This window comes from Nesoenas mayeri, assembly GCF_963082525.1.
Source record: "Nesoenas mayeri genome assembly, chromosome: 6".
Classification (NCBI taxonomy): domain Eukaryota; kingdom Metazoa; phylum Chordata; class Aves; order Columbiformes; family Columbidae; genus Nesoenas; species Nesoenas mayeri.
In genome coordinates, this window is record NC_137545.1 from 23,841,386 (window position 1) to 24,129,743 (window position 288,358).

The 288,358-nt window shown below is 39.9% G+C and overlaps 3 protein-coding genes across 3 annotated transcripts; 2 read left to right on the forward strand and 1 right to left on the reverse strand.

Moving 5' to 3' along the window:
• Positions 1 to 6,009: 6,009 nt before the first annotated feature.
• SPC25 (SPC25 component of NDC80 kinetochore complex) lies at positions 6,010 to 9,037 on the forward strand (the record flags this gene model as incomplete). The annotated part of the gene is made up of 6 exons (XM_080346305.1): positions 6,010 to 6,163; positions 6,252 to 6,317; positions 7,093 to 7,239; positions 7,386 to 7,490; positions 7,805 to 7,903; positions 8,904 to 9,037. The coding sequence occupies 6 exons, from the start codon at positions 6,010 to 6,012 to the stop codon at positions 9,035 to 9,037; spliced, it is 705 nt and encodes a 234-aa protein (XP_080202431.1).
• Positions 9,038 to 24,213: 15,176 nt separating this feature from the next.
• CERS6 (ceramide synthase 6) lies at positions 24,214 to 138,824 on the reverse strand (the record flags this gene model as incomplete). The annotated part of the gene is made up of 11 exons (XM_080346661.1): positions 24,214 to 24,375; positions 25,042 to 25,065; positions 26,088 to 26,244; positions 42,087 to 42,193; positions 46,363 to 46,491; positions 53,127 to 53,219; positions 57,267 to 57,317; positions 79,166 to 79,223; positions 101,170 to 101,300; positions 101,404 to 101,509; positions 138,655 to 138,824. 11 exons carry the CDS (start codon positions 138,822 to 138,824, stop codon positions 24,214 to 24,216), a joined length of 1,188 nt encoding a protein of 395 aa, XP_080202787.1.
• Positions 138,825 to 180,798: 41,974 nt separating this feature from the next.
• On the forward strand, positions 180,799 to 282,223 carry STK39 (serine/threonine kinase 39; the record flags this gene model as incomplete). Its single annotated transcript, XM_080347009.1, has 17 exons — positions 180,799 to 181,100; positions 204,864 to 204,972; positions 210,083 to 210,191; positions 211,507 to 211,648; positions 213,807 to 213,862; positions 218,378 to 218,487; positions 218,607 to 218,708; positions 218,915 to 219,048; positions 222,247 to 222,295; positions 222,402 to 222,467; positions 241,944 to 242,066; positions 242,195 to 242,227; positions 244,157 to 244,224; positions 261,616 to 261,668; positions 263,565 to 263,633; positions 277,803 to 277,867; positions 282,149 to 282,223. Exons 1-17 carry the CDS (start codon positions 180,982 to 180,984, stop codon positions 282,221 to 282,223), a joined length of 1,482 nt encoding a protein of 493 aa, XP_080203135.1. The 5' UTR covers positions 180,799 to 180,981.
• Positions 282,224 to 288,358: the final 6,135 nt, after the last annotated feature.

Here is a 288,358-nt window from a genome sequence, read left to right on the forward strand (position 1 = left end):
AGCTGTATGCACACATTGCGCATTACCCCACTGCTTTCTCCACAGCACGTAAGCTGAACTATACAAGCTGTGGACACAAAGAGATGAATCACTTGACTGTTTTTGCTGAAGAGAGACTTAACAGCTTAACAGGGCTTTATGATGTGTGGTCAGGGAAGTCACATGAAAACATTAAGTAGACTCAACAAATAAGGCATGACAATTAAATGGACTTAGAAGACCTCTCTTCCTGACACAATCTCACATTTACCTTAGTTACTCACATTTATTTTAGCTATTAATAGTCTGGTTTTAGGAACTTTTTAGCAGATTTAAATCCTATATGCTTATTGCTAGCAGTTGTATTGAGCCATGTAGAAATACTTCAAGTTAAAAAGAGAAAATTCTGTGCACTGTTTCTGAATAACTAATATATTTTTCTGTACATTGACTGAATTATTCACTTCAACTGGCATCCCCTGATTTCAAGGATGACCCTTCCAACCTCAAAATTTTAGGATATTTCAACAATAAATATTTCCTAAGTGGAGAACTTGAGGTTTTCTTCTGTTTTTAGTCCAGTTTATAAAGAATAATTAGCTTTAAACATAAAGGAAATGTCAAGTTAGTCAGTGGCTGAGTAAGAGCCATCTTCTAGTACTTAGTTAAAACAGCAACTGTAATGAAGTTGAGTCTAAAAAACTATTGTTCTATTAGGAAAAATATTTTGCAGTTAGTAAGTTTCCATCAAGATACCATTTAATGTCCTCAGGAGAGTCTAAGAAGTAACAACATAGATCACTTTTTAGTCCTTCTTCAATGCCACCATTGTTGCTCAATAGTATCAGAAAAATTGCCTCTCTGACACAGGATGTGCAGGACCTGTGCAATAACTTTTTGAGTGTTTGTTTTATTTATAAATATAGAAACACCCACCCCAGCTACTCACTGAGATAGTGCTGCACCTGCTCAGGAGGAACCCTTCTTCACACAGAACCGCTCAGGCACACTTTGGTTCTCAAAAAACTTTAAGACAATGTTTGAAGGCACGTCTCGGCAACACTTCAGTAACCTAATTTAGTATAAATGCTACAGGCCTCCTGATATTAATTTTCATTTTAAAGATTTTGCTGATGATTCATACGCTGATAATTATCTTTCTGCTTAGATATAAAGATAAGCACCTTAGACATAATGAAGACTAACAGCAAACATAAATAAGCTTTAATTTTCCCCTACATTCTTTCTGACTGTTTCAGAAGCTCCTACATCCACATCTTAGACATACAAGAGGAGTCATGTTTATAAAAGACATTTTAAAAAACCCCAACAAATCCACAATGTACAAAATGGAAAGCGGGAGGACTTTGCAGCAGGTAAGGAGGTGTCTGGGAGATGTTGTCATTGCACCTGGAAGCGCTCATGGTTCTGCTTCATCCAAGGAGCAATCAACAACTGACACGTGAGCCATCTCTTGTCCTGCCTGTGATATTGGACAACCTATAAAAGTCTGAGACACTAAAGACTTCCCTAGTTCTAGTAGCCAGCAGAGAAAAGATGGCAATACGTCTTGAAATACTTCATTTAATAGCTTGTTTAAACTAACTAAGGAGAAATACCTCAATAGGCTTTTTTCCCCTCCTTTCCTATGCAAAGCACTGCAAAGTGCTTCTATAATGCACTTAGTATTTCAAAGTCACTTGAGATAATATATGAAATAAAACTATTTGCTGTATTTTAGAACACGGGATTGCAAGGAAAACTGGTCAGGAAGAAAAAAAAAAGGTCAGAATGTGATGCAAATAAGTTTTTAAATCAAAGCTTTGTCTTGTTTTGATATTTTAGAGTGAAGGTTTGGCCTTCACATCATCAAATGAGTTCTAATTGCAAAGCAGAAACCTTTAAAATGCCATTTGTTCATATAAAGAGTTCTTAATTTCTTGATATTTTCTTATTTTCCAAGATGTACAAAACCAGAGACTATCCAAAACTTTGTATGTTCTTGGTAATAATGTAGAAACAAGAATCATGTCGATGATCCACTGAAGGGAGGATAAAATGTTTACAGCTGCTATACACCTAGAAATTAGAGCAAGTATTACATAACAGAGACCAGGTGTTGTTAAGCAAATGTTTGCAAGGGAAGGAAAAGCCATCAAAGCAAACATTTTCTAAAACACTGTTAATGGAGGCCTGTGTACTGGGCCTAACTTTCTGGTACATTATGCTTAATTACTTGAACAATAAGATTAATTTCCACATCAGTGTTTTCTTTGGCACTGGACCAGCTACAAGGATTAACGAGCAATTTAGCAAGTTCACAAGTAGACGCTGTGTACAACAACTGACAGCTATTTTCTTAGGTATGGATTTTTTCCAAATGAAATACTGAAAAGATACATCTTAATTTTAGATTTAGGAAGAATCTTTCAAGAAGTTCTTTCTCTCCATATGTCATTTCCTCAAGAATTCCTCATTGGAACTGGGCAGCTCTAAGTAAGGTCAGGCTTATTTAGGGCTGGACTGACCAGTAGAGGTTTAGCAAACACTGACACGAACCAGTTGCTTTCTCTTGGTTCTGCCACCTTAATCTAACCTTTCCTAGTTACTACACTGTCATTATGTCTGTATTGGCACAGTTAACTGTGCAAATGCAGGCAGCTAACACACCTCCTTTTTGCAATATAACAATTACTGCCAGACCTTAATACTTGTTTATATTTGTGTGTGTTTGTCTGTGTAACAGTGTAAATGATACAAACAACGCATGGAATACAATTCTGGTATGTCCATGAAAAAGTCACATCTAAGGAACTCTAGTTATTATAAGAATGAAGAGCTACTTTTCAGAAATCACAAGCAACCTAGGGTTTAAGAGCAAATAAAAATCCCTCAAGTTCCATAACCTACAAGCAGAAATGCAGCCTGGACCCATAAGGATAACAATCTCCACTGCATTTTTTTGTTTCTGCTCCAATAAGATCACTTGTTATTTATTGGCATTCTCTAATCCCTGAAACCATTCCATGCCAACCACAGCCCAGTGAGGTTAGAAACCTGCCAAGAGAAGCCCGTTTATTAGCACCAGCTCTTCAATTTTGTGTTCCCTGAGCAGTTTCCACCTCAGCTCAGCTTTCAACGACCCCTTAACCTAGCGTTGCAATATACCACTATGGACTTTGAGCTAGCAATAAAATAAAACAATAGACCTTTGTTGGCAATAGCCTGCCCTTCAGCTTGACTGCAGGTTAACCGTCACCATGCTGCTGTCAGTGCACATCTCGGAATCTCAGGTTTACCCAAGTACCCTGGCGTTACAAAGACACCGGTCAAGAGCTGACAAATGCAGAACAGGGTACATGGTACAATTACATTGTCTCCAGCAAAGCTCATAGTGCTAGAAAGAGGGCAAACAGCTGTTGAAACTCTTCTATCCCTGAGCACCCTGTGGCTTCATATGACAGACATTCAGAAAAAAAAGGAAAAAAAAGGAAAAAAAAAAAAGTTACAACAAGTGTCTGGGCTAGAGTTACAGTAGGGCCAGGTGCTACAGCTTCTAACCAGGGAGCCCCTTGAATCAGACCTAACAGGGATTTAAGAAGTGTATGACCTGCCCTGGTTTGGGTCATGAGGCCACATTTCTATTTGTGGCTGGTAAGAGCTGTTTGAAGAGAAAACTAGTACCTGATAAAATAACCATGCTTAATTTAAACATGCTGTTGGTAAGATGATCGTGGAGTTTGTTTCTAGTGGGAAAGTAAAGTTGAGGATAGGTTATACTATAAGTTTACATCTCTAGAAAACTCTGAGAAGAGACTCAAAATCAGTCAGAAAAAAGATCACTTAAGGTATGGATCGTGCCAGCAAACGTCACAGGCTGTATTTAGACTTTGGCTGGTGAAAGTCTAAAGCAAAAGGAGTAATGAAATCCATAAGAATTTCACTGATGAAAACAGATACCTGACATTACAGAGCTAGTGTCAGCTACTGCAGGGAGAACCTATTATCAATTTTAATAAAAGGATTCAGAAGAGAACAGACTGAAGAACTCACCGAAAGATCACAGATTAGAATTCAGGACTTCTTTACATTAGTTGAATTTGTATTTGCTAAACTCCAGAGGCTGTGAAAATTGTGCATTCAGAAAGTTATGACCACAAATAACAAAGGTTAGTGATGTTAGGGGCAACATTTAAACTTTATACTGCCTAAGTTTAAGGTCTGATTGTGAAAAAGAGATAAATGGTTCTAGTTAAAAAGCCATAAGGTATAGGGTCTGTGCACATAGGTAATCATTCTTGAACCAGCCCAGCTCCAGTACATTTGAGTCTGAAGCAGATAAGAAACAGTGGCCTAACAATTAGTTTTAGGACTAATGCTGAGGAAACTGTGATACCTGAAGAACATGTGTCCAAGTCAAATGAAAAAGAACTACAGTTGGGTAGAAGTGTTACTCACCAGCAGGAATGGTTTATACAAGAATACTGCAATTAACTGTTAGTGGTCTCAGTTTAGACTTTGCTTTGGGTCTGGTGGAGGGGAAGAGTAATTAATGGTTTTAGACAACAATCCTCAAAGCTTTATTAAGTTTACATTATTCTGAAATAATCTAAACAGCACTGAAGTAAATAAAAGCTAAGAGAAACTCACTAGCCATGGCAAGAAAATGATTAATAAGTAGCTTCCATGATAAACTGAAGGCTTCTACCTAGGATCACAAACTGGTCCTTATCCAGAGCCAAAAGGGAGTATACCCAACTGGGGAAACATGAGGTGCGGTGCTGTGCGGAGCACACACGTGATGACAGACGCCTCTGACTGGGCACACGCTTGACTGCTGTGTTGTGGTTTTGTGCATACCAAAAAGGACAAGTAATTACCTCTGCTTGCCAGTCTCCTATCATAAAGGTCTACCTTAGAGAGTAAAGGTAAATTTTTATGATTTAAGGTTTACATATCATAAAGATAGGCAAATAGTTCCACACTCATGAGAGAGTGGATGCTTGGGGAATTACAAGGCAATTCAGGAGTGTCACAAGACTTACACCTAGGTTAATCCAAGTACTTTCTGTGAATAAACCAGACACCGGAAACAAGCCCTAGCTCCAGAGGAAGGTAAAGCAGCCAGCCTGCTGCCCAGCTCGAGCCCTGTTTCATTCAGCATGGGACAGTAAAACCCACAAACCGCGCTCGGCTTTTCACCGCGGCCCCCGGCCCCGCACAGCCCCGAGGAAACGTCTCAATCCCAGTAGGCGGTTCCCACGGGAAGGAGAAGGACTCACAGCGCTCTCACTCCCGCAGCTCCGCCAGCGGCCGCCTCCGCCGGCCCCGAGGGCAGCGCGGCCCCGCCCGGGCCAGCCATGGCGGCCCCGCCTCGGCCCGGGCCGTTACCGCAGCAACCACGTCCGCAGCTCCCCACACGCCCTGCGGCTCGAGCCGCGGCAGGAAGGACGGCTGAGCCAATCAGCGGCGCGCTTGTTGCGAGGCGGGCGGGAGGCGGTGCCCAGTCAGCAAGCAGCCGTTGGCGCGGCGGGAAGGCGCGGCCGTTTGAACGCCAGTGGGTGCGGGCGGTCTCGACGCGTCCCTGGGCTGGGCCGGTACGTACCGCGCTGGGCTACGGGCCGCAGCACTGCGGCCGCCCTTAACACCCTGTCGGGCGGAGAAGGGGGAGCTCCCCGGGCGGCGGGCCTGGGCAGGAGGCCCCGGCTCGGTGCGGGCTCCGCGGGAGGAGGGCGAAGGGGCGGGAGAGCCACTCGGCAGGAGGGCCGGGAGCCTGGGCACGGCGGGCCCAGCGCCGGGCGGAGCAGAGAGCCCAGCGCCGGTGTAGGGACGAAAGAAACGCAGCTCCTCCCGCTGTTAGTGCGTGTTGTAGTAACAATAACAGCAACAGCAACTGAGCGGAAGAGGCTTTAATAACAACCCAAGGGGATAAAACCAGCCCTGAAGGTTTATCCTGTGAGTTATAACTGCTGTGATTGTCCTGTGTGTCTTGACACTGTATTTATCCACGTGCATGTTTGTTGCAGCATTATGGCCACTATAAAGACAGAAGATGAAATAATCGTCTTTGAAAGAGAAATGAAAGAGTTTTGGACCAAGTTAAAAAGCATTTATGGCACTGAACAGATCAATCAGACATTAACACTGAGAGATTCGTGCAAGGAGTCCATAAAAGCACTTTCAGGTTAAAAGGCTTCATGTTCCTGTTACCTCTGCTTTTTCCAAGTTATCATTAAACTTCTTCAGATAACTGAAATAACTTTCCATTACAGAGAAATGGTCCAAAAGGCTGAAAGAAGGGGATGTGATGCTTGATAAAATTCAGGACTATAACAATGGTACAGTACTGTTTTATTTATCATGTCTAACACTTCTAAAACTAACTTGATACAACTGAATAATAAGTGTAACTTCATAATTCAAAAGGCAAATAATAACATCAGAATGAAGGCAGAATTAAAACTGAGCATATTTGTGTGGTTATGGGATGTAAATTGCAAGTCAAAAGCAGTTTGTTAGAAAAGTTTGTTGATGATGCAAAATATAAAGATCGGGTAAAAGTTTTCTGTATAGTGTTTTTGGTGCTTAAGTATTTAAAACAACAAAGTACCAGAACTTGCTGACTGCAATAGGAAAAGTAAATTGCTCAGTAAACTTAAATATTGTGAGTTCACCTGTGCCTCTTCCAGAATAATTATAGAATACAGTCAGTGTATAAATTCAGGATTAACTACTCTGAATTTGGTAGTTAAATTCAGAATATCAGGTAAAAATACTTGCAAGTTTAATAACAGTCAGTGTTTCCATTCCTTGCTTTCTGTCAGTTTATTTATCTGTGGACAAGATGCACCATCCTCATGTTTTCAAGATGTACATAGTGCTGGCATCTGACTGAAGTACCTCCCTACTTAGTAGCTTGTCTTTTGAATAGCTTTCACTTTAAGTTTTTATTTGATGCTCTTGGTATAGCTATGCTGACTTTTCAGCTCAGATAGCAAGCATTTCACTAGATTTTATTCAAATGAGTCATCTCAAACTGTGTAGGTAAGTACTAAATAGTGGGGATGTAATTAATCAACTGTATATATTCATATTTTCTTGCCTCCTTTACAGAGATTCTTCAGCAGAGCCAACGGATATCAGAAAATCAAGAGCATTTTAGAGAAATAAAATCTGAAGTAAATCAAAAAGAAGAGCAAAAGAAGGATTTGATTGCCAGCATTCAAGAGGTTAAAGAAGAGTTGATGAAGAGAGAGGAAAGTAAGCAAAAGATAAGAAGTACATTTTACTAATTAGAGGAGGAATTGTTTCAACACTTACTCTTGAAAGGCTTTTCTACTGTTCTACTAAATATTTTTCTGTGCTTGTCTTATGTTTGATATTTACGGTGACTTTTACAATTCTAGTAATATCTTCTAAAAACAAAGCCAATAAGGAGAGAGTGGAACGACTATGCAAGTCTAAAGTATTGTTTGAAGAGCGGCTTGGACTGGAGATACGCAAAATTCACAGTAAGTTTCTGCAGTTTCCATGTTTTCTACGTGCAGTGATACAATGGGGTTAATGTTGGATTGTACAGTGAATAACATACCAGCTTGTACAGCTGAAGAATTTTCCCAGCCCAGGTATTACCATTGTCTCTCCAATGGCAAAACACGGTATGTTAAAACACATTTGTCTTTCAAAGGGACCAGGCTTGCTTAACTTGTAAGTATTCTGAGAATCTTAGGTGAAACTGTAGCTTAATATTGTGATTTTTACTTGTCATTGTGACTCTCCAGCAGAGGGTAATAGTGCTAATTAACTCGATTTGTGTTTGCTTTAGATGAACAGTTGCAGTTTGTATTCAGACACATTGACCACAAAGACCCTGACAAGCCGTTCATGTTTACACTTTCCATAAACGAAAAGGGAGATTATGAAGGTACGTGAATTTCAAATACGTAAGAGGACAGAATCTGATTCCCCTATTTGAAAAAAGCAAAGAGGAGTAAAGTGAAGTTTAGTTGTAACCTTTATCTTCCAATTTCTGAATGAAAAATCATGCAATTGTAATTCTTTTTTAAATGAAATCTCTCTTGTTAATATACAACTGCTTGTTTTTGTTCCCCTCCATTTGTGGAGCTGCTGTTTACTTTGTATCAAGCAAAGCAGGAGAGAGAAGAGATGGTGGGATGGATGGATGCTTCAGTTTGTAGTTTGTTGCTTCTTCCCTTTATGCTGGAGTGAGCGTCTGTGCTGACAGGCATATTTCAACCTGTTTGAGAAGCCTAGAGGGCAGAAAAAACTAGGTTTCCCCTACTGTGGAGGACCCTTACAGTTGAGTGACACAGGAGAAAGGTTAAAAAGTCCAGCATTCCTGTTCCACATGGGTACAACCTTTCAGACCTTACAGCTGGTTTGCAGTACAGATCTTAGGAAGAACTGCAGCAGTAATTTGAGTATTGTGCTGAGTGGCTTCTAGACAGATGTTACTTTTGCTCTGCTACACCTCTAGGTACGGACTGAATAGATTTCTGCTTTTACCAATTCAAATCTCAACTGTGCTGATGTTAAAAGTTTATCACATGCTGGGCTCCATGTGTTTTCAGACTGCCTGCCTGCAGAGCAACAAAAACCTTTAGGAGAACGTTTCAATTTTTGAACAGGCTATGGATTACTGGAAATTGCTGTGACTATTCAAGCAGCAGCACAGCACTAAGTGGGAGGTCTGGAAATTAAAAAGAAAAAAAAATTGTATTATTTGAGGCTTTGTCTGTGAAAGAAAATAATTTACAAGGTTGCTCAAAAATAATACTGGATGAAGCTAGAACATACAAAGATCACAAACTATACTTGTATTTCATAAGCATAGAAAAACACTAATATTGATTCTTTTTTTTTTATATAGTAGTCTAATCTTTTGGAAACTTCTGTCATTTTAGTGACTTCCTGTACTCCTCCTCTGGACTGTATAGAAGAGTTCCAGCTCAAAGTGAGAGAAACGAACAATTTTTCTGCGTTCGTTGCCAACATCAGAAAAGCTTTCACTGCTTTATCTTATAAACAGTCTGCATAAAGCTGTTTTATACCTCCCTTTCTAGCTGTAGAGTACCTTTTTCTTTCCTTCCTGTATTGTGAAATTATGTATTTATCTGTATCTCACTCTAATTTCTAAATAAAGAAAAATAATGAAATAAGTATTTTAGTCTACTGTCATCTAGAGACATTTTGGATGATTCCTTGAACAACAGTGTAATCAACTACTTCCTTAACTGAATGGCTCTAGACGTGTAAATTCTGATCCAGTAGCAAGTAGCTTAATGATGTAATGACCTCTATCTAGCCACCCCAGGAAGATATAAAAATAAAGTATTCCCTGTAACTTATGTCTCTTCCAAAAGCACAGAAGTGTCTTTCAGGTTTGTATGTGGTTAGAATAGGCCTGAAACCTACCAAAATACGGCAGTGGAGATTAGCAATTACTTCAGTTGCCTGTGTCACATGCCACTACCTTAATTTTTACCCTGTCTTTTGCTCTCTGGTGTTATCACTCATTTTTATACATGTAAATTGCTATTTTCCATTTGGTCTGTTAAACTATATATTTTCCTGCCTGTTTCTTGTCTCAATGCCTATTTCTGTTGTCAGTAACAAAACACGTGCTGTTATGGAGTAAAGCTTTTAATAGGAGCAAGTGGGAACTTTGGGATTTCTGATCAAATCAGTACAGAGACCCAAAATAGAACCCTGCTGTACCCCAGAGGTTCCTGGCTCCTGCAGCTCTCAGCTGGGCAGAAAAACCTGAAACTAGAACTGCAGTGGTGAATGAGTGACACTCAACCTTGGTGTGTTATTTGGTGTGGTTTAGAACAGACTAGTCAGTATGCTTTATGTAATAAAGTGTGTTGTAGTAAGCTCCTATTTATCATTGTCATTGGAAATCTTAAGATCTGGCAAAGCCTGAGGTATAATGTATTAAAGTATGGAATACAGTAGTTACTGATAAGCTGCAAGATACACAGATGATTTATCAAGATGACTATTACTGCCACAGTACTCAGTTTTTATTATAACTAATATTTTTCTGTATTGTTTGTAAAGCCTTTACCTTTTCACAAAATATTTAAACTGACAGCTGCAACAAGAAAGAAAACTCTTCATTTGATAATATAGCATAGTTCAAATTCACTTGAATTGAAAACTAATGATCTCTCAACACACAAATACCTAAGTACATAAAAATGAAATATAGTGTAGAGAGTAAGAATACCCAGCACACTGAAAATTCTGAAAAAGTACTTAGAATTTTAGCATTTTCTAGATAATGAAGTTAACCCTTTAAAATATTTTTCTGAAGAATGTTCCAAATTGGTTTTCAATAAAAACAAAACTTTAGACTATTTTATGTGAAAATTCTTAATTTAAAATAACTCCCTGTCTCAAAGCACCTGCAAACAAGAGGCCCCCATCTTTCCTGTCAGATGCTAGTCCAGGTAACTTCTTTCAATTTATACAGCATGTACCTACATTAGCATTACATTTTTTCATCAGGAGTGGACTTCTGGAGTGAATCTGATCATCACCATTTTGGTTCACATCTCAAAGGTAAACTGCATTCCTTTTAGATGGCAACTAAACTGGGAGATGCACATATATAATGCATTCCTGTTCCATAGGACAGACCAGACCTGGTCCAAACCAGCATTTGGTGCAGATGTTGGTCTTCCCCTTTGCTAAGGAACTAGAGCAGCACTTGCTGTTCCTACTCTAACCTATAATCTCATGCTTGGGCAAAAACCCCCAAACACCACTGCCCTCAACCTTCCCTTTTTCTTATGCCTTCAGCAGCTGCTTAATACGTAAACTGGGCCATTTAGGCCTGTTTAAACCTGGTGATGCTGACAAGATACTCTTACTACAGTTGAGAATATTGCCCAGCCTGATGTGAACTGTATTTTAAATCACTTGGTTTGTTTAAACAGTACAACTTGCTGGTTACACACAGCCTATGTACTCAGTTTTCTATGAGATGGCTAAAGTGCGTCTTAACAAAAACCAGCAACCCATGTTTGCACATGTTGTCTCCAAAAAGGAGATAACCTTCCCTTTCTTCTTCCCTGTAGGGCATAATTTGCTATTTTCTAAATAATGCATCATTTTCCTTAGTATGCTCTACTGATTTTTTTTTGTTGTGCTACAGCCAGCTATACACAAAACAGGAGCAGTAAGAATGGTAAAGGTGCCAACTGACTACATTACAATTTTAGAACAGAATAGCAGAGATTACCAGGCATTTCTAAAGTGACATCTCAATGAAATACATCCTCAATTTCTGCCCTGTCCATAAACCCCACGTACTCTCTGAGAATCTCATAACCAACAACACAACAAACAGATGCACAGGCTGGGAGAGCGCCTTCAAGTACTGAGTCCAGTTGCTCAGTAGCAGATTTTGCCTCTTTTTCAACCATACTGACAGGAATATTTAAACAGCATGTATTCCTTTCAATTAATTGCTTCTACCACCAAAAGAATGCTGTACACACTTCTGTGTAGGTCAGCCAGCAGTTAAAAAAAAAATGCATTCAGCCAGCTCTCTCAGTTTCCCCCAGGAGCTACCGACTGCTGCATTACCCCAGTTGGTCGGTATCTCTTCTTCTCTCCCTTCCTTGGACAGAAGCCCTCACTTCCATGCCAGAAAGCCTGTCCCTTCCGGCCTCTCACTACTGGCATTGCCCCTGTGTCCAGAATGACTGTGTTCATTTTGAAGCACAGTCCTGCCCTTTTCCACCTGCCTGTGCCAAGCAGCTCTCAGCTGCTCTGGTAAGTAAGAACTTCAGGATGATCAACCAAGTATCTTAGAGCTGTGAATGGAAGCAAAAAGACAGGCAGTCCGCAGCCACCTCATTTCTGTGTTTTCAAATGGAGCTATTTATTCCTTAAGAGGGTAGATACTGCTCAAATGTACTCTGTAGCATATCTGACTTGATCATCATCTTCACAGGAGAAAAGAGTTGAAACATGCCCTAAATAACAAAGACAAATGCTCAGACTTACTGCCATTTTCTTTTCATATTCATCTCAGGAATGAGCAGTTCGTTTATTGCTTCTAAAAAAATAACTTTGCCAATATTGCCATGCACGGAACATAAAATATATGACAACCACTGCACTGGAATTTACATTCCTATGAATTATTTGCTTGAAAAGATCACGTGCTTGGTTGTAAATGTTCTGTTCATATGCCTAAAGCAAGAAGTTTGAAATGTTTATTGTGTGTATTTTAAACCTTTATAGCTCCTTTTGGAGCTTGAATAATCAGTTTGCTTATATTTGTCAAGGCAAATCAGATGCAGATCTCACTTACCCTAAAACAGAGCCAGGCATTCCAAAAGCTAGGAAAGTGTACACAATACATTTGTTTCTTTGCTTATTATAAAATATGAAGTAAAACTGGCTTGTGACATCCCTAAACCAGCCTTTATGTTAGCTGAAGATCTGTCTTAAAATCTTAAAACCTTTGTGCCTTTATTAAATGCAGTTAGTGCTTACAGAATTTCACACATCTGGATCCAGAGTAATTTGGAATTTTCTATTTGTTATGAAGCTGCAGAATACAGAGATATCCGATAATAGTACAGACAACAAGGATAATACTATATACTGACCCAACAGATACATTAATTGGGAGCCCAGTGTACAAGATAGCATACAGTTCAGACTGAAATGCCCCAAAGAACATATGGGAAAGCTCTTGAGCTCAAAAGCAATATGCAGCTTACGGACTGTGAGACACAACCAACCTGCCCCTCCAGCCGCTGCTCCTGGCCCATCTGTTAGCAGGATCAGGTTTATCTTAAGGCAGACACAGATTTTAGTGAAGGTCAGCGAAGGCTCTTCCTTTTCATGAATCAGTTTGCCTAACCCTGAATGTTGCTTTCCCTTTCAAACTGCTGACCTGTACTTAGCTACCAAGGGTCCAGCCTGAAATGTGTGGTTCACCAACTAATGCTGACTGTACAGAAAATGGCTGAGGTACTGGTGCTGAGCACCCCATCAAATTTATCTCATAATGTAAAAATCTGGAAAAAAGGTATTGAATTTATCAGATATTGGAAATACACTGTGAATTTAAGGACTGCTGGGAAGACAAAATAGTATTAAACATTAATAACATACGTACTAAATGCATTCAATCACAATTGGTTTTGTATGCTAGCTGGAGGGCGAATTTGAAAAGAAATCAAATTACTGCAAGGGTCCTACCAGCTAACAGAACAGTTTTAATACACACCTACTCAACCAAGAGTGGAGGTGGTTAAGCTGAGTTTGTTGATATTTTTCATAAACCCTCTTGGATGTTGCTAGACATTTTAAAACGCAAACAAACAAGTAATGGCTACACTTGTAAAAATTAAGAAAGACAAGAAGTTATGCTTTGCTTCTGTCATATTCCAATTGTGTTATATTACTTGCTGTATTCTGTAATGCTTCAATAAACTTTTTGCATTTATTCAGTACCTTGATATTGTCTATATCAGTCCTGTCATTTTAATTCTCTAAAATCACTGCGAACTCATTTATGAGTGATTTATAACATTTTAAAGCCTTGCCAAACCTGATATAACAAATGTGCACACATAAATCACTTAGTCCCACAGGCTAAGATTATAGTACATTTTTAACTGTATGAATAAACCATACTAAGTAATTATGGTAATAACTCTTACCTTTTTGAAAGCAATATTTGCAATCCAATTACACAGAGCTTGACTGCTGAATAGGATTGTATGCCTGAAAGGTTGGGGGGAATGGCTCTGATTGCCAGACAGTGAGCCTCTATTCTTCTTGTCCTTCTTATTATCCCTAATCACTCTAACAATTACGCACAATGAACCGTTTAGAATCTTGAGCTTATAAACATGTGGTTCCAGCAGAAGCAGAGGTAACGAAGCCTGATTTCCTACAGACCTGTGAGTTTGTGCTTATATGGTACCATTCTCTTCACTGCAACATCCCAGCTCTTCTTCACCGTCTTCCTCCTGGACCAGGGCCAGTGCCACTCCCCAGTTACGCTGGTTCAGCCTCCACTTGGCTGCTGCTCAAGCTGCAAGACAAGGGCTGTGCTCTGCTTACCCTTCCTCCAGGGCAGAGCATTGACCTGTGGTTCACTCCTTTACCTGGCTGCTGATTTTTAGTACACTGTAAGAACAGTGATAGCTGCAACACAATCTCCTTTTCAATTTGAGGTAACTGAACAATGGGTTCAAAAGTTGTCAGGGAGACCGACAGACTATGCTAAAAATAGTGTTTAATCATGCAAGTGCCTAGTGGTTTTTTATGTGACCTTATATATATTTCAAAGTGAGTATGCACTGAAATGATGAATTGAAAGAAGATACAATTAGTTTTAATTTTATTTCCTTCCTCTTTAGACACAGCATGTTGAACAATGGTAATTGCTATTGACTCACCTGGTCTGTGACTGTTTGATGGGTACCTCTCTTTGGCTGACTTGCCTCAATGGATTCTTTCACACTGGCCATCGGTTCAGTTCTTCACTATCCAGTATCTTCTGCGCCACAGCTTCAGCTGGAATAACTTGCTTGGCAAAGAAACATGTCTGTTGAATGAACATCAACTTTGCATCATTATTGTTTTGATTTAGAAGCATGTTACACTTTACATTGACGGCAATTATCATAAAGGATTCCAGGCACTGAAGAGCAGACTGCGTACATTAGCTTTTTGGCTAAGTGAGGAGTAGCTAGAAGTGGCAGAGGGGTGTTATCATTCAGTCGCAGGCTGGCAGCCAAACAACAAACAGCTCCTGTCTCCCACCTTTCCTTCCCCAGGGAGAAGGAATGGAAAAAGATGAAAGGCTTGTGGGTTGAAATGGAAACATATTTAATAGAATAATAATGAAAAGAGTGATACAGAGCAATACTTAGCCACTGGAACACATGCTCCTCTGCGAGCACAAGTCCAGCAAAACGCAGAGTTCCCGACCGAGCGTAGAGAAGTCACGGGTCAGGCAATGGGAGCAAGAAGCAGGACCCCTCATGGACGGCAGCCATCGAAGAAGAAGGGCCACCTCCAGCAACTTCCCGCTTATACATTGAGCATGATGTTCATGGTATGGACACCTCATTGATCAACCTGGATGTCAATTTAGGTGCTGTCTCAGTATGTTCTCTCCCAGAGACTGTCTTGCACCTGCAGCTGTACAGTTGGAAAGTCCTTCATCGCATTGGCAGCAGTCAAGATATCGGCGAGTTCTTCATTTTTTAATACCAAATCCCAAACACTGGAAAGCCACTGGAAGAAAACATTAACCCTGTCCCAGGGTGCTATCTTATTACTCATGAAATCCAAAACAAAATCCAAAACTGAATCCAAAACAAAAGACCATGCTAGCTACTAAGAAGAAAAAATTCTAACTGCATGGAAAATTACCTCATTCACCTAACCCAGCACAGGCTAAGTTAAAGCACAACACATTCATGTAAATTCTTACCTCAGAGCTTAAAAATAATAACAGGCAAATAACTAATACATTTTTTTCCAAATGAAGCTAATGAGATAAACTTGCTTGTCTAACTCCAAGTCTGACATAGCCCCATTAATGGAAAGACAATGCAGCAAACTGGTAACTGTATTCTTTTAACATCAGTTGTCAGTATTGACATGACTTACTGGTCTGTATTTTCCTACACTCTGTGCAAAGGCAGACAAGCCATCTGATAAAATAACATTTCTAATGCAGAGAGGGAAAACCTCTTCTGACATGCAATCCTCATTGCTGTCAACTGCAATTGTGCAGCAATTCCCTGTCATTTTAGGCTCCAGCCTAAGGTTAGTCCACAATTCTGACAGTCTGCTTGGGACTGTTTACAGTAGGCACCACCTTTACTAAGTGCTTTGTTAATGGAATCATAATGAATCAAAATACCAAATTTACAGTCAACATTCATGCAATTTACATGAGAAAGCTGGTTTACTTTCCTCAGCTGTTTTTGCTGAAGTTTCCCTCAATTGTCATTTCTCAACCATACTCTTTGGTTCAGAACACACATTAAAAATTTGCATCCAATCTTGCTTTTGATTGTGCATTAATCCTATCCAGCTGCCAGCTGATGTCACTGTTAGCAGTCCATTTTTCCTCTTCCAAATGATATAGTTAGCATTTTAGAGTAGTTACATATCAAATCTTACAGATGAGCTCTTATATAAGAACTCTTCCATGTGACACAGTTCAGTGTGTGCTGGATGCTTGGACTAGTTGCAAGAGGAGCACAGCTCATCATAGTTAAACTATGAACAATCTCAATGGTTCACATGCTCTTTATTGAACAATATTGATTTATTTGAAAAACTGGATTCAATTACTAGGATATTGCTATGAAAGGGGAACAGCTATCTAAAGAACTTCATGTGAAGATGAACCTGCTTCTAGACTGGACAGCAGTCCCAGCTGCCTCTTACATCCACCTGGTCCAGCTGGTACCACAACTCAGGTCATTGCTGAAGGACCAAATGTTGGAACCACATTTTAAGCAAACTATGCTACTAATGTGCAAGTCCTTTTCTGGACCTGGCATATGGATTAGGTTGTCCCATAAAATAACAGCTATAGCCACTGATCTCACTTGGAGATTGTTCAGTAAGAAAGTGCATATAAAAATGAGATAAAGTAACATCTAAATGTTTTGGCTGAATTGAGTTTAAATTAAAATTCGATGAGGGACTATACAAATATACCTGTAAAATAGCAAGCCTTTCTAGTAGGAAGCAGCTTTTTCAAAAATACTGTAGAGAAGTAACAATGACTAAAATTACTATTATTGGGAGTTCTAATGAAAGGGGAGGCTATCTTTAAAACAAACCCAGAAACAGGACAGAAAGTTGCTAGTTAGGTTAATGCAAGAGGGAGCTCATGTAATTTTAATTAAGGATTGCATTCCACCTCTGAATTTCATTACTATTTTTTCATGTGTGGAGACTGCAAGAAACACTACTAGCATGCAGTTGTACAGGACCCTTACTCAGTCTTATTTTGGAATGAGTGAAAAATAAGCTGCATAGCATTTCCTAGGGAGGGGACCTTACACCTGGAAGTGTTTAAAAATATCAGAGGTACAATGATGTTATTCAGATGTTTAGGAAAGGGTATTAATTTGGGAATGTAAATATATGTTGTCAGCAAGTAGCTTTTAAAAGTACCTTACCTTTTCATGTAATTAGTGAACTATAGCACTCACATTACAAGCTGGTCATGCTGCTCTTACAGAATAATATTTGGTTTTATATTGCAGTTTGCAGTGACTAAAAGAGCTAATGGTCGTGTCACATCTAAACAACTACATTTGAAAGTCAGAACCCTACAAACACCCCAGTGTTGCACACGGCTCTGCATTTAAGCAACCCCTCTACCAGGATCACCAACGGCCCAGCACACTCAGGGCTGAAGACAGGTATAAAACTTTCCTCAATTGTGTGTCATCCGATAGCAATAAACTTGCCTTCTAAGGCAGAAAAGGCATGTGAGCCTTACCCATGCTCTCTGCTCCCCTGCATGGCGGAGAGGCCTCCAGTGAGCAGTTGTCTGAGAAGGGGCAGGACTAGCATCCTGCAGCACAGGGTACAAAGAGGAGCAAAAAACCAGCATAAATTAGGGAATCAGCGACCCTCCACCCACAGTAGCAGAACCAGGACTAACAGGGTGGAATGGAAATCCCTCCACACAAGCTCCCAGCCTCTGTCCATCACAGCATGACGAGCCACCAAGTCACATGGCAATTTGCCCATCTGGCACAGTTTCACATTTGGATTCCTTCCACTCACCTTCTGTACTGCAGGAGACTCTGTCACCACCTTTTAGCTCTTCTAAAGCAGCACAGACCTCATATCTTCTTCTTTTGAGAACCACCGTGCTTCTTGTACAGAGGCACCTTTACAGACTTAAAGGCAGCACACGAAAAATTTTCGCACTTTTTCACATAATCCTTAGCTATTTTCCATACGCAGTGGCTCTCTCTTGTGCTATGTAAGTTGAGGGGTAAATGTGGAATAGGAAGCAAAAGACATTAGACATGCAACTGGGCAAATTTCCAAATTTCTTCAATAAACAAGGATTTAAATGTCATATTAAATACAGTAAAAGATTCTCCATATATTTTCATGGGGACATATTAACAACTACAGTAATTAGTTCTTTAAATACAAAGCAAATCCCCAGGTTTACTTCTCTTCTGGAGGCAAAACTTCAACTGATGTGTGGAGATTCCTATATAAATGGTATTTGTGTTATGAGAACGGTTGCCTCAATTTTCTGCCGAAGTGGTAAGAATGTATTCATGCATCCCATTTCTAAACACTTCCTTCTTTTAATGCTGCACCAGAGCCTGCCAGACAATGGTATTTTGTAGGCTTTACTTTGGTGAGTGTATGAAAGCAATTCCAGCTCAGTGCATTGTTACACAAAGACAGCTCCTTGTTTATATGAGAAACCAGCAAAACCCTTTATCCCTCTTCCTTTTAACAGTAGTGAAAAAACATAGAATCCTATCATAAATAAGCCAGCAGATGTGGTCTAACTCTAATGGTAGAGGTCTGAAAGATGCGGCTTCCTTGGCAAAATCAAGAGCTGCAGCTTCTACTCAGAAGAACCATTGCACAAGAGTGGCCCTTGCTTATTCTCTCACTTCCAGAACTGGTTGGTAGGTGGTGCTTTGCTGACTGACAGTTTAGCCTGAAACACTGGACTGAACATCTACTTTTAAGGAACTCTGACTACCTAGACTGAAAAAGGACAGTTTTTCCAAGGTGGACCCAGCTGGACATTCAGTAATTATTAACATGCAAATTTTTACTTTTTAAATTCTAGTAAAATGGTTTTTTTAAATAAAAATATTTGAATTTCTATAGACAGAACTTATCCTTCTAACACTTACTGTTACAGGTTCATACCAGAAGTAACATCAAATACTGTAGTGATGAACTCAGTAAAGACCTACTTGAATCTGCTCTAAAAATGCTGGAGTCTGCAGTGTGGATAACATTTTTTGAGCTAAAACAAATGAAAATATTGTTTGCATTGCATTTCATGGAAAAGAGAAGAAAACCGACACTACATTCCTAATACTTATGTTTATTATGAAAGTGTCTCCAAATCAAAATAGCCCACAATACTGATTGGTTCCAGAGATTTTATGAGGAATAATTATTTTCCATATTAAAAAAACCAAAACCAACCAAGTAAAACACAAATTAACTCTCAAAGTTCTACACAACAGCTATACATGAAAGGACTTCTAGCTAGCACATCACTGTGTCTGGGACAGTGGAGTTCCTACACATCACTGCATTTCTGAGAGAGTTGCTCAAGCACAGGATTGTCATGAAAACACAGGTGAAACAGTGTCATCTGCCTCACCCTGACTTGCAGCAGGCAGCCAACATGCACAGTACGGTATGAGAGCTCGTGTACAAAAGTTAAACCCTGGGACTGCAAGAAGCTGAAGCTCAACAGAAACCAGAGAACGTGTTTTGTTGCACAGATCATTTTAGGTCATGTAAGACAATTGTTTTGGTCTTTGCCCAACATGCGTGGTCACTGACCCGGCTCCTAAACATAACTTCATAGTATTTCATCCAGTTTTTAAACTGAAAGCCATTTTAAAGACAGAATTCTGTAGAGACGCACTCAAACACTGTGTTTTCATTGCAACTACAATCAGAAATTTTTACAATTTAAAGGCTATATACGTACACCACTTTTCCAAAGTTCCACTAGTGCTTTTTAAAAGGAAAGGAAAAAGAATAAGGTTGTTTTACTGAAGTTCCCATTAGTTCCCCATTCCAAACCAAAACCAGTGAAAACAAGTAATACAAACTGGTTTTGCTTTATTGTTTAAAGGCAACTGTAATTTGCAGAACACTGAAGTTCGGCCTACTAAGGTCTACATTACAAGAAGGGTAAAAAGTATTCGATATCTCCTCTCACACAAGTGTCAGAAGAAGTAGACAACAGGAGACATACAAAAATGAGTTGTAGCAAAGAGATTAAAAAAATACCAAATCATCAACTGTAGAAAACCAATGTTAGCCCATAGTTCTCTGAGAAGAGGAAAGGCTGCAGTAATGAGAAGATGAATGGAACAGGCATTAGGCTTCCTACTAAAATACTCTGTGTAAGACACATGTTGTGTCTAAATCAATCTGTGTTGATTGTCATTGACATTTGCTGCGGGGTAACAGCTTTCGCCACCATGTCCTTTTCAGAATCAGAAAGTGATTTTCCCTTGAAACAGATATGGATTTAAGACACAAATCACTTCACTGTAAGCAAAGGTTTAGTGCAGGTACTTGGGACTCAGAAAAAGGATTTAGCATTGGCAGTCACACAGAATGGTCACAGGCTGAAACAGGAGCATATGAAGCTGTGACACCTGTTCCAATTCTGCTGGAATCATTAAATAAATAACACATAGAAAAAACTACAAACTGGCAATAAGGAAACAGCATGGGACACTTTGGTACTTTAGAACTAGCACTACTGAACATTGATCAAGATCCAAAAGACTCGAACGTCCACCCTTGTTGTTTAGTCAGATATTTCTACCATTTTCTGCAATGTTTGGTTTTAGTTTCTTATGCAAAAATCCTCACCATATATTTTCCTTTTGGTACAAAATATGTCAATATGGGAAACAGTAAACAAAGGGAGACCTGAAACTTACTTTACTATATTCTGGGCTGGCTAGGAGAGAAGACAAATACTTACTATTTATTAATAAACTCTAAATACCATTTCCTCATTTTTCTACTTCAACATCTCAACCACTGGGTCATGTACTGTACTATAAAAAGAGAGCACAGAAGTTAGAAGACACAGAGGTTACAGAGTACAAACTCTCATTTCTAAAATGACTAAAATGACAATTCTACAAAAGGTATGAATATACAGAACCTTTTAAGATCTCGCATTTACCATGAGCCATGCGAATAATTTCAATCAATTTTCTGGAATATGTGTGGTCATCCTCTAAATACTTGATGGCATCCAAAAGCACCTTGCAAAGCTCTTCAGCAGAGAAACAAACAAATTCAGATTAAAAAAAAAAATAGTTGCATGACATTCTCTTTGCAGAGTAGAAGATGAAGTCGAAGTTTTGACATCCATTGGTTAAAACAATGAATCAAAACATATTGCTATGTGTGAGTTCTAAAAACACTTGGTCCATCCCACTAAAGACAGAAAAAAATGGTATGAATTTTTTATTTCCATTAAAAAAATGTAGTTTGAAAGTTTAATGATTGTTCAGCATAGTGAAGTTCTCAGTGCTTCATTACTCTTATCCTATTTCAGCAAATCTTTCATCTCACCTGTTTCCCACACAATTCTGTATTAAGTTTATTCTAGGCTGCTAAGAAGGGACTCCAAAAAGCCAGGTTTATAGGAGAGAAGTCACTGGGACTCAGCTGAACCATGGTAACTATGTATATGCTTTAGCCCATGACAGGTGCACCTGAACCTCAAAGGAATAGTTTCAATCCCAGCTGCATGTTTTAAGAGTGAGGGTACACTAACAGCATCTGTAGCCGTGACAGTAAATCATCTCCAGGGCTGTACCTTGATTGTACATCTGAGGCAACACTAGAGAGCACAACTGGGGAGGACCAACAGGGACAAAAGGTCTCCTGCCTCTGGCACAGGGATTGGTTTTGGGAACTGCTCTCTGCCCAGAAACGTTACAGTACTATTACATGTTATCTATGTTGCGTATGTTGATAGTTCAGAGCAACATTCTGTTCCCTTGTAAGACAAAATATTTTGCCAAAATGCCATTTCTTTAACCATCTTTGCAGAAGGGAAATGCTCCAATAGAGGTAGTAATCAACAGCATGAAATAGGTGTGTTGAGATTGTTATTCTCAGTCATCATCTTAGCAGGTCAGATTTCAGAAATTATAACATTCATTCAATATATCCCAGGATAGTTTTGTTTTAAAATCTTGGTTATTGACAGTAACTATTAAACAACTGCCACCTCAAATACTGAGGATGGGATACTTTCTGCCGCAATCAGTGTATTTTCACATGTATAACCTGCCTTGCAGATAACTATATGAAATTAGAGGCACAGGAGACAGATGAAAAAAATTAGAGGCAGAGAAACTGTTGAGAGAGAAGGAGATTTAAATAAGACTCCATTGCTCCCTCACAGTACACTCATGGATGCAGAAGCTATGCAGCAGCTGAATTACATTACCTGGCTTTTTCAAAAGATGCTCTGTGGGTAGTAAAACTGACAACTCTTCTTCCACGATTTACCATTTTCAGTTTTCTTACCTCTATGGTCTAACTAAATGGAGGTAATATTTTCATTCATGCCATTCTGCCCCTACTTTCAGCACATCTTTTGCTAACTCACAAGGGTCTTTAGAGATAATAAAGGTTTCAGAAGTTTTCAAAAGTGACCAGTAGAATAGGACAAATCTCAGTTTTTCAAAAGAAAGAAGTGGCAACACAACTTTCTTCACTGGAGTCTGTATAAAATAGAGCCTTTAAACATGTTTTATGTCATTAGAAACCATCCATATTTTGCTATTTGCATAGGTGGAAGGAATCAGAAAGATTTCCTCACTTAGAGTTCCAGCTGAACACAGCACTCCAATCCCTTTGTATACAGAAGACAACCTATTACATTTTTTCCTGGTTTGTTCCTTCCCTTTTTTTATTACTTTTTTCCTTTTTTTTTTCTTTTTTTTTTTTTTAAATTTTTATTTATGTATAAGTCTTTGGTCTATAAGCACATTGGTTCTGTGTGCACATACACAATACTGTTGAAACAGTAGGTTGCATAGAGTCTTTTACCCAAGAACCTCACAGACTTCTGGCACTGCTGTCACAAATCGCAGGAAAGTGTCTTGCAAGAGCTGTATGTTCCTTAGCATGCTACATCAAACTATGACCCAGAGACTGGAAGAAGTGTGTACATAATGTCTAAAAATATGTTTATTTTGGGTGTTACTTTTTCTTCTTTGGGACACAGTTTGTAAATCTTGGATGAAAAAGGAGAGCAAAATTATTTTACAGACACCCTTAATTTTATTTCCAGAGGTGATGAGAATTCAAAGTTTGCTGTGAATTATGTTAATTCAATTTTGCTCAAGTTTTCATGCATTTAAAATAAACTACTTCTAGTGACGTATGACATTCTGCCTTCTCTCTCTTCACCCTACCAAGAAAGTAGCAGTAAGAATGATACCTAGACTGAACTGTGTCCGAAGAAGCAATGAACTTTTCATCTGCTGTTTTTTCCATCACATCTCTGCTCTCATCCATCTGAACTTGCAAGCAGAGTTCCAGGAGTGAGGTCTGGATTCACAATGCTGCACATGAATAAACACCTTTCAACATGGAATCTCTGCAAAAAGCTAAAACCTGCAGAAGTCAAAAATTGCAAGGCAAAAGAAAAAAATTGAGCACTGTTAACATCAATGCTTTTGGGTATTTGCACAACTACTCAAGCCTACTTCTAATGTGATAAACCACCAAATTGAATTTTAAGTTATGCTACAGTAATATCCCACAATTACCACAGTTTGTTGTTTGTTTTTTTTTTTTTTCCCCCAAATTGCTAATTGAGCACATTACCTAATATTTAAAATATCAATCCAGTGTTTTAAAACTTTATGTTGGAGGAATGGCCACTGTGATTTGATAGGCAATTTCAAAACCAGCACTTTAAAACACAAAGATAGCAAAAATATCTGAAGCAGATCTATAACCTATAAAGCTATACTCTATCTTACTGTAAGTAACAAATCAAACAACTATTACTTATAGTAGACTCAGTAAAAGCAACAGGGATGGACAGAACAGATCTGAGCATGATGCTCTCCACCACTGAGAATTGCAAGAGATAAAAGTTAAGAGAATGGATATTCCCTTTTGTCCAGAAGTTCCCAAAAGAATACAAAATAAATAATATTTCAAAGACAGTACAAGTGAAAATACTGCTCCCATTGTGTCAGTTACATACACATACAGCATGCCTACGTATACAGAATGGTGTGTTGTCTTCATTCACAAACAGGAAATATGGCAGTGCACTATTAGAATGCTTTGATACTCCTAATTTTTTTCTGATACTGAGATATATGAAGAAACCGCATTCACAACTTATAATTTACTTCCAGCAGCAAACAGTTCATTCTGTTCATGCCTGACAATTGAACTCAAGGATTAATGCTCCTCTGAGGAAGTGCTGCCAGTAAGATACCCATTTGTCCCATTGGCACCGCTGGTTCCATTAGTGGTGACAGTGCTGTGAGGGGTTTTTGAACGAGGTACTGTTTCTTCCTCATCTGAGCTTGACTCAATGTCACTTCGGTCATCCTTTGCTACCTGTAGAATTTGAAAAAGAAGCAAGCAGTAGGTGATTTTAAGGAAACAATGGAGCTTTTTGGTTCAAGCCAGAATCAAAGAATACACACAGTAATACAACAATAGAACAATAATTAAGGATGAAGATCTACTGTAACACATCAGTAACATGTTGTGAAAACACTGCCTATTTTACTGCAGAAATGAAAGAATGGGGTTGGAAGTGAAGAAGTTAGTTAAGATCTGAAGGAAGAAGAATCCTCCATTTTTATGTCATGCATACTCATCTTTAACCCAGTGCCTGTCTTACTGCGAGTGTCTAACTCTGCTCTTGTACCATTTAAATTTTCTCCTGTGCAATTTTTTTGAACTACAAGGTAGAGGACTTATGCTCTCAAGTATGCTTCCTGAATGGTGATAGAGCAGCTGCTTATCCTGCTGACATATATGTCTAAAAAAGGTTGTAACATGATAGTATCCAGATACTATAGACAGAAGTGGGTTTGAATGGTATTAGGCAATGCACAAGTGAGAAGTAGAAATAGCCTTTGAAGACAGCCTTCATTTAAATATATAAACACAAACAATGGACAAAAACACCACATAGAAAGCACAAATTAAAAAACCCCACAAACACTAGTATTGTGCAGAATAAGTCTTTTGGATAGTAAATATGAAGACACTTACATGCAAGGGGTTCCACTTCCCAGCCTTCCAGCACAGCACAAGGGAAAGGATAAACAAGCAGAGTAAGAGAGAGCAGGAAGCACCGTTTGAAGTCACTGGTGTAATTCAGACAGGAGAGCTGAGGCTAACAATTGCTAAAAGCAGAGGAGACTGAAGTGTGGCTTCCAGGCAAAATACAGTTCACGAATGCACTGCCTGTCATACAGAGCACGTGGCAGATTCTGGGCTCTGTCCAGGACAAGGCTGAACTCTCCAGCACATTCACAGAAAGCAGTTTTCTGCAGAACAATCCTATTCACTTTGGGGGCGGTTACATGCCTAAAACATATGCTCATGAGCTCCTTAAGGGGAAACGATATTTTAATATTATATGTAAGTGTCACTTCTATCATGTAAATGTGAGCGCCATATCTGCACAGCAAATGTAATGGGGCTAGCATTTCTGTGAATTGTACCTCCCTGTCAAATGTAACTATGGCAGCAACACACTACATTTTAGCCCGAATGGTCTTGCTGGAGGAATCCTAGAAAGAAAGTACATAGCCCTTTGCAGAACCTCGTTAGTACCAAAACAGGCTGTGATTTGTCACTTTGCCATTAGCAAAGGCAGCAGAATTTCAGTTTGTGTTATTATCACTATCACTACCAGCTGGGAAATGAACACTTAGCTAACAACTGCTATAAAGACAAAAACCAGAATTGGTAGCCCCAAGAAAGTAGTTTGCCTTTATTTTTTTTGTTAATCCAATTTCCCTAATGTAGTTTGGTTCAGTGTAACAGAATATAAAAAAGAAGTGTGGAAGCACATATAAATATAAACACTCTAAAGAGTATATTAACTTATCTGACATTTGTTAGAAAGAGTGGAAAAAAGTTTCCATGAAAGGAAAGAACAGTTTACATGAAACAACATGTGTCTTCAGTAACATGATATGGATTAGAAAGAAAAAGTAACCAAAACAAAAAGTAACCAAAAAGTCAGTGACTCTGTATTGATAATGAAAAAGTTAAAATCATAAACATGAAACAGAACCATGCTGTCTTACCTTGCCCTTTGAAATAGCTTTGTAGGCTGCCTTTATGATTAGGTAAGACCAAAAACAGTGCAGAATTTGAAGAATCACAAGCAACACATTGAAGACCCACAAGGCAGGAAAATTGCCCAGAGCTTCATACAGTTCAAATAATGTTGTGTTTAATATCCTGGAAGAGAAAGGGACAGAAAACTAATGACACTTTCCTTAAGCCAACTATCTAAAAGAAGCCCTTTTTAAATCAAGGTGACAAGTACTTGATTAGATGGGATCACACATATAGCTGGTTCTCAAAGTAACAGAGACTCTGACTGAATCACACAGGTGTCTCCAGAAACACCAAAATCTTGCTTTTAGTGTTTAACTTCATTTTGCAAACATCACCTACAGAAAACAAAGATCCTCAGTGTGCATTCTTTTTCCATTTTATAAAGCTGGCAGGTGGTGTTTGTCTCAAATACCTCCTTCCCTGATTAATAACAAAGATTACTTCATTCCTTTTTTTTTTTTTTTCAAATCAAGCTTTTCCATCTCAACTGCTTCCAGTTAGGGTTTGGTGCCCCTGTATTAGGACAGGGTAAAAGCATGTAGGGGACTCTTACACCGCAGTGCAACGCACATGCAGCACCATATTCTTCGAACCACGCTTCCAGGCTGTGACAGCGAGCTGCAACCTGTACCACATTACACCAGACACACCTGTACCAAGAGCAGGGCAATGCTTCCTGGCTATGCCCAGCTGAAGCCCTCTCTCCCAAACCCCATCTCAAAGCCAAGGGGTTCATGTTGGTGTTTGTACACAGCTCAGGATGCCTTTGCCCCCCTGGTATCAGTGACACGAGCGATGTGCTATGCAGAACCAAAACCAGACCAAGACCATTCAGTCAAAGCGAGGCTTCAGCAGCTGTAAAACCATGGCACACACGTGGCAGGATTCAGCCTCTTAGAGGGTTTTCTAAGAATGGGTGGAGGCTTTTGCTGAGTCTTCCAACAGAAACTCTTTAGTGGAACCTCAGCACCAACAGGAATCTGAGGTCAAAATAATCAACCAGTGAAGGGACTTAACCCTGGACCTTGAACATCCTGAGTGTCTGTACTAACTACTAAGGCAGCTCTGGTGGCCACTTTTTGCACAAAATCCAATTTGCACACCACTTAAGTACAAGTAAGAGCCAGGTTTAGCAGTCACATACAGGAGAGGTGGACAATAGGGATACTTTGGGGCAGCAAGGCTTGGGTGCCATGTCAAAGAAATGTGGGCAGTACTAGGCATTTGAACCAAGTTTTTGAGAATCAGCATTTCAGATGGACGCAGTAACAGTGATGTTACAATAGGACTTCTGAAGCTTTGTGAATACAGCACTAATCATTCTGTCCAAGTACTCCGCCATAGCAGACAATTTCCGACCTCAGCAAACAGCCTGAGAGTAGAGAATGGTCAACAGACAGTAGAAACAATGGCATTTTTGGAAACAAATAACCATCTATGAATGCCTGTTACTTAGGGGGAGAAAAAGGTGGCAAGATGAGGATTTGTCAACCTCCATCTGTTTTCCCTGCTGTGTAAAAATGCATTAAAAAGTCCATTGGCTTTATGTTCTTTTTTGGTTTTAGATTAACTGTCACCCGCTGACGTGCCACTAGATGGCACATTTCATCAGCAAACTGCTGCACCCACTGGGTCTGCAGTCCGGAGGGGCCTGGGGGCTTTGTGGGGGCTGCAGAACAGCCCAGCTCCACCTAAAACTTCACAGCACTGGGCTCGGCTGTTTAAAAAGCCAGCACATTTGCTTATTCCATCACATCCTTTCCAACAACATAAAAATCAGCTCAAGTCGTATTAATAAGTAGTATTAATAAGAAGCATGTACAGACAGCAAAATCAGAATATATCATTAAGTGATAATGATTTACATGTATAAAACAGCACTGGTCAAAATCAACCAGTTATTTCTAAGATATTGGCCTTAATAATGTAGTGCATTTCATAATAAATTTTCTACCTTTTTATTTTTGCCTTCTTATGCTAAACTGCATGTTTGCTTCATAATTTATTGAGAAGTGGATGTTTTATAGCCTTACTATACAGCTGTGTTTTTACTCTGTCTTCTGTTTATGAAGTGTACTCTAGAAAAAGAAACTGTTTTCCAGTTTGCAAAAACCTCGTCATATTATTGCTTCTGTCAGCTAAAACCCCTCAGTCTCAGCTTTGTGTAATCCACTCTGCCAATGGTAGCACAGCAATACCCCCTTGATAATTCAAGGGGACGCTCTCATGCATATCAAAACACAGCTGTAGTCAGCACTGTTTTACTTCACCAGCACTTACTTCAGTTCCAACCACCATATCAAATTCACACTTGAAATCAACAACTCCTGTACATAAAGCTATGTAAAGCTCACATCCAACTGTCTTTGTCTAACATTTTATATGCTCCAGAATTGTAAATCCAGTTTCTACACACTTCTGTTTATATTTTCATTCACTGGATCAAATTCACCCCTGGGAACTTCCATAGCAGTCAAGTAAAAAAAGTAGCATTGGAGATGCAGATGGTCTGTTCTTGTAGAAGTCTAAAATATCAGGAAGACAGCAAGGCCAAAAAGAGTGCTTCTGGTTCCAAAAGCAGTTTCACCATGCAAATGACTCATCTACTGCGTGTTAGGTATGGGAAATAAGCCTTCATTGAAAAAGCAGACCTCTTTCTCACCTGCTTGCATCCAGCAAACTAAGGACAGGATTGGAACTCTCCATCAAAGCTGCATAAAGGATCTCACTAATTGCTCAGTCATGCCAAGAGGGGTCAGAGACCTGGTGAACAGGCTAAGTGTGCAGGCGGAGCCAGGGCTATGTCTAAGCATGTAGAGCTAAGCAGAAGCTGAGTGAAAAATACAGAACGCTATAGAAAAAATTAAGGAAGGCAAATAAACTTTTTCTCTCAGAATAAATAATTTATTTCATATCAAAAGTCTGAAATAGGGGAGGGGGGGTGGGAATCATAAGGTTAGTAGGCAGAATACAGAGAGAAATTGTACTTGCAGAGACCGAGGAAAGCAGGGAGGCAAGAAAGGTTAGACAAATTTCCACCAATTCCACCACTGAAAAGGTTCAACCGAAGCTTTTTAACCACCTATACAAGTAACTGGGACTGGAAAAAGCAGCATGAGAATGGATTACATGAAGGAGAAAGTGCCTATGGGTTGTATATGCAAATAAATCTTAGGTTCAAATACTAAAAAAGGCAGACAGGCACTTAAGTCTGCAAACAGGCTGGCTGGAATTTTTCAAAGCTCTCCAGTGATTAATTCCCAGCTTTTCATAATGAATGACAGAAACTTTGATTCTTGGTTATCTGACTGGAAACAGCTGGACTTGATCTCACAGGGAGAAATTACTTTAAGCGGCAAGTGCTCTACCTCTCTGAAAACTGTGGTCATCATTTCCCAGGTCTCTGCAATTTGAAACAAAATGTTAAGTTTCTGCTTTTGAAAATAGGTTCTGGACTGCAGCAATTTTTCTGAGGCTCTGAGAGATTTTGATAGCTGGACAAAAGAATACAATCTCATGGAAGGTATTATTCTCTCTTCTCTCATTAAATAAATCCCAAGTGGGCCTGCGTACCTGGCTGTGTTTAGCATTTTGAATTAGGCACTGTGGCTGATGAAGGCAAATGTAAACAAATTCACCACTTAAGATCCAATCCACTCTCACAGAAATCTGTGGTAGCCTTTCAGGAATGCTGCCACAATATCTGAGCCACTGGGAGAGGTAATTCCATACCTTACTGTACTACCACACTAACTGAACACTTAGAATACAATTACCATATTTTCAGCAACTACTAAGCAATCAGATGCATTACATGAATAACAACACAGGTTTTTCCTCTACCATCTAACTCAAGTACAGCTCAGCAGTACTTGAGAGGCTGTTGGCAACAGGCCCACACACTGACTCTGGTAAGATTATACTCCCTCCCCTCAACTTAGTGGGCACATGCCCAGGCTCTGGGACAGCAGTTCCTAGTTCTTGGCAAGCTGATCACTTGTCTTGCACCGGGGATGGAATGAGAAAAGGGAGATGAAGAAAGAAAGATAAAGAAAGAGTGGGATGGGTGGAAGAATAAAATGCTTATTTACATTCATCTGAGAACTGGCAAAAACATGCCTTGTATGCTTCTGAAAGGGTCCCAAGAGGAAAGAAAGGAGGTGAGAAAGAAAGCCATGTGGAAGGAGCCAGCGTTCTTGCAGACAGGCAATAAATTCATGACGAACTCTGCAGAATGCAGCATAACAGGGTGATGGGCACTGTTATCACATACAACAGGAGCAGAAATTGTGCAGCTGAAATAAATGAGTGCCAGCCATGCTCTGCCTTAACTTCTGCAGCACCGTCCAGTGACCAACACACTGTGTAACAAGCTGAATGAAAGGCTTCCTGTCACTGTGGTGCAACAGCCAGAAGCCTCAAAGCATAACCAAGGACGGCAAAACACGGTAACAGCTTGTTTAAATAATTCACAATAAATGTCTCTATCTCCTTTACCATGTGCACATTACCCAACAGCACTCTATATTGCACCATAACCAGCTGCACTGGGACATCCTTCAATACTGCATTCATTGCAGAGTAAATAGATAATTACATCTAGGAGGGCATGAATGAAATTCAGATCATGTTTAGTGTAAGTAATCCAACAACACTAATGCCTGAATGCTTCAAAGTTTCTGCCTTTTGATTTTTTTCCTTTGAAAAAGAAACAATTGCACTTACTTCTGCCCCAAAACATAGTAGTTTATTCTCCATTATACCTGGTAAAAAGTGACCAAGACCAGAGAACAAAGAGTCAGGAGTTCTAAATTCTGCATTCAGCTGTTCCACTAACCTATTATGTGATTAAAAAAAAATTCTGATTTATTTACATAGTTTACTTCTTGTTGAAGGTGGGCACAATGTATTGGTATATCTTGTCTGCCACACAAAGACGCTGGGAGTATTAATTCATTAGCTTGTTTATAGAACACTATGGACTACTTGCTTAAAACATCCCATAAAACTGACAGGTAAAAAAAAAAACATCACTGAGATTCACAGACAAATGAAGAGGCAGTGGAGTGTGAAAGCACACATATGTGCACATGCTGATCAGCCATAAATCAGCTACATTTCATTAGTAGTAAAGATTTATCTCAGGATTTAGACTGAAATCTAATAGGACTTCATAACTCAGGCTGCTCTAGTTACTTACAATGACAATGCTAAACTAACTTTATACAACAGGTGACCTGAACACACAGCTATTTCTGCACGAGAGACTTCAGATGAGTTACCCAACTTTTTACTTGAAAAGGGTATGAAATGACATGCAAAATCCTCATTAAATTCAAGAAACTTAAGTCTACAGCACTTTCATGTCCTGGAGCCCTCAAGCTGGAGCACAGCTAAATATTTAATTACAGCAAATCCAGTACATAAAGGGCTGTACTGCCAAATTCTTTCCCTTCTGAGTTTCAGCTTGGCCAGCTGCTGTTAGGACTGGTCTATATCGCTGTTCTGCTCTGAACAGATGCTTCTTGGCTCCTGCTGACTGGAAGAACAAGCTGGTTTCCCTTCTCAGATCCTGCCATCTCTTAGGTTTTCGGTCCCCCAGAGTAGGATTTATGCTACTAAGCAGTGCATGGCAAGGATGAAGGGAGCATCAGAGACCCACTGTGAACTAAGAAGAGACTAAGAACCAGTCACCCACACAGCATCAATGAAATAGGGAAGGAAGGATGGGGAAGACAGAGAGATGATCTTTCAACAGCATCTGAGATGGATTCCACAGATTTTTTGGTTGGTGATGCTCAATACACCCTTCTTTTAGAAAGTAAGTTGATAGACCTCTGCAAAATGCAGTGACAGAAAATATATGAACTGTTGAGTCAGTATTCAGAACAACATTAAATCCACACGCTTCAACTTTACCAGTGAGCTCAGCATCATGTGTAGTTCTGCTCACCCACGCCAACCCCACATCGGAGGATTTCCTGACATGGTGCTCATACGAGTTCAGCTGCTGTAGAGATGGGTGGCTCCTGTTTTAATAGTAATAAGGAACAACACCTCTTTGCAGAAACCACAGCCCTGCCACTGAGACTGTGCTATTTTAAGCCCTGTGTAGATCAATAAGATTTCCAATTACTTAACTAAAGTGATGGAACAGACAGGAAATTATTCATGTTTCATGTGCTGTAAAAAAGACCATTCTGATCAAGCTGTCACTGTCCTGGGTTCAGCTGTGCTTTTCTCTTCACTCAATCCGTTCTCGTCAACAGTCACTGCCCATTAACTGATTTTTACAGCTACTGGTATGAATAATAGCATTTTTACTCTCGTGGACAGAGAAAAACAATAACAAAAGGTCAGAGACACCTTCGCAATCCAAGCTTAAATCTCAGGAGAGTCTTTCAATAGACATTAGGTTATGGAGAGAATTCAAATTTCCTAGCAGAATGTAATTATACTCAGCAAAATGTTGCATCAGTAATGTGCTCTGGCAAAATGCTTGTGGAAAGGCCTGCGATCATATGAGGCACAGAGAAACTACGTTATGCGAAGAATGACACCTCCAAATCTGAACATCTCCAGGCACGCATAAAAATTTCATATGACCAACAGAGAATACATATCTAGATCCATTTGCCTAGAGTTCATGCTATTAACCAAATATTATAGGAAAGGCATTTGTTGTAAACTATTGGAGGCCAGTTACCAATATTTGCAAACCAGGGTATCAGAGAACACAAAAGCCTTCCCCATGCCTTCTAAAAGTAAGTGCAGCACCTCTGCTCAAGGAATATTTCTTCCTCTTGCGTTTGGAGCACATACTGACACATTGTCTTATGCTCAGCTATATGCCATGACAGACATTTTGGGAGAAAAGGATTACTCAAATCATGCAGCTTAAGGAAGTGTAGTGGCACAGCATCTGCCAAGGACTTATCTTTCAAACAAAGGACTCAAGGATTATTGTCCAGTTGTGCAAGAAATGCCAAAAGACATAGATGCAAAGGGGAAAAAAAACACCAAAAACCCAATCAACTGTACCTCTGCCGCCATAAGCACGGTGTGGAGCATTTCCTTTGCAGCGAAGTCTGGGAAATCAGCCTTAAATAGTTGTCAATTTAATCCAATTTTCTTAATAATGATCTCTACTGTCATAGCTATTGTGCAGCATTGATGAAACCAGCTCACTTAGATAGATGCTGGGTTCCTCCCAAAGCATTTAGCCATAATGACCTCCTCCTAGCAGAGCACTGACGAGACTCTAGCTGCATCACGGCTGTTGATCATGGTGTTCAAAAGCCATTTACTATTTCAAGCTGGTGAGTTAACGATCATACTCCCATGCTTTTGCACAGCTATGATTTTTATGTCCCACATACACCAGCAGCCCACAGTGAACCAGTAGCACTGTTTCGCTTTTATATCAACTCTGTAGCACCACAAAATATCCTTCACCAACAGCAAACCCCGGTGCTACAGATACAGCCTTTAAGAGAAAAGAGGTGAGAAGAGGCAGGATTTCTGCACATGCTCCAAAAACCTACGGCCACCCAGACCATCAGCACCTGTATAAGCTGTCTGTGGTACTGCTGTCCCAGCACAGCTCTCCCCATCATGGAACAGGCAATGCTTTAAGATGTATTTTGGGTCAAAGTTTCCTTGCATATGTCTCTCAAAAAAACACAAAACAAAACAAACCAACCAAAAAAACAAAACAAGCCACAGTCAAACTGCAAATTCCCATGGTCAGCCTCTTTTTTCTGCCCTCCTTCTTGCAAATGATGCAACTTCAGAGGAGACCTGGAGAACTTCAGCTGACTATCATGGCAGAAGCAATCCTCAGTTCAGCCTCCTCAGGTCATCCTGCTCTCCAGTCACGACACCTTGCTGGGCTGATTCGAAAGTGGCTGATGTGTCTGGCCACAAGAACAACACCAATGCTGTTTCCCTTCCCATGAGACATTTACACTCATCAGAAAAATTCTGAGCAAAAGAAGTGCCACAGCAATGGTTTCTGCCCTGTTTTCAATCAGAGCACAGGTTTTAGAAACGACATATTTTCTAATAAAGGGAGGAAAGTGAGAACACTGGCTGAAGAGCCTATCCTTGACAACAGCAAGCATTATTACAGCTACAGGGTACAGTCTGTAGAAACTAAAAATGAGGATAAGAGAATCAGCTTTGGAAGTCTGAAGAAACCCTTGTTCATATAATTTTTTCCTGTTGTGATCACATGAAAATCTTAAAAATGGAAACACTGAGTAAATGCCACTTTTTGTTATTTACACTGCAAACCCACAATGGTGAATGACACCTGTAACCTTTCCATTTCTTATAGCTTTCCTGTAAATAGCTGGATAAGTATTAAGCCAGCACTCCAAAGACATCAGCTTTGCTTCATGTCGCACTTAGAGGCTTGAGTTCAGAAGTGCTGTAAACAATCTGAGGAAATAAAATAACCAGTTAGGAAGAACCACATAGATAGCACTTCGTTAAAAGTAGATGGGATGACAACATTATATATGCTTTGCTAAAGAGCTAAGACAAGAGTTGTGAGTAAATTTATGGAGACTTATTTAATTAAACCTTCTTTTTCATCCATAAATTGGAACTTATGAGTTCTTCAAATACACTGTAGTTAGCTTGCCAAAAATTTTATTAAATGCTCTTGATAAACTGATGGGTTGTAAGTTGCCTGCTGAAACTACAAACAGGCTGAAATATAAGCACATTAGATAACTTTTGTTAGTTCTACAGCATCCATTCACTGACAGCACAAATAAAATCAGGAATCAAGTACCTTGCATCAAAGTCATAATTTATTCCTTTAATATCTGCTACCCACAAACAACTTTGATTGTGCTCTGGTTTAGACAATATTCTGAGCAAAACAAGCTCAAAACAGTGTCAGAAGAGATTTATGTTCTTAATAAAAATGTAAGTTATTTTACCATAGAACAATCAGAGATGTTTGTCCAGCTCTATACATAATACTAGCCAGGCTAAAAAGGCTTTCACTGACTTCAGGATCCAGCAGGAGTAGCTAAAACCATCACAAAACACTGTGCTCATTCGGAGTCCAGACAAAGTCTGGGCAGTTGGGATTTATCTGGCTACCTAAATTCTTACCATGCAAGTAACCAACCAGTATTCTCGCTCTAACTAGTGCCTACATACAGCTTTGAAACAGTAGGATTCCAATGCAGGTTGGAGCTTCTGTTTTACTCATACATTCAGAGGAATGAAGCAGGGTGACTGTCAGGGTCCCCATGCTGCCTTCCCACAATGTACATGCTTCAAGGGTCAAATAGCAGAAAACCTTCCAGGAAAGAAAACCAGTATGAAAGACGACAACCCAACCTCCCTGCATGTTAAGAGCCAAAAGAGACAAAAACAGTCAGTATCAGCTAGAAAAAGAACAAAGCTCACAAAAAGAGAGGTTCAGCAAATCTTTGCAGCAGCTGCTACTCATGGGGGCTCTATGCTGCCCTGTTTGTGACTCAGGCTGCAATTTTGCTCAGAGAGAAGCTGATTCCCGGATAAAAGAAAGGAGAGAGAACAGTGCAAACTGGCAATAGTGGATTGCTATTTGGAGACCCAGTGTGTGCATTAACAGCATGGCTATATCCCACGCTGTTGTTTAACCAGTGATGAAACTCGGAAAGAGCAATTCAGCCAGTCAAGCAGAGACGAGAGAATGACTGGAAATAAATAACTAGGGTTCATTACAGCACACCATGGTGGATAGAAGTTAATTTTAACTCAGTGAGGATCATGCCATGCTTGTCTGGTTCATGCAGATATTCGTTGCCATGAAAAGGCAATTAGAAATCAGCCATGAGCCAGACTGTGTGTACTCTGGTGAGCTTTAAAAATGAAAGAACGACAAGGAACAAAGTTGTTCTTCCGATGACTGGCAGATGCATGCTTATGTAGGATTTTTTGGAACAAAAATCCCATTTAGCAACTGTACATTGCAGTTGATGAGACATTCACCTGAAACAGCTTTAAGTTGTAACAGTGAGAATTATTTTTGCTATCTTTTTCTTTGAGAGAACCTTTCCAAACAGACTTAAAAACAGAATATCCAGTTAAGACATACCTACTCACATTAAACAAGACCATACCAACTAACTAAAGTGGTTGACTGTCTGTCCTTGCTGTTTTTAATGTGGAACAAAAGTCCAGGCACTGACAGTATCTGAAGAGATCAAGGACAGGACAGAGTACAGACTATCTGGATTGTAACAAATTTGCCGAGATGAGGATTTGGGGGACAGCACATGCAGAACATGACCTGTGTTCTTTATAATCAGCTTGAATCAGGCTTTCATTTACATTTGTACAGTTAAGCCACTGTTCCACATTTGCCAGTGCACATATGTAACATGTGCCATGCTGAGACCTCATGGGTTGCCCGAATGCCAACACCGTTTCCCTGCTCCCTTGCCTTTTAATAGCAGTACTTGTCAGCAACACTTCCCTGAAACCCACTGTGTTCTACCTCTCATACAATATAACTGAGTCTAAAAATAGTCAAAAGTAGGGAAAAACAACTACATACTAGTACTAGTCAGAGCAACCTGAAAGAACTTGAATTTACCCAGCTTGGTGACTTCACATGGCAAACATCAGCCTACCTTTCCTAGGAGCCTTCTCCTTCTCCTTTCAAACCCAAAAGTTACACTTTTACCTGCAGTTACTTTAAGCAAATTTTTTACTCATATCTCCTGGAATGGAAGATGCCTGTTTATCCTCTGCACACCTCAAAAACTGATTAATAAATATTACAAACACATGGAGTTTCCCTTTCTGGATATTGAAAGAAAAATCTAACAATGGCAAAAAAGCAAACCACTCTTTTATCAAGAGAGAGAAGACTATGCCCATGTAACTACAGCAAAAACAAGCATTTGAGGCTCAGGGAAGAGGAATTGCAAGGCTTATGGAAAAAAAGAAAGTCTTGAGGTAACTGCTTTGTCCAGCTTGATTAGACTAGCTAAGGGCTCACATCATGTACATAAATTCTTTGGTTTGAGACTGCTTTCATTCCCCCTACAATCCTGTATCACCTGAGAAGGCATCATAGTGCCCCTGACCCATGGAGAGCTGTGTTTTATGTTGTGATTATGCGCAAGTGATTATGCGCAAGTGGGAGAATTTCACAAGCAAAATGTCTTGTCAGTGAAAATAGCAGCTTTACTCCTACATTCACTTAGCAGCAGGAGGCAGAAAGTGTCCTGGGGTTTTTGAATTATTGCTGAAATGAACTCCAGATGCCTGCAGAAAGACTGCTAAATATATACCTAATTGCCATTTCTTTTGTCTTAGCCCTGCTGCTAAACAACCTTCAAACAACAGCATTTGATACACTCTGAATTGTTTATTAGTACCTTTATGCAAAATTAAATGGCACTTGTGCGAAGCCGGAGCACAACAGCATGCCAGTGCTTCATAAGCCTGGAAGCCTGTCTTGGGTATTCACCTTACTGCGTGGGGGAAGTTTTCTTATAAATTACAGTCTTCCTTTTACATTACGCACACACCAATTTTATACCTCTCAGTTTTTATGCTAGAAAAAATTTACATATTTATGTAATATTAATCAGGCACCAAATTTTGCTATTTTGAATATTCAGCAAAGGAGAGCAAAACTATGCTTCCTGGCCTGCTGCCACTCCAATGACTCATCTTTGCTGACATGCAAGCTAATGGGAGCGAAGATTTAGAATTCCTGCTTTACAGAGGAAAAGGATTTGGGAGAGACAAGCTCACAGTCCCATGCTTCAGCCCTGCAACCCTGACTCACACACAATGCCCACAGTACAGCTGAGCTCTGTGATCATACGCCTATGTAAGGGTAACCATTAGGGGTACAAGCATCAAGGCTTTGGTCTGCAAATAAGATGGTCTTAAAAATCAAAGATCATATACACCACAGTGAACCATCTGCATATTCAAATAAATAAATGTGTTCTTTCATTGATTAAGGGAGAGGAGCGGCAGGGGCATCGCCAGTGTAATCACTCTGTCTGTGACAGAGGAGCACAGAGCACACTGTCGGCTGCTGCATTCCCGTAACACACAACTCCTCCGCCCTCACCAGTCTATACTGATCTTTTCCATCCCAGCAACAAAGCTCACCTACGGCTGTAACCTGCTGCCCTCTTTAGCCCAACATTCAGTACCAAGGGAGCTGACATCAAGCACAGAAGGTGCTGTTCAGCCCTTTTCCCTTTCCCTCTTCCCTACATCTACTCACTTTGACTTTTACCCTGCTTTCAGCACACTGGGCCAGTGCTACTCTGTAAAGCAGGATTCAGATGGTTCAATCTCAAGTGGCATGAAAGTGCTGCTGTCACCTAGCATATACAGGAACAGATGGGCACATTCAGAACACAGCACAAAATGCCACAGCTGTAAAGCAGGGCTCAAGTTTTGACACTTGCTAGATAACTTATCACCGTGCTGGTAATCTCTTGCGGGACTCTGCCAGTCAGACAGCATGAGGTATGTATTGGGGACCCTTATATGGACTTCAGCTCTGTGATGTCCGATTCCCACTAGCCACGTCATTCTTTAATTTATAATTTGCCTAGTCGTAGCAAGGGCTTCCTGCACAGTGTGACACTTGGCTGCAACAATTCAGAGAGATCACTCGAGACAGTGCGAACTCCCACTTTCTGAGCTTCAGTTCCAATTATAAACACACAGTTCTATCTATTTTAAACACTTCAGGTTTAAAGTGGGGACTTCCCAAAACTTGACTACCATAGTAAGGATGTAAAGGATGGGAAAATCTTGACCTTGCTGATTTTCAGATGTTTCAAGAGAAAAAGTGTATTGGGCAGCTGTTTCTAGTTAAATGTGTGAAGACAAATAACCTCCTTCTAAATTATGCATTCTGGACAAGATTAATCTGCTCTTTGTTGACTATTCAGCAAGGCAAGCACACAGCAGTGATCTGGTAAATTTTGTGTTTGAATAACAAAAAATTTCAAGTCAGCAGTTCCTTCTTTGCCATTTCAAATAATAGAGAGTGAGGTTTAAATGCTGGATTCAGAGCTAAACACATAAGGCAGCTCACAGAATATCAGAATGGCTGACATCATCCTGTCCAACTGCCCTGCTCAGGCTGGGTCACCAGTAGCAGACTGCCAAGGATCATGTCCATACAGCTTTCCAGTGTCTGCAAAGATGGAGAGTCCACAACCTGTCTGGGCAACCTGTGCTAGAGCTTGGTCACCCTCACAGTGAAAAAGTACCTCCTGATGTCCAAATGGACCCTTCTGTGTTTTAGTTCGTGCTCATTGCCTCTGGTCCTGGCCATCACTGAAAAGATCCTGGGTCAGTCTTCTTTCTGCTCTCCTTTCATATATTTATATATATTGACAATATCTGTCCTAAGCTTTCTCTTCTTTATGCTAAACAGTGCCACCTGTGTCAGCCTTTCCTCATGTGAGAGATGCTCCAGTCCCTTCATCAACCTTAGTGACCCTTTCCTGGACTCTTTCCAGCAGCTTTGTGTCTCTCTGGTACTGGGGAGCCCAGAACTGGACATGGTACTCCAGGTGTGGAGTGCTGAGCAGGGTTAAGGATCCCTTTCCTCAGCCTGCTGGCAACACCTCTCCTATTGCAGCCCAGGATACCACTGGCCTTCTTTACTGCAAGGCCATGTTGCTGGCTCATGTTCACCTTGGTGCCCACCAGGATCCTCAGGTCCTTCTGTGCAAAACTGCTTTCCAGCTGGTCAGCCCCCAGAATCTACTGGTGCAGGTCTTTGCACTTCCCTTTGCTGAACTTCATGAGGTTCCTGTCAGCCCATTTCTCCAGCCTGTTGAGGTTCCATCCCTCTGGACAGCAGCACAACCCTCTGATGCAGCAGCCGCGCTTCCCATGTTGGAACATGAGCAAACTTGCTGTGTGTGCACTTTGCCACATCATCCAGGTTATTAATGAAGACACTGAACGGGACGGGACTCAGTACTGACCCCTGGGCTACACTGCTGGTTAGTGGCCCCCAATTAAACTCCATACCACTGATCACCACCCGCTGGGTCTGGCTGCTCAGCCGGTTTTCAACCATGTCCTTGTGTGCTCATGCAGCCCATGTGTTATCACACAAAATCACAGAATGTCAGGGATTGGAAGGGACCTCAAAAGACTGTCTAGTCCAATTCCCCCGCAGCTTCTCTCTCAGCATCTTCTAGAAGGCAGTGTCAAAAACCCTACTGAAGTCAAGGTAGACTATATCCACTGCTCTCTCCTCATCTACCAAGCCAGTCATTTCATCATAGAAGGTTATCAGGTTGATCAAGTATGACTTCACCTTTGCCTTCCTCTTCGTAAACCCATCCAATCATCATCTGACTTCCCTGAAGCAGAGTCATGTACTGCAGTCTCCAGTGGCAGAACTGCACCGGTAGAATTGGGTCCTCCCTTAATTTCTCAATATAAACCAGAATGCAACAGGCAGATGAAATCCTATGAGCGGGAGTGCCACCATTGTTCCTGAGATTATGCAAGTAGAAAAACTAGCTTATTAATACTTCATTTACACATATTCAGTGAATGGCCAAGTTATCTTCAAGGAAAGACTGAGGAAAAGGAAGCAAAGCTGTTTAAGAAACAAATAATTGCTCCTTGGAAAAAAGTAACAAGCATTTTTAAACATGCAGTTCGTGTGTCGATCCATTTTCTCTGTTTATCATGGTCCTTCACCAACTCATAGTGCAGCAGGGACCAGGCATTATCACATTATCTTTGTAGTCATTAAATGCTAAATGAGATTTCTACATTGTACTGTCAAGCAGAGCTGATGACACAGCTCCCTACGGGCACCTTGCTCTTATCCTGTTTGCAGTAACAAAACCCCAAAGAGATATCATTATAGAGGATTTGAAAGGGAACTGTGGCAGAGAGGTTGACATTGGCATCTGTAAATCCTCTGCATGCTCGAAAAATTAGTTTGGTGGTTATCTCTCTAAATAAAACTCTGCAAAAGGTAACATTTTTGGCATTCTTGGTGTTTTTCCAAACCAAAACTGTCACTGTTATTGCCTTCTGATGCAATGACAGACCACTCCTGATCTCATACTGATACAGGGATTTGGGTTAGTTCTGTGCATGCAAGAGAAAGAAAGTATCCAGAACACAAGAGCAAGGCCAATGAGTTCTCCTAGCTCTCCTCATATATAGTGCACAGGTTACAGAGACACTTTAATGCGTTTCTACACTGAAGTACATCAGTGTATTTTCTAACTAGCCAGCTGTCTTCTGGGTGTTGAAGACCTGAGCTAAAAAACCGAACATTTACATCCTGTGTGTGTACCTACAAGAGAGAGTATGTGCACATGCAAGCAGCTGCCCTTGTCTGGGAAGAGGTGAGATTACAGTAATGCCTGTGTAACTACCTTATAGATGTATGTATTGCACAGCTTTCCCAGGACCCCCAATTCAAAGGAAGGGTGGAAAAGGAGTAGCCTGCAGTATTGCAATCTGCATGGCAATAACATCCTCATACTGACTTCATTGGGCCAGACTTTCCTTATCTCACCATGTTTTTCTTTAAGCTGAACACATTCAAAAAGTGTGCACTGAAAGCTAATGAGAAGATCCTAGCTTCAAGCTTAGCTTCTGGTCAGTGTTTTCAGTGACTAATATTTTATTTCTCCTCTAACTTCTTACCAACACAGGCCACCAACTGCTAACCTGGAAACTATGTGGTCTCCAACCCACTTCTACCTTAAAAGCAGCAGAAGCCCCATATATTTCTTGTCTAGCACACAGTAAACACAATGGCACTCTAGCAAATAAGCTACTTCAGTACCTGGTTATATCAGAAACTCTCCTTCGTGCTTTGGGAAACAGAGTAATGTCAATGAATCATGTTCAATTACAACATAGTTATTTTCAAGCTTGTTTGATGCCTAGCATTTGAGGAAAATGATATGCTTACTCACCACAAGGGATATATGCCAAGCCTACTGACAATGAAGACAATGGCAAATGTAAGGAACAGAAGGTCACTCAGTTTTTGACACTTGCAATAGTTTGCCATTTTGGCAGCCTGTAAAAGAAAGAAATGTCTGTTTACTTCCGTAAGGCCAACTGAGTTCTCTTGTATTGTGTATAAGCTGTAAGAAGAAGAAATCAAATTTTAATGAAATGGCTTATAGTTTCATTGGGCCACCTCACAGTGACCTTGCAACTCCTCTCCACCATGCAGGTGGAAAATGTTTTCTCAGAAAAAAATCTCAAACTGCATAAAACCACAGTACATATCTCATTTCTTCTTTCCCCATTCAATTTATCTGTTGAAATCCTACAACTTCAGATTCACAAAACTGTTCTAAACCTTTTATTGAACCCCACTGTGTTTAAGCTGTGTTCCCAAACTATTTACCTACCTGTCTCTCACCTTTCCAGTATGCTCCACTCGCATTTTCAGCATCCATCCATCTTCCACCTGCTCCATGCTCTCTGACCTTCTAGTGTTGATATATATAAACTTTGTCTCAAGTCCTGTATTGTGTCCCATATCCTATGTTCTCCTACAGCATCTCTTTGTTTCTGGCCTACACAAAACAGTTTCTACCTCTAAGATTATAGCCCTCCCCTTCAAATATTTTTCTAAGTCTCTCTTCCCCTCTCTTTCCAACTTTTACTCTCCAACTTCTTTCCCTACACCTATTTTTACATACTTATCTCACTTGTCTTCATGCAGTCTTCCAAATCCTCCTCAGTGAAAGAGTCTACTAATTACTCTTCACTCAAACCACCCATTAAAACACTGACCTTTCCTGAAGGTTCTTTGCCTTCTTCTCCCTGAAGAAAACAGTATGTACAAACAAGCTTGTTTTAAGACATTTATACTTCTTCCAAAGCCTTCATGTGTGTAAACAGTTACTTATTTTAAAACATCTGCATCAAGGCAGGGACAGTCTTTCTTTATGTTTTCTGTCAAACGTGTCCAGAGAGTCACTGCACCATGAAGAGCCTAATTTAGTGTCTACTTAAGTCACTGGGAACCCTTTCAAAGCCCCCTCTGAGGGGGCCTGTATCCTGCTCCCATACTGAGAAGATGCTTAATTGTACAGACTTTCCAGAGGGCTAAGAGGGAGCAAAATTACCACAACTATACATATACAACACTACTCTGAATGCAGAATTCAAACCAGAGAATTGTCTAAAATGGCAAGAGAAACTCTTGCATTCTGTCTTATATTTTTGGTACAAACACACTCAACCTGAAGTGCTCAATACTCATGTCAGACAATCTGGATGCCAAAGCCAACTTGCACTTTTGCATGTTATGTAACTTCTGCAATGTTTCCACATAAAATATGAATATAAAGGATAACCTCGCTAACAGAAAACAAGTTAGGAATATGAGGAAAGCCACCAGTGCTGCACGGAAAACATAACTCTTCTGAATCAGCTCTATATTCTATCGTAGACACAAAAGTGTCTCCTAGCAGTTTGTACTCACAGTCTGGTTTATGGAAAAGAGAACACTTTGGTGCCAACATGCAAAGCAGGAGAGTCAGAGTCAAAACCTTGATTTTTAGATGACTGAAAGTTCAGCTACGAATTCCGGATGTATTTCCATGGTGTCAGTCTAAAAGAGCTGGTTTCAGAGTGTGTGGAACCGATATTGCTATAGCAACTTGTAGTAGGATCATGCCATTTCTCGAAAACCATATGCCCGTTGGGCCATCAGTTCTCAAATAGTGAATCTAAAAATTACATTGATAAGGAAAGACTATAAAAAGAAGGAAAAGAGTATGTTGTTGGATGGAATTTGGCCACCTAAGATCATGCAACACAATTTTCAAAGCTTAAAACCCCTAACTACAACTGAATAACACAGCTCTTCCAGATACTCTTGCTAGTCTATTTAAATCCACTTATTTCACAGCGCAGCTATTTGCTTTGGTCTGAAGTGTCCATGCCCTGCTCGTTAGAAAAGTGTTTTACGAGATGGATGGAACTCAACAGACAGGATTTGGGTGAAACTGTCGGCTATGTGAGGCTCATATGCCAGAAACATACTAAATTGGCATATTTCTCATATCTGTACACTAGCATCAAAATTGTCAGAGTGCTCATTAATTGAAGCTGAAAAGTCTCAAGGTCCCCAAATAGGTGGGATTTTAAGTGCTTCAGCAGATTATGTTACAGTGTTTCCAACCCACACTTTGCACTGCAGTCCACTCATAACCAAGACCCCTTAAACAATTCAGCTGGGATTCTGAAAGCTGCCTCTCAGTAGCCTAGATTTCAGCTTAAGCTAATGTAATGGCTTCCTAGGCAAGCAAATGGCTCTATGTCTGGTCTGTCCTGCCCTGGCTGGGCTGCTTTGAGTATCCAATATAATGTTCACTCAGATCTAAGAGAACAGCTACGTACTCCTGAAAATCCTGCTATGACTCTTCTGTACCTGCAGACACCTTAAGACCTACAGAAAAAACCTCAAATCCAGTATTCTTAACAATATATAATACGTCCTGCAACGAGAATAGCAAAAATGTTCCATTCCAGCTTTCCACTGGATGTGTTTCATTATAAAATGGTAGGTGGAAACAGTCTAGTGGCCTCTGGAAATAGCTTTTCATTTTTACAAATATATACTATGTAAAACAGGTCAGGCGCACAACTGACCCATTAGGGTGATATATTTTACCAGCTTCTTTTGTAGCCTGGTAATATTCTTCCTCTGCACTGACTTTCCCCTCAGCAATGCTGGCGGTGTGCAGGAGTCCATTTCTCTCATAGGGCACCAGGGCTATGACCCACTGCCATAGCAAAAGTCTGTTGAGAAAGTTGTAACGGCCCTCCTAGTAAATGCTTCTCAGGAGTTGTCGTTCTCTTTCTTATACTTTAGCCTGGCTTCAGTATTTCTAGTCAGAACAGACTGAATGAATCGACTAGAAAGACCAGTAAAGTATGTGCCTCATGGGGAAGTATATCTGCGCATCATGTTGGAACAGCAGTAATTTCTCTCTGTCTTAGCCACTGAAGAACAGAGGAATTGAGAAAAACTATGTATCTCACTGTGTTCAAGGTAATCCTATTGCAGCTGCTTTCCAGTGGCTTTATAGTTCCACAGCCACCAGTCTGATCTGGAATGAACACTGTCAAGTACGTTTGTCTGGTTGTAAGAAAAGAGGAATGAAGAAAGCTTGGGTGAACCCACAGCTAGCAGAATGGATCTGCACACATGGCTAAAACACAAAAATAGACTGGTAAAGATGTAATTATTTCTAACAGGAGAAATCCAGGTTCTGTGTTGCTTTCTATCTCAGGCAGTCATGTGCCTTCTAGATTATAAAAAGATTAAAAAATAAAAACAGATTGACAGGACCATCGAATCAGAATGGCGGGATTTTGATTCTGTAACAGGTGATTCACACAGTGAGACTATTAATATATTCTTGCATAACAGGATCCCTGCAACTGCTTTAGTAAAAAATAACTTCAGACAAAATAGTTATTAACTTTGGCTTGATCCTGATGCAGAGGTCACAGCCAGCCAGCCAGAGCTGTCTAAAAATTGATGCAGATACAGGATGACAAGATCTCCAAATTGCCGTTATGGAAGTTACAGACCATGTTGACTTAAAAGAATTTCAATCATCCCTTCTTCTCCAAGGCCAACTGTTTAATACTGGCATCTGGATGTGGAAGCAAAGGAACCTGGAACATCCTGGAGCCCAGAGGCCAGCTCACTATCCATGCACAGAACAGCCACTAAGGTGTCTGTTGGGCACCCTCTGCCCAACAAAGCACACAGCAGAATCAAACTGTGACACCTCGATTCTTTTGGAGCCAGGGTTCTTGCCCCACACTTCACTTCAGAAGGGTCAAGAACCAGAAGCTTCTATCTCATACAGTCATCAGTTTCCAGATTTTACAGCTCTGAGCTTTTGAGTTTACCACATTATATTTCAAATTTGTGTGCAACCCTCCCTGGCATGCAATGCATTACCAGTGTCTGCTTTGTACAAGCAACTTATCAAGGGATAAGACGGCCTGAAGTCACAAACATGCACTGCTACAAGCATAATATATTTCAGCAAGGAAATATACTACATTAACCACCATTATTATCTTGAACCAGCTGCTTTGCTTAAGAAATACTTGTTTTGAATAGAAATAGATTCTACCTATTGACATGCTAGCTCTCAGAATAGTGAATACCATGTACAGACACTGATGATATACATATTTTCTCACCTCTAGGACAACATCAGCCGCATCATGGAGACATAAGGTCAAGGTTCCCACTCGTGTCAAATTGGTTACATATGAGAAGGTTATCAGGGTGACTGTTACAATGTGATGTGTAAACATGATGCCAAAATCCTAGAGCAGCAAGAAGCAGGGGAAAAAAATGAACCAAACAGAGTGAGATTCAGTACTTTTATACAAAAACGGATGGATGTTTTTTAAATACAGTATTATGGTTATGATACATAAAGATCTTGCTACATAAGTGCATTAAGTACCCTGCTATATATCTCACTTAGATTGAATAAAATAACGATTGTATGTTAACAAAATACAAAAAGGTTATTGAAAGCTGTGCAATATCTACACTTCTCAGTTCATAGTACTTTAATCTAATGAAGTAAACATTTGTGGCTGAAGTTACTTTCAAAAGCCATATGTATATACAAATCAAATGCCACCATATTTCTTACACACCAAGCAAAATACAATATGCAGAATAACACACCATTCACAAGAGTTCAAACAGCTACACAGGAATGGGAAACACATTTCCACTGCACCATGCATTATTGACAGTCACCTGCCAAGCCCAACTGAGAGCTTTCACAGAGCTGAGAATCCCAGTTCCAGATTTTTATTTGTTTCTTTAATGAAGTTGCTTTGTCTTCACACTGTAGCGGAGTCAGAAAAGTCCTCAAATGAGCTGATACAGCTCCTCCTACTCCAATCTAACTTGTTGCCTCCCAAATGATGCAGGTTCAGTGGTCTCCAGATCGCTAACTCTGAGTTATTTGGCCAGCAAGTAACTATTACTATTGAAAAATACCTGGAGCAGTGAAGCTCCTGCAACACCACATTCCCAGGTACACGTCAAGGGGCAAGCAAAGCAGAGAAAGAAACCCTGCTTGGCTTACACACTCAACTATTGAGAGAAAACAACCCACAGAGATGAGACTTCATCTCTGCAAGGCACCAAGTCAGTCAAAAGGAAGTCTTGCTGGGGTTTGCTGAAGTACCCACACAGCTTTGAGAAGGGATATCAAAACCCTGAAGATCACAGGCACGATTTGACCATGCACTGGGCGCAAAGTTACCACAGTCTTCAGCTAATGAGCCACAGCAGAGAAGCTGTAACTGAGACCCTGCAGTCTTTAGAGAGGCAGCATCTGGTTTGCCAAGGGACTGAAAGTACATGTTGGGCAGGAGGGCCCCGCAGAAAGTGCTGGTGATCCCCCACCAACACAGGGTTAACTCCAGAAAAGCAGCAGCTACAGCTGCTGGCTGCTCTGTCTGTCATACGCTGGGAAGGGGAACTGCCCTGTGTTACGGCACCTCTCTTTGGGAACGCAGCAGGCACCACTGCTTTCAAGAACGTGCAATGCCACTGTCTCTCAGTATCAGCACTTGCTTTTACTGCAATATACACCTGCAGTCCGTGGAAAAACCTGCAGCTTGAGCAGCCTCACTAGCTGAAGTGGGACAGGACCTCTGCCCAGCCTGTAACTTTATGTTTAATGCTACCAGGTGCTATAAGGTCCTATTTCCTCCACATACTCATCAATGGGCATTGCCAGTATCTCCAACACAAAGCTGATGCAGGGCAGGGAGAAAGAAAAGGACACAAAACAAAATAAAACCAAAGACAGAGAACTTGATCCTAGTTTGGTATAATACAATATTTCTCAGCCAGGCTATTTGGTCCCCAGCAGTGTGGAGCACAACCAAATACATTCAGCAGTCACCTCAAGCCACTGCTTTATATGCATTTCCTTAAAGCAGACTGAACAGAAAGAGAATTAAAGGCTCTTTCCCTTTCTAAGAGCCCTAAGGGAAAGCAGGGGTACAGCACCTTAGTAATTTAGGTAACTACAAACCCACACATGGGGACCATTTCACCGTACCATAATCAAAACAGTAAAGCACCTACCTTATGCTCTGGGACTAGAAGTAAGATACTAGCATTGCCATGTGGCCATACTGCAGCCTAGCTCTTCACCTGCTTCAGCTGCAGGTGCTACGGCACTGCTCTTCATCTCCCTTCTAACTGCAATTATCTTAGCACACAAGCAGTCCAAATGGGGGAAGAAGACAAGCAGAAAATTCTTGTCTGTTTTTCTAGCTGACACATTCGTGTTCTACAAATACACGATTTGTGGTCCCTCTTGGGAAATCTTCAAGGCATTCTTGACAATATAGATTATTCCCAAGTAGCCCTAATGCTCTTGGGCAGCAGTCTTCTGCACTTTTGCATGAATCTACTTACAGAAATGCTATCCAGGGAACTCCTTCTCTAACAACATTTCTTAAAAGAGACAGTTATCTGACTGCCAGCTCTGAAACGGAGATGCTGCACTGATCTACTGAAGATCAGTAGAAAAAAGTAGCAGTGATATAAATATGACTATTTTTGCTATGCTGGTCCCTTCTTTCCTGTTTGTGACATCTCTTTACGTCAGTAATTAATATCATGCTTTGAAGATGCTACCTGCTGGATTTTAATTATACATAAGGGTAATGAATACACAGAAATTCATGGTACAAGGCCCCATAATGTCAAGTGGTACTCGTGTTCCCAGCCTGCTTGAGCACTTTCACCCATACACAGCAGAAAAGCATCTATACAGGAAGGAGCTTTTAATTTTTTTAAAATATATTTCAAACTGTATGTAAGTTTGTGCAAGATGCATTTATTTACAGCAGATTTGTAGCCTCCACATATAACTGCTGAAAGATATCATGTGCCTGCATCACATAAATATGGGGCTAGGAACTGGAGAACGAACCTTCTCCTGACACCATCAGTGGGAAGAACACAGGGCAGACAATAGAGAAACCTCATGGGTCTCAACTTGTAGAGAAACCCTCTGGCATCAAGGCTTCTGCTACCCAGGTTTTTTTAATGTGACACACTCACTGACTAAACTGCAAAGTGAATATGGAGCATTAGTGCCACTGGAGGGCAAAACATCATCTTTATTAGTCACTCCAGCTTCTGGAAATGGGCTTCAACAAGGAAGAGGAGTATCAACAGCTAAAGGTTTCAACCATTACAATTCTTCTAAAGGTCCATAAAATGTACACAATCTAAATTCCTTTCCCCTGAAACAAAAGAAATCAGCTCTATGGCCCTTTTCTTACTGAGTTCAAAGAAAGAGATCTAGGATCTAGATTCAGTCAGTCAAATATAGCATAAATTTTCTAGACTCAAAATGGAATATTCAACAAAATTAGCACCTACAGATTACTTTATTGTGGGAATGAGTGAACTGTTATTTAAAAAAAAAAAAAACAAAACAAAAAAAAAAAAAAAAAAAAAAAAAAAAAAAAAAAAAAACACAAACCACAGAAGCTCTAGGAATTGCAAAATGCTTGGAACTAAAAGGTGTGAAGACCAGAAAGGTCTCCAAGATATTCTACGAACCTGTTAACACACTGAATGAGTGGAAAATTTTACATGTTCCTTTAAATACACAGATCAAATATTGTTGTATCAAACAATACTTCAGGTATCCAGAAAGTATACAAATAAGCTTCACTGCTTTTAATACTCATGAGAGGCTTGGGAGGCTAACAAAGTTCCCAAATCTAATGTTTTCTCTGTATTTTACAAAAGCAGAGTATGGCAAGCTGGACAGAGATGATACAAAACCAAATCATACTAGGTTTTGGTCTTTGCAAATGAAAATCCTTAAGGGTAGAACATTGTTACAGCAACACAGTAGATATTTATGAAGCAAAAACCATGCCATTCTAAAACAGTAACAGTTAATCTACTTTGTTTGTTGTCTTAATGCCAATAGTAGACATGTGCAACAGCCTAAAATGGTTTGCTCGCACCTCTTCAGCCAGGCAAAGATAATCTCGTGGAATTTATAACACCTAAATAAACAGGTATTTGAAAGTCAGCAAACCAATTGGAAGTCATTTTAAAGTCAGGATTTTGCTAATAGAGAAGAATAAAACAGAAACGGAAAATGGCAAGTACATTTCTCTTGAGCTACAGTGAGCAGGAGTCAGGCCAGAGCTGGGTGCTGGTGCTCACAGAGAAAACCTCCCGCACCTCGCCCTGAGAGGAACCCGCTGCATGGAAGTGGCTGCCTGAGCTCCTGCTGGGCACAGGGCTGCCAGGACACTGCAACACAGCCACTGCTGAATATAAAGTATATGAAATTATAACCAAGGTTTAGATAAAAGTATTCCTCTCGCTGTAACATGAAAACATCAACAGGTTTCTCAGGCTGAGAACTGTTAATCTGCTCTGTATAGGCTGTCATGAAGTATTACAATTACATCTGATGTTAGCTGGCAAATTTCCTGCTTTTTCCAGTTAAAGACAGCCTTATTTCATGCAGGCATCATTTAATATATTGCATACTGAATACATTAAAAGGTTTCCACAGTTTCCACAGATTTTAAACTATACCTGCTCTTGAAAAGAGAACTATTACAATGCTGCAAGAGCTGGCTGCTCTGTCAAGCTTATACTCCTTTTTGTCAACTACCATAAGCTCCTAGTACTAACATTTTTCAAATCATGGGTTTCCTTGACAGCTTCCACTCAGGGTTGGCCACAGAACAGTTTTACTGTGTGACACCAGTGCACGGCCGCCTTTCTCCAGTCTGATCTTCCTAGTTATCAGTTTCGCTTACATTGCAAAAATAACTGTCTCCACAGTCCAAACTGGTCAGTGATCTAGTAAGTTATTTATAAATATGGCATCTCCATTCTCCCCTGCAGAGTGCTTATAATGAATGGCTTCTGACATTGCACTGCAGATATTGTGCTCCTGCTGGACACTGGACGTTCTCAGACACAGCAGATGCACAGGACACTGCTTTGCTCTGGTGCTTGGGGTTCAAGCACTGCAAATCAGCAGCAGGGGTGTCACTTAGTTATTACCGCTCCACTTCCTGTCCTCCTTCTCCCATTCTATTTCCACAGCAGGCTGCTGCAAAGTCTTCTTGATAACAAATACAAATCATTTAAGAGACTTGCAAAAGATTGTTTACTTGCACCTATGCTATGAACAGGACCAGGCTCTAGCTCTGTGCTCAGCTCACCATAGGGAACAAACCTTCCGGGTCATGAGGGGAAAAAATATAGCATTTGCTCACGAGAAAGGTATTACTGGCCCTCCTAATGGCCCTTTTCAAAAGTGCACTTCAGTGCTGAACCAAGATGCTTCCAATTTTCACATGAGCAAAGTGACTAGTCAGGAACTGATCAAATATTCTTTAAACACAAATTGTACTGCAAAATTGCACTACTGTTGCACCTGTAATGCTGTTACATTTTCCTATCCCTCAACAGGTACACAATGAAATGTGACCAATGGCACAGTGCAGAGGGCTGAATATGAATGTTGGGGGACTGATTAGACACAAAACTTTTCTGCAGCAATAACCTGAACAATTCTGTAACATTGCTGCAGAGATTACGTTTTGATTGATATATTAACAAATGACTCTTCAATATTGCTGGCACCTGCATCTTACATATGCTAGTCAATGTTACTCTTCATTTAAATTCATCTCCACTACCATACAGCTCTGCTGAGCACAGTTTTTCTGCATCTGTTTTTTGAAACGGTGAAGCTGTATTCATTTCAAGCTCATGATTAACAGAATGTTTAGCATCTACAGATAATGCAAGCAAGAGATTTACACGTATTCATCTTACATTGGTGGTTTTGTTTACTATTTACCATCCAATATGAATTTAAAATTTGTGGATGTTTTCTTGAGATATCTACTTCTGGAAAAATTTGAAAATTCAAATAGAGGGGTGTTTTCCTACATCCATAGCTCTGACAGAAGACTCTTAGGAGCACACTGTGTTTCCAAACAGCAGCTAAATTTATTCAGGATATATTGTATTCTTCATTTACTCTTTTCAGAGTTATGCTCCTGCTAAAATTCTACTGATGGATTTTTCCATTAGCATAGCCTACAATCATTTAATTAAATTACAACAGAAGCAGATACATAAAAATATTATAACATCTTTCCAAGTGTTTTAAACAAATAACTTTGCAACATTAAAAAACCCTGCAAGAATAGCTCAATGGACTGGTATTATAGAATGACCGTCATGCTCTCTGTTCTGCTATGGACTAGCACTCTCTTTGGAGGAGAGAACTTGGACAAAGGAATATGGAACGGGTTGCTACTGATACTGGAAAAACGTTTTTATTGGGCCAGAGTTTTATTTTCTTGATTAATAACCCATTAACAGCAATGCTCTGATTCTTGAAATTATGTAACTGTAAAGGTAAGATTAAACGTAACATCACTTTTTAATATTAAATGTATCCCAGTTTTTACCATCCCTTTGCAGAATAAATTGAAAGCCCTCACAGATTTTACCAAAGCGATACTGTGAATTTTTGAGGCAGTCTTGCTTTGTCATTGATATTTCATCAATATTTTCTTAGAAAAAACAGTATATCCACTAGCTACTACATGTTCAATTCCATTCAAGTCCCTGTATGAGAGCAGAAGGGTTTTTTGGCTGATGCTATTTCTCCTTGAGTATTTGTTTACTCAAGGTTCTTCTTCCCATGTACAGAAAAAACCCACAGCATAGTAACAAGGAACAGAGTAAGACAAGCACTTTAACATTAATTTCTCAGTGATGGATATCTGCAAGACGTGGTGACTAGAAACAACTGTATTTCTAGTTCACTGCACAGGTAATACAGGTATTCCCCGAGTCAAGAAAGATGCGTGCTTAAAGTTTTCAATTTTTTTAGTCTCACTCTTCTTACCTTTCTTTTGATGTCAATGAATTGAGAAAACATTAAGGACCAGTAGAATGACAATTCAACTATGTAGTAATAATGAAGGTCAGGCATCAGTGGCTGAAAGATGGAGATGAGAAAAGGTTAATAAAATCTAACTGACATTATAGGCAGCTCAGGTATAGAGGAGACACATAAACATCCTATATAAGAAAAGCAATCATGGTTGACTCTTTCAAACTTTGATGGCTGTGGAAAAATAAAGCTCCGCAACCTACCCTCCTCTTACGTTTTAGTCTTGACAGTATTGTAATACCAAAAAAATATTATGTTGTCTGGTCAAAACCTAGAACAAACTGAATTCTGAATACTCCAAAGTGTTTTGAAAGATTACTTGAAACATCTTGCTGTACATCAGTAATGTGGGTTTAAAGCATAGCAAAAGAAAGAATGCTGGAGCAGATTAGAGATAGGTAATGCTAGTATATAATCTCATCTGCTCACGATGAAAATGTTGTGAGCTTTAAACAGGAATCTTTCAAATATAAAAGCTTACTTCTAAAAAATTTAACCATTTTCTGGGAACATGTTAACATTCGTTAAGAAGAAAGTAAAATAAATTTACCTAGGCATCTTGTTTGACACACAACATGGTTACACAGATGTTTAAAAGTAAAACAAAACTAAAAACTCACAGGAACTTAACGCACAAAGAAAACCAAGCTGGGGAGCTTTAAAGAAGGTAACTGGTGGCACACATAGTCTGTTAAGCCCCCAGCCTAAGAGAGTCAGTCCTAGGAGCAACTCTAATTTTCCTGTGATGGTGTTTCCATGCTAGTCATGTCTTCCATTGCTGTGATAGAGAAGGGCGCTGGCACAGGAGAAGCTCCCAGGGACATCTCCTGAGAGATTAGATGAATGATCTCTAGCGCAGTTTGCAGCAGCACAACCATGCACCTAAGCAGGGCATGAGCTATTTCCATGGGCAAGAGGCATTTCAGTTGCCTCTTTTACTCCCATTCCCTTGTGCAGACCAATTCTTTGCAGGTTAAACACAGTCCTTAGGTGCCCACTGCCTGGTCTATGTGGGTTATTTAAATATAGACAGATGTTTATGCTTTATGAAAAATGTATACACTCAAAATCAATCTTTGAAAGACATTTCTTGGTCCAATATAATCCTTTTCTGATTTAGTGAGACTGACAGTAGGCTTTTAATTAGGTGTAATCAAAAAAAAGGGAGGAGAACATGAGTTAGCAATGAACCATGACTATTATACTCATTGCAAGAGAATTCACCAGGGAAAATTTCTAGTAAAGTAATTAAGGTTGTCAGCTGCTTGATTAACAATAGCACTAGTATTTCTCAACGCATATATAATGCTAATGTAGGGGGATTCTAAAGATATCGTTTCCCTCCATGAAATGATCCATAGCATGTGTTTAAGTTCGTTTTAATGTTAGGTTTCACTTCTCCATAGACTTCAATAGGACTACTCTGTGCTTATGGATACATTGTCACCCAAATGATCCATTTGACTACATGTACAGTGAGTCCAGCTGGATTTCTGCAATGCTGTGTTGAGTAACTTACAGAGGATTTGTAGCAAACAAGAGACTAGGAGTTTTATCTAATTAAGAAAAAAACACAACCAAATTGAAAACCCTGATTAGCACCCAGTAGTCATTTGTATCTCCAGCATAATGACTATGGTAATGACTTTTATTTGATTATTTGCTTTCTGTTGGACCCTCTCCACCACTATCATGTTTTTAGATATAGTAAGTTTAGTTGTCACTCTCTAAAAGTTGTAACCAACCTTCTGAATGTCCTCATTCTTCTGATAAGTCTGGGAAATATATGTTCTTTAACCAGAAAGATTCGTGGTCTTTCGTCATAAGTAAATCTCTTCTTGCACATAATAACACCAACATACAGGACTGAAAGGCACCAGTGATTGCAGTTATATCCATTCTGATAAACGATTGTTCCTAAAATTGCTGAGGGATGAAGATTCAACACTTCCCACATTCAATTTCTTCTGCTGCTTCCCTAATGTTATTCAGTTCACCCTCCAGTCCCTGGTGTAATTTAAGTCATTATTTCTTCAGAGGCTCAATGACCAAATTCCTTCAGCCCTCCTCAGATCAAGATTTCTGATCATTCTTGCTGAACTTTCTCCACTGACCTATTTCCAACAGGTACACAACTTTCAAGAACTGTAGCACCCAAACCTAAATACAGTTGTCCTGTTTAGCCTGCCCAGGGCTGTTGGCTGTCACAGGGAATTCATGTGTCTTTCAAACAATACTCTTCTTCATACTTTCCAGTTTGGTGATGACTCTTTTTTTTTTCCCCTCTCCCTGCCTCTCAGGGGAAGAAAGGAAAAAAAAAGGCAATAGGTTAGACTCCTTAAATTTGCAATTCAGTGTAAATTATATTTGAATAGCAGCTGGTACAATGTCTCAGTGATCCCTACTGGGACTCCTGGATGCTGAATTAAAAAAAAAAAAAGAAAAGGCAAGCTGCAACATTTTAAGGAACTCAGAATTAGAATTTAGGCTAATTAAAAAAGCTACCACAAGTTATTACAATTTTAAAGGCCATCTTACTAGGTAACATTTGAAACCTTTGTTACCTCTATCTTATAACAAAAGGAAAAATTATACTTCATAACTTTAGTCTCTTGTTGCCTCCTGTTATACAAGGGGTATTAAAGAAACAGGTGGTTCTTTGTTTTCCCAAAAGGGTTTCCAAAGTCCATTCCTAGGCCATATGCATGATGATAATTTTTCCTTGAAAAGGCTACCTTACTGTTGTTGTTATTATTAATAATAATAAAATGGAGCATTCAATTAATTCACTGATCCTCACAACATCCATGTTCAAAGTTTCTCGTATCAGACCAGGAGGCAAAATGAGGCAGTGGTAAAATGAGGCAGTGGTACAGCCAAGGCAGAGTTCAGGAGTTATCTTTTCTGAAAAATACATTGAATCCTTTGGAGCAGGTTGACTGCTCTGTTGAAACACATCCCATACTTTAACAGCTAGGTCCAGTAACACAAACTAATGGAAAGCACAGGAGAGGTTTCTCAAAGCTCTTTGGGTAACCAAATTTTGCAAGCCACTGTTCATCCAGATAATGATAGTCAGAATTTCTACCCTTCTGCTTTCACTTGTCCTACTCCTTTTTCCCCTGGCAAAGAACAGTTTCCAGAGTTGGTAATCCTGGTGTTACTGCAGCAGCTGCATGTCGTTAAAGCAACTGTCCTGCTGCGCAAGATGGCCAGACCTTGGACCTAGGAATTAAATAATCCTGGAGCTAGTTAAAACCTTAGCAGTGTAGTAAGGAATAAATATACAGTCATTGTTCTTTTGAAGATTGTTTAAAGGAAATCAAATTTCAAACTTAAGGAAAATTTTTAGAGGACTGAAAGAGGGAATGAGAGCAGCAGGACAAAACCTGAAAGAGCATTTTTACTTCAATGACGGCATTCTTCTCCTCAGTAAAGGAGGTAAATTAGTTAAGTCCTTTCTTTGAAATTAAGTTATATACTTGGACCTAGAGCAGAGTGAAAGGCTGATGCTTTTTGAATCCATGAGAATACAGACATTGCTGAAGATAAAGATTTGAAACCATTTTCAATTCTCTCATGAATTTTACCTTCTTTCATTGTAAGCTTCCATGAGGCCAGGACTGGACAGCCTCTATGTAAATACCTAAAGGAGAAACTTACCTTCTCTCTTTAGTCTCCTCTTTGATCACACAAGCTGTCAGGGATTAGTTCTTACCCTGTGTGCAGTGTAACAACCACAAGAACTATATTGGCTTTTCCCATCCAACTGAATCTGAAGCATTGCTAAAACTTTCAGAATCCTCAGAATTTTGTAAAAAATTACCATCCTACTGCCATTGCAGATGTCTGCTTTCATGGTTAGATTTCCCCGATCTCTTTTCAGATCCTGTGCTTTATTTCAAAACAGGTGTGACAGCTGTATTCATCTTGCCTCTCCTGAACTTGAGCAAGATGTGGAGCATCTAACAATGTTCTGAAATACTGAGTAGCCCATTCACATTAACATATTGACAAAAAGCTCCACCATAATAAAAACAGAGCTCTGGTAGAAGTGTCATGGTTGGTTTTAGGCAGCACTGTAACTTTTACCTGATATGGATACCCGTTCCAGCACTGTCTGGTATTCCAGAGCCAGGGTGTCTGAGAAGAAAGAAAACAAAAAGGTCTGTACACACTATTTTGGGCAATGCAAATGTATATGGTTAACAAAAATGAAGGACAAAACTACAGAAACAGCTTACAATTTGCAATTTTTGACAGAAGCAATGAAAATTGAATACAAGGTGATTCCTCCAAGATTCACAGCATGAATTAGAGCAACCTGCCTGTTCACAGAGGTTTTTGGTTGGTGTACCATGACTTCATATGAATAGCTTTTGCAGGCGCGCAGGTTGAACATAATCAGCTTGTGCTCAGGTGGTCAGATCTCACCTTACCTTCTCAATAGCATGGGAAATCTTAGTCCTTGGCTGCTCAAATATTTTTAAAAATGTCCCTTGCATGTGCTGTTACATATAAGCATCCTTCTTCCATACAGGATCCATCCTTCAGCCCAGCCACATCAGCTCAAGACAGAAAATCATACCTTTTGCTTTCCTGGCTAAAGACAAGTCCATCCAGATATGACAGATCTTGCTATCACACAGAAAATACTCTGATATCTTAGGGCAACATGAAAGGTGCCAGAGACAAATTTATTGTAGCATGCATCTTACAAGCTCTTGCCTTGCAAAAACCTAGGCAAACTTAAAGACTTTGGGACAAGCAGCCCTGTTATGCTTCTTGTTTCTTGGCCACTTGCACAAGATTTATGTGATTATTTCTCTTTCAAAGCCACAAGAGAGCCTTTTAAACCTTCTCTTGTAAGCAGGTTGCTTCTTTTAGAGTTCTTTAGTTTTTATCTCCTTTCTGTGCAACTAAATGGACTTAAGAGAGAAAATGCCATACTGGCAAGCTCTTCTATGCAACATACTCAATCATTAAGTATTTCTATACTGGGTAATAAGAACGTGACCAAACAAACAGCTACCAAGCAGCCACACTTCCGTTTTAGTGCATGAGCAGGAACAACTCCTTTCAGATATGCATGTCTTTCAAAGCACAGCTGCATCTCAGGTTCTGGCACATTCAGAAGCACATGTCTACAGTGCAAGTACTCATCCACTATGTGCCTCACTAGAAACACGAAATAAAACTGTGTATTCAAGATCTTTGTGCAGCTCCTTTACACAAGCTTAACTGCTCTACATCCAAGTATAAAGGGAGCAGAACATCATTAGTAGGTCTCCTGGACTGAGGCACACATACCCTTATGGCTTCCAGTGCTTCCACTAGATTACATTTTTTAAAATAAATCCACATTGCATGAGAAGCAGCATTTTATTGTTTTCATCACCAGGTGGAGCAGTTCAGCTCAGGCAAAGCCTAATAACAAACCCATGCAAAATACAATGGGTGAGCATCAAACCAAATACAATGAACACTAAGCAGAATGTTAAAGCCCGAGGCTGAGGATCAGGATAGTAGAGTCTTTATAAGTAGGAAGGATTTGTTCCATATCAAAAAGACATGATGAAGTCTAGCCATAATTACAGCCCATTCCCAACCACTACTTAAGTTCTATTGTGATTTGTCTTACAGAAGGTCCTTATAGCCTTTGTTGGTTAATAGTGATGTAGTATCATAACTAAAGGCTCTTCCTAGTTTTCTGGATGTGTCTTCACTCAGAAAACAAGATAAAATATAACTTCCACACTCATACCCCCAATGCTCCTGAAATGAAAAGGAATAATTCTTACAGTAACCTGAGCAGTATGCCAATATTTAAAGTAACAGACCTCTCAGAATTTCTGATATGCCTCTCACAGGATGCTGTAAGTATGACTGAAGTCCATCCAAACTTCCCCTTCTCTCTGTTAGGAATAATAACTTCATGAAAGCAATTTATTTGTTCAAATATCTCCACAGTAGTTACTGTGCTGAGTTCTCATTTCACACAACAAAAAAGATCTTTGGAAACAGCCACAGCCCCTCTGCAAGTATTACTAATATACAGAATCTAAAATATTTCTGACAGCTGCCTAAATTAGATGCATACAAATATTGTAGGATAATTCATAGTTTTCGCCAGGTTTGAAAAGCTGTAACTGTCTTTCATATCAGATGCAACATGAGATAAGAGATGATTCCTACCCAATTACTTTGCTACCTAAATTACAGGTGCTAGCAAAAAATGCACATTTTTCTCTTTCAAATATTATGACATCTTAAGGCTTCTTCAGAGAGATGCTTGCTGTAGGAGCTGTAGATACAGAGGTTTATGTGCAATTAAAAAGCTGAATGCCAAATAAAATAGGCTTCACTGGAGGAACCCATAACCACAAAGCCTGAAAGGATACCACAAACTGACAAACAGTATAATATATGTATTAAGCCTCAAAGACCAATACATTGCAGAACATCTGCCTCTTCTGAACCACAGAAAGCTCAGAGAGCCATGCTGCCATCTCAAACAAAATGCTTCTGAGTAGCTGTCTGGAAACATAATGGATCCTCTGTGGGCAACAGTGGCTAAGACAGCAAGGCACATCCAGCACCTTCCTACCCCTCTTTCCTCCCCAGTTTCCCCTCCCCTTGACTTGCCCTGGCATCTCTGAGTTCACTCTAGCAGCTGTAGCAGCGGGGGACTTTGGTTATGTTTGCCCTGGAGGGTTTTAGGAGGGAGGCAGAGAAAGAGCTGGGTTTAGGCACAACTTTCCCCTCTGGCCCCCACAATGAATACAGTCCTAGATTGAACCCTAACTCTTCCATGTAGACCATGGTTACAGTTGTAGCAAGAAGCATCTTGTTTAGTCCTCTGTGAACCTCACAACTGTGGGATACTCTGTGCAGGCTTCAACAGGAAGGAGAGAATAAAGCTCACACAGTCTGCAGTGTGACACCTTGACACACGGGGGAAAGGTGAGTTAATCAGAAAGGACCCAATACCGGCAATCTCAGGGCTCAGCTGAGCCCTGTGTGTGCTGACAGGACATGTCTGTGCACCTCCTTCCACCAGCAAGCTCACTGTGAAGCAGAGCCCAGCTCTTCCTGAAAAGTCCCATGATGGACAGGGAGAAAAGGTCAGTGACTTGGCTTTGCAACAGATCCTTTTTTGATAAACATAATGATAAAAAAGGTTCTACTGTTTCCACTGCCTGTAGAATGGCCCGGTTCCCTTTTTACTTCTTGCTGTCAGTACGTGAACTCTGGGGAAGGGATGAACATGAGGGACTGGAAAAGAGAGGAAATGCAAAGATCCTTATAACAAAAAACATCCTTAAACTAAAAAACAGAATACTGAAATCTTCAGTACCAATTATGTTAGGCACAAAGTACCAGCACTACAACGCTGACATCCTCCTTTACAGAATATAAAGGAGTTCAGATGAAACTTAAGCTTTTCCACACTTTGGTGCAGTGCCTCATCGGTGCAGTATCGATGACAGGGGAGGATGAGAAACAGCTGTTGAATCTGCTGTCAACAAATCTATTATTTTTGTTTCCTTACAGGAATATCTGTCAAAAGCTCCATCAAACCTCTCCAACTCTGTGATTAAGGGGACTAATTTTAAAGAACTCCTGCAGAAATAAAACTTCACTTGAGACAAGGGAATGACTAAGATGGGGGGTGGGGATGAGGAGAAGAAAAAGAAGAAAAAATTTAAAAGGTGGGGGGAAACAAACAAAACCAACCCACAACTAAACCAAAACCAGAACAAAGATCTGAAACATCTGCATACTTAGCCAGAAGCCTCAGGTTGTTCTGTATCCCTTGTCCCATTCACTTATCTACAGAGAAAGCCCTGGCTTTCAGAAGCCCCAAAGCAATGATATTCTGCATGTGTTGCTTGAAGTGCTGCTAGTAACTAGTATGTGAAAGGTCCGTTTTGATAGTAAATGGAGGAAAAAAAAAATACTACAATAAAAAATGCCTTCAATTTATGATATGTTCCCTAGACAGCTGATCTGGCTGAAAGGTATTTCTGTGTGTATTTTATCAGGGAAAAAACCGATGCACCTGATTAAGGATTATTTTAAAATAACAATGTAAATTTCAGTTCATCATACAGTAATACAGATAAATACATATATATTAAAAAAGAATACTCCTCTCTCACCCATATGTGCCCAGCAGAACCCACTGAGCATTGGAAACACACAAAGGCCAGAGGGCAGGTTCTCAAAGAAACCAACAAGAGCTGTACAGGTCACAAGCCATCAGATGTGTGTGTACCAGGCATGTCACGGGTACCAGTGAATTCCACGTATATTTTATAGAATCAGCATGTCAGCCACTATATATGTACATATATACATATGTAGGCCAAATAAATTCGCAAAATAACTGCTTTTGGGAAGACAAATTACTTCCACAGTTCACCTCACTGGAAGTGGAGGCATTTTTTCTTGTACCCAGCACAACCAGAAACTCCAATATGTAAGTGGCACCAACAAGCATGGGTCTTGCTTTGCCCTTGGAAGTGTGAGCCTACAGACAAACAAGAGATGTGCAATAAATGAACACAGCATTGCAGGCATTCATTTTTTCTTTTCGTAGTCCAATAACTTGTACAAGTAACATATTGAAGAAACACTTGCAGAAGTATTCCACTAAGCCTAACGACAGCAAAACCCTGCGCTCCACAGGGCAGCTTCTGCCCTAGCAGGTTGGAGTATTGGATAGAGCTGCTACATATCTGATTTACATGGGCATGTTGTAACTTCCAAAGGGCTTTTTCCTAAATTCCCAGGTAAGTAAGAAAAATCTTTGCCTTTTCCAGCAGATAAACAAATACAATCTGCCTGCTGTTTTTATCAGAAGTACAGCATGTAAAAAGCCAGGAACATCATGACAGAACCCCCACATCTTACAGAAGTGCAAAAAAACACATTTCAAACCAAAATGAGAGAGCCTCAGTCCAAGAAAAGATTTTAAGTTGCTTTTGAAATTAGAAAACATTTGATGCCATAGAACAAAACCAGCACCATACAGAAATCCTGAGCCCTCACTGTGTATATGCTCACTACTCTGCAACCTGAAAAGGCCAAGATTTTATCTGGCTTGGTTACAGCTTTACATAATTTGTCTCTGACAGCTACAAGCAGCATTAAGTGGAACAGAAATTAGCACTATTAATTGAAGTCAAGATAATACATACTTTTGGCAAAGTTCAACCCACCTCATTTATTTTGGGCTGATACAGGCAAAGATGTTTCAGGGCATTCATATCTCTACTTCCATCAAGCTACAGCAGGTCCTTGCTCTTGATGGAAACAAGCGGTACAACTGAGGCCGATTTCATCTTCCTTTACTTAGACCCCAAATGCTATGTGCAGTTTGCTCTTACCCACAGGCCTAACATGAGCTGTCTGATACACACATATAACATATGACACACACATACGCTTTTCCTTGCACTGCTGGCAGAACACCGTCTCCTCCTTGCCATATCCAGAGCTTACACCTTGTCTACCTAAAAGTGCAATTGTAGCAGCAGGGGAGGAGACTACAATCTTTCTGTTGACTGCAAAATATAGAAACATTCAACACTTTCCACCTCTTTTGTATTATCCAGGAACTGAAAATATAAGCACCCTTCATAACATTTTTTTTTTCATTTGGTTTTGTACATGCTTAAATTACATAGAATCTCAGCGTTCACTTTTTTCCCCACTTATGGCTAGGGATTATCACAATTTTTTTCTTTTTCAACATATCAATAAGCATTCCTCTTACACATCACTTGGTTGAATAAGCACTCGCTTAGAGGGGAATTACTTAAATTGCTTGCTTTCTTTTTCTTTCTGCAACACCTGCATCCTCTTGGCACGGTATGCTGAACGGATGCTGAAGTTAGAGACAAAGTCAGAATACCAGGCAGCACAAAGCATCCTTCTATAGTTTCCCATGCCACGGCTCTATGTTCTAGTGTAAAAATGGCTCCAAGAGATTTTACAATAAATTAATCCCTTAGATGCAAATTCCACAGTGACCCTGGGTTTTCTTTCCCATCTTCTTACTTGGTTCAGTGGGGATCAGTGTAAGTGTAGACTACTGCAGCTTTTCTCTCTTAAGAAGTGTATATCCATTAAAACATCTGCTTTTGTCTATATTGCACAAACTAATACACTTTTTTTTCCTCTCAACTACAGAAAAACTCATTGGTATTAACTGTTGTAAAACAAGTAACAGTTTTACAAATCACAGAAAGTGACCTTTCTTTTTTCACAAGTATCAATATTTCGCAGCATTTTTTCCTCCAGCAGAAAGAAAAAGAAACTCCTCCTCATTTTCCTTGATTTTTAGAAGATTTATAAAGGAGCAATCAGAACGTTCTGAGTCAGTTTTTCAAAGTTTCCAAAGATTATAATCTTCCACTAAGTTTGCCTGGTCTCCAAGGGCTTCAGATTTATGGTGTCTTGGGAACTTTCTCTGATTACCTAGAAATATGGTTTTTTCTTGTCATCTTCCAAAAAAATACCCTGTCTAAGACAGGGTCTGAACCACGTCAACATCATCCCTTGCTACTGTTGCATTTGCCTTGCTACTACTTAAGCATTTCTCATACTAAAGTCTCATTGATTTAAAAACCACATCAGACAGTTTCCAGTCTTTACGGGCCACCGGCGACAGGCACTGAGGGCACAACGTCAGCAGCAAACGACGCCAACAGCACGGGCTGGAGTTGTTGATGGCAGGATGAACTGCAGAATGATCTGACTCTCTGCAAGCGCCAGTGTCTAGCCACCTACACATCAAAATTAAGTATACTTTCATCTACCCACAAAATCACTAAGTTCTGACAAAACACCATGCTGTGAACAAAGAGAACTCAGCAAAATGACAAAATTCGCGGCTACTATTTTGCACCAATTCTGGCATGTTCTTCCTTGCAATGCCTATGATTTGGCCTGGGATGCAGTTACCTCTCACACCAGGAACAGCATTTTAATAAATTCTTCACAGTCCCATGCAGTCATTCATATTTCTTGGCACAGCTGACAACAGAAGTGAAGACACATTGCTGATGAGCCTCCTGAGGTTCTCTTCTCATATATTGTGACTAAGCAAGCTGTTACAAGTTTCTGCAGAACTGTTGGGGGTTTTTGTTGTTGGTTTTGGTTTTGTTTTTCTCTAGACATTAGTGCTTCGTATATGCAGAAACAAGGCATTTCGGGGCAAAATGCTTTTGTACTGAACAGCGCTCAGCCTTTCCTCTCAGTAATCTCCTCTGCTGATTTCCAAACATAATTAAAAATGATACTTCTGCTAATTGGAAACTATGAAGTATATGGAAGGATGCATAAAAGGCCAAGATTAACAATAATCACTGGAAGATGCACCTGACATTTTAAATGCTAATATACGTGTATGCACAAAAATATTTTTAGGAAAAAAAATGAATTCAAGTTTGGATTTATTTACATAAAATGATCTCCAGAAAGGCAGAGAAAGCTCCATGCACCACATCCATCCACTTTTCCCTTTAAAAATACGATGTATAAAGATCTGGTGTTTATGTCTTGTGCTGATAAATATGTAATTTCAACTTCCAAATGACATGGAAAATGAAGGTGGCAAAAGGATTCCTAGAGTATCTGGAAGGGTCCTAATATTGAAGCATCACATGCATTGAACAGAACTGAAGAACAGTTCAGCTGGAGAAGCTGGCGGCTGTATCATCTCCTCCCACTGCTCTGACCAGTCCCCTTACCAGGATCAGGCATCCAAATATTTGCCTTCAGGTGCGCGCCTTCTTCCCTGCCACTTTGTAGTAAGCAAAGCTTCTTAAACTTTTTGCCTTCGTTTGTAATGGTAACATTTTCAAGCAGTTTTGTCATGAACAAGCTGGGCAGGCAGTGGTGCTGTGACAGATCAGAGCAGCTGAAGGTCTGTATTTAAACACTGCAGAAGCCAGGCTGAAGTTCCTATTCCTTTGCAGGTGCCAGGTTTCCCAGTGATGCTACTCAGCGTATTTTGTAGCCGCTCTACCTGCACAGTAGGAAGAGTCCATAAAAAGTAGTGGACACATTCAGCCAAGCACTCCAGATGCCTGGTAACACTTTGGTGAAGAAAAGCAGCTCTAAACATGTGAGCTTTACAGCTGCCTTGTATTTTTTGATCACGGACCCAAATCACATCGGTCAGCCTAGAATTTGCATCTAAGAGGATATTCATTAATTTATCTTATTAAAACAGACAACATGCAACCATAGGTCTGGAATTAGTTTGTAAAGAGAAGGTGCTGAGGTTTACACTAGGCAAACCATACCAGGGTAGGAGGGTGACCTGTATAAAATTGTACCTTTAAGAGACCATCAAAAATTCCAAGAGCAAATTATTAAAAAAAAAAATTGGGCAGTTCACACTTGGCAGATCACTGCAGAGCTGCACAATTTCAGAATACTCCTTGTTCTCCTACAGGATACAGCTTCAACAAAGCCCCAGGGCTTCCAGTGCTCTCTATGGTCTGGTACTACGGTTACTCAAAGGCATACAGGAAAGCGGTTAATAATTAAACATATTATTACATATCTACTTTCTGTAATTATAGTTCCTATCTGTGGCTGCTCTGCCAGAAGACTGCATCTGTCTGACTTTGCCAAGCCACTGACTTCCACCCCCTGTGCTGTTGGGAAGTGATGACCATGTCCTTCATCATACTCCTGACACCAGCTTTTGGAAATCCCCTGGGAGCTGCTTTCCTTTGCAGGATTCACCATGTGCGCAAGGGCTTGCTTCACTGACATATAACATGCTCCATCACTGCCTGCAGCCCACAGAGGGAGACAGAGTAGATTTTTAACAATAACAAACCCAATCCTTACTATGTGAGCACCAAGGTACAATTTCACACACAAAACCAGATGTTTAAGATTGTGGTATTTATGAATGTACATTGCCTACTGGAAAAAAAAAGTAGTATAAAGAAAAACCAAACAAAAGCTCTCTCCAACTTCCACTTCTCCAGCTGTTGTGTTTTGCTGTACCTTTGTACAGGCACATCACAGTGAGGTCTCAAAATCATCCCCTACAGCCTGAAAATTAGAAATGTATTACCACTGCAGAACTTTTAATAGGAAATATACAATTTCTCTAGCTTCACAGGGCCAAGATTTATCCCATGGGTCACAAGACGGTGACTGAATCACATGGCGTCACCATGGGCAGCTGGTGAGGAAGACTTCTGGCAATGAACTCCTCACTCTCAGTGCTGCCACTGAAGCCCTGACAGAAGAGCTGGCTGCTGTCACAGAGACACCACCAAGTGCCACCCGAGGACCCAGGGAGCAGAGCTCCTTCACATGGATTGCTGGAACAGGCAGGCCAAAAACCACCCATCTCCAGCCACACCAGTGTGATTGTCACTAGATAGGGATCCATTTCTAAGCACTTCAGTCACTGGGCACAGCTAAAATGAGGCATAACTCTAAGTAGCAATGCATAAGGGCAGACTAAAGTAGCCTCTTCCCCACCCGCTCCTGCAACTGCTGCATTTTTCTGAGGTTAGTGCCTATTTACTGCACCAGGGCAACTCACCCACGGGGCAGCAGATGTCTTCACTACTGAACCACTTCTTGGTGTATTTAATAATACCAAAAATACTAAGTACTGCCTAGAAGAATCCCAGTGAGAAAATCTCTCTCATATTTTCCTCTAAAAAAATGGGAGTGGGGGAAATGTTAATAATTTTAATATAAAAACAGTTTGCAAGGAATTCTTTCCTGCTCGGTTCTGAGTCAGTGGTCATGATAACATTTACTTAACTAAAGCAAAGAAAGCCAAAATAATTTCCCAAATCTTTAAAAATACGTAAGCCTGCATAAAATTTTATGTTCATTTCCTCTTTGTTTTTTACCTTCCCCTTCATCTGAGGAAGTGCACAAATACAAACCCCTTTTTGTTTCCATTTGCCATTCTCTTGGTGGATCCATTCAGACACAACTTGCTGTGTTTTCCTGCAACGGACCTATTAAAACAGCTAATATAGCAATAACAGTGGCTGGTAGTGATGAGAGCAAATGACTACGCTTATGTTTTATAACTGCGAAATTTGTACTAAGTTTTAGTATAAAACCATAACTTAGCAAGGGGCAAGAGGAGTGAGTTTGCTCTGCCTCAGTTTCTTGAGTCTACAAATCTTGGGGATGGGACAACAAACAAAAACGAGAAATCCCAGGTGAAACTCTTGAAGTCACATGTGAGATAACAGCAGTTAAAAAACAGTAGCAAAACTCTGAATTAGATTTGAACTTAAAGCAATATTTCCCTGTGCTAACTTCTGTCACTGGAAGGGAATACAATATGGAAAAAAAAAAAGCTCACCAATAATATATTTATTTAACTGCAAGCTTCTTTTCCCTGCTACTTCAAGGCTAAAGTGAAGCAGCTTTATGACTCAAAGCCCTTACAATGTAAAAATACATATTGTTCTAAAGGTTACACTAGTTTAAATGAGGTTACAGCTATCCTGCTCCAAGTCACTGCCTCAACGCTGAGCTGAACTCAATAATGGCAACTCAAACCACCAGTCAGATTATTAATAACCTGTGCTTGTATCCAAATGTGTATTCTTTGCTGAGGTTTAATTAGCCATGGAAAATAGGACTGCTTCGTTCATCTGAATAGCAAAACATGAAAAGCTCCTGGCAATAGAGGAGCGCTGTGCTAAATACTTTGCTACAGGTACAAATGAGCCACCTTAGTTTTCCAAATGAATGAAAACTATTTTTATCACAGAATAGCCCAAATAAAACACTTCAGGAAGCACTTCCTCTAGATCTGCCATTTTTATGTATAGCATACTGAAAAAATTTATCTTCCAGAAAGCTGGGCTGCCAACAAGATGAATACTGTGCTGAAGTCAAAATTAGCAACCAGTCTGCAGGGGAACACCAGGGCTGGCGGCCCCTCTTTCACCAGCCAGAACAGCAGTGCCATGTACAAGCAGTAAAGATGCTGTATGGCTCAGTACCAGCTTAACTCTCCAAATTGCTGATTACAGAGCATTTACTTATTACTCTGATGTTATTAAATACCCCCAGCTGGATTTCAAGCAGATAAAGTGAAATTCAATTGTAGTTTTGTTTTTGTTTTTTTTTTTTAAATGAGTGTGTTGCTTTTCCTCCCACTGCTTATGTCAAATTTGACCCCACTGTCTGCATTTGAAAGTCCTGTTGCTGTAAGTGTCCTATTACTGAATTAGGAATATCATTGATATTCCCCTTTTGCTTGCTCCTTTCAAAAACCCTTTATTTCCTTTCAGCCACAAATAAATTCTGCCAGTTACTATGTAAACTTCAAACAGCATAGACAATAAATTATTTCCTGTGCTGAGTGGCCTTCTCTTATGAATTGTCATTGTTGAAAATGCATTCATTTTCCTTGTTGATGTACGTTGAAGTGTTGGAGTAATTTAAAATTAAGTTTCTCCGCTAACTTTGATCTTTCTCACAGCATGACTCATGATTTGTATCTCAGACATCCAAAGCACTCTATTAATCTCTCCTAAATGCCCTCAGAAATTTTTATGTCCTTTTGAAGAGATATCCAAAACAAATTCCTTTTCCATTAGACAGGACCTAACTTTGTTCTTACGGGAAACGCTTTCCACTTATGATGCTTGTTTAAAATGTAATATGGCATTTCCCCTTTTTCACAACAGCACCTTCCTTCAGGAGACTCTGGCACAAGTGCTCTTCCCTGCTCACACAGTGAATTAGACATTGCTTTATTTAGCACCTAATGCTCACCCCAACTTTCACTGAAAGAAGTAAGACTATTATTGGATTTAAACATCCGAAAGTATTTTAGCTTAACAATTTTCATCACTTACAGATACTCAGCAGTTTCTTTTCCAATTAAAAATAAAAATAAAAAGTAGCAATCAAGAAAAACGGTGTAAATTGATTTTACAGCAAGTACAATCTGCCAAAGGCAGGCTTCATTTCCTCCCTGAGTGGCACATGTATCACATTATCCCTCTGTTAATAGCACAGTAGAATATCAAATACCAGCTATTTGTTCAAAAGGCTCCAGAGTGGCCTCTCACATTCTTCATTTAAATGAGAGTATTTATCCAGTACCAGGCAGATAAGCTCCCTGAACAAAAGTAACGACAAGGTTTCTGTAACAGATAATGTAACAACCTTTCAGGTACAACACAGGAAGGAAACATCAACAGATGCAGAGTAGACTAGAAAAAGTGCCCAACTGAGCACCTGCTTCAAATAAATCAAAAATGAAGGAGACAGAGGGTGGCAGCAAGGGCTCTACAGACACACCTCCTCCTTCCAGCTCTTGCCACAGCGTTGTTTCTTAGAGTCAGTTCTGCTTTAAACCAAAGTGGTAGACATTTCACGTACTCATGCTTTGGTATCACTGCATTAAAACCAGAAAAAATTAACCTGGTTTAAGCAGTCTTATTCTAAGAATCAGACAATCAGATTTATTCCGAAGAGAGGCTATGTTTCTTATATTATTCTGTTCTGCAAAATATCCAGAAGCAATAGCTTCATGAAAAATTAGATGCAACAGGTATGGCAAGAGGACGTGGAAATGATAAGATGAAATACTGACCATCCTGATGCAGCTCAGTTTTTTTCTGCTTCAAAAGACCTAAGTAACATGCACCAAGTTCTGTGAATAGCTTTCGAATGGTTCAGAAACTCCTACAACAGAGTCAAGTCTGTTCTATTGCTAGAAAAACCAAAAACTGTCCAGGGCATTGGATATTTTCAATACAGCACCTTATTTTTCAATTTGGCAGCTCTTGGTGTTCTGCAGTACTTTTTATAAAACAGAGGTTAGATCTACCCAAATCAATACCTACCCATGGATGAATCTTTGCAGTAATATCAATCCAAAAAGTTAAAAAAGCCACAGCTACCAATTGCTACCTTGGGGAACTCAGCTATTACAGGTGATCTTTGGTGTAGGATAACTTCCAGTGGGCAGAGCTGTCAGTTCTTTACAGCATGAATGACGTCCTGTGATGATTCCCATACAACATTGAGGAAAAATAAATTTATTTTTTATTTCTAATGACAGTAGCTGCCAAGAGTCCACATGAAGGATGTTCTCTGTGCACTGCAGAGACTTGTGTGAAGAATTGGAAACTATTAATTTCTGCATTCAAACTTCATCATTTCCTCCAGAACAATATCATTAATATTTTAACTAAAACCCCATTTAGACTGCAGCACACTCTTTGTTTTGAGATTATGAAAAGATAATGTCATGGTCCTGAGGCAGATGAAAATCCAGAAGTGCAAATAAACACACTTGACACCTTTGTATCTGTTGGGTTCAGAAATTGTGCATTATTCATAAACCAGAAGCGCGGGATCAGCCCAGCCAGAACAGAGGGGAAAATCTTACACAGGGATCCTGTGAGAGTGAGCTCAAAGTAATATTACTGTGGCTAAAAGTAAGAGTCCACCATGTCCTGAAGGTCTTTTAAAACATTTTACCATGATTAATCAGAGTAAACAGAGTGACAGCAGTTGCATTTCATTTGGTCCTGAAGCTGACTAAAATAAACCATCACCAACTTATCCACTTAGTGACCAGAAACTGAGACACATTTTCTTTTAGGAGGAAGTGTATGCTAGTGTTCCCAAAATTGTTTTATTTAACAGCTAAAATAAATGGAGATGTATTTGATGACATCTGAACATATGATAGCATCCACAGACCTCCGACTGTTCTGAAAAAAATCTGACCTATCAGTGATAGAAGAGATGAAAGACACAGCATACAGTGAAGCTATTAAATAGTTTAATACTGAAGTAGCTGCAAAATTGCAGCAGAAAGATAAATAGAATGAAATTTTCAAAACCAGAATGGCCAATAAGACACCTCACAGGTAAACATCCCATTGTTCCTATGTCCCAGTCTCATCTCCCACAGACATAGGAACTCACAATCTTCACCACAGAGATGACTCTTTTCCTCAAATATAACAATTCTATGAAGCTGCTGTGCATATCAACAACTCCTTACTTCCTGTAAGGTTAACAATCACAATAATGAAGACATACAGGTGAACTGTAATCCAGAAACAATCTCAAAAACCAATCACCACACTAGGAAGTGATAAGTTCTTTTTTTGTATTTCAAATGAAGGTGGTCTGACTTTAGGCTCTAAAATTCTTGACTATAAGCAATCTAAAATGTCATTTACAAATGCTATACTACTCTCCCAGGGCTGTAACATTTGCATGTATTTTATTCCAAAAAGAGGCAGAGAACATGCCAACTCAGCTGAGTGGCAGAACAAAGCACACTCTCGCACAAGAAAGCATGAGGCAGCAAGGTTCTCTCCAGGCACACATAGAAACTGCAGGCCACCAACAGAGCATCCCCTGCTGTCACACAGCGATGGGCGAGCTCAGGGTAACCACTTCATTGTCTTCTTCTGAAACATCCTGCAGTTCCAAGGAAGAGGAACTTTTGTAACAGTGAAACTGTACCTGTTGAGGTTTTTTTCCTCCATACTACACTGCTGTTTTTCTAGCTGCCTTCCATATATTCGTACCACTTGAGTAGGTTTTTTTGGGTTAAATTTACACTTCAATAAGGCTTTCCTGTTGTTTCACAATCTAAGTGCACCCATAGCAGTTGCAATTATCCGGCAGACAGTTGCGTTGTAGGGGATGACTCCTCAGGAAGGGAGATGCAGAACTGACAACTCAATCAGCTGCACACATACAGCAGCTTGTCGTACCTGGCATTTTTTAAACACAGTATCCTCATGTCATCAGCTTTACTTCAACACTAAATTTGAAAAAGAGCAAGTCAGCAGTTATTTGTTTCTGCAGGCAGATGGTCCTCTTCCCAGTAGGATACATACCTACCTTGCAACCTGAGGCTTCCAGGTCTCCATATAGACTTCACAAGACCCTTACTGCAGGGAATTCATACTCTTTTGTGAGTTTGTAATTCTCATGGGCAATTAAAAGAAGGAAACTGAATGTGAAACATCACCATATGTCACCAGGAAGCTTAGCTTCCAGATGTTTGTAAAGGTTTTTTGTTCTACAGCATTATACAGATACTGCTGAGCACCAAGCATCAGCAAGCAAGTAACAAACCAATCCTGAATTCCTCACTCTGTTTCTTTATCACCAAAGCTAATGCTAATTTTTCCATTTAATGGGAGCACAAACAGATCATTAACTCTTAATGAGTCAATCCACCATTGATTTAATTGCAAATATTACTGAAGATAACAAAAACGTTACCCTGTTCCTATGCTAGCGATAAGCAAAGCAGTCAGTTTAATGTCATTACAACTTAACATCTCTTTGGCATCAATATTGGTGTGGTGCTATGCAAGAAAGAGTTTTGTAGCCTTGTGAATGAAACAAATGGTAGTGCCAAAAAATCTCAGCTGCAATCAGAAAGGGGGAGAATTTACATATACATGATCAGAGTGGAAATATAATTAGTTACTTATCTTTTAGGCTTAAATCTAGTGATTTATAAAGATACAAACAATGTTGTAGTGTATTTATTACCAGGATAAAGGAACATGCTTCTGGGCATAGAGGTTATTATGCCAGCTCCTAGGAAGACCTAGGGCCATATCATATTTTCATAATCACACTTCACAGTGATGATGGCATTTGGGGCCAAAGGCCTCTGTGTAAGCACCAATGTCATTACATGACAGATCAACTGGGACGCAGGTCTTCTAAGCCATTAACTTGCGCTACCTTGTCATTCATTACCTATGAAGATTAAAATCTTTTCAACACTAGCGGGGCTCTGGTACCACTCACACAAAAATGCTGGTTTTGTTTTAGATGATTTCTTATCACTGTCTTCACTCTGGATGACTCTTAGGCTAATCAAAGAGTAAATACAGAACTTGTAAAATCTACCTTTAAAATCATTACTCTAAGCATTTATGTTCTGTATCTTGTATGCATATATCTAAATACCACATGAAAAAAGTGATTTGCATTTTGTTCCACCACTTAATTTAAAAACATAATGGAAATGAGTTTAAAAAGTAAAACCAAAAGCAAATCCTACACTCTAGTTTCATAATTACAAATTATAGGAAAACTGTGAAACAGGAAAATTAAAAAAAAATAAATAAAATTGGGCTGAACTTGAAATGAAGCACTGAAACACTTTGGTGAAGGGAGTGGCTTCCGTACATACTGCCAAAACGCACTGAGGCTTGACCTAACTTCTCTTTCAGAAACTTACAGACTAGGATGGGATGGTCACATCTAGCATTTGTCATTTTTGCCAAGAATGAGGGCAATAAGGAGCGGACAGGAAGGTGAATGCTTTGCATTAAAGGATTTTGTGAGCCACTCACTCTTTAGCTCCAAATCATTTAAATCTGCTGTGTAAAGCAGTGAGTAACAAACTTGGCACTGATGAAAGAAAAGGTTCATCTTCTATGTGAAAGGTATTGTCTCTGTCTGTTTCCTCACACGGAAGGCTAATCATCACCAAATCTCCCCTTGAAAATGGTAGTATTTGAGGCAGAAAGTGAACCTATATTTACATTGATTCCCTCTTCTCATAAAGTATCAGAAATGACAGAGGTGACTTCAAATCCTAATGACGATAACCTCTTTCAGCCCCTCAGCGCATGAGCCACCATGCTGGGAAGGAGGACAGAGCATCCTGCACCAGTGGGTCTGCAGGAGAGGGGAGATCAGCCCAGAGCAGATTGTGCTTCTGATCGTGGGGCATATGCTGAAACACACAGCGCTCTGGGGCACACGGGGGAGCGACAGACCCATCAATCTCCCGCTGTCTGCTTTATTCTCATTATCTAGAGAGTTAACAGTTCATTTTCATTAACCCTACAGTTCTGGTTTGGAAGAGGAGAAAAGACATTTCACTTCAACAATGAGAGAATGGGAAGCAAAACTCTCATCCCACGATTACACCACTCGGTAATATAAATAAAATAGCTACAATTGAAACCATTATATCAGAGAGGACGTTTTCAAGAAGAAGCCAAAATTCGTAAGTAACATTTAAAAAAGAAACCATTTCATCTTTGAGATGCTTTGACATTGAAATCTCATTAATTACTTCACTAGTAAGAGACAATGACAGCAAAATCTCCAATAAAATAAAACCTTATAGCTTTGAAATATTCAATTAGAGGAAAACAAAGGCTAAAGGGCACACAGGAGCTGGGCAAGGAAGGAATGTCTAATACGATAATTAAATACTAGTAACTATGTGGTAAATACTTTACTGAAGTCTGTTGGTCTCCTACACATATATATTAAGACATGATTTACAGGTGAGGCAATAGTTTGGCTGAGTATCTATAAGGCTGTGAGCTGTTCCTCTACATGTGGCCTATTTGTGAGTAAGAAAGCAACCGCCCTGCCTTCTCTACTCTCTTACCAACAACTTAATTATCTCACTCCACTGTAAGTCTTGAAAAGGGCACATTATTTCCTTGATATTGCAAACGTTTGTAAGACATACCAATCATACAACTACACTCTGCAGTTAAAATCACCTCCAGAGTGAAGAAGGCAGACACCAACAGTAGAAGTTGCACTTCTACTGTTTCTTTAGGCCCAAGAAAAGGACAGAAGCAGAAAAATCGAAGCAGCTGGATATAGTGTGTGCCATCAACAGGACACGTAAGAAAGAAGTTCATTCATACAATGACACTTTATGAGTGACACGTTATCACAACAAAGGCAACACTGACAACCTACACCCCATTTAGTTAGGAGTCACCAAGGAGACCAGCGCGAACTCCATAACAGCCTCCTGCCTTGAGAGGTCAGCGGTGGAGCTAGCAGGAGGTGAGACAGTGCTGTGAAGCAGCTGCTGTGCAACCCAGAGGCTGTGGAAAGAACTCGTCCATATGGACAGAGGGAGAAGAGTAGAAGCACAAGCTTTGGTGCACTTTGCATTGCTGAAAGGATTGTATACAATATCAGTGCCTGATCATGACACCATAGCCTACAACAGCCACATGCAGAACACCCTACTGCCAATCCTCCGCCTTCCCAACCTGGAGGATTTTCCTGAGTTCACAGTGAACTTTATTGAGCAAAATGTCCATATCTAGAGCATCCTACAGACACCACTAATACAAAAACTTATTTAAAACATACCAGTTGATAGGTTCTGTTGGAGCAGAGCAAACTTTGAAGACAAAGCTTTATGTCAGGCATTTTTACCCTGCGAACTGCTATTCTTTTTGAAAATAATGTTCAACGAAAGTTGTTGGGTTTGTTGTTTTTTTTTTTTTTCTTTTTTTACTTTATTTACGACTTAACAGCATACATCTGTCACTGGAAAAAGACATAACCCAAGAAAACAGTTCAATAAAGAGATACAGCTTTCAGTGAGAACAAAGTTTTTAAATCTCCAGCAATGTACTCAGCAATCACAGCATGGCAAAAGAACTGATGTATCGTGCAATTATTAATATAAAGACTTATGGGTTACTTTACTGGGTGCAGAAATTTCTTTTCTCTACATCAGCCATTAATTGGAGTCATGGACAGAAAGAAAGACAAGCTTGTCACAGCATTTTAGAGAGAGCTCTGATTGCTCCAAATGACAGCTTTATTAGCTTTCTGTGCTTTTGTAGGGAAGTGAGAAGCCAAGCTGAAACCCCAGGCCGCTTCCTCCTTGTGAGATGCTCCAGCCAGGGAAATGTAAACTTCCATTCAAAAATCCACTAACTTTGGCATGTGTGCCACACTGACAGTATCACATCTTCGGAACTAAAACAAACAAAGCTGATAAGCCTGCTAACTAGTAACTGCTTATCAAGCTTGGGCACGTCTTCCCAAAAAGCCAGATATATTTGTCAGCTCCACAAAGCCACCAAAGACCTAATGACATTCTTTGCAGGAATGGTGGTTTGTCAGAGCACCCTGGTCAGATATTCCTCAGGCGGTTTGGTGGGCACAAGGAAACACAGGCACCCACGCTTCTGCTGATACTGCACTGATGAAATAATATTGCTTCCTGCAGCAAATAGAGAAGGTGACAGCACAATATAAAGTAGCAACGATTCATGGGCTGAGTGCATTATGAGAAATGAGTTTTCAGAAAGAACCCAAAAGGTGAAAACCACCTCTAGGCAAAGGGCCAGCAAAAAACAAAGGACCTCGAAACTGGCTCAAAGTGGTGCTTAAGTAATTGACGGGCTCAATGCCAGCCTTGTAGGCCAAGATGAATTTCACGCTCACACTAAGGAAGGACATTTAAGAGAGTCAAATGAGCAGCAGGTTGCAAGGAGACTAGGTCAGCTCAGGAGGGAAGGACACTAATATAGAAGTCAGAGTATTTTGCTGCCTGGCAATTCAAGAGCCAGCAAAGAAACTATAGAAGAGGCAATGCATTGGGCATTGTGTTTTAGGGAGAGCCTTTTGTACAACTGAGTTGGTTCACTTTTCTAAAGGGAGTACCTCATGACAGTAAAAGTGATAAGACCAACTAATAAGTAGCACTCCCCACTCCACATGGCAAAACCAGCTCTCTCAAATCATCCATCTTAACTATCCAGAAATGGGCAAAATAACCAATCTTGAATGATTCTGTTCATTTGAAAAACATACAAATGCAGTTTCCCTTTTAAAAGTATACTCTTATTAGGTTTGGATGTTTGAAAGATACACTGTTTCAAAACGTCTTATCCAACTATCCGAAGTTATATATTAAAACAGGAATGTGTGTAGTATTTACTCTTTGTCTCCCTGTCCCAGTGAGGGAGGCTGTGTCGCCGTGATGGAACCGCACCCCTGGGAACTGCCACTGCACTGGGGCTCACCCACCACGCTCAGGCTTCCTGACACGGGATCTCAGGAATGGTTTTAAGAGGATCTTGTTATTGGAAACGATGCAGATCTCTACTGTGCCATTAGCACAGCAAGACACTGCTGACTATGAAATGGACTTTCCAGGCAAAACAGTGTTTTGAAGGCAAGACCTTCCTATTGAATTTGTAAGAGAATTTATTATGCTTAACTTTTTTCACTAACTTCCTATAAGGAAGCAATGAAGTGTTTATTTGCAATGGTTCCATTGAGAAAGCCCAGACAAATGAAAAAGGATTATCTACTTTGGTACTATAGCGAAGCTCTGAAAGAAGTGTCTCCCTCCAGACTTTGGGGTCTGGGTTTTATTTCTTCCAAACTCAGCTTCTCCCTTTAAGTGGAGCCAGGAAAATCTTCGGCAAAAAGCCTGTCCTTTCTTTTAGTTACACCATGTTACTATACGGAGATGGTGTAAATATAAATAAAAACACAATAATAATTTTGTTAATTTACATACATTCCCATGTGAAAAGCCCGAGTATATGAAGCAGAACACTGGAATAACGACTATAGCATAAAGTGTTGCAAGACTCATTTACAACACTGTGTGAAAGTGAGTAATTAAACATACATGCACAATTACATAATGTGCACGTTCTCTTTGTAAAAATTAAACGTGTTGAAAGCTAAAATTACAGTAAAATTACACAACCAATCCTTGTTAAGCAAGCAATGGTATACCTTGTTCAAACAACCCTACTATGTCAGCCAGCCTGCCTCAAACTGCAGGGATCTGTTGAATTGGGAGGAAGACACCCTGCACTTTGTATGTCAGCTCAGCCTCAGAAGCAGCTCTCAATGGCTTGGAATGAAGCATGCATTTACTGTATTCCTCTTAGTCTTTAGAAAAGCTGGTATTCAGAGGTTTTGCTAGAACAGACACTTTTTTATGTTGCGACAGATTTGCTTTATTAATCATAGGTATGCTTTCTAGTAGTGATTTTGTGATCCTTGCTAATGGTGTTCGTGGCAATCTGTAATATGCTAGAAAAACTCAGAGGATAAAGCTTCCGTGTCCTTGTGTATCACAGAATCCTATAAACCCACAGTCACGATCTCTACAGACTTGCAAGCTGAGTAACCTTTTAGGTTGTCACAATTGCTTATTAAAACTATTTTCATATTTAATACCACAGACATGGAGGGAATCAAAGGCAGAAAACAGAATATCAGATCACAACCACAGAGCATGTTAATGGACAAGGAAGGAAGAGGCTGCATGTTCCATGCTGCTCTGGTCCCTGGGGAGGACCGGTGCACACACTGTACGTCACCTCTCCACGCAGGACACAATCAGTCCTGCTGGAAAAGGCTGACCTCAAGAACTACAACCTCAAAAATGACAAGGATTTTTTCTTTTTTTTTCAAATAGCTACTTTTTCTTACAATGCACCAGAAGCATTTAGGATACATTTTCTAGTGTCAGATTTTTGTCCAAAATTAGGGAAGATACGCTTACATGAATGGACTGAGACCACACGTCCCCTTAATTTCACCTCTCAGAATTACAGAAATATGGCCTGACTTGCACAAAACCTCTGAGAACTAGTCACACTGTAAAAACAATTTGCACCATAAATCCATATTGCTGTCTATGGAAGTGTTAATAGACCTGTGCTGGGGTGCTTAAAGATATCAATATAACTTCTCTATTTAAATATCCAGAAATGCAGCATTGATGGGAAACCTCATGGAAACTTCACAGTATATCAGCAAAGAATGGGCAAAAAATAGCATTTTATAAAACACTAATGGATTTTGTTTGTTAATAAAAAGCAACCTCTGCCAGAGGCCTTTAAGTAAGGATGATACAGAAATTGAGATGAATACTCTGGTAAACCTTGCTGCCAGCTTAATGCCTATAATGAAAAGTAATAAAGTGAACTAGGCATGTTGCTATACCTATTTCTTTTTTTTTCCTAGCCCATTAAATATTGATAAGAACTTATATACCTTGCCAATGCCAGTAGCAACTCATCTTATGAATTTGAATTAATTTTTCATTTTTATTCTTTGTGAACACGTTTTATGCCTGTGCTTTATATTATACCTATACAAGGCTGCAAAAAATCTGTGATGTGTTATGAAAGCATAATAATATAAGTGCCTACCTTTTTCAGGAACCGTACTCCATAGGTAAATATATAAAGGTAAAATGTAAATCTCCACCTGCAAAAGGTACAAGAGATTAACTCTGGGATATCAGGTTTACATACTTTAAAGTTCAACACATGATTTTTTTACAGCACTGCCAAACCACCATGTCCTGGACACAAATTTTTGGCCAGTTTTCTGCAACTTATATTACCGAACATTGTGCTCATTTGCCTGCTTTTTTAAGGCTTCCCATTAGCCCTCTGAAAACATTGGTTAGTTTCACCTTAACATGACAGGAAAAAAAAATTAAAAAAAAAAATCAAGGGTAATTAAGTTTTTAAAAGTTTAATGAAAACCAATAGGATGGTGGAGGACAGAGGACAATTTGCACACCTATTGCAGTGAAGTTCACTTGTTTTAAGACACTAGGACAATGATAATAAGAGATTTGATAAAGGCTTTGATGGGTTATGTCAGAGCACTGCACATCCAATACAGTTTTTAGTAATGAAAAGCATCATCCACAATGAGCTGGAATTTTGCTTAGCAGATTCTAGCACTTCACTCTTGCTTTATGTAGTGCATTGGTGTGATACAGATATGCTGGATACAGATCCACAATTTAAATTCACTTCCAAAGAGTTTCCTTTATAAATATGATTCTACATTTTCCCAAGTACACATGAAATAATTGCTGGGCTTCCAGTTTTTCTTTTCTCATAGAGGCAAACTAGATGCTAAGATCATGATGTCATGGAAAACAAGAGAGAAATGAGCAGGAAATTTAATACAAAATTATCTTATCTTTGACTTTCTTGCTTACCTAATAAAAGAAGACATACAGAATATCATCTATTACTGGCTTAGGAAAAAAGAGTCAATGGAAGTATTATGAAATAAAATCAAAACTTTATGCAGTGTAAATTCTCAGAGGAATTATTGAGGTTTTTTCTCCAAAGTGGAACAGCCTACAAAAATATGCTTGACATAAACACCAGTGTGGTACTATTCATAACGTTTATCACAGGATGAGATTTAGTTTCCTTTGTGTGAGGCAATACTGCAGCCTGAATCATCTTCAATTACATATTTTACAGCACTTACAATTGGCAAAACTATTAGCTTATGGTTAATTGGCATTGAAGCGAGTTCAGACATTAATGGAATGGTTTCAAAACTGAAAATGCTCCTATGTAAAAGAAGGTTAAGCCAAGTCTTCCTCTTCAAAGTTACTTTTACAAGTATTTAAAAAGGAAGACGTGTCATACATAAATAGCCCTCTGACAAGTTGAGTACATCAATGAGATTTAAAGTGTGATACTTCAGCTGAACAGAAACTCTCTCTTAACCTGTAGCAGCCACAGTATTGCACAGATTAATTTATTCAATTGATACAATACAAATACCAATCCCTCCAAGCGTTCAGCAACACCAGCAACACTGCTCGCAGCTTTCATGCTGGCAGTTTCCTCAAGATACTGCAAAAAGAGAGCACTCGGGTGCAAAAGGTGAGTTGTGCTGGTAGAAACCTTCAGATCACTTGCATGGAAGAAACAGCAAAGACAGCAATATGAAGGAAACCTGTCATTTAACTTCAGTGTTACATACGTCATCTAGTGAAAGTTCGAAGGCTGTCAATGAAAATAAAAGTATTGGGAGGGAAAAACTGTCTAACCTAATCTTGCTACTGAGCACTCCCAGTACCCCTCTTTCATTCCTATGTCTAAGTAGTTATGACAAATTCCTCACCAAGAGTTTTCTTGTTTTAAAAATACCCTCAATAACACCTGTATTTCACATTTCTCCAAGCAAAAATCCAAACATATTTGATGACATTTATAGTTTGATGCTGGGAGACGTAATATTCCAAAAGGAGTTCAAAGGCAGTCAAAAGTATTTCAAATATGTTAATAGTTAAGATTAAGATGGTGAGTCTCAGGGATTTTCCAGTGTGCATGGACATCTGAAAGACACTGGTTGCAGCGTTTGCTGGAGCTATCACGTCAGGAAATAAAAAGGTCCTTTCCTGAAACAAGCAAACTCAGTAATGCTAATTTCCCAGTTTAACTTTCCACCCACGCTGCAAAGTACTGCTGTAGATCTGCACCAAAGCCACGCGTCACCCTGTTGAACAATTCCTGGAGCTTTGGAAAAGATCTTAGAGCCAAGAGCCACCAGGTACTATTTGGGTCTTCAAAAAACAAACAACTTGCTACAACTGTTCGAATGTTACAAAGGTGATACATGCATATAATTATGTGATAATATCTGCTATTGGTCATCTTTCCTCTTTTTCCCTAACCTGGCAAAGAAGGTTACTCAGATTGAGCATCAGAAGACAAATCAAGGCTCAGAACTGGGCGACAGGCAAGGCTGGTCAAAGCGCTAACTTATTAAAAACAGAAGTAATATTGGTAGAAAAAAAAATAAATTGCTCATTCCTGCTGAGCAACATCCACAAAAGCTATCCAACAAACTTCTGGCTTGGTCAAAGTGCAATAAAATAAAATTCAGAACAAAGCAAAGTCGGAAATGGCACCCAAAATGTTTATCATCATTAATCAGCTAATTCTGGTGGCAGCAGAGCTACAAAGGACTTTCCACTGCTCTGTACCAGGCAGCCAGCTGCCTTTTGTGTGGGCTTCAGGGGGAAGTTCTGCTGGCTCAACAGCCCAGTTGGAATGTCAGTCCCACACAAAGTCCAAGGAGTTTTCCACGTTGCTTTACCACTACTTGCGGATAGTTTATTGCTGCAATTAACAGCCAAACATCCACTGGACAAATCAAACAGATGAACACAGGAAGGTCTGGAAGAAAATTAATTCTAAGTTATTGAAGTATTTATTATTATACAGTATGGGAATATATCTGGTCTAATTAGCTAAGTAACTATGTTCAGCACTTTAGTAAATGTTGCACATTAACTGCTATCACCAAAGACCTTAACAACTGGAGACACCTCATTTGTAACTGTCTTTTTACATAAAATAAAGACAAAGATGTAACTAGATGCTTGTTGCCTACAAATTGACATCCATTGACATCTATAAAATCTACATTAAACTAAATCAACAGTAAAGATCATTTACCAAATCAATGACATCTATGAGGCATTACAGTCAGAAGACATATACATTCCACAAGTGATAAAAATTAAGGTACGTTGTTTCCACCAGCTCCAGCTGTAGAGTAAAAAAAGGTAAGGAGTCTATCTGTAGTTGTCAGCTATATGCTATGAGAAATTTAATGGTAGATACACCAATAATCCTTTGCACAAGGTCTTGTACAGATCACTATGTCTTTGAACACACCGGGAATTGAATTAACATTCAGTTCTCTGCCCACTTTCCTACCTTGCTGCAGGGAGACAGTAACCTAAAACCCCACGGATGCTTTGTTGGCATGAGCAGCCCTTGCTCGCCCTCAGCTGCCCCTTTCACTCGCTAGCCTAGCAGTAAGAACATCTGCCAGGCTTTGGAAAACCTAGGTTCAATTTCCTCCTCTGCCGCATCTCTCACATACTCCTGAAGAGTTTGTTAGCCACAAAATCATCACATGTAGGACCATCTCCTCCTGTTAAGCTATTTTATGTAGCAGAAAAATCTCCATTACTTGGGAGGAAAGGGACAGGTACTGGGTTGCAAAGCTGCATTATTCACTCAAAATCATGAAGACAAGGCCAGAATATATCAGATAAATTTTTCATGCAATGTAGATTTTTCCAGCAAGATTCCTCTAAAGGTGAACTATTAATTCTTCTGCAACAAGCACTCTAACAAAATCCTTCATTCACTATCTACGGTACATACTTTTTTATCCCACTATTTGGGTCTCACTGCAGAAGAACAGATGCAAGTGGAGGGAAATGGTTATGATTATGAATCACATCCACTCACAGTACAGCCCAGTGTCCAAACCATCTCAGTATTTTGGGAACTTAGGCAAAATGCTCTTTCTCTCTGCAGAGGACATCAGAGAAGAGAGGGACACCTTTTTTAAGTGTGAGGTTATAAAGTCTCATTCCCAACTGAATCCACAAAGTGGTAGCTGATTAAGAAAGGTCTTTAATTTGTCCTGGGTAACAGTCCCAACACTCATGGTTGGAGAAAGCCCTCAGCCTGAGCACAGCCTGAAGAGTCTCAGACCCCAGGGAAAGGAAGACATCTGGCCAGTGGCATAAACCCTCTCTAGCACCCTCTCTGATATCCTGCTCAAAGTCCTTCTTAGGCACCAGGAGCTCATGTGGAACATCCCCAGGTCACTGGGGACAGCTGTCCTTTGTGTGACGGTTGTCTGCAAGAGGGAAAATAACCAATGTTTCTAAAGTAGCAGTAGTACAGCCCAACAGAATAGGAAAAGCAAGGCAAGATCTGTACTAAGTCATCTTTTGTTCCCCTCTCCTCCCAGTAATATGCACTATCCTGTTAAAGCAATATAATAGAGGCCACCAGGTCAAGCACCCCATTGTGAGTGACCACCATATCAATTCACACTCCACCGGAAAAAAGACAACAGCTGAAGCTGCTCTGAAGTCTGAGAATTTGCTCTGGCCCTCAGACCTGAAACACTCCTTCAGTCAGTTGTACAGAGACACAAAACCTGAATGACCCCCTCCCCACACACACACACAAAGTGTGCTGCTAGAGAGCCTTCTCAGCTTAATTTAAACCCAGCAAACCCAGATGAAAGCACTCAAGGAACAAGTGTTCTGGAAGACATGATCTGTCTGCTCACAATAGGGTTTACAAGGTTCACTTCAGTCCTGCACTAACATGCCCACAAGGCTTCCAGATTGAACCTGGCTTGCATCTGGCCTGCTCAAGCTCAGGGGAAGACCTTCTAGCACCTTCCAGTACCTAATGGGGCCTACAAGAAAGCTGGAGAGGGACTTTTTAGAAGGGCATGTAGTTAGAGGACAAAGAATAATGGCTTTAAACTGAAAGAGGGCAGATTTAGATTCGATACAAGGAAGAAATTCTTCCCCATGAGGGTGGTGAGGCACTGGAACAGGCTGCCTAGAGAAGCTGTGGATGCCCCATCCCTGGAGTGTTCAAGGCCAGGTTGGATGTGGGTTTGTCCAACCCGGTCTAGTGGAAGGTGTTCAGGCCCATGGCTGGGGCACTGGAACTAGAGGATCTTTAAGGCCCCTTCCAACTCAAGCCATTCTTTGATTCTATGAAGGGGATCAAACCTGTTCACATACGGCCCTTCTGGCAAATCCTTAACTGGTGCCTACCAGTTGGTGTTGTTTCAAATATGGATGTGACACGTGGCAGTGAAAAGTCAAGCTAAAAAGTGACTCTTAAGTAACAAAAAAACCACCCCTTTTCTAACATAGTCTTAAAACGAATGCTGTATGGCAAGAGTGCAGCAACAGATCTGACTGCTCTTGTTCAACACGTGAGTGCATTCCTGAACCAGAGTACAGAGAGTTTCTTAACCCCTTGCTTCCCCAGTTGTAGCTGTTATTTACAGAGATGCTTTTGCCACTGATTTGCTATAGTCAGGGCAAATGTACGAATGCCACCATTTGAAACAGTTATCATTAAAACCCCTCTCCTATTTATCAACTAGCTATGGGCTCACCACATTGCTTCCAGTCAAAGAAACTGGCTTTCTGGCTCTGAAAGCTATTTTCAGAGAAACTGGAGACTGCTGAAGTTTTTCCCATGGAAATCCACTTCGACAAAACTCCAAGTTTACTGTTGTCTGTCACCCAGTGCTCAGCTCCCGACAGTGGCTGACTGACCTCTGGGCTCAGGCTTTGGGCTGAAAGCCAAACTGAGCCTAATGCAAACTCCAGAGGTACGGGCCCTGGTTCTGGAGATGAGAAGGCTTGAGCCACCATCATCTCACTTGTTCTCCCTTCCCTGTAATCCCCATGGTCTGGGCTATTGCAATTGTGAGCTGAGACTAAACAGCCTCTTTGCTGCAATGATTTCCTGTGGCTGTGCAGAGTGTTCACTGTGAGAGTGCTTAAAGGAGCATTTCTGAGGCTGAATTTAAACGATACTAAATATGTTTATTTCTTTTAAATGGGAAGCATTACTAAATTTCCCATGTGACCACTGTGACTTAAAGCTGTCCATGTTTTATCCTCATATTACACTTTTCTGCTCCCCTAAACACAGTACTAGAGCCTTCAACTTTCCAATTCACTCAAGGGGACTTAATCCAATTAATGCTGCTCCTGACATTGCCAGTGGTAAGCATTCCTTCTAGACAGTGATCTCAAAGCTGACTCTGAACTTTTGGATCAACTTCTAAATATTTGTGACATTGTCTACTGACCTGTTACAGTTCCCATTTTAGGTTAAAAACAAACAAAAAAACTCCACACACAGACAAAACCAAATACCAACAAACAAACAGCAACCCTTCTTCCTTAAAACAATTTAAAAAAACAACCCACAAATATATGATTTTTTTAGGTGATGAACCACCCAAAAATACAAAACAGAGCACAGAAAAATAATGTTTAATCCATCCAAAACCTAGGAGGACTGCTAGCACACCTCAAACATTTAATAGTCTCACAAATTCAAGATTCAGACCTTTTGTATTGTATCACATGTGTTGATCTTACAGTATTAAGACTTCAATCTTACAGTAGTTAGGTTGCACAAAACTGCACTTTTGTGTCAGGCACATGACAATTGAGGTGTTACTGTGTTTCACTCTGAGCAAGCTTTTTGAATGTTTTGCCTTCCCTGAAAGAAGCCCTAACACACACAAGAGACGACCAGTGCTACCCCACAGGACTGCAAGGGAGTTGTGGTTGATGACTATTAATATTTCACAGCCTGCATCACTATCTAGAAGAGCAGAGCAACAAATTGCCACCTTCTCAGACATCAGACTTTTAAGGAATTTAGAAAATCAGAGTTCTAACTCTTTTCCAGGCAGAACTCAAAGTAAAACAGAGTGAAGGTAATTTGATAACCCAGGTGGCACATGCTCAGCATTTTGCCTGGTACACATGGACGTATGTTTTTACTTGCAAATTTTCAGAGATGTCCTAAAGAATTTCTTCTCTAAGTTCATATCTCACAAATCTCCTTCATCTAATAAAGCTCTTTTAAAATAAACTAAGAGCTTTATTAAATCCTACATCTGGGCTGTGCTTAGGTCATGACATACCTGTACACTGAAAACTCAAACATAGAGCAGATCAGAAACACAGCCCCATGGCATACCTTAATATGGTTCAGAAACCAGAGCAACTCTGCTGCGAACAGTCTGTTCCCTCCACTAAATCTTTACTTATCTTCATTCCTGATAACTAGTCTCATACAAAGCTGCAAGTGTGACAATATGTTTGATGGTAGTAGCTCCACTGCTCCAATGTGCTGCCTCCCAAGACTTCTGTAATGATGATTTGCTGCATTTCCGCAAAGCCAGGCAGATGCAAGTGGATTAATATACAGTGTTAATTTAAAAAAATAATAATTTAAAAAAAAAAATCTTGTTTCCCTTTTTGGCATAGTACTGCTGTTGAGTTAGACTGGAGCAACCATGCAAATGGTACAAAGCTCCTTCACCATGGTTAAGCAGAAGTTATTTGAGGAAGGAGACAGTTATATACAGCTCACTCAGATGTGCGAGATATCAGGTATGATAAATTGAGAAACTTTCTTGCTTTCCTTTTCAATTTTCTGGCTTAGGAGTTTATTGTCATCTGATTTTCCTCTTGGCTGCAGTTTGAATCAGTTATTTAACATTTAATGTTACAGTGCCACTTGAGACTAGTCCTGTTCTATATCTGTATGCTCAAAATGCAGCTCTGAAAGTCTTAAGAGCAAAATTTAGTAGTGCAGAAATAAGGAAAGGAAACACGGTAGTAAATTTCAAAGCGATGCAGTTTTATAAATAATAAAGCATTTTTATATAATTAGACCAGTAAAGATGCATAATATAATAGGTGTTTCAGTAATTCTTTCTAGGTCACCTAGCTTCTGTTCAATGGTTATGCAACTGTTCACTTCTGAGTGCTTCGAGGACCACATGAAATAAAGCTCTGACAAAACCTCACAGATCCATTAGCATTGCCAAGTCTTGCCCTACAAAGAGGTACTGCTATCTAGAATGCTCATGTGAAGAGCACACAGAAAACACAGATGTCACTGCCACACACCCTCCCCTGTGCTCTGATCAACAGAACTGTTTTCTCATCAGCGATGTTCAAGGCGCACAGCTGACAAGTCCTGGAGAGAAAAACCCACCCAAAGTCTTTCCAGCTTGAGCCTCTAGTGTCCATTCCTACTGCTGATCTCCCAAGTCACCTGTTTCCAAACACGGCATTTCAGCTCCCCATGGATATCAAAAGAGCTGCTCATTGTCCCAGTCTCCTCCAGTTCTAGAATGATAAAAAATAAATATCTGCCAGACTGTATTTGGTTTTCACCTAGCAATGTTGTCCTAGTCATGATGGCCAACATATACACATAAGGCAACTTTTGTGACAGGCAGTTATCTTCAAATCTCACCCTGTCCTGAAATTTATTTTCTGTTTTGCATCGTGAAGAGGTACATTTACTTAGTGACATATGTTCCTCCCCTTTCCCTACTTCTCAGTTGTAATTTGTTGCATCACTGAAACTTTAAAAAAACTGCTACAAGAGGGTTGTTACAATGAATGTGTGTTTTTTGTTTTTAAAGATTTAATATATTATCCTTTGGTATTATAAGCACACTACAAAGAAACAGGAACAGGATTTTTTTTTTGTATTATTTTTCATGTAAAAGTGCTGTCATCAGAGCAACAAGAATAAAACTAAAGAAGCTGGAAACCCAAATTTACTGAGAAGTACCATCTAACCAAACTATACTCATTAGTCTGAAAGTATTTAAATAACTAATCATAAGGGATAGCATTAAATATTTCAAATCACAGTTTCTGCAGCACCTTGTACTGAATATTTCCTGATAGTCACAATTTCAGCCTGTTTCAGGGCCTGATACTAGAAGATTTAACCTGCAAGCAACCGGGACTACACAAGCTGATGAATTACTTGACTTTTCTGCAGATATCCATGACAAAACTTAACGCTCATGTGCTCTTTTTATTTCCCATCTCCCAGTTCAGGGAGGTGAAAAACAAAGCATCCCTGAATGGGCGAATGCTGGTCACCAGTCAATACAAACAGAAGAGCCCATCACACTAATGATATCGGTAAAATGGAATGAGTGGCATTACATGGACATACGTGAAGTGCAAAACATGTAGCTTACAGACGAAGTTACAAGAAATGTCTAGACTGCAGCCTGGGGTCTGTGTTCTGCCACAGCAGGTCTGTGTATAACAACACTGGTGAGACACCAAAGCAGAAGACAGAGGCTATATTGATCACTGGGCTACCATATACCTATGGCTACACCATAACTACTTAGTACAACTACAACAGCATCATCCCAAAAACCATTAGGGGAACCAGCAAGTTTCTCACCTCCACCAGCACAGCATACATATTCTACATGTTCTTGCTGAGGCCTTTGCCAACATCAATTCAGCCACAGGTCACCACTTGTATCTTTTGAGCCTAACAATAGTCTAGTGACACCCATCTTGCTGTTCTGCTTGTACATATGAAGTTGTGCCCAAATATCACAAAAAACTATTCTGCCAATCAAAAATTTCTTTCCATGTAGGTACAGGGGAAATCTTTATATAAAAGCATTTTGATAGACAGTCATATAAACGCAGCATTAGGCAAGCATCAGCTTGACCCAGGTCAGTTTACAGCTTTCAGCTCTCAGCAAAGAAAATTGAGGAGAAAAAAAATAAATCAGAACAATATATGACAAGCTGCCACATTAGCTTACAAAATATTTACATCTGAAGGAAATATTCAGTTCAGCTTTCTCTAAAAAGCATTAAACTACATTACCGGACGACTTATGCCAAAATCAATGTAGTTAAATGTATTAAACAACATGGAAGCTAATTCTCCACTGTAACTCTGTGTCTCCATGAAGAGATGCGCAGAGTCCATGTATCTACAAAATGAAAGGCAATCAAACGCAACATAAAATTGTGTAACAACATAAATATGAGGGAGAAGAGAGAAGTAAAGACTTGCATGCCAATTCATTCATTGCCATGTAGAAAATAAAACCTTACTGCCACTACCCTTCAGTGAGCAAGGTATTTTGATAGGGTTTGGCTGTGACTAGCAACCTGTAGTGAACAAGGCATACTCAAGGTTCTTTCTTTTGGTAGAGACTGAAAGAAGGAAAGATACCAAATAGTTTGGGACTGAGTCTGCAGTTTCCTGTGGAAGAGAACAAGCTGCTACACAAGGCATCCCTAAGAGTTCCCACTGGACCAAATCAGATTCAGGGTGAATTCGGCAAACACCATTTGCTGGTGCTACACATGCAGAACGGCTAACAACTCTGAAGAGCAGAAATGGGAGTAAGAAGGGTATCTTTATAAATTAGCATTTTGTTCATGTTTGTCTTTCTTTTTAAATGAAAATAAGAATGGAACTTGGTGGATATCTGCATTTACTGAAGATCCAAACATTTGCATCCACATAAGAACGGAGAATTTATTCTGAATCTGACAGTTACTCTTCAAGAACAAATACTTGCTTATAGTGCACCTCAAAGTTATTACAGCCTAAGACAACATTGCTCACATCACTTTCATATTGCAAATACACAACAGGTTGAAGAAAAGCATAGTTTGGATAGGTAACAAAATGAACACGTTAGAAATTGAAAAGAGAACTTTCTAGGATAAGATTAAGCAGTAAGGAGGTAAAAGGTACAAGGCAAAAATTGGAGAAGTAACCATTAAGGTATATAAGGGAAGCAAACATCAAACCTACAGGATAAAAGCAAGGAAAAGAGCATGCTGTGAAAGGGAGGAAGAGAAATGTTTTTGCTGTCTTTCCCCTCTTCCTCTCATCTTTTAAATCCAACATTATAGATGAAATAAAGAGCTGACAAGCATTATTGTATACCTGAGAAGTAAATGCAGTCATTACCATTAATAAATACAAACTATTTTACGCTATTTGCTATTCTACTTGGGCAAGAATGATTTTACTATTAGAAGGTTAATCTAAAAAAAATAAAAAATAAAACCCCTCAAATTTTGGCAGCAATAAAATATTTTTAACAAGAGAAGAAGAAATATCAGTACCTGAAATCTACCACTTAGGAGAGATGAGTATCACAGGCAAACACACTAACAAATGGTGAAGAAGAACCAACCCAATGCTTCAAGTAGAACAAGAGAGACAAACTGGGAAAAAACTCTGTGCTAAATTTGCAGAAGATCCTCCCCAAACCATCAAGAGTCAGTTTTTAAAGCCTGTAAATCCCATCTAATAAGCATCAAAAGGTCTCAAAGTCTACAGCATCCCAGACTGAGCCCTTGCTTTCTGGGCTGTACATCCCCTATGGCTCTTCTGAAAAATCCCTGCTCTGCCTCCATATTTCTTCACTTTCAAGCCACTTGTCTGCAGCGTTTGGCAACTCCATTTAAAGCCAAGGCTGACCAAAGAAGGCAGTCATGCTCTGCCATAATCAAGAGCCAGACAATTCAAGCTGCGTGGAACATAAGAAAGCAGCAGCTACTGCAGTCTTTGCAGTTTTCCTTTAGTTGTCTTAAATTGTTATGTTGTGACTGTAATTTTGAACTAGTGTTCACATTAACTAGAACTTAAGAAAGGATTATTTAATTTTCATAACATAAAATAATGATGAGCACACACAAACCACAAGAGAATGGAAACCTAGTTAATTTATTACAACCTTGCTTCATGTGCAATGATAATGTTAGCTGATGGTATCTTTGAAGGACCTGCACATGAGTTAATTTAAATTTATTAATTGTGTTAAAAACTGTGTCTCAGAAGGCAGTAAGGGCAGGGAATTCAAAGTTTTAAGTAATCCAATTTGAGGGAAACGCAATTTCATGAGACGCAAAATGAAAAGTGCTTACAGCACAGTCTAAAAATACATGAGCACAGTCTGAGGACATGGCATGGACATCTTTGCCTGTCTGCTCCAGCAGAACAGCATGGGAAGAAGGCTGGTGATTCCTAGACACTCAACCAAGGTTTTAATTTTCCCCTAATCTTATGTTTGGGCACAGAGATGTCCTGAGGTCCAGATTAAAAAGAGAAAGCAGACATCATAGACCAGAGTCACACGAGAGCATGGCAGATATGGTAGGAAAGGAATCATGAGGGAAATGTCAACCTTGCCCAGTTCTTTGGTCGGTTTCATACCAGTCCCAAACTAACTGGAGCCTCTTGAGCAGCATACTATGGAGTTGCAAGAAGACTGCTCCTACCTTCCCTTTCACCAGACTGTTCAGCTTTCCAACGCAGTGGGATATCAAGGCAACAAGAGCAGAACCAGACCCATTTACTATTCAAAATTGAAAAATAATGATAGGAAGAGTTAAATAAAGGGTGTAAACACAGCCATAGGAGCAGCTGTTCAGCAGAGAAGCATTCATTCTCTCGGCCAGTGTTTATCTAACAGAGCTGGCAGCAGGCAGAGGTGCACCTAGAGCACTGCATGGCACAGCATGCCCTGCGCCACCACACCACGCCCTCCCACCTTGCCCCATCAGAAGGGGCTGGGTGGCTGTGGCAACGTCCCCCCATCACACCGAAATCTGAGCTTTCACATTGGATGCAAGCACTGCACATACCTCCCCGGTTTCCCTTCTGTTACTTGCACGCACACACCTTCCCCACCACCACAAGCAACAGTACTCCAGCATGCTTTATGTGACCACCTTGTGACCCACAACAGGAAAATCTGACTGACAAGCACCCTATGTTTTTATGCAGGCTGAACTTTAACCCCAATAAGTATAGTGTGTTGCCCTGTGGAACAGCTGTACCACAGCTGTCTGGCACAGGCAGGGCAAACAGGAGGCAAGGACACCGTGGTCAGGGAAGTTGCATTTCCTAGAGCTGCCAGGGCAGCCTGTGCCAGCCTGTGCGAGCACTCTGCAGCACAAAAGCTCATAATAAAAGGATGTATAATTAAGCTCCTTATCCAGCCTGGATACCCAAGGAATGTGACTAGTCCGGAGCCTGATGCAGAAGCTCCAAGAGGCAAAGCTGGAGGCATAGACCCCCAGCAACTCCAAGCGCAGCTGCCGGGCGCCATGGCCCAGACTCTGCGTTTGGAAGCGGGAGCGCCGAGCGAGCCGTGCGCTGGAGAGCAGGGGAGCGCGAGGTGTTTAGTCCAGATTCAGAGAGCAAGTGCTAAGGCAGAATTAAAATTGCTGTCAGTGGCTGCACTGTGCCCTCACAACTTTAAAATTAGTACAGCTTTCCAGCCATTCACTTATTCATGCGTCCAGGGACTCAGGCTACAAATTGCTATATTTTATGTAACTCAAGTCAACCAGTACTGTCTTACCCTCCTACTGTTGGATTCAGAAAGCCATCAATGAACCAGGTCTGAATGATATTATACAGAAAAGCATATTTACACTAAATAAAAATCTTCATCCCTCTTCTGCACTGACTTCACATGTGGCTTAGAGAGAAACATAAATTCAACTCAGCCTACCCAGGTATGAGACAAAGGAATTGGTAATGTACAGAGCTATTGAGTGCTACTCTCTAGGAGCAGGATTTCTGTCTTAGCTTTATACACCCAAACATGACTCTAGGCCTTTTTGCACAGCTCTAGTTTCCCTGATGGAAGTCTCAGTATAAGTGCCTCATTTTTTTTTACCTTCTCTTGAGGCCTTGCATTCAAGTACATTTCTCTTCCTTTTCTGTGATTAAATATAACAGTCTTAAGAGAATAACAGGTCCTTGAATGTAGCAATACCAGAGTTTAGATGTAACTCTAACAGTACTGTGATAAAACTGCAGTATTTTACATGCTTACTATAGATAACAATTGCCAGACCGCCTTTGCTACTCTCTACACTTTAGTTGCCACCTGCTAAATACTAGATTCTCCTTTTTGGCATCTGTGACTCATGCCAACTTCCCTACTTGTGCTCAGTGAAGGTCACATCTTTCCTGTTCTGGAACAATTTCATACACTCCAACTCCCCTGATGTTTCATTGAAAACCTACATCATCCCTCACCAAGCTGCCTGTTGTGGGCTGACCTTGGCTGGATGCCAGGCGCCCACCAAAGCCCCTCCACTGCATTCCCTCCTCAGCCGGACAGGGGAGAGGAAATAAAACAAAAGGCTCATGGGTGGAGATAAGGACAGGGAGGTCACTCAGCAATTACCATCACAGGCAAAACAGACTTGACTTGGAGAAATTAGTTTCATTTATTACCTGTGAAAAATAAGAGTAGGGTTATGAGAAAATAAAAGCTATATCTTAAATCACCTCTCAATCTTAAAACACTCTCCTCGCTCCCCGCGCTTCTTCCTGGACTTAACTTCACTCCCAAATTCTCCACCTCCTCCCCCTACATGGCAGAGGAGGACGAGGAATGGAGCTTGTGGTCAGTTCCTCACCCGTTGTCTCTGTCACTCCTTCCTCCTCAGCACAAGTACTCCTCACACTCTTCCCCTGCTCCAGCGTGGGCTTCCCAAAGCCTCACGGCCTCCTTCGGGCATCCACCTGCCCCAGCGTCGGGTCCTGCCCGAGCTGCAGGTTGGTATCTGCTCCACCATGGACCTCCATGGGCTGTGGGAGGACAGCTGGCCTCACCATGGGCTGCAGGGGAACCTCTGCTCTGGCACCAGGAGCAGCTCCTGCTCTCCTTCTTCACTGATCCTGCTCTTTGCAGGGTTGTTCCATGTATTCTCACTCTTCTCTCTAGCTGCTGTTGTTGACGTTGCACAGTTTTTTTTTCCCTCCTTCTTAACCAAGTTATTCCAGAGGCACTACCAGTGTCACTGATGGGCTCAGTCTTGGCCAGCAATGGGTGTCTCTTGGAGCCAGCTGGCATCGGCTGTATCAGGGGAAGCTTCCAGCAGCTTCTCACAGAAGTCACCTCTGTAGCCCCCTGCTCCCAAACCCTGGCCACACAGCCCCAATACACCACCTCACAAATCTGACTGTGCCGACACCTGAGTCCCTGCTCCCTGCTGTGCCCAAATGCCACAATCGCTATTGGCTCACACAGCTCTTCTTCACCCCTGTACTCCAGTTTCAGCGTGTGTGATACTCCATTGCTAAAGACATAAGATTAGTCTTCACAACACTTTTCTAAGCAAACTATGGATAAAATCCATTTATCAGCACAATACCAAATACCCTGGTTGCCCAAATAAATAAAACAATGTCTTCAATTACAAATTACTGCTGAATTATTTCCTCAGGAGAGCAATGAATTCCACAAAAGAAACATGAAATCCTGTTTAATTACTTGGAGTGTGAAAAACTATTTTCAGTATTCAATTTTGAATATGGTCCTTTTCTTTTTCTTTTAATACCTCCTGATTCTTGCACAATGAGATAGGCAGTTGCTGTTCCCCATTTATTTTCTTTATGCAAGTCATAATTTCCACATGGTTTTATCTTGTACTAAGGCAACCCTCTCTCTTCTTCCGTTGTCTCTCTGATCTCCTGCACAATCCTTCTAGCATCTACAGCCACTGTGCTGTTATTTGCATCTGCAAAGCACCATACTTTCACATTGCTTTTAATGAATATTTTAATTTAAAATGGCAATGGAACAGTTTGTTCTGATTCCACCAGTCTAGCAGCACACTGGGAAACCATGTGCAACCAGCTCCATGTGATTCACCGGTAACAGCTCCATTCCCTTTAAAGACAGCTTTCCCCAAGCAGTGTAAGAGCTAGCCTCTGTTGCTCCCCCTTGCTCTACACTACATCATCAAATCTCTATCACCTGATGTATGAATCTTTACTGAAACATTTCACAGAGTTCAAGTTTGCAAGAGACCAACTAGTTTGGATCAGTTCACATCCACAGCACTCAGAGCTGGAACACTGAATAGCACAGACTCAGGACCTACTGAACATTCATACGAAACAGAGCTCTCAAACATCATGGTTGAGACAGACAAACGACAGGTGCTATACCGTTAGCTCGGGCAAATTCTCAGCTTGACACTGGCACTCAGAGAAATTAAGTCAAGCACAGCAGCTTTCCCAGTTTCCCCTTTACAGGTCTAGTTTAACATGGTGGTGTTCTGAGTTAGGAGCTTCAGGGAGAACACCTTTTTTGCCTGACCTTTAGCCAAAGCAGGGCTATAAACACAGAACCCAGCTATTGTACTTGAAGAAATACTCCTACTCTTACTCCTCCTGCCCAATTGCCTTTATTTTGAAGTCATAATGCAAGAAAAGAGGAAAAAAAAAATCACAACCAGACACAGAAAGGTATACACAAATACACATTTCCTACTCCTCAATGACATCACACAATACTGTGTTCTTCAGACACCACTAACAGAAATATAAAATAGCTGCTCCAGCATCATAACAGTTTCTGTGAAGCACCAATGAATACTTCATTTAAGGTCACAGGAAGCTAGCTGAAATACTGAAAAGAAGTAAAAAAGTTAAGGATCAGCAAGAAAAACATGCCAATGCCACACTTTTTTCACCTGTATAAATATTTATCAGCTCTACTAACTCTTTCAGTACAAAGTGTTCCAGAAGAAAGAAATCATAGTAATTACTTAAAAGACGGCTGTAACAGTAGTTACATATACAGTCCTCAAATTATATTCAGCCCTTTGAAGGCAACCATGAGGCTGATGTGGCCCCCAGTGAAAATGAGTTTGACACCCCTGACTTAGAGGGGACTATGCCTCATGGCAGAGTTTGCTGCTATTTCACAGTGACTTCCAGAAAATGTCTATATTCCTTAATGCTTTTTCTTTCAATCAAGACTGCTGTCCCATGATCATGCAAAAGCAAGATGCATAAACACAGTTTCAAGTCCTTAGGAGAAACACTATGTTCTCGTTAGATGAGACAGACTCTTCTCTCCCTTGCATCAAAACTAAAAGGCACCCCACTTACAGCTACTTTAGTATCCAAGCTTCTTTTACAGAAGAATGAGGAAAAAAGAATCTTTGGCTTTTCCGCATGCACTTTTCCATGTTTTCACACGCAGACTGTTGCATAAACTCAAAAAACTCTCTTGGCCATATATTTCTGCCAGCCACTCCTTGGAAACTATGTAAATGTCTCTAATAAACCGCTTGCTTAAATGTACATAGCTGTAGGACAGACAAGTCATGAGCATGATAACATTCCAAAGTCCCAGGCTAGTAACTTAAGGTATCACAGGTTCTTTCCCTTTGTTTCAGACAACAAGAGAAAAGACAAAGCAGTTGCTCTTTCCACACTTTTCATATTAGGTCTTTGAGAAAAGTGGACACACCTACACATTGGTAGTGTGAGCAACAGTGCAATACACTGAAACTGGGAAGAACCTGGAAGTGGTTTGGGAATTACTACTGTATCAGATTTCTGACATGTCAGACATTAACAAAGACATCCATGGATCCTGCATTCTGTTCTGGTAACCAGCAAAGTCACCATCCATAGTCTTCCAAGAGTTACATCCTCCCGATCATCTCCACCATACCTTGAAGGCTTTAGCCCACTAGCTTATACTATGCCTGTAATTCCCATTCCACTATGTTCAGATGCAACATTCTTCCTCAAGGCGTTTTTGGGAACTTATTTGTGGTCAGACATTCAGCTTTTTTTACAATTTAAAAAAATAAATTCTGTGGTAAAACTATGCTCCAGCAGAGTTATTGCAGCATTTGATCCAATTTATATCATCTGCCTATAAATAGATTGGTAGTTCTTTGCAGAAACAACTTTTAGCCTTGTAAAGTACTGCAGATGCTCTCCATGATCAACAAAGAAACCACGTGACCTTCAGAAAAGGTTCAAGGTAATCCACTTTCTGTGTTTTCTCATGTGTTCCATAATCAAAGTACAGAGCACAAGGTCTTTACCCTACTCTTGTTCAGGAGAAAGCCTGTCTTTATGTTAGGCTGTGCCATGGGGACAAAGAGAAAGAAATAAAAAAACAACAGAAATGCACAGCAGTAGACAAGTCCACTCAGCACATTCACTTCACCACTTTGTCCTCTGCTTTATGCACCCTGGATCTTTCAAGTTGAGTAAAAGAACAAAACTGTCCAAATTCCCACAAGAGAAAGAAAAGCTATGGGCAGACTCTCCCCAGCAGTGTCTGAGCACTATCTCAGGTTTTACTAGGTAGATGTACCTGTTCTAGTGATTACAAACACTCTGCTGTTAACTCCAAGTTTCATGTCAGAATCACCAAATCCTTGAGAAACAACCCATTGACTTGCTAGTAAAATAATCCTCAGCATCCCATTTATTACTGTCTTTCTGACTAATGCTGGAACATGAATCATCACCTGGTAAAATAATCTATTCCATATTTCATGTATTTTCACTATAACACCTGAAAATCTTAAGGAGGTATTTGGTGCCGCTGAAATCTTACCATTAATGACCTCCACAGCTCCAATAATTGAATGGCACCTTCTCTTTCAGATTGACACACGAAACTATGGGGTGATTGCTGGTTAAGGTCCATGCAAAGTAGTTTATTTTCACTACAATGCTGTGGCACAAATGCTGTCTAGAGACAAGAAATTTTATCATTGCCTTTTTCTTCACATAACCACCATCTGCTACTACCCAGGACATCTGACAAAGGCTGGCAGCAGATGAATTATTCAATTTGGGGGGAAGGAAAAAAAAAAAAAAGGTGTAGGTTTATGGAGCTTCTCTGCACTCCATTTAGGACCAGAATTGAAGTTGCTTAAAAAGAAAAACAAGGGAAGGGGTAGAGAAAGTGAAAAATCTGGGACAAGAAGAATCTAATGACTTGGTTACTGGTTTAATCTGTTTGGACCTGGATCTTGGGTGTCATTCATCCCAGCCAAGTGTGTTTATCATTGAGTTTCACTTTCAGCCTTTGTCCTATTGAAGCTCCTCTACCTTAGATAGTAATCAAATTATTCATTTGGCAAGACTGATAAGGCAGTCAGAAACAGCCTACAGCTCTTCTGGCACAGCTGCCTTCTCCTTTGCATCATGGGAAAGACACTCTGGGCCCAAGGAACACTTTTTCTAGCAGTAAATTGAATAGTCTCCATGCAAAAAGAGCTGGAGCTCTTTTTTAAGCAGCTCCACGTTTGCTGTGGGTTCTGTCACTTCTCTTCCCAAGTCACAGTCAATCAATGCAGTTGCCAGCAAAACTGAAGTCTTCTCTGGAAGGACAACAGCAGTTCAACAGTTGAAGGTGTAGGTGTGGATCACTGTCATTTTGCCCACTCTGTGCCTGCTTATTGCATGAAGGCATATTTCATGCCCTGTCAGGGCTACGAAACTCTCCACTGGCATCCCAGCTGCAGAAGACTTGGAGTGTTCCTCTTCCCACAATTGTAACAGAAGCATGTGCTTTATGCAGCCCGGAGCTCTGAAGCAGCTGCCATACATGGATTCGTCACCGAAAAAGCCACCCCATTAACTCAATAGCCATGAAAAGGCTATAGACCTCATATAGAAGGATTTATTTGCTCCCAACATACCGAAGTGAAGCACCATGCTTAGTGCTCTGATGAAGAGATTTAATTAGACAACCACTCAACACCCATACTGAGAGGAAAAATGGGTATCCCTGGCCTCCCAGCACTATTCTGACTGCCTGCCAACAACTCCATCCAGCATGTGTGGCAGGATGGCTGGTGGCACACCCTGCACCGCTGGAAATGCCATCAGGGCAAAGCACACATGGTCAGTGGGATAACACCACATTCGCGCAGCAGCCTGTACGTATGGAGATGGAAAGCCAACTCCCACTGCACCTTCTGCAAACCCCAGGCACAGAGAACCCGAACTATCCACTTATTATTATTTATGCCATCTTGCTTCTTTTTGGACATGTATCAGCATTACTATTAAGTACACATACTGCTGGCACTTAATTTTGTCAGCATACGTTAATGACATTCATTACAGCTTGACCTTACCTTCACTTTGCATTCATAGCTCTCATCTGCATGTTTTTTTCATGATGTATGCCACAAAGGAGCAAGTTCAGCACCTATAGCTTTCCTATATGTGCCTATATTTCATGGTACATTTAAGTTTTTTCTACCTCTAGGTCAGCCCAAATGTGCTGGCAGTAACACAAGAGAAAGAAGTCTTTGACCTGAGTTACAGAAGCAGCCAAATATACTGATCAAATCTGTCAGCTCTAACAGTAATACAGTTTTAATTTTTTTCCAAGATTCCACAACCTTTCCTACAAGCTAAGCAAACAAGACTATGTATTAACAGCTACAACCCTTGTAGAAAAAAGGTTGCTCTTCACTTACCTCAAAAAATCAGTAGCTCTAAGACCACCAGCTGATAGCAACAGGATGACTAGGTTTATCCATAATCTGACCCTGCCTGGCTTCATTAAATATTAAATAGTGTGCATTTTTGCTGTAAATATCAAGGAAAGGATTTAAGCATTCTGACAGTTCAGTTCCTCTGTTTATTAAAGGACAATCGTCTTTAGACAATTTATTTCCTTCTTCTAAAATTAAAAAGGGACTCTCATTCTCTGAGAGACAATATACTTAACATAACTCTTCTAATTTCCCTCCTATTCACTCCTTAGTTGAAAGTATCAGTTGCTACTCGAATAACATTTCATCCACAGTTTGGCTTTATAAAAAAATGCTTTGATACATTATTTATTCAGGACCGTATTATGAACTTTCCTTTATGTCTCCACAGGAAAATAAAATTTAAGGAAAACACTCAGGAAAGCTACAAAAGGAAAAAGTATGAAATAAATTTAGAAAATCTGCATTAATGATACAACAATATATTGCACAAGTTGCTTATAAATATACAAACACACCCATCCCTCCCGCTCTGGCTAGTCTGACGTGGTTTTATGATTTCTTTACTTGCAATTTCTTAAAGAAATAATTTAAGAATTGTTAGGGGAAAAAAACAAACAAACCAACCACACTCTCTTGGAAAACAAGATTCACTAAGATTTGCTTTCTAACTTAAACAGGCTTCCTCTATTTCTGCTGACATTTCTGCCTAACAGTTCTTTCTCAAGCTAACAAAAGAGTTTTAAGCCAGCAATAACACAACCGCTTGACCAATGGGTGTAATAAAGCCAACACCTGTTTCTGGCCTCAGCATTATTTGCCAAGTCTCTTGATTTCGAGCACATAAAATTTGCCTTAAACGTGTGACCTTCCACATCAAAGGAACAACATCCCGCAGTGCTAGAGGGCCGAGTCTTGGAATTAATAAGTCTTTCAATTAAACTAGTGTGTTCTTTGTGTTTCGTTACAAATTCAATGTCTACCAGTCCTCCTTTAAGTAAAACACGTAAATATTTAAAACAGATTTAACTTTCCACTCTTTTTCAATGTAGATTAGTATGTTAAATCCAGCTGACATGGAAAAGTAACTCAGATACTAAAAACAACAGAGTCTAATTAGAAAAACAACCTTTAGGTAGATAAGCAGTTTGAAGAACAGCTGGGTGCTGGGAAAGATTCCTTAGAAGTAAATGCTAGCAGGTGAAAAATAACTTCCTAATTAAACTGTAGGAGCCTTTAGCTTCTCAGAGTTCAGTGCACCCAAGAAAATGGGCTAGTGAAGGGGACAAGCCTGGGATGAGAAAAGCAAAGAAGGGGTTTAACAACCCAATTGGCTTTTATCTTTACTCCTCCATCTCAGATCTCTGTCAGGTTGTACAGCTGAAGATTGTGCTGTAAGGACACCTTCCCATTCTAACATCAGGGTATTTGTTTCAAAGGATCAGGCTGGCACCCTGACAGTATAAAATCACAACCACCTTATTTCTGAAAGCTTTCCACCACTGAAAGTACACAAAAAGTACAAGCTGACTCCTTCAGGAGAAAGAAGATTGTTTTTCTCATATAAGAGGTTATATTCTACCCATTTATATCCTTTTCTACCAGACTACAAAAATACCCATGAAGAACAAAGGGGAAAATGGATAAGGACACAGGCTCAAGAAGACTCAAGAAGAGAACGTGCATCCTTACATGCTCTCGCAGAACTTCGTAAGAGTGCTGGGCTTTTCCTGGTTGCGTCTTTGTCGAAACCAACGTTGAATGCTCCAAACATCCCAGTCCAGCTGCTTGGAGAGGCCATCCAGCCTCTTCTCATCTGGATGCTAGAGAACAGAAAAGTTAGCAGTTAGCTTTGTTTTGTTCAGCCATAGTTTATTAGTGCCATATCCCACTTCATAAGGTAAATATTTTAGCTAAATAATTTACCTTTGTAATAGCTGTGAAAACTTTTTCCAGAATAGCATTAGGTTGAGCTTTCTGTGGTCCGTTGGCTTGGACTTTAAGGCCTAAGGCACACGGTTTAGCAATGAACCTGTGAGAAACAGAAGAGTGAAGAAAGAAAACAAGTGAAATCCTTCAGTTATTTACTTCATTACTGTTATCAATCAATGTCATGTGGTAGATGCATAAACATTATAACTCTGCCAACAAAAACAATACCTAGCCTTATAGCTCAAAAGCAAGCTCATACAGGCGATTACATTGCAAAATAAGTAACATCACTTTGAAGGATGAAAGGAACTCCGCAGTGCACATGAAACAGAAGATTTTCTTTCATGTCATGAAAAAAAAAAGGGATAGAACAAAAGCATGAGCGGAATGCCTCCTAGAGTAGCACCAACTAATGAAAAGAGCGGGGCAGCTTGTAGACATGAGGAGCACAATACTCTCCTCCAAACACAGCCTTTTCCATAAATCAGTTTCCAGAGTAGCTACTGCCTCAGGACTGCTTTTGCACAGCGGAAATTCAAACAAAGTCCTTGAAGGCAGCAAGCACTGAAGCTGCCCAGTCAATCTAATTTTCTAAACCATAAAGTTTAAACAGCACTGAGCCATGCCTCAAAGACTTTGCTCTTCCTTCAACTTCTTCTGCTAAAATACGAAGCTGTCACAGATCTGAACATCAATCCATAATAAGTTCGTTCAGTTTATAAACTGGAAGCCCCTGATATCTTTTAGAGATGAATTATATAGCTTACACCACATACACTCAAAGAAGACCAGGGCACTCATTAAAAAAAATGAATTATTTGTAACTATGACTCCACCTCTGGAATCCCCATGAGCTACAAAGTCTGTATAGGAATCACATTCATATAACAGTATGAACTTCTGCCATCTTTTTTCAACTACATAACTCGATTTCACTTAGAAGACTCGTTTCCATTTTCCAGCAGGGACCAAAACAACACACTCAGTAGTTAAGAAGTAGATCCATTTTTACTGAGCTGAATAACCACAAGCTCTTAAAAATCATGGAATTCTTATCCACACACAAGTCCCAAGCACAGTTTTGAGCTACAATTGCTACGTTTAAAGATAGCACAGCCACTTAAAAAGAATTAAGTCCTAAGCAATGTTACAGTGGTTACAGCAATAGCATTTGGTAAAGAAAGATGTGTGATTCCAGATCTCCTTGTTTTTCTTGGCTTTTTTATTTTTCCAAAGAAAAACCCTTGATATATTGATAAGATTCCCACATGAAAGCCAATTCTATAGCCCAAAATCATTTGGGTCACTATCTGTGAGGGAGGTGGGAGGTCATACATCCAAAGACTCATGCAGTGTATCAGCGAACTCACTATTCGATCCTTGTATAAGAGGAAAACAAACCAGCAACTTATTACACTGTGTAAAAGCTTTGTCGCAATCTGGATTGACTGCAGATTGCAACCATACCACTAGCTCCACCGCATCAACCAAATCAATGGCACTGCACTGGGGGTAAATTCCTCGCTTTGGGGTTCAGAGCTTTGACAATACCAGTTTCAGTGCTGAGCAGTCCAGTTTTCTGTCATGAAACAGAAGTATATAAGATCTGTATATGTTATATGTAACTACACTGTAATCTAGCTGCACTGGAAACTTTTAAATTACTATAAGACGACAAACGAAGAAGCGAGAATTGTATTCTCTAGTTCAACATGGACGTAATCAAACCAGTTCTGGCCAGTGCTGTGAGTGGATAACCAAACAGGCAGCTGAAGCAGCTAACAAAATGCTCATAGAATTTGGTTTCAGAAATTTACTTTTTAACTCTAAGGATTTGTAAAGCACTTCTAGTCACATAACAAAGGAGCTGAGAACTGTGGCATCCATGTCTACCATGCTTTGTATCAAAAAGCTGAAAAAAACCCCAAATTACAGTCTTTTCTATTAAATAAATTCAGACAACTTCCTGAAGAGAAAGCAAGAAATACAGACAAGAGTCAAGCCTAAGACAAACAGTACAGGGGATGTCAGTCAGTATTCAAGCTAATTTTACCAAGTCCTACAAGGAAACACTAATAAGTAGAGACAGGGCAGAGAGTACTGTAGGTGGCATAAAAACGCATAAAAGAAGCAAAAGAACTTCATCAGCTTCATGCTTTCACAAAAGAACTGAAGCTCAGCCTTCACCATTAACAGCAAGATCAAGAAACTTTCACTAAATAAACAAAAATAAAAATTGTTTCAAATGGATTTTCTGGGCACTTGCAAAGTTAGTCTCCTCTGAAATAAGACTTGATTTGGAGGGGGTTTTTGTTTGTTTATTTATTTGGGGAGGTGTAGTTTTTTGTTTGGTTGATTATCAAGACAGATATATCTTTCAACTTCTGTTTTGCTCTTCTCCTGCTGAGTGAAGGAATGAGATAGCCATGATATAACTCCAATAGAAAGGCAGCTCCCTGAACATGCTAATTTAAAAGAAAAAATGGTAAAGTCAAAAGCAGATTTAAAAGTTTCAGCTACAAAAATTCCACAAGGATCAATTCCAACACACTTCATGCTGAGCTGATCTTCATTTAAATCTAAGCAAATCGGCTGGGTTTGCTTAAATGCCATTCGTAAAATGATATGTCTTGTTAACAAACAACCTAGATAAATCCAGAACAAAGCACAGATACAGTGTTTGTCTAGATTTTAAAAAGAGAAGAGAATTTTAATATTGATGTTATACCTATTACCCTTTTTCTGCTTTAATCTGGTATTTTATAAACAGGAACATAAAGTTTTCTTCCTTTGCTGCTTATGTTTTCCACATGCACTGGAAGAACGGGGACATGACCTGAACCAGAGCTCGTCCACAAGGACAGCAGAGCCCAGTGAGGACGTGCAGAGGGTACACAGCTGCAAGACACAGGATGATCTTGGCCAGCTATGTCTGGGAGGAAGAGACATGGAAAGTTTTTAAAATAACCCCCAAAAAGTCTCTCTCCTGATATGCTCTTCTAATCTTTCTCCACTTTTTTTTTTTTTTTTAAAAAAAAAGCAACCTTTAAAAAAAAATCCCTTCAATGAATTGTTAATTCCTAGTAGGACACTCAAGTAAAATAGAGCAGTTTTGAACAGAAACATTTTACATGCTTGCAATACTGAGCAAGTCTGACCACCAATTCAATGTCCATGGGATTGCCCTTGATGCAATTGGTAAAATTTGAAGTATTTTTTTACTTTTCATACAAAAACTTACTGATTTCAGGCTATACTTTGCAGTAGGAAAACTGTTTCTAAAGGTTAAAATAGAATTTTAAAGTAGAACTTATCGATAGGATCCCAAATGTCACACCAGGTGCTATAAAAAGCACCCTTAACATAATTCTCACTGCAAGTTTTCTGTAAGAATTTAAATAGATTCATAAGTAAACAAAACAGAATTAATGTTTGATACGTGCACAAACTATGAACATTTTGCCAAATGCTGCACTTCTTAAAAGCACTATTCATTTTTTCCACTTCCGCTTAATACTGTAGTATTCAATTCCCCCAGCAGTCTTACTGAAACCCACAGGACTATTTATTGCATAACATACTGCAGTTATGAGGGAAGAACTATTGTGAAAGAGTAAGGAGAGCAGAATTGAGTATATTGCTCTTTAAAACATGTAAATCTGAACAAACACCACACTAATACCTCTTTTTCAATGGATTCCAGTACACCTGAACTGAAAGCTGACATTCACAGAATCACAGAATGATGGGGGTTGGAAGGGAGCTCTGGAGATCACCTAGTCCAACCCACTTGCTAAAGCAGGGTCACCCAGAGTAGATCGCACAGGAACGTGTCCAGGAGGGTTTGAATGTCTCTAGAGATGGAGACTCCACATCCTCTCTGGGCAGCCTGTTCCAGGGCTCCAGCACCCTCAAAGTAAAGAAGTTTCTCCTCATATTCAGATGGAACCTCCTGTGCTTCAGTTTGTGCCTGTTACCCCTCATCCTATCATTTGGCACCACTGAAAGGAGCCATTCGATTATACAGAAACTAAAAGACAAGCATTTTTTGCTGAATGCAGCCACATCTATTCTGCATCTAGAGATGAAAGACCAACATAAACAAGGGAATTAAACTCAGAATTCAAGAACCTTTTTACAGGCAGCTTCCTCATTCAGAATCTAAAGCCACTTTAAAACCCAAAAGCCCACAGCCATCCACCGTGGATAACATGGGTCACTGCAGAGCATCCCTGTGGAACGTGCTGGGCCTTTGCTGGCCCTGAACCCACAACAGCAGCCTGAAGGCCACAAGCACTTCTGAGCGTCCTGCACCCCCAAAGGCAAGTGCTGGTTTGCATTTTGGATCTTGTCTGTTTTTCTCAAATAGGTTATTTACAGCAGCGACAGCAAGGCCTCATACTCCACCCCAAACTCAGCAATCAGATTTTCCTCTACAAATGGTCAAGAAACCCTTTGCAAAACGATCCCCCACCTCCCCCAGAGCATAAAAAGGGGCACCATTTCACTAGGAGTACGTAAATTTGATCGAGAACAAGCATCCTTTTGGGTTTCCCACTTTCAGCTGTTACTACAACAGATGAATAAGTAGCAAAAGGAGAAGTTACAAAACAAACAAGTAAAAGTGAACGGGAGGCTGATGTTCATTAGCACTAGAAAAGTCTGCTTTTTTTTTTTTTTTATTTTAAGTATCACATGAAGGAGAAAAGTTAAAGAGTGAGTCTCTGGATTGTACTACAAGTCAAACAGCCCTACTTGCAACATGTATCTTTGCCCTGAATCCAGTCAGAAGCTAATACATAGCAACCCTTCAGTCATCTGCGGCACTGGAAATACGCCTGTAAGGCTTCTCCTACAGAGCTTGTGAATGTGGTGGTCCCATACTGGCAGGTCATCTGCCATTCCTGAGCTGACCACAGTGGCTGCCCCTTAGCAAATCCATGTTTGATAGTTTCTCAGCAGCTTTGAAGACGCTCAAACCACCACTGATCTCACAACAGGTAAAGAGGCCTGCAGAAATTTTGGCTTTCCAAACAGGGCCAAACAAAATAACAACGCACACCACACAACATTAAGCTAACTGGGCTAATGAATATTTGATTCATCTAGTTAAATACGCTTTTTTTTAATGGATGAAGAGATATAAAGAAAACATTAAATGGCTTATCCTGACCTTTCAGTTTAAAAAATACCAGTCTTGAAATAATTGTCGATGTTAGCTGGCAAGTGATACATGTTCACCTTCCCATGCCCTTTGAAGTGATAAAACTGCACTACTTTGCAATGCTTATATTTCAAATGTTTCTGCTCTATTTAGAAACTCACTTCATTTCACCAAAATTCTCTCTAGAACAAGACAGCGGGAATCCGAGAAACTGAAAACCATGAACCTTTCTCCAGTTTTATTGAGGTAAATAGGCAAAAGACAGGCCAAAAAAAAAAACCAAATACAAAACCAAACCACCAAAAAAACCCAACACACAGCCAAAAACCACCACAACAAAATAAACCCCAAACCCCCACAAGCCTCTCTGCTCCCCCAAACTCAAACCCCACGAGCTGTTAAGAAAGGAGCCCAGGGATGCAGAAGCAAAAGATTGACTGAATAGAGAAGTCTGCTACAGATTTTTTCCCCCTACTGCAGGAAGATAGCAACTTACTGTGTAATGCTTCATTTTACTATACTGTCCTAATGGTCCTAATATAATTTGCAACAAAAGCTATGGAACACATGTCAAATTACCTTTACTAAAGGATAAGGACAAGATTATTCGCTCAAGAGACTCTAAATCAAGATGAGTTTCTTTAATGTAAAAAGGTGTTTTACTCAAGAGACTCTAAATCAAGATGAGGTTCTTTGATGTAAAAAGGTGTTTTATACTCCTGCATCTAAAACTGACATACCTAAAATAAGTCACCATTGTGAGGGACGGAGCTGCTCGAAGTCTTACTAGGCCTCAAACCCAGGAATAACTGCCAACAAAATAAGCTTATATTTTTTTTTTTAATTTATGGACTTTCATCAGATTTAATAAGCTTTCCTGTCATTCACATGCTATACGTTTTGAACGCCATATGTCAAGGTTTCTGAAATCTGATAAATTTTTAATTTAAAACTTTCAAACTATGTGCACTGAGACAAGTGACCTGTCTGCTCCTTAACCTTGAAACATCTCCTGAGTATTGCAAGCAAAGACTGAATTAGTTTCATTTTTTGACCTATTACATTCACTTCTTAGTTTTGCATCAACCTTCTTGTTCCTCCTGAGTCTTGTTAAAGCAAGAACTTCCAACAGGCTCCACAAAAATCTTCCCACAAATTAGAAAACCTTTTTTTCCTTGATGTGTTTCAAGCAGACAAAGCATCTTTCCTCACTTGTTTTGTAGCCAACATCAGTACGGAAGACCACCTGCAAATTTTCATCAGTGCAAGGAAGAAAAGGTAGGCTAGCGCACATTTCACACTTGAAAAAAATGTTTATTGACCATTTCTTGAACCATCCCCTTTTGTCTTTCATTGTTATCAAAAGTAGGTCATATTTTGGGCCAACAGACAGGACTAACGGCCTCTTTTTACAGCCCAGAACTTAAGGAGCCCGTTCATCCCCTAACCACCAATCTGTTTTCTGGGAAGGTACCTCAGTCTGGCACAAAGCATCTGCACAAAACCACCCTGGAGACTGCTCCTACATGATCTGTGCTAGCAGATTAAAAATTTCATTAAGCCATCAGGCAGAACCTTGGCTACAAAGTCCTCATAAACACTGAGAACATGCATATTTACTGTAGCCTTTCACGTCCACAAAGACATTTATGTTGGTCGCTTCCTGGTGCACAATTCAAGTTTGAATCTTTCTTTCCTGTGCTGAGGTTTCATCTATATGGACAAATTTGAGAAAACTACAGTGAATGTGCAGTGTGCAGAGCACCTCCAAGTCATCTCCAAGTTTAACAAACACCAGTTTGAGCCAAGTGGTATAGTCTGGTTACATACAGCATCTCTGTGAACCTGGTAAAAAGCTCACTTGGACACAGACATAATTCAAGTGGTGCCTGCACAAAAGACCACTCATGTTGCTAACACCAGACAACTGTGAGCTCTGTAACAAAAAAAAAACCACAAGCAAGCTATTCCTTCAAATTAGGCACGTCCAACAAGTCTCAGAGTTTCCTGTCAGTACACTTACAAATATCAGGGAAGGCACTTATAACCAGCAAAACCTCCTCTCTGTGCTAAAGAGGTGCCCAGATCAGTTTAGAAGAGTCTGGCTCCCTTTTCAAAAGACTGCAGAACAAATTTTCCCAGCTCATCTATTTTATGCTCTCTAAACACAGATTGTTCCAGGGATTTATGATTACAATTGTCTAACTTGTAGGACAGTGCTTTCTGTTTTGTAAACAGAAACAATCTAAATTTTCTCAAACTACAAGGACTAGTGAAAGCAGAAGAGACTTGTTTCTGAGCAGATGCTCAACAGATTTACTGCCACAACACACAAAAACAACTGCTGAATTTGTTATTTTTGTATAGCTGACCTACTTAATTCAGAAGTTGTGTCACTAATTTTTAAAAACGGCAAAAATATCTTAACAGTCCTATGACTTCGTCTTTTCTTTGGTTCAAATTATCACACTCACTAGAAGGGTAAAAAGGATTGCTGAAAAATCAGTACTTTGTTTTGGTTTGCTTGTGTGTTTTGTTTGCTTTTCTTTCCCCAAAGGTTTTGAAAGCTTCGTATTAATATTTTGACCTGAGAAACCTTTTCAACAACCCAACATGTTTTTGACCTCAGCATTTCTACAAAGTATTCCAAGTTTCATTAACAGACTTCAAAAAACCCGAAACCATCCAACAAAAACCCAACCAAACAACCCCACATGGATCACCAGTGTCCTGCTACCTCTTAAACAAAGGGCTGGGAAGCTATCTGAAATTCTTCCTAACAAAGGGCATTGCTCATCCCTCATAACAAAAAAAAGGTACACATCAAACTGGCAGTAGAAATGGCATCTGTTACAATCCCCAGCTCCCAGGAGCATGGCTGGCAGCAGCCTGCAGTGCCAAGGGATGGTGGAACTAATGGCGTGGAATGAGAAGCTGCTCATCTCAAAGAAGGAAGCGCAGTCCAATACTTTATGAAGTGCAGGCGTTTGCCAGGATCTAGTGTGGGCAGAACCCCAGAAGCCTGTGGTGGCAGCAGCCGATGCATCACGACACATGGGTTCCATTGGGCTCCCTCCATCAGTCTGATGCCCCCTGGAATACCAGTCACCGGTGCTCACATACCCCCACAGCCCTTCTAATGCTACAGCACCACTCTCATGCATTTTTCTGCGTTTCGATAGAAAATATTCTTTCTAATATATCAAAGATGGATATAAAAGGCAGGCTAAAGAATAGCACTACACCTGTAACACTTGATGCAATAGAGTCCTGACATGTACACATATTAGCTGCATAAAACGGCTCCATCTGTGCTCACAACAGCAATGCTTCACCTTCAAAAATGTTTTAGTAATTCTTCAGCTGTGAAGCAAACTGCCCTTTAAATTCAGCACATTGCTCTAGCTAAAGAGTATTCAGCATCAAGTGTTTTTCCTACTTTGGATGCTACACAAGTTAAAAAATGCTTTTGTACAGATCGGTTTTAGAGAACAAGATTTGGTCATAGTAATGTGCTTGGGAGCAATAAGGGACTCAAGAGCTTCCATCCAAGAGTATTTTCACAAAATAGAAAGTTTTACTTTAGTCAACAATCTGTGAAAGGTAGCTGTGATTAAAAAAAAAGGATTTAGTAGCTATATTTCAGCTTGCAGGCTTACCAGTCAGTGTAGTGCTAACACACACCATTTTAAGTAAATAAAACAAATTATACCCATTACTCAACAGCAGTATTACAAAATGCTTTGTCCTACACAGTTACTCTTAAGGAACATGATTGATGTGACTGACCCATATCATTCAATCACTGTAAAACTGGGAGGGGGGGTTTTGCAGCTAGATTTCTCACATTTATATTGTCCTGTCTTACTTGTTTTGACTGAATATACATGTCAAAAAGTCACATCTCCCCACTGTGCAAAGTCAAAAATACCCCCTTTTTCCTGAGATTATTCTCCAATCACAAAAACCAGGACCAGCAACATCTGTTTGGCTTGAGTTACCTTTGCACACCTGCTAGCTCCCATCACAAGCTGCAGGCCAGACCGTGCTGATCACCACCCCGATTCCAGCCCCGGTCACACACACTGCTAAACCCTTTTGTCTCACTGAGCCGACAAACCTATTTGACCGTTTCACACATGGAAAGGGTAGGGAGGAGCCCATCTTGAGCTGCAGGCTAGTTCACCACAGGGCTGCGTGGAGCAGAGGGTGTCCAGCCACTGATCTGGGAATACGCCAGCACAGCCTCTACCAGCAGCACTCTGGTCACTTGTCCAGTTAGTAAGTTACTATGAGAATGGGACACAAACAAGGCCAACAGCTTACAAAGAGAAGTAGCCATGTTTTCCAAACATGGAAGCAATTTATTTTGTTATTTTTTAATATTAATGCATAAAGTTATAAGCATTTCGGTTCCTTCTCTGTAAGACCAAAGAGCTGAAGCAGGGAGGAACTACATGCTCCCTCCAGAATAGCAACAAGAACTGCACAAATGTAGAGAAAGGTCACAAATAAACATTTTTGCAGCCAGCTGTCTAATGTTTTCTTTCTTTGTAATGTCTAAAAATAAAGAGTTTAGTCACTGTGTAACTTTCCAAGCGCAGATGAGGCAGAGGGAGAAGAGAACAGAAGGGTAGATGCACTCCAGTCCCCCCATCTCTCACACACAGTGCCTCTTCTCAGCTGCGCTCCACTAGCACCACCAAGGCTGGGAAGGTATGGGGGTTACAATGCTGAGGGTGTCACCCTCACCATTCTTGCACACATCAAAATCAGGATACACAAGTCAGTGTCACTGGTAAAATTCAGGTCTCCAAAATCCTAGCCCACTGCTAAAGGTCAGTGGAGATAAAAATATTCTCCCAACTTTTAAAAAGCTTAGGGATCTTCTAGACCAAAAAGGCATCTTTGCATACAGCAGTCTCCAAAGAGCTGTACCTCTGTCCCCAAGCTGCACTAGTAGCTCGCTGAGCCTATGCAAACTTTTGACACCCTATGGCAAAGCTTCCCACTGTAAATTGAGACTATGTAAAGACAACTATCTCCATTCATTTCGAGCTTCTCACCCACCAGTTTCAATTCCAGTCCCTTACACACTGGGTAAAAACGAACTGTCAATCCCAAGGCATCCTTTGCATGCCATTCCTAACCTTATAGGTTCATCTCCTACTCCCTCCTGCCACCTCCTAAAATACAGAGCCAATACCTACTGCTACTTCAGCAAGTCTGGCACAACCAAAGCAAAGAGCCAGGCATAAAACATCTATATATGAAAAGACACATAGCCCAAATGGGATTACATGTCAGGCAGACAAGAGGCAGGAAGAAAACATAGATAGAAAGGGAAGATTAACAATTTACATTTTAAATTGCAGTAGGTCACGCTAATACAATGACTCTATTCTAACCCACCAGGCACTGCAGCAGTACTTTAATGTTTACTTTGGTCACATTTTCAATATGTGAGCAAGGAAAAAAAAATAAAATAAAAAAATTGTGAGCAACACCCGTGTCTACATTAAAGCCATAGCCAGAGCATACCATCCACCGGCCTCTTGGCAGGTACGCACTCTTTTAATGCAGGTCTCCTTCATCCACCAAGGCAGCTTCCAAGATGCAATGGGAAGCTGCAGTTATCTGCCACTTGGACATGGCCCAAAAGTTGCTAAGCAGCTCAGAGCAACTGTCTAAAGAAGTAAAAGCCTCAGCAATCACTTTGATAAATAACAGAACCCTGCCCACTAGAAAGCCAATACCATTCCAGGTTTCTCCATGGTAGTTCTTAGTCTGGTCATTAAGTGATAGCTCATCTCATCAATGTCCTCTTATATTCTAATTTATTTCCTTTACTCTGATCTATTTACTACCAGGAGACAAAATAATGAAGGATGTAGTTAAAAATCCCTAGTGATCACTCTAACAACAATCAGTCGATCTGATATTACAAAAGACTGTACCAAATCACAGAATAGAACAGGACAGTTCAGCAATGTCTTCCTGGAAAATATTAAAATGTGTTTGAAACGTTGAGAAATTATATTGTTCACCTAGAACAGAAACTCACGAAGGTACATCAGGTTAGCATGCATTTTTTAAAGGCACAGAAGACAGAAGATGCTTTATACTCAATGAAACATTAAAAAAAATATATAATTCCTCAAAGTGTTTCAGTGCTTGTCTGGTTCAAGGACCCCCCTGTGCTGTCTTCCTCCAGGGGTTCTGCAACCAGCCCCTGAGCAAGGGCAGGTGCTGCATGACCAGCGATGCCCAAACTTCTGCCCATCTGTGCAAGTGTGCATTTGTGTTTGAGCAAATGACGCAGTGTGCCTGCATATTTACAGGCATGCTCTGTTGCTGAACATTGTCATCATGCTACCTGGGAGAGGCACAAACTTCAGGTCTTGAAAGAAGAGCACACACCACAAAGTTCTTACATATTCAAAAGCTTCCTCTTTGTCCTCTTGCAAGTTTGGCTCCTTCACACTGGGTGGGCTGTCCTGGCATACAACAGAGGATTTAAATGTGTGCCTCACTATTACTGACAAACTAGTACCTCTGGTGCAAATCCCATTTCTCCCTACATCAGGAGGTAGGACATGTTTCAGGAACTTTCCTGCTCTGAGATGATGAAAGCACACACCAGATCTTTTTTCTGGTGAAGACTATTCCCTTTGAAGAGGGAATAGGTCATGGATACCTCACAGTCAGATGGCTGTATTTCTGCAAGAACTTGAAATAGAGGTGGTTGGTTTGACTTGGAGTTTAGGCTTTCATTCCAAGAGCTAGGTCACAAAATCATCAAACCTTTTGAGGGAACTTCAAAATGAAGCAACTTTCATCCTGGCTGGCAGGTATTAGTCACCTTTACTGCAGCCCTAGAAGCAATAGAAGAAGTCTTTGAGAAACTGAAGACTAACTCTGCCTACCTCCTCAGGAGAGCATCGAGTTTTTAGCTGGATCACTGACTTGATCCAGTTCACTCCATTAGCACAGCATCACTAAACTGAGGTGTAAACAGACCCACGTGTGAACTCTCTAGAAGCTCAGGTTAAGCCATCACAGGACCACATTCAGATTCTGCTTTGGAAATCTGACTTCAGTATCTCTTAAAAAGTATTCTCTTCCGAGAAAAGGGATTAAAAAAAGTATCAGGATACCTATAATTCAAAATAATTATTATGAATTAGTTTTTGTGGAAGACGTGTTTCAACAAAAGAGTTGTAAAAATACTGATATGAATGCTGACACCTGAAACATCAAAAACCAGCTGCAGGACCTCTTTTGAGAAGTAGTTTCTACCTGCATTGTATGATCATTAAATACCATCCAGATTGACCAAAACATCAAAACATTCAATGAAGAAACAAAGCAACTAGTTATCACTAGCTCCCAAGCCTTCCTGTACATTTTTGACCTTCGCCTTTCTATTCTATTTCAAATTATTTCTCAGTTTTCTTAATGCTTTCCTGTTTGATTGCCACCTCAGTAGGGCACTCTTTTGGAAACGCAGGGAGGCAATCTGGAAGGCAGCTGTGGCTCTGCATCCACAGGCACAGATGAGCTTACTGACCCCCTATGCACCCCATTATCTATCGGGGAGAGGAGAAAGCAGCATGTACTGGAGTGCAGGATATGCTGCAGCATTTGAAATGCAGAGCCTTTGTCTTCTGCCTTCCATACTGAGGCTTTCCCCAAAGCAAAACCTGCCATTGCAGGCAAACAATGAGTCTTGCACACAAAATGCTCATAACACAGCTGACAAGCATCTCATTGTACTCCTAATATGTGATAAACAATTAGTGATCAGACAAAGCAGTGCAAGAACAAATCCTATTAACAAATAATAGGATTTGCTACTGGATCACCCAAACACTACTTTGGAAGTGACTCCCGGGGCTGCTGCAGCCAGGAACGGCCATCAGGGAAGGAAGCCCTGGGGCACGACTTGCCGGTGAGGGGCACGGCCACCAGCCAGCCGCCGTAACATTGTCCCCAGTGACTGCTATTAGATGACATAAGCAAGTGATGCTAAGATGGCAATGCAAGAGGCGGCTCTTTTTCTATTAGACTTTGAGGGGGGGAAAAAAAAAAAAGTAGACAAATTCCCAGTGCTGAAAACCAGGCAGAGCACCTATCTGTCCTGGTAGGTCACAAAATACTTGTAAGATAATAGTTACTTAAAGCTTTTTAAAGTGGCAAGTATTTGTTACTCTTAGTATTTCTGTGTAGGGGTGCTATGTCTTTTCATCTCCTTGGGATCATTAAAATTGTCTTGCTTATTTATTTGTTTTTAACACACCACAGCACATGCTGCTTGGGATAAAAGCAGCTTTTTCTGCACACCACAACCACCACATTACACAGGAACTGGACTCTGCTCTGACTTGGTTTAGTACCTTCTATTAGAATGTAAAACCAGAAACTAATAACCAAAATTGGGAGCTCATGTGAATTATAACCATGTCATTATAGAAGTTTTTTAGACAGAATTAGAAAAACAACTAATCAATTGTAGACCTTGAGTTTTCTTTTTTAAATGGGAAGAAACATGGTTCCTGAGACTGGTCATCAAGTAACAGTTCTTATCTAGTATACTGAAAAAGTCAAAAGGAAGAACATTCTTCCTTTAAAATAAAGTGTGACCAAGCAATATAAGGTTACAGCTTGATCAGAGCAGCAATGTGGATACTCCTGAAGGTGCAGGTTAAGCCAACCCAACCACCAAAACCCACCCAGCAGAACAGAGACGTAAACACGCTGCCTCTCTGGGGATCACCTCATCCATAGTTCTTTAGAGCTTGTCCCATTGCCTCAGGTACTGCAGTAAACTGAGCATTCTGTTGCAAGTGCGGAATCACAGGACAGCTCAGCAGAAAAAGCATGAAAGCTATTTAGAGTGGTATCTAGTGTGCTGTTCTGCCAGCTCAAATGGAAGCGACAGCCAGTCTCTCAGCCAGCTGGGTTAGAGATTAGCCATAATATATTGATGCATTTGAACTGTGCAGTGCTGTACACTTGCAAGAGGAGAAAGAAAGGAGGAGATGAACGGGGTGGGGAAACACCTGGGCAGGAATTGCTGCGGGACTCATTTTGAAAACCTGCACAGCCTGCTTGCCCAGGCAAATATGAGCGTTTATAGCCCACCACATGAACTCAGCCAGAGTGCTGCTAAGACCCTCACACTCCCCTGTTGCACAGCCTCCAAAACATTCAGCATGCACATCACTAAAGTATCTGCACAGCGCTTTGACTTCAGCAAGGCTTTGCAAGCATTGAGAACACTTGGTAATTACCAACTTTACACGGAATTATATATCAAACTCTGCCTTCCCTTGAGAACAAATTAGACATGGCAGCTATATCCAGGATATATGAGGAAGTATCATAGCCCAAGACTGTAGCTCCCTTAGAGTGGGACTGGAAATGTCTGGCCAGCAGATACAGTTCCTCAGAAGGATACTCAAAGCAGCTCCCGCAAGTGGGCACCTCCTGGGCTGACAGCCACTTTCTTGACATGCATGTCAGTCACCATCCTCTAGAGAAATATTACTGACACAAGCTGGCTCCCAAAGAACACGCTGCCTCCACATCCACTGCCAGGAACGCAAAGAAAAGCAAATATCCTCAGAATGCCCAGAACTACAGCGTACTCACAAATTTTACTTTAGAAGAGGAAATGGCAGTGAATTTACTCCACTGCAAGATCAGTTTCTACCTGTGGGGATATCTTTTCAGCTTCAGAAAGAAGCATGTGTAAAACCAAGGAGGGCTGCGGAATGTCGTTTCACCAAGGTCACAGCAGCATGCCAAGATTATCCTTTTGCAGGCCTATCATGGGTGAGTATGGTTGACTGACACATACAGGCCAGCTAAAGGGAGAGGCAACCTCTGAGAAGTTCCTGTGAAGCCTACAGAACATTCCCCTGGTCGAAGCACCACCTTTGCTTTGCTCATTCCCCACCACTGCAGCCCCCTCCTTGCTGACTGAGAGCTGGAAACTCTTGCCCTCTTCAAGAGCCTCTCCAGCAGGAAAGAACCAACATTGAAGCCACAGCCAGAGCCATCAGGGAGCAGAGATCAGGAGCAAACAGTGAGAAACAGTAAAGCTGAATGGAGCTGTGCTCCAGCATTACTGCCTGTGGCTGGGTGAAAAACAGCCTCAGGTCAGGGAGGGTAGGAAGCCAGGGTGTAACTGGGAAGGATGGGTTTATGCAGCCTCCTGATGCAGTTCCAGCTACATCTCAGAGCAGCTTCCGACACAGATGTCAGTTCCCTGGCATTCAGTTGGGTATGGTTTTCCTGCAGCAGATGCAAGTGGATCAAGAAGAAAACCAGTTATTAAAGAACTCAGAACAGGCAAAACCCTTGTCAATCAACAACGGAGCCCTGCACTTTAGTTAACAAATGCGTCTAGAAGGAAACTTCTCTGTGATTAAACATCAGAAGACAAACATTATACACATACCTACTCAGGGACTGAATATCCCCTTTCAGATGTCTGTTGTGTGATTTATCCAGAGCATCTGGAGAGTCAAAGCACTGACTGTCCGCCTGTCATGAACTCCCATGCTATTATAGTATTTAGTAGTAATCCCTGGTCTTTCACTGCTAAGTAAGGGAAGAAAAATAAACAAACAAGCAAACCAAGGAAAGGCCAGAACTAGTTGATGTAAATACAAATAAGAAGCAAAACCAATTAGCTTAGAGATGTTACTAAAAACTTGACCAAAAAAAAAAAAAAGTCTTTTAGCCCTGTTGAGCACTGTGTACAAGGCGGCATCACAAGAATTCTTTCACACAGGAGTTGTAATACCACAGGCAGGACAGAAAACCAAGCATGTAATGTCACGCAGCTATCAAATACACAGAAAACAAAATGATGGAGGGACAGGGCAGAAAGCAGAAACCCCCACAGCAAAGCTGCAGAAGTAGGTGCCTTCCCTTACATCCTCACCATACATGCACATTCCCCAATGATTACAAAATTTCACATTTTAACCCACCGAATTTGAACATTTATTTTAAATGCAGCTGTGCATGCAAGGAGCAAATATAAATAAATAAAAGCTCTTCTAAAGAGGCAGATTTATAACCAAATCTGTCTGCAGAGCCATGCAGATTGAAAAAACTAGGTCAAATCTTTTGCTAGTCAACCTCACTGCTATTCCTCCCCGGCCCTCCTCCCCTTCAGCTTTCAGTATTTATTGAAGAAATCAATTAATAAGACTGCAACAGACCTGCCATGCAGGTCTCAAATTATTTCTGCCTGGTACATACCAGGGGGGTCATCGATGCAACTACAGGTGGAAGGGGTAAAAATTAAATTGTTATAGTCTTTCCAATTCACAAATCCTAATCCTAGAGTGTATGTACTCAAGGCTACTAGGGTCCATTAGCAGGCAAACAACAATGCTAGTTAAAAAATAAAATGGGAGAGAGGGAGGGGGGCAAGAGGCAGACAAAGGTAGGCTGGAAAGAGGCAAAAATAGAGGAATTGCTGTGCTTTTGCTGTGCTTGCAGCAAAACCACTATAGCATCCGCTGCTTTTAATTACATCTTGCTAGTGTATTTTCTACAGCTTTGTGAGTTAACAGTTTAGAAACCTCATAAATATCTCCATTTTGACACTAGATTTTCAAAGAGTAACTGTAATACTAGTTTTTGTATCTACTAGTGACCCTGTGTATGTTTTAAATAATTATATTTTAGGAAAAAAAGACTCATACTGCAATTCATATATTCACTGTCACAAAGGCATTAAGCGTTCTTTTTTTAATCTTCATAAAACGTAGGGACCAAGTTGGTCCAATTTCAGCTTACTCATTTTTATTCATTTCTCTCCTTCTGTTGCACACAGACAGAAGGCATTCGGTTTCGTCATTAAAAAAAAAAAAATCCAAAATCCAAAGATATGCAGTTCTGCATCAGCCAAATACTAAACCAAATCACTCTCCAACTCCATTTCAACCACACGCAATATGCTTCCTGACAAGTTACTGCAAGAAGGCAAAGAAATCAGCTTCCTGACTTACTGCAGTGACGGCCAAGCCAACTGGTTTGACAGGCCACATTCCACAGCCTCCACACGCTGAGTGCCCCAGGTCGCTGTGCTGACAGCTGAAGGCTGGGGAACACTGGCATGCCCCAAGGGCTGGGTGGGAGAACCAGTCCCCATTCTGAAAGGCAAGTGTCCTCTCTGAGGACATGGTGACAGCGGCCTGGGACGCTGCTGCGTCCCCTGCAAGGGGGACTGAGGTGCCCTGCTGACTGCAGGGGGGAAGGAGCGCTGGGCCAGGGGAGCCTGTGGCTGGTAGGCAGAACTGTCTCATTCATTTGCTTTGATGGAAAAGCCATTGTGGAATGTGGCACTTGCAGACCTGGCTGACAAAATACACAACCAGTCTACGGCCATTTTAGCATGAATTAATGGAAATTGTCATAATTTCTCTTTCCACACAGGTGCTTGGTGGAGTTTCTGTTAAACTAGTAAAGACTTTTTCTCTCACCAGTAAACCCAGGACTAGCACAGACAAACCAGAGAAGCCATTTGAAGCATAGTATACAGCTGAGCAGCAGACCACACAGAACACATCCTAAATACAAGAACACGCACGGGGAGCCTTTATCTTTGATGTGTCTTTGCCTTCACCCTTCCTGCCGTTGGCTAAATTCCTTTGAAGCCAAGGCTATGCTACTCATAACTCATCTACATCAGCCCCATCTGGCCTTTGTTTCTGAGCTGGCTCTTATCTATAGCAGTCACTGTTGAACTTTCAGAGCCTTGGATAATTTTTCACCCTGAACTCAGCAAGCCATAAATAATTACTCCCTCAATACCTTAGATAAACAGCTATGGAAATCCTGAAGAAAAGGTTTGGGGGTTTCTTTTTGGTTAGTGGGTTGGTTTTTTGTTTGTTTCATTTGTTTTTTTGAAAACCATATTAAGAGTGGGGACCAAATGAGACGCAAAATGCAACCTAACAAGCTCTGCTTGATGTCTACTGGATCAGAAGGTAAGTAAAGAAATGGCAGTGTCAGAATTACTGAGGTGGATATGAGAATCTGGACAAAGCACAGTAGCAAAACCAAGCATTTAAGAGGAAACTGTCAAGCTAAAAACATTCTGGAACCACTACACAGTCACATAGCACTATCCAGCATACTTTGACTCACTCCAAGCAAAGCCAATACTCTCTTTTGAAGTCCGTACCTTAACGCTCAATCCTTCTTCTTGAGCAGTGCTCATGCTTGATGGTCTAATAGAGATCTTTTGCTTCTATAAAAATTCAAAAATTCATTTTATATTAATCCTTTCAACACAGGTCAGATAGAATGTCTGTATTTACCCAAATGATACTTCCTTTATTTTTCATTTTTTAAATACTGTACTAGGATGAGAAAAGCAAACTGAGATTCAGAAGGGGTTTTTTTTTTTTCCCACATACTGTTCAATAGATAAATTGTACAATAATTTATCAGCTTCATTTGGAGAAGTATGATTTTTTTGTTTCACAATTCAATCAGAAACTGGTATAATATATAGATGGCTAGCAGAACAGCATTGTCAACAAGCTTTGCTTCTTATATGAAACAAAGCTTATTTTTACTTTTAAACTACCAGCTGAAATTTCAGTGTACTCAAAAAATCAAGCTGGAAATTACTTTTTCCAGCATTTATTTAAAAAGCTACCCAAACTAGAACTTTATTCAATTCAACAACAACTCTCAAGAACCCTCAAACTGTATTGAGTAAAGAAAGCAAAATTTTTCAGTTGTTTAAATTACTTTTGTTAGATCATTAAAGCATCTTATGACTGATATTCTAATTAGAAACTTAACAGAAAATCTCCATTACAAAACAGGAGTTTCTCAATAAGGAAATAGAAGTTGTGGATTTCTTTCCTAAGCCTCAGCTATTGGGAAAACATACTACCAGTCTTGCAGAGAACAGCTCTTGTCCTTTATTGGGTTCTCGCCATAACGAACATCTGCTAAGTCTATAAATTAATTGCCGAAAACATCTTGTGCTTCTAGATGATCCAGGCAATCGCAGCTGCTCTGGGTTACTAGAGAACATTACCATTTTTCTCTCTCACACAGGCACACATCCACACACACATCCTCCCTTACAGTATAGCATAAAGCAAGAACAATTATTTCTTATGTCAGAAAATAAATCTTTATTGCTAATCAAGTCATCAGAGCAGCACACAGTAAATTTCCCTAGATGATTTAAGCAGTCATTTTTGTACCATAGTAGCCTAAGGATATGAAGGATGCCTCACCTAGCTGATCGAAAATGCTCTCTATTTTCAGATCAAGAATTCTTCTATCAGTCTTCTTGGTTTGTCAAAAGCAGAGTTTGGTAGGCAGTTGCAATGGGCTCTTTCCAGTTCAAAGAAAATGCTAGAGTCCACTTCAGAGAGCTCTTTGCATATAACAGTATTTGTCCCCACAAAAGGCTCATCAGACTCAAATTTCACCTACTTGCTACATCTTCAAGATTTCCTATTCTTCCGGGCTATACTGCTACACTAAGGTATGTTGCCTCATCTCACGCCCAGCTGTGATTCCTCTGGCCTTGGAGCTCCCAGTTCAGCAGACAGAAATTGGCTCATTTAAATACTATTTGTAACTTCTAAAATTGGAAATCACCTGCTCTACTGAAAGTTTTACACACACCTCCTGTATTTCCTTCTGGTGTTCCTGTTCTCACTGACCATCCAGAGCTCTAGTGAATGATGAGCGTCTGACAGAAGTAACAGTACCTACATTTTCCAGCCAAACCTGGAATGTTATTATTGACCTAATTTGGAAAGAGTAGCAAGAGTGCGGTCTCTCACAAATGGCAGATTTCTGGATGCCATCAGCAGAGACAGATATAATCTGTAATCATTCTGGGTCACGTTAGCCAGCTGGCACCTCCTTTCTTATTTGTTATATGTGTTTATTAAAGATTCTGCAAGAAGGTGGGGGTGGCACCTGGGCATGCTACGCCTTTCTGTGTGGGAAGGAACTGCAATGATCCAAACACTATGGCCTTCTACTGCCTACTTTAAAAACAAACAAACAAAAAAGTATTTCATTGCTTCTTAAGAATTTTCAGATCTGTCTGATGTACAACTTGAGGCAGACATATCACACATACATCAAGCCTCCTCCTTTCCTAGGATAGAAATGTTTTGATATACCACTGAATGTAGAAGTGCTTGTGAAGGGAGCAGTTGCAAATGCACATTGTTCCTGGTGGGAAAAAATGGGCATGCCTGGTCACACTGCATTCTTCCCAGGTGCATGAACATACATCATGGCCATGTTTCCCCTCACACTGTATCTTTAGTCTCACTCCACTCTTCCACATTCCAAAAAACACCTGCATGCTTCTTCCAGGTCTACTTCTCTGCCCCACTCCCACCTCTAGTCCTCAGCCTCTCCACTAATAATTTTACCTAGCGAGTACAGGAGGAATCCGGGGAGTAATTAATTCCCTAAACTTTAAGTTCCAAGTAAGCAGTAGAAGTCTCAAGATACTGAAGAGCAGCAGATTGTCATATCACAAGCCATGTGGTTGCTGCACTGTGTCTCCACAAAAATTATTTGCATTACTCACAAAGGAGGAGGTTGACTTGTTGTGATCTGTCATTTGAGATGCAAATACTTATCGATGGCACAGAAGTATTCCAACTTCTGTTTTTATTACTCATTATTTTAACACTGTTAGTTAAAAGGCTTTGAAACACCAAAATCACTCAGTTCTGCAGTAAGACCAAAAGAACTGACATTTTATCACTATTTCATTTGTACCACAAATAACCTAGCTGCACGATCAAGATCTAAACCTAAATCTATGAGCTGAGAGCTGAAGTACACTGCAGTAGTGTACTATTGGCATAAATAAAGCCTAAGAGTAAATCAAGTCCTTCATTAAAATTATTATAGAACAATAACTTCGTAAATACTACCTTCTGATTACCCTGTCCTAAACAGCATTCAGGTGTCCAAAAGCAGTATCAAAATACAGATTTTAATGTGTTCCAAATTTTATTTCTTTTTAGCAGAATAAAGAGGACACGTTCCCTTGGTACAGAGCACTGCTGCACACAGCAGCACCCCTCTACCCATGGATCTCCATGCCAAGCGTTATGCTGCTTCTATGGAAAAGCATCAGCATCTCCTTCTGCTTTACACAGCCGTATTACACACAGACAGCTACACAGCTGTCGTGTTATTACTCAGATCTTTCTCAACTGTTCATATGTATTAAGATCCCTTTACAGACCTGCATCTCAAAACACCCTTTCAAACCCGCAAATATATCATCATCACCATTATTACAATATTTTCAATACAATTTTAGAGGTAAGGAATGAGGGTATGACTCTTCTAGGCACACTGTGAATGCATGGCAAAGCATGAGAAAACCATTAAAATTAAGATGGTCAACAGTTTGCACTTTCCTACCATGAAGAGTATTTATTTCATTTCTTTTAGGTAATATGCTAGAAAATTTCCAGGCAAAACAGTATTTAAGAAGGTGTCAAAAAGCAAGAGCCAAATCTACAGTGGCTACTAAAGCTTATAGCTCCAAGTACCTTTTTTCAAGATTAGGGTGCCCTAAAGCAGATCTCCAATAAGGATTCCTACAAGTTCTGCATGTTTTGTAGTTAATTTTCTCTTGTTCCATGTCTCTCATCATCAAAGCAGGAATGAGACTGATGAATGGCTCTCCTTCAGAAGTGGATGCTTCATAGAGTTAATGGCAACTGTCAGTCACTGGGACCTCAGTCTTATTTAGGAGATTGGGAGAAAAGTATCCCAGAAAACTCAGGTGTGAACATGAAATTTTCCATCTTCCTTCCTCTCTATCCTCATGTATCACAGCCACATTCTGAAGTTATTCCAGAACAGATGCAACTGCACCTGTAAGACCATAAACTGTCCAAGGGGAAGGAGGTTTAGGAGTTCAGCAGAACACCCCACCTTGCAGCAAGTTCTGAAAGCTTTTTGCTATTTGTGACAGTTCTCATTAGACAATGTGAAAACATTTTAGAAGCAAGCACCAGTTACTGTTCTTAAAATCACATCATAAAAGGATCCCAGGCCCTAAGACTACATAATAGATCAGCCAAAATCATCAGCAGAGAACAAGAGCACACTAATGTTCAGTCCTCTGCTTTATTGTAACACTCAAAGTCAGACCTCCTGAAGCCAGAAGCCTTGCTCTTTCAACATCAACAGCAAGACCAGACCAGTATATTTCCAATCACTGCCTGACACACTGGAGGATGCAGAGCCCACTCCTGAGATTAAGCTTTTTGGTTGATAATTGCTCTTCTGTGGTCAAAGCTGAGGGGAGACACTTACCAAGCCTTCACTTGAAGAGAATTTGGTTCAAGGGGAACTGTAAGAAAACACAGTGTATCCAGTGTGCTCCATTTTGCTATTTGTTATGCAAGTGTACTCATTCAGAGGCCTCTTTATGCCATTTAATGTAAATAAATACCTGCAGCACTACCAGGCAAGGCAGAAAGAGCACTCTGTTGTGAAGCAGAGTGGGAGACTTGTTGGGACAGTCTTGGAGGTCATAATTAAAACCTATTTAATATTCAAATGTACACACACACCCCTCCAGTTGTATTCTCTAAATTACAATATCACAACATGTGCAGCAAATATCATCATCATTAAGGATGACACTTTTTCTGTTTGTGTATACTCAACATAGCTCTTAATAGATGCTTATATTGCAACTCTGGCAGGACTGTAGTTTACATAAAACACCTGAGTTTGTGTTAAGCTACTTGCCACTTGGACTGACAACACCACAGCTGCAGCACAGTACCTGTTAGGAATACTCCTTCCAGACCACCCTAAACATGTTAAAAGGAGCTACAACCACTGCACAGATGTACCAGACCACCTTCTCCAGCACAAAGTAGCTTTGTGCTGGAGCAGAACCAGGACAGGACACAAGCAAGCTGCCCATAAGGTGCTTACCAATCGCCTGCCACTGGGTACCAGACCTGACAGCTCTAGTCAGTATTAGAGATGCTCTTGTTCAAACGGGACCGAGGGAAGGAGAAGAGAGGCTGTCGTGTCATCCCTCTGACTGACTGATCACCTCACACCAAAATGGAGCAGAGGCCCAGCTCTTACTCTGTCAAGAAAGCCTAAGTCTTTGTAGTTAACATCAAACGCTAACTAACCTTCTGTGTTTGAGATTTTAAGACAGAACAATGCTCAATGGCTGCACAAGCACTACTCAGTCCTGAAAAAATATCAAAGGGGTAAGGGGCAAACGTGGTACTTAGTCGAAGAAAGAAAACTGGAATTAAAAAAATAATAATTTTCTTTTTATATATAGCCTTTATTTCTATCTAGGTATGCAGATTGAATGGGTTTTGTTTCTTAATTGCTAAAACAGCAATCAGATGGCTACAAGTGACTCTACATAATGACACATAATTTCTCATCATTCAAAGAAGTTTTATGCTGATGTAACACACCAGAACTCAGCAGAAGCTAATTTCTAATTTATATTAGCAGTTCAGATTCAGAACCTTTGTATGTAAATCAGTCACGTTACAGAGTAATATAGATCCTCAACTGGTATAAATCAGTCTGACCACCCTCAAACAAACTGTGACTTACAACACCAGCAGACCTTGCCAGTATGCAAATAATCAAATAAGACTACGTGACAAAGGTCTCTTTATGCATGTAATACAGTTTCACAAAATTAATGCACTCTTTACACTAAAATTCATGTAGAAGAGCAAATGCTAATATTCCAAGAGAGACAGCTAATCTGATGTATGTACTCCAGGACGTTTAATAGGAAATTGTAGGAAGTGATTGGGCAGGGATCATGAAAATCCCTGACCATTGTAATCTCATTTTTTCACGTATGACTCAGGATTTACCAGCCCATGTGCCCAAAGCTTTGGGAGAGATTAACAGGAGCCCCAATTGAAGATAATACAGCTCTGAAAGAGAAGGCCAGATGCAAGCGGTAACACCTGGACTCCAAAGATTATTTATATATAAAGATGAACTAATCTAGCTTTGTATTTGGAATCTCTACAATTAACTATATCAACAAGAACGAAAGTTAAGATGCTGGAAGCTAGTGCCTTGGCTCTTCATTCCAACAAGCCTTCCCCAAGACAGAGGGCCACCACCATAAACAAACAAAAATAAAATCAAACAACAATCCATAATAACACCTTCCTGTTCCAGTCAAGGTCTAAAGTCAGCCACAGGTATTCAAGGGAAGCAAAAGTCTGTTGGAGATTGCACACAGAGCACTGTAAACAGAGGGCTGAAATCAAGGTTACCTTATCCTTGCTCTGTGAATCACTTTATGGACTACATAGCTGGCAACATCCTTGCTTTAACAGATATCCAGATATCTCCTTCTCTGTATTTGGTTTCTCATCATGCTGTGTTCTAGTCTGAGTCCTGAGAGAGGATGACAGATTATTTAGCAGATGTCATTTTCTTAGTCAATATACTTGGGTTATTTCCAAACCATTTTTCAGCAACTGTTTCCTGGTATGGATACAGGACTGTGTAGAAAGAAAATGTGAAAGAAGCTATGATTTTTCTTACTAATCACTTTGAGGGTTTTGCGATTAAGATGACCAACATATTTTTTTGCCACCAAGCTGAGACAGATCCTTGATAATATTAGGATCAACTTGAACGCCCTCCCCGGCCCAAACCTGTCTTCCTACATACCACTACACTCAGCAGGCCTTTTCCGTGGCTGCTTTTACATTTAAATAGCATTTTGAAAGCTAAGTTAGGAGTCTGTAATGTTCTTACCACTGATCTTCAATAAAGGTGCAATGGAAAAGCAGCCCATCTGAAGGACAGAGTTGCTACGCACTGTACCGCACTGAAGAGGGGCAAAAGACCTTGTTTCCTCTCTATTTCAGTTGCTGTATCTTCTGCACACAAGAGCTGGGCAGTAATGGATAAACCTCAAGACAGAAATTTCAGATCTACCTTTGCCACCAGCAGCTCTGGAGAACATCACACATGGACAGACAGCTTTTTTCAAAGCGGGGGTGGAAACTAACCAGAGGAGAGCAAATAAAAAGAAGAACTGCGATGGGAGTAGATACAGGACAAGAAAACATTTATGGGGCACACAGAAGAAGAGACAAACATCAGAAAGATGCATAGCAACAAATACTGGAATAAACCTTACCTTTAATTTAAATATAAGAGATAGAAGGGAAATTTATTTTGAGATGGGGTCACAGCTGTAAGATGAGAAGTGAGAGAGTTAAAGTGTCGGGAATCATATGCTTTGCCCAAAAATAATGCATTCTCTTTGAACCATTAACAGGTAGCTTCTATAGCAAACATGAAACAATCAGAATCCTAAATTCTAGCTGTATGTGCATACAGCCCCGTTGCTTCAAAGATGTGAAGGCTGTCATGATTCAAATTATAAAGGAAAGCATGGTAATACAACAAGAACAAACAAAACAAAACAAACACCCCACAAACCACCAAACAGAAACACCCCAAAACCCTATCACCACTAAATCCACCTTCCAGAATAGGGACAACAATTTAACTACAATGCACTTAAAAGTAAGTGTAAACACAGATGCTTCATGACAACTTTGCGGTTTTCTATTTTTTAAGGCACCTTCCTTGAGTAAGAGATTTGTTATTAATATCTAAAGTTCTAAGCCCCTGCAGTATATGCCTGAGTTATTCCAATCAGGAAACAAGGCAAAACACAAATAATGCTATGGTAATGGATATAAAGTGCTACTTTCTCATCAAACCTTGAAGTCAGCTCTCAATGGGAGAATAAGCAAAATGATGCAGTGTTCTATTTCTGCTAGCACACTTTTAATCTTGACAACTGAAGGTAAATGCCAGGCTAGAGGTTTGAGCTCTTGCCATGATTCTAGCAAACCACCAGCATATTTTCATGAAAATCAACCTGTTCAGAGATTTTTTTTTTCTTAAATAAATTAAAATACAAAACAAAATCACAACAAAACTTCCTGTGCACCATGCATGCAGATACAAAGCAAATAACTCTTAAATTAAGAGCTGGTCAAGAATGCTTGCTTCTGGGGGCTGGTAATGCTACAGAGATCTCATTTATATCTCTACATTGTTGTCCTGTAACCAGACCCATTTATCAGCACTGGCTGAAAATTAGGACATCTGTTCCTGATGAAATTTTGACATTTCTAAATTTCCATTTAATTCCAAACTGGAAGAATACCAAATACTTTTTCACATTTCCTATAAATGCTCTAGAAAATAACAATTCTAGGTTAGAACAAACGAGAGTTTCTCTACTTAGGATATAGGGTGTGTTTCTTCTGTCAAATATCAAATGTTTCATTATCACCCAAGAACTGTCATTTTGAAACAGCTCATTTCCTAGACCCATCAATATTTTATAACTGCTCTTAAAGATTTTTTTTAATTTAATAATTTTTAATAAAATAGAAAAAAGTATTGCAGTGTGATATGATGCCACTGTTGTGTATAAATTACTCTGAGTCACACACACATATATATTTAGCACTATGCACATATTACCTCTATAAACAATTAGTGAATGTGGAACCGAAGACTGGCTTCTCTCTTCTTTTTCCTAAGACTGATTTAATCTTATTATCTTGAACACAAAGGGAATAAAAGCTTTTCCGGTAAGGCATGTAATCACAATTTCCTGTCTTCTAAGCACCTCTTTCTGTGAATTTTTTTCAAAAACAAAATTATCTTGAAGGTATTGCAGTGTGGAAAAGAATCAACTTAAGGGGAATAAAACTAAAATTATCCTCAAAATTGCCTGTTATAATCAAATTTAATGCTGTGGGAGACTCAAAGTATTGATCGTAGAAGGAAACAGAATGTGTTTATACCACAGCAACTCAGGCTTCATTTTGGGTACCCACAAGGTAATTCCTGTCTTAGGTAGAGGAGGTCCACATCTATTTCTTGATTTACATCCCATCTGCTCACATGCCAGACTACAATAAAATTGAAAGACCCATTCTACAGCAAACAGGAAATCCAGATGTTCATTCAATCAAGTGTTATGTGCTCTGCCCAAATTCAGTTTCTCCTGCAGGCTTACAGTGAACTTCAACTTAATCCTCACCTGTTCAGGTTTCCAATGTAGTTTATACACCTCCTGCAGACACAGGATCCCAGGAGCCCCTTGGAGCCTTGCATTGTGAAAGTGTGCCATTTAGTGAAGTTTATGGTCTCACAGAATCACTGAGGTTGGAAGAGACCTCTGGAGATCACCAAGTCCTACTCACAACACAGTCAACTAGAGCAGGACCATGACTAGTTGGGCTCAGAGTATCTCCACAGATGAAGACTCCACAACTTCTCTGGATAACCTGTCCCAGCATTTCACCACCATCCCAGGAAAAAGTTCGTTCTCAATGTTTAAACAGAATTTCCTCCATACCAATTGCTTGTTGCCTCTTGTCCTTTCACTGAACATGACTAAGAAGAGTCTGGTTCTGCCTTATTTACTCTATCAGGTATTTGTACACACCTATAAGATCCTCCTCAGCTTTCTCTTCTCCAGACTGAACCATCCCAGCTCTCCCATTCTTTCTTTGTATGTCAGATGCTCCAAATCCTTAAGCATCTTAGTAGCCTTTCACTGCCCTCACTCCAGTATGTTCGTATCTTGTAGAGTGGAGACCAAAACTGGACTCATCACTCCAGAAATAGCCTCACCAGTGCCAAGTACAGCAGAATAATCCCTTCCCTTGACTTGCTGGCAACACTTTCCCCAATGCTGCTGGTGCATTTCTGGCTCATGTTCAACTTGTTGTCCACCAGTACTCCCAGGACTCCATTTGCAGTTCAATTTGTCATAATCACATCAACACAATCACTGCAGTGTTAATTTAGTACAATGGGTGTTGTAATCCTGGGGAGCGTTTGGTGCTGGAACTGTTGATATTTTCAGGCTACTCTCTTCTCATATCAGTTCTCTCCCTTCTCTCATACTAGGCGTGTGGGAAAAGTTGACAGATAAGTATCAACCACCCAATTACCACACGATTATTGCTTCAATACATACAAAACACGCTGTTGCTTGTGGTCTAACCGCTTGCTTTTCTTTTTTCAACAGCTTCTTTCCAACACAATGGCCATAAGCGGAATAAACACACCCAACTGGACCCAATCATCTTGTCCAGCAGCATGCTTTGGACAACCACAAGTAGTGAACAGCAGGAAGTTCAAAAAAATGGACAACTGTGGAAAAGCTTTTCAACGGACACACTCTCACTCATGACCCACTTATTACCTAAAACTTTGTTTTCAACAGAAGCAACTGATCTCACCAGTTGCAAGGGGGATTCTGGTCTCAGTGACTCACTGGTCTCATCTGCTGCAGAAGCACAAGGAAAACCACAGCCCTGCCAGTCAGCTGCTGAGAGGCTGGAGCCCTCCAGCTCCCCAGGTGAGCAGGTCTCCTCCTGGTTGAGAAGTGTGTCAGAGGAGCCCACCACCACCGACTTCACCCACTGCCCCCTCAAAATTTCTCAGCTCACTTTCATTCACATAGACTTAATTTTGCCTGCTCTGTCATGCTCTAATGCCTGCAGGTTTAGACGAGCATTCCATGTTTATGCCACTTACCTACAAAGTTTGACCAGTTGCCATATCAAGGCAACTGATCCTGTACTTCCTAAGGAACATATCTTGTTTGGACTGTCCCCTTCGCAACAGCACAGCAGGCTGTTTCTCTCCAGCTATGTGGACCACTGCATTTCTCTCAGCAACAGATACGTCACACGGTCACAACACACAAGCAAAAGCAAGCACAAGGGATATTACAAGAGATACTACAATGTGACACACTGATCTTTTCACATTACTCACTTTAGCGATCAGCAACTGCTTCTGGGTAACCAGTCTCTTTACTTTGCACCATGCAGTACACTTGGTTCCAAATAAGCAATTCCTGCCACGGCACGAAGGCGTCTCTCACTGGCCTGGGCAGTTATACTCATTTGCACCATTTGTCCAGGTAGGCAGCATTGGTGCAAAAGCAGCTTTCAGAGTTTAAAGTTCCGTGTGACTACAGGATGCGAAACATCATAGCAAAGTCAAGGCAAAGTAGAATGGCCTCTGCTTCCACCTTCTACCAGTGAGGATGGGAGCCCAGGGACACAGTAAGCAACAGTCCCAGTGAAAAGTTCAGGTATCTATACAGTGTCGTATGGAACTGAATGCAGTCAGCAACAGAAGGAAAAAGGGAGTGAAGAGATCCCAACTCCAAAGTGAGGATTCCAGCATCATTTCTATCAAGCCTTTTCCTCTTTCTGCTTGCAGACTAGAAAACATAAAGTTTATCTCAGAGGGTGGCAAAGGGGCAATGCATAGAAGTGATGACACCATATGTGAAAAACAGAAGAGCCACTTTTTCCTCCGGGTCACCCCATTACTGTCAAAAATAGAACAACCAGCTTGTTACAAAGGATAGGCAAATACTACTGCACGCATAAATAAAATACTCAAGAAGCCTCAGGATTCTAAGATTTTATGCTAATGAACACTCTCTGGGGTCTAACCTCTGTTTTTTGCACCAGTGTAACTATGGCAGCTAGATTTATTATTTTTATATGTAGTACTATGGGCTATCCCGCCCCCCCCACACACACACCCCTACAGGGGAAACCAAGACAGGGAAGCTTTTACTGCACTCACGCTGAGAAAACATGCAAGTAATTTAGATATATTGCTTTAACCATCCTAGTGTGACCTGTGGGCGCAAAGAAGGCTTTTCATCATCTCAGATCAGACTTTAAAGTGCATCATTTATAATATTAAAATTGAGGCTTAGGTTAGTGAACCTGAAAGATACTTCATTAATACAAGGTAGTCTGGAGAAACTTAGCATTCCATTCCTCCCTGTGCAAAAGGTCATTTGGATTAATAACAAAAATATAAATATATAAATATATATGTGTATATATATATATGTATTTATTATAAAATACACAACACAGCTAACTGGATGTTATGCTTCTTTATGGCTGTTAGACATTCTTAATAATTGTACAGACAATTACCTTGAGAACTTAAATTTGATTATGCTACCTCAGTAACAGTTATGTAAGACTTCACAATTGGTCAAGAGTATGAAAGCTTACCAATGACAAAATTTGCCATTTTAAGACGTATTAACTACATAGGAAAAAAAAAAAGTTACAGTTTTCTCTCTGCTTTTGGTCCAGAGGTCACAGCTTTGTGTTACAGGTCCACCGGCATTATGAAAAGCATCTCTAGGATTATAGCTGGCTATGCTAAATATTCCAGCTCTCCTGCCGCTGCCTCAATTTGACTATTTTGGAATAACCAGAAAGGTATAATCCTTATGGGAAACTGATGAATGCCAGATGATGTAATTAGCCTTCTGTAAGGACCAAGTGCTAAAAAGACTTTCTCACAGAGGACAGAAGATCTCAGCCCATCTGATTGTCAAAAACTTTGCTCACATTAAAGCAAGACACTAGTGATTCCTCCTCTCTCAAGTGATCAGAGACCCACACGCTTCCCTCCCTCTCCATTAACCTGGATGCCCATCCCTGCTGCATCCCCAGTATCTGTAAGTGTGCAATGAGGTAAGGGAATCACTGGTGTAGAAAACCACAGAGGGATGGAGGTGTTAGATGAACACCTCCAAGGAACTGCTGATACATATCATGTATCCAGCTGTCCACAAGGAGCCAACTACAGTCTTAAGCACACTACTGAGTATCATATAAGATTACATAACTTAGGAAAGCTACATACTCTTACACGGTAACTTTAACTTTCTTGTCAAAACCCCAAGACCACCTTGAGACGGACACAGAAATCCCGAATGCTAATTAACTGTTAAACTACTGTAGACATGGGATATTTAACAACTATTGGAGAAAAAAAAAAAAGCAAATATGGCCAAGTAAGCACTGTTAGCTCAGACATCCCCTTCCTCTCTACCCTGTTGACAGATAACAGAGTCAAGAGAACAGATTTCCCCAAATGTTAATTTATGAAATGCTTTGTATGGACAAACAAGACACATCTGCAGATGTGTAGAAAGAGGCAGCATAACAAAAGCTCTTCTTTTTCCGAGAACAAATTCTTAGCAAATGTCTGTTAATCAGCAAAAGGAGCAGAAGCAGGAGGAACCAGAAGAGTCACAGGCAATTTGGATCCAAATGTGCAGTTACAGGAATCCAGCCAGGAAATGAATGGGAGTTTCTAACACTAACTGGAACTGCACTCAGACAAAACCCCAGGAACAGCAGCTCTGCCCCAGTAATAGGCTCCCAGTACCCAGCAATGACCTGTCACTGAAACCTTTCCCTCAGCCAAGCTGTGGTTTGGCTGTTGTACTTCTGCCACCTGGCTATTTTAGAAATCAGTTTTAATGGAGCTCAACACGCATTTCCCACTGAACTCCCAATTTTGAGATCGACACTAATGTGGTCCTTTACAAGGACATTTAACTAGTATGTATTTTATCCACTACACCTTATCTTAAAGGAACTTTCTCAGCTTATATCCGAACATATGACTACATTACACAACAGAGTACCAGCCAACCCAGACACAATCAAGACAGGTGAACAGACACAGCACTGGTCAGAGCTGGTAGGACAGAGCTCCACCCACGCCAAGAAGACAACAGCTCTGCAGGTAAAAATAATCACTTTGTTGTGAGGTATCTGCTTTTGTTAGCAGCTGAAGCTCAAACACTGCAATGCTAGGAAACAAAAACTGGTTACATAAAGGAAAAATAAATGACACAAAATAACTAATGAAAAGAAAAACAAAAAGGGACGGTACAATGAGCAAAATATAAATTTATTTTAAAGCTATTTACTGGTAATACTCTATTGTTACTATTTTTTAAAATGGTTTGAAGTTTAAACAAAATAGCTTTTTCGGTTATTTTATTTACATTGCCTGTGTCTTTTCATAGGAAGTTTTTTATTTCAATGTCTTATTCCATTTCAACTGAATTAAGTATCTAATAAGCAGCAATCAAGCACAAAAAGACCTCACACATCATCTTATAAAAAAAGACCCAAAAAACAGAGAAAAAAGAAAACTGAAAAAAACATTGTCAGTGAACACATGCATCCACTCACACAGAAGTGAGTTATACCTGAATGATCAGATTTTGCCTCACACACAGGGAACTAAGCAAGAAATCTACAGATATCACAGCCTACGAACAGGTTTTGATAGAACTGACGATCATTGCCCCACTCAGACTCCTCAGAGGATCACATGGGCTGCTGGAAATGCAGCAAGCTTGTACACTCCCTTCCAAACTCTGTCTCTTGTCTAGCCTCCTTGTTGTAAGAAAGTACCGATAGTAGATGTCTTAGGGATTACAAAAATTAAATTTGTATGTATACACCACACACCAGAAACACTTGCAAGGCACTAATATACTGTCACCTGAATAAATTTTTACAGCTAGCAAAATACATATATACTCATTAACATTTTTTTCTTTCTCTCTATACACACACACCCCCCCAGTCATTGTATTATGTCACCTTGATCCACTAGGAATTCCACTGTGTCATACTAAAATGACAATCAGCTGAGGTTACCTTTGAGGCTGAATTATCATTATAAAAGCAAAATGTCATGCAAAAGCTGTTAATTTCCATACACTCAATATCTAACCGTGTCTTGATCTGAGAGATAGTAAATGATAAGGCTGGCTCAGTTTAAATCAGCACTGCTGGAGGGTTGTTCCTATATATAATCAGGCTATCCCTGACCATATGAGCCATTCCATCACCTGACGAATAGCAGATTCACCTTTGAGAACTGCCCCCACATCAAGGCCAGAGGACAATAAAAGCATTATAAGCCTTGTTTGCTGATTTATGGAGCTATTTCAGATCTGAGCCCAAACTGCTGCTTATAAGGTGAGCAAAATAAAGCATGCTGCAACTACAATGGGATGGGATATGATAAACTTGAGTAGATGAGCCAAGTGTAAAGAAGGCAGTAATATCAGACAACTTGACTCAGGAAATTGCTGGACCACATCAGAAATCTGTCTACTTTGCAGTTCTTCTGGAGGACTCAGCAAATTTCTCCTTTGGAAGAAGTCTCTAAAGCAGAGGTGTGTTACCCTCTTGTTTTGTGTCCAACAAGCAAACTGATTACTGAGCAAACATTATTTTCATATAACCACACACCCCTCACAGAGGACATGCTTGGGATGATAGGACCGGGTGCTGCTGCTGAGCAGTGAGGCCTAGCGCAGAGGGAGAGGAGCCATGCGATCCCATAAAATAAAGAAGAAAAATTGTATTTGCCCAGAATGACAGATGTTGCTTTACCTTTTTAGGTAAATCAAAACTACAACACCCTGCTATTAGTAAGGCCAGTTTCAATTCAGCTTTCCCTGCACTAGAACTGGAAAGGATCTAGCAAGACAGAGACTGGTATTATTGAGCATTTATGTTATCTTCTTACAGCTGAAGGCATTGTATGGTACAGGAGGGGATCCTTAATCACGTACATGCCTTTTAAAAATTGTAAGACACACAAAATGGATGGATACTATGAAGAAATATGTCCCCACATTACCACTGCATTGCTCAACTCCTGCCATCTTCCAAATTACTTGGTAGCACTATCTTTGCACTTAGTTATTATAGTTTTCTAAAAATGTACTTTGTGTTCAAAGAAAGAGATAAATGAGAAGGAAGAGAAAAGACAAAAGGCTGTTAAGGTATTTTAGCACCTCATCCATAACTACGATGGCCTCAGCAGATAGATCCACTAAATCTCATGGTTATGAGATTATACCTCAGAGCAAAGCTTATTTCAAGAGCACTCATCATCATCAGATCCAATTGCTGAAGCGGTTCAGCATATCCTTAATGTTCTAATCTGCTCTTTCCTTTCATGCAAGAGTGCTGGTCAGGGAAATCAACAAAATGTAGTTTATGTGAAAGAAAAAAAAGAAATAACATTTCAGAAGTCTCTAGATTCTTTTCTTGACTTGGTTAGTTGACTCACTAAATCAGTAACACAAATTAAAAAAAATCCCAGTAGGATTAACTCTGTTAATAATAGGTGAATATATATGGAAAAAAATTTCCAGGTTCTGTCATTTCAGCTGCACCCACAAATACATACATATATAGAATATAAATATATATGTATGAATGAAGTCAACTTTTAATCCTTAGCATGACAGGTTTCATTGCCCAGACATACCAGGAACTTTGTAAGCAAAGAAACACAAAGTCCAAATCACAGCTCCCCTGAACCACATTTCTTACTACTGTGAAGATCCATGAAGTTAATAAAACCATACTGCTCCAGCAGCCTAGCAGTCAGCTGCTGTGAAGGAGTCTGAAAATAATGGATAGAAAATACACAATCAGATTCTTAACACCCTGTGGCTGCTTACCTACCAGTATAAAGAATTGCAAGAGCACCTGTATTAGCTATCTTATTATACAAAACAAAACAGAGACAAATATTTCAGTACAACTGTGGATTTAAAGTACCCCTGAAGGTTGTTTTAAATGTTTTACAGCATCTATTTTTCTTTAGTTGCTACCATTACAAAACCGGGGACTGTTACACATCGGCAACAGCTTTTTCCGGGATGTAGCATGTACAACAGTCATCCACAGCTTTAGTTTTGAAAGGAAAAATTGTAGCTGTTTAAATACACGGAAGAATGAAAAATGATCACTTTAACAGATATGCTTGCTTCTCTTTTATTCTGGATCTTGTATAACTTTATCAATTGAAATAATTGCAAGCCTTGAATTAATGATATGCATGAGGCATTTCTGTGGCTCCCAACAAGCAAAGCACAGAGGTCTGACAAAATAAATTATCAACGTGCAACAATAAGGCTTGTTCTTCCCACCATTCAAATCAAAGACAATCCTCCTGCTTTGGTCAGTGGAAGCAGGTCCAGTCACTTTTGCTCAGTCTGCTTTAATAAAATGCTCTACATTGAAAACCACAATTGTACCGTGCCACGCAGATTAATCTCACACAAAACAGTCTTATCCTACTCTCACAGTGGAGTTTTACAAATGATTTGAAAATAAAAAGGAAAAAACGTAAATGTTAATAAAATCTTCTAGGACGACCCTCACCTACTGTCAGGCTAGCAGAACTCATTTCCAGATCTAAATGTCAAAATTATCCTAATGAATATAGGGGAATTATGAAAACATACTGATTTTCTCATCTGTATAACTAACATTTAAAAATATAATGTACTGCAAAATTTAAAATTACTTTAAATGAATGAAGAGAAAAAACAACAGAGGGAGAGGATATAGACTACTAAATAATCAGAGTAGCTTCCATAATGCTAACAACAGCTGCACCAGAACTAACAGAAGTTTAGGCAGAAATTGCCTCCCTGACTAACTGTTCCTTCATCTAAACACAGACCTGCATACATACTGCAGTTCAGATGGCAAGAGATGCAACATCATGCACCCACTTTCAGCACTCAAAACCACACATTGTACAAGTTATAAAGCAAAAAAACCTACAGACTAATGATTTGACATTATCTAAATACTTGGCACTCTAACTGCAACTATATTGCAGTATTTAATTCAGGATTAGTGGTTAAATCAACTTTTGATAACCTCAGATTTTCAGGTAGATCACAAGTTTTGACATCTTTTTCAGTGAATCTGTAAAGCAAAAGAAAAGTTAGCAACCCATGACAGCTTATTTCTCAAAACAAATATGGTCCTCTCAACGGAGTCATAAAAGCAGCCAAGTTTTTCACAAACCAACATTATAGGTACCACATTCTAACCAGGGTGAGGAAATGCCTAGGAGATGTGGAGTGATACCTGGCAGATGAGCTTTTTATCATTTTTAAAGCATCTTTATAGCATTTCTCTGGCATGTGATAACTCCTGGTCTTCCTTTATCTCGCTTGACTACCCTAACAGCATTGCCTACGAAGACAGCACTGAAAACACGTAGGAGTTGGCACAGGCAATCGTTCTTTTGTTCTCTGCAGATGGAGGGAACACCACCTTTGTCAGGCAGCACAGAAGTCTGTGCCAGTGAGCAACCCACTTCGCTTCAGCTGCCCCTGTGACAAACAGCCTCTGCTAAACACTCACAGAAGAGTAGTCATTGCTGACCAACCACTAGTTTGACGTCCTATGTTTAAGTATACATATATACACATTTATATGTTTGTGAAATGTGTATTTTGAATTCAGCAATCTCAGAGAACGGCGAGTTTAGGTCAGTGATGAACAACGTCTGGAGCGGCTCCTCACTGGGATCCTGCATCCCGACAGCACTGGGAGTATTCCCGATCTGTGGCACGGAGCGCTCACACCGCTTCCACACGAACTGCCCGGGCCAGCCTCTGCTCAGCACCACAGCCTGACCCCGGGGCCGCTGCTCACCTCCAAACCTCCCATTCCGACCGCAGCAGCCGCCGCTCGCCCCGCGGCCGCGCAGCGGGGGGGCAGCGCCGGCTTCGCCTCAGCTTACTCTCTACAGAGCGACCCCGCGGCGGGGGCACGGCCAGACTCTACAGCCGGGACAGCTTCCCGCCCCGTCTCCACCGGCGGGAGCCGCCCTCCTTGCAGGGCTTCCCTGAGGGGGGCGGCCAGAACCCCGCTGCAGCCCGTGGGTAGCAGGCCCCGGGTCGCACAGGTGCCGAAGGGCGCTGTTCTACCCGCCCTCAGCGCGGGGCCAGGGCGCCGCGGCCGCCGCAGGTGGAGAGGAGCCTGCGCCCATTCCCGGGGAGACCTCGCCTCCTACCGCCCGCGCCGGGCCGCGCTGCGGGCAGCGGGAGAGGAGCGCCGGCTGCCTCCAGACCCCCTCCACCTTCCTGCAGCGGGCCCGCTACGTGACCGGCCGAGAGGGGAGGGAAAACGTAAGAGCCTGGCAAGGCCGGGAGAGAAGCGGCGGCGGGAGGGAGACGCCGGGCAGCCAAGGTTCCCCGGCTGCCCCTCAGCGAGCAGCCGCGCAGCCCGCCCAGTCCCGCCGAGCCCGCGGCGGCGCGGGCGGCTCGGCATTACCTTTCGAAGAGCAGCCGGATCATGAAGATGCAGAAGGCCAGGGGGAAGGCGAGGTAGAGGTCCTCCGCCTGCGGGAAGGCGGCTTCCTCCGTGCTCTGCAGGTCCGCCCAGGTGACGTTGTGCGGCAGCCAGAACCGCTCGTTCCAGAACCAGGCGAGGATCCCTGCCATCTTTGCTTTGTCTGCCGCGGCGCCCCGCGCTCCGCTCCGCCCGCCGGCCTCCCTCACCGCGGCGAGGCGTGTGCGAGCGGCTGCCGGGCTACAGGAGGATGGAGGCGCGCCTCAGCCCCGCCGCCGCGGATGATGCTGCCGAGCGGTGCCGGCTCCCCGCCCCGGCCGCCCGGCGGGGGCAGCGCCGCCCCGCCTGTCACACGGCCGCGCCGCCCCCATTGGCTCGCTCCCCGCCGCGCGGCTGCTCGGCTCCCTCGGACCCCGCCGCGCTCCGGAGGCGGCACCGGGCTGGTCTTGCCGCCGGCCGGAGGCAGCGTCCCCCCGGCCCTCTTCCGCCCCCAAAACCCCCACCGAACCCTGAACCAGACATTGCGCGGCCCGAGCGAGCAGGGACCATGTCCTGGGGACATTCGCCGCGGCTGAGGCTGCCGGTGGCAGCGCGCTGCACCCGCCGGGACGCAGCCTCCGCCTCAGCGCCGGCTCGGCGTCCGACCAGCCTGGCGGCGCCGCGGATCCGCGCCTTGTCACCCCGCCTTGTCACCCCGCCTTGTCATCCCCCTTGTCACCCCACCGGCCTGCCGGGCTGACCCAAAGCTCCTTTTCTGAACTCGGCAGGGCCACACGGGCCGGTACCGGCTGCCTCAGCCTGAGTAAACCCCGCCAGGAGCACCGCTCTCTGCCCTCCCCTGGTGAGGCGGTTAAATGGGAGCGAGACCGTCCTGGGTGACAGGGCCCTCTGGAACATTTAGTGACTCGACTCTGTATGCATGTACGGCACGGAAGGTAAATGAGGCATGGAAAACTGTCTGAGGGCACACCACCCATCAGCAACAAAACGGAGGTTAGGACTGTGGCTTTGCACATCCAGGTAAAAAAACCTTTTTGTTTTTATGCATATTTTTACAAGCTGCAAGAGGAAAACTGTAATTGTCTCCACCAGACGTTACGGCAAAGGTGACTGGCAGGCTTTAGTGTAGATGTAGCCACTAGACTATGTGCATAGTGGTCTAGGCTCACACAAAACTACTTCAAGTAGTAGTTATGCGTAGCTATGCTGATCCCGTAACATCACTATTTTGTCTGCCCTGCCTCGCTTTACTTTAGATGGCTTCAGTTTTCCACTGTATCATCACATTCTCTCTACTGAATACTAAGATACACTGACTTCTGCACATGGCAATACTCCAGAGTTTTATCATCCTGCCTTTGGGTTTTCTGCTAGCTTGCTCTTTTTTCCCTACTGACTCTACTTGCCCTTGCTGAAAAATTAATTGCACAGCTCCTTGTGTCTGCACTGAAGAAAATTCTAAGTTAAACACACGACTCTAATGCTGTGAAAAATGCTATACCAATTCAAACAAAACAAACCATACCATTTCTGTATATGGAAAGGATTTCCATCTAGGACATTTCAGGGAAGTTTCAGGAGATGTTTTGGCAGGATGGCTGAGGAGCCATGAGGGTGAACCTGCCACTGGATGTTTCTGTTTTGCTTAGGCAACATCCTAACTGTCCATAATTATTGTGATTCAGTTCTTGTGGTTGCTTACAGGGGAGAGAGAAAAGAGCTGGTAGCTGAAGGCTGCTCCATGGACGCCTGGTCCTTCAAATGGTCTGAAACAAAGTGTGGGTTCTAGCACCCCTGTCAGATTTGGCTGCCCCCATCTCTTCCTTCGCTGTGGTTGGAACAGTGCTCACTGCCCATCTGAGCCCTCAGCTCCCCAGCAGTTCCAGCCCTATGCGTAATCATCTCAGGATCCTATAATACTATGAGTATCTGACTTGAGCTATCTGTCAAAACTCAGGGCTTTGCTGTGATTTCAGTTCAGAGGGCAGACTGACCGTGAGAGCTGCACACCCCTAATACAGCCTTCTTCACTTACAAATAATTTCTTTGCTGAAATCAGCAAGAACTTTTTTAGCCAGTGCCAAAAACATAACTGTCTAATATCTCCCTTCCTTCTCCTAACCTCTGCCTTGTTCTCATGGCCAGATTTCACCCATCTTCCAGCACTGTCTCACAAACACCTGAGCTAGTTCCTGCACATATAAATATACCTCTCTTCAGTTACAATACCCAAATTGTCCAGATACTCAATTTTCTGAATGGACTTGTGTAAAGCAGCCTTAAAGGGAGATATGAGTGTGTGTCCTCAGAATGACCTCAGAAGCATAAACTTTGAAATCTATTGATGAAAAGCTTTTTATATATCATTATAATAGCTGACAATACACAGATAACCATTTGCTCCATTAACGATAATTGTGTTTAAGGCAAAGTTAATTTTAATTAGAAAATTGGTATCATTATTCTGCACCTGAAGGTGACCTGTCTTTTTGCAGCATATTTCAATATTCCAGTCCATTTAGAAGTATTTTCAATATTTATGTTTGTTTCCAATAAAATGAATTAGTTCTTTCCCAGCCAGTACCGAGGCTTGCAAGGGCTGGTGCTCAGCATTGCTCATGTACACATACAGAAAAGGAACTGATCTTTGTAAAGTGAACCTAACAACAGTAATAATCTGATGATGCATAAGAGCTTAATTTCTGCTGAACAATTAGTGTAATTGCTTTCTGTATCAGACTAAAATTATGGCAGGACAACAGATCTCTAAGCATATCTGAAAATGAATGACATTTCTGAAGCATTTGGGAGGATGACCAATTAAAAGCTTTTAATTGAATTTAAATTGTAGCAGCAATTATGTAGACATAGCCAAGACAGGATTATGGAATGAGGATGCCTGAATCTTGTGCTTTGGAGGAAGATATTACCAGGTTTTGTTTTTCTGCCCCCTAAAACTGTTATGCCACAAAAGGGACTATAGAAACTGTGGTTTGTTATGTGGTCTTATATCCTGAAGCAACTTATTCCAATATAGTGCCAGATCTTGGCCAAAAAAAAAGTATAAAGAGCTGTTTTCTCAAAAGTCCAGCCTGGGCACTCATTGCAATATACAAGAGTTGGTAAGAACTAAACAAAAACATATACACAATTCCCCCAAAAGTTACTGAACTTCTATTTCTACTCCAAAAAGAAAAACCTGACAGATGCATATCACTAGATCAAGACCTTGAGCAACTGGTAGAGTGGCCAGTCTAAAGTGAAGGACTTCATCATTTATGTCTTGTTTGTTTAGCATCAAGAAGCCAGGTTAGATCTCAGGTGCAAAATAAAAGGTTCCTTAGCTTTAGGAATAAAATTATTGTTCTTAATCTAATAAAGTTCCTCCTTCCAGCTTAGAACAAGTGTATTAAGTGCATTTTCACACAGCAGAAGACTGACTTCCTTTGCCCACCAGCCTCACTTCTCTCCATGGCCACGAAATTCCAGTAGCCTCTTCCCATCAGATTAGGAGATTGCTAGTACTTGATTCTTCACAGGTCAGAATAAACCATGTGACACTTTCCAATGTAGATGTGTTTTAATATATGGAAATTCAGAAAGTTTTCTGGAAAATGTAAATTTGTTTTCTATCAATACTGAACTGCTTAAAATAGCCAGTAGTTTATGTTGTCTTAGGCTTCCACACAGATACAAACACACACGCACAGCAGATAATTTTTAAAATGTGTAGTATTTAGACATTGCTAAGATAAGAGAGTTGCTTTAAGTATTGGACACATATCAGTTATCAGGACAGTGTTACAAAAGGTACTGCAAAAATTGCAAAGAAAAGCAACATGTTTAAATTCAGCTGTTTAGCAGAGAAATGTCATTTAAATTTTCAAGCGCTACATTCATGCTGCAAATATGGCTTGAATTAAAAGCTTGTAACAAAACCTTGGAGGTTTCTTTAGAGGATATTGACAGTGATCTTTCCTACCGGGGGAGATGTTTGAAAAGCAGCTTTACTAGTTTACAGTAGGTAATAGCCCACTACTTTTATTGTTATGGCTTATCTATCTATCTGAAGTCAACAAGAGTATGTATCACATCACTAAAACACTTTGAGTGAGTTTGGTAATGTGTATTTGTTAGCACTCTTGTGTCTGTGCCATACTGCTGGCCACCTGGAACTGTTCCTCCACCAAAACAGGAAAAGTTGCAGCAAAACCTTGTGATTTTAAAGGACTGCTAAAGAATTGAAAGCAACCAGCCAAAAATGTTATCTCATTTAGCCTGCTGTAACTCTGGAGTAGTGCCAGGCTTACACACAGGGAACTGCGATCAGACTCTGGGCCAGTCCACTTAATGGACTGGATAGTACAGGTGCCAACAATGCGATCCACTGAGACTGATTTTTTGTCACCCAAATCTGAACCAGGTTCTTCCTGAGCAGAAGAGATGGCTATGGCTGACTTGTGTAAAAGCAGCAGTGCCAGTCCCATTTCCCTAGGTCTGTATCATTAGGCCACTAATGCTGCGTCTAGCAGAAGGGCCAAGAACTGCCTGGTTGTTAGGAGATGGCTCTGTGCCCTGCTGGGAAGGGTAGAGGACCATGGGCATGGCCCTGAGCTGTCATTCTAACATGTCTCCTACCTGCTGGTCCCAGCAGCTGTATGGACTTCCAGGTTCTTGTGCAGCTAGTTTTGCCAGCTTCTCCAGTAATTTTGCCTAAGAAGTAAAATCAAACTATCAGAGCAGCAGTCTTCCTTACAAAAGCTATTCCGGGCCAGTCAAATCAGTCCTGACTCCTGCATGGGATTGCGTTATTCTGAAGAGACCAGTCTGACTTCACCCAATTACAAAATGATATACCTCAAATTCAAATCACTAGCAGAGCTCTGTGCAATAGCACTTAAAATACATCAATACCGTAGGTGTCCCTGGGTTATATCACTTCACAGCCTTCCAATTTGTTTATCTTGGCAGAAAAGCAAGTTTTGTCTTTTGGGAAGACAAGCAATGGTAATTAGTTTGGCTGTTGTGAAAAGATGTGGACTAGTAGTTCTAGCTGAAAGAGAGGTTTACCAGCCTCACGAAGGCTTGTGCTTGTCTCCAACTAAAGTCAAGACCTGAAGCAGAACTGTTCTGTGAGGGCTGGTCAGAAGAGGAGGAAGCAGGGATCACCTGAGTCACTGTATTTCTCCATGCATCATTTGTTTTCATTGTTCACTTTGGTTTGGCTTCTTGCTCTAGTTTTAAAGAAAGTGTGCCAAAGTGTACATCCTAATTATGATACAGTCATAGTTCACTTGATTTCAGTGTTGCTTAACTGAGAGAGCTTATGCTAAACTGCACTAGACCTTATTCAAACTACAGTAAGAGCAGTCAAAATCTTCTGCAACAATTTTAACTAAATTATCCTGAAAAAAAGACTTCAAATGAGGCTTGCACAACTCTTAGCATAGACAGGTGGCTGCAAAAAGTGCTGCTTTTATTATATCTCAAACTAGATACACTGCATTGCACTTCAACTGGCATTTCAGAAACATCTGCTTCATGCCTCTTCATGTGGCCAGGTTTGCCTATAGAGTCACTATAATTTACTTAGCAAAGGGACTTTTCAAACCTTGAAGTGGTCAAAATTTACTGTTCAGGATACTGGCCAGTGTGGAGCTGTTACAGATCGTGTCTCCCCAGCACCTCGAGATGCTCTGGGGGACTGCAGACTTTCAGTAGCCAGGCCTCGTTTCCATGCTCAGTAAAATCTGTACACTGAGCGACCACATTGTTGTGCCTGACTCAGCAACGAATACACAACCTGGAATCTGTGCCAGCTTTACGTCAGCCGTGAGGGGACAGACAATACCTGACCCTTCACGCAATGAGAGAGCTAATCTGGCAGAGAAAGTCAGCTACTACAATGCTAACCCATCACACTGTTCACAGGGAATTTGAGTTGCCAGTGGGAGCTTCTGTGTGATCAGTACCTGCCGTCTCACGGCTGCAAGCTGTGCTCCAGGCCTGGCAGCCCAGGGGTTATTTACTGTCTCAGCAAACCACAGTCAGAACTAAACTCACTTATTTACTGATCATCTTCAGCCAGCTTCCAAGTTAATTAAATTCTGCCCAGAAGAAAATTCTCTTGGACATCTCAGCTTTTTCTTCAAAGCTCTTTACATCGCTGTCACAATGTCATCTGATAACACTTTGTGTTCAGACATTAATGAAGCCAATGCTATTTAGTATTTGGTTTCAAGACCTTACATAGATGTAAATTATCATTTGCCTAGGAGCTAGATGACAGGTAACTTGCTGGCAGTGGATTTTTTTTCTTATTACATAGTTTTAAACATCTTCTTTATAAATTTTGCTGTACTTATTTCACAGCTGTGCAGAATTTCTTTTTTTTTTTCCACCAAAAATGTAGGTTTGGATTGACTGAAACTATCACTGATTTCATGCTGAATTTATCAGTTTAGCATTTTCATTTTCCTAAATCGTCAAATATATTATTCTGATGTTTTCAAACCAAAACATCCATTTTTTATTTTGTAATGAGATCGCAAGAGTAAAGTTATTTCATTTTTTAAGTGAATTGGAAGTAAAATATAAATCAAAGGATTGGGTAAAATCAGACACATCATAATTATATGATACCAGTATATCTTCAAAGCTCTAGATAGTCATTAAAGATTCCCTTAGCTATGTTGACGGTGTCAAGGCTCTCAAGATTACAGGTCATGTATTATTGCAATTACATTGTTTAAGTGGAAAAGGTACCCAAAAACTGAACTGATAACTCAACGGGCCACACTCCCTGCTGGGGTAACTCTAGATCTGCTTATGCTCTACAGTGGACGCAACTTACTACTGTGTTCTGTATATACAGTCATAATTCTGCAAAAGGAAGCTGACACACCACCTTGTCTCCTTTCTCTGTCACAGAGCGTAGCTATTACGGGCACTGACATGGTAAATTAGTTAGGTATGGCTTTAAGCATCTTCTGAATTGGAAATATAATATTCTACTTCTGTTTTCTCTGGAGTTGTGGAGAGGAAATAAGAAAAAACCAAAACACACAAACACCACCTCCCTACCTTCCCCCCCCCCCACCCCCCCAACCCAACAAAACAAACAAAACCAAAACCAAACCCACACACACAAACCCCTCCCCCCTAAACACTTGAGGCTTCCCAAGCTTTGTTTCTGCCCCAGCATGCATTCTGTCTTTCACAAGTTCATTCTGAATCACTAATCAGCAGAAAAATAAGAGGATTTTCTTCACCCCAGTTATGAAAAGGGGATTGCTTTTATTCCTCCCATGAAAACAAAAAGCACCCATGTATTTCACCTGCCAGATCATGTATATAGGTGGCATCATTTTACTTTTCCTAGTGGGCTACACTCTTACACAATTCAGTGGCTGCACCCCATTTGTATTCTCCAAAGTTTTTGGCTCCCTCTTGACACCCAAAGCAGTGTCCCACACAGTTGAGTTGACTGCTCAACCCAGGCCAATTGCCGCTTTTGTCCTGGCACAGTTACATGGACACAGCAGCAAAATCAGCCCAGGGATTTATCATTCCTTCAATTTATTCTCATCCACAGTACCTTTTGGGATCAGTAGTGGCCTATTTAGCAACTGTATTTTTGATTTAAAAGTATAAAGATTTATACATGTCAGTCCAAGCATCCAGAAGAGGAGACAAGAGGATTTGTTCAGAGACACATCGTCTTGCCTTATACAAAAATAGGAAGGCTGTATAAATAATGTAATATAAATACAGAGTAAGAATGAGTATGTTGGTTTGTGCAGTAGACCAGTAAACCTCCTCATCCAGAAGTAGACATGTAGAGGAATCCAAGTGATTTTGTCCTAAGCTGTGCTAGTAAAAGAGGGAATAACCTCAGCCATCCCTCCTGTACCCACCAAACATGACAGGTGTAATTTGCAGAGCATCAGAGCTGACCTCACTCTACTTTTATTTGCAGTAAGGGAGAAAATTTGCATGGGATTTAGTGTAATCAGTAAAATTAATGTTGGACACACCTGAAAAATGCATGCAGTAGCTACTACCTCACTGTTTGATGTATTAACTGAATACTGAGGAACTAAATGAGTACAGAAGGTCCCCAGCCAGAAAAGCTGGATTGCCAGTTTGTTACTAGGCTATAAAAATTCACAGCAAATAATCTGGAATCCTCACACTGATACTGCACAACATCTCCACACTAGTCATATATCTCCAAAGGCTGAAGGAAAAATACCATAATGCTGTCTGAGGAATATTTACCAGAAGGACAAAGCAAACTTAGAGAAGTTTTTTCAAGGATTTTACATTTCACAGGGCTCCAGACAAACCACTAAATTTGTTTTATGGCAACTTCACCAAGAATTAATTTATCAAAAACTTATTTGCAATGCTAGCTTTTTATATGCTTGAAACACCAATTTATAAAAAATATCCAGAAAACATCAAACAGCAGGAATGGTTTTTTCCTGGACCTTTGTTTCTAAAAGTTTTCTTGTTTGTAAGAAAGGCTACATTTTCTAAAGCAATACATAGTCTTGAAAAGGTTGAATTATCTCCATTGCTTGGTGATTATTTTGTGGGGTTTTTTGCCCACTGAATTTAACATCATGGGGGGAAAAAAAATAAAAAAGGATGCTGGCAATTTTGCCCCACGTGCTTCCTTCTGTCTTGTGTAGGGGAGAACCCTGGTGTGATCAATGCTCTTCCTGCTCTGTAAAGCGAGGCCATTTGTAAAGAGGGAGTATCACAGACAGATGGACAGACAGACATCCTCATGGAATTTTGTGGAAGACAGCAAAATTGGTAAGTCAGTTTAATGAACCCCACAAGAAGTACTTGCAAAGACATACAGCTCTAAGCTGCATACCATGATCTAACTATATAAGCATTCTACCAAACGGGATTAAAAGTGGTTATTAGAAACATACTTTTTGCATAACTACTTGTGTTTTAAATATCTATGTAGAGATTTTTTTAAAACTTTTTTTTTAAGAAAATATTCCAAGCCTGTAAGGACTTTGCCTCTTTTTACCTGAAGTTCCTAAAAGCATGTAGTGTTGAGATAAGAAAAAAACAGTAGGTATTAGTGGGTTTGTGTCACGTATGTACAATCCATCTCTGAAATCACTGGCAGTTTTGTTTAACATTGCGATAAACTCCTGCCCTTGCCCCTGCTCTGGTTTGGACTTATCTACAGACTGCAGTCCCTGAGGGGCGTGCATGCTCCAAGCAAGACCTTATCTGTGAGCCATGGTCTCTTGAGGGTATGTCTGCTGTGGCATAGACTTATCCCCAGCCACAGTTGCTTTGAGGTGTACCTGTTCCAGTGTGGCCTTCTCCATGGGCCACAATGTCTTCAGAGATATATCTGCTCCAGCATGGTCTTACCTACAGCCACGGTCCCTTCAGAAGTAAACATTCTCCAACATGGCCTGCTCAGCAGTAACTAAAACATCTGTGTGTTATCAACACTGTTTCCAGCACAAATCCAAACCATAGCCCCATACTAGCTACTGTGAAGAACATTAACTCTGTCCCAGCCAAAACCAGCTCAGTGGTCTTTATCACTCCAGACTAACCAAATCCAAGTATCAAACTACAAACCAATCAGCACGACTACAAAACACTTTTTGTGCTGGTGCTGCCTTCTTACACTCTAACTTTTGTCACAGTTCTGAGGAAGCCTCTCCTTCTGCACAATGAAGGGAACCAGGCTATAATTTGGGAACTTTACAAACATAAATTGTACGTTGGAAACCACTTTTTGTCTGCTAACCCACTTCATAAAAGACCAGAATAAATACGGCTGCAAAAATTCAGGAGCTTTCCTGCTGGGTGAGGTCTATATCAAGACAGCTAAATTAAATAGGAGAACTGTGAACCAAGCAAATTAGGTTAGCTGAATAATATCGATTAACACTGGCAGGCTTAAAAAAAAAAGACAAGTTTTTTTCCAAAGTTTCAGTCAAAACAATGGCTTTTTCTTGGAAAGGATACTCCATGTGGAAAAAAAAATGGTATTGCTTCATGTTGAATATGATCTTTTAACTAACACGCTTATCACTGTCATTATTTGCTATTGTTTATCAATAAAAGAGGTTTTCATTTACTAAAACCCCAAGTAATTAAGCCTCAGGAAGAAAATGCTGCTTTTAGAAATAAGAACTCATCACAGAAACAAACAAATGAAATAATGCAAACCACAATGCACTCATTTCTAGCTATGCATTTAAGATATCAAGAGAGGATGAAGATCCAGCTGGCTGGGGCCCAGAGTGTTGGCGGGAGGAGTAGGAAAGGGAATTAAAGGGACACAGGAAGGAAAATATTATCTTTCTTTATCCTGTTGCACCTTCCAGTGGATTTGATCACCAAGTACAACACATTTTTGTTCTGCCCTCAGGGGCAGCTGGGGGATGAAGACAAACACCCTGACACGATGCCAGCTGATACCTAATTGCTTGGATGAGGCCAGTGCTCTCTGGTCTTGCCACAAGTTCAGGTTCTTCAGTCTTTTTCTCTGGAGCTCACTTTCTGCTGCTTGGGAAATCTCCCAGCTGTGGTTCAGAGCAGAAGAAAAGCTGCAGCCCTTACAAATGGGGAACAGAGCTGAGATGGGTTATACCCTGCTGCCTCAATTATGGAGCAAAATTTTCTTGTACCAAAGTGTCACCATAACAAGCTTTTCCAGGAAATGGTAGGAGAAGGCAGACAGCGTGCTGTAGTTGCAAAATTTCAAACATAGAAGAACTCTTCACACGAGCTATGATTAAGCAGAGCCAGACACACACAGCTGCACTGCATTCCAAAATATACAAGCGCCCCCCAAATTTGCCTTTCTTTAAATAAATGACACTTCTTTAAAGCACATTAAGTTCCCTGTGTTATGTTTTTTAAGTTCTCTACAGCACAGCTTTTTTTTTTTTTTTTTTGGGGGGGGGGGGGTACAGGGAGGGGGCAGGATGGGCCCAGTTCTACCATTTTTATGAAAGTGGCATGTAGTTTCTACCTTGAATTTCCACTGTAAAGCAAAATAAACACTTCTGGCATGTCACCCACTCCTCCCAGCTTGGTATCATCAGCAAACTTGCTGATAGTACAATCTATTCCCTCATCCAAATAATTGATGAATATATTGAATAATACTGGTCCCAGTATCAACCTCTGAGGCACTCCACCACATACAGGCCTCCAACTAGGCTCTGCCCCATTGACCACAACTCTCTGGCTTCTTTCCTTCAGCTACCACAGTCCACCTCACTACCCGATCATCCACACTGCACTCCCTCAGTTTAGTTGTGAGGATGCTGTGGGAAACTGTGTCAAATGCCTTACTGAAGTCAAGACAGACCACATTCACCGCTCTGCCATCATCTATCCACCTCGTTATGTCCTCATAAAAGGCGATGAGGTTGGTCAAACATGACTTCCCCTTGGTGAAGCCATGTTGACTGCCCCTAATGACCCTCTTATCCTTGATATGCCTTGGGATGGTGCCAAGGATAAGTTGTTCCATCAGTTTCCCAGGGATGGAGGTGAGGCTGACTGGTCTATAGTTACCCAGGTCCTCCTTCTTGTCCTTTTTGAAGACTGGAGTGACATTTGCTTTCCTCCAGTCCTCAGGCACCTCTCCCGTTTCCCAAGACTTGGCAAAGATGATGGAGAGTGGTCCAGCAATGACCTCAGCCAGCTCCCTCAGCACCCACGGGTGCATCCCATCCGGACTCATTGATTTATGGATGGCCAGATTGCCTAATTGCTCCCTAACCCAGTCCTCATCAACTGAGGCAAACTCCTCCATTGTCCCGACTTCCTCTGGGGCCTCAGCGGTACGTGGCTCCTCAGGACAGCCTCCGGCAGAGTAGAGTGCTATGTTACACAATATGTTATAGAACAAACCCATGGATTAAGAACCGTAACACTGAACACTAAAAGAAGTGCAAGAGCCTGCAGGGAGGGGCTGAGTTAATAACAGTGTGGATAGTCGCCATGTGAGGGAGCTCTTAGTGTCAATTTGTCAACTTTTAACCACAGTTGGCAGTAGCAATTTTCTCCTGTTTTTAATTCCACCAATCAATAACCATAAAATGACCCAGCAGTCCATGCTTTGCAGGTGTTCTTTTGTAACAAGATAATATTAATTAGGTATTCAAATCCCTAATTGCTGTTTATTTTTTTTTACTTTCTGCATCCATGATTTTTAATGCTTTCTTCTTGCAGACATTTTACTACATTCTAAGCCATTTTTCTTTCTCGCTTGACTGCCTCTCTTCTGTCCTTTCCTGTATATGTGGTCATTTTTCCACTCTCTTATTATTCAAACTTAATGTTCACTAAATTCAAGCTGTAAAAAATGTATGTTTTTACTGCACTATTATGTGAGATGGTTAATGGGTTTATTTATTAGTGTACTCACAGAATTATGATATTCTGTTTGATTTCATGCTGATTTGTTTACAAAAATCAGGCCAGGAACTGAAAGAAACCAGCAAAGAGTTTATAGGCAGAGGATATTTGAAATGGGAATTAGGAGAGTACTAAAATATGTTTTTAAAAAAATCACTCACCCACAAATACTGGAGATATTCGGTGTGTTTACCACAACATTCTCAGCGTGTGTAGTCATCTAGTGAAATTGAGCATGGAGCGCGGCAAATATAAGTATGAGCAAGGATTATGCCAATACCAATTGGATTTGGAACAACACTGCAAGATTTTTTACCTTTAAGGATGCCAAAGGTACCAGCCATAAGGAGTGCCTATTGCCAAGGAGATAAATGGATTTGTGGGTTTTTAAGAGGGGAGAAAAGAAAAACAAACCAAAAACCAAACCACTACCAACCAAATACAAACATACACACAAAACCCCCCTTGTTTTTTATTTTTAATCTAGCTCAGTGCTTCCTGTTTATTCTGCAAAAGGTTCGGGCGACAAAGACAGATGGAAAGGACCATCAGAAAGGCTGTCAGCAGCAGAACTTCAGAGGAGCAGCTGGGCAGCACTCGCAGAAGAAGCCTGATCCCCGATGGCACCTCTGAGTGAGTTGGGGATTAGGGGAAGCTGCTATGAAGGGAACTGGACCTGGCAATGGCTGATTTGAGGAAGATTTATGGTTTGCTTGACAGTAACAGAGATCAGTGTCTTGTCCACAGCACAACCACTCACCTTAAGGGCCACTTCATATGCCATTTCCCACTCCAGTAGCTCAAAACAATAGAAAAATATCTTACCTAACCACCACTCATAAGTGAGATGTGCTAGTAGAGTAATTACCAGTCAGCCCTTCTTGGGCTGGCCTTGCCGTAACATTTGGCTGGAGACACAACATCATGATAGAGGAACTCCTCTGTTAATAGAAACTGGGACCCAAAGGTGCTGGAGAGGCCAAAAAAAAATCTGCTCCTACTTCCACCTCTCTCTTTATGCCACAGCTACAAAGACCCAGCTGACAGTGTCTCTACTAGCTGTATGGAAGTACTGTAATCAGAAACAACATCCATCATGGATAAGCAGTTAATTGTTGCCCTGTCACTGCATTAATGATGTTTCAGGTGAGTATCATCACATTATTCCACAATCTTTTAATAGCAAATTCTGGTTTCTTCTCACCTTGTCTGTTTCTGGTGACACATACCAAGATGGACATTAAGAAGATTTTTTTTAACAATCTTTCCATTACCAGACTAGCTATTAAAGGCCTTTTAGGGAAAAAAAAACAAAACAAAACAAAACAAAAAAACCCAAGAGTATAATAGTATAATTTGAAGGTACTCTAGTGATTTTACAAGTAGAACAAACACATCTCTCTGTACATGGTGGCTCAAACTACATACCTATGCTAACTGCATACCACTACTCTTTCCATGCTCCAGTAACTAATTATGTGCCAAAGATTGTCTAGCAGCTTTGACTTGTGAGTTTGTTGTTTTTCTAAGCTTACTATTCCTAATTCTTAAATCCTATGACCTTCTACTTTTAATATCATTCCATCTTAAAAGATGACTCTAATCAACTGCTTCTCAGCACCCCTCTAATCCTATCAATTTTGCCCATTAAGTCACCAGATGTGTTTCCTTCCATAGACCTGTCGTCTGGTGACTCCTAGAGATCCTTTTGTTACCGTAACTCCTGGCCATATTTCCCAGTACATTGATTCTTGCCTTCTCCATCATTTCATTTCACAATAGGTTTCTACGTCTCATTGATGTCAGGACTTGATAAGGAAATGTTTTACCAGCTTTGAAAGACCCCTTCTGCTCAGCAAATGAGCTACATTCAAAGAGCTGCATAAAGGAGTATAATATTTTAAAAATCTCAGCTGGTGGGGCAAGATTTACAAGCCAAAAGACAGCTTAGTCTTCCTGCAACTCTGAGCAGCAGCATAAGCATCCTGCTGATTTTGAAGTTTTCCTGTTGCGTCAGTGAAGCCCCACTGCCTCACTCAACCTTAATTTTTACACATTTAAAATATAAGAAACAGCACGCTGCATTTTTTTGTTTTTCTAGGACACACAAAGGTCTGCCATTGCTCTTTATTTTGAGACTAAACCTTAAGTAATTTCACAGAGGAAAAATAATTTTATAATGAGCTACTTTACCAACCTGAATGCTGCGTTACTCACAGCATTCGCCACAGACACCTAATGCTGGCTCTGAAGTCTCTCAAAGCCTCTGTTGGGCATCTCTTTTTCTCTGATAGTCCTGAGTTGTGCAGTGATGCTGGTAGCCATGTCAAGACTTGTGCAGTTTCAAATATCTTCCTAGTCAGATAACCACATGCATCTGCAGCTCTGCTCATCTGCTTGTCTCCAGAGACAGCTGCGTATGCCTGAAATGCAAACCAGAAGCAAAACGTGTGTGAAAATTTATGCCAATCAACAGCAACTGCAGTCAAAACAGTAAGCTTTACCTTCCCTATGTGCGAGGGAAATGAGGGAGACAGCACTGAATAAATCATTTCTGTTCCCTATTAAAATGTTGTGGTTATCCTATCCTGAACCAAGCCTCTGTTACTGCAGATGAGGCCACAAGTCTTTCCTTCGCAGCTTCTGCTCCACACACAACAGGGTGTCCTCCACAGTTCCTCACTGCATCTCATACTTGTGGGCCAGCAGGCAGCAAAGAACAAAACAGAGTGTGGGAGGGCTGACACTGAGTCAAGAAGAAAAGACAATGCATATTCAGAAATATGCAATGAAAACAAATGCAGAAGACATATGAGTTGGGGAGGTGGCTGATTACATGTCTTGGCATTTTCTGCATAACTGGAAATGTATTGCACGTAGGCAAGATGGTAACATCCCATCCTTCATGCCACCCGATTATCAAGCCTGGTCAGGCAGCCCTTGCAAGTCTGAAGTCAGATCTGAAAGATTCAAGAAAGCATAAGCTATGTGTCCTAATTGCTTGAGCAACAGAGATCCAGGACTGGAGATAAGGGATTAATAAAAAGAGGAAAGGCACGCCACTGGTGAATTTATGTTAATCACAGGCAAAAGAGCTAAGGATGCAATTTTCAGGTCATTGCATCTCTGCTGTTCCCATGGCTGTAGGGACTTAATCCTCATCTATCTTGACTGCACATTGTATGGGTTAATTGGCATTTCGGTATAAACTATAAGATGTGAAGTGTGCTAATAAATTATAAGAGTCTTTAAAAAGTATTCACTGCATAGAAAATTAGTAATGTATTAAGATGAATAATTTAGTTCTGAAAGGCATACTACATTTAAGCATTCATTTTAAATCACTTAAAATTTCAGCAATAAACACCTACAAATCACCTTTTCTGAGAATCAGCAAAAGGACGGCCAGAAGCTAAGGAAGATTAGCATTTGAAGGAAAAAATAATTGCTTTGCTGCTTCATTATGCTTCAGGCTCCTAAGACTGAGATTTACTCAGAACACTGGTTTTGAGTTGTCTTTGGATGCCATAACCTGGGGAGAAGGGGCTGTGGCTCACAGGGCAGCCAGGATGGACAGAAACAATCTCCTGATTGACTTGCACCCGGCACTGCTGTGAGGGTGCCCTGTGCCCCTCCAGGACGGTGTCCCTGGGGGTCACTCGGTAAGGTGGCGTCAGTGTGGGGCTGCTCACGCTGCCACGTCCTCCCAGCTGCCCCTGGGCTCCCATGGGTGCTGCTGTGTTGCCTCCCGTGCTGATGGCAGATACACCAGCAGGGTGAAGGTGCAAGGTGAGGGGGCCCACTCACTTTTGCAACTGATGATTAAAGAGGAATACAGCAACTAGATGTAAACAATTAGAGTCACACCCTTCCAAAGAAATCTGCAGACTGCAATGCCACCTGTGTGAACATGCCAGGAGGGAAATGTGCCGCAGCGATGAGCAACGGCTGCAGTCCACGTGCTGCCATCCTGCCCCAGAGCGTCCCACACTCATTCACTTGGGTGGACTCTTTAAGGTGTCATTACAGGTGTAAGTCCTTTTCTGAGAAAGGTTCCCGCAGGGAGAAGCTGTTTTATTCCAACTGCTTTGCATACATTCAAGTAGCAAAGACGCAATCTTCTCCTGGGGCATTCCTCCTGGCTTCACACTAGCAGACAATTTAGTAAGGAATGTACAACATCTACCATCTGTTAAAGTTAACCCAAGGGTCAGATGTCTAGGAGTGCATTATACAAAACTGAGGCCACAATTTAAAAAAAGCCAAACCATCATCCCTGGGGAGTGTAGTGACCAGGTTCTGGCAGGATGGCAGCAGGCTGGAAATGAATCCTTGATATTGCGTAACTCCCTGAGTGGTCTGGCCCACCTGAGAGACAAACTCAGCTCTTTGGAAATCTGGCCTCCTTGCACACATGATGTGTGGAAACTGGGTGCTGGAAATAGTCAGCGTTTTGGCATGCAGGAGTTTCAGGCAGTGGCACATGCTGGCAGGCAGATCATATCCATCTTGTCAGGCTGGGAACTGGGAGAAAGGGATACCCCACCGTGAAAAATCTTTCAGCTCAATTGGCAGCTGTTATCCTTATGTACCCTGTGGCTGTGCTTACTCCATGGAGGCTCTGCTAGAGAAAGCTTTAACATGCGCTGTTTACTAACACCTCTTCAAATTCTAGTGTAAACCAAGCTGTTAAAAGTTTGCAGTCATGATCTGGTTAAAATTACCCTTAGTATAAAGTATAAAGGGTGAGAAGCTAACACATGATAAACCGCAGACTGTTATCGTACCAGAACAAAAGCAGTTACTAGGTGATTGTTCACGATTTAAATGTCACATTAGGAATAATTATATCTGGATGAAGTGTATTTGTTTTTAAATAACTACTTTGTTTTGAAATAACTGTTGTAAGCAGAGCGATTTGGATTCTGAAGTGTTTTAATCCCAGACATCCAAATCACAAATGGTTTCAAACTACTTCCTTCTACCCTCAGCTGTCCTGCTCCTCACTAAAATGGACTGTCCCAGCACCCTGCTCTTGTCCCAAACACGAAACAATCTCCCTGTGGAAGAAGACCAAAGATACCTCAAAAATTCAAGCACCTACAGCCAGAGGACACTTCAAATTAAGAGGATCTTACAGAGCCCTCTCCTGTTTGAGGCCTCAAGGCACTTACTGCACAACAAACCTGTCTTTGCTGGGAGAACCCATATGCAATCCCTAACCCCACTGAGCTACAGGGCCTGCAGAAGGACAGAGCAGAGGCCCTGGATCAGAGCTGATGACCGCAGGAGGCTGAAGGAATGAACATAGGTTGAGTCAGACCTTCTGAGGATCCAGCCCAGCGGTTTTGGGGCAAGTACAGCCTTCACAGGTGGCCTGGAAGGAGGCTCTGCAGCTCTTCCTCTTCTCCTGACACACAGTGCAGGTCATTGCAAGCAGGACTTACAGAAGAAGAATTTCAGCTTTGTGAATTCATGTCTGAAATTCATCATCAGGCATGTGCAACTGCAGTATTTTGCATCACTGCAATTGATTAATTGCCAAAACATTTGAGGCCATTAATACATTTGCAAAACATAAGGTCAAGAACTTAATATCTTGATATGTTCCAGAACAAAAGAACTTGGAATCTGAATTGGATCCAGGATTAAATTTTTGTGTCAGTAGTCAGTACAAGATACTTCAGAAGAACATGTAAGACCTCTGCAGTCAGACAGGGGAAACACCGTGTCTTCCACTCTCCCCCTACACGTGCTTTAGATTTCTTCCTGATGAAATGAAGATTTTGTGAATCTGCAAAAAGTACCTTTCAGAGGGCTTTGTCTGTAGTTAAAACTCTAGATGTTTGTTATCCAGTGACACTCTTAATTATCATTTGTCAGCCTTCATAGTTTTCCTCATGCTGGTGACTACAAAGGTTGTATTAGGTGTCCAGTGCAGAGACTTATTATTTTTGTATGCCCATCCTTTAATTTAATTGAATGTTGCCTTGTTCTTGTCTACAAAAGTAGTGCAGACAGAAAGCTTCAAGCTAGTTCATAATATTATTTTTATTGACCATGCTTTTATTTATCTCTGCATTAAAGCAAACAATTAATTTCTTTTTAATTTGCCTCCATGGGAGAGTTTTTCCATTCCCTTGACTGATCATCTTTTTCTGATTCACCCCTTTTCCTGAAACCACTCTAATTAGCTCTGTGGTATCCTTTTTGACATGAAGCTACCAAGACCATGCAGCTGATGCTGCAGTGTCAATAAAAACAATGACAGATTTTTTTCTGTCACCTGTATCTGCTATTTTTTTCTTTCCTTTAATTACTTATTTGGACTTTTGGCCACAGATGCTCATTGAGAAACTTGCAGTGATGCTTCATTTTAAGTTTTAAATTAGTTTGGATCCCTATGAGACATATGATTAGTTTAATTTTTCTCTTCTAATCTACAGTAGATTGCATATCTGAGAACTGAAAAATATGTTCTGTCTAGTCTGGGGAACTTCAAAGAGACCATTTTTAAATGCTCCCCTCTCTCTTAATAAGCTCTGCTTTATTCTCCTGGATAATCTCCTAAATGACAGCTTCCTATATAATGTCAGCTACTTTTCTATTGCAGAAATAAACTGGAATGATAAAAAGCAAACATCAGTTTCTTTAATACTTTTCTACCCTCCTTCATGCTACAGTTTCACAGCAGAAAAAATGCAGGAAAATTACAAGGTTGGGGGGATTGTTGGAAAAGTTTTAAAAGCTATTTGAATATAGTATTTTCTGGCAACTATGAAACAAGCCTATTTGCTGTAAGTTTTTTAAAATCTTGTTTAAAAATGTTTCTAGGGGTGCCAGCAAGTCAAGTATATTTCATTAGGAGAAGGTACTCTAGCCTTTCTTTAAAAGGTATGGCAAATAACTCTTTATTAGTTACCTAAGTTAAACATAATGATGTCACTTCATGAATATATTAACGGGAAGATTTGGATGACTTCAGTACCACCAGATCATCTGTGCATAACCTCTGTGTTTGATACTTCCTAAACATAGCAGCCGTGGCAAGTCTTCAGTAACGCTTATGTGAACAATCTGATCAAAGGTTTCTTTGGAGTCAAGAACTAAGTGCTTTGCTCTACACAAAACCAGCCATTCAGCAGCACTTCTCATCATGAATACACTATAAAATACTTCTGTGAAACAGGGTTAGCTGGGCTGCCTAACAACTGGCCACATAAATATTTGTGTTAGAATACTGAGTTCCTTCTTTATGTTAATTTTGGTTTTCAAAAAATGACTATGGCTTTTATTTCGAGTACGTTCTACTGGTGTCTCAATCCTGAAGATTAGTGAGCCACTTAAATGCTTACATCCATTTATTGCTGTATTAGGAGGAAAATATGTAAAAACATAGAAAAATGATAATTTGATTAAGGTGTGAGAATAAGAATGGGGACCAGAACTAGCTTGAGAAGCAATGAACAAGATTTCATACTTTTATGTCTGCAAAAGAAACAAGACATGGCTTTAGGCAAATAATTTCACATTGCTGTAGTTCTGCTTCCTCTTCAGCTCTTAAATAGGGATAATTTTAGTCTGCAGGACAGGAAAAAAATAATGAAAATACAGTCATTTCCACAGTAAATAGATAATGTGGTAGTGTATAGTATTACAAAACTGGCCGAGTCCTTCAATTAACTGTCACTAGGATTCTTTGTAATTAGGCTTGAACTTTGAATCCCATGTGCATCCAAATCACCTTTGTCTGTGTACAGTTCAGGCACCATTTTCAGCTCAGTCTCTGGCATTTTCAAAGGAGACAAGATGTGGCAGCTCAGATCTTCCATGCTCTTAAACTCCTCCTGGGACCTGCTAGGACAGCCCTCAGATGTCTTTCTCTGTGACTGGCAAGCTGCTGGATAGGTTTGACCTCCTGCAATATTCGCCTCGTGTAGTAACTTGTAACCCTTTGTTATACCAGATTAATTGATCACAGAGAACAGCAGCCCCCCAAGATACTTGTTAGAAGCACCATTACACCAAGTGACATTCATTCAGATAAGCCCCCGTGCTCCTCTAGAAGCATGTACTCCAGTCAGTCTGCGCTTACCTTCCTTGTGAGCTGGATCTGCTGACTGCCTCAGTTGGATAAGCCAGCTCCCCACACTGCCCACCAGCAATCAGATACTGAGAATAAATGTACCTCTGAAAACTTATCCTTATGCAAGCCCCTTATCACCTGTTCTACACCAGCAAAAAAGGGGAGTTCTACCTTCCTGCAGCCAAATTTAGTACATGTTTGTGCATGTCTAAGTGCTCATACTGAGGGTGAAATAAAAGCAGCAGTGATGCTGAGTACCTCGGTGAACTTATTTAGTCAGCAGTAGCAACGTGGACTGTGAAAGTAATACGAGGGGGTCTCACTTTCCTGTGCTTCTCTTTCAGGTTTTCGGGGGGAAGAAGGGAGCTCTGCAGAGACCTCTAGAAAGGTGGCATTGGTCCTGCTGCTACTGCTGAGCCTTCCAGGTGTGCAGCACATTCCTCTCTGCCAGTTGATGCTTGTTGGAACTGATACCAAACAAAGTGAGTTTGAATCAAAAATAATTCCTTCAGAAGGAGCTGTTTCACGTCCACCCCTTTTTTCTTTCTCACAGTCTTCCTACAGCAGCTGCAGGCAATGCAGTTGTTGGTATTGCTGCCAAAAGTCACTTGGGAGCCTGATCACTGATTTGGAAAAATGATGCTGTTCAACTGTAAGATGTCAAATACTCATCAACAAGCTGTGGCTTGTCTGCAGTCATCAGCACTGTCACTTGGAGCATCATTCATGCTGGCCATGGTGTTTAAATGGTATCATTGAATTAAAAAGAAGGGTAATGGGATGACAATGAAGGAGTTGCTCTTTATAAATTTGTCCACTCATTCCAGGATTTTGGAATATGGAAAAGTTGCCTATAGTATTGACTTAACTAATAGTAAGACAATTCCTCCTATGAGGAATCAATCATTTCTATAGTAATTTAGAGAAGCTGGATGTATGGAATCAACTGCAAGTTAACAACAGCTTGTTGCAAAAGAAGGTCTTTCAAACAGGCAGCCTCTCCAAACCAGGTTCTTTCTGGGTGCTGATGAGAGCAGGGAGACTGCCCTTCAACATGTGGGAGGTATCTCTGAAAGCTGGACTGCTAAATAAAAAAGTGCATGAAACTTCTGTCTCATAGAATCCTAGGATGTCCTGAGTTGGATGGGATCCGCAAGGATCACTGAGTCCAACTCCTGTCCCTGCATATGACAACCCCACGGTTCACACCGTGTGTCTGAGGGCATTGTCCAATCTCTTCTTGAACACTGTCAGGCTGGGGCCGTGACACCTCCCTGGGGAGCCTGTTCCAGTGCTCCAGCACCCTCTGGGCAAAGAACCTTTTCCTGATGTCCAACCTAAACCTCCCCTGGCACATCTTCCTGCCATTCCCTCGGGTTCTGTCATTGGTCCCTAAAGAGTTCAGCAGCTATCTAGCCGATGATACTTATTTTCTTTGAAGCTTCCTTGCTTATCTTGTTTTATTCTCTCTTTAAAAATGCATTAAAACAGCAAAATATGAAGTTTGACTTTGAATTCCACTTGCCACACTGTGTTTGAGTTCTGTGCCAGCTGTATACCACACACAGGTGAAAGTGACTTCAGTGATGATTCTTTATCAGTACTGTGTTGTACCCACTTTATAGCTATATATACTATTTCTAAGTATCTTACTCAGAAGCAACGCTGACCTTTTGCAGCCTATTAACATGGGAAACCATTATGGTTAGTCTTTCCTTCCTTCATGTGCTACAGGACAAATATACTTCAAGTGACTTTTAACATCTCATCAACTTCTTGTTTATTCATTTGTTTTGTTTATTTGTATGAAGAGTGCTTGTTTTTCATGTGTAATAAAACTGTCTCAGGTTTGATCATCATGTCAATAAGTCAAGAGCTCCAGAGATACAATACTGGTAGCAGATGCATTTTTTGATTGTCAGTAATTTGAAAGATAAAGTGATGAGATAGTATATCAGCCCATATCCCTGTGTTTCCCTGTAATGCTTTGTGGCAACATGGAGTCTTCCTCATAAGTCACAGTACAGAAGACATGTGGGCACAAATAATTTAGGATTCTATTAACTTTTCTCACCAAGACATAATGTGCTGCAAATATTAATTAGGTGTCACTGTACCCCTTTAGGATGTCTCAGTACTATGAAGTCAGTTCCAATGTACCATAAGACATGTTTATAACGGAGTATCTTCAGCCACTATTGCTTCAATATTTTGCTGTAATCATCAGGTAGCACTTCCTCTCTGAAGTATTCGTGCAATTACATGCATCTACTTACACTAATGCTCGTACATCTTGGCAAAAATAGACTCTGAGATTAAAACTGCATAGTTAACCTTGAGTACTTAAGGCAGACACCCTCCGTATTTTCAAATCTGTGAATTTCTCCCATTTACTGGCAGGTTCTTACAAATATATTTTACTGACCATGTTACAATACATATTCAGGGTCCTTTTAAAATGCACATTACTGACAATCTAATTCGGTATCTTGTATGCTTTATTACGTACATTTATCTTTTTCAGGAGTTAGGGAGGATGTCTGTGCTTTCGTCGCTGAATATAAATGTTCTTTTGGAGCTGACACAGGTTTTTATTTGCAACCAATTAGAGGTGCTGAACTGCCATATTGGTCACACAGTTCATGTGTAAATATGTACCAAGGACATGTGTGTCAATTCATGTTGGTACTAAAAGCTGTATTTTCCTGGTGACAGAAGCATCTTGTCATCTTCAATAGATGCATTATTGTGCCTTACTATCTTATGATCTAAAAACCTCATGTTTTTTGCTGAATACATGTCTGAGTTAGAGCCTAAACTTAATGAAACTTGGGTCAAATGAAAAAATCTCCCACTAACTTGAATGTTCAAGGTTATTATGTCCTACAATGGCAAACTCCTATTTAAGGAAAATGACTTTTTTTCCCAATATAAAATAAGCTCATTGATCTCAATATAGATACACATCCTGAGAATGTATTTGATTTGAAAATCACTTAATGTTGGGAAATTCTCACTATTCTCTCTTCTGTGGCATTGCAATATTTGATCTATATTCAAAGTTTAATATTTTTAATGAGGATCTAATTTCACCAGGATGCATCCTAATCCAGATGTGAGATGGAACATACTGCTGGGAAGAGCTAGTAAGAACACAGAGATGTGAACGGTGCTGCCTTATAACTGTAGGTGAGTTCCTCTTGTATCTATCCTGTTGAATTTGCTTTCACAATAAGTACCTTCTGCATGGTGCTGAGAAGCCCATGTGCACATGGAAAGCTGATTTACACCTTGTTATGGTTAACAGGTGGTTATCCTGAAGGAACAGCAACTTCCAGCGTATTTGAGATGCAACCTACAACACGATGTGTTTGACTTCACCCATTTATTAAAAGTTGTGGGGAGGAGGTTTCCTCTTCTTTTCACATTCAAACCTTTGAAATTACTTAGTGCCAGGTCTGACCTATGGTCAGCAGCTCTAGTTGCATTTGGCCGTCCATCTGGAATGGCTGTGTTTATCTTAGCCTCTTTGTAGCAAATAACTTTGGAGGACAGCAGGTACCAAACCTCACTCTCCCTCCCACCAAATATTGTCTTCCTGCAAAAGGACTTGATGACTTACATCCGGAAGACCCAAATACATAGGAAGTTAAAGCTGCATTCACACAGATTTTTCCTGGCATTTTCTGCCCGCCTTAGGAACAGAGGCTGAGGTATCACCTAGTTTCCTTCCATTTTGTAGTGTAAAAGGGGACTGTGTAAGGACTAAGACATCTTGCATCTCTCTGTTTCCTTTCATGGAAATCAAGACACAACAATTGATTACTTCCTGTAGTAGACGCCTTTCTAATACAGAAGTATTTTCTCACCAAGACACAGAATTTGACTTTTTCCCAACTATTTTTCTAATCTTATTGATACGAACTCCTACATAACATGAACTTTACACAATAGAATCAACAAGACAGGGACAGACAGGAGGCTAGTTTTGTTTCTTCAGCTGCTAATATGCTGCTGTTACCACTTATCAAAAATCAATTGTGTTTATTTCTTGGTGCCACTGTAGTTTGGAAAGTCACCACTAAGATGCTTATATACCAAGACATATGGAATGCCTGAAAAACGTAGGGCAAGAAATGAGGAGCTTTAACTTCTCTTTCTTGGAGCAGAGTTTTGAAAACAAGGGAGGAAAGAGATGAGAGGGCAGATGATCACAGGCTGGGTTGCTAAGGAGAACTAGCAACAGAGGTGGCTAAATCATCTTTAGGAAGGATACTTTCACATCTCACTGGAAAGTTTCCTGGGGAACTGTACTTCACTAAATTAATAACAAAAACTACACAAGTAAATAACAGTCCTACACCTTACATTCTGTGTCAGGTAGAGTTTTACATCACATGGTCTAAAGGAGGTGTTCTTGCAAATAATTTTTTATATAATTAAGTAGAATTTGGTAATCCAATGCAAAACACTGAATACTGCTTTTACTTGAATTTACTCACTGTAAACGAACTCTGTTTTCAGATATAGTTTAGGCACAAGATGGAGCCTCCAATTCCTTCAAAAATAATTTTAAAATTCTCAAGGAATCTGCATTCAGATATACGCTTTCTTGGTTTTCTGGGTTCTTTCAGACCTGGCATTGCTTCAGGTTGTTTTCTTAAACCTGGAGGACAGCATTTTCTGCAGTCTCTCTGCTTCTAAATGGTTATCAGCCAACATTTTCTGAACTAGGATGACCTTTTCTATTGGTATTGAGGCACATAAAGTGGATAATCATAGCAGAGGGAGACAGAAAAAATCTATTTGGTGAGCAAGTCCATTCTCCTTTATGGACAGACTGCAGTCCCAGTGATGGATGTATCAGATTAAATTGTCACTACAATTTGATTTTGCCAGGCATCTGCAAAAATGATTTATTTATATAAGGAAAAGCTTCAAGTGTAGAAGAGGGAATAATGTCTCTCTCTCAAAAAATCAGCTCTCTTAAAATTGTTTTTTCTTGTGGATATTTTAATTATTCTCTGAAACAGTTAAAAACTTTAATGATTAGTGCAACTGCAGAGGTTCAGTGTCTCTGTTGTATCCACCATAATAAGTACCCATCAATAGCAGGAAGACAAAATAAGAGATAGAAATGACACTTACTCAGGGCATAGAATCCAGTAGCACCACATCATTTTTCTAGGTTGATTGATCACTTTTCACTCTGAGGGAAGAGAAAAATTTCAACCTCTTAAATTTGAATTATGTTTCTAGGAAAAGCTAAAGCCCATTAAATCTGTGAATTCATTACCAGAGCCATAAAGGTTGATCAATGCATAGAAAAGGACATTTGAGACAGAGTGGAAAAGCATACCACTGTCTCCTTGGCATGTTACCACAGATCAAACAGGACCAAATCAGTCCAAACAATAGGAGTGTACAGGCAAAAGCTTGCCCAAGCCATCACATGGGTAATAATGTTAACTGCCAGGAAATAAGTGATTCGCACTATGTGATGGCTGCATCAATTGGCGAACTACCTGCTGTTACGTCATGCAAGAAAGGTATTTATTGAATTTTCCCTCTGTGATTTCAAAGATCATGCACTAAAAAATTCTGTATGTTTTGCACGTAGGAACTCTTGTGATAAAGTATCCTATCCACTGCGCTGTAAGAACTGATATTTTGCCAGTATCCAAATAACAGCTCTTATTGATTGTAGATTTGTCTCAAACAGATTTGCACTGCTATTCCTTTGAGACCACTGCTTTTAACTGCACAGAGCCATCATGTGAATATAGAGCTGGGAATCACTCTTCAGCTCCAGTCTCAGCATTAACTCTGTAAACTTCAGCACTTTATTTTTAGTCAAAGCCTGAAGAACTCACTGAAGAAAACAAGTATTCCACAAACTTAATACAAGTATGATAGGACTTTTGAACTGCTGGAATAGCTTTAGTAGAATTCAAGGAGTGTTAGTGGGTTCTGCAGAAAAAGACCAGGATCAAAGACAAATTAAAAACAAGTTGATTCAATAAGGGATTCTGCAATGCAATCTGAAAATACTTCAGTAAGTCAAGAGATTGGATATATTCTTCTTCTCTTCCTTCCATGCAGCTATAGAGGTTTGTTAAAAATGCAGTGCTTATGAAAAGTACTATGGTATATTTGTTCACCAAAGTGACTAGAGCATCCTTTTAAAAATCCAATTTTATGGAGAAGTCAAGAGGAGAGCTGATGACCCTATTGCCTGTACCTTTGTGTGCCTCAGCCACTGCGTTATTGTGCCTCCTGAAATTCCCTCTAAAATTTCAACATCAAAATGTAAAGTTCAAATGTAAAATTGCTTCACCGGATACTTTTATCCACAAAACGTAAATATTATGTATTTAGAAATTTAATTTAATACATGAAGTTCATACAAGCAGTTATCTCTCCAATACCATAGGAAAAAGGTCTGGAAAAATGACAGAGATCAACCCTCACTCATCTTGATTGCCCAGAGAGAATGGAGAAGGAGGGAGGGAAGCTATCAGCTTGAGTTCCCAGGAGGTCACTCTCATTGCTGTGGAGGCTGGGCAGGTGACAGCCATCTGACAGCCACCTTCAGCCTTCCTCTAAGGAATCAGCTGATTAGATGCCAATGGTTTCATTTTCATTGCAAAGGTAAAATGAGCATTGGTCTTAAAAGTAATCTAGATCCTTGGATTAGTCTGGGAGAAGAATAGCTGAAAAAGACTGTTGTGACATGACGATTTCAGGTGAGAAGAGCATCTGAAGGCATTTGGGTGCCCTCTGAACCAAAGACTAAAGTTCAGAAGGGGTAAGAGACTAGGGAGATACAAATGCCTAAGCAGCAATGAGGTGAAGGGGTGTTTAAGCAGCAGGAATCAGGTTTTGGGATTTTAATACGAAATTCAATAGCTCAAAGCTTGACTGTCACTGTACAGGACATAGAGAAGTAGAAAAGTGCAACTGGAACTACTGAGTTAGAGAGCATTCTTCTGTTACCTGGGTGTTGAGAAGGGGAATTCCACTACTGCTGAAGCAGGTGCCTGTGCATCTAGTATAAGAACCTCACACTGGCATCACACTTTGATCTGGTGTGACCCTATCTGCCTTTTTAAAATAACTGTTATGCAAGGCAGTGTCCACCCCAGGGTTACTTTCTGTTTTCCTTCCCAAATGGAGCCAGTGCTGGTCAGGAACAAAATAATTGGTTCATGACATGAACTAGAACCTGGGATTCCTTCAACAAATTCTTGGGACATCCCACCCCCAAAAAATTGTATTCCAAAACCAAAATGCAGACAAATGGCAAGAGACAGGTTTTAGATAACCTTGGTGGAAGTTACAATAATGCTGATAAAAATAAATACATGCCTTCGCAACTATGGTTTTGGAAAATTAAGTTATTTTCATTTTCTCTTTCCCTCACTCTCTCCAAGACTTGAATCATCATAATGATGACTGGAACAGAAAAGGAGCTCTTTTTTCTTTTTAAATTTTATGGCAGTCACTTAAATTGCCATAATGATGTTGCAGAAAGATTACATAGTTGATTCTAAGATTTATGGCCTACGATAAAAATGTCAAAGCACTTCTTATAGTAAAAACCGTAAACAGACTTAAAACATACATGACAAAGAAAAACTGGGGACATAATTTTCAGAGTTGGTATTTCTTTAGTTTCTACTTCATTCTCAGCTCCTATTTCAATAGTTTATCTCAAGTGTTATGCAGTCCACAATTTCTGCTTTCTGATAGAGGATTTTATTAAGTCACTTAATAATGAAATAGATATAAATTTAAGCTACATCATCCTAATTTAATTAGTTGCTTTGCCAAGGGACTATTGGTACAATCAGAGAAAATTACAGCCCTGCTCTGCTTGATAGCGCCAGGCTGAAAGACTGTCCTGCTCGCAGCAGCACCTGGTGCTGACACCCCCGTCTCAAAGGGGCTGAACAAGCAGCCTCCAGGCAAGGGCACTCAGCCTCCCCATGCCCCCAGCACATCTCCCGTATGGCATATCTCAGCCAACATACCATAGGAGAGTGGTATTGGAAGGGCATAATTTTTGGAGAATCTGTTTCATATTTGTCTCCCTTGCCTGTGCCTCAGCTTGCCCCTGCTCCAGAAAGGCAGGAGGAGTGGACTCTTCTGGGAAGACCTGGGTCTCTGTTCTCCAGCCCTCTGGGCTTTGAGGAGTGTTTGAGGTCTGAGGGCAGGCTCTAGGCTGGGGTATCTTTTTTAAGGGAAAATCAAAGCATTAGAAATAATTTAAACAAATCACTCATCATGCCAAATACTGTATTGAAGAAAGATAAACTGTGGAAGGATTTCTCTTTTTGGTATGATAGCGGTGCAGCTTTCTCTACACTTCCAAAGAGCTGTGCAAGACAACTATTTAACCTTCCAAAGTGAATGGTAGAAGCAGAAGGTGATAGGGTAATTCCAGTAACTTGCGACTTCTCCAAGTACCTTCACATTAGCAATCTGTCTGGCTTTGCAGTTCTCTTACAAAGAGCTTTGTTTACTGCATCATATACCAACTGAAATGTTGCACATTCATTACACATGCACATATAAACCATGGAATAAAGCTGGTGTGAATGAATACACCGAAAATTTTCTTGAACAAGGAAATCTTCAGTGATGCTCTCTCCTTCTGTTCTTTCTTTCAGTCCATTTTAATACAGACTTTTATAAGGCTTGTTTAACAGACATGTAAAATATAGGTGTCCTTGAAACATAGCTTAAAAAACAGGTAACATGATGAGACCAGGATAAAGAGTATCCATAAATAAAACAGCAGTGGAGTGAATACACATTGGGAGAAACAGTATGCTCACACACGATTCCTGGACACTTTTCCCATCGCATCTGGTCACGTTCCAGAGGTAGGAAGAGCCAGGTACAGCTGTGAACTCTCTGGATTAAAAATGTGATGAAAATTTTGAAAAATTTCACTAAAATTACACAAATTATTACTGAATATTTTAGTTTGATCATGGTTAAGCACAACAACATAACTAGTACTAGATGTTAACCCGCATCAGCTTCTTTTCAAATATTGCAGCACCCGTGAGGTCCTGGTCCTAAACTTTAGCGCTCTGCTAGACGTGACAGACCCATGCCAAGGAGCATGGCTTCTCCTTTGACTACGGGTCCCACCAGCAGCCCCTGTCCTTTGCAAAGCTGATCTCCCAATGGACAAAACTGAGTTAAAATGAAGCCATAGGACTGCCATGGCCCTGAGTGCATCCCCAGGCAATGTCCCCTTGCAGGGGTTCCGCTGCCTGTGCTGGAGGCCCGTTCTGACACTGCGTCCTTGGTGATCTGGACCAGGCTGCTGTGAAGAACTGTGAGACACCTTGCCCAGGGCCTCTGGTCCTTGGCTTGGAGACTGTGCCTAACCTTGGACCCTTGCCTAAGCCGCAGGTCTTCCTGTGCCAGGCTTTTTTCCTTCCCCATGCTGACCCTGCCTTGTGGTCTGGAATTCCTGACTCAACCTTTGACCTGCCTTGTTCCTACAGACTCACCCGGCAGTCATCAGACTGTCACCGACCCAGGCTGCCACCCCTGGGCCTGCCCGCTCTCCTGGCTGGGGTCCTGCCAGACTGTCCACGGCTCCCTATGGCTCCCTATGGCTGCTGCCCCCGGCTCGCTGGCCCTCGCAGGGCAGCCCAGCCCTTGCTGCTCCCTGATAGATGCAGCTTGTACACAGCCACCTTCCAGAAAGCTCCCTGTCCGGGAATACAGCCAACACTAATGCTAAACACAAGATGTATTCTCCCTTGCATGCTCCTAACTGAACATGCGCTTGCTCCCCTGGGCTGGGGTAAGTCCCAGAAATAGCCAATGGGGAAAAGTAATCAAGGTATGTGGAAGAATAAGGAGTGGTATTGTAAAGCTATGGTGGGATAAAGATGAGATACCACATCTTTTTATAGAGCCCTGATACTGCTGGAGAGCATAAACAAGTGCTTCAACACATGGACTTTCTTCAGTCCTAGAACAGAGTCACTAAACCTCAGGCAAAATACAGGTAGGGAACTACTTGGGGTTTAAACCTTTTAAAAAAGTTGAGGGAAAAGGGTGATTGGCACCTGCGAGGCACAGATTCCTGACAGCAAGGAGGGCAGCAGAGAAACTGTCAGGGCTGTATGATGCAGAGAGTCAGCAGCTCTGGAACAACAGCAGGCAGGGATGGTATGGCAAAATATTATCTGTACTGAATTTATGATTTTTAATATGTGGTGAAATTATGTTTTTCTCTTCTTAGACTCATCTCTGGAAAGCAGCCCAGGATGAGACTGAGAAGCAAGAGCTGTTTCTGCTTCAGAACTGAAGAATTTGTGACCTAAAGGCTTGTCTTTCCTCTTCATCCCCCCAACAGCATCAATTAGAATGATAAGAGATCACTCCCTCCCACAACCTTGTTTCTGAGAGTATAAAGATGTATATAAGCTACAGTTCAAAAAAACATCTCTGATTCTGAACAGACTATAAGTAGCAGAAGGATGTACACATCCACCTGCTAAAAATAATTCAAGCTTCTGCAAACTGCTTAGATAGCTGAACTACTAAGCAAAGAATAGGCAAGAGTGGGAATTAAAAATTAACCTACCAATCTAGTATTGGATGGTCTGCAGGAGAGAAAGGTCCATTTGCCTCTGATTACAGAGTGTACCTGGCCCTGTCACCCAGCTGAGTGGCAGCTACTTTGAAATCAGTTCATTGTCTTCTTGCAGTCTGAGGCTCCTGCTAAATGATGCTTGGTGGCATTCTCTGCAGAGAGACTGAAGACTGATGGGGTGGTGGAGTCTGAGACTGTGTTGACTCTGCAGCCAGAGGAAGCCTGTCTGTCTGCTTGTGGTATTACTATTCTTCCATCAAACAAGTGGTTCTAGCATCCAGGCTAGCCAGCCTAGCAGCTTTCAGGGGCACTAGGTTAAAAATACTTCAAAACTTGGGAAAACACAGGCTCTTTCTGTTACAAAATTTCTGATTTAAAGGTAATGCATCAGGAGAGTGGAAATGTCGCCTGAACCTTGCTGAGGAATATGAGATCAGCACTAATATAAATCAGTATAGCTTACTTTCCTGATTCATAACGCATGTGTCAGGTTGCAAATACCCTGGCTGATGGCAGTTTGCCTGACATAATTATCTAGTACTTGAATCAGTGCCCAGCTCTGCAGAATGTAAGATTTCCATTTAAAAGTAATAGTGAGTTTTGAACCCTGAGGCTTGTTCAGAGATCTCACATCATCATTGGGGTGCATAGGTGTTTAAATATGGTTGGATATGTGCCCTGAGAACACAGTCCTAATGGTGATGGTGAGTGAGCAGCACTATTTCTAGCCCATCACAGTCAGCAGGGGCAGTTTCCTGAAGGGTCTCATCATTCATATGCTGATGCTTCACTTGTACTGGTGCCAGTGAGCCTTAGATGCTAGGGCTGAGTCCTGCACCTCTTGAGAGTCACCTGCATGTTCTCTGCAAATATACCTGGCTTTTTTTTTTTTAATCTGAAATACTGGTCAGTTTGGGGTGAAAAACATTTTAACCAATTTAAATTTTTTCTCCTGCTTTTTGACAAATTCATACACCAGTGCTTCACAGAAGTTACACAGTTGGATAAATACTTTGCCAGAATTTTCAAGCAGCTTTGAAGAGGACTAGTACTATCTGTAGTGCAAATGCTAATTTAAGCAAACAAAACCAAAAGTATTTATTAATATTGCGGGAAAATCTTGGATAAGCCTAAAGTAGTTAATTCATTTTACAGCCCAGAAACTAAGGCACTAATCAAAAGTATAAGTCTTTATTATTTGATTTAAGATATTTGGCAGACAAGATCTGAATCTAAAAAGTAAACATCATTCCTAATTTCTCTGTCTGTCTCTATACATATGCTGTTTAATTGTTCAATACAGCATTCATACAGTGAACTCTATCTGAGAATATCAATAAATATGCATGCAATTGGTTTGAAAAGCAACCTTTTCTGCTGTTTACTGCATTAAAAATAGTAGCATTTAACTGCAGCAGAAGAAATATATCTTGCAAATGTTATAACTCCTACATACTTTGAGTTTACATATTGCACTGTTTCAAGCAGCAAAAAATACTCTTATATAACTTCAGAAGTATAACAAAGAGCCAACATAAACTTGTCCCTTTAAGGGGGAGACAACAAAAAGCCCTTTATGTATTGTCACTTACTGGAAGCCTTGGGAGAATTAACAAAAATAACTCATACTTTATTCCTTGACTGACAAAGCAGCGGAGGAAATACTCATTTCCTTTCCCACTATTAAAGGCTACCATGTTTCTGCCTCTTAGAGAAAAACTATCAGAAGTAAAAGCAAATACAAAACCTGTTTGGTCTTCCTTAACCATGGTATTAATAGATTCTTGGAATATATTCAGATATCTGCTTGGTAAAAAGCTTCTAGCAGAGAAAGCAGCTCCTGCCCCTCAGCTGAGGTGGAGTAAATGACCATAGGAAAGGCCTTCACTGATTATAGTGCTTCAGCTTTTTTTCTGGGCAACATCTGAAAATATATGGGTATATTAAAAATTTCCAGGTGATTAATGGAGCCTACTTGGCTTACAACTTAAAAATGACGGTGAGTCTCAGTAAGTTTCTGGTCTCCTTCCTTTCTGGGAGCTGGGTAAGGTGCCATACGTTCCTTTCGCTGTCTCTGGTTGGAGATTACCTTATCTCTCATCTCTGATATCTGTGAGACTTATTTCCATTTTTGTCTTTTTTTTCAAAGAGGCATTAATTCCTAGGTACTCACGACCTTTGTTATTTGATTTTTTTTTTATTTTTTATAGGTTTGCACATCCCATCTTTTATTCTGCCTTCAGCTTCTTCCATTACAAGTATTCTAGTTCAGAGTTTTCTATCAAAAACCTCCACAGGTTACCAACACAATCAATTATTAGAATGGTTTGCACTACTAAATAACAAGATATGGCATCAGTGGAACTGAATCCAACACTGTTTCACTACAATCCCTTTCAGTATGAATGGTATTACATTAAAATTACTCTCAGCTATCCCACTGAATTAAGGGAAAAAGACAACCAACTTCATTATGACTTGCTCAAACCTGCGCCACGCAAACTGCAACCTAGAATATTTATCTAAACAAGTCTGACTTTGTCAATCAGCTGCTTAGCTGCAATCCTCCTTTAGCATATCTGTTCCAGCAAATTGAGAATATTAAATTACATATTTTTGCCATCAACATACATAAGTCTATGAAATATTTTACCCATGCCCTTTTTTTGTCACCTGAATATACTCTTTTGTCCCTATTGAAGTTGTGTCTGTGGCATATTGCAAGCCTGATATCACAGAAACTACAAGGCCAATATAAAATTTTATGAATTCTTTTGTTTGCTTTTTAAATCCACACATAGCCTATAATTTTTGGTACATTTTTCTCAAACATCTTAAGGGTCAGCACTCTGCTGTCTTTTAAAACAAAGTTGACGTAGGGGTGGGATCTTGCTTCAGAATCGGTAAGTAGAGCTGGGCACCTCCTGTCCCAACTTGTGGTAATGGCTTTAATGTTGCAGGCTCTGCTCTTCAGGTATATTTTTAGCAATCAGAAGCCCATATTTTGTTCATTCACTCACAGAAGCAAAGGCTTCATTGCTTTTCTTTGTTTTCGGTATGTTAGGTATTGCCCTTGTTTGTGCCAGTGTTGTTAGAACCACCTGCAGGTCTTCCTGTATTTTGGGCTCTGCCATCTTTCTCCCCTCAGGGCTGTGCTGGTTCTCAGTCCCACATGGAACATCGGGGTGTTTTCCACACTCTAAATTTTTCTTCCTAGATGGAAGCACTTCAGCTGTCCCAGCATGTAAGCAGGCTAGCCAAGACTTTGGACTACTGAAAGACTGGGAATGAAGCTTTTTTCATGTTCCCAGCCACAACCTAATGCACTGTAGGAAACCCGAGTAACTTCCTAAAGGTGCACAGTTTGACAGATTGCATATTCCCTTGTAGTTCCACTTTCCTTTGGTTAAATGACATTGGACTTACATATTTAAAATATATATGTAGTGCATTGCTCAAGTCTTTGTAACAGAATTTTAAGTAAACAGTGTCTGATGTGCATGATGTATTAACAAGTTTTTAGTCACTATAGGAAATGAGGTGATATTCCAAAAGCATTTTTTTTTTTCACTGACACTGCAGATTCAGATGAAAGCTCTGCTTAAGTATCTTCCTATTGTCTTCCATGCTTTTGGAGATTCAGTTGTCCCAGAGCTTTCAGCTGCCCTTTTCTTCCCATCAAATACTATTCTTGCCTTTTGATTGTTACCCCGGACCCTGCACATCCCAGAGCAGCTGTGCCTGCTCCCCTGGCTTGTAGCACCCTCTCCCCATACAGCTCTCTCTGGTGCCACTCAAAGATCACATCCCAGAACTACAGCACTTCAGCTGATGCTGTGTGTGAGTGGTATGACCTATATTAGTGAGTACTTTCACATAGCGCTATGCCACGTGTTGGTGTAACCACTGGCAAGACCAAGCTGTGCCTACGCTAGGACTTGTTTACCAACAGTGATAAAACTGCATTTTACTGGCACTGGTTCCTGCTGCTATAACTGGTTTTGTAGGTGCAATCATACTGGCCAGAGTATCGGGTCAGAGCTCTGACTTTGCTGTATTTGCAGAGGGCACATTACAGGCTGTAACGGCAAAATCTGCTTAAACCAAGGTATCTGACTTCCATGCATGGTTGAGTCTACTACTGGTAATGGCTGAAACAAAATTAGGAGTGCTTTCTCGGCATGTTATACCTAGGGGGATATACTAAATGTAGGGCTTTTGTGGGTACAGCATCTGTGAATAATGATGTCTGCTGGGGATGTTTTGTCTATTTTAATGATATGCCAGTAAAACTTAAAAATAGGTTGTGTCTAAATTACCCAATTTCTGTTTCTTGTCTATTAAAAGCATAGTTTTGATGAGATTGGGTTTCTGTCATTCATGGATTAATTAGATTTTTAAAGAAATCATAAAAACAATAAGGGATGCATTAGAAAATAATGTTGTTTATATTGATACATTTAAAGCCTCCTTTTCTTCAATTACACAAAGGGTGTGAGACGCCAAGCAATTGTTAGAGGTCTTTAAAAGACTAAAATCTAAATATTTGAGTCAACAAATGTTTTTGGTTTAATACTGTGAACATTTGAGGAGATTATTACTGTATATTTTAGCTTTTCTTACAGATAGGAGAGAAATTAATTAGAGCGTTTAGAAATTTTAAAGCATCTCATTGCTCTCAGGAAGAGAGAGTTTTCTTTAGATTTGATTTCTATTTTTAATGCCTTAACTGGTATTTTAATCTTTCTAGAGTGGAGTCTACTCATTTGTTACTGGATTTTTGTTTCAGACATTTTTCCATAGCTTGTCTTGGTACTAGGAAGCTTTGTGACCTTTAATTGATAGATAGGAAAGGATGGCAACTTCTGAACTTTCCTCTTCAGGTGGATCATCATGTTTCAGCACTTTGAGTAGAGGGAATTAGGGCAACAGGCTATGCTGACAGTACTTTGGAAATTAATGGTGATTATGGCAAGCACTCCCAACAAAAGAAACACTCGAGACTTCCTAATGCTAAGCCCATGTTGCCAGGGCTCTGAGCATACCAACTGTATTTGCAAACCTCTGTCCCCACTCCTAGGGGTTTCACTGTTTGTACTCCAGGCTAGATTGGATTTGGGGCTGCTCTCCAGCCTCAGATCAGGGAGCTGTGAAAATAGCCGAGTGGCAAGAGCAAGCTATGAGAAGCCTTGCCTGGGTCCTCTGCTGTGTTCAAGCTCAGGTCCTTGCACCTGGTCCTTGCCTGAGCTACGCTGTAGCTATGCTTGGTGCTTGCCTGAGCAAGCTGTAGTAGTGCCCTGTCTTGCACCCTGCTGATCCTCACCTTGCTGACTGAGCCTCCCAGCTGCAGCCTGGACCTGCCCTGTCCCTACAGACTCTCCTGGCAATCATTGGACTGTCACTGACCCAGGCTGCCATCCCTGGGCCTTTCCCTCTCTCCTGGCTGAGGTCCTGCCAGACTGTCCCCTGCTCCGTGCAGCCACTGCCCCCGCTGCCTCGCTGGCCCCTGTGGCTCCTGGCTCACTGGCCCTTGCAGGGCAGCCCAGCCCTCACTGCTCCCTGAATGGCTTGCTCAAGCAGGAGCTCTTCATTAAACAGCTTTCTTCCTCCAGGATGACCTAGGTTGAGGAGCTCTGCCAGTCCTATGAAAGCAGAGCAAGCTGCCCTGAGAGATAGGAGCTGGAGCTTTTTACAATGGTGAAGTTGGACTGGGATTCTTGTTGAATTACTTGAGGAGAAATTTAGCCAGCAATTCTGGACAGTTTAATTTCTCATTTGCAAATCATAATGCTGGAAAGAAATCATAAAATATGAACAAGGTTTATTTATGTTTTACATCCATTTTGATCTCCCAGAAAGTGCTGCCCATGAGACCCCAGGTTCTCCATCAGAAAAAAAAAAAAAAAAGAGAGAAAATTTTAAACATAATCACAAATTTTAGTTTTATGGTTGGGTTTCATAAACACACACTCATGGCATTTAGATGGAAAAATGATTTCAGCTTACATCCCCAAATCTAAAAGGAAAATATTTTATTTTTAAAGTGTTTCAATCCAAAGAACTCAAGCACTCTATAAACATTACTGAATAGAATTTTGTAGCTTTCCAGTGAAGTATGAACTGTGCCTTCACTAATCCTATAAACAGAAAATGAGAAAAAGCAAGGGTCATTTACTCAAATGATAGATAGAATTTTATAATTAAGGAATTTGTTTTGGACTTAGTGTCATTTCATGACCACGTAACAAATGTAAAACTATGGTCCTGCTTAAATGGTGGGATATCCCATTCCCCACTGCTGGCTACTCTTTTCTCATGTCTCTCCTGTTGATCCTCTCACTTGCTTGGCTGCCTGGTGAACTCGATAATGTTTTCAGCTGAACCAAAATAAGAATTAGCTGTCAGTTATGTTCAGTCCCTGATCTTGGTGTGAGGCTGTGTGAAATTCCACCCTTAGAAAATGTGTGTTTTATTCCCAGTTGTGCTACAGACTTCTTTTATGACCTTTAGCAAATCCCTTAAGCTTTTTCTGTTTCCAGTTGTGAAATTGAGATAATTATATTCCACAGCCTTTTGGTATATGAAGATTAATTTTTTTAGTATGCATGAGACATTAATAAGCTACAGTGATGAAAGCCATGGAAGTTCCTAGGTCAATTTTTTTATGTTTGAATTTTATCCATTCACAGCTACAGGGATTTCATTCCCGCTAAAAGCTTCAGTAAGCCAGACACCTCCACAATAATATTAAACTGGAGTTTAAAAGCAACAATAATCTTTAGACCATTGTCATTTTCATGGTAACATCTTGGCGGAAATTGTGATTCCTGCAGGTTCCAGAAGGCATTTGTTGCCAATACATGAATGACATAAATATTCTAAATGTATGCACAGTTCTGAATTTTGAATGTTTGAAATGTATAATCATTGGAGTGCCATCATGATTTAGGTAATGAGCCACTGGTGCTTATGCTGCTGGAATGAGCTAGTAATTTTTAAGCTGGTGATTTTCAAGTTTTGGCTGGTTTGGTAGCAACAGCAAATTAACTGCAAAATGCGTTCTCATCTGAAAAACTGGATGGGGAGGATGTGAAGACTTGACTACTTTAACAGTGGCTCCTACCATCCAGTGCTAGCCATGCTGTTGAGGAATGAGCTCTATCAAGACTAAGGCTGTATCTGCTCTGCAGAGAAGCTCACAGAGGCTCCACTGTTCTTTTAAGTGACATCTTCAATATGCCTGTCAAGGTCACTCACATTCAGGATGGTTGAGATAAAGATGTGAGCATTTCCTATATCTGTAGCCTTAAAAATAAGACGGTCAAATAAAATACTTAAGAAAAAGGTTTGATGTTCACATGACAGACAACAGTACTTAATTCTGTTTCTAATAGCCACTAATTGCAGCGGTGTGTATTGCAGCACTGACTGTACCTACCAGAAAGGGAATGGAAGTTTCTGTTGCAAGGACCAGTAATAGCTTCATGTATGGCATATAAGGAAACAATTAAAAGGCCCATTTGATTATATAACAATAAACTCCAGTATAAGGGTTACTGGTTCAATAACCATTAATATTCAGAACACAAAATCTTCCTACCTGAGTTTAAGGAGTAAATTCACTGAGCAGAACAGCTTGCAAAGGTTTACAATGAGGGGGAAAGAAAAGAGACAAAGCCACCAAGGCCTTCAACTTAGGGGGGAAAAAGAAAAAAAAAAAAGTGCTTTATTTTTTAAGGTTACCATGCTCTGAAAGACATTAACCTCAGTGAGACTAAGTAAGAACATAGCTGACAGTGACTTCTGAGTTGCATATTTTCCAGTGTATTAAATAAGGTAGTTTTTAGAATGTGAATTGCCAAGATTCCCATGTCTTCTGCGTGAGCAGAAACTAACTTAAGCTGCAACCTTTGATGAAAACAAGCATGCTAGTGGCAATAACAGGCACATTACCTATTAACTATACATTAATTAGAAGAGAAAGGGAAGCTGAAAGCATTTAGTCCCCTCCCACCAGCACCAGCTGCTGTTGTGTCAGCCATCATATCTCATGATGTCGTTTAAAGCACAGCTGTACCTCACTGCTACCAAATTAGAAGCTTTCAAACTTTACATACCTAATTGCAGAGAGCTGTGGTACACCATGTGATGGTCATAACTGTAATATTAGACCATGCTAGGGGAGAGAGAGGATGGTTTTACTTCACTTGTTTCTCAGAAGCAGAAGCAATAGGGGAGTAAATTGATCCTGCTCACTCTGGTTTAGTGCTATCTCTTGTGCATGCTACTAGTGCATGTATCATTGCTTGTGAACCCAGTCCTCATGCTTGCCTTTGACTTTATATAGGTACATTTATATTCAAAGATAATTAATTGGTCTGAAATGTTATTGTAAGTACCAATGTTATTCTTGTCTAAATTTTTCAAATCTGGAAATGAAGTCTGAGTTACTCTGCTTTAAACTATTTTTTTTTTCCCCTCTATCTGTAGGGGGTACTGCAGGGAACTATCAAAAGGTCTGAGTATTAGCTTAACTCTTCCCCCATGGTGGCCTACAAGTACTGCCAGTTTTGATTGCAGCCTGGCTATGTAAAGCCTTTTTTAACTTTGGAATCAATTATTTGGTGACAGGACTCAGTGACTCAATCTCTTGAAGTCCAATGTATTCAAGCACTAGGCAACGCCAAATCATGTTCACATTGGACCGTTCTCAATTGTTTTCAATTTGGAGAATAGCAATTTTAAGTGAGCCCTTGCTCCTTCTCTGGAATCTCAAAAATGTGCAGATGACCGTTCTTTTCAGCATCTGAAAAGTCTTGTGGAAGAACTATACTGCCTGTAATGCTTTGAACAGCAGAGCCTTCAGTACTGCAGGGCTTTTCTCCGATGTCTGCAGCAGGGGACCTGCTTTTCAAAGGCAGTGTGGCCTACTGGCATGGACCACCCGCTTCAAGGTCTTGCTGTTGCTGTCTTTTATCTTATCTGACTCTGAGGCTCTGATATTTTTCTTGAGTTGTACCCTGAATGCACAGAACATTTCCCAGAAGTCCCTCTATTTATCAAATTGCTATCCTAGAAAGTTCTTCCTGTAAAAGCTGCAGGTGCATTCTAGAAATTCCCAAGGTTGTAGGATTAGTGGGACAAATTGGGACAATAATCAGGACAAAAAATACAGAAATGGTATCAGATGTAAACCAGCAGTATAGATAATTATATTGCAGGAGCATCACAGAAATTCATGGCTCAAGAACTAAAACCATCACCTACCCCCTTACCACAACCCATGAAAACTGAGTACAGATGGAGAAGATGGCTATTTTCCTTCAATAGTGAGTAACCCATTTTCCTATGCTGATTGATTTGGCCTGTGCTGTTGCTATCTTACTAATTTTTTTTTCATGCTATTGCTGGTAGAAAGGTCTTCTCTACTAATAACAAGTTTGTGTAGTCTTGGCATTAAGCTTGGTATTGAATGACAGTCTAATACTTACTCTTCCAAGTCTTGCTTTAGTTTTGTGGCAGATAATTTCTACTGTGTGTATATGAAAACATTTTAATCACCTAGTCTCTAAAAACTAGACTGAGAGGAATTGGTTTATTATGAAAGCATGCAGTATTTTTTCTACTACTAGTAGCCTCTGTACTGAGCTTAACTGTTTCATGTGAGAAAATGGAAGTTTAGTGCACAAATAACTCCCTATTTGCAAGTTGCTAATACACCTTCTGCTGAAACGTTAAGTGCTTGTGAGGGGTTTATGCTCCACTCAGCTTTCTCAGCAGCACAGCAAAAAAAGAAGTAACTTGCTTTCATTGTTGGAACAGTATTCTATTAACTGAAAGTCTTCATGGATTAAGCTACACAAAAACAAGTTTAGTTAGTAGTAGGGTTATGCTGAACTGAACTAAGACTGGAAAAAGTATCTAACAGGTTGTATTATGTGTATGTTTTTATAAGTTTAAATCACACTTCCTAACAAGAGATTCAGTTCTGCTTTTAATCAGTGCTTTGAAAGCATTTCTGCTCACATATTTTCATTATTAGTTCTAGTTACCTTAAATTCTGGTGGTAGTAGGAAGTGAGGTCTTAAAATCTGTGGAAATATTTTCTTACGAGTGTTCCAGATCTCTATAAATTTTAAAATACAAAACAGTCACAAGTCGTCACAAGACTGTGGAAAGAAAAAAAAAATCTGTACTAACAGTGGAGTTTCATCTAACCACAGGGGTTTTTATCTCATCTTTTGCAATGGGAAGCAGTAGAGAAGTTTAATTGTTTCTTGTAGTGAATATTTGTTTAAATCACTAGGTTCTCATCAGCCACAGGAAACCTTGCTCAGCAGTGCACAGTCCTTCGCGGCACGGGCCGTGCCACTGTCCCCGCACGCGTGGCATGACATGGCACGGTTCGGCCACCCGCCCTGCCAAGGGCTGCTCTGGCAAGGGGCAACTTCACGGCTTTGCGGGACTGGAGCCCTCGCTGCTGATGAAAACAGCGGTGTCCTTTTTCATGTCCTCAAATTTAAATACAAGTAATCTTGTAGCAGCACCCACCCTCTCGGCAGTGCCACTTGAATACTCGGGAGCTGTGCTCCAGCGATGCCTGTGTGCTGGTTACCGGCCTAACAGGTGCTTTCCAGCATCCTGCCGTATGATGGGGTTCCTCCCAGACCTGCCCCGGCCCCGTGCTCAGCCCTGCCGGGCTCCGGGGGCGCTGCCGGCAGGCCCGGGGCCTGCCCACGCTCAGCCCACCGCCCGCTGGGAGCCGGCGGTGCTTCCATCCGCGGGGAGCCTCGCCGGGAGCGGCGGGAGGAGCGGGTCAGAAGATGGCCAGCGGGACCCGGGCCGGCGGGGCCGCTCCCCGCCGCGGCCGCACACCGCGCGCTGCTCTCTCGGGCGGAGGCGCGCGCCCCCCGCGCGCCGCCAGGCCCCTACCCTAACCTCGGCCAGGGGCCGCCGGGCCCAACCGCCGCGCTCGCGCGCTCTCCCCTCAGCCGCGCGGGGCGAGCGGCCGGGCCGGCGGTGGCGCCCGCCTCTGCCTCCTCCCCCTCGCTGCCCTGCCTCCTCCCTCCGCCGGGCGGCCGGCTGCGCGGGCACGGAGCGCGGCCGAAAGGTGTTGCTGGAAGGGAAGTTTGAATAAGGTCGTCGGGTGCCTGGGCGCTTCGGCAGCATCATGGCGGAGCAGAGCGAGTCGCCGGTCCACGTCCAGCAGCCCCAGCCGGCGCCCGCCGCCCCGGCCGTCGGCTGGCCCATCTGCAGGGACGCCTACGAGCTGCAGGAGGTTATCGGTCAGTAGAGCGGGGAGGGCGGTAGGGGGCTTGGCGGGGCGGAGGCAGGGGGATGCAGCGCCGGCCGGCTCCGGGCCTACCGGCGTTCATCCTCCCGCAGGCTGGGGCTCGCTCACTGCGGCGGACGCGCCCGGCACTGCAGTGGCGCCGCCGCCGGCTGCTGCAAACTTTATCCGCCCGGCAGCGGGCGGGCGGCGCGGCCCCGGGGGGCGGCGGCTCCTTCTAGAACCCGCTGCGCCCCGCCCGGTGCGGCCCGGCCGGGCGGACGGTGCCGCTATCCGCATCGCATCGCATCGCCGGCCGCCACACCGGTGGGTGCCGCCGCCTGAGCCCCGGTTTGCGCTGGGACCCGGCAACTCTGCGGATGCGCTACGTATGCTTTGTGTATCTAGATGCGCACATGTGCGCGCATCCGCTTTATTACTCTGCATTTTTCCGGTGGTTTTATGGGGGAGGTAAATCTCACACCTAGCGTCCTGGTGGCTTCCTTTTAAGGTTTTTTTTAATATATACATTTTAGACCCCTTGGCTCTTCTCCTGCACTGTTTAATCTTGTGCCCCCCAGCCCAACTCCCTGTGCCCAGCGGCGGCATGTAAGGCCAGCCGGGGATTACAGCTCCGTGTCACCCCGGCCAACCTGCTGCTGTCCCGGTTTGCCGGGTGAGGTTTAACCCGTCTGCCGCCCCTCTCCTCGCGTTCCTCTGGCAGGGGCTTCCTGGTAGTGCGCTTCAGCGCTTTGTTCACGTGTCCGGCTAATGCAGATCAGATGTGCTCAATCTCCATCCCCTATATTTGGACTGGGTTATTTTGAATTTTCCTGTGTGAAAAGGTGACTGTTGTTAACAGTATGTGTGATGGAAAGTTTTTTGTCTCCTGGCCTAGATGTTGCTTGTTGCTAATGAAATACTTTGGGAAAACTTGCTTTTGTTCGTAAGTAACATTTTAAACATTCAGCAAATACTGCAGATGGCAGAGGCCAGCTCTAAGACTGTGACTGCTATTCCTTATGAACAAGACCACTTAAATGAAAAAAAAATCCAGGAGTCTTGCCTGCTCATGCTGTTGGTTATCTTCAGTATCACACACCAATTGCTAATTGTTGTTTGGCTGATGACAGCCAGAACTACGTGTTACTGATCTGGATTGCAAGTTGTGTGTACTCAGCTTTGTCATTAAGGTTTTATTTTCCACAGGCGGAAACAAAATAGTTGAGAAAAGTACTTCTTCCTTAAAATGGGATGGCTTTCTGTTGACCCAGGTGGTGCTTTTGTGTTTCTGTTTGCACTTCCTAGGCTGTGAAAAGGGACTGAGGAGGGATGAGGGTTCAGGTGTTCAGATCCCTGGAGGTGGCTGGCCTGGACCACACTGGTGCTCAGCATCAAGCAAGTGCTGCCAGTGGAGGCCCCCCCAATAGGTGTGGGTTTACAGGCCAGAAGATTTTGTCTTACTGGGTCTGGAGAATGGATCTAAATTAGCCAAGTGGAAGTGATTCTACTAGCATAAGCTATATCTTTGCTGAGAAATAAATCTATTTTAAAAGGTAAAAAGGCCTTGAAGGTGTTGGATTAATCCTTGTCTAGGGTGTGACATGAGTCATATGAGCTATTTAAAAAGTAATTATTTTGTGTTGCAGTAACTGTAGAATGCCTGGGTGAGAGTTTCATTTAGAAACTCCATTCCACTGTCTTCTTTCCCCTTAAAAGCTTTTATCTTTTGATATGTAAGGTGTATTTCTAAATATATATAAGCATACATCCATTGTACAGGTGGATGCTAAATTTGAGTAGAAAATACCTGTATGTGGAGAAACTTTATTACTAGTTACCTACTGGTGCTATTAAATGTTGATATTATTTCTTTAACTAAAGTGAATGCCTAGTGAGGAAATTGAGGTCAGGTTATATTGAATCAGATTCTTGGACACACTGAGCTTGTCTGACTTCAGTTGAACTTTCACTAAGCTTAGGTTGCTTACATGACTTTCTCTCAAACTGAGATTTATTTTGTACCACTTGACTTAAAAATCTTATGCTTAGTCAAATATGTCTTTTCCATTAACACCTTCTATGTGTTGTCTTAACTTATAGAAGACCCACTATGAGATTAAATATAGTCTCAATACTATTAAAAATAGTAAAAAACCTCAAATACACCTCACCCCACTTCCTCAGAAAAGCCCCGTATAAATTCTGTGCATTTGACCAAATGTGGACATAATTTTGGAGACGCTGGATGAATGCTGTTGCTTTTAATGAACCTGGTGAGGGACTCTGAGAGCATATTTTTTATACATGAGGGAGGGGAGAATGATACTGTCAGAACTTGCTTCAGCAACAATTTATATCGCTTTGCATCAGCCATGCCGAGGTTAATTGTATTGTGAATGTGGGTAGTTACCACTTGCTGAAACAGAGCCCTTCATCTCTAGAAAGCACTTCATATCTCTCCCTGAGGAGCTGGATGGCGTCTTCAGTGATGGGTTCAGTTACAACAGCCCTTTGCCAGTTAAATGAGAAAAATAACATATTGAAGTAAATTTGTGGGCTTTGCAGGAAGAAAGGTACACAGGGTGAGGGACACCAGGATGGTTTATCACAACACTTCCCAACAGAATAGGCTTTATATGATATGGTAACTAAAACACAGATGCAGAATGACTTCAATGGCCATGTAGGAGTTCTGCTGGTGATCATAAGATGAAAATCGTTTAGTCATGTGAGCTGTCTTCATCCTGTGGATTTAGCAGGTTGGAGAAGTTCTGCTCTTCTGTGTGAGAATGTGAACTTTTCTTACTGCTCATCTGTGCCTAGCCAAATGCTAGGTTGGTGCAAAAGGAATTGCAGTTTTGCATTGTTGGAATTTGCTGTTTGCCATGGAATACATTCTTAAATAAATGTGGTTACGTTATACATAATTTTAATGTGCTTTTCTTGCTTTATGGTGTGGGGTTTTTTTTTTTGCTACTGACTTATTATTTGCTGTTTATTTTATATTTATTTTAGACTATGGAAATGATGTTAGACAAAAAGCAAATTCAAGCGATTTTCTTATTTGAGTTCAGAATGGGTCATAAAGCAGCAGAGACCAGAGACAACTCTCAACATCAACAACTCATTTGGCGCAGGACCTGCTGATGAACATACAGTGCAGCAGTGGGTCAAGAAGTTTCGCAAAGGAGATGAGAGCCTTGAAGATGAGGAGCATAGTGGCAGCCATCGAAAGTTGACAATGACCAGTTGAGAACGAGCATTGAAACTGATCCTCTTACAACTACACGAGAAGTTGCCAAGGAACTCAACGTTGACCATTCTACGGTCATTCAGCATTTGAAGCAAATTGAAACAGTGAAAGAGCTCAATACGTGGGTTCCTCAGGAGCTGATTGAAAATAAAAAAAGTTGTCGTTTTGAAGTGTCATCTTCTCTTACTCTATGCAACAACAAGGAACCATTTCTCAATTGGATTGTGATGTCCAGCGAAAAGTGCATTTTATATGACAACCAGCTCAGTGATTGGACTGAGAAGAACCTCCAAAGCACTTCCGAGAGCCAAACTTGCACCAAAAATAAGATCATGGTCACTGTGTGGTCGTCTGCTGCTGCTCTCATCCACTACAGCTTTCTGAATCCCGGCAAAACTGTTCTATCTGAGACATCTGCTCAGGAAATTGATGAGATGCACAGAAAACAGCAATGCGGGCAGGGGGCATTGGGAAACAGAAAGGGCTGGATTCTTTTCCATGACAACACCTGATGGCACGTCGCACAATCGACGATTCAAAAGTTGAAGGAATCGGTCTACAAAGTTTTGCCTCATCTCTTCTATTCACCTGACGTCTCGCCAGCTGACTACCACTTCTTCAAGCATCTTGCATCTTGACAACTTTTCGCAGGGAAAATGCTTTCACAACCAGCAGGATGCAGAAAATGCTTTCCAAGAGTTCGTCAAATCCTGAAGTGCAAATTTTTACGTTACAGGAATAAAGAAACTTATTTCTCGTTGGCAAAAATGTGTTGATTGTAATGGTTCCTATTTTGATTAATAAAGGTGTGTTTGGGCCTAGTTACAATGATTTAAAATTCACAGTCCAGAACTGCAATTACTTTTGCACCAATCTAATATTTTGAAAACCAAGGCCACATGATACAGATTTCAAGTAATAAAGCTTTTTATCTTTCTCTGTCTGTTGCTTCCTTTGTGATGTTTGGGAGATTCACGTGCGTGTTAAAGAGAAAATGCTGGCTTTAAGAAGTGCTTCTTATGAAATGTTATTCCATGTTTGCTTTATTTTTAAGGTGGCTAGCCAGTTCTTTGTAAACTCTTGGCATGCGGTTTCATGATACATTTAATCTGCTCTAACAGGCAGCTGTTGAAAGGATTGCATTGGTCTGACAGAGAACTAGTTCTTCTGCCGCCTTAGTTTTCTGTCAGATCAGGTTCCCTGTTTGACTTGCTGCGTGGCAGAGTGATAGAGCTGATGCAAGGAAGAGGCTCTTCCTAGTACTGCCTATATACAAAGCTTTTCTGGAACAGGAAGAAACTGTTCTTGTTGCTATCTGAAAATGTTTAGCTTAGAGACTTAAGAGGAAATTCTTACATTAATTTAGATTGATACAGCTGGCCATGCACATACCCATTTGGAAGTCAGAAGAAGATTTCTAACTTAGGACAGGAGGATCCAAAGCAACCTTCCGGTAGGAGTTACAGTGATAAGAACTGTAATTGCTGTTAAGGAAGAGCCAGATTTAATTTAGTGAAGACCTGGGAGATCTCCTTCTGTGATTTCAATGCAGTAAGTTAAAAAGTGCAGTGGATTTTAATGCATGTGCTGGGTATTTTGTAAGCTGGATATGACTTAGACTAAAAAAAAAAAAAAAAAGCTAAGAAAAGTAGTACTGTGAGAAACATTCTTTTTCAGTTTGGGTTTATAACCAAGCATTCTGCATAAAATAACTGAAATAGATTCTCTGAATTTATGTCACCTACATATGCAAAATTTTTTTCTTCCTCAGAAACAATAGAAATCTTCACAGAACAAACACTTGAATGATAACATAAAAACCTGAAATTTGAATAGTGTTAAAATTGTATTTGTATCTTTCTAATTGTAATGGGCCCTACATCACATGGATGAGACAGAGCAGCATTAAATCTAGATGATGGTGTGGGTTATTTTTTGGGGAGAGTGGGGAGTATATGTGGTTTTTTTTCATTTTGTTTTTAAAGGTTTCTTCAATTGCTGTGAGCAAGTGGCTTCGCCTTGTTTTTGGAAAACTATATTGGAGTTGATGCACTTCTGTTAGACGTAACAGTGTTTGACAGCCTACGTTGATAATTGTGGAAGGTAGATGCTGTTAAGAAGCTGTGGATTATTTTGTGATTAGGCTGGGTGCTAGCTTCCATTATGTTTTCATCTCTCTTGCTGCAACTGACTTGGAAAATTAATTTGGCTAGAAAACAGACAGAATTAATTGGAAAATAAAGGGTTACTGCTATGTGATAGATTATGTATGTTGGCTGCAACTCATTAAAAAAGTTACTTTAGTTGAATGGAGATTTTAGTCTGGTTTTGCCTTTCTACCTTTGAGCTTCAAAATATCTTGTGGTTTGTTGCCTCATAAGGTGCAGTGTTGCAAAGTCAAACGTCTTGGGATTTTGAGTAGAACAGGTTACCATTTGAGACTGTTCTGCTGATTCTATAGTTCTTATTGTAAGCAGCCCATGAGCCACTCTCTAGCAGCTCTAGGGTCTTAACTGGTGTTTCTAGAGAGTGCTATTTACCTCTCCCCCGACCCCTGGTGTGTATTGCTAATGGCTCTTTGACAGAGAATAGACTCTTCTATATTTGTTGTTATCAGAGATCTTTGACTCCGTGGAGAGGTCTCTGATTATGATGCTCAGGAACTGATGTTGAAGCCTGTAAGCATGGTGTATGCTGTTTTGAAAAGCCTCTCTGTAGGGATAAAATTGCGGTTCTGTGTTGTTCTGTTGATCAGATGCTTGGGTCTCATTCACATTTTCCTAAATTTCTTACTCCCATCCTTAATCAGTTTTGTTTTTGTTTTTTTTTTCTTTTGAGTGGAAAAAACAGTTGAAGTGCTTTCTTTTGGAGTAGTATTAAAGTATATGCTGCAGATTATATTGGACTGTGCTCAGTGAATTGCTGCACAATAGCAACTAAAGGTATGATAAACTCTGGTATTTGCTCTTGCAGAGATTGGTTTCCAAACCTGTTGTAATTCTTGCATAAGAAGCTGCATAATTTGATAAGTAATAGTTAACACTACCTAAGATATTTATATTAAAACTTCGTGTGAAAAGGAAAATATGCCTGCCTTAATTCTGCTCTAAAGCAAATTATTCCTTACCAATCTTAAAAGTTGCCACAGCAGCCTAAATTATTGTACATGAACATAATAAATGTAGCCTACATTAATTATAACTTAATACATCATGTAGCTTGATAGAATTTATTATTTTGTAAATTAAAATGTTACATTTTGAGAAATAATTGGTCAAGATTTCCTGTCAGCTGATAACCATTTGAAGAAACTCTAGAAATGTTAAAGTTCCATTTAGTATTTTTGTAAGGAGTGACTTTTAACTCAGTTCTCAGAGTAAAGGTGGTCATGATACAGTTTAAAAATACCTTGTAGAACACTCACAGTGCTGTGCTTCTAATGAGGTTGCACAGAGCTTGTAGTTGTTAATTATTTGCCTTGTCTTCACATGATAGTAGTAGCGTTGGGGAAGGGAACTCTGTCTTGGTTTTTTTTGAACGAAAATGAACTTTCTCCATTAGAAATACCCAGATTGAAGACAAGGCTGTAGTTTTCATTACTTCTAAGAGTTTAGGCTTGTGATTCAATGATCAAGCTTTGTTATATAATATAGTAACTTAAAAAAAAAGTGATGCTATTGGAATTCAGACTTGTCATGAAGAAGAGGAATTATATTTTACAAGAACCTTAATGGCATGAAAATAAGGAAAATTACACATAACTTGCTTTGAGTTTGTTGCAATTGCAAATAGCCAGCACATAAAGATTGTTTTAAAGTTAATTTGTTAACTGGAATGGTAAAGGAGCATGTAATCAACACATCAGGAAGTTGGCTGTTGCTATGTGATGTTACTTTACAGAAAGTATGCTATTCTTTCTTGTTCTTGAAATCTGCCTGCCTCCTTTTATGCTTGGCTCTCCTGTCCCTATCCTTTCCTTCTTCTCTCAAATTCTTCCTGCAGATAAGGTCCAAAATCTCTGAGACCTGGAAAGTCCTGGCTCCACAGGAGTTGCTTGAGTGCTAGAAGAGGAGCAGTTCTGCTGGTGAGCATGTGGAAGTGTGAGGGGATTGCGTCATTTTGATTCTCATTAAGCCTTACAACAGCAAGGCTTTGCATCTTCAAAGTGAGACTGCTGTTTGTCACCAGCATTGTAAGGGTATTTTGATAGCAGGGGCCAAGTTCAGACCTGGGAGAGCAATTTTAGGTTGGGTCATGCGTTGCTGTGAAACAACATTAGAACTGTTTTACTTATTTTTTCTTTCAGTGAAAAATAACTTTCCCTTAGGTCAGAAACCAGGTTTTTTTAAATTTATTGATAATATTTTCCAGAATCTGCTTATCGAATGGAGCTTCTCTTTGTTAAATGGCAACAAAACCACATCTGTTCTGACTAGCTTGAGAAACAAAACCAGTGAACTCTCCATGCAAAGGAGATATGGGTGGCTGATATAGTGGCTACATGTGTAGGCTATATTTCATTTTTGTTGACCCTTTTGGTTCTCTCTCTCTTCCCCCTTCCTCCATTCTAAAATATTTCAGAACTATAAGGCAGCAGTAGATAATAATAGCAATTCTTGGCATTTAAAGAATGGACCTTAAAAAGCAAGTTTAGTTACTCTCATTAACTTCTTGGGTTTGCTGAAGTCACTGGTATACCACTGAGCAGCAGCAGCACAGAGGAGCAATCTGCTTGCAGAACTTGGAAGATAAATTTTTTCACTAGGAAATTTACCGATGCACAAACTTTTTTTTTTTTTTTCCCCCTAGAGGAAATGATATTAATACTTGACAGAAGCTGATAGTACTTACCCTGTGTAAATAAGTAATTAATTTATTTGACTGAGTAGATTTTTACTTATCTCTACCTTTTGCAGCACAGCCTTGCTGGTAGGGTGAAATCCTGACAGTTCTGCTAGATTTCACTGTGTCTTGTTAAGTTTGAAGGTCTTTGGTTGTCTGTAAGGCTTGCATGGTTGAAGCTTGTGGGTGTAAGAACATTATCATCCGGCAGCAGCAGAATGAAGAAATGCTGGTATAAAATCCTTGAGAGAATAATTTGCTTTAAAACTCTTTTCTTTATCAGTCTCTGTGTGCACCATACTAGCTTCTGTGTGGTTGCGTGATGCACTCTGCAATTGAAGCCACCAGTGAACACTGAATGCTTGTCTCCTGCCTTCTGTGGTGGGGTCTGGCTGCTGTCCTCCTCCGTTGCCTGCCCCAGTTGTCCGGTGGCAATTCCTTCTCCCTGCCACCTGCTGCCTCCCGCACACTGCTTCTGGCTGGAGACCATATTGTGGTATTTAACATATACCCCGGGGGCCTAGAGTGCTAGAGTAAAAAGAAGTTCAATACAAACAAAAAAAGACAACACAAAAACCCAAACACAAAACCAAAACAACCCTGCCCTGGGACAGAAAACATAATACTGAGAAAAAAACAGGGAGACCACACAGGGAGAAGCAAGTAATCATGTCATACCTGACGGTGTAAAAGTAACCTAATTTTTCTGGCAACTGCTGTCATCTGAGTTACTTTGTGAGGGTTGGCTGTCTTTCACGAGAGAATAGATATCTGAGAAGTGTCAGTAAAGGGGAAGGAGCTTCATCTTGATGGAGGAGTTTGCATGCTTCCTGGCATTTAGGTAGACTTCAGCTGACTGGTGACTGTTTTGCGTAAAGTTTCCATGGCAGTATAGAGATGCTGACAATGCTGCTAAAGGTGGTGGGTTTTTAAAGAGTCTCTCTGAAAAATTCCCAGGCGCGATTTTCCAGGGTTGCTATTTGTGACGGTCCTGCTGTTTGCTCCAAAGACAAGCTCAGTGAAGGGTTTGAACAGTGTGTGTTTGTTAGCTGAAGTATTAAGTTTGTGGCATTGATAGAATTAATGTTTCCAGTGCTTTGCCCCAAGGTATTTGACTGAGTATGTGACTTCATTCAACAGTTTGGTGAAACTCCACTATGATAAATTAGCTGTCTCCATTAATCCTTTGTCTTCATGATCAACAAATTCTGAATTGTTTTATTAGCCTAATTATTCCTGTGGATGTTTAACTGCCTCTGAGGTATTCTGATCAGAAGTAAAATATAGTTGAAACTTGATGGTCCTACAGGCTGATGTAATGATTATGTTACCTGGCTTTTAAGCTGAGCTATGCCAACACACTAAAATAGAAATGAGGACTAGAAGCAGACTAAAAATGGGAAGGTTTTCTGTGTTCCTAGTCATTCTTTCAGAAATAGTGTGAACTGAAGGTCTTGAGGGTCAAGATCAATGTTGAATGTCTGAGGGTTTTCTTAATAGAAACAAATAATTATTATGGATGTAAGCAAACTATGTGCCAAGTATACGTGCTTCAGGGTAGTAGTACAAAAATAGCTAATTTAACAGATTAGAGAAGTGTTGTGTATTTACTTGTTGATCATGGTTTGTGTCCTTTAAGAGTAATATTGACAAGATTTTAAGCTTGAGCTATAGCTTTAGACTTCTGAGAAGAAACATATTTAGATTCAGAAGGATCACAATTCAGTTATAATGTTACCTTCCCCTTCTACTACAGGGACTGAATTGAAACTTCTAATTTATTTCTGTTGGTGTCCTGTGCTTCCAGCCTTTGAACCACTTCAGACTAATAACAGGAACTTTATTAGAATTAGATTAGAATCACTTGATGAAATTTAATTGTATGATAACATTTATATTGCTCTGTTTTTTCATGAGAAGCAGGATAAGAAATGGGTAAGTTTTTTTTTGCTTGTAGTGTGTGGCCACGATAGACTCACATTCCAACAGGCACGTTCTGTTGGGGTGAACTAGCTAAAGATGCTTTGTAGCTCAACACTGCAGTATTAATTAGAGATCGTCATCACAGTACAGCAGCAATACTCCCTTTGTTTTGGTAGATTGCTGTTCTTCATTCTCAGAAGAGAATGATGCACTATGTGGTGACATCCGGAAGACTTGGAAAATATTGCATTCATGGTATTAGAATTGTTCCAAGTGTTTACTTTCAAACTAAATGAGAAACAATAAAATATGCCAACTAAATCAACACCAGCATTTGTTTATAGTGCTACTTCAGAAATGAACAGTCATCTCTTTTAAGAGTTTTTTCTAGGCAGGAAATCTGGTCCAGCATAGCAAATCTTTACTTTATCCTGCTTGTATAAGTTGGAGTTAAGCAGAGTTCTGTGGAGTTCAGGTAATACCCCATGAAAGTAACTTTTGGTTCCACGGTGAATACCAGATAACAAGTTGTAGTGTAGTTATGCAGAACCATTTCTAGTGTGAGTTTTGTGTTTTAGATACAAGAATTTGTGTGCGTATTGAATAATGGCTTCTGTGTTGATGATGAAACAACAGGGTGAATCAAAATCCCTGTTTATTTTCTGCAAATATTTTAACTAAAAATTAGATTTTGCAGTTTATCTATCTTAAGAGGAAAAATATCCAACGATGTGACATAATGAAGTATTTAAAGATCGTAGTAGAACAGGTGGTAGAAAAGGGGGTTTGTTTTTATTTTGCATTTTATTAGGAAGACCTCATTCTGTAGTAGGAGAGTATTGGAGAAAGAAGTTTCCTTACATCTGTGAACTTTGAAGGAAAAGCTTTATTTCTGAGGCAGTGTCATGCACCTACATTTGTTAGGATAACATGCCATTGCTGTTTTAGAGTATGAGTCAAATTAACTGCTAGGTTAACTTGTTCTTCCTGAATACAAAAAGGTACTTTATTTTTTATTTTTCCTTATAGATCTTTGTTGTATAGACAGCTGTTGCTCAAAATAGCAGTTTCTTCCAGATATGTTATTCAGAGTATGTTACTCTAGGGCTTTTCTATGTGGTGTTCTGAAAACTCACAGCTGAATGAGGTTTGGACAAGCAGGTAAGGAAGAGATGGGAAACAGTGGAAACCTTAGCTCTGCTGGTCGTGTTTCAGCTTGGATAAAATAAACCTGTTCAGGGAATTTCTGTTAGAGATTTTCCTCAGCTTTGCACTTCAGGCATGAGCCTGCAAGACATCAGCATGTCCATGGCCACAGAGATGTTTAAGGGACTGGAGCATCTTTCATTTGAGGCCAAGAGCTGGGACTAGTTAGGCAAAAAGAAGGCTCAGGGGGATCTTATCAATATGCATGAATACATGATGGGATGGAATGAAGAAGAGGGAGCCAGACTCTTCTCAGTAGTGCCCACAGACAGGGCAGGAGGCAATGGACACAAAAATGATGAATCTCATTCTTAACACAAGAAAACCTTTACTGCAAGTATGATCAACCAGGACAACAGGTTGCCTGGAGAGCTGGCACAGTCTCCATCTGTGGAGATACTCAGAACCTGGCTGGGCAACCTCTTTCAGCTGACCCTGTTGGAGCTGGGGCATTGGACTAGATCATCTCTAGAGGACACTTTCAACATAAATGATGCTGTGATTCCATGGTTTGAAGCAATTTTTGATGGTGTTTTTGTGTGAAACAGCAGAAAAATACTTGTTTGGCAGTTTGTTCTTTCAAAGAGCATCTTGAATTATAGAAGCAACTCTGACAAAAGTGTCTCTGCTAACAGGAAGGCATATTTGGAGAACATTTGTGGATTACAAATTGGTTCCATGATGAAATTTCTTTAGTATCTTAGTTGTGTCTACGTCTGTAAATTTCTGGTGAAATGGGAGCAGATGAGAGAATCAGTTAATATTGAGGCATCGCCTCTACAATGTGTTTAGGATTGGAGTTTTACTTTGAGCAAGACATACGCCAGTTCCTTGGACCAAACATACTAGCTGTCCTTGTTTTTTTGAAAATATCCAAAGACCGGTCTGAATCATTGTGTCTTTCTGGGGCTAGAACATGTTTCTGCTGAAGCAGAACTTCCAGTTCAGGTTCCTCCAAAAGGAATTTTGCACATTCAGGAGCCACTACAAAGCAAACTAAAGCTCTGTGAAGAAGATAAGTAGAGGGTATTCACTTCAAAACTGCCCTATTTGCTCTAAACCAAAATGCAAATGTACAGGCAACCAAATAGTAGTAAGTGCAGGTTTGTACTTTTTTTTGGATTTCCCCTCTAACTTCACTTACTTTATCCTCTGTTGGTTATTTCTCTGCTTTTTTCTACTCTCTTGAAATTTTTAATTTCTCTTCTCTCTGATGGGAGACTTTGCCCTTGAATAAGAACTGCATCCTGATACATGTATTTCTAAATTTCTGATACTTGAAGTGTTATAGTTAAGATTTTCCTGTGGAACTTTTGTGTTGATTGTTCACCTTAGGATAAAACTATACACCTTTGAAACAACAAACTCAGATACAAAATTTTTAAGGGAAAAGTTATGTCAACTTTCCCTTTCTCTTCTAGATACACTTCTTTGGTTTATGTTGCGATTTATTACCCAATATTCTTTTGTTGTGCAGCTGACTGAATGATAAGGAAGTTTATTTTAGCAACTTTTCAAATGAGTGTAGAAAAAAAGCTACTTTTTGTTGTGCATGTGTCTGCATGAAGTGTTTATGCTTCTTCAGATCAATGAAGGAAAAATGAAATGCCCCGCTGGTATGCTTTCTGGAGGGCTATTTAGCTAGAGGAGGATCTCTGGCACAGTCTCCCCCTCTTCTACAAGAGACCTGGAGATTTTGCTTTTTCTTTTTGATAACAGATAGTTTGAAGTCTGTGATTTAAAATGAACAAACAAGCTTTTAAAAAAGTATGTTTTTAGCAATGATGTGAAAAATATACTTTTGGTTTGACCTGGTGTCAAGGGTTAAGATTGCGGGGTGACAATAAAACCCTGGCAGATGTATTGTTAACCCCCTCTCCCCCCCACTTCCCCCTTTTTGCCCCTCCCTCTCCCCCCTTCCACTCAGGAGAGGCGATTGGGAGGAAAAAAGAAGGACAGAGAGAAGGGAGTTGGAAAAATTAAAGATATTTTACTAATGCTACTAATAAGAATAGAGAAAATAATACAAAATATACAAAACCAATCTTGAAAGTCTCAGCAACTGCAGAGCCGGCACCCAAAGTCCTGGATTAGACTCCACAGCCAACCGGAGCTGGATTCAGTCTGTCACTAGGCCTCAGTTCGCAGAGACGACTAGCAAGGTCCTCTCCTAAGGTCGGCCATAAGCAGAAGGGAAAAGAAGGAAAAAGGGACGAGATCCTCGTGATCTCCCATTTTATATGAAGTATTCACGTGAATGGAATGTTATACACAGTTGGTCAGTTGTTCCTCGTCGCCCCTCTCGCGAGATGTCCATCCATGCTTATCAATAAGTTTGCATTCCATTGCTAGGTTTTACCAAAACATGTGTCTGGTTCTCCAGGAAAATGCAGTTAATATGAAGGCTTTAGCTGACAGGCAAAATTCACTGAAAGAGAAACTTGTTTTTAACAAAACCAGGACACCTGGTAAGAACAAATTTATTATTCTCTCAAAATGTGAGAAAAATTCACGTAATGTTGTTAAACACTGTAAAACCAGAAACTTGTCAAGCCCTCTTACACATATTTCAAGATTCGGTGTTTGCTTCTTTTCCTCTTTTTTCCTCTGTGCAACACTATATGAATGATGATAAAATTTTAAATTAAAAAAGTTAAACCTGTTAGGTCATTGATGTAGTCTGTCACTTAACCACAGCATGGTTTTTTTAGTGCTAGAGTTAGATTAGGTTATGGTTGGACTCGATGATCCTGAGAGTTTCTTCCAACAACTGAAATGATTCCATGTTAAAATGGCAAGAAATTGTCTCTGTTTTATATGGACATTCTTTCCTATGGCTTTTGGTTCTATGAATTTGACTTTAAATTTTTTGTACAACTGTAAGGAAAAATATCTGAAGAGATTTACGTTATGAGCTGATTATCTGGCCTACATTGTGAGGATGAATGGATAATAATAAAAGACAGACAAAATCCATTGTAGTGTTTGTAATAAATTCTTAAACCAAGTCTTATCCGTTGCTCCAACTCTGTCATGCCTTTTGTTGGGAAAATGCAGAATGAATAGGGATTCGTTGGATTTATTTGCATCTAGTATAGTACATTTCTCCTTATCATAGGAAGGTCCCAGTGCGACTGTGCACCTGGGGCTGGCTCCTGCCCGCAGTGTGTTGGCTGGGGCTGTGCTGCTCGTTGTGCTGCAAGAGCAGCAGAAGCCTGGGTGGAAAAGCCTGCTGCAAGTTCTTTTGCTGCTCTTTGTTCTGTTTCTTCTTCCCTAACGAATTTGCAGTGTGAGTGAGTTTGGACTCTTTTTTATTTTTCAAAGAAGTGAAGATCTGATTACAAAACAAGCGTTAACTGGAGAAGGGCTTAGGCACCTCAGAGCTTTTCTTACCCCTCTTCTGTCTCATGAGCCAGTCTAACAGATAATAATACCTCTTGCATATGTGCCATTATTACCTGTGTCTCAGTTCTTTATTTTGGTCTTCTCATGAGTCCTTTCAGAGAAGCTTTAAAGATGATCCATGCTCCTGACCTCATATTCTTTTACATAATCTGACCTAATGACAATGTAACAGAGTAGATCTTTTTTCCTCTAGGTACTGGGCTTAAATGGATGTGTTTAGTTAGCTATTTTTCATCATGCCCAAAGAAGAGTATTCCTTTAAATCTCTTTAAGTAATGGATGGTTATGTGTAATAGTACTCGTTATACAAAGGCACACATATCTCCTAGACTGTAAATTTAGTGAATTCACGAGTTACCCTTATGTGCAAGTGGAGGAATTTTAGGCGTTTGTTAGGTGAGTACCGCTAAGCAACCTCTTTGCTCTCTGACGTGATACAAGCTGGTTTTTGGTGGCATTGAATTCTCAGTTCCCATTCTGCAACTTTTGTAAATTATAGTAAAATTAATATTGAAATGGAGTATAGTTTATTTTACTCTTATGTGTAACACCTTGTTTCACTTTTTTCATTTTTAACAATGGCACCTCACATGGAAGGTAATGTGATTGAGAGATCATTCCAAATATAGAACTTGACTTTTCACTGCTATGTTCAGTTTCATACTCCTTAGTTCATTAAGCTCCTAAAATGCAGTACTTTATATTATTTCATAATCACAACCTGGGAAAAATGATAGTGAAGGGCATATAAGTGTATTAGGTATATAAAATGATGATAAGATACCCCAAGCAGGCCTGAAAACCGTGATAGTTGTGAGGAAAATGTAAGTTCTGCAAACTGGAACAGAGATACTTTGGTTGCATTTCACTCAGGACTTGTAAGTGATTGATTTTATGGACAGTGCTGTGTGTGCTGTGACGAGGTCATCACCAGCACCAGCTTGGCCGGGTGCCTGGGACCTTCAAGGCTGATAAAACGGGGAGTAATCGGCCTGGCGCCCAGGAATCTGGAGGCTGGTAGGGAGGGGAAGAAGAAATCTCTATTTTCTCTCTCTCTTTTTTTTTTTTTTCTTTTTTTCCTTCTTTTTTTTTTTTTTTCTACTTGGTTCACAGGACCTTCAGGCCCTGATAATGACAGGAAAGGGAATGAATATGTGACCTGCTGAGTCACAGAGAATGGCTCCCTTGCCTTATAAAATGGTGTTAGTTATGCTGACCACATTATCAGGGGTCAGGAGCAGGGAGTTCCAGTCACACCAGTCTTATCCTGACACCTCCATGAGGCAAATTCCACTGATGACTGCAATTTCTGAAGTAGTGATGATATTGGATTTTTTAAATGCATACTTTTTTCACCTATAAATAACACTTCTTATGAAGATATTTGAGATGTGGAGCAGAGCAAAAGGAATTTAATCTTGGGTAGTGTTGATAATACAGGGTTTGCCTAGATAGTCTAATTTGGGTTGGTATAGTTGCCCTTCAACTTTATTTAGATGATTCGTCCATTTTAAATGACAAGGAGAAGACAACACCTGCTGCAAGTGGACTGCCCTTGTTTAGGTTTTCCTTACCTGCTGTGGTGGTGACATTTCCTTGATGTGGATTGCTTCTGAGTGGGAGGTGCTCTCATACCAAGTCTGGAAATGTACATGGCTCCCTGTGAGCTCTACAACTAGCATGTAAGAGGACTCAAGGCCATGGAGTTCTTAGTTAAAAGGTAGTTTTGATAATGACACACACAGATGAGCGTTAAACTGCCCAGATGTTTGGTATCAGTACACTTTCCTTTGCAACACATTTACACCTTTCAGCATCAAGCACTAAGGAGTGTTTGGAATCTATGCAGCTTCCTGTTCAAAGATGGGCAAAAGGAAAAGCATTGTGGTTACTGTCTGATACACTCCTAAAAGTTGACCTTCAGCCTTTTTAGCACCTTATCTTACCTAGAATACTTGAATTTCTTTGTAAGTACCTTCCTAAAAGAAGCACAGGAATGTATTTTTGTCATGTGGCTTATCTTATTTTTGTGATTGATAAGGCTAAAAGTTTCTCAGTATTGAAACGTCGGGCTGTCAGGCAGGTTGCTAACCCTGTCTCCTGCTGTGTTGTTGTTACTTTGAACACTAATCATGATAGCACAGGGGGATAAAAACGTGTTCTGCACTAAATATAGTATATTGGACTGGAAAACTGGTAAGGGAGCTGGGATACTGGCTGTCTTACTACTGTAGCTTCAAAGGCAAGACTGTGTGCAGTATGGAACATAACTGTATGCGTACCAGGATATATTTCTCTAGTAATGAGGCACAGCTTTATTTCTGCTGAGCTTCAACAAAATGTATGATCTTGGTCCACCCGTAAGTTATTGTTTCTCCCATGTGCTTAACAAACACAGTGGTTATGTTTTTGGTTATTCATCTATTTGCCTTGTTTTGATAGAGTTGCACTTAATAAAGCCTCTCTGACAAAAGGGAAAAAAAAAATTCTCAGGCTAGAGGTTAACATGAGCACTTGTCGGTATCTGTTGGGAGAGACAGGATGGGAACAGAGGGAAGTGGACAGTCTTGAGGTGGAAGGAGGTAGTGGCCACGGTCTCTGTTTTTTATTCCCCACCCCCCCTTTCCAAACTGTTCCAAACTTATTGCCAGGTTTACCTGAATACCCACACATAGTTAACGGTCATCCCTGGACATTCAGATCTGACCTTAGTGTGTTGATGACATTGTACCAAGCTGGCAAGTGCTGAGCTCTGTATGGCCGTGGGCAGAAGTCTCCTTACCAAGCAGGTGTCTGAAAGCAAAAAGCCATCACTTATGCTGATACTTTGTTTCAAATCTGAATGCAGATAAAAAAATAAATAAAATAAACTTATTAATTATTAAATAAATAAATTAAACTTATGTCTAATCTAAATATGTCTGGTTTCACTATCTAGCCACAGATTTCTTTAATGTCTCTGTCAGTCTGAGCAGAGCTCTTTTAACGTTTTTTAACCATGACTGGTGGTGATAGCTGATTATTCTTCAGATATTTCAGAAGAGTTACAGCAACATGTTGTGTCTGGGCATACTGGTGGAGGAAAAGAAGACTTACATTTTCCAGATCATCAGTACATGTTCTCCACTTTCTTGTATACTATTGATTTGTCTTATTTCCTGAATAATTAGTTTGTGATTGATAATTATTTGCTGTACCCTGATTTTAGAAACCTCTGTGTTCAAGAAGGTCGATTCCTGTTATCATGTGCTCATGGCAGAAGAATTTCTTTATTGTGTTCTGCAGACTTGACAGGGAGAGACTTGTAGCATGGTACTGCATAGCAAACCTCAAAATATTTCCTACAATTTATCTAGCCAACATATCTGATATAACCAGTCCTTTACTGGGGGGGAAGGGGGCGTATAAAGAGAATAGTTAAAAAAACCTACTCCTACTCCTGCCCCTGTTTTTCTTTTATATGGGATTTTATTGCTGATTGTGAATCCCCCTGCGTTTGTTTGTTTGTTTTCCTGCATGCAGAATATGATGTCAAGCTTGCTGTATCTTAGCTTTAGTACTGTTTGGTTCACCGCTTGCATAGAAATTCTCTTGCATATTTTCTATAATGCATCATAATTTTGACATGGACATTTAAGCTACTTCTCTAAGACTTCAGTGGGGTCACAGAAGTATTTGTAGACCTTTATAATCTTTGGAGAGTGTGGTTTTTTTTTCTGGTTTATTCATGCAACTTGCTTTTGAAAAGTAGTCTGGGATAAGCTAGACTTCAAAGACTTTGTGTGAGCTACTGTCCCACGAAAAGTCAAATACAGCAATTGGATAACCCAGTGATTCTGTAGCCATAATGGTGATGTTTTTAAATGTCCAGGTGCAGAACAAATTAATTTTGTATAGCTCCATGAAGAATTAATGAGATTAATGGTTAAATAATGAAAATGCAGAAGTAGCAGTTTTATGTATGGGTATGGATTTGATAGAACACTTAGTGTATTTTAAGTGAATTATGTCATAAACCTAATGGCTAGCAAACTAGTATTCAACTGAGTTCTGAGGGGAGAGATTTGATCTCAGCGTGAATTAAGAACACAAAGTAGGCAGGAGTTGTTAGTAAATTGTATCTATGTGGTAATCCTGAAGTTCTTAAGAACAGAAGCATTTGTTTTGTGAAGATGGAGAGGGAAATGATGAGTTCATTTTCTGTGAAGAAATTAAATTTCAGCAAGTTTTAGAGTTTAGTATAGTGGTCTAAATGAGCTTTAATGAGGTGATTTATAACTTATTTTTAGTCAGTGGAAGCAATATGAAAGAAAATGGGTAATACTGAAAGATCTCTAGAGTATTGTGGGGTAAAAGCTAGAAACTGAAAGAAATTAAAGTTTCTTTGTTCTCGGTTTCTTAACTGAAAGTATTGCTTTGTCACCAACAGGATTGATTCTTTTGAGACTGAAGAAATTAGTTCTGCTCAATGCTGCTACAGTATATGTTGAAGTACTGGTCAGTTCATAACACATATGTAGTAGTGCTTGAAATATGCTACACATTATTGCATGCATTATACAATATATAAAACAGAACTTTCAGAGCTTGTATATAAGCACAGGTGCTTTGCATGTTACATAAAAACCCCCATGATTTATGACTGCATTTGTGCAGGGATAGTTTGTGTTCACAAGTGCATTCTGCTCTATGCAAAAGGAGTCCTGCAGTTTTGTTGCGTATGAGCTGCATTTGAGAATTACCTATGGGACTCTGTTCTTCAGAACTGGACTGTTTGAAAGATTAAATAAAAATACTTTTATAGCTGTTTAATCCGTTTTCATAGATTTTATTCTATTTAGTATGGACTTCTTTCACAGACAGTCTTGGATTTGAGGCTGACTTAAAATTTGTGTGGTGTCAGCTACATTTAATAGAAGATGTCTGTATGTTGGGGAAGCAGAAGAGGTATAAAAATGCAGATGGTGTAGGTCAGCATGTGAGAATTTGTATAGATTCTGAGATAAGGTATTTAACCTTTTCCAATTACGACTGCTGCCTAACCCTTCAGATACCTAGTCAGCGAGAAAGCTCAGCATTGCCAACAGATTACATTATCTTCAGAGATTAGGTGAAACAACTGTCGGGCTGAGAAAGGTGTCTTTGGGTAGAGTGTCTGAAGGGACCTAATGAATGCAGAAATCTTCAAAAAAGGTTTGTGTTGGCATACTGTAGAGTAACATGGAACTACTAGAAAAAGACTTGGTAAATTATTACGGGGCAGTAAGTTAAATGAATAAATGAACTGTTACATGCTTGTATGAAGAAGGATGTGTGCATGTGTGATGTGCAAGTGGTACAGTCCAGTCATCTCACCTCACTGTCTTTTTGAGACCAGACTAGTGGAGGGTAGATAAAAATTAAATGTTAGTATCAGTTGTTGATCACACTTGTTCAAAGACCCTTCTTCTTCTCTTTGTCAGCTGGTGACAGGTTCCATGAAGGTTAAATGCCTGTATTAAAAAAAAAGAGAGAAAAAATACCTTTATTATTCAAGAACAACTTGAAGGAACTTACTCAGTTATGCTTAAATCCTGGATGAGTGAAGTTTTCTACATTGCACGTTGCAAATGCTTCCAAGAAAGCATACAAAAACCCTGCAACGTGCAATGTAGAAAACTACTTTTCGGCTATACCCTTTCAGAAGAAGTGTGGTCATATGTAATTGTTCTTGAGAAGGTTTCTATTGCATGAACCCAAATATTATAGTTAAAAGCATTTCGAATGGGTCTGCTGTGCTGAGGGCAGGGTGGTAGGGTGTGCATGTTCATAGCATGAAGGAACAAGTTGACTGTGAGGGCATGCTTGCACTAGAGAGAAGGATGGCAGCAAAAAATGTTGAGGGCAAGATGAAACTCTCTGACCTGTTGACCATTGTGAAATCAGAGTATTAGGTATCTTAATGTGGACTGAAGCTGCCTTATTTCTCTGCCAACTTCTGAAATTGGTGAAGAGAGCTTGTCTGTAGCAGGAGAAGGACTTTTCCAGTAGTGGAAAAAACATCTTTCTTACAAAGCTCTTTTTTTGAGCCTGACCACTGTTAATCCTTTGTCCTCCTTCTGCAGGAGACAGCTTGATGTAAAGGCCTCATGGTTTATCCAGCCTGAGCTTTTATTATACTAGATCAGTTTCCTTAATAGAGGCTGAATGCTAAAACCAGTCTTTTCTTTAGTCGTGGTGTAGTTAGGGTGTTCTCCGCTGGGAGAGTTAGGCTGTGGAAGACTTGTAAGGTTCAGCATACCCGAACAAGTCATGCCTTCTGACAAGGAATGGTTGACTGTAATCTGTTCTATGCAGTCATTTCCCATGGCCCTAATTTGTTATGCTAAATGGCTGTCTGTGAAAATTTGGTTTCACTGTATGATTGCGCATTACTCATGTAGTCTGTTATCTCTCAACTGAAATGCTTATCTAGGTAGTCCTGTTTATAGCAGCTACTCCTCTGGAACACTTCACATTTTTACTTATTTAGTAGACCAGAGAAGGGCATCTCTATTGAGATTGAAGGAGTCTTCTGGTGAGACAGGAATGCTGCAGATTTTCCTCATCTTCATTGCTGGTTGTTCACCTTGTGTGCTAGAGGAGGAGAGGGGAATATCCTTTAAGAGCAAAGAGGCATATAGCCACTAAGTGCCTGGCTCCTACTTCAGTATTTGAAACTGCTTTTTTAAATGGCTTTTATATATAGGTCCCACTGCGAATACAGTCTGCACAGATTGCCTTTACTATCAAAGTCACAGAATCATGTAGAGTATTCAAAAGGCAGGAGAAAGAAGAAACCTAGATAGATTGGCATTATTCTAAACATAGAAAGCTTTTTGCATTGTCAGTGCATCATATTCTTGTGGCAAAGAGTACTCCACTGCAAGTCATCTCTGTCTGAAAAGAAAACACAGGGAAATGCACTGAAAGGTTTTTCATAGAAATAAACTTCAGACTCTAGTTTGTGTCCTAAAACCTCTCATCTTGTCCTCTTTCAGTAGGCAAAAGGGGAACAGATCTTAAACTTGTGTGTGAGAGTAGCTCAGGATTAGTTTTGCAATCATGAGTTTTTAACTAGTAGTAAGCATATAGTCTTTGGTTTGAGTTCTCGCAGGACTTAAAGAAATGATATAGCAGGATGGGGTCAGGGATGTGACAGGACTTTTTTTTTGTAATCTGTTTTTTCCCAAATGTTTTGAAGTGTTACTTATTGTCATTTTACATTAACTTGAAGAAGCAGCCAGGATATCATCCAGGTGTTAGCTGAATAATTTTTCTGTGTGCTCTGTTTGTCCTTTATGTGGCCTTTGTATATGAATTTATTTTGACAGTGGAGATCTGGTTGTTTCCTACAAGTAGATAAAACTACCAGGATAGATGAAAAAGATACATCAAGGAAAATCTTGGTCTTTGTTCCTGTATCCTTAATAGCTAAAAATTTGCCTTTTTCACCCTGCCTCGACCTACAGCTGTATAGCCAAAGTAATGAGAAGATATGTGTCTTGATGTCTGCCAAATGAGAGCTCTGTTAAAGAGATGAGTCTTACTTGAGCTGAACTATGCTGACTTGGTGGTTCCTTCCTTGGGATCTCTTATTTAATTTTTGAAACCTCTATTAATTATTTTATTACTTACATTATTTTAATTTTTAAAGGCTTTGTTCTGTAAGCAGACGGAACAGGACATGTCAATATTTGTCTGTGACCACATCCTGCAATAATATGACTAGTTAGTTCTGTTGAGACTTTTTTTAAGATGAGCTCAGAATTTTGTAATGAAATTCATACACTGAGTTAAAAAGCTTTGTGATTGGAGTGAAAAGGTCATGTGAACAAAAAATACATGAAAACAGCTAAGCAAATAGCAACTAAAACATGAACAATAACTTTCAGTCATGAGGTATTGTCGGTGCTGTTTTCAGATGTGCAGAGGGAAAGGCTCTCAATTGTTCTTAAGTCGGCTGGTAACTGAATCCATGTTTGTAGAGCTTGACAACAAAAGGCTTTTTGTTCACAATTTGTATTCATCTAGGACATGCCAATTACTGAGCATAAACAGAATATAGGGTATGAGCAGGCTAGTATAACATGTTGCTCAATTCATGACTTACCAGAAATCTGTAATTTATATTAAAATATTTAGAATTACAAGTAGAAGCTACTCATTGGGGGATTTTAGATTTCTGCATGAATGAGCATGATATAATTACTTTGAGGAAGCACACATTGCTGTATTAAATGTGGTAGCAAGATGTGCAACCTGGGCAAAACTCTTTCTGAATATTACTTGCAATCATTTCATGAATTTAGTGATGCAAAACTGACTGGGACAAGCTAGTGGGTGCTTGATAAAAGAAGCAACAAGACCTTCTACACCTGCTGTTTGCAAATAAAGAAAATTGTTCGTTCAATTCTACCAAGCTTTGTTATCAGTATAGCTCTGTGACTGTATGTAATTTGCATGTCAAATAAGCATGACTGACTTTCTCTGCTGGGCCATTCAGCAATGTGCATCTTCTTACTGTTGGTGTGATACTCTTGCCTCCTGTGCTCTTCACAAGAATCAGCATAATTTTTATAGGATGTTACCCTAATAATGATGAATGAGCAGGAATACAGATGCAACTGCAGAAGATTTGGCATGTGCAATTTTACTGATATTTTTCTATTCATTGCATAGTGGGGAAAAAAAAACCCCACATGGTTAAACAGGGACTCACCTGAAAGAACAGAAAGAAATAATACTTGATAAAGCACAGCTCTCCCTTACCCCCTTTTCCCCAATGTTTTAAATGTGTTAACTGTGCAAGTCATGTTATTGATTACAAGAGATGTATCCAAAGACAAAAACACGATGGTTCCCAAAAGTATATGAAATGCATTGAGATTGTGGGTATGACTTGATAAATTTTAATTTGTCAGCTTGAGAACTTTTTGTGGACTATGAAACAGAAACTTTGAGGTTTTTCTTCTCCATTTGAGAAGCATGCAAGCAGTCTTGCTAGTGGAAAGACTGAAAAAGGATAAACAGCAGATTTTAAGTTCTTTGCCAGTATGGGGTCCTTATGTTGGCTACTGGTTTAAACTCCTGTTATATTAAGAGTGGGTTTTTTCTGCCCTTTTTCAGGTAGTGGTGCTACAGCAGTTGTCCAGGCAGCGCTATGCAAACCCAGGCAAGAACGTGTAGCAATAAAGAGGATCAACTTAGAAAAATGCCAAACCAGTATGGATGAATTACTTGTAAGTAAATTGGAGGGGAACATACTACATGGGGGCTACCTTCTGTTTTGGTTTTGGTTTTTGCTTGGTTATAAGAGCGAGGGTAGAATTTTATGCAGGATAATAGTAAGAAAAAGGATTTGAAAATATTCCTGGAAGAAATATACCCTTCCCCTAAAAATATTTGTTACTAATGTATATTTTCTAATGCCACAAAACCGAGAAGTACAAATTTGAAGCCTGGGATAACCAGCTGTGGGAAGAACCTTACCCCTTGCTTTCTGAAGGCTTGATTTTCAAGAGATTACTGTCTGGTTGTCTCTTAATACAGAGGAAATATACATTTTTCTTTGGTTAAACACTGTTTAAAATGCAAAGGTAAAATTTAGTAGGACTTCTCAAAATCTCTAAAGCACCAAAACATGGCAAAAACTACTTGCTGGATCATTTTGTAATGATAACTTCTGAGGGGAAAAGTAGGAATGGTTACACTGTCATCTACACAAGGAAACTCTTGTTAAAGCTAATAACACGCATTTATCTGATAAGCCGTAACAAGCCATTTGAGGAATGCTGTTTGTTTGGGTCACTGATCAGAGGAGGAAGGAACCTGTAAGAGGCCCTTTGTAAAAGGGACTGCAAGAGTTTTTCCTCTGCACTGGTTATGGCAGTCCAGACAGAGTTGCAAAGAACTGTTAAAAAATGAAACCTGTTGCTTTCTAATGTTCCTAGATCGGGTGCTTGTAAGACTAATGCGTATTTATATGCAGGCAGCATAACAAGAGTTGAAGGACACAAAACCATTCTAAAAGTGAGAACACTCTCTTCTGTTCCACAGGTTATACTACTGCCTAGAGACTGTGGGCTTTTTCTAATGCAGAAATTCCTGCCTCTGAAGGAAATGATCTCCTCAGCAGGGAATTGCCAGTGCAAAAGATATCTTGAATTTGATACAGAGGGTATGGTCCATCCAGTTTCTTCAGATAAAATGGCTTGTTTACAGTGGAGGACCCAAAATGCTCTTCCTATGGTGATTGATGGCATTTGCCTTCAGTTTATGTGACAGTTTGTATGGAACATGGTTGTGTTTTTTAGAAGAGGATTGTGGTAGTAGAAGGTACCTCTGAGGTAGTGAGGCTTCTGTCAGATAAATTCTGAACTGTGTTTAGAAAGAGAACAGCCCAAGGCGAGATGCTGTGCGTGATGTATTAACATCTACAGCCCATAAAGAACATTTCTATAAACCCAGAAACACTAGTCATTGTAATATAAAATGCCCAAAATTTGATCTTTCTTGATTAGAATTTGAACTTGTAATGGAATTAAGGATTTTAAAGTTACAAAAAATAAAACCAGACAAAACTGCCAAAAATCTGCAGGAGATATCCAGGTGGTCTAGAGAAATGACAGAAGTTAGTTGCCAGTTTGTACAAAGTTACCTTAGCAAGTGCTTGATTATCTTTACTACTGACACGTCTCTACTGTCAGCAAAATGAGACAATAGGTCTTGAAGGTTTTGTCCCATATTGCTTTGTTTTGGTACAAAGACAACTGTCCATACCATCTTTTTTATTTTTTAACATAAGTCAATTTATGCTTTTCTGTGTTCTGATTTTGTGTTTCTTTTATTTGTTGATCTGTTTTGATCTGAACATAAATTCTGGCTTTCAGAGTTCCTGGTTAAGAGTGGAAGAAAGAAAAAAGGGACATTTATGATTCCTTTTATTTTTAGATGTGCATATACACACATGTGCATGCATACACATACATAATCTTTTTTTTTTTTTGTGGGAGGAAGTATACTTATTCTGACTCAGTTCTAACAGAGATTTAAAATAGAGATGCTATTATGGAAAAGAGCATCATTGACCTTAAAAACTTGTTACAAGTGTACTAACATTTTTGTTTCTGTTAATAATAATTAGAATGCTGTTGTGTTTTGGGTTTTTAGCAGCATTTTTGAGCCTCCTCAATTTTTTCATCACTTATTTTTTCTGATCAAACGGTTTCTTTTGGCACATGGGCATTCTAAAACTCTATCTGCTCTCTGAACATACCGTTTTGTAAAGTCCTGCTGCTTATGGGTGCTGTGCAAAGGCACCCTTCACAAATTCTCAGCTGTGTGGCCTTCAGAGAAGTGGAAAATGCAGCAAGCTTGCTGCCGATGTAAGCAGACTTAGGGCTTGGGCCAATGTCAATTAAAATAGAAAGGCAGCGGAGGAGGGAGTTTACATAATACTAAGGTTACACAAACTGCCAAACTCCTGAAATTCAATACTCTGTTTCCTGTGATGTCCTGTGTTCTCACTATTGTAAGCTAAATGTAACTTAACCCCACGAGCCAAGGAAAAAGTTCCCTTAGTATTGTCCTGACTGGGTATCTTCCATCTGCTTACCTCCAGTTTTTTAAAACAGAAGAAATAATCAACACTACAAACCAAATAATATTCCATAGGATGGCTTGTTTGATTGAATAGATTTTCTGAACTGTTTGCATTCTTGCTGTGGCAGCCCTGGGAGGCAGGCTCTCTGGAGGAGCCCACCATGTGTTATGCCCAGCCCCTCAAAGAGCTCCCGGGGAAGCAGAGTGGTGGCACCCGCCTGGTCGCTGGGAGCTGGACCCAGCTCTGCTGGTGCTGCAGCCGAGCTCTGAGTGGAGCTGTCTTGCAGTTGCTTATTAACTGTGTGACCCATCTGCCCTTAGGCTGACACATGTTTTTGTGTAGCTGCTCAGTGAAACTGGATCAGGAATAACCTGGCTGAAAAGAAGTTAGCTTTTAACCTGGAAGTATTTCCTGATGCAGTGCGCACACTCTTGTGCTAGCACAAAGGAGGGAGAAGCAGGGGGGTGAGAGAGAGACTTTAAATTTAAAGTTCTGTAATGGCTTTGGTGGTGTTGAATGTCTAAGGTAATGTGAATGTGAAGGAGACTCTGGGACATCCTGCTGCAAGCTTTTCGTCTGACAGTGTATTTTAAGCAAATGCTTTTCTCGCTCATCTGTGCATACCATGCACTGCAACCAGATAATTGAAGTTTCTGGAGGCTCACCATTCTGTGTGTGATAGGGGCTCTCCAGAACTGCATGTCTGAAATTAACACTTTCCTGGCTAAGATTTAATCCCTTATCTCTTGTGGGGTGCTTCCTGATTGTTTATTTTTGTTTTGCAAAGACTCTCTTTGGAAAAAGTCGCTGAAGCTGAGACACAAAATGCCTTTGGCCATGGTTACTGTGTAGCTCAATTTTTGCCCAGGAGTTGATGCAGGCAGACAAAATATTTGTAGCACTTTTCAGTTGAAGGTCGCAAAGCTTAGCACAATCAATTAGTATTAGTTACATTGCTGCACTGTTAATGTGTGAGTTAAAAGGCTGAGGTATATTTTCTCCCAGTAGTGGCAGGTAGACTTCTTGAGCCCTTGGTATATTACCAGCACAGTAATTCATAAACAGTGTAAGACGGCATGTCAAACTCATTTTTACTAGGGGGCCACAACAGCCTCGTGGTTGCCTTCAAAGGCCAAATGTCATTTTAGGACTGTACAAATGTAAGAAATGAAATACTAATAAAGAGTGGGAGAGTTATTATTAAGATTTAGTATGGATAGCTGAACTAAGAATGTAAGGCAGTACTAAGAAGGCAGTAATTTGACCTGTGTTTAAACTGACATGTCTTGTGGGAAAGCAAGATGTTCCTCAAATATGCTTCTTCTGTTTTCCATGTACTGTCTCCTGGGGAGGGGGCAAAAAAAAAACTATTTTGCAGATTGCTCAGTTATTCAGGCTCATGGCATGACTGTCTAGGCATTCATCCTTCTGTGGTTTAGGACTCAGAAGTTGTCTGAGGAGGAGGATGTCTGACAACAGGACTAGCTAAAGTGTATGTCAAGCTACTGCCTGACTTAATAGTCACAAATAGGCATCACGAGATTAAATCACTGTCTTTAATACACAAAATTAACTTTTTAATTAGAAAGTTGCCTTGATCTTGAGTGCATTGCAAATAATAAGGAAAAAAACCACCCTCTTTCAAACACCTGCTGAATTGAGGTTGCAAGTTGAAAATGGCATCTGTGACAGCTTTAATGAATTGTGATGGGACTGCCCTAGTGCCTGCCCTGAGCCAGTGCTGGTGAGTAAGCGGGTAATATGGGTCGCCCTGAAAACAGTTGCTTTTCAGGGGAGGGAGGGGAAGTGGAAGAGTGTGATTTTTAGCTGGATTGGGTCCCTGACTGGCTCACCCTCCAGCAGCATCTTCTCTAGCACCAGGGATCAGGGCTGTGTGGCATGAGGTGGAGAGGGAGAAGGAGGGTTGTGGGAGCTTAAATTGGTGTGAGGCCAAACCCTCCGATACAAAGAAGGCCTAAACACTGCTAAGTAAAGCATTGGCAGGATAATGAGAGCTGCCAGAAAGGTGTTACAGAAAGAATGAATAGAAAAAGGACTCTGCTTGAAATAGCAGATACAAGGCAGTCATTCTTAATGCGTACAGCTGTGGCGTGTCATAGATGGTGTTACTTGGTAGTGCCACGTTGTGCATCTGTTGGTGACTGTGTGCTTCTCTAGTCAATTGTTTCCTCTGACTTTTGGTCTGTAATGTTGCTTTTTCCTCTTGCACTTCTGTTTGATTGCGTGGCTTTGGTGTCCACCTGTCCATCCCACAGTAGCTGAGCCAGTGGTGCTGTGTCCTTTGTCCAACAGCTTCCTTCCGCCTTTCCTACCTGCTCCCATTCGACTCTTTTCATATCCTTTTTGAACAGGAAATGCAGTAGGTTTTGATCTTTCCTTGTGTTTTCTTGTCAAGACTGTATCCACACCTTCAGCTCTTGGAGACTGCTCATTCTTCATTGCTCACTCTGAGTTTGGGACTTCAGCAGAAATTTCTTTGCTGTTCTTAGAAGAAAATTGATGTAGTTATGTCTATATCTCCTGGCCAAGCCTCCCTCATTTTCTTTGCAATGATATTTTGTCTTGCATGCAGATCGATAGGTAAACTGAAATGATTTGGTGCCTTGGTGCATATTCTGTGCATACTTCAGTTCTGTTGTAGTATTTCACTTTGGAAATTAACTTTCTCTCTGTACAAGTAGAACTGATATTTGGCTGTGTTATGTTGGTCTTTGTATTTCTTACAGAAAGAAATTCAAGCAATGAGTCAATGCAATCACCCCAATGTGGTAACGTATTACACATCTTTTGTGGTGAAGGATGAACTTTGGCTGGTGATGAAACTGTTAAGTGGTGGTAAGTTACTGGTTTTACTTGTTTAGCTGCAAAGATATTGTATGATCTTTTTTCTAATGTACCTTCTTTGAATTAATTGACCTAAACCAAGTAGGGAGAGGGGAGGGACCACATAGGATGAACCTTGAGACATAGGTGTGTTATACCAGGAACGCGCAAGCTTAAGAAATTTGTATATGTATTAACGTGTCAATAGTACAGGCTAAGAATTACTGAGATAAAGTCTGTTGATCTAACTACTGTAATTCTTTATTCTGAATCAATATATTAAAATCCTATATTAAATCTGTGTAGAGAAAACTGATGAGAATCAAGTCACTTCTGCCAGTGTGGCCTTTTTTGAGTTTCTCTCGAGTTTCTCTTGAGTTTCTATTTTTGTAAAAGTGTATATATTTCTGATTTCATAAGAAGTGTTTCTCATTCCTTATTCAAGGAAGATTCTTCCTTGTGTATGCATTATACATGTTGCGTTCTTTTTATTGCTTAAACTAACCAAACACTCATTACAATTTTTATGATGATGGTTAATGGTGTAAAAATCTTACTTGGTTCTGTATGTACTTGTGTGAATGTACTTGTAGTTTAGAAAAGTAAGGCTCCAAAATACGATGTGGTGGTCCTGGTTGCTACGTGATGTTCTTCAAAATGTCTTGATGGCAGCAGACTAGTGCCCCATCATGCTTGAAAGTAAGGATAGGAAGTTGTCATAAAATACCATTTGTTACGTCACATTTAGGTGAATTGTTGAGTTTAATCTAAAGGAAGCATAGACCCTGAGAGAAACCAGTGATTCATGGGAAGAATTTACTGTGAACTGTTGAAAATAAATGTTGCTATTGTATTCCTTGACATTGAACTGCAATTAATATAAATTTCAAACTGGGTGTCACTAGGAATGTTGTCATCATTTCTTTGCAGAGAATATCCCCTTCCAGTCTTGCAGCTGCATGTCTACGTCATGAACACACGAACCATAATTAAGCTGGATAATAAACCAAAGCCTTTGCTGTCTGTTTAAATGTGGGATACTCCTGAACTTTTAATAAATGGTATCTTAGCAAGATATTAGCAGATCTTTCTAATGGGTCATTGTGTGTTACAGTATTCTTCACCAAAAAAACTGTGCTTTGTTTCTTGTTTGAACAAGGTAGCGGTATTCTGTATTCTGAGCTAGTTACATGAGGTCTTTACACATACATGCAAAGATTTAAATTGCAGTAGTGTAGAAAGAATGAATAAATATAACTTTCTCAATAACCTGATATGATAATACTGTATATATGCCTTTTTTTTTTTTCCTGGATCTACAATACAGGTTCAATGCTTGATATAATAAAGTATATTGTCAACAGAGGAGAGCACAAAAATGGTGTACTTGAAGAACCCATAATAGCAACAATTCTTAAAGAAGTTTTGGAGGGCTTAGACTATCTACACAGGAATGGGCAAATTCACAGGTAGGAGAGTATACACAGTGAAAAGCAATTTTAAAGTTGCATGTATGGTTTGTTAATACTGGTCAGCTGCAGTTGCTTGGCTAAGCAGATTGTATTGCCTCTTTCACAGACTGTAAATGCGATCAGTAATTATCAAATGAAACACTCAGGCAGATGCTGTAATCTTGACTGCAGTTTGTCACTAATACTTAATACTTACCACGTCTTTATGCCCTCTGTCTGTCTCTCTTACAGTTAGGATAGGCCTGTGCTGCACTAAATATGCCAGAACTGTGTTCTATACTCCTGTGCCTCTTGATACTCCAAATATTTAATGTGAATCTAGTTTATGTGATGTGATCTGTGACTTGGTTATTGTGTTGCACAGCAAACCTGTAATCTTGAGCACTCAGGTACTACTGTGTGGATATGAAATTTATTTTTTTCCTGGCAATCAGTAATGTCTATTAGAACTCTATAGACCTTTCTTTATCATCACACATGAAGCTGGGATTGGAACTATGGAACTGCATCTCGGTGTATATGCATCTAGTGATTGTTCTCTTCTATATATTCTCTTTCCACTAACTTCCCTAGTGTAAATTGTGCAGGTGCCTCAAGATGGTCTATACATACCTGCTGTAGCCAACCCACAGGTTGCTTTCACTGTTTGGATGTTGGAAGTGCTGTACTCTGCCCTTCCTAATTAATTTCACTGAGGTGAATTTGCCTCTTCAGGAGAGTGCCTATAACAGGCTTTCTGTCTGTTCCAAGCGTTAGCCTTTTATAAGGTAGTCCTTTAAATGAAAAGCAGATGTACTGCAAACGGAACCCTGAGAATCAAGGTATTGCAGATGTAGCACAGTAATTGTTCTTTATGTGTACTTCTTATGTCTCATAAATGAACTGCCTCTCATGTAAATCAAGAACTGTTTCTTCCTTTTGCAAAGAGAAAATTGAGATAAATGGAGAAATAAAGAACAATTATCTTGACTTCTGGTCTGGAATGCCAAACATCTCCCTCAAAATTTAATTCGTAGTCTAATGTTTAGCTGGTATTGTTGCGGAAGGAACATCCATTAGCTTTTAAGGATAACGGGACTCTTTGAGGTCAGATTTGGGCATCCCACTTGTCTACTCTTAAAGAACCTTAAAAAGATAAAAAGAGAGAGATGTATTTGTTATATCTGAGATTTCTCCTTTATTATAACATTTAATTTGTAAACTGTGCAGTACCTCAGAAGTCTTGTTCAAGACAATACAGTGTGTGTTCCTTTTCCCATGTCTGTTGTAGGTAAAAGCCGTGGTAGTTTGGAGGGCACTGTATCAGGTGGTATTGGCCAGTTGGAGCTGTTTTCAGAATTATTCAGGGATTTTGTTGTGTGTTTTGATGCGTTCTTCTTTCTCTATAAGGAAACAAATTATATTACCTTTCAATAGCAATGTGTTAAGTATTTTCAGTACATTTTGGAGATTGATTTGCCCAAATTCTTAATGTTTATGATATATTTTGTATTAACGATTTATCCTGTGCATTAAGAATGGGATACACATATCTATAAAATAAAAACAGCCAGAAAAGTTTCTTCTTAACATGATGTGTGAAAAGTATGTTAAGTAGATATAGTTGACTGTTAAACACATGCTGAATTTCTGACAGATTCAGTGTCATGTAACTTTTCATTATGGTACCCTATAGCAAAATATGCTTGCTATTTCCCAAGCCGTAATAGTTTCATTGGGTGGAAAACTACTGCGTATTTGTATTTACCTTTCTTGAAGATGAGTCTCTTCTGTGAAGAGATCAAAGAGGAGATTTTCAACTTTTCTTTTCCATTAGTGTTGCAGAGGATGTGAGAAAGCATTACTTCTTACTCCAAAGCTCTGAAAGCTCCCAGTTTGTGAAATTTTATTTATAAAAGTGGTAAAAGGGCCTTTGGACCTAAGTATTTCTGTTCTCATTTTGTACAAAAAAGACTGAGTTTTTGAGAGTTAGAGTTCTTCACTCTATTCTTTTGTAAATCAGTTAACATTTTATACTTCAGTTCCTATATCTGTTTTGTAATTTTTAAAATGCTGTTTTGTGAAACAAATAACTATGCAATATTTATTGATCTATTTGTTTACATAAATGGTGCACATATGTACTCTCTTACTAAGCTCTGTTTGTACATTCTAGAGATTTGAAGGCTGGCAACATTCTTCTTGGTGAAGATGGCTCTGTGCAAATAGCAGGTAATGGCAGTGGTAAAGTAATGACTAAATAAAAGAAAAAGGTAATTGCAGCTGGATTAGCAGCAACAGATAAAGTTTTTCTGTTGAATTTTAAGAATTCCTGTAGCTGCAAGTTATCTAGTTTCAGATTTCAGGAATTTTGTTTAATGATACATGATGTAGAAATTACTCAATATTTTTTCTGTGTTCTGTCAAATGTATCAGGAAATTTTTTGTGTCCTTGTAAAATTTCCTTTTGAATCACCCATGTACCTTAAACAGCTTGCAAATGATAGTAACTCATATTTTTGTTCAAGTTTATTTCATTTATTTCTGCAAGTAATTGTAATAGTTCTTGGTGATTCAGAAATCTGTATGTACTGCCCATCATGAGGACCTTGGCTATAACTTAGCAAGTCACTGAGATGCATGAAATATATCTGACTGAGAATTATTTTTGGCACTTCTGCCATTTGTCTTGCTATGGTATTGGTTGGATGGAATTTAGCATCTTAAATATCCTCTGAATGTATCTATATGGTTCTTGGTAGTATGTGAGAATCAAATTATTTGGTCTTCATAAGGTCTTAAGTACTTAGCAAACCTCATATCCCATCTTTGAGGGTAGTATCAGGTATCTGGAAAATCGCATGAGCAGGTGGTGATACCTGCCCCCTCTCCCAGCACACTCCCAGGCCTTTCACAGTTTAATAGCTCATGACCCAGCGATGAAATCTTTGTGTTTAGTAGCCCTCAGTATTAAAAATGGCTATGGTCAAAAGTTCTTTTGTACATAAACAACGTACCATGTAAACATATATTTTGAGGGATCTAATATGCCAGTGTCTGAAGTTTATGAAACTGGATGGGAAAATATTGTCTGCCAGGTGACTCATTTACTAATTGGAGCAATTTTAAATCTTCTTGTTTGAGTTCAAGACTTAAGTAGGTAGTCAATTTTACAGACTCAAGTTTTAATAAGATACTTGATGTTTATTTATTCACTTTATTGTACCTAACAGGTCACTTCACTTCGTATAGCACTTTTGGCAACTGTTAAGATTTGAAGTCTGTGTTGTTCAAGTGTTTTTTAGATCTTCTATTGTAAAGGAGCAGATGTCCAGGCAACAAACTTAATTAAAAATAATAACTAAAAAGTTGAAAGATAAAATATCAGGAGCCATCTGAAATAAAGCTGTTGACTTTAGAATATTACTTACACACATAATCAAATCTACTCTCCCAGTAATCAGATAACATTCAAACAACTTCATTTATCCCTTTCTAGTTCAACTTCACAGCTTGGTTTCTTGACCTTTTCCTCCTTTTTGCTGTAGGCATCTTAATGAGTTAGGCTTTCATTGTGCTGGTAAGACATTCACTGCAAGTTGGACTGAGGAAGTTGAGTGGCTGGATAGATAGGTGGAATGTGCCTTTCTGTGATGCGTTATTTCAATACCAGGTTATTTCTGATCTTCAGGAGAAAAGTGCAGTGGTGTCAATCTTGTTTCTTTGTTGGTGTGAGGCTGTTCTCTTTGGGACAGCTGAACATTGCACATTAACTGAAAGCCAGTTTTAAATGTCAAAGAGGCTGAAATTAATCCTCTTTACATCTTTTTTCCTTGACAAAGTAAGATCTCCTTTCATCTTTTGAGAACAGACATCTGATAATTTTGCTTCCTTTTATTTGCTAGAAGAACTTAGATTCTTTGGACTGCCCATTCTTCTGCACCTCAAGCTTATATAATGAAAACCTGTATCTATAGTACACACTACTAATATATATGAAGTGTATTATTTGAAGACACAGCTGTCTGTTAGCATTTCTGGGTTCTAAGGAGCTATGGCTCACAAATGAAGCTCAGCCCAGGGTTTATTTGATGAAGGACTTCTGTGAAGATGTAGAAGAGCATAGATTCTTCAAAGAATTGGGGTAGCTCTGCAGAGACCTCTGATTATAGACCTTGAGGTTCTGCAAAGAGAATCTGCTCCATCTTTGGTGGGAAAGAACAAAATACACATATTTTTATTTAAAGTGGGGAGACTTATTTTTAAAGTACAAAATTCCTCTGTACAGAGCAGGAAACTTTTGACTTATTTAGAAATATAATGTTAAATAGTCACTGTAGTTCTGCTGCTCTGACATTCTACTTTCAGCTCTTGGGATTGTAACTTCTGGTGCTTTGGGCAAACAAGATGATTGTAAGTAGTCAGGGTTTCAAGCCTTCTAAGCCTGAGCTGCCTGGTGAAGGTCAAAATGTCAAACCAGTAAAGGAACAGATACGTGAGATGAGGTAAGGAGCATATAGCAAAGAGCCTGTGTCTCCATTAATCAAGCTAGATGGATGAGAAAGATTTACCAGGGGAATTGTTTGGCAGCCCAAGCTTTCTTCGGCCATCCCCATTCTCACAGGTTTGATGCTTTTATTTCTCTCCCAGTCTTAAGCGTAACCCTACATGTGGCCTTGACTGGGCCTTAGGTTAAAGTCTACAGCCACTGTCAAGGTGAGAAAGTTAAGAAGAAACATCTTTGCAATCCATGTCTTCCTGCAGCAGTTGCTTTGCAGCTCCGCTGCCATGGAAGCAGTGATTTTGTCATTCTCCCAAGCCTGATCCTCACCCTAGAGCTTGGTTTTGGCTGAGGCCAAGTGCCCAGCCCAGGCTGAGGTGAAAAAGGTGTTAGCCTACAAATCATTTGTCTTCTATGTTTATTTGGGCAGCTCTGTTTCCTTTGATTTCAGAATGCTTTACTAATACAGTAAAATCAGGGCTCTTCATTAAATTAGTTTTTTCTTTCATATTAAATGTAACTTTAAGTGCCTAACACTTTCGAATTGTTTAGCTCTTCCCTTATGATACATTTCTATTTCCTCTCTATGTAAATACATTGTCTCCTATGTGATAGGCAGATTGTTACTCTAGGTCATGGCTTTTCTTAAATAACCTGTATTTATGGAAGCTACACCTGATATTGGAAACTAAAGTCTTTGTTTTTATTGAGTAGCTATCAAAGCGTTCTTTCTGTCTGTAAACATACAACAGTGTTTGACTAGTTTTATAGTGAAATGTTTACTTGACTTAATTGAAGAGTCATCACATCTTTCTCAGTGAGGTGCTGCAATACTTCATTTTGAAGCTTGTGCAATAAGACATTTTACTTAGTTTTTGGGTTGTGTGTTTTGGTTTTTTATCCGTTTTCTTCCCTCACCCATTTATATTTGGTGTGTGTTGTCCTTTCTGAAATTAATGCTAATAGGGAAATACAGCAGTAAGGTTAAGTCAGGATTTTACCTGTGTATCTCAGTTCCTGAAAGGACCTATAAAGAATTGTCCAATACAAATTATTTATCTTTGGTACTCAAAGGACTTTTTTTTTCCATCTCTCCTTTTTTTTTATGCTTTTATTTATTCATTTTTTATTTCTACCCATTCAGCTTTTCCTTATATGCAATAGTTCCTCTTCAGAAAACTGACACTAGTACTAGCATTTTTAGGTCAGTAGAACTTAGAAGCGGGTGTTTCTGAAGCTGTTCATGCTTTTCAGAAATAGAAGCAAAACCTGTCTGTTCTATAACTTACAGATTAAAAAAAATAAATATCAGGCAAGCTGCAGGGAAAATTAAAGAATAGTGTTTGAAGCCTGCTTTGTACTTGTCTAATGTATTTCTTTGTGTTTTTGTGATGTAGAAGAGGTCCAGCATTTGAGTCTGATGCTTAGCGATTGTTTAGTGGAAAGTAATGATAAAACTAAGTTTTCTTTAGTTACTGATTTTTTTTACCTTAAAATCAGGGAACAATAGGAAAATAAAAATTGAAGGTCTGTAGTAAACTGCTTGATTTCAGTGTAACTGTGTTGTAAATAGCATAGTCTAAAATACTCTTAATATAGCTTCATTCAAAATAACAATATTTCTTCATACATTGGTAATCTGCTCTCCTTTCTTCCGTTTAAGCCATACCTCTCCCATACAGCTGTCACTGATATGGTAATAGATTCACAGAACACTAAGGTATTTTGCAATTTTGGAATCTGGAAAAAACTATTAATGTCATTGTCTACCATGAAATGTATATCGTTCATCACTTTGCTGATTATCTTTGATTTGTCAAATCTCTGTAAGTATTTAAATTATAAATGGTATTCCCTCTTGTTCCAATCGCAGTCAAATTTAGTAGCTAGAGAGCAGTAGCTCCTTATCTTTGAACAGCATCAGATGGAAACCTTTCAAACCTTGGCTCAAAGTGTGCACAGGAACATCTTACATGACAGACGTGCAGGAGTCCTTTGTAATATTATTCAGGAAGACGCATACTAGGAGGCTGAACTTGAGGGTGTCTTAGTGAAGTGCTCTCAGATAAAACTATCCCCATGTATTCCATTGCGTTTCAAGACAGCGTGTCACAAAACAAAGATAAGCTCTGCAATGGAGAGTTTCTATAAGTAGACCTTTATGAATTTACTTCATTTCTAAAGTGTAAAACTTTTGCTTTGTTATAGGTAGTTTAACAGATTTTTACTTTTTTCCCCCTTCCCAGATTTTGGCGTTAGTGCATTTTTAGCAACGGGAGGTGATGTTACTCGTAACAAAGTAAGGAAAACTTTTGTTGGTACTCCATGTTGGATGGCCCCTGAAGTAATGGAGCAGGTATTCCTAATGTTAATATGTGTGTATATATATATATATATATTTTTTTTTTTTTCAGTCTTTAGTTTTTGGAACTTGAGACATCATCACCTTGTTTTTCCTTTCTGGTTCTATTCCAGGTGCGAGGTTATGACTTCAAGGCTGACATGTGGAGTTTTGGGATAACAGCCATTGAGTTAGCAACAGGAGCAGCACCTTATCACAAATACCCTCCTATGAAAGTAACAATCACTTTGTGTTACTTAATGCTGTTAGCTGTATTATTGATGCTGCTAGATAGTTAGCAGTTAGCATAGATAGTTAGCATTGTCAATAGCAACTCAAGATATCTAAATATACATGTTCTGTGGAATATTTGTTTTCTTTTAATTTCTACGTGTTTTGAATTGATTTTGTTTACAGTATCTCTTTTTTGGGTTTACTGTAGGTGTTAATGCTGACACTTCAAAATGACCCTCCTACTTTAGAGACAGGCGTAGAGGATAAGGAGATGATGAAAAAGTATGGCAAATCCTTTAGAAAACTAATTTCATTATGCCTTCAAAAAGATCCTTCCAAAAGGTAGGTCATTATTGCCATTTACAGTGGAATTATTTTTTTAAATGTCCAGACAATTTGAAGTTCCAGTGTTTAAACATCATCTTTAAGTGTATGATTTGCATTTTGTAAATAGCAGCTTTCAGTCCTTTTCATCTGGGGAGAAGAAATAGCCTCTTAATTGTCACTTAAGTTTTTTTTCTTCTGGGTCACTAATGCAATTTACTTATACTTAAATATACTGATGAATTAAACTCTGATCAAACAGAAGTCCTTGATTTACGTCTTAATTTTTCATCTGAGGGAAGACATAAATCTTTATATTGTACGTAAGTCTAACAAGACTGTTCACATTGATGAGACAGAACTGTTAGTAACCAAACATATCAATCTTTTGGCCTTAAAATTATTTATTTACTTTTAATTTAATTTAATGTTTTCCTATTTTGTGACATAAGCTCAGCATTTCTTTTAACTTAGATGTTTCCAGAGAAAATTACTTATTAAGAGGTATTTATTTTTTACTGTAATGTTTAGAGTTTTCCTCATGTTTATGTAGGCAATTGCATGTCATAGTATCTGTGTGTTTTGTTCTTTCTTGGTGTGTTTTGTGAACAGGATAGCCAAGATGATAAAAATAGTAAACATCTATTCCAAAACCATTGCTGAGGTCCCAAATTCCCAGAACAATTTATTTATTTATCCTTTATTCATTTTTTTTATGCACCTATTTTTGTAGGTATCTTTTGCTGAAAAGTTGGAGGAGGCACATTCTGATTAACATTATTTCCTGAGGGTATTTAATGTATCACTTTTTTTAAGACTTTCAGAGATGCTATTTCTGGGGAAAAAAAGATTGTCCTGCTTGAATGCTGTTTGAGTTTTCTCTGGTGTATACTTCGCTGATGTTATACTAGCTTAAAAGGAAATTATTGTCAGGAAGGAAGTCAAAAAGGTGACAGCAGCAATACTAGAGAACAAATGTAATTAAGAAAAAGGATTGCATTGCAACATCTTCTTGAAATTCTTAATATGCTTTTTTTTTTTTTGATTGAAGGATCATTTTTGTACTGTTTTCAGAATCCCAGACCCTTAAAATTGATGGTGTTAGTAGCAAGTCCTGATGCTTTAAGCTTAGCACTGCTGCTTACAGATAAGAATGAAATGTCTTCTTGGTAATCAAGCTTCTTTTAGTTTCCTGTGTCCAGAAATATTCAGGGCAAGATTAAATTGGTATGAAAACATGGGAAGTAAATAATGGTTTTCCTTCTCTCTTTGAATACATAATGCCAAGTTACCTGACACATTTAAACACGTTAGTGTTTAAACTAATTACACTACTTTATTACACTGATATTTAAACATGTGTAATATCTTCATACTCAGGATTGCTTTGAATTGAACACTTAAACGTGAGATCTGTGATTAGATCTGTGTACTGGTTACTCTAATCAAGGAGCAAGTGTCCTTATATTGTAGGGTCATCGCTATTTCTTATGTTTCTCCCCGGCCAGGGTTTAATTTTGCATGGGCATACCTCCATAGTTGTTGTGTCAGGTTGTGGGACAAATGCTTGGTCTTTCTGGCAAATTCTAGGACTGGCATTGCACAGTTGTTGTGTCAGAATGTGATGTTTGTGGTTTTGGGATCTGTGTGTGGGTGTTTCTCCCCAGTGCCAAGGATGCTGCTTACGGTCCTCAGCTGCAATTCACTGCCATGGCCTATAAGGAAAACAGGCCCAGAAGGCATATCCAGACCAGTTCAGAAGTGTCTGGCATAATGATAGAGGAATGGAAAACACTAGTTTGGATAAAACTTCACTAAGAATCTAGCTTTTAACTGTGCATATCCCCATTGTGAGATTTGATGGTACTGGATCTCTGAAACTTACCTGCAAGTTTAGAGTAAATTTCAGATATAGCATTAAAACTGTGACAGAGAAACTGTGTTTTGTTTTGTTTTGTTTTTTTAAGTGTTTCCCTTCCTTTTTGCTCATCCAAGGTTTACATGTGACTTATGGCTAAGCCTGGTGGTTTCCACAGTACCATTACTAAGAACTCCTTTATTGTAGAATTCGATGCTTTGGAGGGGAAGAAGAATAAGTGCTCAGTGGAGCTACTGTCTGTGTCTAAATTGGATGCTTTTTGTTGATGTCAGAAGTTGTTTCATTATTTCTAGCGGGAGTGAACTGATTTATACATACACACTAGTTACTGCTCCTCTTCACTTACTCTTCAGATGTGTACACAGAGAAGTAGACTAGTACAGATTTTGGTTTGGTCTTTTTTTTTGAGACCAAAATTTTCCAAATTAATGCCTTCCACTGTCTTATCTAGTCTATGTTGTATCCAATCTCTTGCTTTAATCTAAATGGAAAACTATAACAGTTGTCGCTTCTGTTTATTTAGAAATTATCAATCTTGGAGATTTTGGCTTCCCTGAACATAGCCATGTCAAAATTAGTCTTGATTACTGGTATGGGCTCCTAATGGAAAGGATGAAAAGAGTCTGAAGGATTTTATTTCATCGCAAGAGATGCTTTACTTTCTCTCCAGAGTCTGCTTCAGTACTAGAGCTGGCTTTGGCTGGATAAGTAGCTTTTTAGGTCCCTGAAGCTAGGGAAGACAAATCCTGCTGTTGGAATCACTCTGGTAGCTGCAAGACTGTGCTTCTCTGTTGAAAACATCAAAAATATAAACCTGAGGATGATGAGAAGAAAGAGACTTAACCGAACTGCAAGTAAAAGTGAAATTTCTAGGTTTTGACCTCCTGACTGTTGCTTTGATTTTCAATTGACTGATTGGTTGGAAGATGCTCCTGCTGAGTCTCTTGGTTTATGCATCAGGTTAATAGTGTTGGTATAGTTTCTTGTGAAAACCTGCTGACATCAATGAAGTAAAAGAATGCTGGTAGCAGATATTGATGCTACTGTTTGGAGAATGTAATTATTCTTTTATTGCTGTGGAGGAAAGTTCAGGTGCATTCATAGAGTCACTTGGGAAAGAACATGATACCTGTCTTTCTTTGTTTTAAGGGTAAAATGCATTTGTGTTGAGAGAAAAAGGGAGAAAACTGGCAACTTGGAGACTGATTTTTTTTGCCGTAGGGAAACTTAATTTTCAATTCAAAAGTATTACAGACGTACTATTTAACTACCGTCTTGTACTGTATTCACTGAGAGGGGTCTTTGTTTTCTGTTCTAATTTATTATTGATCTTTCAGGCCCACAGCAGCAGAACTTTTAAAATGCAAATTTTTCCAGAAAGCCAAGGTAAAATGTTTAACCCTACGAGTAAATTTTGCTCTGCCTTAAAATCTACATGAAATTTTTTCTCTCTTTGTCTTGATTTTTAACGTAGCAAATGTTGGTTTTGCAGACTAGAGAATACCTGATTGAAAAGCTTCTCACTAGGACACCTAATATAGCACAAAGAGCAAAAAAGGTGAGTGTATTCACATCTTTTTCTTGACTAGTATGTAAAACAAAGCAGGGACTGTTCAGTTGCCTTAAAAATTAGTTGGCTGGCTGATTCTGTTACGCAGTACTTAAGACAGTGACTGTTGAATGAATGGTTTCTGCAGCCTAGCTTTTTTAGGAAGCCTTGGGGCATTTTGGCTTCCTTTCTAGCCTTGTCAAAATGATATATGTTATTTGTTGTAATACATGATACGATTTTTTTTCCCCACTCCCTTTTACAAAGCAACAGGTGAAATGGTTGTGCAAATAAAAAATGATCTGTGAGTGTATAGGTTTATAAACTGCAGAGTTCATATCTTCATTGCTCACCCAGAGGAAGGGTGAATATGCTATAAATGGTATTTATTGAGGACTACCTGGTTCTATGGATTATTTCAAATGTGATGCCCAAATGTGTGGCTGTCGGGTCCAAACTCTCCAGAGTGCTGCTGAGTTATTCAGACAGGTGGAGCCTTATCGCACAGGTGAAGTAGTTAAACCCACAGCTATGGCATGTACTGCTGTTTCTGTGATGCCTTTGGTGCTTGTATAAATGAGCTTACCAGGTGATGTGCAGCAGAACTACCAAAAAAAAAATATCTTAATGGGAATTTTAAAATTTGGATATGAAGCAAGGTACCGTTCATAAGAGCTAACAGGAATGAATATGAATGTAGACTCCTGCTTGTGTGTGGGAAATTATGGAACTCCCTTTCTGTGGTAACTTAGCTCTCAAAGTCTCTTTGGTACGAGGAACTTGTTCAGAGACTGCTGAGTCTCTGCAGGTGACAGGGTAGTGTGCTGAGTCCAGCTTTCTAAAACCAGGCTTTCTGGGAGGATATTTTGAGGAGAGACAGGACAGGAACTGTTTCAGCTTTTGTTGGCACATCAGTTAGGCTTCAGTTACCTGGGACCAGCACTTGTAAGGTTTTCCGTTCTTTTTGTGATTACTTGTTTGGCATAATCCCAGCAACACTGAGATGGTCCTTCAGGTGGTTGCTTGTGTTTGGAAGAGACTGTCAGCAAGACCTGAATGCTTTAAGTTCCTTCTATTCTTTTAAGTAGAAGTAATTTGAGAAATCAGTGGAAATGATGGGCCTTTGTAAGAGGCTGGAGTAAAAGCAAGAATGAGAGGGCTATGGGCAAGTGAGCAGCTGAAGGTGCGGAGGAAAGCTGGGAGTAGTTCAGCTGTTTGGCCATGTGGTGGCAGCAATGCCCACATAAAAAATTATCTAACGGGGCGGAGGGGGGAGAAATCGTAGTGGTTTGTTTCTCGTTTTACATCTTGAGCTATACAGGAGAGATTTAGACATGTTATAGTACCAGGTAGATTTCAGATAGAGCATGTGCCTTGTGAGATTTGTCTCGCATCTGTATCCTCACGTCAGCTTTAGAGACTGCGTGTTAACTTATACATATGTGTATATATACTTATGTCTTTAAATAACTTAGCATCTAGAACTGCAAAATAAGTGGACGGTAGCCTCCCTTACACCATCAGAAATAGTTTTTTGAATGGCTTTTTAGAGAATTCTTTTTGGTTTGGAAGAGATGTGATTCTTAAAAAAATCAAAGCTGTGCAGTGCTAGAGACAAATTGATAGGTCTTTTAATTACAGCATAAATTGAAAATATATTTAGATTTTAGCTAGTGAAAATGCTAAATTATTTATATTTTAAAAGGACACAATATTAAAATTCATCAGGGATTTAAAATTTAATTCACTTGTTACAACTTTGCATGTAGCTGCTGTTTTAAGATACCATAAAATATACATGTATTTTAATATTAAAACTGTGGGATTTTATTTAAAAAAGCTTGTGTAAGTAGAGTTTGTTTGCTCAAACATTAACACATAAAATGTCTAAGAGGTCACTCTTGGAAGACGTAATGCCAGTAATGGAAAAAAGAATATCACCAGGGCAAGAGAAGGGAAGGAGCTGGTGTCATTGCTGCTCAAATTATCTTCTGTAGCACTTGGTGTGAAACGCCTATAACTAATGATCTGTAGCACCGATGCTAGTAAAAATTTCAGATTTGCCCTGCATTAATTTAATTTTTCTTAAATTTACCACAGGTATAATTACTTTGCTTTGTTGTCCAAAACTCTAGCCTCAGTTTAAACTTTAAATTCTTTTCTCTTGACATAGTGCTCTTGTGTTTTGCTTCTGCCTTTAAAGCTTACACTTGGCAACTGTTTTGACTAAACATGAATTCAGATCTGTTTGTGAAATCCTGAAACAAGTACACATGGTCTTGTATGTGTGAGGAAAATGTTTTATATTGTAAAGATGTCTTCTGTTTTAAAACCCACTTTGATAATTAAACAACACCTACATTAGGCATTTAAAATAGTACTTAACATCAGAGTTGTAAACTACATCTTTGCGCACATGTTCCCCATCCCTGTGTTTCTTTGGTTGCTTTCAGTTCTGCTAAATTTAAATTAGGCCCTTCTTCCTGGCCTTCTCCTAGTAATTAAGGACAACACTGACACACTTCTGGAATTGACTTGTCCAGGAGGAACATGTCTTGTCTTTTCCTGTGCAAAACCTCTTTAAGCAAATACTGGCACTGATCCACAGAAATGAATGTTACACCATGAAACTTCTTACTGGCAATTCTGGGTTTTGTTACTTTGAGTACTCACTGGTGAGAGCATTGCTGGTGCCAGGAAGAACTGGAGAGAAGGCTGTGGTGAATGGTCTGAGCTCGGTGTGGTATGATAAGTGGGGACATTGAGGCCACACTTTGGTCATTGACGGGAGTGTGGGAGCATTGATTGCAGCCTCTGCCTTGCTGGATGTGATGATAGAGCAGCCTTCACTGTCCTGCTTGGATCAGACTGCGCTCACCTCTGTTATACAACCACTTACCAGGAGTTTAGATACACTTTTTGTTAACATGTGTTGAAGCAGTTTTAATTTTGAACTTCACGTTAAGTTGTTTCGTTTGGGATTAGAATTACTATATTGGAATAGAGGAAATTTGAAACAGCTTCCAGAATTCCACTGTCAGTTTTGAAATCTTGTCACACTAAAAAATTAATTATAACTGTAAGTACTCTGTATGCACAAAGGCCCTGGGTCAATTTTGTGGTTATATAATCTTGTTTCTTTAATTCTGAAAATCTCCTGCATGACTGCCACTTTTACAAAGTGAAAAGGCAAAAACATGTATCTGCATTTCATTGTATTGCTGTCTGAAGTGCTACTAGTAGAAAAAAAAAAAAAAAATCTGAGTAATCATTGAGCTCGAATTCTGTTTCTGTGAAGGTGATATTGGTCTGCACTGTTAATAGAAGCTTGTTAGACCTCAGAGTTGTAAGTTACTGAGAAAAACCTGTGACAGCATAAAGGGATGATTAGTGGGAGTGATACCAGTTTTTATTAAAACTTCAGTAGCAATACCATTACTGGTGGGCTGGAATTCTAGCTCTCCAGTACAGTTAATTTAGGGAAATGATCATGTTACCTTATAGAAGAAATTAACAATCCCCTGCATTTAATGAGGAAAATATCTTTAGATCCCAGATTTCTTGAACAGCTCTGACAGCATGATTGGACCTCAGCAAGACATCCATATGCAACATTTCCTGTTTCAGTTGTGGGTTTGATCTGATCGACACACATCAGTGATGATGGGTGTTAGTACAGCTGGACTCCAGACCTTTTGAAAAGCAGAGACCAATGTTAGTTTGAGCTCAGATTATTAATAAAAATGTGTATATGTTGCTGTGATTCTTTACACTTTAAAAAATGCTTGTTTCATTAATGCTGATGTATAAAGAGAAGGGATATGTTTTTTACTGAAACACGGTTTCTGGAAAACAGCAGCTGAACTATAAGAATGTATTTGGTAAGGTTTTGTGGGGGGAAGGCCTCTCCATCACAGAGAATTAATTGTTCAGTTTACCCAGAATGCCATTACAAATAAAAAAAAAGTAGTGCAACTGTTTTTATATTGTTGGATATTACTAGAAATAAACAGAGGAGAAATTGGCTTTCAGACCATGTTGTTTTCTTTGTTTGTTTTCAAGAAGTTCTTGGAAGTAAAACTTAATGGAACCACTTATTACATAAAATGTAAATTTGAAAAAAAAATCGCATAATCAGAAAGCAATGCCTGTGTTAGTGAGCAGCAGAAGTGGAAAGTTTTTTAAGGGGCAAACACATGCAGTTGCATCAGCTTTGTTTTAACATTTCAGATAAAGGGAAAAGATTGCTGTCAGCTGTTCTGCCAGGTATACTTAAATGCAGTTGTCCCATAAGAGAAAAGGAACTTAATACAGTTTGTCCATCCTTTCTTTCATAAGGTGCTTTTACACTATAAGAGCATAGAGTTTGTGAGGCTGGATTCTGTGCCCTCTCAAATGGAGCCAATCTAATACAGAATAGATGAGTTTTAAGACAAACTATGGAATAGTTGGCTCAGTTGAGTGTCTTTTGTACTTCAGATGGCCAAAAGCATCTCTACAATAACTTGATTACTTGTTATGGCAAGGTTTAAAAGCTCACACATGATTCATCATAATCATTAAAAAGTAACCCTCTTCTGTGTTGGATAGTGTTTTCCAGTTCATGGGCTGTCATGGTTCAACTTCAAAATTCATTTGTGTGGTCGATGAGTCACTGTCTCTTGTGTCACAGCATTGATCTGCTCGTTAGCTAATGGTGTGTTCGTGACCTCTTCACTTGTACAGAAATGTCCATGTTCTTGACTAATGTGAGGCTGGTGTATAATGAGAACTTTTCTGATTAGACAGGTAGCTTTAAATATTTGGCATGTATCTGAGCTGTTGAAACTATCCTCCAGTACTGAAAGTTTCATTTCTATAAAGTGCAAGTGTTGTGTATTCTTACACATGCTGTTAAAGGTCTCCTGGTTAAAGAATCAAGACAGGATAAAGGAAATCCAGGCTTACATGATGCTGGTTTTAGATTCTTTGATCAGAAGCTATGTCTTGTAACTAACCAAAAGATAATCTTATTTTATTGTCCTATTTTTGAATGATTTGGTTTTCTGTTCCTTGCTGAGAATTTGAAGAAGGTGTTTGTTTTATCTCTTTGCCTTCTGAGAAATGAAGCCTCAAACACTTCACTTGCATGACATCCAAACCCAGATTGCCTCTCTTGGATTTGAAATGGTGTCCTAAGTAGAAAGTGACCCAATGGAATTGGTTGTTATTAAATCTGTTCCCAGTCTATAGGCCAAATCAGTGTTCTGTCAATGCAGGTAGGGACAGCTGGCTTGCTTGGGTTGCCTTAGTGTCCAGAGGTGTGCACTCTGGCGCAAGGTGGTAGAAGAAGCCTTTCTGCGTGTCTTTGTTGCTAAAAGTGATGAGGGGTTTTGGAAGGATGGGGAGGTGTGTGTTACTTGTGGTTTTGTACCTTTTGGGGAAGACTGTCAGGAAGGTCATGCAGGGAGATGAATTGCAAAGAGGATTCTGTACATGCAAGGTGTCTCAGAAGTAAGTTGCCATCTGTTGCCATTTACTGAAAGACTAAGGGAATAGCTATGTGAGAATTTTTGTTTCCATATGGAGAAGTTAAACCTTTAGCCTTCCTAGTTCTAAAAAAATAAATAAATTGAAGGGAGGGAAAAAAGGGGGGGGAGGCAGGCGCAACACTCTGAAGAAAGTGAAAAGCAAATGTTTTCCTGGTTAGACATTGTAAAGCTTTTAGAAGTACAACACTGAATAATTGCATGCCCTTTGTTTTGACTCTCGTCCCCTAACGCTTACGCTTTATATTGGTGATATTCTTGAAGTTCCTGGGGAGAACTGCAGGGAAAGTACCGGTGAGGCAGGACATCCTTGAGATTGTGCTACCCAGTGGTATTACAGGGACTTAATTTAGCTGAAAAGTGCTCTTGGCTCAAGAAGTTGAAATTATGGCTGGAGTTGAAAACTTCAAGGTTTTAATCAGAACAGGTAGTTTAAGGCTAGCAGAGCAGAAAGATGGACTGGAATAGCAATAGTTTGTATGCCGAGTCCAGTTTCTGTTTAGCACTGAAAAGCAGCTGCACGAGAAGATTATTCAAAATGTGCATCTGTAGGTAAAGTTACATAGTAAATGAAGTGCAAGGGGAAAAATGTCAATGGATGACAGATGTGTGGTCCCAGCTGTGCTGTGTGGGAGCCACCAGCAGCAGAGGGCAGCCGCATCCAGCGCTGGGAGAGCCGTGCTCGGTTAGGAGTGGCTCCAACTCTCTGAGTTTTAAATGCCATGGACTGATGAGTGCATGCTGCTTCTTGATATCTGTCTAAAATATCTATCTAAAATAAAAACTAGGGGTTTATAAAATTGGATTCTATAAAAATTGAAGGTTTATGTTCGCTGTTTTCATGTTCATATGTAACTTTTTGGAGAACTGCACTCAAGGTTTTGTATTTTTTTTAAATATCTTGAATAAGCCTAGGTCTCTTTAAAGTCTGTGCAGAGTGCAGAATGTATATTCTAGTAATTTCTCCTGTGTGCATAAATAAGTGGAAACCTTGCAGAACATAGAAAAGGGAAGAAATCGGAATTTCACCTTGAAATGGTATTTTCAAGCCTTTGAGCTTGAAAGAAGGTGAAAATCATAGTAAATTCTTCTTTGAATTCTATAGTAGTAGGCTATTTTCCTAAATGCTATTTAACATGCCTATATTGTTGATAGTGAAACCCATAATGAGTCTTCTACTATTGAGTAAGGAAGGCTCTACGTGAGGCTGTGTTTGTCTACTTTCTTCTTCCCTCTGGTTATATTAGGAAAGTAAATGGCTTAGATGATAGAAAAGGATGATGGAGCTGGAAAATTCTGATTATAAAAGAGAAGGATCCAGTGATCCCTCTAACATAAAGCCTTTTAGTAATGAGTCACCATTGTGATGCCCATTCATCTGAGCAGCCAGAAAAGATAACCAGAAGTTCTGAAGATCTGGATCTTTATCCATCTTCTTCATCTTTTAGAGTATCAAGTTACTTTGCCAATTTACTGTATTTAATTGACTTCCTTTGATTCCTGCAGGTACCTTCTTGGCCTTAGCACCTTGATTTGACTGGGGGTGGAGGATGGGGCCAGGCAGGGAAATAAAGAGGATATGAAACAGCCTCTCTGCATGTATGAATGAGCCATCAGGTCATGCCTGGTAGTCCATTTGGGATTCCTTGGTTCTAAGGTGGTGTTGCTTTTGAGAAACAATGCAACTCCTTTGCACAGTTGATTGAAAACATCCTCCTCGGCACAGGTACATATTCATGCCTAGAAGGACTATTGTTAAAATGTCAATTAAATAAATATTTGCAGGTAAAAACACTTAGTAATGAAATTTATGTAGTGGAACTAATAAAGGGAGAAATAATGTCTGAAAACCAAAAATCATACTGAATTACTAAATTTGCACATTTCCCTTGTTACTAAGACTTCAGCAAAACACTGCAATTTCTCAAAACAAAATCAATTTCAAGTTTTGGAGCAAAGATAATAAGTATGTTGCAGCATTTATGTAAAACCTCATGGTTTTGGAAAGCAGAATTAGGAGGGCAGGGAATTACCTGCACTTGTTTACAAGATGTTTATGTGACAAAAAAATGTCTGTAGTTTGAGCTGCTGCATTTTGCTGTCTCTAAGCAGCATTATCCCAGCAAAAGTGAAAGGAGAAGGAAGGCTTTGGACAGAGAATCCCTCAAGTGGGTGTGGAGTTGGTACACAGAGCATCTGTACCCATTTTTCAGCATTACCTCTAGAGATGTGGGGACATGCTCCCTCCCCACCTCTCCCTGAGCCTTTGGTGGCTTTGTTTTTCTCTCACTGATCGCTCCCCTGTACTCCAGTCCTAAACCCTGAGTGTAGGTAAGATTTCATGGCAGTCTTCTCAACTGATGCCCTTGCCCTTGGCTGTCACACCTGTTATCATGTGAGCATGATACTGTTTGTGTTCAGCTATCAAAACAAACCAGAATCATAAATACTTAAAGCAAATGGTCTTTTTTAAAAACAGATTTGTATTCTTTGTTGACTTGTGCTGTGTTATCCCTTAGAAAAGGGTGCTCTTCAAGAACCAATAAAGAGAGCTGAAGATGTCCTGTTCAATGCAGAATTATCAATATCCTTTATGCATTACTCTTTCATGAAAGAAAATGTGATGATCTTACATTTCTTGACTTCAACTTGCCAGTGTAATTGATTCTAATAGTGATTAGAAGTGGAAATTTACACAAAGATGGTGAAGAATCCTGGATTTACAATTCTTAAATGACTTGGGTGCCTTTTCAGTTTTAGCAGTAGTTTGTGCTGCATTTAGCAAAACAAATATTTGCAAGTTTGTGTCAGTGACTCAAATTTTCCCTGTTGACTTATTTCCTTGAAGGTAATTATAAATGTTCCATAAACGTGACGTTGCATACTTCAGAGCAAACAATAAATAGCTGTTTTGGAAGGGTTTGCTGGAAGGTTGTGATTACATATTTTTATTCCAAAAGTGGTATAGTTTAAATTTTTGAAGAAACTGATTGTGAGATCAAAACTTAATTTATGAAAGTTTAATCCCGAAGTAAATTAAATGGTTTTGGCTACTATTTTACTATGAAATTTTAAATGGGATAACAGTGTTGCCATGTTTTGCAAATGCCATTTGCGTTTGACTTAGAATTGAAGAATTCAGTTGGAATTGACTTGGAATTGAAGGATTTGATGTTCCTGTTACCTTTCTAGTGAGATAAGATATATATATGCGAGAATATTGTCTGCTCTTACGTTTACTGACTCAGGACATACTACCTGAAGTGTTAATGAAACCTCATCTCCTCCCACAGTAAGGTCACCTTGGAATACTGAAATTCAGACCTTTCGGACTGAGACTTTAGGGCATAGGAGATGTGTACCCCCAAAATTGTGTTTGCTTCCTAGGAGCTTCCCTATGTTTTTTCAGTTGAAAATTTCTCTTGTTTCACGTAGAGAATATGCATACCAGAAATACCTGAAGACATTTTTCAGGAACTGAAAAACCTTAAATCCTCTGTGTCCTTTCAGTCAGCAATTTGGACAGAACCTAAGCATGGTTGTACAATGTAGAGAAGAAATAACCACTCATTTAATGTGGAGTATGAACAGTAACTTTTGCAAAATTTCGAGGTTTGGGACCAGCCTTACCTATCCCTTTCTGCATACCTGAATTTTTTCCCCCAAGAAAGTTTCTGAGGATTTGGATCTTTTCATACCATGAATAATTATCCCAGAATTAGTTTCTGTGCCAGATGATATTGTTGCTGTCAAAGCAGTGTCTTAGGCCTGCCTGTACTTCTAAAAAACAAACAAACAAACAAAACCAACAATAAGAATCACAACCAAACAAGAAGGAAACAAAACCAAAAAATAAACCAAAAAAACCCCACACCCCAAAAAACCACAACCAAACAAATCCCACACACAAAAAAGCCACCGCCCTTCCCTTTTCCTGCATATGAAACACTTAAGGTTGTGAAGCACTGGAACAGGTTGCCCAAGGAAGTGGTGGAGTCACCATCCCTGGAGGTGTTTAAAAGTTTTTCAGGCCATGGTGTAGTGCTAGAGTTAGGTTACAATTATTTTAATGTTCTCTTCCAACCAAAATGATTCTAGAAGTTTTGGTGAGAAAAAAAAAAGTTCCAGTTGTGTAAAGCACATTCAGGTTTGCAGAGTTTTCGTGGCTTGCATCAGAATAAAAATGAGACTTTGCATTACAATGAACTCAGGGGAATGTAAGAATAGTCAACAGTGAAGGAATTAGGATGTTCACATGAGCAGTGAGTCTGGGTGGGATGGGAACCAGCCTTCTCCTGAGACAGTGCCTCAACTCTTGAACAAAAGATGATGTGCACATGTGGGAATGTATGCTCTGTTTTGGACCTCAGATTTTATTTTATTTTATTTCTTTCCAAAAATGTGATTACAGTGTAGATGTTCTTATGCAAAAAGACTGATAACTCTGTTGCATTAAAATATGTTGCAGAAAGTGACTTCTCCATGGTCTGCCTTTTACCTCAAGTGCTAGGCTGTGATTAAATAGGTAATGGTTTTAAGCAAAAGGCTTGTGCCATCATTGGATAGATGTGATACGCTGATTTCCCTCATTGCATTGGAATGCTAGTAAGTGCATAGGTGTGGGGATTGAAAATTGCTTTTGTATTGTCGGAAACATTCAGGAAAGGTTTGCGAGAGGCCTAACGGTAAAAATTATAAAATCTGATTGCTCTACAGGCTTAAGATGTGTATAGAAGGAATCAGAGTGGGGATTTTTGAGAGAAAAATACATGGAGCAAAATGTTTGCTAAACCCAAAATTGTGTTCAATATGTCCTATTTCTGCCTATAAAATAACTGGCATGGTAACTGGCATTGTAAATGCTTCTCATGAAGTTGTATGAGAAGTGAGTGAAAGGAGGGGAGTCAGGACACAAAAAACTTCACCATATCAATTACCAAGTAATATTGGCACTTGAAAGAGTAACTCATATCTGTTCCATAAGAACTTTTGGAATCTGTGTAACGGGGGAGTCCTGTCTCCTATAAGACCCATTACCACAGTCGCAGGGAAAGGTGAAGATATTAGCATCAGTAGACTGGTGCTTCTCTTTTCTCCTCAAAGTCAAATCTGGGGTCTTACTAAGACAGACTGCAAAAAATTAAAAAGGTGAGGTGTTTAAATAACCACCTTGTCATTCCTGCTCTCTGGGGCATGTGTATGTTTTGAATGCTGTACTAGCAGATGTAGCTGAAGGACATCAGTGGTAAAAACAAAAGACAATTTTATCTCAAGAAAAAGCAAACCCAGTTGATTTGTTGAACTGCAGTATTTCCAGAAGGATTTGTGTTTAAAAAAAAAAGGAAAAAGAAAAAGTATTGATTGCCTTCTGTAGATATGGAAGTGCAAAAAATGGAGAACAGCTCTGACTAGTTAGATATTAACAGGGAGCAGTGTCAGGGTTCCGCAAAGACTTTTGCAGCTGGTTGGGATCTACATGTCTGCCTCTCTACAGACATTCAGGAACAAATTACTTTTTGGCTCTAAGTTACCTATATATGGAGAGTGGCAAGGTGCTTTCCATGTCACTGAAATGTTTAATGCTCATTAATGCCAACAATTTTGATTACACAAATTTAATTTTCAGGTCACTGTACTCTTTTGAGGAGCAAAGTTAATGTTTTAAATCTTTCCAGGACTCCATCCCAAATATTCAGTTCCTGGAGACCTTAATAGGAATAGCTTAAATAATTGATAATGGGAAAGTCAAGATTACTAGTTCAGTCATCTTCCTGTAGAACAAGGAAAAAGACAATAGCATAATATTACATTTACTAAAAGAATGGATTTTTAATGTGGTCTAGACCATGTGCTGTACCATGTTTTATGGATGTATGCAGTGGTATCCAACAGTGTGTCCTTGTTATGTATTTTTAAAATTAGGCACTGAAACAAAATAATAAATATGTAAGTGGGCCCAGTTCTTTGCTTTTTTCAATAGTTGTGAATAAGGAAGTAGAAAGACCTTAATATTGAGAAAATGTTTGTTCCCTTCTTTGTCACCCTACAAAATTAAACTTGTAAAAAGATTGCAGAAGCAAAAGAATCAGTGATGAATAATAGATTCTTCTTTCCCCAGTCTGTAACATCTACACGTAACAAGCACATCAGTGCCTAGAAGACAACAATTTATGTTTTTCCTTCTTATGCTGTAGCCTGCTTTTCACCTGGCTTTGGGAAATGTGGGCAGCTTCTGCATTCCGATGCTAGAGTTCTCTCTCTGTCAGTCTGATTTGGGCCACCCTCCGATGGATGGGATTTACAGTTGCCCTGTTCATCTGATTAAGCAGACATTCTCCTGGAAAGCCGATACATACTATTGTTGGCTGGGAATGTTAACTTAGCTATATCCTACTTTAAAAGGGTGAGGACAAATAGTTCTGTCAGCTGCTTAATTTATTCTTAAGTCTTTGTGATTCTGGTGTATACTGGAATAATCTGTAAACAGCAAAACATATACAACAATAGTAATAATATCATGCTTAATAGTTTTGTGGTACTGATGATTTTTTCGCTCACTAAATTGTCTGAGTGTTCTCTGTTGCAGCTGATGTTCATAATGTCTCTCTTCCACAGCTGTGAAACTGTTGTCAGTGACTTGTTAAGTTTTTCCTCCTACAAACTGCTTTTGGTTGTAGATTACAGTGTTCTTAGCTGCTTTTGTGTTGGCTGCAGTTTCAGGCAGACAGACAAGGTCCTCTCTAGATGCTGGCCATGGTCAAAGAGGGACGAGACCCTTGTGATCACCCTCTTATATGGGGGGTATGATGATTATGGGATGGAATACTCAGTTGGTCAGTTTTAGTTACCTGTTCAGTCCGCCCCTCCTTCCAAATATGTCCCGTTAGCAGTTAACCTTGGTTACCATAGTAACAAATTTAAACATGAGCTTCTTCAGCATTCTGTTGGTCCTCTTACCAGCACCAAGTACAGTGTCTGAGAAAAATATGCAGGTACTTAGAAAGCAATTAGCTGAGAGGGAAATTCGCTAAAAGAGAAACTGGTCTTGTTTTTAACAAAACCAGGACAGTGGGACTTGGGATACCCTCCGAGGCGTTCATCGTGTTGCATTGTCTCTCTGAATTTGTGTAATAATATCTTTGCTGTTTGAAAAGATCTTGATGACGTTATTGCTGTCTGTGTCAGGGTTTAACACCAGCTGGTAACTAAGAACCACAATGCTCACTCACTCCTCCTCTCACCCCCTAAGAAGGGGAGAGAATCGAAAGGAAAGGGAGAAACTCATGGGTTGAGATAAAAACAGTTTAATAAGGCAACAAAATAATAATGTACTACTACTGTTATAATAATATACTACAACTACTGCATTAATTTTTATATATATATATATATATATATAATAAATTATACTTAGTGCAGTTCCTCATGAAACTCCAGCTGTGCTGAACAGGCAGTTGTGGAGAGGAGGGGACCATGGTCGTGAACAGCTAATCCCAGTGAGACGAGAAAGGCCCAAGGGCCAACTGCAAAATGGCAGGATGGCAAAAGGGTGAACTAACAGTGAACTCCAAGCAGAACTATCCGAACTAAGCAGAAAATCTGGATGGAACTGAACTGGAACTAGCTGGAAATGCCCACTCCAGTTATATACTTAGCATGACACGAAGGGTAAGGAATAGTTCATTGATCAATCTGAATGTCAGTCCAGGTGCCATCCTATCTGTGCCCCCTCCTACCAGTTTGCACCTGTCACTCACAAAGGCCAAGATATCAGCGAGTTCCCACATTCCTTTCATACCAAATCTGAAGCAATAGAGAGCTACTAGAAGAAAAACATGAACTCTATCCCAGAGAAAAGCTGTGTTATCTCATTATTCTTACACTGAACCCAAACCGAAAGACACTGCTAGATAAGAATAAAAGTTTTTAACTACATGGAAAATTAACTCAATTTCAGTCAAACCATCACACTGTTTGTGTGATGTCTTCAAATCTGTTGCTGTTTCTGTTAGATTTTCCGTGGGTTCCTGCAGTGACCCAGTGGGGCTGAGATAATTGGCAAAGCACAGGTGAATACTTTGTGCAGGGGTGAACACAGCTTTCTATAACCTTCCATCAGTAGCCATCTGCTTTATCTTCTAGATAACAGTTGGGTGTTACGTAGGCCATCAAGTCCCCATGAACTTTCCTCATTGTTTCTATGTAGTGTTTTTTGTGTTGGCCCATTGCAGCATTTTCTTTAACAAGCTGCAGCAGTAGCTTAAGCTTCCCACTGCCAAAGGAAAGGATTTGTAAGCTTTGCCATAGGGGACTGTGGTTTGATGGGAGAAAATGGGATAATAATTTCCCTCCCGCTCCCCTGATGGGCATACTGTAATGTTTTTGCTACAAATGCTTGACACCTGAGGCACAGATTCCTGTTGTTGCATTGTGCAATGTGAGTGCTTAACAGGCTACAGTTCAGTACATGTATGTATTTAACTATTCTTCAGCAAAATAATTCTGTGTGTTGCACACCCATTCTTGTAAGTTGAAAGGAAACAATCAAAACAGTGAAGTATGTGAAAATGTCACCTCAAGAAACACTCTGTTTTCACCTTGATGAAGATGCATTTCAGAACAATTCTGGCAGTGGTGCCACTCTGTGATTGTTTATCTTTGTTCCTTTTTTCTTTTCTTCTTCTCCCGGACCTGTTATAATGGCTCTTAGTGTACTTGCTGGAAAACGTTTTTCCTGTGTTGAAGGTTGTTTAGGCCTGTAAGGACAAAAGGAATATAGAGAGATTTACCACACTCTGTGATGAACACTTCAAGAGTAATCCAAAAGGTTGGAAAGACTTGATTGTGATGAAGGAAAGATCTTCTGAAGATTTTAGTGTAGTGAAAAAAGCTTAGAGCTGATGATAAATTGCATCCTAGCAAACTAGGACTTGCGGTAGCACAAAAGACAAGTGTTTGGTGGACAAAGACAAGTGTTTAAGAAGGATCTATTTCTTTAAGGCACAAAATTGCTTTAATTTTATCCCATGGTTATCAAAAGGTCCTAGGACTTCTAACATTATTTAAAGTCTTGATAAAGCAAACATGATGTGAAAATAGGATTACTAGAAATGGGGGAAGGATTGTCTTCATGCTTACTTTTTCTTTTCTAAGCAAAGATATAACTGGTCAGTGCTGGAGCTTATTGCTTGGATTGATTGGGAATGTTCTTAAAGTCATACAGATAATCATGGTCTAATAAACTGTATCAACATTGCAGTAGGTGCTGACCCCTTCAACTGAGTCGTATATAATGTGGTGCTACTGTCGTCTCCAAACTCTGCAGTTGTCGTTATGGTGCTTAAACGCTTATCCTAGATGCATCCCTTCTGCAAACACAGATAATATGTTGATATAATACTAAACTGTTTTTTCCTGAAGTAAAATTGTACTTTTTAGTTGAATATTTGATACCAGTGTATCCATGCTATCAAATGTTTTTCAATGCTCCTGTTTCTGTGTCAAAACATGAAATAACAGGGATAATGCTATTTATGTTTCTTGCATGAAGAAAAGAGGTATTTATATGAGGAAGTACCATATAAAAAAAAGGGTACTGGAAGCAGGTAGTTCAGTTTCCTCACCCTGGAAAATGTGTGCTGATACATAATGTTCATTGTATAAATGGTGAAAAATCTGCAAAGATACTTAGGAGAAAGTTTGTTTTATGCTGAAAAGCCAACAATATATGTATAGTGTTTGCACATAGGAAAAAAAAATATTGAGCTTAATACTGAAAGGCTAGTATTGGGGCTGACTAAAACAAGAAGGAATGACAAAAGATTGTGTGACAGATTTAAAGAACTTAAACTAACATGCACGAGAAAGGGATTGAAGACAAATGTATGCTGTGTCTGGATATATTTTCTCCCTGTTCATATTTATGTCTGCATCACTTTTTGGGGAATTGACAATGCTTTCTTACCACAGATGATTGGGGCAACTACTGAAAATTGTATTCCAGCACCTCCTCTTGTGCTGGCTCCAGTGCTTGTGCTAGCTCATGATCAGCTAAATTAAAAAGCTGATTTGGCTACAGGCTGTTTTCTGTGTTAATTTTTCAACTGAGTCATCTACACAGCTGTAAGAGCACAAACGAAGGCTTAAGGAGAGGTGGTGTGGCAGATTGTGCACTCCAATTTTGATGCTGCATTGTAAAGGCTTTAGAGTACGTGGTTCTGAGGATCCTGAGGGATTGCTGCTGCCAAAACAAGATGATCCAACTTCCCTTTCACTGCCCCTTTTGTTTCTGCCTCTTTGCTTACAGTCTTTGCTGTTTGACCTCAAGATGGGCTGAGGTAACCCACAAGTCTTGCAAAAAACTTGTTTAGAAAAGAAAAAAATAAAGACTAGTTTTTCTCCCAGGCAGGTGGGTTGAGTCACTGTACAACCAGGTACATTCCACTGCAGCCCTGATTAATGTCTCAGGATTGTCTCTTATCACAAGAGCAGACTAGTAGATTGTCTCAGTTGTCTTATCCCTATAAAGTGGATCTCTGTGGCAAATTCAAAGCCTAAAAAGCGTTAGCTCTATAATGTAGGTTTCATTCCTTTACTTCTTGTGTATTTTTGCTTTTTATTAATGTGAGCTGAATATGGTAAAATGCTAACTGTCTCCTGAAATACCTCACGTGTGTTACCACCTATATGCTCTGGAAAAGACAGTAGAAAATCTAAAGGGAAGCAGTGCTGTACTATTAATAGTATCAAGTCTGTTATGATACATTTCTGTTACAACAGAAATTTAAGCTAATGTGTTTCCATCCAATATGTGATATTAGAGTTGTGCAGGTTTATGATGAAGAGACAATTATTTTATTTGCAGACCTGATGCGCTGCTCTTGCGCTGTCCTGCACCAAGGGTACATGCCCTCCCTGTGTGACCGAGTCTTTGTGGCTTCAAGCAGAACTGAGCCTGAGCAAAATCACTGTTAATCAAAAATTGTGCAAATTAATTTGCTAAGTAATGCAAGTGTTAAGCACACTTACCAATAAAAAGGAGTCATAGACAAAAACTTCACATTTTTGGAGGTTGAATAGGTTTGGTACTTTGCTATAGCTGAAATTATTATTTCTTTCCCGTGAATGTGTGTGCTTGTGGGAATCAGTCTGATTGAAACAAAGTACAAGTCTAAACTATTGTTTTTTCTATCTTCAGACACCTTTCAAGAAAATAATGTAATTGAACACGATACTTTATTTTGCAGAAACTTACTCTCTTTTCCCTGAGCCATTTGTTTATTGCTTATTAAATGGCAATCTATTGAAAAACTTGAAATGCACTCCATCTTCATCAGTAAAGCTTTCTCCCATAACTCTCTGCCAGCTCCATTAAAATCATTCTAGTTAGAATAAGTCTTCAGAACAGCTGAAAATGGGTGTAGAAGAGGTGCGGATTAGTGCATAACGTAGTGTGTGAGTGTGTCTTTAAACTACTCTGTTCTGTTCTGTTCGAAAAGTGTGCTGTTGGCTGTGGCTAATGTCCTCTCAGTTTTGTGTATTACTGTTGGGAGAATGCTTGTGCTGTTAAACAAAATCCTATGTCAGGTCTGTACCTTGAAGGATCACAAATGATACCCACAAGCACCAGGCAAATTGCCTGCTGTGTTACCTTGTATCTGTGCTAATCCCTGATGATAGAGACAGTAAGAGACCATTGATTGTGCCTGGGCTGATTGCAGCTGAGAAATTGCGGTGCTATTGCTTCTGTTGACTTTTGCTTGGTTCTCCCTCCCAACCACACAGAAGCTTCTTTTACCAAGCTTTGAGGCAGCCAGAGCTAAAATGGCTGTGTTAGGAGCCTGGTATGGGAAATGGGGAAAGTAGTGCAGAATTCATCCCTCAGGTAATGGAGCAGGGCATTCCCCCACGTCCTGCATAGGTTTCCCCTCTTCTCCATTTCAAAGGAGCACAAAATACAGTGAAGCTGAGTAGGACACTCTTATTTGGGCATGCAGGGAAGAAGTGTAATGGAGGAATTTCATAAGGACTGAAGAAGGGTACATAAATGTGCTGAGGTTGTGGAAACTTCACTACTTTCTGTAGTTTAGTCTTATATGTGCAAAAAGGAAGGGAGAGGAGCAGATGGGTGTTGAAGGAAGGAAGAGTGCAGACAGACACCAAGATACCTACATGTGTATATACGAGGTTTTGAACGAAGGCTCCTAAGTTCTTCTTGTTGTGGTGTCAGGCCAGCCAGCTCCAAATTGTGCTTGGTCCAAATCCAGTAGAGAAATAGCTTAAGTGCCCAGCTCTCTAAGAACAGCCACTTTAGAAAAAATGTATTCGTGTCGCATCTCCCAGCTTTCTAGAAGCCCATGAGCTCAAACTTCTAGTGTCTTATACTGCTTTCATGCCACACGTATCTTACTGAAGTACTACCTAATGGGATTTAGAAGCAGCTGGGATCTGTCACACGCTGTATCTCTCCTCACGTTGTGGTTTGCAGCAACTGGAAGGAGTTAGGGCAAGGTTAATACCAGTTCATTCTTTGTTTAGGTTTCATTATTTTGAAAAAAAAAAAAAGTAATTTTTCTAGTATGAAATAACTTTTTTTTTTTTTTATTTTTTTACACACCTTCCTGTTTGGTGAGGTAGCTGTGCTGGCAGAATGGGTTTCCATCACCGTCATCAACCATCAGAACAGTAGAACCAAGTTAATCAGTGCTCCCATATTCTTCAGTATTCTTCAGTGCGAGACATTAAAACACCACAGAGACAGGAATCTGTGAAACCAGAGTTGAACCAGGCTCTTATATTTTACTCTGGATACTGGCAAACAGGATATACAATTTTGAGCTGAGACCATCTATTTCATAATCTTTTTTTTAAAAGTTATTTTTATAAGGTGTCTTCTCCAGCTGTTGTTCTTGGCCTGAAACTGATTTTCTGCCTAGTTCTCCCTTTTGTGTGCTGTGAACATTTAATGCTTTTTTCCTTTCCTTTTCCAGCCTGTACTAATGTACAAGCTGCTTTCCTGAATAACTTTTTTCCTTTTTTATAATTCAAAAGGATACGCTTTAAGCCTTACAAATGTATAGTGCTGGGGAGCTCACCTGTATGAGCATTTGAAGATGTGCAGTGGGAACTGTATATTGGTTCAGTAATGTGAAATAATTAGAGAAACTGATTCTCATCTAAACAGCAGTGGGGCTGCTGCTTATTGTGCTGTGCTTCCAGCCGTCTCATGAGTCTCATAAATGCAGGCCAAGGTGTGAGAAGAATTGTTGGATGTTCTTTTGTTTTGCTCAAATAGGCTAAATGTGATCCAGGGAAAACAAATGTGTTGTCAGGCTCTGAAAAAGAGCAACATGTGATCAGAAGAGTATTTGATTTTCAGATTTAGCTGCTGGATACTCCTGTTAAGCCTCATTAGACTGTTTGATCTACAGGAGTTTGCCCAGATAGTTTGGTGTGTCGTGTGCCTGCCTACCTTCTCAGGTTGCATATGGCTCTTTTTTTTTTTTTTTTAAATAAGGATACTTTTTACTTTTTTTACTTTTAAAGTATTCCTAGCACCTTTATAGATTGTAAAGCTTCTTAGCAGAACAATTAAAGTTTGTAAGACTTGTGTCCCAAGGACAAACTTGCCTGTGTAACTTTTGCTTCCCTGAATAGCTTCCTTTCATTTACAGTGTTAGTTCATAGTAAGCAGTTGTTATCTACCTGAGTTTGTTCCTAAGCAGTTGTAAAATATACCCAAACCCCATTTCCCTATATGAATTTTGCATAGCTTAGCTGTTCCACTGGCTTAAGGATGACCCCTGAGATCAGATATTATTCCAATATGCCAATGACTCCTCCAGCAAAGTAATGAAAACATATACAATAAAAATAAAGAAGAACTGCTCATTAACCAGAACACTTATTAAAAACTAAATATGTATGTGTAATGCTGAATACTTAATATTTTTGGTAGGTCAGACGGGTTCCAGGTTCCAGTGGCCACCTCCATAAAACAGAAGATGGGGACTGGGAATGGAGTGATGATGAAATGGATGAGAAGAGTGAGGAAGGCAAGGCTGCTGTTTCTCAGGAAAAGGTAACTTTTGTTTGTGCCAAGATGTTTACGCTCTTTAAAATATTCTGTATTAATGTTAATTATTAGTATTTCTGCATCTGTAATGCATAAAGCTGCATAGCTCATATCTCATTACATTTGTTTTCCAGTCACGAAGGGTGAAAGAAGAGGAGAGCACAGAGGTAAAAATATCTTTATAATTTTCTTCCAAGTGTTTGAGTGAAGGGATTTCTTTTTTCATTTCTGTTGTTAGAAATGTGAATTGAGGCAGGAGTGTTGTTCTGCAGCCTTGTGAAGTACTGGTGAAGATAGAGCTGTATGCAGGTGGGCCTGTAACAATTGAGCACACACGGGATAAAATGGGTAGGAAATTTAAAGTCATCTTATGTTTTTGCCCAGGAGAATTGATTGAGATAGGTAATGTGCCTGTTTTTAATGAATCTCCATAACTGGATCACACTAATTGTTGTCTTTTTGTCAGAGTAATGATGACTGTTTTGGAGTAACCACAAGGTCTCAAAATAATTTTTCATTCTCAGGACTCATATCGTGACATGTAGCTTGTAACTGAAATGGTTTATCCTATATACAGTAAAATAGTTCAGTACCATATTGAGTTTCATGGCCCTATGCTGAGAGTGTGGGTAGCATCACTGCTATAAATTATTGCTTAACAGGATTACTGGCTTACAGCCAAAGTGCTTTTTTAAAGATGTCTGTTCCTTGGGTGGGTGACACTTGCTGCTTCCCCTGCGATTTTACATTCTGTCCTTTTCATTGGTGTCATAGAAATCTTCTAAAAGACTAACAGCTTCCTGCCATGTTTGGTCCTGTTAGCTTCTGGGATGACCCCAGTCTTCCCATTGCAGAGCTAGTTTACATAGTGCTTTAGCATCTGAGATGTCTTATGGAAGCTGAGTACAAAAAGAAGACTTTTTCAGGCAGTCTTTTTACGTCTTAGAAACACAGAGTTCTGCAGTTTGGGACTCAGTTTATACAGGTAACTAGGTAACTCTTTTATTATGAGTTATTTAGTTTATGGAGGAGAAAATGTCTCTGCTTGAAGTCTTCTGTTGATTTTTGATTTCCTTATGCTCCAGAAGATGATTTGGAACTGAGACTAGTGCAGCTTGTCACTGTTGTTGTATGCTTGTTGGTCTTTGGGCTGCACATCCCTGTACACTGAAATAGAAGGTCTGTTGAAGATGCAGAAATAACAGTAATGGTTTATATGAATGGAAGGAACTTAATTGAAGTAGGAAAAAAAGTATGCTCCCCTTCTAGTGAGTGAATGATTTTCCAAATATTCATTAATTTTTGTTTAAAATACACAGATAATGAAATACAGATGTTGTGTAACACTTTCTTTTTAAGTAGCTTTAATGTGAAAAACTGTTCGAAAACAATCAAACAGGATTTGCGATGCAAGTCTTTCTTTTGGGAGGGCTTGACTGTAACCTTTGAACAGGCTTGTGTGAGTGCTGACAATATACGAAGTTTGGTATGAAAACACAGTAGGGTAGAGGACCCTGAGGTACGCTCTAAGTAAGATACACTTTTGCTTGACACTTCATATAAATGTTAGTTGAGGGCTGGGGAGGGCTATCATAGTGTGAGAGTGGAGCGGTAGTGTGAAAGATATCAGTAGTCATGATTTTTATATGTGAAAGACATTCTCGGAGCTGTGATGCCCGTTTGGTATGCTACTATTAATACTTCTTTGCAGATGAGTAGATTCAAGACTTCCTTAGCAACTAAAACTGTTACACAAAAATAATGTGAGTAGTAAGCTTGGTATTCTCACTGTGTGCATATTATTTAATAGGTTATTGAAGCTTTGATGCAAGGTGGATTGAAAGCTCTCACACTCAGTGCTTTAATGTAGGCCTTATCATTTGTATCTCTGTAATTGAAAGACGGCAGTTTGATATCAGCTGTATCTTAGGCTGTGTTACTGGAAGTGTTCAAAAGGCTTTTGAGAGTTAGAGGATGTGCAAAATATTCTGTGCTAACTTCAAGCTGTTAGTATGGCAAGTATTTCAGGATATTTTTCTTTTTTTCTTTGGCATCCATTATAAGCCTTTTTGCCTTTTTTTTTTTTTTTTTAATAGTCTCAGCCTGCTGTTAGTGACGAATCCAGTGAAGTTCCATGTGCAGTGAATCTTGTCTTAAGATTAAGGTAAGAGATTCTTCTAGTTATTTTACCATTCCTTTTTAGTTGTCCGTATTATTCTTGATCTCCCTCATTACTTTCATAATATTAACATAAAATAAATGTTAACGTCTTTAATCTCCCAGTATGACCAGTATGAATAGTGTTTCTGTGACTAATTGCTGTCTTTTAATTGCTTACTGAAGTACTGTAAAATGAAAAGCAGAATATGAATGTGGCTTCAGGCTAAGTGTACCCGTCATTAAGTATTTTCTTTCTTTTTTTCTCCTTGCAATGCAGGATCACAGTGAGAGATTTTTAATGAGTTTCTTTCACACTTCAGCAGTCAGCCTCTGACAGAAATAAACCGTAGCTGCATTACAACTTGCCTACTCAAAACGTTTTTCACTGGCAAGTTTGATCAGTCACTGTGGAGAAGTGACAGATATTTTAGAAAATGGATACAAATATGTTATCTGACTTCAATTTATACATAGTTAAAGTGAGTCAGATTACATTTAATTAAAATCAGTTTATAACAAAGATTTGAATTGTTTAGTTATGTGATCCAGTTCCTGGATAAAAGTATTGTTTCGTAAGAAGCTTTGATAACTTTTTATGTATTTACAGCCATTTTCCTTAAATGACTTAGTTAAGTAACTTAATGCTACCTCCTTTAAAACTTGTTTGCATCCAGTTTGTATTGACGAGATATCTATGAGAAGCTGTAAACTTTTCATTATTGCTATGGGAAAGAGTTAAATGGTATGGGTTTTTTATGCCAACAAAAAGACAAACAGAGAAATATTTACAAAACTACAACCAGTATCTTAGAAAGAAATAGCAGATTTATGCATAAAAAGTAGCTTTGAAACAGTAACATCAAAAACTGATATTAATCAGGAAAAACAAAAATCTACACAGAACGAATGTCAGGCTCCAAAATCTATTATCTTCCCTCTTCTTTGACTACAGTTCTAGTGACAGCTGCAAAGAACTGCATGGCTGCCAAAGGTTGTTTACGGAAGGGAGGAGTAATAAATTTTATGGTGGGGAGAGAAAAGACTTAGAGATTATTTGGAATCGGTTTAGTTGTCCAATTTACATAACTGCCCAGTTATGCTATCAATATTCTTTTTCATCTCTCTGCTGACAGACAGGTAGATGAAACCATTTGCAAAGCAGACCAATTTATATTTCTATGTCGATGTGCTAGTGAGGTGCTCTGGGTATTTTTAAATTACGATGAAACCTATAGAGTGATTAACTTCCACCCAATTACTTGCAGTGGTGCCATATCCACAGGGCAAACATTTTAGTCCTGCAAGTACAGTGAAATGTCAGGGATTATGCTTTCAGTTTTCTGCAGCTCTTAAGCCAGAAGTGGAGGAAGATTGATCCTAGGAGACTTGAGTTTCCAAGTTCGTGCTTGCATTATGAACTTTTGTTCTTGTTAAGAATCCTCTTAATTCATGAGTGAAGAAATTCCCTCTCCCACCTCCGTAAAAGCAAGTCTATAGTAACTGGATTATTGTGTTACAATTCTGAAGGTTTAGATGGTCAACAGGAAAGAAACATGAATTTCAGTTTTATGAACCAGAAACTTCCCTTTAAACAAAACAGCAGCATCCTTTAGTTGGGACTTTGCAAAGTGGGTATCTGAGAACAAGGGCTACAAGCTCCCTACACCTCTGCCAAGTGGTATAGATTCATAGTTAGTACTTAAGCATTTCTTTATATTTGCTACTTTAAAGGCAAAAGTTATTTTGTTTATGGAACATTCACAGAAATTCAGGGCAGCCACTGGGTGGCTGCTGTATCTGTTGTATTTAGCAAGGTATCTGTGATGGCTTTTGAACAGTTGTGCTTCCTCTTCATTGCTGACCCCAAGAGGGGAACAGCCAAGGCTGCTGTGAGCATGGCAGGGCTGTGCTGCCTGCTGAACACTTGTCAAGAATTATATTCGTATGTCTTATTCTTCAGTAGATCAACAGAAACCGTATTTGGGAAAAGGAGCTGATGATTATTTGTTAACTTTTACCCATGGAGAGTTAGCTTATTCGCCTGTCAAATGTCAAGTATCTGTCAGTATATTCTGTTAACAGCTTTTCATCTTTGACCTTATTCTAGGCACATTAATGGGGGCCCTGGCCTGGCAGTTAATGGTTGCAGCCGAGAGCAGAGACCTCCTGTGTTCTGCATTTTTGGGTGCAGATCTAGCTGCAGTGAGCAAATTCAGAAAAGCCAGCTCTGGAGAAATAGTGGCTGTGGTAACAGTGTAGTGCTGCTTTAGGGATACAGCATTAAGAGTATTCCTCCCCAGCCCCAAAGAAACTTGATACTTGGAACTTACCACTCTGCTAAATAAAGGCCAGAGTAGGTTTGAGGCTGGCATTCCGGTGGAGTATTGACAAGCTTGTACCACACCAGGTAATGTAAGGGACAAGCTACAGAGATGCTGTTTTGGGAAGACAGTAATGTTCAGAATATTAAAGTGTTAGTGCTTAGACTATTGCTGTAATCTGTTTTGCCCTAATTCAACTATTTTTTCTGTTTTGTTAGCAGGGCAGTTGAATGGGGTTCCTTCATAAAAGGCTGAAAAATAAGTTTCCTGCATCAGAGGATGTAAACTGGGAGGTGTTGAGTCACTCAGTGTCAGTCCTGGGTTACAGAGGAAGTTGCCCTCCAGTTGCATTCCAGCTGTCCTTATGCTGGGATCACTGCAGAATTAATGAGTTTACATTCAGGGCAGCTGTATATGGAAAAAGATGCTCTGGCCCCTAACTGCTCTCTTTTATTGTAATTAATTTACCAAGAAAATATTTTTTGAGCATCTGAAAGTAAAAATACTGCTAGGTCTGGCATTTGTAGTGAATAAAAGTGGTGTAGATTACTTGTTTTGTGTCACGCAACAGTCCTTTGGGATTGTAAAGTAGTAAACAGCTAATATCCCCATAAGGGTTTCTGCATTTATCTACCTCTACTGCAGATTTTAAAATATTCTGTTGATGTCTTTTGGTGAATTGATCATTAAGTCCTATAGCTGATAGAGATTTGAGCACATCAGAAGGTTTTTATGTGATTTGTTAAAATGAACCGTAAGTTGTGAACCGTATTATTATGTAGCAAGTTAGCTACAGTACAAGGATAGAAACAATTTCCTGTGATGCTTCATCTACTACTATTATATAGCTTTTAAAGTATGGCTTGATATTCAGATAAACATTGTGAACATTAGATGCCAGACTTGAAGACTCGAAGCTCCATATATCATCCAAAATGTTGGAAGCTTTTTCTTTTAAAATAATTCACTTGAGGCAATCAAATTATATAAATTGCAGTAGCTTGATGAGTTCAGAACATGCTGGTTTTAGCTGCTGAGAATTGCTGGTTTTTTAGAAAAAAATCCGTATTGATGTGAGTAAAAATGTAAATACTGCCAAAATTCAAGAGGAATGCATTGACTGATGGGGAGGATGACAGGGGAAGGGAAGTAAACACATCAAGAGAAGTCTGAGGAAGGTCTCACCTCCTCATTGCTTTTGTTTTGCTTCCCTATAGAGGGACTGAGGGGTGAGGTGACAGCAGAAGGTGAACATCTCAGATGGGAAGGAGCTGTTCCTGTGTGATGGAAGCTGGCTGTGCCAGGGCCTGAGGGGAGAAGGCATTTCCCCAGGGTCCTCAGGCGAGAACGGGTGGTGGAGAGAAAACTGATGGCACTTGAGGTGCTGCTGAGTCTTTGGATGGGGAACTACCTTGGTTGCAGAGAGATTGTTGTGGAAATTGAGTGAAGATTTAGAGCCTGATGGGTAGAAACAACTTAATAAGAGGCTTGGGAGTGTGAGGAAAAAGGCTTGGCGAACAGTGCCTGGAGATGTGTAACAGGGCAAAGCCTAGGCAGATGAGTAACCTTCAACAGGAGAGAGAAAACAAACAAAAAAAAGGGGAAATGCTCATCCGGTTTGTTTTTCTTTTCCTCTTTTACAACAAGGCCATGCTACACCAAACCCCATCAAATTTTAGATGATAGTTTTGCATTTTTATCTAGTAGTATGTTCCAAAGGAGGTTAATAGTACTCATAACAATTAAAAATTACTTTCCCAAAGGAGGAATTCTGGCAGAAGAATCAATGCATTTCAGTAATTCTTTTAGTGGATGGTCAGGTTCTTTTATTTTTCCCAAGCAGAGTAAGGTTGGACTCATTCAATAATTGAGTAGGGAGTGCCAAATTAACACCAGCCTCTGTTTAGTGTAAATGCCTTGTTGTGGATGAGAAGCACAACTCACATTCTGAAACAGCCTTTAAAGAATCCCATGGCACTCTTTATATAAGGGCTGGTATTTAACTCTGTTTGTCTGGGTGGTTTCCAGCTTCAGTATCTGATTTTTGCTTCCTTATCTTGTGTTTAATACCTCTTTGTTTTAGTAGTTCTCTCAGTGGAACTGACTTGCAAAAATATTCTCTACTGTCAGAGTTGCCTCTTCAATTGGAGATGGCAATTTCCAATTTGTTTTATATCTTTTGCACCATTTTGTCTTGAAGTGTGTTGCCCCAGAAGTGAAATCAGCAGTGGTGTGTAATTCCATGCAAAGCTTTAGAAAGGCTCCAGTATTAAGTACTTAGTACAGACCTTTAGTATTTTAAAGCTGAAGTTTAATTAAGAGAGTGTGCTTGGATTTTGCAATGAACTGATAATATTGGTTCTCAGTTGTTACTCGATCTGTTGCCATGGTGTGTAACTGTGGCCCACACTGAGTGATCTTTATGTTGAAATGCTGCTGCATCCTCAGCCTCACAGAGGAATTTGAGAGTGAGGAGGAATGAAATCTGTCATCCAGATTTTCTCGTGTGAGGCTGTGCACCCCACGTGTCTTGGCAGCAGAGCCTGGCAGGAGCTCTGCGAAGGGAGGTTTAAAGCAATTGCCTGTGGTTTACTCCTCCGATGGGACTGTTCGAACCACCAGGGAAAAGGGGCGGAGAGGAGTTATCACCCTTGATTTGAAATTTCCAGTCTGGTCACCAAGTTGTTACAGTTACAGAGTTAGGAAGGTCACTGTCAGAGAGTTTGACTATTTAGATTAATAACAGAGACATTTCATGTTAAATTAGGAGACTTGTTAATGGTTAATAGGTAAGAATTGCAAATTATCTGAAGCAATCTAAGATGGTTAAATTAGCTCCTATGACAGGAAGATAATTTACTGGCAGTAATTTGGAATGTCCCAGGACCTAATTTAATATAGTTCCTGCGCATTAGATGAATTAAGCCTGTGGCAGAACAAAAGGGGCGAATGGAAAATTTTTAGTTGATGCACTGGCAGATGGGATACTTCTGTTATATTATTCTCTATAGTTAAAATAGTGTGTAGAGAAAACACTAAGGCAGAATTGTATGCAGTGGCACTCTGATCGTGTTAGTTACACATAAATGTTTGTGCATGTCTGCATTTCTTAGAAAAATATTTCTTCAGCTGATACAGCTGGTTTATTGCACTTTGAAACTGTGTGTCATTTGATCCTTTCTGAGAATGTGTTGTGTGGAGCTGAACAGACAGATGCAGTTCAGAATGACAAGACCAAGGAGCAGGTAGCAGGCAGCGTCCTGGGCCACGCTATGGCAGGAGGTTGTTAGGACTTAAGTGAAATGTGATTTTCCTCTATGTGCCAGAACATAGATGATGAGATGTCACTCACTGGTCTGAGCTGAAGCTCAAGTGCTAAGCTTCTTGGCTTTGTGTAGGCCTGTTTTTTTAACCTCTTTCTTAAAGAATTAATGACATGTAAAGTTCTAGGAAAAGTGTGTTTGGATGGAGGTACCTAGTAGAGCTACTCTCATGTTGTTAATCATTAAGTTTGAGGCTTAGATTTTTAGGAGGAAAAACAACAACCACCTATAAGCAAGCAACCCCTAAAATCTGTTCTGGCTAGAGGCACAATGAGTGTGATAATTAGCTCAGTACCATCACCCAGAGGGGTTTTTGTGGATTGTTTTTTTGTTTTGGTTTTGGTTTTGCTTTCTTCTGGAGCTTTTTCTAGTATCTTAGAAAACTTCAGTCATTTCAATCTCTTTTGTAAGAAATAGGGCTGATATGTATCCTTCACCAAGGGCAGATATTTCTCTTCATTTTTGCTATTTAGAATGGCTTCTGTTCTCCGGTATGTTTAATGACAAAATCCACTCCCAGCTGTGTGGGAGACTTAAAACTGGAAAGTAACCGAATATCTCTATAGGCTGGGAATTGATCCAGTAACAAACATCATTAACAAAACCATTTGTAGAATTTTTGAAAAAAAATGTACATGTGATTACAATACTGAGTGCTGTCCTATATTTTAATTTGCTGTCACCTCTAAGGCAATCAGGGAGGTGTGAGGTGTGAGGATGTGGTTACTGAAGTGAATTTATTTTTCACAACATGGAGACTTGATTTAACTAACATGTTTAACCATAATTTAATCATGACTGATATCAGTTAGGAGGATCTCTTGATTAAACCATTGATTCTGATCCTGCTTTCTGTTTGTACCTCTATTATTTCCTTCAAAGCTTGGTTTTTAAAAATGGAAATTTATGCATTTCTTATTCTACTACTTAAGGATGTTTTTATGCCATGCTGTATTTTTATTGAAAATAAATAAAACATTTTAAAATTTGTTTTAATTATTACCTAAATAACCCTGGATGCAATTACTATACCTTTGCTTATTTACTAGAGAAGTGGTGTGTTTGTTTATCAAAACAACTTTTATGTGTAAAATTGATAATTATTGAGCCAAGGAATCCATGTATTTTTTCTGCTTATTAAACTTAGGTTATCAAGAAGATTTTAATGTCTAAATATTCAAATGGCAAGGAATTGGGCATTTAACCTGCATAGCTTTGCTTGTAAATTATGCGGGCAACTGCATTTGGGGATGTTGATGATACTGGAATTTTAAAGTCACTAGAGCATTTTAATTCCATTCTGACTTTTGAATTGTATTATTTACAGAAGAAAGGAAAAAAAAGAGAGGGAACAAAAAGCAGCAAAGAAACTCCAACACTACCTCCAATTTCCTTTATGTTAGAGGAAATGGTTTAAAGCTTGAATCGTTCTCCATGTAATTTTATTTGTATTATTAATGGCATGTATGTTAATGGTCAAATGTAATATGGCTTAAATTTTGATCATTTGAAATTTAATTCTAATTAGGTATTTTTCTAATGGTTTCAAAGCCATCACATTTACCTTGAGAAGCCACACTTTCATCCATCTGAATGTGGTGGCATTAGTATTATTCATGGGGGTTGAACATTTAAAATAAGCTTGGCTGTTTGGGCTGTCCTTCCCCATTTAGTGCTGTGGTTCTCTGTCTTTCTACTTTGCACTGCTAGGGGTGTTTCTGGCACTCTCTGGAGTCACTGTAAAGCAGTCAGGGGCTGGTTGGTTGGTTTGGGACCTCTGATATTTATGAGGAGGAGGCAAAATTTAATTGCTTCTGCTTTTCTCCACAAAGCAGTGGTCACTGCTGCTGTAGTGGGGCCAGTGAATGCCCACAAGAGGTGAACTGGGACAAGAACTTAATGTATGAGCAGGCTTTGCTGGTGAAGCCGGTTTGTTGTAAAGCTAGTTTTGAGAAAGCTTGGTCCATGGCAGGAAACCTGGATGAAACCTTTGAAGATTTTAAAACAAAGCTTAGACTTTTTGCAGTGCTTCCCACTCTTCTCAATAAGCTAGTCAGTATCCATGAATTTTAGATGGATGTTATGCAGATCTTTTTAATTTTATAGTGTCTCAGATGTCTTTCTCATTTACCTACAAGCCTCCTTTGGTTATGATAGTCGTGCCCTGATAGATCAGCAGCAGGGTAAAACTCCAAGCCAATGGTATTGAAAGGATCCACACATCCAGGGAGGTTCTTGATTAAGCATACTGAAAACGTTCTTTCCTTTGAATAATGTGAAAGGTTTATCTGAGCCTTTCCTCAAAGCCTGTTTTGTGCACTTGGGGACTTACACATCTCTGTTAAAAAATACATATTCCTTTAGAACTTGTAGCAAGTATTTGTCTTGATTTTTATAGATGAGATAACTTCTCTGGAGCTCTGTTCTGAAGTACCCCATGTCTCCTGGCAATGATCTGCCTTTCACACTTTCTGATTTAAAGAACTGAAATTTTGCTTGGAGAATTTGTCACTGGTCTAACAGGTTATAATCCCTCCTCTTGTACACTAGGCATGTAGAAGCATGCAAAGTAAGCCTTTGTGTGTTTAATCTGTTGGTTATTCTGGTATCTCTTATCAGTCAGGCAGATTGTCTTGCTTCAGTCATGCAGCTAACACAGGTTTGACTTCCTTAAACTGTGCACTGATCAATAACATTTGGTATCAAGAAATACAGAGATCTTTCAGAGACAGATGGGATAAGTTAAACTATTGGCAAATCCAAGAACAGCAGCTATAACCACAATGCGCTGTAATGTTTAATAAAGTGGTCGAATTATGTGTCTGGCAGTTGTCCTCTCTGTTACTGAAATGCTCCCACTGAATACTTCAGGGTGATTGTTTTTTAACATTATTTATGTCATCTGTAGTTAACTCCAGTTCTCTCTAGGAACAGGTCAGGTTTAGATCACTTTGGGTTTTGACCAAACATCGAGATTTTACCACGTTAGTAAATTCTCAGTTTAACTGCATACTACCCTTTTATTATATTTCAAGTACTTGTTAAAAATATTGATGCTTTTCACAAGTTAAATCTTCACCACTACCTTTTAAAAAACTTTTTTGCTAATTCAGGAATAATTTTAGGGAAAAAATGTATGATTAACGTTGCTCTCTCTGCAGCAACAGAACTCATAGCTCTTTGTCTAACTTGTTTCCACCTCCTGATACATGAGAGCAGGTAGGAAGTGTGAGCCTGGATGCAGGTGAATACTGTTTTTCACTGCCTATGCTGAGAAATGGGTTACCAAGAACTGAGGTTAAAATAAATTGTCTGTTCCAGAGTTTGCTGTTTGACTTTGCTGGGGTTGAATATAACAAGGAAAAAAAATGAAAGGCTTATAATGTTCTTTTGATTTAGCTTCTGCAGAAAGACAGAAGACCCTATTTAAAAGCATGTTTAGGTGTAGATATATTTAAAAACTCTCTAGTTCTAACACTTATGTGTCAAGGAATGAAGACTTGGGGATTTAAACTAGTGGGTGGAGAGGAAGGACTTAATATTCATACGTCGCTTCTATAATTATAAACATGGTTTTGCATGCTTGCCTGGTGGTACTTGTGGTGTGTCAGCTAGTTTTCTTGTGTTTCTTTTATCACACAAATTGTGCATTTTCTTAGTTTTACCATCATATCCCATCCATTTTTACTAGATCAAAAGCGCTCTAATTTCTTTTATGTCTTAAGCAACTTGAGACAGGTCAGCTATGGATAGAACTGCCATGAAGTCCTTCCCTGCCAGGGGTCCTGCTGTCTCTCCTGGAGCTGTGGACAGTGTTCTTAGCTAATCTGATTGTGACTGTAACAGTACACTTGATGACTGCTTTTTGTAATGTACACTTGCCTTTTCTGTATGGTAGATGACATAGAGATGGTAGATCTTTCATAGGGAACTGCTATCTCATTCCAGCAGCTTATCAGCCAAATGACAATGTTTCATTGTGACACTGGCTGGTTTTCAGTCTTGAAAGCATCATTTGGCTGTGCTTTGCCATTAGCATTGCTGCTCCCTCTTGAAGTATAGTGATTAACAAGTGTATTGCATCATTTCAGGGATCAGCTCTTTGCCTAAGATCATGTAAAGATTAAATGCTTGTTGCAGTATTTTGTATATTTAAATTTTGAGTCCTGTAACTTGATGTTGAAGCATTATATGCTAAACATATTTTCCTTCTTCCAGGAATGTATACAGAGGGGGATATGTTGTAAACCCATAGAGTTTTTTCAGAACCACTGAAGTAAATTATCAAGTTTTAATGGACTTCAAAGAACTGTATGTTTCAGCACTACATTTTACTAATACAGAGAGATTTTAGTCCCATTCTGCTTGGTGGCACTCTAGCAGCAGGGCAGACTTCAAACCTCTGTTTTGCTCCTACCAAAAGTTAAGAGAAATGCCCTTCCATTTAATCTACAATTGACCTGAAGTAATTAAAAATAAGTTGAGGAGAACCACCTCTCTCCACAATACTGAACAGATGTGATCTGCCTTTGATAGTATGGTAACGTGTAATGGAGGAGACTGGATATTGATTAGTAAATGACAATTGAGCATGGAAGGGTTAGAGGGGAAGACGTCCTCTTGTTACTGTGTTGGTTCTGCTGTGTGCAAGGTACCATGACTTCAAAAAGTAGGGGGGTGGGAGGGTGGGGAAGAAGTGAGCTGTGATTTTTGGTAGGGGTAGGAGAGGGCTCTTGCTTTCCTCGCCATAGCTGGATAGATAAATTCCCACAGCTGAAGCATAAGAAAATTGCAAGGCAAGGAAAGTAAAGGGATAGAAGATTTAGATACCAGGCTAAACCTCAAATTTGGGACCAATGGATACATTTGCTTTCAAAGATTCTCCTCCCACATCCTCTTTGCGATACTGAAAGTAAAGTGCCAGTTTGCATTTCAGTGTTTTGTGTATATTAACTGTTCCATAAATACAGCTTAAAAAAAGTTTTAGTTAGTCAAAATTCAGATTAGAAAAAGGTACCACATATCTTCAGTACAGAGCATTTAACAGACAATTCTTAAAAAGGAGAAGTGCATCACTTCATCAGGATTTTCCTCGAATCAAGCTCTATAGCTTGCTGCAAATGACAAAACAATAAAAAAAAAACAGCAAACAAAACCACCAACAACCGAAGAAAACAACAGCAAAAAAAACCCCAACAACACAAAACAAAAAAGCACAACCAAACAAAACCACAAAACCACTAAATTATTGCCCACTGAGAAAGTAAACTCACAGATGTTTTCATGGAGTGGTGCCATCACCATCTCTTTCATTGCTCTGGTAAGCAGTTTTCTCTTTGTGCAGTACAGGGCACTGACTGCAAAGTACAACACTTGTGGAATAAACTAAGACTATGAAAGCTTGGTTACAAAGGGAACCATGTTTAACTTCTGCATTATGCCTTAAGCCTGTGCAGATCAGAAATGGGTGACAAGTTATTGTGAGAAGGAAGATGACCTTTTGAATTTGAATAACATATGGTGTGGCCAAATAACATTTGTCCTTCCAGTATTTCAATAGCAAGGAAAAAAATGTAGGCAAAATTTCTTTTAAAAAACCCTACAAATGCTAGTCTTCTGTGTTTTCCCCTCAATTATATTTCTTGCACTGTATGCTCAAAGATCTTGCCCTGGAGATGTAGAATGAAAATTAGATGAGTACAGCTCTAGGATGTACAACCTACCTATCACTCTGATTAGTCCACTCCATTTTGATGTGGACTGCTTTCTCTGCAGTCTAAGCGCACAAGTCATTTAAATGCTTCTGTGGTTTAAATTATACTAGCAACTGCAGTGAGGCAGTTTGAATACTATACTGCTTGCCCTCATTTCTTAAACTATGCTGTTTTGGTTTTTCCACTTAATTTGCTTCTGTGCAAGGTTCAATGCAGTTTAAATTTAGGAGAGGAGAAGCATCTGTGAGACCGAAATTTTGTATAAGTGTGATAAGTATGATGTTTATTTTCAGCATGTGTTTTTTGTTAAAGCACGCTGACTTAGACTTGTCCAGTGTCACTAGTCCCTGGTGGTGGGAGAAATACTGTTCTGGTGGGAACAGGGCTTATAGGAGTATGGGGAGGGGAAGGGCTGGTTGGTGAAGGGTGCCATGTGGCACCATGTCTGGTGGTGCCCTTCATGATAAAGTTTCTACGGTTTTAGTTGAAGACTAATTAGTTTCTGGTTCCAGAGAAGAATATGTATTCTGCTGTTGTCTCTTCCACTAGCCAGACTTGTTAGGGTTTGACAAAAGTAGCCATGGACAAACTTTTCCATTTTAGGGAGTGCACCTTGATGCAGATTATTTTTATCATGTAGATCAGTTCCTGAGCTATAACTAGTCATGATCTGAAAAGTGGATAGAAGAAATAAGAGCTTTCTGACTTTCTTCTGAGAATGCTTGCTTTCTTATGATTTGGTTAATTGGATTGTGACTGCCCTCGATGCTGGTTGGGCCCTGAAGGTGTGGGGAGCATCCCTTTTACCAGGTGACCTATTCTTTATGAATGGTGCAGACGGTCTGGCCTCTTCACTGCATCCTCATATGGGCAAACCAAGGACCCTGGCCTGATCTGAGCATGTATTTTGTTGACCATAACATAAAACATAACTTTAGGTTTTTCACTGTGGTGTGGTGTGTGGCGTGGTGGGGTGTTGTTGGTGTTGGGTTTTTTTATTATTTCACTTCTCTTGGTCTGCTAATGTCTTCTGTGTTCAGCTGGAGCTCAGGAAAAAGAAAATGAAAGAAGGAAGATATACATACAGATACATCTTCCTGCTATCTAAATATATCTGTACAGATAGAAGATATATAGATATATATCTCTTCTTTCTCATATCTATTAAAAATGTATACTTAATTTTAATCATGCAGAATATGGAAAAATAAGTGAAAGAGAAGGTAGCATGTGCCTCAGGCCAGAGCTGCAGTATCTCTATGTTAGAGTCTGTTAAAATAAGTTCAGTGGTGAGGAAATGGGCTAATGAATACTTGTTGCTCCAGGAGAGCTCTGTCTTTTGCTCCTTCCACTCCTCAGTCCATAGAAATACTAGAGAATATTCCTATGCCTTGTTATGACTGGATAACTGTAACACTGGAAAATGATATGCAAATGAAAAGAATGGTTAGGATCCCAGATGGATAACGTTGGTATAGAGCAATGTACTGTTACATATGCAAATGGTCAAGAATGGGGATGATGAGAACTAAAATTTTGGATTGGTTTTCCACTGGAGAGATGGGAAAGGAGGATTAGACCATTGAATTAAAAAGTAGCATTTGATTAAGAAAATAAATAAAGTTTGATGGAAGGGGATGTATTTGTGAAATGCCAGCAGAAGTAAGTGACCGTTAATTGAAAACGTGGATGTCTATAGTGCCTGTAGTGCAGTCTAGATGGTGCTCACTGTCCCCATGACTTAGTGATGGAACAAGTGGTGATGAGGGAGTGCCCATGATTTGTGGTTTCTGACTCCACCTGAAAGAAGAGAATGAAAAAAAATCAGGGAATCTTGCTTCTGCTGTAACTAATCAAAATCTCTAAATGATGTTGTTTCCGTGTGATGTGTATGTGCTCCATCCTGTTTCACAAGTCAGCTTTCGTGATGACAATTCTGTTACCACCTGCACTCCTGGACACTCAGCTCTGCTTATCAGTCTTTGTAAACCATTTGTGATGGTTGAGTAGCTGAAGTCTGAAAATTCAGCATGCAAAGCAGGATAATACCTGTGTGTTCTTACAGGCATGCACGCACCCTTCTTTTTGCTTACCTTATTTGAGATTTTTTTTCTTAATTGGGGAAGGAAGAATATACAGTTACTTAGCTATGGTAAGATGCATCTCATCCAGGAACACAGAGTCTTCCTAAGAGCTCTATGTAAGATGCCGAAGCTTGTGGGAAATAGAAGCTGATGTTTGAGAACTCTACAAAAGAAGTGGTGAATAAATTTGTAGGAGGGAAAAAAGTAGTAGTAAAAAAGAATGAAAATCTGCTGCTTGATACATAATCCAGCTATCCCAGCATTATTTAGACCTTAAGTTTAATTCCAAGATAACTAGTATTTTTGAGTCTCACATGATAGACATTCAGCATTTAGGGAAAAAATAATTAATGACACTTAATGTCTTCAATTTACAGTTGTCATTACACAAACATGGTTTCCTGTTTTACTTCAACAGTGCAGAAGTTTTATCACTATTCCCTATTTCAATTCAACAATGTAGATCTTTAGCAAGCATGCAGGACATACTTAATTGACTATAGCAGGAATTATGCTATCATTAGTTAATTATTTGAAAGAGTTGGTCTTTAAATGCAAATGCCTGAAATCTCTTTCATGTTCTAGGGTTTTTTTCGGTAGAACCATGTCAATTGAAGTAGCCGCATAATTTGTTTATTCCCTAATCCTGATTTGTTTAAACATCAGCATTTTTTCTGCAAATAATTTCCTTCAAAACAGGCCATCTGTTTTCATAACCTGATGACAGGATGGTCTCAGTTCATGGGCAAGGGGCTAAGTGATGAGGTTGGCCTTGTGCTTTTTCTGCTTCTTTGCGGAACTGTTATTCCCTAGAAAATCAGATCTAGCAATCTTAGTGTGCATATCAAGTGGTTCCGATGAAAACAAAAATAATAATGAAGATGTGCAAAATTTGAAATTTAAATTCTGAAATTACTTTGCATGAAAGATGGCTGCCAAAACGTCCTAGCATGGTGTGCTTGGTGTCAGCATTCTTCAAAGAAGTTCTGTGGAATTCCTTCTGTTGGAGGTGACTACATAGTGAAAAGCAACCTGCAGGAAATTAATAAACTGCAGTGTCCTAAAATGCACAGAAGCATTTTAAGTTTACTGCTTTTCAGAAGAGATGGGCTGTTTTTATCCATGATAATCAAGGTATATAGTCTGTAATAGCACAGAGCAAGAAGCCAATAAGAGGTTTTATAAGAGATGGCAAAAAGGTCTGAGTTCGCATTTTGAAATAGAAATAACTTTTTCACAAATGCATTAGAGAAACTAGGGAACATTAAGAAATGATGAAGAAGATAAAATTATTAATCACAAGGATACTAAGTGCCTTTCTTCAAATCCTATTTCTGTTTAGCAGAAATAAAGTCTGTGTGTGCTGCTGCATGATAAGACTGTAATGGATGTAAGTAAAAAGAGAACTCCAGTGGAACAAATGAAACGCTGCTTGGAAACCGCCTACAAATAAATCAACAAGTCCAAACAGTTGCCACCAAAGTGCATCAAGGGAACTAGCAAACTAATTTGCAGTAACACTGACACTAACTAGAACCAGAAAAGTGTCTGAAGGCCAGAGAAGAGCATGAACAGCTTTTAGGGGAGAAGTTCAGTACATCTTCTATTTGGTGGAATATATAATGGAATAAATAATTTATAAAAATCAATAAATGTCTGGAAAGTAATGGAACCGTAAGCAAAAGCACTTAACAGGCTTCTAACAAAGTAATCTTGCCAAACTACCTTTGTGTTGCTTTGCTGACTAGTCGTGTACCATTAAAGAGAAAGCAGCAGTGTTCTAAGTTCAAAACAGTTCAGAGTGTAACAATTCCAGATGGCAAAGTTGGATGGCTGAATACATATCAGTCTTCCTTTAATTTTCACCTTCACTTAAATAAACAGATTTGACTCATTAACTTTCTATTTGGGACATTCTGCAATTTGGAGGAAGAGTAAAATGCACCCAGTTTGCTTGAGGAAAGAGTCTGTGTGAGGAGGAGCTGGTCTTTCACAAAGCTGTATCACTCTGGAGAGCTGGGAATTTTCATGAGAATTTATAATTACTTAGTGCCTTTTTATTTGGTGGATGTTCTACTTATAGAGGTCAGTGGAATGATATCGTCTGAGAGTGTAATGGATTAGTTTCAAGATAACTGTAAGAGTGCAAAATGTACAGAATTACTTCTCCTGTGGTTTTAGTTTTTAACTCTATGTGGAAAAAGAGATGCAGGCTGGAGCAATTCAGTATATAGGTGCAACACTTTCTGGTTTACCTCTGCAAAGGTGTGAGTCACAGTTTTTATTTCCTTGATTTGCTGCTTCAAAAGTGTGTGCAGGAAATGGATATCTAAATCTGATCTGCATCCCGCATTCAGTCAAAACATATCTTACTGAAGAAGAATGCTGAATTTCTGTACGACTTCCCTTTTTTGAAAAGTGGCAGTTTTAACGAGCTTATTAGACATAATATATTTCGGCAAAGGGAAGCGGCTTGTTGGAACTCAGAGAGCGGAAAAAAAATAAAGAACTGAGATTCATACTAATTCTCTGTTGAATGCAAATAGGTAGTGTAATATTCCATTTAATGGCAGCAGAATTCTGCAACAGAAGCAAATGAGCTTCTTAAATCTGTACCTGGCTTGTTGCATTATCTATGGCTTTGTATTAGTGATCTTAAATTCCCGTAGTTTTTTATTTAGAGTAGGATTTTGGGAACCTGAAACTGCCAAAGCTTTGAAGCATTCAGTATATTCAGTAAATGAGTACTTTTCATTTTAAGCACTGCATGTGGCATACTTATTTTTCAGGGTTTGCTGTCTTGCTTTTGTCTGTGTTGCCTATCATTTTGGGTTTTGTGTCCCTGCGTGTTGCTGTTTTTTGACTCTGTAATATTTTTATAACTGTTCAGCAAGTGATAATAGCTGTAAGTCACAGCTGAGTATATGCCTGCCTATTTGATTTAGTTTTTCCACAGCAAGACTTCATGGCCTGGTATGCTGAAATATGAGCTTGCATACAGGTTCCTTGCTGAGGAGAAGAATAATGGACTGCAAAACACATTCTGCTGCTATTAACTTTTCAAGTGGATTGAGCTATTCATTGCCAAATTAGTGTGCTGCAGCAATTAAGTTCATCCCTATGCTCAGTCGTCTTGCCATTTCCAAAAAGGAGATGGATGTCTGTTTTGCAAAGAGACAAATCTTTTATTTACGGTAGAAATTATTAACTAAAACTGAAGCTGGAAATGTGCAAAGAATGGAGGTTTGGAGCACAGTATGAGACTGTAAAGGAATTCTTTTAATGTAGGTATTGAGTTCCTTGTGCCTGCGTCGTACACTGAACTGCTTGAAGTAATTGTGGTGGCAAGTGAGAAGGCAGAAAACCTCTGTCTTGCACGCTCTGCTGCTTATTTTATGTGTAGATAGAACCTTGTTGCTGAGACAATGGCAATCAGTGAAAGAAGTTACGCATTTCAAAACAGCTTTAAAAACACTGTTCATCAAACACTGCTTTTCAGCATTTAACATTTGCCTCTTGTCTCTTAAACAAGCATCTCCGTATACATGTGATCCCAGATAGGGAGCTTTAAACTCAGGTGAATATTTTGTTACTCTTAGAGAAGAGGTAATCCATAAGATTCAGACTGTGTTGAACTAGTTTGTATGGCAGAGTGTCATTTGAAGATTAAAAAAGTAAATATTTATCAGAGGACCTTATTTTATCCTTTAGGTTACCAAAGGCATTTTTCTGTTTAAGCACATCTTTCTGTTAGTATTCCCCAAAATACTGCCATGAAATGGTGATGGAGTCCCTCCCGTCTGGGTGCTTTGAGAGAGCAATGTTTTTCAAGTTGAGGAAATTCACTTTACAGAAACTTTGTTGTCAATGCCACAGATATACCCTGGGTGTAGGAACTGAATCGTTGTTCTGTTCTTCATTACATTTTAATGTATACATTGAATGTTTTTCAGGAACTCCAGGAAAGAACTTAATGATATACGGTTTGAGTTTACTCCAGGCAGAGGTAAGGCTCTTTCAATTGAGTTATTCTTTTTAGTGCTCAAAAAGGTATTTCGGAAATTGATTACTGCTCACGGTTAATACAAACTACTTCTCTGGAATCTTTCCTACTGGGTACAACTTTATATTGAACTTCACTTGAACAAGAATAGCAGATGTATGTAAATTCTAGTGGCAAGGCAACATAATATATACTATATATTAGAAGAGCTGATTCATAGTATACTTGATCAATTTCATGTCTTACTGAAATGATCTATGTGGTATATAAGATCTTGCATAGCAATATTTACAGCTTTGGAATTTCCATTTGCACATTTGGAAAATATCATAGGAAAGACAATACGGAGCCATAAAGGTGGTAATATTTGAGTTCCTTTCCCCTTTTTTAATAAAAGAAGTTCTGTTAACAAGTAGGAAGTGCACACCATTTTTCAAATACTGTTTTCAGCTGGAAGTTGCATCTCTCTAGCTTTGTTATCATCAACAGAAAGAGATTGTGGTGTTGTAACTTGAAAGTCTACTGCATGCTTCTAGAACTTGTATTGGTTTTCTAATGCCAAGAGTTGTAAGAACTTGTAAAACTTACTTTGACGAAAACAAAGTATTACTGGAATGAAACACACAGGAGGCTGATATTTTGAGTAAGAAGGTATCGTCCTTGTTACATAGCAACCCTTCGAACTATGAACACATTTTATATTTTTCAAAATTCAGTATTCACTGTATTTAGAGTAGCCCTCAAAGAGCTTCCACCTAAAAATGAATCCAGACTGGAAAAGGTGTCTCTTTTCCTGTAACTCACAGTATGTTTCATGTGCAGTAGTTCTGTACATAGATATTCTCTCTGTTGCCTACTTGCATTTCTCATTGATTCTGGCAATGGGTAGTAAAGAAAGAGATCTCTTACTTAACTGGGCACAGAGCATCCTGGTTTACTCACTTGTCAAAACAATTTCTTAAATACTCTCTAAGCAGTTACAGAAGCCCTTCAAGAATTCTTACTTGATCAAAAACTAGAAGCTATGGCACAGTAAAGTACATGAGGACTCTTCTTAGTGGTGAGTCCCTGAGGCAGCCAGAAGGCAGCTGTGATTCTCATTGTCAGAGCTCCCCAGAAATTGCAGCTAGCTCCACAATATTGTTTTTTCACCCCTGCGTGCTTCTTGAGGCAATGGTGCAACTGTGTAACTGCCTCACAGCATGTACTCCATGCACCTGTTTGGTGTTGAGGCCATAGCACAGTTGAGACTTAGCTGGAATTCAGGCTTGTTCCTACTGTTTCCTCCTACTTACCCCTAAGCCTTCTAAAGTGTCTCCAGTAGCAAGCACTAGTCATGGGGACTTAGGAATTAACCCACTTGGGTACAGCAATTGATGAAGAACCAGTCCAAAGCTCTGAATTTCCTGGGTCACAGTACTTAAAAGCTATTTTAAATTGAAAGCTTGAAACAGTGACTGTTCTTGTAACTTCTTTGCTGGTCACAAACAACAAAGCCTATATAGTGTGTCTTTATCCTGAGATGCAGAACAATGGAGGTGATAAAGAAAACAGTGAAAACAACACCAAAACATAGTTTATTTTCTTGGTTGTGAAGATACTGAACTTGTAAACTGTGTAGGAGTATGTAGGTAGATAATAGAGGAGAAATGCTGGTGGCCAGGAAGGGTCTGTAGGGGGTTTGCAGTGAATCAAATCATCACCTCAGAGGATTGGCTGTGCAGAGGCTGATAAGATAATTATCTTTTTTTCTTCCTAATTAAAGATAATTTTGAGTTCAAGCCTGCCTCCATGGGTGTTTTGGAACGAAAATATATTTTTGTTAAATTGCATTGGATGACTGACAGTTTTTGTTGTTTTTGTGGGCTCTCATACTTACTCATTTCACCTTTTGGACAGACACAGCAGATGGCGTTTCTCAGGAGCTGTTCTCTGCAGGCCTGGTTGATGGCCATGATGTAGTTATAGGTAAATTACATTTTTGTTTGCAATTACGCTCTTGTGACAAGTTTGTGTTGAATAAATATAAAAAATGTTTTCTCTAATGCTGGTTTTCATAAAATCCTTTTTGTTCTTATTTTGCTTTTGTGTATGTGTAGTTCAATCAACAAGCCAATTTTGATACCAGTCCAAGGATTGCTTTTGGAAGTCAGAACTCTTTAGTGGTTTGAGATAGATGACATAATATAGATCCGCTGAAGGATTATTTTCAATTCAATGATTGTTTATTTTTGTGCTAAGTTAATTTTTTTTGTTTAAAAATAAAATGATTTTTCGGTGAGTGCTTTGGCAGCTCTGAAGTTAGTGAGTTAGTACTTGGGTTCATGGAAATAGAAGCAAGCCAGAGTTCAGGATCTATGGAAATTACACCTAGAGATAGTATTTATATGGTAAAAAAAAAAAAGATAATGAGAAATGTTTTCTGGCTGCTGAGAGGAAAGATACTTTTATGTTTGTTTGTTTGTTTTTCCTCCCAATGAAATTCGGTGCCTGGCAAGGCTGATTAATTTGAAAGTGCTTATTTCCCTGCAGTTCATTCTTTTCTTCTGGCTGCTCAAACCAGGAGATATATGGTAATCAAAATCAGAGGGTGGCTAGTAGGTGCTAAATGTGTGAGAACTGAATCGAGGAATACTAGCAAATCAGTCTTTGTGTTACAGGCAAAGTTCATATCAATGGGTTCAGATATCATTGCCATGAATGGGATTTGTTATCATCATCAGGGGAGTGATGGGGCAAAGGCAAATGACGGTAGATATCTGTCATGGCTTTAGTGATGGGTCCTTGAAAAATCACGAATATTTAAATAAGTACGGTTTTCCTTAGCAGTCTTAGAGACACTGTATAATTAATTTTAAAAACCTTATTTCCTTACTTAGTTCCTGCTTTGAATTGCATCAGACTTTGATTTTTAGCACTATGATGATGGTCCTTTCTGTGCTTTCCTGTTTGTCTTTTTATTATGGTATTAAAAAAGTAAGGAAATAAAATTTATTGTGTATAATTGAAAACATTCAACTGAAATTTAATTTCATTAATTATAATAAGTTTATATGTTCATTTTCCTGGGGTGCTGTAACTTAAGTTCCACAGGCACAAATTCTTGCATGACTTTGTGCTATAATTTTCACTTGTCTCCTTCACCTGTGAAGTTGTTTAAGTTTTCAAATATGTTTGGACATTGCTGTCTTCCTAGAAAATGACTTTTGAGTTCATGTTTTACAAAAGAGAAGTTCTGCTAAATGTGACTTTACTTTTAATTAAAACAAAAATACAAGTTGGACTAAATTAAGTGTACGTTTATGATTTGCTTTGAGAAAACTGGCTAAATGTTGTATGGGCATGGAATAATATGATTTGCATGCAAGCAGGTTATTGTGTATTTCAGAATTTCACTGTAGCGGTGCAGTCCTAAGAAATGTTTCAGTCCCATAGTTTAAAGCAATAGGTCATATAAGAGAGCAGGTGGTGGTGCTGAAAATGTAAATCTGCTTACAAAACTAAATTTCTGTGTAAAATGATTTTGCCACCTTGTTCATGCAAAATTAAAAGGTTTAAGATCTTCCTAAATAGGAAGAGGGGAATGGTATAGAAGACGGGGGTGTCAAACTCATTTTCACCGGGGCCACATCAGCCTGGCAGTTGCCTTCAAAGGGCCAAATGTAATTTCTGGCGGTTGCCTTCAAAGGGCCAAATGTAATTTTAGGACTGTATAGATGTAACTACTCCTACATTTATACAGTCCTAAAATTACATTTGGCCCTTTGAAGGCAACCGCCAGGCTGATGTGGCCCCGGTGAAAATGAGTTTGACACCCCGGATATAAGAGTTTGGTTAACCCTCTTCACCAGAAGAACTGATTCCATTAGCTTCCAGATGGAAAGCAGCTGATAAATTACCTTTCACTTTTCAGCTGAAGCATGCAGAATTCAGCCTCTATAACATAAATGAAAACAAAGTACTGAGATAGTCTCATAAAAGTTTTTCTTGTAGTTTCTTTTAATGGATGTTGGAATGTGTAGAAGCTGGGAGAAACAAGAAAGGTGAAAATAACTGTGCCTATGTTGAACTCAACAATTTGCTAGGGTAACAGCTGATTTTCTGAAAGGACACTTGGAGTCAGCAAAAGCTGCTCTGGAAAGTACGGCTGTGGCATACGTGAGCTGAAGCTGTTAGTGGGGACCGGCTGTCATCTAAGTTTTCTAGAGTTTGCTGCTAAGCATCAACCTGCTTCACCGTTTGAGTCTTGCTGGATTTGCCTCACTTAACACAGACTTCCCAGGAAGATTTCCATTCTGATAAGCAATAAGCTCAGCCACTTGTTCTGCAGAGAAGCAAAAATCCCATCTTGCATGTTCAGTTCTGGCTACGACTCGTTGGTTTCTGTTCTTACTGACAGTAGCATTGTTTCACAGGAGGTCCCTAGATCCAGAGAATCAGTGCAGAGAATTTTGTTTAAAAGCAGAGGGGGAATGAGTCTTGGAGCTTCTATGTAGGCATTGGTATCCAGCTGATGAGGTTTTTTTATGCAGTACTGAAGTAGCTGTGTTAAATCATATGAAGGATCTGGAATATTTTCAAAATACATTTCAAGACGAAATATGCCTCTGTGTGTATATGTAATATATGTATATTAGCTAGTAAACATTCATCTAGTAATCCTATATTATATTTTTGATACCATAAAGGAAACTCAAATCATATCAACAGTCAGTTCTGTTGAAAATCATATCGTTGCAATCCTACTTCATCATTTCAGTGAAGCCTTAGGCTATAGTTAATCTTCTAGAGGCCTTGCTTAAATTTCAGAACGTAAAGGTTTATTTACAGTTATTAAATTGCAGTTTCTATATATAAAAAAAGTACTTCCCTTCCTGAATGCTGCTTAAATAAAAGCCTTGATACCCATGCCATCAAGAAATGTGCAGTTGCCCTTCACTATATTAATGTACCTTTATTTTCGGTATTTTTGTCAAAAAGTATCTGTGAATACCTTGAGCTTCATGAATGATGTACCTTCACTTTTAAATCCACCAGACACTCGCTACCTGAAAATGGATATCGGTCTATGATGTTGAGCCAGACCAAGGCATCCAGTTCAGAAGCAGAGGAACAGCTTTTAATCAGAACAAAAGCTTCCTGCTGAAAGGCCTGATGTGTTTAGGAGAACCAGCTGAAAACCCCCCAATAGATCATAGTTTGAAATGAGATCATATTTTGAAAGTAGCAAGGTTTTTAATCAACAACTTGAATTTTTTCTTGGAAGTGAGAATATGGTAGAAGCCACAGTAGTTTGACTATGGGTTTTGGGGTTGTTGGATATTTTTTGGGGTGGGGAGAGTGAGATAACCTTTTTATTTGGTGCCATTACTGTGATAGGTAGAAGGGAGTTAAAATATGGCATCTAGAATGAAAAAAAACATGGCTGTGGATGGCTTATTTGGCCATGAGTGCAGAGAATATGTATCTGACCAAATCCAGAGTGACATTATTTGAAGGGATGTTAACCAGTAAGAAATATGTATAGTTCCAAATTAATCACGGTATCAAAGCATTTGAAATTGAAACATATGACTCTTAGAGTATCCTGTCTGCTGATGCTGAAGGGACTTTCATACTAAAATGGAAAGACAATAAAGCAGAACCGCAGTTTGTTAGTATGCTGCCTGTAACAACATCTTAACTCATAATGGCACTGATAATCCAATCCATAGAAAAGACAAAGTTACACAGTGAATATCCTTTTGCTTTCCTTGGTTTTGCTCTGTGTTTGCTTATAACTAGTTTACTTTACTGTCTTGCTAGATTAATTGTCTTTGAAAATGAATTAAATTATGCCTTTTGTTCAACTAATGCCAGCTTATCATCTCACTGTAATCAGAAAATGGGATAGTGCTGCATGGGTAGAAAGATGTTGCACTAATTTATGTCTTCAAAGAGCGGTAATGTTGCTAAGGGTAGGTGACCTGGGTAGTGCTACCATTTGAAGGTGGCATAGGTTTGTCATTTAGTATCAGTAATAATCTAAGATGCACTGATTTTTGTAATCTTTGAGGGAATTTGTCACAATGTGGTTTTGTTGTTGTTTTGGTTTGGGTTTTGTTTGGTTTGTTGTTGTTGTTTTTCTTCTCTGTTTCTTCTTGTGGTTCAAACTGAGCAAAAGAACTTTTTTTTAGATAAGTATCATGTTTTTGTATGTTCCACAGTTCAGTGTACCCATAAACTTTCTAATGAGAAGATGCCTTTATAGACCCTAACAATTAATTTCAAATTATAGACTAAATACTTTGTGATTGCTCTTTACTGTATTATCCAGAAAGGAAACTTACAGATTTAATGAAAACCTGACTGTATTTTAAGATATTTTGTAGAAACTCTTGTGCCTTCAATGTGCACACATAACTCCATATCTCTTCAGTAAGATATGCACATGCATTACAGATAGGAGAATATTTCTAAAGTCCCTGAGGTTTAACTATGACTTATATGTTTCAACACATCTGGCTCATTTAGAACTAGTGTGTGACTCACAGCGACTAGACTGCTGGGACTTCTGGGAGCTTGAGGTACGCCCTCTGGTAATCAAGCTTTGCATCTAAATTGTGCCTTCAAAGTTATTTAAACTATATGTGTTGTACAGAGAAGGTGCACTTGAGAAAGTACATGGTGTGAAACTGGCTGGTTTCATGCAAGTTTCCACCTTGCTGAACTTTTCATTGTGGTAGAAACGTAGAGGTAACCTCAAGGTGAAAAAAAATTATTGTGTTAGGTGAATAATCGCTGCTGCTGTAACGGGGCTTGTGTCAGAACTATAAATATATGATGTAAGAAATTCTCCAAGCATGCAAATTATTCTCTACATACATATACGTATTCACGTATCATAGTAAATGTGTTTGTCTTGTAGCCATGATGAAGTAAATATAAATTTTGAGTTGCTTTGTGGAAAAAAAAAAAGCAACAATAACAAAACAAACAAAAAACCCCACAAATCAAACCCATGGAATTAGCAGTTGCATTCAAAGAAAGTTCCTTTTTTCGGTGTGTACTCCACCAGTTCCTACTTAACTGTGTAAATGAGGAATAAATCTGTCTGTTAATTGGTGGGATTAGTTTGGGTTTCACCTGATGTGGCCTGAAGTGTGTTCCCTGCCTGCATAGGCCTGAATTGTTGTTTTGAAGTCTTTCTGTTCCAGTTTAAAAATAAGGCGGGGAGAGAACTGTGAGTTTGAATCAGAAATTGCAAAGACAGCAATGTGAGTAATGTTCCTCTTTTCAATAGTAATTTAGTTGCTGGTATTTGTTTCCTTGGCATTAACTTCTCTGCAAGTGGTTAGTATGTCAAAATAAGGATTTATTGAGGTTCTTCAAACTAGAGGTAGTCTATTTCAAAACCTGACTCCTGCACATCAGGGAGTCTTTTCTAAATATATTTTTCCTTGTTTCAAGTTTCACATATAAGGTATTGAAGTAGCTTTGCTGCTATTTCATCTTGTTAATAGTTTTGTCAGAACAATATCTATAATTCATAGCAGAACTCGGGACAGGAAGAGTTGTGAAGATCTGATGGGGAGAGGAGATTACTGAGGAATAATATGCATAGCAGAATGTGACCTGCCTTATTTCTGCATAGACCTACATTTCAACTCTAATCCAGCATGATGAAGGCATTTGTTAGTGCTGGCTTCAATATCTTGGTGACTATCGAACTGTCGTCAAAACCTTTGTCTGAAAGCTACCACTTGCTTTCTATGTTCAGTCAGTGGCAAACAATTTTTTTAACCTTGTACTCTGATTCATTCTTTTATATAGAGAATTTATGAGCACAATTTACTGTAATATCTCAGGCTTGTTAAATATCACTACTAACAACGTTGGGCAGCAGGTCTAAATTTTTACTTTAAACATTCATTTGAGACTAGACTAAGGTTTAGAATACTCCGGATCATAAAAATTATTTTCTCAAAATGAAGGGGAAATAATGAAATCTGTGTATACTCCTCCCTCATCTTCCTGGATAGTCTACCCCATTAAACACATGCAAAATCAAGCTCTGAAATAGATAAGCATTTACGTATCCAGATGTATTCTACTTACATTTTCATAACACTTTGTTTTAAATTTGTGGTGGTTTGTCTAAATGTTCTTCACATATTCTGGGGGAAAAATAAATCAATCTGAAATATCCACCTTCTGTTTTTTCATAAGTTTCTGGGAAAATAATTTACAATTTGCCAGTTATATTAATATTTTAATTCAATCAATAAAAGCAGTTATCACAATTTCAGGGGGGTTTGTTTTTGTTTTTTGTCTCTTCTCACAGATTGTAAAAAATAAAACATTACCTTGGATCAGATATCCTTACTAAATGATTGAGAATTTGGGAGCTTAGTGATGTGGTTTTAGAATTGAAATAGGTAGATTTCTAGCACTAACTTATTTGATTTTCCATTTTTATACAGAGCTCCTGTTTCATAAAATATATTGCTCATGTTGGGTGAGGATTTTTCCATCAGCTACCTAAAGAACAAGGAAATCTTGTATCTTTCTCAGTCCTCAGTTTTCCAGTTTTTGTCTGTGACCCCTGGATATTAATATCCCACGTTACTGGATCTTAATGTGAAAATATTTGAAGTCTACTATTATTCTGTAAACTCTTTTACTTTTTTAGTTTGAGAAAGGATAAATATTTGAATTTGTCTGTAGAGGTCAATCAGAGACGTGTCTCTGATGCCTCTTCCATGCCTTTGCCTGTTCCACGACTGAATAACATTGCATAACTAGTTATTTGTTAAAGCTTCAGTCCCACTTTTATTTCCCTCCCATCCTGTTTTGGAACAAGATACTTTGCTGCCAAACTACTAGTTAACATCCTTAAAAATGTATGAAAAGATGTGAACTAGCCTAAACCTTGGTTGTCCATATAGAACGAATACCTAAGTTAAATTGTCACAGGTTTTGGTACTCAGTAGGGGTAACACAACCTGCACTTACGAGTATTCTGTGCATAATCTGAAGTATTGCTTGCCTGCTTTCTTTACTTTTGCTGTGCATTGGGCCAGTCTTTGAGGGATGAGGACGGCTTTATTTGGCACCGTTCTTCCTCAGCCTGGTAGTTCATACACACATGAAGCAGTGTACACACTCCTGGGCTTACCAGGTTTACAGTATTGGGGCTCAGAGCCCATATGAACCACAGGGCTCAAATCGTTTTAATAATTACTATAAGTGGTGGGAATTGCACTGTGAAGTGGTTGTCCTGTTCATAAAGATGCTGTGGAGACCTTTTCCAGTCTCTCAGTGTTCCTTTAAGGGAGAAATGCTTTGGCCCCTTGTCCTGTAGCTGCCCTCTTCAAGCTGTGTCTTCTGATTGTGAGGCTGCAAATCAAGCTGTTGGATATTAAAGTATCAAATATTGAAATGGAGATAGTTTCCACTGTCTTTATCTATACTGATTCAGCAATGTGCTTTGAGAATTCAGGCAAATTTGTGAGCCTTAATCTCCCTTTGATAAATTCCTAATGACAGCCTCTTCATAAATAATACATTTCTAAATGTTTTTCATGTTTCTGCCTTGTCAGTGTCCAATAGCTTCCTCAGAAGAGAAGCTAGGCTTGCTGTTGATCTTTCCATTTTCTTTTATTTCTTTCTTATAAGAATCATGTCTAGCTCCTTGCAGTCCGCTAGCGATAAACACTTGTTAGTTAGCTGTCACAGATCTCAAAATGCTTTAATATTTCCATCCAACTGTTCTCAAGCAACAAAAACAAAAGGAATTTTATGACGAGCATCCTGCATGGGTGAACTAATGGAATCACGCTGCACTTAAAAGACCTTTTTGACCTCTCTTTGGAAAGCCTTTTAATCTTTCATGCACACAGTTTGTGAACTATTAGATAATAATAAGACAGTCAGAGATCTGGAGGAATTCTTACTAAAATCTCTAAAGGTTGATTGCTTTAATTATTTGCACAATATACTATAACCCTCTGCTAGCTAGGGTTTAAAACTTAGTTTTGATTTTGTTATGAACTTGAAAATGCATGAAAACCACTGTGCAGTATGAAATATGAATGAATGTATATATTGCAATGAACCTCCTGCAATATGTGAAACCGCCTCAAGAGCGTGCATAATAAATTCAGCCCTTCGGAGGAAAGCCTTACTGGCAGCTGAATTTTCCGGAGTGATAAATTCCACTGAAAAGTATTCCCTGTCACTTGGGCATCCTGCTTCCTAAGACCCACACAGGAGAATACAGCATTAATCATCAAATCAGTAGACTCCCAAGACAGTTAATTATGTAGAACTCCATGTATCAGATAACAATGGCAAAATATCTGCCTACAGTTGGGGAAGAGGTGATGTTTGAAACAATCAGCAGGAAATCCAGTACATCTGTTGAGCTTTGGGTTTGGCCTCCAACAGTAATACCATTGATGACGTAAGGAACAGTTGAAGGTGGCTGTTTCTTACAGATTGAGTTTTGGACTATATAAAAATTATATCACTTTTCACTTATTAAAAATACTTTTCATTTTCCCAGAGCTCATAATATTCCAGGGTTTTTTTGTGACAGTAATAATGTTTTCCCTTTCCTCACATCTGAATTTTAGGATTCAGTAGCTTTGCAAACTATTGAACGTAAGCATACTGTCAGAGGTTCCCCATCCACTCTTTACAAAATGGAAAACCAGATGAATCATTATTCATTTGAGAGCACCCCAGAAATACAATCTCCAGCTTTAGATTCTGCTTGAGTCTGGTTTTATACCAGATGGCTCCGGCTCAGTTGGCTGGGTCGGCATTGTGCTGGAAATAGTTCTACTGTACTTCATATAGCTTTATTTACTGTCTCATTAATTTTAACTTTTCCAGAAGTTTTCCCTATTCAGAAGCCATTAGTGTTAGGTTTCATGCTGTGTTAAGAATTTTAAATAACCAGGCAGAGTTTTGTTGTATCACAGGAGCAAAACAGCTATTTGAGAGTGCCCAAAGTATGGTTAGTCTCTTCTATTTAGTTGTGAGCTTGAAGATGGCCCTTTTGTTCTGTTTCCTCAGCTTATACTGATCACTTATTTAAAAATTATAACCGAAGTGGTTGGCCAAAACTGTCATATAGCAAAGAGTGATTTGTAGTATATGCTACATCAGTATTCATGCCAGAGGACTGTAGTGATGTAGGGTTTTTTAATTTATTATGTCTGCAATTAGCAGCCTGTGTTGTGTATATTTAGATGCTGGGTTTGACCTTTTATCCTATTGCATGTTTTGCAAGTAGACACTCATTATGACGGAGTGGCACAACCATTTGTCACTGCCTAAAACCTGCAGAAGAACCTGGGATGATTTGTGATGCAGGGGCTGATTATCTGTCCTTCAGAAGCCTTCTGAAGAAAGCAGGACGGCACCTCATTTATTGTTGTAAACAACAAAAAGCCTATTGTGCTAACTGCTGCTAGCGTTGGAAGAGCTTTTGCTCCAAGGCATGATTTGAAGTATACTCTATTTACTTGAGGTTACTGCTGGCAAAGCTTTTTCCATCACCACTTAATTTTTTCCTGCAGTTATCTTGTTCATGTTTCTTCTTGTGACTTTTATGGGAGCATAGCCATAACATCTTGAGAAAACACTCTGCAAAATAAAGTTGAGTCTAGTATATCCAGGCCATGTAGAAACAGTCAATTCCCAAGAGGATTTGAAATCGTCAATTAGTGCTGCTTTCAGGCAAACTAATCTCCTATGGATTTCAGAAGTACAACACCCAAGGCATGACTTCAGAGTACTTCAAAGAAAAATGGCTTTGTCAATAGGAAATGTAGTATACTTAACTTAGAGATAAGGTGTAAAGTAGAATCCAGAGACATATATTTTACAACGCTCTCCACTTTTCCAAATAATTTAAGTATCAGTGGAGAGAACGATTCCTGCCTCTCTAGAAACTCCTGATGTGAAACTCCTTTTCACTTGACGGAGACCATTACTGTATTAAATTGACTTTGTTTGCTGACTTGCAATAGAAGAATTGTTGCGAGGGAGAGGAGAGGTGGTGAGAGTGGGATTTTTTTTTTCTCCTTAGTTCTTTTAGAGGTAGTGAGGCTTATCTACATTTAGAAACTTTAGGCTCATTTTCTGTGTTTAAGCCAAATTAAATCTTTGTACGTAAACTGTACTAGGAGGGTTAGGGAGTCTTGACCTACTAAATCATTCACCTTGATGAAAAGAGCCTAAATTTAGCAGCTGGGAGAGATGTAAAAGCCTAATAGCAGTTCCATTTAAAAGTAGTTGTTTTTCTTTCTTGCCTGATGCGGTCAGGAATCCTGAGTAGGGCTGAAGAGTAATATCAACTGCTTGCATGTAAGAACGTTGTTTACTGATGTGAGCGTATGTCTGACATGAATTTGTCAGTGTCTTTCAAGAGACTTTGCATACTTAGGGGTCCAAACTGCGTATGTTTAATAATAGCCCTAAATTTTCGGAAGTATATTCATAAGAGTGGTTACATCGGTTATATTTAATGCAACTGATAGGTTAATGGAATTGCATTTAAAGTAGGGCAAGTATTCCACTCCAGAGGATGCCTGTACTGTGGTTAAGGTGGGATCCCCAAACTTTCTGGAGACGTAACTGGCAGGCACTGCAGGCTGGCTTTCTGGAAGGACTCCAGACTGCTTGGATGGCTTCTGCTGCCTGTGCTGCAGGCTCTGTTAGTGTTCCTAATGGAAGTTAACTAAACCAGAGATGCCATGGGCACCTGCCGTTCATGGGTTACTGCTGGTTTTCCTAGCTCACTATATCAGGCCCCAAAAGATTCCAGGTACCAGATCTTCAGGGTGTTCAAGTGCAGAGAGATGTGCCCTGTGCTATGTACTTACTGAGGTCCTAGAACCTTTGGCTTGCACTAAGGCAAAAGGGTAACGAATGGCTCATCCCTAAAAAAAAAAAAAAAAGCACATTTTAAGTAGTTTCCTGAAATGCACACTTACGTATCCAAATTCAGACAGTTGCCTCTAATTGTTGGCCCTAGCAAAACAAAAGGGCTTAGAAAAATGAAGAAGATACCACCAGGACTGTTTGGGTTTGCTAGGTAATTACATGCACATATTTGATTCTTGGTTGATGTTAATTACTTACGCTTTTAGATGTTGCAAAAAGAGCAGGCCTTTGGGGGGATTTGCATTCACGGTGGCTTGATTGAATGGGATTAATGACAATGTTTCGCAAAATTGTTTTTATTGCCATCCTGTAAAGACCAGAAAGTGTAAAACACAGAGTACCAAAAGGCACAGGTGAAATGCGAGTTTTACTTGAAAAATGTTAAATGCGTATAATTGAAATTGAAAAGATCTCTCTGTAGAAAACTGCAGGTGTCACTATTTTTTATGTAAACTTGCCTTCTCAAATTATGGACTCTTTGCAGGTCTGCTTTCTCATTTTCAAGCGTAGCCTGAAAACATCTGGCATTACTCCCTTAAATCCTCCTAATCTTCTGTTTGATTAAACATGTCCCACTCTAGTTATGGCTCATCAGCTAAGCAAAAATAAAGCATATTTCATATGCTTGCTTCAGATGTTTCTCTAGCATTTTATATCTAAAAGTTTTTGGCTTGTGTTCCTATTAAAAGTGAAGACAAGTGAACAAATAAAACTGTCCCCTGTAGCCTTTTAATGAGCACTGTTCTTAGAAAAGCTGTTTTCTTGAAGAATGGTGTCACTCCTTTCTGTTACGGTGTTTAACTAATTAAAAAAAAAAAAAGTTAGCTATTTACATATATTGCAAGTTTGTATTTTGCTATTTTTGCTTTGAAAAATTTAATTTCTTCTGTGGTAAAGAATCAGCAGGAACATTAGGGGTATTAAGATTTTGATGCTACTTGTGAAGTCCTCAGTGCTGCTTTCTGCTGTGTGGTAGTTCATTAAAACGCTGCTGATAATGGGCTGCTGTTTGCAAGTGCAGGAATAGAAACTTCACCAGGAACTGCCTAAGGGCAGCTGGAAGTTCTTGCATTCAGGAGGAACAGCCAAGCGGCATGTGGACTTGCCTTAGTGGTTCTACAGCTGCTCAACATTAAATGAAAGGCTGCCCCTCCTGAAGATGAGCATGCATGTGAAGCTCCTTCTTTTGTAACATTTTTGTAATAGGTGAAGTTAGAAATCGTGGGATTTGGGACCCAGCTCCAATCTGGTTTTGTAGCACCATGTCTCCATTTCAGTGAAGCCAGTTAATATTGCTCTTGAGTATATGATTGTATTTTATAGATTTTTTTTACGACATAAAAAATTGAAGCTATTCTATTCTGGCTTCAGGAGCTATGAGGCTGAACACTCCTTTTTGACTGTGTATGAGGTTCTAATTATTAATTGTAATGAAAAGCATTATCTGTATTTGCATGTATTTTATCAGGTAGGAGGTATTGCAATAAAATTGACCTGTTGATTGTGAAAGTGAATTGTGTGATTCAAATAAAAACTCTTTGTAATGACCGAAATAAATAAGATTGTGAAAAATGAAGCAGGAAAAACAGAAAAACTTTTTGTCGTAGTGCCAGGAGTTGAGTTCATTTAACTGTGAAGGTTAATCTTTTCCTTTCTGAAAAAGTGTTCTCTACAAAATGTACCTTATGGTTGCCTTTAGGGCTTGTTTTTAGTTTCAGACAGCCTTTAATCTACGGTCAAATTTTTTACAGGTGTATAAACAATCCTTTGTGCTATTTCAGTGGTATAAAGAAAATGAGACCCTCGAAAATGTAATTTACATTTAACAGTGGTATGTTGGCCTAATTCTTCTCTAAATTCCCTTGCCAAATACTGTACTTCCCCTTGTGAGGTGAATTTCTATAACTACACAGCGAATCATATATGATCAGGCATGGTACGAGTGAAAGTTTTATCCTAATGATGTTAGAAGATGGAGGAAGTAGGAACCTGAGTTTTTAACAGTAGGACATTGAACATGCAAGTGTTTGCTCTATATCTTCACCTTATGAAGTCTGTGGAAAGTACTATTTATGGAGAACATCTGGTTTCTTGCTTCTCTGCTTTATGGTACTTACCTACTCAGTGTACTAAGAAATGTCTTCCACTTAATATCTGTTTATTTCCTTTTGAAAATCTTGTCTAAACAGCTCTGCTAAGTGCAGAGTCTTTATCTCATGCTGATGTCCTGGTGATGACATCTTTTGCTCGAAAGTCAGTTTTGAGCAAAGGCTCTCAATGGTTCGGTCCGAGTTAGCTCGGGATCTAGGACTGTGCAAAGCTGGGAAGCAAGTTTAGTAAAGATATGAAGCTGAAAGCAGACAATTTTTTGGTCAAGATTAATGGTAGCAGTATTGTAAAAATAGACCAATTAAAAGTGTGAGTTAGGTGTTTTGATAGAAAAGAAGTTTATTATATTCCTGCCACCTCGTTTTCAAGGAGTAAATTATCCCCTTCCTGCTACCTCGGTTGTGGCATACAGCTTCCTTTGCCGGACACTTGGGTCTGTAGATCTGGTTAAACCGTTTATTGCTGGTACATCACAAATCTTGGTCATGTTTACTGAGAGAGTAGTTTAAAGATCAGCTTATTTGTTTCCCTCTCTTATTTTTACTCAGTTTTCTTTTGGTAGTGAGCTGTAATAGATCACCATGAGTCTGTGTGGGTGCTAATGGCAGCCCAAAGAAAGGACAGAAACAGACACATAAAGCCAGGAGAAACGGGGAAGAGCAGCCTCAAGCTTGTCCTAGAAACTTGAGCTGATAGTGGCCCTGGCTACAGCAGAAACATGATATAAAACACGACAACCATCAGCTTATCCTTGGCTGTGTGATTCTCCCATTTTCCCTGTGCTTGCATTTGTCTGATTGTTAATTGTTTATGGAATAGACTAAGCTGAAAAATAGCAGGGTTATTTTTTTCTCTCTTTTGGTTTTCAGGCAGATTTTTCCCTTGAATCAGTTCACATAGTCACAAAGTATCAGTGACTGCAAAAGAAAGGAGGCAGGACTCGGGAACAGCTAGAGAGTGATTAAATGATTCAGAGGGTAATTTACGGACATGTATGTGTGTAGAATTAAGTAGAAGATTCAAAATGAGGCTTAATGTAATGTTGAATGCAATTTTCTGTAAACTGTATTTTTTTCATACTTTATTTTACAGTTGCTGCTAACTTACAGAAGATAGTAGATGATCCAAAGGCCTTGAAAACATTGACTTTTAAGTTGGTAAGTAAAAGCATGAAGGGAAGAAACAAACTAATTATCATAGTATTCACACAGAGTCTGGATTTTATCTCATTGACAGCTATTTTGCTGAATAAGTGTGTTGACAGATAAGTTGACTGAAATTACTATGTGAGAGAAAAAAGCTAAGCCTTGTTTTGACAGGACATTAGGGATATGTACAGTCACACAGCTCCGTAACTGTGCAGGGGGAAGGTGGTTCGTTCATGTGAATTCTGAGGAAACCTGAGGTTTAGGTGCGAAACTTCCGGGAGAAAACCCCTGGGTAGAATTGCAGAAACAAGGAAATCAGAGAAAACTGTAGTTGATGCGTTACCTCCCCTCCACCCCGACTCCTCAGCTCTGTCCTGCCTCGGATGTCCTCTGCTAATGGACATTTTGTTCCATCCCATTTTTTCCAACACCTGCCACCACTTTTCTTGCAATGCAGGCTGCCCTCTCCTTAGTTCTCTGCTTCAACCTTCTTTTGATTGACCATCCATACTTTAAAGTTGATCTTGCTCCCACTGTATTGCATTTGTTTCTCCCTCCCCACCTCTTTCTATCTTCTGTATATCCAACATCAGACCCTACTTGTGGTCCTGGGACTGTTTTCTGCGGTGAATTTTGTGCCCTGGACCATAGATCCTAATTTTGTTCAATTTTGACACTATCATGATCTAGTTTACTGTTAATAACTTTACATTGCAAAAACATAATTCAGAAATTATGTGCTGTATTTTTGAAAATTTCTTGCTAAAATTAAGTTGAAAAAATTACATACCTAAAGTGTAAATACCAAACTCTAACCCATTAGGTTTCAACACCCCTTGCTGAGCGTGACTCAGCCATGTATGACAGACGAGACTGAATGTGTGTTAGATAAGTAGGTCTCTAGAATCACAGCTTTGTTTATAAAAGCAGCTGCTTCACAAGGGCTGTAGAGAGCCATTTTTAGAGAGTAAGTGACCTAGTTGATGATGATGTATTAATTCAGGATTGTTCTTCCCATGTAACTTTTAAAATATAGATTGGAGTGGTTTAAACTGACCAAATTATTTGGACTCACTTTTCCTTTGCAGTCCAGTAAAATCACCAGCACTTACACATTTCTTTTGGGAAGAGGTTAGGCTGGAGGGATGAGAACACGTGTGTTGCTTCTGTGGCTCTTACTATCTAAATATAGCCAAAAGGCTGGTGCTTCTCTTTTTCCAGCTGATCTGTCTTCTTGCTGGCTAAACATCTGACTTAGCTTTATTGTACAGGCAATGGCATCTCACTGAAACCATTTAGATATTTAGATACTCCAGAGGCTCTATAGAAGTCTGGATTTCTAGTTCACACACTTAAAATAAAAGCGTGAAATTCCAATATGTAATATCCCGTAGTATCCAGTAAATGTTTACATACATTGAAAACAAACCCACTTGAAAATTGAGGTTGGGCTATTCCTGCAATTCAGTTGGCTTTATTGCTGGGGTTCAGTTACCATCATGTGGTATTTCAGATTCCAGTGAGTGAATGCCGTTGTAATCCTACTCCTTACCATGATCAGAATTAATAGACAATCCAAAAATCAATGTCTTTGTCCCTTCTCAGGGTAAGTTATATTGGCTAGGTAACAATTCCTGAGGTTAAATTTTAACCTAATATTTTTAACCTCGGTTACCTACATTAGTTCCCTACTTCCTGGGAAAAGAATATAACCACAATAAGTATCCTATTTTGTTCTTATCCTTGGATTCCACTTAAATTTGAGAAAAAACTTCTTCTCAGTAAGGGTGACAGACACTAGAACAGGCTGCCCAGGGAGGTTGTGGAGTCTCCTTCTCTAGAGACATTCAAGACCCACCTGGACATGTTCCTATGCGACCTCACCTAGGCGTTCCTGCTCCAGCAGGGGGATTGGACTAGATGATCTTTTGAGGTCCCTTCCAATCCCAAACATACTGTGATACTGTGATACTGTGATTAATTTAATATATGTTCTATTTATGCCTGTTTCTATATTGTGTAGATGAATTTTAAAATGAATTTTTGCCTAGGAGAACTCTGTCATTTGTTTATGTGCCCTACTGAGTCTTTGTTACCTCTCAGCAAGGTCTCACTGAATGTAAGAGCACTTGTATACAACTTGATTAAACCGTATTTTGTTGGTAAATATTTCATGGGGATTCAAAGCCTAAATGTAGCTAATCCTATATCCATACAGATAATTCAACTGAAAAATGCTCTTTAGGATTAGGTACTACTATTTGTGGATAAGAATCTGGTTAGTATCTCCCTGCTTGCAGATTGCTTGTGTTGGTATTTTGCTGGTATGTCATATTTCTATTCAAACAGCAAGAGTTTTCATCTTTGGGGAAAAAAGAACAACTTCTGTCTTAACCATTTCTGCCTTTAATTGTTGCCAAAATGGTAAAGAAAGTTATTAAAGTGAGGTGTCTGGATGAATCTGTCTTTAAGGTTTGATTTCCCTCTTGCATATATTTTTAACAGTGCATCTTTGTTGTTACAATGATGTCATTCTACAGAACATAGATGGTATTAAACCCCCCTTAGTTGTCTTGGCTAACACAGAATGATGACTTCCTTGCAGGATCCAGCTGTCCACACTTTGGGAAAGTGGCTGCTTTAATACACAACTAATCTTGGCAACACTCAAGGAAACACAAAATTATTGCACAGCATAATTTGCATTTTATGTAAGCATTTTTCATATGAAAAAGGGAGGAAAAGTAATGCCTCCAGTCACTAAACAGTGAATTGCAAATACTAAGAGCTTTTCTTGTATGTTGCAGTTCGTGTATAGTAGTTGTACTTACGCTAAGCACGAATATAAGCTAATGGGTTCCAGGTGCATTAAATATTAGGCAATATTTATTGATAAGGAAGCCATTTAAAAATCTATACACATCTAGATATGTTACTTAGCAAGGCTTTGAGGAGATAGCTAGCTAGCTAGAGTGTAGAATTATATTAATAATATTAGCTCTTTTTAGCATGATATTTAAGTGCAAAATTCAAACTCCATTTATTTAGTAAATTCCCAATCCAAGACCCGCTGAGGTATCTTAATAGTAACCTATGGTGATGATCTCAGGCTTTTAACTTGATGCTTCAGTGGAATAAGACCTGTGAAATACTCTCTGAAGACAGACATTTTGTTCTGATTGTCTGATCCAAGTAAAGTGGAAGGAGTAGCCTGATGGAATGTAATGCTTCCACAAGCATTTGAGTGAGTTTATTTTTGGTCATGAAAACTCAGTGGGTAATGTCACTTGGTGCACCTTGTGTGCACAGTCTGAGGGCTCTTTTCCTTATAGTGCATATACAGAAACCAGTTCTACTAAAGGGTTTGACTGCTACTACTGCATAAAAGGATCAAGAGCATTTTTATAGGGTGAACCAATTGTTCTGACGTTTGGTGGGGGGCTATGCCAAAGAGTATGAAGACATGTGTCATAAGTAATTTACCATTACACACTGTTCATCCAATTGTATTATTATTTTGATTTATATATCACACCAGTCAAAAACGTGTAAAAAAACTTTATTAAAAATGTAGTCGCTTCTGTCCTGCAGAAGCAGATTTTGTATTTAAAAATCAAAATATCAAAATATTTTACCTACAGCATGTGTAGTTTTTTTAAAGCAGACCTAAAGTAACAGTTCAGTCCCGATCAAAGTGGTTTAATATTCTTACTGTTATTTGTGAAAAGTGAACTGATTACTTGTGCCAGTTTGTACTGACAGACTTTACTGAAGGTTCTCAGCTACACGGTTTTAAGTACTAGAATGTACTGGTAGAAAGGAAGCCCTTGTTTTGCAAATATTATTATTCTTCATAGACTGCTTCAAGATATTGTTTAAAAATTCAGTGGACTGGTGTTCCAAACAGACTGAATAGCTGGACTCAGGAGACATTTGGTGTCTACAGCACAATGGTAAAAGGAAGATTCTGTACATGTAGGTTATTGGCTCTTCGCGAGTGCTGACAGCATGCTCGCATGAAAAAGCAAATTTGGATCCAGTCTGGAAAGTTTGGTTCTTCACGTGTTAATTTCCCAGTATTTTTTTCATAACTTTTAATATTGATTAAAGTAGTTTGCTAAAATTGAGGATGCAGTTAGCAGACACTGGCACAGGATACACCAAGCAGTCTGAAAGCTTCCCTTCGAGTAAGCTGTTTGCCACCCAGGTGACGTGGGGAAAATCTATAATCTGACTGTCAAACCCTCCTTTGCAGCGTAACATACTGAACATTTCTGTTTGTACTTGCAGGCCTCTGGCTGTGAAGGCACTGAGATTCCCGATGAAGTGAAACTGATTGGGTTTGCTCAGTTAAGTGTCAGCTGATGTCTGGCCCTGGACCCAAAGCCGAATTGTGAGATTGCGAAGAGGCCAGCTTAGATGCAAAAGAAAATTAATGCACCACACACTGAGTTCTGCTTCATTCTCTAGCAAGTCACAAAGTCAGAACAAGCAAAGCCCACAGCTACACCGCTGCTGCTAACATTCAAAATGCTACTAAATGTCTCTTAGCAGTTGATTTGGATTCCCCCTAAGTGAAAAGCCTGTGGAAATGCACTCAGGTGGCTGTACTTATTGGTTACAAAAGGAATTTTCTATCAAGCTTACTTCTTTCATAAACTTTGAGTGATACTATTTTACCTGTACTTGTGGTTGATAATACTGCCTCTGTTCTGTTCTATTTAGAAATTAACATAAATGTAGAAGTTAAGAATGATTACCAAACTTGAATTCTAGTTTTAAAACTGTGAATTTTATTTTTCATATATTTATGCATTACACATCCTAGTAATAAGAAAATTATTTGACTTGATTATGTCTTATTTGCAGTTAATCTCCCATTATTTAAAAAAGTTTCAGGTATATCTTTGAAGTATTTGGTAACTTCTGGGGTTACTTTGAAATTAATTAATTAGGCATTAGTAAGCTTTTGTTGGTTGTGTGTCTAAAAACCAGTCCACAAACATTGTCAAGGGAGTGGGAGGTGCCTTGCAGACATTAATGTTTTAAGAATGTGCCTGAGGCTGCTTAAATAAATAATCTCCGTTTTCTAGAAGTACCGTACATATGGTACAATATATATAAATATATATAGTTATCTGAGCAAAGAGAGGATATATACAGTAGCAAAGGTGTTAGAGTATTTTGACTACGCTTTATTGGGGAGTCTATGAGCTAGAACTACGTTGAACTGTTGTCATTAAGGTAGAGTGCTTACTGTGTCCATCTCTGATCCAATTGACCCTTAATGATAAACACCGGTTTCATACAGGTGGTAAAAACTTGAACAACAGAACTGAAGCTTTACTTGAAGTTCTGCAAAATACCAAGGTGGAATGAAAATAATAGGGCTTTGTGCAATGATCCAGTGAAACTCTGTTACAAAGACTTCTGATCCAAGTAGTTTTGTGCTTAACCTGTGACATAGATGTTATGGAGCTAGCAAACCTTAGAAAGACTTTCAAACGTGGAGACGTGTTTCTCGGAGGTTACAATCTAAACTACTTCCTAGCTAATCCTAGATAAGCGGCAGCTCTTTAATGTACTGAAAACAGCAAATATATATTATTAAGAGAAGTTATTTATAATGCCTTGTCATAATTGTTGAGGTGTTCTAGAGCCATTTGCGTACGACTCAATGTAATCCCATCCCATCCTACTGTTTACATGATGATTACTCCAAGATGACTGCAAAGGTTCAAAAAATAAAAATAAAAGTGTATTGCACAAACAGATTGGTATTTGACTTTCCATGCTCTGTGTGGATCTTGACGGCTGTGCAGCAGGGTGGTGTTATAAATGTCTGTTGCCCTAATTTAGTTCACGAGTGACACCTGTGTAAGGCACCATGTTCCTCACTTGGAAGAGAAGGGCAGAAAACACGCACTGCCTGCCCACAGGAGAGGTGTCTGGTCATGTGGAAGCCATTTTTAGGACTCCTAAGGTGACTGTACTTTACAAAGTCATTCGGTTACTTGAGGCAGGAGCTGTATGGCATGGGGTGCTGGTTTGTGTGGGGAAGAGGCTGCGCGGGGCCCAGGGCAGGGCCGGGGCTGACACCTGCTGCCCAGCCCAGGTGTGGGGATGGCGGAACAGCTGGGGCTGGTTGGGTCACCTCCGGCCCTCCTGGGCGATTGGTGCTCTCGGCCTGTCCGTGCGGGAGCCCGGCCCGGGGCGGGGTTTGCGGCGGGGCAGGGGCCGCTCCATGGCCGCGTGCGGAGCTGTGCTATGCTGAGCTGAGCTGTGCTGAGCTGAGCTGAGCTGTGCTGAGCTGTGCTGGCTGCAGCGGGCGCGGTGAGTGTGCGTGTCCTCAGCGCCAGCCGCGCTGGCTGTCCTTGGCTCTGGGTGTCTGCAGCCGCGGGGGTGCCGGTACGGATCATCTGCTCGGAATCTCTTCCACATGGGCGGCGTTTTACCTCGGTGCCCTACAGCGGGCCGTTTGTCTTGGGCCTCCCTCTGGTTAATGCTGGGTGTGCCCGGCGCCGGCCGGAGGAGCAGCCGCCCGGGGCAGGGCCGTGGGCCGGAGGCCTCGGTGCGCTGGGCGGGAAGGGCGGCGGGCCGGCAGCCGGGTGCTCCTCAGCGGCCTGTGTGTTGGAGGAACAGTACATTGACAGGTACCTTAAATGTGCGGCTACCAGTGATGCAGCTGGTAGCCCGCAGCCCTGCAATGTGGTTGCTGCGGAGCCAGCCCGAAGGAGTTAAGCTCAGAGCATTGCTGTTAGATTATTTTTGTTAGGTACATTAATGTGTGCTTCTTGAAACGTTGCACCCGTATTGACTAATCCACCTGCAAAGCAGTTAGCTGGTTCACTTTCTGTTTCAGGCAAAGAAATGAACATTCAGGGAAGCTTGTTGTTTTCACAGATCTATAAAAGAAGTGGGAATACATAATTGGATGGAAGTCGTGTTGCGCTAGCTATACGCCTCCCCAAAGGCTGAGGAGAAGGTGTTGGGGTATGAGTAGCAACTGCCAAGAGTGCTCATCTACTGTACTGGGTAGGGCTGCAGGAGGCAGCTAAATAAAGAAGAATGTAATACTTTAATTGCAGGAGTCAGCAGCATTGTACCAGGATAAAAGCTCTAGCAGTTGTTGCTGGCTCGCTGTCTGCTGCAGAAACATGCCAATGCTTCGCGGGGCTTCCTTGCTTCAGCGAGACAGTGAATTCAGGCAGCAGCATTCTTTATCGCTGCTGTGGTACTGCTTGATTTGCTTTTCTGTCGCTAAAGTATTGTGAATAAATACAATGTGAGATAAATGAGCTCAAAAGAACAATGACCTGAAATAAAAGGTAGTTGAAGCTTTAGTGTCTGTTAAAATAGAGTTAATAAATGGTTTATTCTCTTAGCTATATACAGGTGGAAAAAAAAAAGGTAAAGATGTATTGGGTTGAGTAGAAAGTAGTGTGCAAGTGATGGTAGAGTAGAAAAAGGCATGGAATTTAATAGGAATTTGCTTCCTGAATACTGTATTTGTATCCTCTGTTGAATAACAAGAGAATAGAGAAAACCAGCAACTGTTTGTTCATTCATGTTTACATGAAAAGCATTTAGGAAATGGGTACAGTTGTCATATGTGTGACTAGCCCCAAAGCAGGTGTGGTGCTCCTGCTAGAAGGGTGTTGCTGGCTGGAGCACCTGGCTGTGTTTGAAGCAAGAGGGCTCTAATTAATGAGGTGAAGCTGTAACAGGTGAGTTACCATATAGCTGTCTCTGGGGCGGGGAAAATAGGGCTTAATTAGATGGTTCTAAATATATAATCATCTGTAGTGGTGATTATATGCCAGTGCTTGCAGCTGGGCCCTTGCAGGCTGATGAACGTCAGTGTCCGTGAGTCAGTGTGAGCTTCAGTGTGCTGAAAGGAGCCCTGTGCTGTGGGCTCAGACGCAAGTCAGTCGATGAAACACAGTTCTGTAAGTTATTATTTTCAAGGTGTTAAAAAGGATGAGTATAAACATAGCAATTAGCTCAGCACAGAGCTGGGTCTGGAGGGTAACTGGCTGGTGCGTGTGGGAGAGGAGGGACGTCTCCAGCCTGCCCAGGGCTCTGGCGTGGGCCGTGGGCAGCGTGCGCTCCTCACGCCGTCACAGCAGGAGCGCGCGTCTCCTTCTCCGGCAACTGCTGACCGCAGGTGTTCCCGCTGACACGGACACGCAGTCACATTCAAACGGCAATGCAGCTGCCTAGTTGTGATAAATGTATTTGCTTTCTAGAAATACTGCCTGATGTGCTACCACTTTTTCTTCTGTAGACTCCCCAGCCCCAGAGCACGCTTCTGCGTTGTGCATAGAGGTGGAGGGGGGAGGAGGGAAATAAGCCAGGAAACATCACTAAATTTTTTCTCCCTGAGATAAGGGTGAAGGTGCGTGCCTTTTCAGCCAGCTTGCTCTAATTTAAAATTTCCGATTTGGGGTATTCTGGAGCAGTCCTATGAAATTTGATTGCGGGGCATCCCTTCAGAATGTGTTTAAACACTGTTGTTTCTCTGAGAGGGAGCGCTGCGTGCAGCTTGTAATTGGTGTGCCTGCCCCTCATGCTTTTCTTAATCAGAGATTTGTTTTCCTTTTCACCACCTACCTCTGCATAATGATGTTGGATGTGACATTGGCCTGTGCCTGAAACCACTTAGCGCTGATGATGAATCTGAAACAGACCTAAAACACTGCTAACTGAGTGCATAGAAAATGCTGAGTTTTGTTTAGCAGGGAGCAGAGGGTGCCACCCCTGTGTTTTTTCAAAGCAGCAAAGCCATGAGACCTTGTTGATATCTAATAGCAGTTGGTATTTTTTTTTCCCCTCTGGATAAATTGCGATATAACTTTATTCAGTGAATTGCTGTGGATTTTTTCACTGCATCAAGTGGGCAGCCTTTCCACCCGCCTGTGATGTACTCATGCATGTGGATGCGCTAGGAATGCTAATTGCTTTAAAATGAGAAGTTGGAAAAGCAACAGGAGCCTGCAGCTTCGGGGTCCCTGTGCATGTGCTCTGCTAATGAGCTGATGGAGCAGCTGCATTTACTCAAACCACAAAAACTGCAACAAAGTCTGTTTTACTCGTGTTTTATTACACAGTAATCCAACTGATGAAATATCCAGGCATATTAGTTGAGCATTGTGACATTTTAGTTATTCATTTTTCCCTCAATGACTAAGGGTAACATTACAGTGCCTATAAAAACATGGGTTTATAGCTGCTTTGTGATTGTTAGATTGATGCTCGTCAAGCTGCTTGTGTAGTCATGGCAGTCCAAGGTGTTGAACCAAACTCATTAGCTGGGAAGTTGGCTGCTTCAGATAATGTTGAGAATATGGGCAATGGTGGATCAATGAGCAATTACAGGGACTTTGAAGATTGTATGATGAGAAGGAGAAATACTTAATTTTCACTGCATAAACCAATAGGAAGGTGCTGCTCATGCACAGGTGTGCTGGGCTTCTTTAGGTTTACTTTGGAAAAAGACTTTTCTAGTTTTTATGTTTACTCTGCATCTGTAGACACTACAGATCTCGCTTTATTTCATTTGAGGACAGTCGAGGTATGACATCTGAAAATGTAAAGGGATTAAAGGTTATTTTGGTAACATAACTGTTTCTTCACATAAAGGTAGTGCCTGTGGCTGTTATCAACAGGCAATTATAAATAATGAACCAGAAGAACCAAGGTGTGTCCGGTGGTTTTGAGAGGTGGACTCTGTGCTGCTCATGTCATATAAAAACACAGAAATAGGCAAAAAGACTATCCGCTAGTAGCGAAACTTCAGTGTTGTAGAAGAAGGATGTGCAGTGCTAAATGGGAAAGCCTCTGCCAGGGAGAGCCCTGCGTTTCTGCCTGTGGCTCCGCTTTTGCAAGCTTGGAATTAGTTTTATGAAGCATTCTGGTGGGGGGGGAGCAGGGGAAGGAAACAGAAAGGAAAAGAATGCTGAGGCTGCTGTACTTTGATGTTAGGGCCTGTACCTGTGCTGCTCCATAATGTAAGGGCATGGAAAGGTTTTGAAGGCTGTTACCAAGAGAACTCCTTTAATAGTTACTGCTCTCTAGATTACATCACAGAAGGTTGAGGGAGCTGGGGTCACCATTATCATGTTAACCTGTTAGTATTTGTATTATTAAGGTTGCTGAAAGGTTGGTGGTTTTGTTCTGGCAAATGAGCATCTTTTGCTAATGCCCTGCACTGTACTAGCACTCCTGTTGACCAAGAAAGAGCAAACCACCAAATTAAAGAAGAAAGTATCAAATAAAATGCTGGGTGAAGATGAGGTTGCTCAGGGCCAGGGCAGGGTGGGTGGGGGCCCCTCTGTCCCACGGCCCCAGGGCCAGGTCAGCCCACAGGACAGAGCCCCGTCCGTCCCTGCCTGGGGGCGCTGCAGCAGCACAGCCCCACATCCTGGGCCCTGGCCCTGCATGTGCCCCAGCCAAAAGCTCACAGTGCTCTGTTCTGATGAAAAATGTACCTTCTTAAAG